This window comes from Thamnophis elegans, chromosome 2, assembly GCF_009769535.1.
Source record: "Thamnophis elegans isolate rThaEle1 chromosome 2, rThaEle1.pri, whole genome shotgun sequence".
Lineage (NCBI taxonomy): Eukaryota > Metazoa > Chordata > Lepidosauria > Squamata > Colubridae > Thamnophis > Thamnophis elegans.
The window spans coordinates 101,380,802-101,669,159 of record NC_045542.1 but is presented as its reverse complement, the minus strand read 5'-3'; the positions used below and the strand labels follow the sequence as shown (position 1 = coordinate 101,669,159).

Sequence of the window (288,358 nt, the reverse complement as noted above, 5' to 3'; positions counted from 1 at the left end):
CAGAAGAGCCAATGATAGCTTTTGGGGGCTGACATAATATTGAATTGATATAATATTGAATAATACAAAATAGTGTTGGTTATGTAATGGTATAAAAAAAAACTTTAAAAAAACATCATCTTACTAAGAGTTGGGTTAGTTAGACCAAGCAAAGCTCACCTTTATTGTCTTGATCACACTGGCATCCTTGTCCAGTTCCCAGTTTTCTTTCAGGAAAGAACAGATTCTGTTGACAACATCACCGACATTCTTTTTAAACTCCTCGCTGGGAAGGAGGTTTGTACCAATATAGTCATCAAGCCTTTTAGAGGGGATGGAATACAGCTCCATTCTCTCTGTCTGATACTCCATTTGTGCTACAGGATGAGCGGCAGGACTCTATTTATCTTATTGCCTCTCTCTGATGTCACTACACAAGGTCTTAAGGTGGACTAGACTGTGCACAGTAGAGTCAGATTCCTCAGACGTGTACTTTCAAATAATGTATATAAAAGCTGGGCTTAAATAAAAACAATAATTTTGACATTGTGAAATTAATGAATGGGAAGCAGCAAGAGAGTATTTTGTATCTGAGTACAACAAAACAAATGCTTGTCTATGTTGGAAAAACTTCCACTCTTCATGGTAACCATTATAAAAAATACTGGAATGCTTTTAACAGAACACAATGTATAAAATAACTTTTTATTTATTGTTCTTGCTAATCGAGGTTCTCTAACTCTAAATATATATAAGTTTTCGGGGGTCCTTAAAGTACTTTCATAGACTACCTTAAAAGGCCGAGGTCGGAGTCAATATCAGGGCGTAGAGGTTTCATTTTTTCCTGCTCGAAACTAAAGTGCGAGAAACGAAAGTCAGGTTGAAAGGGGGTGAAAGGCCGGGAATCCTCCAAGCGAGGATAGGTGAGTCTTTGGAGACTCACCCTTTCCGCTTAGATCCCAGAATGTCTAGTTCGCAGAAAGTTCAAGCGACGCGAATGAAGAGCTTTCAGATTTCCCAAACGCATCTCGCATTCAGATGCTAGGACTACCGCTCCCATCGTCGTCGTCCCCAAGACAGAGAAAGAGCCAGTGGTCTCAAAAGAAAAATATATTGACAAGAAGTGCCAAACAAATTAGTTAATGTAGCTGGGATTCTCAGGAACCAACAATCCTATCGCGATTAGGGTCACCCCCTGTGCTTGAAACAGAAATTTAGAACGCCAAGTCCTAGCGCAGTGTTATGCATTCGCTGGCTGGGGAATTCTGGGAGTTGAAGTCCAGACATCTTCAAGTTGCCAAGGTTGAGAAACACTGTCCTAGCGGATTGCAGCGCCTCCCCCCCCTCTCCATCCCCACCCGCGACTCAAGGAAGAGAACCAGGTTGCTCAGCCGAACCTCTGCAGTTGGATCGTCGAACTTTGGCAGCTCGGAATCTACTGGATCCACTGGGTTCCCATTTGCAGCATGGTGTGCGACAAGAAGGACGGCAGCCGTGCGCCCTTCCCATCGCTGGGTGTGTCTTTAATTTGATAAATTAGAGGCCCCCGGCTGACTTTTAAATTAAATAAAATCCTGAGATCCGTTCCTAATGGAAATGTAGGAAACGAAAGGTCTCGAGTCTCACTAGAGGCTTGAATGAGGAAACCCGCGAAGCCAACGGGTTGGAGGCGATTTTCAGTGCCCTGGAAACGCTCCGCTCCTTAGCAAATACCTAAGAGAACAGCGAGCTGGGCCGGCGAAGCGCCTCACAGGATCTCTAGTTAGTAGCCCCCATACAAGGCACCAATTGGCCTGGTACGTGTAGACTATGTACAAAACACAAGAGGCTGATCCCAGACATGATACCCTGAGATATTAGATAAAATTTATCTCATCAGACTCAATATCTCATTTCAATTCCTAGTGGTAGGAGACAGAAGGAAATATATATGTAATGATTCTCATCAAAGTAATTAAATTGTGGAAAAGTCTCAATTCTGTATATCCAGCCATGCCTCTGCCTATTTTTGAGATGTCTCTTGGACAAAACCTATCATGCAATAAATGTGAGCCTGAACACTGTGGATATGGTTGCATTGTGGCTATACAGAAGAACTTAACATTCCAAAGCAACGTGTAGGTCAAGACAACTCTTCCTCCTAAGGTAATTTTCCGGGCAAAACTGGTGTCATTCTTCCTTCCATTTTATTTCTAAAAGTTGACCAGAGGAACTTCTCTACCTGGGACAGACTCTGTCGGTACTGGGAAGATCTTATCACATGATGCACCTCTGTCTTGGCTAGCACCTCCTTTCTCCTCCCTGGTCCAGTTTCCATTGCTTGGTGAAGCCACCAAGGATCTGACCTCAGTATTTAGAGTTGGGTCCAAAGGCATTTCAAAATCCCTCCAAAATTACAGTCCTGGGGAAGGAGAAATTTTCCCAATCATATCTCACAGACAGCAAGGGCAATGGCATTGCTATGCGCAAAGCCTTTTGGGGACATCTTTTCTTACAATTAAGTTGAAGTATAAGAAGCCATCGGAGTTGCAGAACCTTGAAGAGATTGTGGTATGTGTGTGTGTGTGTGTGGTGTGTGTGTACAGGACATTCAAGAACAAGTTTTGTACTCCCTTTAAAAAGATGAAATAACAACTAATTTTATAAAATTGAATGAGAACTGGTAGAAAAAAATCAGCACTCACACGGCATTATGAAATGGAGAGTGGTTAATCTTTTTTTCTGGAAAACTATTCCAGAAACTCGGTTTTTTCCTGTAAGGCTACAAGGACTGCAACAGTGTTGAAACAGGTTTATTTTTTCTTTTCTTCTGTCTCTTCATTCATTTTCACAACCACCTTAGTCACTAACTCTTCCAGGGTTAAAGTTCTTCCGAACCTGAGACTAGCATTTTTTTTAAAAAAGATGATCCAGGAGCTATGAGGATTAAGAGAGATATTTTCCCAAATCACTAAGAAAATTGTATTTCTGAATTGTGTTTGACATTAGCAGTAAAGAACTGCAGTTACATAGCATTATTATTTAACACGACTAATAATTCTTGGAATCATTTCTGTTTTCAAAATACATGTAAGTCCTATTTGCAGTTTGTGTCTCATCATTTAAAGCATTATTATAACACTTTACTTCATTGCAAAACAACTTCATTAAAAAGAAAAAAGAAACTGTACGAGAGAAAGAAAAACCCAAACTACAGCAATTTGTAGAATATCTGAGATTTGTGCCAACTTCCAAACATTTTATGTACAATATTTTTTCAGACTACATAGTTGAGTGGAAATGCTTTGAGACACAGCAGCAGAAGTCTCTGAAAAGGAATAAAAGGTGAAATAAATAATTATAAAAAAACCTTTCTACTGTCTCTGGACTCGTCAAAGCTTCAGATGGCCTGATCATCTCAAATTTTTCCCACTTATGGGACAATTTAGGGGCAGCTTAACCCAAGAATGTAAAGTTGAGAAACTGGATTTAGAAATTAGCATTGCATTGTTACACAAAATACAAGGGCGTTTTAATGCCTATAAACTGCCACCGAGGCAAGCATGATGTCACTGTCACTCACTCCCCACACCTTCCTTGGGATTGTTCATTCCAGTCTCATTTAGATTAGATAGGAATATTCACAACCTTTGACACTGCTTTGAAACTGCACACCAGAGAAACTGCTTATACCTCCCTCTCTTTTTCATTCTCCTTTCCTCCCTCCCCCACTTGCAAAATTTATTCTCTACCCAATTCCAATGCACTTGGAGTATTCCAGGCTTGTTCCTCAGATCTCAGCCCAATCCAGCTTGCTATTTCACATCAGTACCTGCACCTTAAAGTTTGCTTTTGTACAGAATAACAAACAAAAGAATGATCAGGGCTTTTTTTTTTTGAAAGGCCGATTATTCCATGTTTGCTGATAGTCTGAGAATGGTATGAACTTTCTGAGTGCCACACAAATTGCTCCAAAATAGGCTTGGAAATGATCCAAATGAGCTCTTGGTGGCATCAGACTCCCCCCCCTCCAGAATTACAGTTGAGCTTTGGTGGCTAGCAGCTCCCATCCCCAACTAGATTGACGCAAGAGTCAAATGTTGGTGGAAGATGTTCTGTCTAGCAGGAAAGAGTGGGAGACATACTATACAATTGAAAGCAGGGCAGCTGATTTTCTTCACAAACCAAAATGATCACAATCAATTGCTAATCAATGACCAATTCCTGCACCAGAGGTGTTATTCAGCAGGTTCTGACCAGTTCTGGAGAACCGGTAGCGGAAATTTTGAATAGTTCGGAGAACCAGTAAATACCACCTCTGACTGGCCCCGCCCCCATCTATTCTCTGCCTCCTGAGTCCCAGTTGATTGGGAGGAATTGGGGATTTTTCAGGAACCTTCCCTTGCCACGCCCACCAAGCCACGCCCACAGAATCAGTAGTAAAAAAATTTGAATCCCACCAGTGATGCATGCTTTCCAGAACAAGATAGTATCCCCATAACTGTGGCTCATAGCAAGGATCTCCCTTGGACTGCTCTTTCGCTAGAAAGGGTCTCAGGCTAGTGAAAAATCCTCTGGGGCCTTGACTAAATGCAGATGGGAGTAGGGCAATTTCTGCTGCTTGTTTCCTCTGCTTTCACATCACCATCACCACAACAGCTTGAAACTTCTCATACAAGTTTATGCCCAGAAAATCTCAGTCAGAAAAGTCCTCTGGGCAAGAACAGAGAACAGTGATGGCCACTCAGGGCTGGACTACATTCATCAGTCAACAGTCTGTTAATAAATACGTCCGTGGTTGCGTTGCTCTTTCTGGAGACAGAGCCCACTGGGGCCTCTTAAGCACAGTTACGCTTGGATAAGGAAGCGAGAGGAAAGAAGGCCAACATCGCGCTCCAGGGTTTAGACAGATTACATTGTGAGAGGCGCCCAAGCGCTCTCCTTGTCAGGCAATGACGGAATATCAGTGGAAGCTCCAGAAAACAAAGAGCACTAAGAGGTCCCTTGGTAACCGTTTGGCAGCCACTGGATCCTTGCAGAAAAGAACTGTGTTTCCCAGTGCCTGGTTTTCTTCTCACTGGTCAAGGATGTTCAGGATGAGGCCTCTGGTGCATTTGGTCCTTGGAGGCTGCTACCCTCGTCTTTGGTTATGTATTATGGACAGGTCAGGAGTGCAGATCTTCCCCCATTTCCCCAGGTTCTGTTGCTCTCTCTGTCGAGATTTTGAAGAGTAGCAGCTGTGCTACTAGGAAGGGTCTCGGGCTAGTGAAAAATCACACCAAAATCACCCCCTACAAACTACGAGAAGCAGCAATCAGGAGTACGGGACTGGTGTGCAAGGATGTTCTTTCCACCCAACCACAGAAGCCATAAAAGATCCTGCTCTTTCTCTCCTACCATCCCTATTCCCACACTCCCACCCTGGCCCTTCCCTGGCCCTTCCCAGCACAGAGATTTGTATTAATGCGTCTTATGCAAAGTCACCAGATATCTGTGCTCCGAGGAGCCCTTTCTGCCCGGGGCACTTCATGCATTCTTCGGCTGCGGGCTTTCCGCTTTTCCTCCAGATGTTTCCATTTCTGGCCTTTAGACTTGATGTTAAATAAAGGAGGCAACGGAGGTGGCTTTTTCTTGGGCTGGTGGCTCTTGCGGCTCCATAGCTGCTCGCACACCTGGTCCACGGTGCTGAGATTGGGGTGATCCACCAATTGTAAGAAATCTTGATACCAAAGTTTGCGGTGGAAAGGTTGTGTGGATTCTTCTTCCCAAGAGAGGGAGAGAGAGTCAGCCTGCTGGGCAAAGATCACTTCAAGCTGGAGGCGCAGCAGACCCTGGGTAAAGCCATGCTCCGTTGCATGGCAATAGTAGAAGCCAGCATCTTTGCGCTGCACACTGCGCAACAGGATTCCCCGCTCCATCCTGATGACCCGATCATCCAGCAATACCTGGAGGTTAATGAAACACAGACAAGTGAAACTGGAATGAACGATCCAATTTTATGAATTTTATGTCTCACTGTGAAATTGTCTTATTACTGAAATCTGTACGAAAGATCCTCTCAGGACATTGGTGTGATTGGAGTCAGAGAGAGATAGGAAAGCATCTTCTCCAATGTTGCTCCAAAATTGTGGAATGGGTGCAAGTCCCTCCACTCATTTTACTTCTAGAAAAGATGATGATAAGCCTCTTAATTTTCGGTGTTCCATTTGTAATGCCTTAAAGGATGATTTCAGGGGACTTTATTATTGTATTGTTTAATTTTAGATTCATTCTGCCTTGGTATTATTTATATACATACTGTATATACATATTTGCATATCTACATATCTACATAAAAACAGTACATGTATTTAGAAGGCTGACGCCATATCAACAACTTAATCCAAATTTGTTAGCCTCACGTGCATTCAAATAAAAGTGGGATCATCACTAGCATTCAGATGCAATTAAAGGTTCTTCTCTGCCCCCTTTAAAGCCCTAAATGGCTGAGGCACTGGCTATCTCTCAAAAGACACCCATAAAACATGACTAGCTAAGAAAGCTTTGAATATAAACTACACTATCCTGAAAGTGTGGTGTATGAAATTGAGGTCCTTGTTTTTATTGCATCATTTGCAATGGTTTCCCTCCTGTTTCTCTCCGTATGGCCTTGTTGTAAGCTAGTCGTTATGAATGGAGTGTCATACAAGTTGGGATACATGAATGAAAGGTTGAATAAATAAAATACCCTATTACTTATACAGGTAGTCCTGGACTCACAACAGTTCATTTATTGATGGTTCAAAGTTACAATGGCACTGATAAAAGTGACATGACCATTTTTCACAGTTATGACCTTTACAGCATCCCCTTGATCATGTGATCAAAATTCAGATGCTTGGCAACTGGTTCATATTATGACGGTCCCAAGGTCATGTAATCACCCTTTGCTTCTGACAAACAAAGTCAATGCGGAAGACAGATTCACTTGCCAATCACGTTACTAACTTATCAACTGCAGTGATTCACTTAACAACGGAGGCAAGAAAGGTCACAAAGTGCGGCAAAACTTACTTAAGAAATGTCTCATTCAACAACAGAAATTTTGGGCTCATTTGGGATCGTAAGTCAAGAACTACCTGTAGTGTTTTATAGAATAAATCAATTATCCAAAAATAGCCAATGCGGACATCCTCTATATTGCTTTCAATTATAGCTAGTTGATGCTATCAGCATACTTTTTCTCATTCGTAGAAAAATGTGTGCACACAGCAATTGGGTTTTACCTCCTTCTGGGGGTCACTCCTAGTCTTTTGATATGTCCACACGATCTTGGCCTGCAGTGATTTAGGCAGACACTCTAGAAAAGTACTGCTGCCTTCCACTCCGTAGATTTTCTTTTCTGGTACACTGGTTTTCTGAGGATCTGTACAAAACCAGAAAGGAATAACATGAGGAATCAAAACCAAATTGTCTACCAGTTAAATGATGAGGAGCACATGGGCCCAGTCCGGTAGCAAAGCCAACCATCAGGAAAGAAACATAACAACTTTGTTGAAATTAATGAGAAAAGAGAATGGTTCCTTGAGACACCTGTGAGGGCAGGATATGTAAGTCCAGAAAAAAAAAAAAACAACCATGCAGAATCCATGTGAATTATGAATGAAAGAAACTATTTCTGTCTAGAAGGGTTGATGGATATGAACATTTAAATGATTGGAAAGGATGGATTCTGATGAGACATCGTATCAATTCTCTGCCATATTTTTCTTTTGTTTTGGGGTTCCTAAGAAAAGGGAAGATACTGGATTTAGGCAAGTATTTGTAGTAGGCAAATTACAAGGACCCTAATTTGGAATTAATTCAATAAAATAGGCTTGGTATAGTGTTCAGTTACTTTCTGCTCTGCTGCCAAACACCCTCAGTGGCTAAGATATTGATAGCGATCCTGGGAATTTCAACACTCATTCAGTAAGATTGTTTATAATTCTAGACCAGAATTGCATAGCTTTCCTGGCTGCCATGTGTCCATCACTGGACCCCATGATCAAGATTAGATCTAATCTAATAACAACATTTCCCTCCTGCAGGGATGGAGAGCCCATTAAAATGATCCTGCACCTTAGAGTTGTAGGACTAAATAGATACCTTAAAGGGATTTCTATAAGTCAGCAAACGCTTGTCTTATGGAATGAGGAAAGAGAACAGGCCACTGATACTCTCTGTCACTGTAGAGACAAGGTGTGGTTTTCTTAGAGCTTATGCACAATAAGCTTGATTCAAATAGATTAAAAGTGATAAAGGTTTCACTGTACAGCCAACCACTGAGACATTTATTAATTTGTGGTAATGGCTGTAAAGATGAAATTATTTGCTGCTTCCATTACAGATTCAACTATCTGTCCAGCTTCAACTTTTTATGGCAGACAAGAGCTTACTATTATGGGGCCAGATAATGTAATGCAAGAGCCAGTGGTGAAATTCAATTTTTTTTACTACCAGTTCTGTGGGCGTGGTTTGGTGGACATTGTGTGGCTTGGTGGGTGTGGCAGGGGAATGATACTGCAAAATCTCCATTTTCACCTTACTCTGGGACCAGCCAAAGGTGGTATTTGCTGATTCTCCGAACTACTCAAAATTTCCGCTACTGGTTCTCCAGAATCTGTCAGAACCTGCTGGATTTCACCCCTGGCCAGAGCCCTGTCCACATATGAAGGATAAATTTAAACCATTTTCATTTTAATACAAGTTCATCTAAGCCAGGAGCGTCAAACTGGCGGCCTGCGGGTCGGATACATCACATGCAGGCCACGCCCACCCCAGCTCTGCAAAGTCAAAAAACATCATGATATGACACGTGACTTCACATGATGCAATCAAGTATGACACCCGTGATCCAAGCTGATACCAGCCAGATATTAAAACAAGTGAAGAAGCTGTACAAAAATCAGAAAATGTGGAGGCAGCTGGTCCATAGAATCACTGAGAATCAGGCCCAATTGAATGAATAGCATCCTTATCATCTTCATCCTCATCTCGACTTCTCAAAGCTGTATATTAAGTTAAAAAAAGATAAAGTCGCCTTCAAAGAGAATTCAATTTTTGGCAACAACTTTGAGACATTCGTATTGCTTTTGATATGCCAATGTTTTGTTGCTACTATCTTCCAGGATCGTTGTTTCAATTTCCAAGTCTGGTCAACAACTCTGGAATTTCCATCCAATCAACCACTGACCATATTTTCTTAACTTTTCAAGATCAAGCTCCTTGCTCACAGCTATAATGTAAATATATCAACAACTTTAGCACTCTTTCGACTCATCCGTTGGATAGATGCTGACATCTAAGTAGGCACAATTATGTACTGTTTTCTGAATATTGATGCAGTAGGTAACATTTAAAAGTATACAAATATTCATATGTTTACAGGTAGTCCTTAACTAACAGCAATTATCATTTAATGACCCTCAAAGTTACAATGGCACTGAAAAAAGTGATTTATGACCATTTTTCACACTTATGATCTTTGCAGCAGCCCCATGATCATGTGATCAAAATTCAGGTGCTTGACAACTGATTCATACTTATGTCTGTTGCTGTGTCCCAGGGTCATATGATCACCTTTTGCAACCTTTTAGTAAGCAAAATCAATGGGGAAGCCAGATTTACTTAAAAACCCTGTTACGAACTTATCAACTGAGATTGTGGCAGATGGGCCCAAGGGTCCTAATCTAATATTAGATCTTACCAGGTTGATCCTTATTTGTCTCTGTCTCTATTGCAATATTAGGAAACTCTTTGTCAAATGTACTGGCATGTTCATTGACCTATGTGCCATAACATTTTGTAACGTAAGGGAACGTGCGAGAGGGGCCCCTGAAGCTACCAAATGGCATGAGATATGTTAATGTCAACCATAGCTTTAACTATATATGGAATATGTGGTATAACATGACTTCTACTTTCTGTATCCTGTTTTGATATACGGTATCTTGACATGTGTAAAGAAGCTTCTCCTTTCCATATGGTTGCCACTGATAAAGGCCAAAGAAGCGTAACGCTCAGGCGGTGCTGGGCTTGCGAAATGTATAAAAATAACGCCCTGGGCATAGCCCAGGGTTCAGACTTTGTCAAGTTATTACTCTGAACCTTTGCTAGCAATAAACCTGTGTTCTCCAACTCTCGTGGTCCTGTCTCCTGATTTTGGGAAGCGGGTTTTCCCGCCACAAGATGATTTACTTAACAACTGTGGTGAGAAAGGTCGTAAAATGGGGCAAAACTCACTAAACAAAAGTCTCACTTAACAACAGAAATTTTGGGCTCAATTGTGGTTGTAGGTTGAGGACTACCTGTATTAAAGAAAGTGCAAATAAGATGTGTTTCACTAGGATTAATCACTGGCAAAAATATATTCATTGGAAGAGTACATAATTTACACATACATTTCTGCAAGGGTGGGAGTGGGGAATCAGAGGTGGTATTCAGCAGGTTCTGACCAATTCTGGAGAACCTGTAGTGGAAATTCTGAGTAGTTTGGGAAACTGGTAAATGCCACCTCTGACTGGCCCAACCCACATCTATTCTCTGCCTCCCGAGTCCCAGCTGATCCGGAGGAAACAGGGATTTTGCAGGAACCTTCCCCTGGAGTGAGGTGGGAATGGGGATTTTACAATATCCTTCCCCAGCCCACTAAGCCATGCCATGCTCACCAAGTCATACCCACAGAACCGGTAGTAAAAAATTTTTAATCCCACCACTGGGGGGAATGAATGCAGAAATAGCTCGGATAAGTAAACAGTGAAATTAAATATCCTCCTTGCTCACAACTAGATGTAAATACATCAAGAACTTTGGGACTCTTTTGTTTCATGGATTGAAATTTAAATATTTGTGCATGGATATATAACATGCTATGCTGAATCAAAGAGCCCATATATATTTTCCTTTAATGTGATACCTTGGCTCCAGTGGTGAAATTCATTTTTTTTTACTACCGGTTCTGTGGGTGCGGCTTGGCGGGTGTGGCCGGGAAGGATATTGCAAAATCTCCACTCCCTTCCCACTCTGGGGCCAGCCAGTGGCGGCATTTGCCAGTTCTCCGAACTACTCAAAATTTCCGCTATCGCTTCTTCAGAACCTGACAGAACTTGCTGGATTTCACCCCTGCTTGGCTCTCATACCATGTAAAGACAACTGATTTCCCACAATACACTGAGCACAAAACCACTAAGCTTGTTTCGGCCCAGACTGTCCAATTGGGTAAGCAGATTTAAGAGCACTCACATCTAGAGCACAAGATACTGGGATCTCCATTCCTCACATCCTGGCGTCGGAATCGCCTGTTAGGAAAAAGTATGAAAAAGATTTGCCAAGCATCCTTCTGGGGTTGGACCTGAAGCCTCAGGTCTGCATAACCACCCTTCACTGATTACATCCAGGAGCCAATAGCACATAGGATTATTGGACTCCAAGGTTACAGGGCCTAATCTCTATAGGCTGATCCTTGGCCATACCGTTTGGTATTCTGCAGGTATCGAGTGCAGGTGGTGCCATCCCAGGCACAATAGGGGTCCCTCGCCAGGCAACATTCTGCGCAAGCTTTGCCATATATCCCACAACGGTGCAAGGGCAGTTGTGAAATGGAAGTCCTGGATCCCAGGTACAGCTGTTGCTGTTGGAAGACAAAACCACCGAGTCTCCTTAGGGCCCAACCACATCTGGATGGAAAATAACCTCCTGCTTCTAATGGGTTACTGTTTTGAGAAGCAGTTCATGAGGCCTAACCTAGGCTGTCAGGCACCGCTCTAATGAGTGTACTGTAACAAGTGGGAGGAAAATGGAGGATGGATACGATCAGAACCTTCTAAATAGCCAACAAGATATCTAGCAGGGATCCATAACTTGTATAGATGGGTAGGCAGCCAAACAAACAGGAAATTAAGCAAATAATTGCCATATTTTTGGGAGTGTAAGACCCACTGGAGTATAAGACGCACCAAGATTCTGAAGAGGTAAATTTTCAAAAAATGTTTTTGCACTCTGCAGACCTCCTAAACCCTCTGCACACCTCATTTTTTTGTGAAAAACGAGTCATACAGATAGTTTGAGAGGCAAAGTGCTCCGGGGGTAGGGTGGGGGAGGAAATGAGCAAAATACACCCTGTTTTTTGCAAAAACTGACCCATTTTTTCTCCAAAAAAGGGACATGTATAGCCTTTAGGAGGCTTGTAGAATGCTCCTGGGGGCTGGGGGGGGGGCAAAATGAGCAAAAAAATGGCCCATTTTTCACTCATTTTTGCCCTCCTCAGCTCCCAGGAGCACTAAAAAGAGCCGAGGTGGCGCAGTGGTTAAATGCAGCACTGCAGGCTACTTCAGCTGAATGTAGTTCTGCAGTTCGGCTGTTCAAATCTCACCGGCTCAGGGTTGACTCAGCCTTCCATCCTTCCGAGGTGGGTAAAATGAGGACCCGGATTGTTGTTGGGGGCAATATGCTGAGACTGTAAACTGCTTAGAGAGGGCTGAAAGCCCTATGAAGCGGTATATAAGTCTAACTGCTATTGCTATTGCTACTTTGCAGGCCTCCCAAACCCTCTGCACATCCATTTTTGCAAAGGAGGCAGGGTTTCGGGAGGCCAAAAATGTTGTATTCAGTGTATAAGATGCACCCAGATTTTCACCTTCTTTTTGGGAGGAAAAGGTGCATCTTATACTCCGAAAAATACGGTATTTTTCAAACATGAACATTTTACTTATTTTGTTCACGGACATCTCAAGAAAAAGACACATGAAGGGAATACGATGTCCTGAAAGAGTTGCAAAATCATCATTATCCTGTTTATCACCATCAAAAAAATATCTTGGACAGAAGAAATGCCTAGATATAATCATCCCTATTTTGATCATCTTCTACTACCAGTTTCTCTCCCCACCTGTAATGATTTATTTAATTATTTATGAATCAATGCACTCAAAGAGCAGTTTTCCCCCTGGTTTCCATACGATCACTTCCCAAAGTTGTTGGTTTTTTTCCCTGTTGCACTACATACCCGCTTAGATGAGATCTGCATGCTAGTAATAGGAGAGGAGTCCTGTCAAGGAGAAATGGAAATAATTAGGAGGGTGCTGAATTGCTGATTAAAAAAAAGCCACTACCTTTCAGGAAGTTCTCCAGGTAACTGCTAGTAAGGGGTAGAAGGAATAATGTTGAGGAACAACAGGATTGTAGTTGCAAGCAAGCAAGACAACAGTCAGATAAAAGAAACCAGAATCCAGGGCAGATTGAAAATTAAGAAAATGTCTAGACAGGACTCTCCCTAGTTCTCAGGAAATTAAATGGAGGAAGGGGGTAAGCACATCCAGACTTGCAAGAGTATGTTACTGCAACCGTATATGAAAAGTAGTATTGCTCTGTATGTTGACTTTGGTTTCTTTGTGTGGGCTATGTTGAAAGGGTGACATAGCATTAGTTTCTCTGGTGGAGCCTTGAATTCTCAGCCTGAAGCTAGAAAAATAGAAGCACTTACAGTGGCTAGGACAGTGCCTGACTTAACCCAGTCATCCCAATATTGATACTTGTGGTTCTGGTGGCAACACATGATCACATCAACTGGTAGGGTTGTGTAATGTTTTGAATCGCAGAGGAAAAAAATGTTTCTCTGTCACAAGGATTTGAAGATAACACTCATCCTGACTTTTGCCAGGATTGTTTGGCTGTTCTCTACTGTTGCAGGCTGGTCCTAGGAAAATAACCTTTTGGTTTAAGGAATTACTAATATGAATATTCCCAGGCACCTTCATTATGTGCAATCAAGTGTTTTAAACTCCTAGCAACTAGATAGGGAGAGATGGAGATGGAGGTACAGGTAGAGACAGAGGCAGAGGTAGAGGTACAGCTGTGGTTGCGCAGTAGTTAGAATGCAGTACTGCAGGTACTTCTGCTGACTGCCGACTGACTGCAATTTGGCAGATTGAATCTCACCAGGTTCAAGGTTGACTCAGCCTTCCATCCTTCTGAGGTCAGTAAAATAAGGACCGAGATTGTTGGGGGGTAATATGTTGACTCTATAAACTGCTTAGAGAGGGCTGTAAAGCTCTGTGAAGCAGTATATAAGCCTAAGTGCTATTGCTATTGCTACAGACAGAGATAGGCAGGCAGGCAGGCAGGCAGACACACATTTGTTCTAAAGCAACCTTCAAACCCAATGCACTGCACATTCCCATTAATTTAACCAAAGTCATTCTGGGGAATGCAAAACCCTGACTCCCTTGCTCTAGGAAGTGCTCAGTAACCAAGGAGGCCTTGCATCAGGAGAGTCCTAATAAGGGTAAATGGTATTCCTATGTTACAGTCAATTTAGGTTTAGCAATTGAGATTGAGGTTAAATTTAAACTCTAGGAGATTAAATGACTGGATCAACATTTTTGGTGTTCTCTCAACATATTAATATTTTCATTGGTCCAATTAAGTATCCTTCTGATACCAACCTCTGAACTACAAACTAGCTAATTATAATTTACCCTAGCTTCTCAGAGAATATAAGCAACTGAGTTAATTCCATCAACCATGGGAGAAGCAGCTATCGTAATTATATTATGTGAATAAAGTATAATTCAATATTGTTTTAAAAAGCAGCTATTCTTGCCCCAGGTTGAACTAGCTGACTTCATTTGTTCAAACTCACCTTGAACACCTGAAGTTCCTCCAGCAGCAATTCTTCCATATTTTGCCTTGAATCCTTCGGCACAGAGACAACCTTCAAGACTGTGCCAATGTCTGCAAGGCAAAGGGAAAGCATAACCATTCTGCACAAAAAAGAGATTATAGGCAGGTGGGTTGGCTAAACCACAGTCCTGTTTTTCCTCCATAGTCAAAGAGAAAACATGGAAGTTTCAAGCCATGCAAATCAATTTACATACAAAACACAAATATGTTGACGGTTGTTCAGCGTCAATGGAGTGCATCTGATTGGGAAAGCAACTTTAATATTGCTGGTTACTATTTCCAAGGGCCTTGATTTCAATATCTATTGATTTGCTAAATTCACTGCATCACAGAACCAATGAGAAGTTGGACCATCAGCCTGGGGCATGAATTATGATGCAGGAAGTCAGGAACACATTTCCTGCAGCATTTGCAAATAAAAGTGGTATTGCAGCTATTAAGGGGTCCTGTTTGATCAAGACTGCAATGTGGATGAGGTATTTTTTTTCCCCATGTTGTAGTTTTCATAGCCAAGAATCTTTTCCAATCATCTTTTCTTGCCATCTACATGGATAGGACTTGAGTTCATACAATTCTGAGTTAGTAAGGATTTGGTTACAATCCTTATTTACACCATGGGGGTCAAACATCATTTTGTGCTTCATTTATAGCACACTAATGGGATGATTCCCTATGTCTGAATCACAAGTAAATGTATTTTTCCTGGAGTCTTGGTTGTGCTGGAGTCTTGGTTGTTTATGGCTGTTTTGGTTGTATATATGTTTTCAAATTAATGTATTATACGTATGCAAATATATAGCATTGAAAGAAAAAATCAGTGGAAAAAGCAAAGAAACTGCAGGCGGTGGCTGAAGAAAGAGTAAAATCAGGCTTAAAATGTTGTTTGGACAGGGTGCTAGGAGCTGTATTTCAAAAAGGGAAGACCCAAGAAAGTGAAGGTGATGTATTAGGAGAAACAAAAATCACAATACATGATTTTATTCAAACAGCATTCAATTCATTAACACAACTAATAGGTATTCTCTGCATGAACTTGAGGACTTCTTTCTTCTAACATATTAAAATTACAATTTAGAGGCAACCTGTGTTTGCCTATGCATCTCTGCTCTATATTTGGTTCTGCTATAATAAATAGGCTTCCTCAAAGCTATGAGCCAAAACTGAAGAAGGACTTAAACATTTTACTTTTGAACAAGGGACATCCAAGGGTGGGATTCAGCCGATTCGGATCGGTTTGGGTAAGCCGGTAGCTCTAACCATCAGCTGAGAGTGAACTGGTTTGCTCCGATGATCAGGTGGGCCCGCCCTCCCTCCCCTGCAGTATACTGATATTTATTTTCTTTGTCTGCAGCCCAGTTGATAAGCATGGCAGAGCGGATTGCCGCGCCTTAGTTGTTTTACTCATCGGGGCAGTAGAAGGTAAGTTTTTCATTTGTTTTCAAACCCACTGCGTGAAGCACATGCTCAGCGAAGCGGTTGTTACACCGGTTGAATCCCACCACTGGGGACATCCCCTAGCATGCAGTTTTGGGGAGCAAACATAAACTTGCCCTGAACATCTATGCTTACTCATTAGAAGAGGAGGGAAGCACACATACCTGTGCCAATGAAGAGGACATCATAATGTCCATCAGCAGCTGCTACTCGGTCTACTGCAATGCGAGTGAAGATGTGGTCCACATTGGTTTGCAGGAAGACCGGCCTTTGGCCATGGGGCAGTACTGGATTATACATTAATGGGTGGTTACGAGCAAATTGGATCACATCATCAGGGTAATCCTTGGTGGAACTAAAGGTGCCAAAGGTCTTGCTGGGACACTAGAAATTCAGAGAGAAGGAATGTAAAGAGAGGCAACGTCCCAAACATTGAAAAATGCCATAAAATGGTCTACTCATAAAATCTACCACAGCCCTCCATTTCCCCCACTTGGCTTTCATTCTATCTTTTGCTTTCCTTCCATTTCAATCAAATCCCATAATAGTTTTCCATTCCACACTGCTCAGTTGCTGCCCTTCCCTTCTGATCTCTTTCTTCATTGTTTGCCAAATCCCAAGAATCTCCTAGAACAAAAGCAAAACTCCACAAGTACAGATCCCTCTCCTTCCTGGGTATGGGTCACCCAATAATCACCCCAATCTCTAGAGTTTTCATGGGTGGAAACATTTCCCCCCCCCCTCCACATTTCAAGATCTCAAAATCCAATGTACATACCGTTCCTGGGCGGGGATAAGGGACACGGCCTTGATAGGAAACCCACTGATAGTTAGGCCCCTCCTTGTGAGCAAAAGGACCAAGGAAAGTTCTACGGATATCATTCATGTGATACACGCAGACAGCAGAACCTTTGAAGACTGTGCTGTAATCAGAAGAAAAAGAAGCATTACAGGAGTAAAGAGATTAAACTGGGAAGAAATGTGTATCCCACGGCCATCTGTAATGTGGATTGTAGAGCCAGCCTGACTTCCACTCAAAAGGCACTGGGGAGCATATTTTCCTGTTTAAAAATATTGTCAAGAGGTGGGGGTGGGAGAAGAAATTTTAAAAAACAATGGAAGATTATAAAAATCATATTATTTGTTATGTTATGCTATGCTATGCTATGCTATGCTATGCTATGCTATGCTAAAGGTAAAGATTCCCCTTGCACATATGTGCTAGTCTTTCCCGACTCTAGGGGGCAGTGCTCATCTCCGTTTCAAAGCTGAAGAGCCAGCGCTGTCTGAAGACGTCTCCGTGGCATGTGGCCGGCATGACTAAATACCGAAGGCGCACGGAACGCTGTTACCTTCCCACCAAAGGTGGTTCCTTTTTTCTACTTGCATTTTTACATGCTTTCGGAATGCTAGGTTGGCAGAAGCTGGGACAAGTAACAGGAGCTCAGTCCATTACGTGGCACTGGGGATTCAAACCACCGAACTGCCGACCTTTCTGATCAACAAGCTCAGCGTCTTAGCCACTGAGCCACCGTGTCCCTTTAATGTTATGTTATGGTATGCCATGCCATGCCATGATAAATTGTCTTTGGTTGACAGATTGAGGGTCATTGTGAAAAAGCAAAGTAAATACAAGAAGCCTGAACTCTGCCTACTGCTGATGTAGCAAAAAATATTTTCTTTTTACCTGGAAGTGGTGAAAACAGCATACAACAATGGGTTACGCTTATCCCTGGTTGGCAACAAGAAGACATCACCTGAGTTAAACAAGAAGGGATCATTAGCCTGCAGCTTGGCACCTACAAATCACTTCTATCCAAAAGAGAGTATGACTTTCTTTCAACCCAGACATCAAAACATTCACCAAGGAAGGGTAAATCAAGCCCCCATCCATGTTCATCTTGCTTCTAGAAGACCCTAAACCAGCTTTTATAGCAATAGCAATAGTTAGACTTATATGCTTTTGCTAGTCTAGGAACCACTGCATCTATTTGGCAAAAAATAAATAAAAATAAATCTCACAATCCCCAGCCATCACAGCCTAACTTCATGTTGCCCAGAGAAAATGGGATAATATAGTCCAACTACTTGAAGAACTGTAGAAAGCTGGACTAAATCCATTAAAAAAAAGAAGTTGCCAATTCTCTAAGAAGACAAGCACACCAGATGGCAATATCTGAAAATTGAAATTATGTGGTCTCACTGTTATAATTCTGAGGATACGGAGAACGTTAGATTATATTAACATCCAGAAAAGCCAGATTGCAAATGGACATTTTTAAAGGGAAATGTGTTGCTTTATTAAACTCTGGGAGAAAACCTTTCTGCTTTTCAAAATATAATTGTTAACTTGTAAAGAATATTTCTTTTCATTCTAAAGTGGTAATATGATTGGAACTATAATAATGCTGATGGTAATAAGTTTAAAAAAGTCAAATCATTTACTGGAAGTTTTCTTACCATTATCATTATTATAATTCCAATCACATTAGGACATCTGAACTAAAAAGAAAAAATGTACAATCATGCACATATTTCTATTCTACAGACTATATAGTCCAGTGTTTCTCAACCTTGGCAACTTGAAGATGTCTGGACTTCAACTCCCAGAATTCCCCAGCCAGCAATTCTGGGAGTTGAAGTCCAGACATCTTCAAGTTGCCAAGGTTGAGAAACCCTGATATAGTCAGATGTGAGAGGAGAGATGATCACCACCAAGGAACAAGGACACAATCTGAATTCAGCTTTAACTTACTATTTTGACTGGGATAAGACCTACTCTAAGGTCAAGAATACAAAAAAAAATAAAGAAACATAAAAATAAATTAAGAAACTTTCAAGAATTGCTCAGTTGCAGCAGAAAAGAGAAGGAAAAAATGATTTCAATGAGGGACTTATTGAGTCCTTATAAGAGTGTGAGATAGATGCATTATTCCTTCAGTCAGCTTCATTCCAAGCTCATTTCTGCTGCTTGATAGTTTGACAACCTTTCCCTCATTTAGAACCATTCCAACCCTGCACCACGGGTAGTCACTCACGAAGGTGGTCAAAATGGGTGTCACTCCCATCACTGCAGGGTACTGCACACACCAGCCGAGCCTTCAGGAATGTTGTCCATTTGTTCACCAGGCTTCTCTGCCCACCCATATCATTCTAAAGGGAGAAGAAGAGACTTATCAAAAAAGCTGGCTGGAAAGCAGAGAGAATGATGCACACAGAGGCCAGCTGATTCAGGGATCATCAAGGAACTCAAATTTTTTAATGCAAATGAGCTCAGTTGGACATAGAATTTAATGCAGATCTAAAAATGGGGGTGAGAGGTTGTCCCGAAGGTGCCTTTATCCAAAAGGCAACTGGGTCTTATTTTTTTTTCTTACAGAATGGTTTACTTTTCATCCAAGAAACTTCTTCAGTTCTTCAGAAGCTTCTTGGAAGAGATGCAAAATGTTTTCTAAGAAACAAAAACCCAAGGAAGTCCAGTTGCCTTTTGGAAAAAAGACAATCACGACCTGGATGCAGTGGTGGGATTCAATTTTTTTTTTTTACTACTGGTTCTGTGGGCATAGCAGGGGAAGGATACTGTAAAATCTCAATTCCCACCCAACTCCAGGGGAAGGTTACTGCAAAATCCCCATTTCCTCCTGATCAGCTGGGACTTGTGAGGCAGAGAATAGATGGGGTGGTGGTGGTAGTCAGAGGTGGTATTTACCGGTTCTCCGAACTACTCAAAATTTCCGCTACTGGTTCTCCAGAACTGGTCAGAACCTGCTGAATACCACCTCTGCCTGGATGATTGAGAATTTCCATGAACCCAGTTGGTTCTTACTGCTTTCAAAGCATTGCTGTGCTGGAATCCTTTTTGGATACTTCAACAGCCAGTTGTTGCTGTAGAATTCCTTGTTGCTGTAGAATTCCTTGGAAATTCTTTACTCTAGGGCAGGCATCCTCACCCTTTCAATAAAGCCAGGGCCAACTCCTAGCCATCTATCTTCACCAGACTTTGTCTAACTCCTAGGCCTCCTGACCACCCTCATCTTGGAACTGGAGCCCATACGACAGTCTTACCCGGCAAATTTGCCCAATGCGTGCAAAACTCTGTTTGCCCAGGTCTTGGGATCCTTCCACTGCTGTTTCCCGGAAGAAAAAGAAGATCTTATCATCATCAGGGTTCTCACTCTCTGGGATCCAGAAGACGTCAATGAACTTGGGTTCTTGAGTCAAAGAAATAGAAGAGATTGTTAATTCAGGACAACGCAACACAGGCCATTCTTTTTGGGCTTGCAAAGGGCTGCCTTAGAGAGGGGGTAGTAAAGCAAAATAAGAAACAGGCAATGTTGCAGGAACAATCTGCTTCTTAGATTTTGGTCTTCCTTCTCCCTAAGATGAAATCTTAGCAATGAGATATTTTCCTGTAACATCTATGACAGATCCTTTAATTAAGCATGAAATGGGAGGATCACCTTTCCCAAAGATCAGAAGACATGATGTCTCCTTCAGGTTAAGCTCAACTTCTGCTAACGTTATGGATATGTCTATGTGGTTTTTATTGCAGGAATATGATAAATGGCTTATCACTACCTTGGTGGTTTTTTTTAGAGCCTGGGGATTCTGTAGCAGTCACCATCCAACCAAAGTAAACTAGATCCTGAGACATGGGGAACTAAATCTGAAGGCATTTGTACACAAACTCCATTGTAAGGCCTTCCTGAAACAGGTAAGAGAATTTCATGGGACTGTAATTCTGGGACTGTTCACAGGTGAGGTTAAAAAAAATAGAGTCAATATTGAGGCTATGGCAGTGTAGCTGAAGTTCCACCTGTTTATTATGTGCTGCACATTAAAAAAAACAACAGGCTGCATTATGATTACACTGTCACAGCCAACTTCTTGACTTTTTTGACCAGACCCTAAGGACATTCCCTGCTTGTTTTCATCATTAAATTAAGTTGTTCTCTGTTCTTGAAAAAAAAATGAGAAGAAAGCCAACTAGTTGGTCCAGGACATTTAGAAGAGAGGAAAGTCACAGGTTTGCCTTCCCCAATAATTCTCGTTTGATATGTAGTGATTTATAATCCAAGTTTCCTAGCCAGCATAATCATCCAGATTGCTACTTCCCTAAACTTGAAAACAGCAATGTAGAACTGCTGATTAATGAATTAAAATAAACAAAACAGAAAACACACATCCTGCAGAGCATTCTAACTTGCTCTTTGCTTTTGCCCTTCTGAAATCTCAGGCTGTAATAGTGATCACTAGGTGGCAGCTTCCACTCATAAGTTACTAAACAACAAGTGAGCAACTTGACTTGCCACAGGACAGACAAGAGTTGCAATAATGAATTCTGGATTCCCTGATACTTTAAAGAGCATTATTTCTTTCACCCTCTTCCCCCCCCCCCCGGCCCCATATTGTTCCATTTCCAGTACTGACTCACTTCCCGCACTATAGGTCCCCTTCTCACAAACCCTCCACTGACCGTTGAGCCATCGGGAATCATGCTGCTCGGTGCGGACAGAAGGCCTCGATCCCAGGCTGCGGAAGATGGTGAAGTCTCGGCCCATCAGATCAGTAGCCACACCAGAATAAAGCTCTTCGCCTGCACAGCACAGAAGGAGAGACGTTTCAAAAGCTTTCTGGCTTCCTAATCTCCATTGACACCTGAGAGAGTGTTCCAAATCTTCATTGTGTGGCCCCTGAGAAAGATCTCAAGACATCAGCTGGGGAGAGGGCACTGCTTTAAGGTGAATGAACTACCACCCCAGCAGCTGCGTCTTTGGCGTTAGAGCGTCAGCTGATCTCATCTGTTCCCAGGGCAGATGGAGGGATGAAAGATGAGGGTGTCAAAGGATTCCATGTGAGATCTTATATTGGTCTTGTTATCTTGTCTCACCTGTATTTGGGTGGTAGGTCATTGTTTGGGGGCCTTTCCTTTACCTGCAAGAACTGAGGCTGCGGTGTGATTTGGGTCATAGGGACTTTTTCCTTTGCCATCCTCCAGGCTCTTGAAGTCCAGCTTAAAGGCAGAGTCCTAGAGAAAGGAGCCAACATGTCTATCAAGAGAAGCTTGGTGCTCCAGTGATTCTCTTGCTTAGGCTTTAGTCTCTGTAACTTTCATCTTAAGCCTTGGGGGCGCAGTGGTTAGAGTGCAGTACTGCAGGTACTTCTGCTGATCCCCGGCTGCCAGAAGTTTGGCAGATCGAATCTCACCAGGCTCAAGGTTGACTCAACCATCCATCCTTCTGAGATGGATAAAATGAGGACTCAGATTCCTGGAGAAAATATGCTGACTCTGTAAACTGCTTAGAGAGGGCTGTAAAGCACTGTGAAGCAGTATATAAGTCTAAGTACTATTGAAGTTACTATGATAGCATGGCAAAAAGTGTGAGAATGACAAAAAAAAACTGCTCACTGGCAAATATTAATAGTTTGTTTCCTGACTTTGTGGATAATCAAGGCTCGGCTATTGCTATTGCTGTTTTTACCCCCAGACGCAAGTACACTTTATGAACCTTGGTGTATCACTCACCTCCACACGTTGCCCCACTTCTACAAAGCCACAGATGGGATGAAAAGCCCCAGTGCCACAGGCATACAGGTGTGTGCGGTTGTAGAGATGCAGGATCTTAACAAAATTCATACAGTCAGCCTGAAAAGCAAGAGTAGAGCCCGTAACTGAGCAAGCCTAATAAATGAATCCAACTAGAGAGAAAAAAAAAACTGCTAAAAGAGAAGGAAGGAGAACAGCTGGAAGGCAGTGATCAAGTAACAGGAAAACTTGCAAAAAGCAGAGAGCGCTTTTCCAATCAAATACTTCTTTCGGATGCCAAAAAGAGCAGCTTGCAGAGCTGACAAAACTGGGAACGGAGAGAAAAAAAGAGGCCAGAGGAAGACATGAAACACATTTTGCTGGCATTTGCTGTCTCGGTGCATTCTTTACTTATGGATACCCTCCCCTGACATTGCTGGAATGCCAGCACGTGTGGGAGCCTTCCTTCACTTTCCTTTACATCAAATGTGATGGAATAGTGGTGCTGTGAAGCCCACGGCTCATTGGGATGACAGCATATCTTGCTGCCTGTTTTGCCCAACAGGGGGCACTGTAGAGAGACAGCAGTTCTGCAGCATAAACTTCATGCAACGCTCAGAAAATCAAAGAGATTTGGAGATTGACAGGAGGAGATTCCGTGCCTGTCACCACCAGACACAGAGAACCCTGCTCAACTGCCACAAGGTCTACTTCATCCCCCCCTCCCCAGGCTCTGTCAGGAGGTAAACATCTGTCTGACTTAGTGTTAAGTAGGATTTACTCATTAAAAACTGTCAGATTATTTAAATGTCTGGAATAACTCAGGCAGAAGGGCAACCTTTCCTTCCCAAGAAATGGGCCATAAATAGAGGTGGGTGGGTGGGTGGGAATGATAAGCTTACTGTGGGGGAAAGAAGAAGATAACCAGGGCCTCATTCAGCACCACCAGGCACTCAAGAACCTGCCTTCCAGCAATGTTTCACAACCTTGAGAACTTTTAAGATGTGTGGACTTCAATTCCCAGGATTCCCCAGCTGGCCTACTGGCTGGAGAATTCTGGGAGTTGCAATCCACACATCTTAAAGTTGCCAAGGTTGAGAAAGGCTGTCTTACAGAATTGTCTCCCAATAGTTCTTGAGAGGTAACAGAGAACAAGCCACAAAGGCTGAAGGGAGCTGAATGGAACAGGCCAAAAGGAGCCACTTCACATGCAGCCATTAGTCGGTTGCAAAGCAAACAAGTGCAATGGCAAGGACTTGCAAAGCAGAGATGAAGGGAAGAGGGGGGCGAGGGGGGGAGAAGGAAAGAAGAGTCCCCATAATGTCAACACAAGACTCGGGGCGGGGGAGGGGATCAAAGCACGGGGGGAGGGCAGAGTTCATGCTAAAGCCCTACCACTGGCTCAGTAGTTCATCTTTTGAAACAGACAAACCTTAAAACCAGAAAAAATGTATTAAGAGAAGGCATACAAACAGGAGATTTTTATGACTGTGTTTCATTTTCTTTGGCTTCTTGTGTTTCCCTTCTAATTTCATTCCCACTTAATCGCCTCCCGACACCCATCAATAATCTGAATTAAAAAAATGTCCCTTCACCCCCACCCCCATGTATGCTTTACAACATTGTAAGGAATACCTGTCATAAAAGGAATACTTCGAAACTATTAGCAAGCCATCCCTAGTAAAAGGCACCTGCACTGAGTTATAGAAAGGAAGTCTCACAACAAAAAGATCCAGGAGCATTGCAATGATCATTGTTAGAAGTGGAGAAACTAATTGGAACTGGGGAAACTAACATATCTGTATCTGTATCCAGGGATGACTACGGGTTCAGTGCCCGAAAAACTTTGCGCACGGATGCTCGCTTTGCTCACGCGCATACCAGACACGCGGTCCATGTGCATTCCCTGTTTGCACCTAAAAAGGTACATGCATGCACACAACATTAAAAAAAGGGGGTGGGATTACATTTTTTCAATGAAGATTGTTCTACAAGTGTGCAGAACAGAAAATCAAGATGGTGCTGCCGAGGATAGAACTGGTTTGGGTGCATGTCCGGCCGAGTTACTACCTACTCGGCTGAACCGGTCTGAACCAGTAGGAACCCACTTCTGTCTGTATCTGTATCTAATCTCTCCCTCCCTCCCCTCCGTGTGTGTGTGTGTGTCTGTGTCTGTGTGTCTGTGTGCATGTGTCCATGTGTGTGTGTGTGTGTTTGAATCAGCATTGCCTCCTGCCTGGACAACTTCCTGTGGTATTTTGGCAATATTTTTGGAAGTGGTTTATCACGGCTTGTTTTCTAGAACTGGGAGAGAATGACTGGCCCAAGGACATGCTAGTTGATGCCTAAAGCAGAACTAGAACTCATGGATTCTTGGTTTCTAGCCTGGTTCCTTAACTACTATACCAAACTGCTTTGTATCTACATCTACAGTTCCACAATTTTTTTAAAAAGGACAAGAAGAAAGAGAAAGAGAAGGTGTAACCTCTAGAAAAGGGAAAATAATGTTTCTTGTGAAAGCATTGTCATTTTTCATGAAATGATTTGACTGCAGCTGCATCTTAACCTATGATGAATTGGGACCACTCAGTTCCTCATGCCATCTTCTTCCCTTCTGTAGAACCCTAATAACCCATAATTGTAATCTCAATCCAAAGTCCCTTTGGGCCATTTTGCATTTATGTTTTTCAGCAGGCAAGATGTCTCCTTCTGGAAAAATCCTGGATCTTCTTTCTGAACCTTCTGTCTGAGGTTAAAGTCACTGACACTTGTGCGCTAGCAGCCAAGGGAAACCAACATCCAAGAACAATGACTATGCTCAATGGACAGAAAACGGTTGCCCTCCCATGCCTAGCTGCTGGTAATAGGAGAGGGAAATGAGTCAGATGCCATGGTGACAGATCATTGCATTAGGCACGGGCCAGATGTTCCGGTCTTGCTGTCTCATCAGCTCTTTCAAAGCCTGGACATGCGCCAGTGAATTTCTGAGGAATTTTTCTCCTGGCCATATTACACTACTAATACATCACTCATATGACAATGTGGCAAATGGCCCTCAAGGCAAACAGCAGGTAGAGCAGGGCTGGGAAGTATATTTCCTTTATGCCATGCAAAATGATTTGGGTCAGTTTGCAAGTTAAATCCGGACTGTGGATCAGTCTGCATGACCTGCATGTAAACAGCCAGGTGCAGCTCTCTTAAGAGTTGGTCTTAGCCATTTGTTGAGTAAATTGGACCAATGTTCTGACAGACGCTGACCATAATTGGGTGCACCAACTCCCACAGAAAAACCACATAGCGTTAACTAACCAGCAGCCATAAGAATGATTTAATCAAGAGCAAGAGCATGGCTGTTCTGGATCACATTATCCCTTCCACTGCAAAATACATCTCAGTATGTCAGGACTGGTACTTCTCACCTTAACACTTCTTCTTTTACTCTCCTTGAATGCTTCTGGACCTTGAATCTAGTTGTTTCAATACAATTAATTTCCTCTCTTACTTGATATTGATGTTCGTACTGAGAGCCATAGTCAGACCTTATAGCTAATACCTTGGTAATACTTCATCTAGTCTGTGATGTTAGCACCGAATTCAAGCAAACTTCAATCATAAAGAAAGCTAAGCTTTAAACAGGCCAGATCTTTTCAAGATCATTTCAAAACTGTGAATAAATCTGTACACAGGGAACAGTGCTCATGTTCCTTAGTTCATCATACTGGGGATTGGGAGTTTTGCTCCGTTGAGTGATAAATGTTCTGCTTCTGAATCACCCCACAACAAAACAGAATGGCTTTGTGAGTTACTTCCATTCTCATGACAGAACAGAGATGAACTGGGCTACTGTTTTTAATTGGAAGAAAACCCACTTGGTAGGATCTTCCCCTTTATATGTGTGATGTTCTGATACAGAACCATCATTGATTAGGAAGCATGTTCCTATGAAAAGGACACAGCAGGGAAGTGATTGCTTTGTCTAAAATAGCACGGCTGTCAAAACTTAAATGTACTAATTAATTACAACAGGAGACATGCTAAGAATCTCTCAACCTTTTTCTCTTTCTCTCGGTCTGTCTCTTTCTTATACACAAACACACAGATGGATTCTCAACCACTTGTCCCCACAACCTACTGTGAAGATTTTAAGTAAACAGGTCTGAGGTTGTCACATCCTGTCATCACTTTTGAGTAGCCCAAGACGACAAATAACCCCTTCTCCTTTTGCAGGATGACCAAACAGATTAACTATGGAGAGCTATTGGGGGTAGGAGGTGGGCTTCCAGCAAAGAAAGAGGCACCTCTCTTCCATCAATAGCAGGATCATTTTTCTGGTCACCTGCTCTCCTCCCCCTTGCTATCTGCTGGGCTCAGTGGAGCAGAAGAGCGGTCTCTCCAGCAGGATTAGTTGGATTCCTAGCTGGAATGAAACCTGTGGAAGAGGAGTGCCTCATGGCTGCTCTGACTTTTCTGCTCTGCCAATGAATCAAGCAAAAGCGGGAGCAGAAAGAGATGTTCCTGCACCACATGTCCTTTCTGTTGTGTTTTGGAGTGGTGCCATGGCAACTCATTTGAGTTTTAAGCAGGAATAATGTGACTTGGGACAACTCTTGTGTTGGCCCCATGCCCAGCTGCCTTCACTCTAATCTCCTCCTTGCTGGGATTTTGTTTCTAGGTCTGTTTCCTTGATGTAGAATAAAAGTTGTAACTCAATGGTAGAACACCCCTTGCATCATAGGCAAAAAGTCCTAGATTTAGTCCCACTGGGGACGATTGTAAAGGTCCCGTTTCAAGCTACCGATCTATTGTTGATATTTGTACTCCACTAAATGGACCATATTCCTTCTTTGCTTTATTCACAGTAAGACCACTGGCATTATACAATGCACTAAATCCTAAATACATGTTAGCAAAATACAATAACTCTGATTGCATAACATGATATGCCCAATCAAATAAACCACATTATGACATAACAGGATGGCTTGCTTCCTACAGGATGCTAAGATATGGCTGACTTTCCATAATATCATAAAGTACAAACTACCGAGCCCTTTTAATCTAGGCCATATGTATTATGAGAAACCAATAACTGTATTGTTGATGCTTCATACATTCCTCTGGAGTCACTCTTGCTTGATCTTGCTGTTGCTCAACAGGCAAATAATTAACTATGCCTAAGAAGTTATCATGACCATCATAGTTGCCTACACTTGGCCAAAGGGCCATCAGAGTTCACCGTAGCATGCCATGCTGTACTGTTCAAACAGAGAAAATGTCCCAGCACTTCAATGGAAGCTATGAAAGAGCATTGGGGAAAAGTTGGTCTCTCCTTTTCAGCAGGAAAAGGAATTAGGGAAGTCAACTGTTGGGAACATGAACCATATGTATTCTGTACCAATCACATCAGCTCTATGGATTGTAGAAGTTCAGGTCCCAACATTACAAGAACCTGGACATATCCACAATCTTGATCTTGAAGCTTTTAGGTCCTACATCTCTCCTACTCATGCCTGTATTACTACATTATTTAAATTATTCTGAAAAAAATTACATGATATTGCCCTTAAAGGTGACAAAAAGGCTCCAGCTGATAACCACAGAGAAGCAAGGATGTTAGTGTGTAAGAGTTAAGTGATAAACATCTATAAAATAAATAAAATAGTAATAATTCTCTGCACTGGTTATCAATAAGCTTTCAAGGTGAATTTTCAAGTCCAAGATGCTGCTTTTGATTTATACATAAATAAAATGTTTTTAAAGGGCATTTCAGGGTTGAATAAAGTGTGAGATCTTATTGGATGGCCAAATTTACTATATGTGTTGATGAACTATATGTTATGCATTTATTTGGAGGAACCTGATCTGAAGAAACTCCATCTCACTCAGCTTCTTTTGAAGACTTGACTTCATGTTGGTCCTTTTTGGACAACCTCTATGAGTTACAACCAGGGTGTTGAGTCCCCTTCTTGCTGAGCCTGACACTTATCAAGGCATAAATCTGAAGGTGTCCTGGTTCATCTCCACTCCTGACAAAACGGTGGGAACCTTTTTCTTATCTCCTGGAAGGTCAGGATGGGTCAAAGCAAAAGAAGAATCTCTAAGTGCACCAACCAGCCCCTCTAAGTGACCCTTCCAGCCCTTATGGGGCCTCACAGGGCTAGGGCAGAATGCCACCGGTTGACAGACTGGGAAGAGAGAAAACATTTTACAGGTAAGATGCTCAGCGGCATCTACAACAGGGTTTTGTGTGGATCAGGACCCTCCAAGCTCAAGTTAACTTAACTTAGAGCCCATTAATACAATGAAAGTATTTGTGGCTCTCTGTTCATTCACTCCGGAAGCATCTGATTCACGTAACATCTTCTAGTGCTTCTTAACCCTTTTACTCTATGCCTTGGATGCTTGTTAGGTTGTATGTCTTTATTTATGGTCAAAGATCAAGGAGATATGAGAAAATAGAAATTGCAAAAAGATGATGATGATACAAAGAAGGACAAACAGTAAAAGATTAAAATTAAGCAACAATAAAAGAAGAACCAACGGCATATATAGTTTACTTAATATATCCCTCTCCATAATAGTCACTTACATTGATATCTTTGCCTGCCCAGTTGCATTCCTCCCTCCATTCCACAGGCGCTGGCCAATAAATCTGTAAGAGCAAAGATGGAGGAAATTAATGGCAAAACCAACCAATTCCCACGGGAGGGGGGTGATCTTCCAGTCCAGTCATTCATCACAGCATTGTCAAATGCTACTAAAGCCCTGGTACTAAAAGCCATTCATTGGAATGCTGGTGTTTCCCTTAGTCCGGATTCACAATTTCCCCGGTTTTATGTCCTAGTGCCATCAGGAAGGGAGGCAGAATGCTGTAAAAGTAAGGGTGGACTGATGGACTGCAAGGCCGAGATCATCATGAATGCTTTGCATAGTGCAGCTCACCCAAATTAATTTTATTGAGTTTTACATTTGAAAGCCACTGTGTTTTAGTTGGGCATTTGTTTAACAAGCAAGCAAGCGAGCACACAAGCAAGAAATCCACTGGCTATCCTTCAGACATTAACTCTTTGTGAAAATAAAACGTGCTTGGCAATATAGGTATAAAGCCACTGCAAAAAGAATCTGACAAAAACCAATCAGAGCCTCAGTTCTTGTTTTTAAAAAATTAAACAGAAACTGAGCAGTGAATGAACTAATCTCTCAAAGCAGAAAATTTCCCCAAACAGAAACCTGGTGCTTCAGGAGAAAGGGGTCAAAGGTGGTTTGGCTGTATTGTGTCCTCAAAGCTTTTCTCCTGCTGGGCCGGAATGCAGTTTCCATCGATAGTCCAGGATAGTGAGTATCAGCACACTCCCCACAACCCCCTTTCATTAAGCAGGGAACCTTCCCAGAGATATTTTGTGAGGCTCATTCTCATGATGAGGAGAATGCCTCCTTCCTTCTCTTCTCCTCAGAGAAGAGAAGCTGTGATAAATTCCAGACCAGGGCAGGCCATTGGAGAACAAACATTTTAAAACATCTGAATAATATTGTTCTTTATTCTTAGTAAAACAGTTGTATCCCACCAATTTCTCAAACCCAAGCAGTTTACAGCATGGGTAGATTTCATTTATTACATTTATTTGCTGCCCACCTCACAGATAGTGGGACCGAGATAAACTGGGCCAAATATCCTCCTGCTAACTTTTGTGGGATAGTCATTCCCTCCTCCACAACAAAAGGAAAGGGAAGAATATCTGGGTAGGGTAACCATTACGTTATGTCTTTCCAAGGCCACACAGCCATTGGTTTTGCTGATAGGGATGGCAGAGCTTATAATCTAACATCCCTGGAGAGTCAGGTTGAGGTACAGGTCTGGTGCAGTACATAGACTTCTTACCTTCCTGTCATGCTTGCTAATGTTGTCCAGGCTTAAGGATGCCATGTAGTTTTTCCCTCCCACAAAAAGCCTCCCCCTCTCTTCATCCAGGAGCAGCGCATCGTAGCAACAAGAACGTTCCAACTCATAGGTGCGCAGCCCATGTCGCATCTTCAGGTCTGGAAAAAAATGGATGACGGCTTGTAACACAACTACAAAATATACAATTCTATTTATGTTCTGCAGGCTAGAACGAAGAGAATCAGCCAACCAAGTGTAGTGCAAGATAAATAAATGAAAAGAACAAATATTGATGGTTTTAATGCTTTTTTTTGTGGCTATTGTATGGCTATTGTAATGCACCTTGTATCAGGAACACAGAGTCATACTTGCTGCCGACTGTTGTGGGTGAGTAGCTCCAGAGTCCTTCTGGTGAATAATTTTAAAAATAAATGTTTCAGGTCATCATGTTCATGACCTATGAAAAATGTAGGAGTGCCATTCTGCTGCTTGTCCATTGGATCCATGTGGAATAATAAGAAATTCTTTCTTCAAAGATAAAAACAGACCTAAGAAAATTACTGGATGGCTATACTGTGATGTGTCCTTATCAGAATGAAACTATGAAGACAAATACAGGGACTGAAAGAACTAAGTGATTTCTTTTCCCAGACAAAGCTGTAAGGATGAAAACTTTAAAATTACATTTACTGTATGCTGAATAGAGAAAACAATTGCAGTTTCACCTCTCTTGTGCCCCAAGCAAGACATTTTACACTCAGAGAGCCACACATCACCTTATTACAAAATCAAATTATTAAAATCAGTTAATATAGAAATAGAAAAAGCGCAAAGTTGAACATATAAAGGTAGTGAATGCAATTCACATTTCAAAACAATCCTCCAATCAGGACTTTTGGTGGTGAAATGTTTGTTCAAATGTAGAAAGATACATAAGTTCTTTTGATTGCTATAATAACTGAGAATGGAATAACAAATTATATTATTTATTGGTTTGTTTGTTTCTCTGAAATCATCAACACCTGCAGTATCCATTTCCTATTATCATTTAAACCATTGGAATATAATTCATAATTATGATACAAAACTACATCAAATTACCAGATACGTATTTTGAGACTCACATCTCTAACTGTTTCTTCTGAAAATATGCACTGGTGGGGTCTAACAGATATGAGTTTTATTTATAAATTTATGGAACTGGGACAAAGATGTTCCCAAATGGTTCTGTATTGACATTCAATACTTATTGAATGCTCAAGTTTGTTATTCTATGACCATCTCAAAACTGTCCAGAGAGGTCGGGGTTGGTTCCGGCAGAGACTACTGCCAGTTCACTCAGGAATGCACTGAGCAACTAAAATTGCTCTGCGTATGCGCAGAAGCAAAAAACAAGATGGCGGCATCTATGGCGCTGCTGAGAGAACTGGTTCGGGGGTGTGGCAGGCCTGGGTTGCTGCCAGTTCCAGCAACCCAGACCACCAAGTTACTACCGGTTCAGCTGAACTGTCCAAACCGGTAGGAACCCACCACTGAGAGACGTCCTGCAAAATTCAGTCCCATTTCAAATCAGTTAATATTGTATCAAAATGTCTCAAAAAACCATCAACTAATTGATATGGAAGATGAGTTTGTCAATAAAGATGATAACCTTAACCTGGAACTCTATCCCTAAAATCTAACCTGATCATTTGAGTACTCTACCGTGATCTCCTTCCCTGAAAAGGACAAACTGAATGCCCCCACTGCCAAATTGCACAAGCTTAAGTTTCCAAATGCAAACCCAAACAATGAAACTGAGAAAGGACAGCCTGCTGTACATCACTCGCTGCTAAAATTCCCATTAGTTCCCATTGATATTTTTGGAAATAAACAATACATTTTCAGAGTTCCTAACAAAAAAACAGGTGAACAAAATTACAAACAACTATTGTCAATATATCTTATGAAAAGGCTTTCTGCATCCAAGCCTCTACAGATAAATATAGGTGCCCTTGGTCAAGTCTATGCCATCATCTGGTCCTCTGAGAGGCCTATTCACACCTCTGTTCCCCCCTCCCCAATTACTCATATCTTAGATTATCATTAAATCCTTGAACATCCTGTCACTTTGCTGCATCCAGCCCAGAAATCATAAGCATCTTAATAGAAAAGTCCTGTAGTCTGAATTGGTAAAGGGCCTTGGGCTGTAAGATGTAGGAAGATAGCCTTTAAACATGTCTTCTTCTGTCAAACACAGATGGCTTACCTGTTCACCCATTTATAGGGATTTCTGTGCATTTAAAACGGCCTGTTGCTTACTAGCCTGGGAACTGTGCCTTCCGTGTGAAACAAGCAAGCACAGAATCTTTTTTTTTTACCCAACACCCCAACAAACATTGTCTCCAGTTGGATCAGTGGTGGGATTCAATTTTTTTACTACCATTTCTGTGGGCGTGGCTTGGTGGGCGTGGCAGGGGAAGGTTACTGCAAAATCCCATTTCCTCCTGATCACTGGGACTCAGGAGGCAGAGAATAAATGCAGGCAGGGCCAGATAGAAGTGGTATTTACCAGTTTTCTGAACTACTCAGAATTTCTGCTAACCAGTTCTCCAGAACCTGGTCAGAACCAGCTAAATACCACTTCTGAGTTGGATGGCAGAAAATCCCCCCCCCCTGTTTTTTGCACTGAGCCCTGCCTTGGACTCAAGGTGTGTGTGTGTTGAAAAAATGCAACTAATGGCATATTTGAATCCAAGATTCATCTCACATACACAACTCAGCAGTGTGTGATTAACCTGCTCCAACCTAGAGCCATTCAAGCCATTGGGCCGAGAGCTGGCTGTGGGGGAAACTGCTATTATATCTGATTGCCCCCCACCCCAAATCCAATTTCTGCCTGTATCAAATCTCACCCTAACACCCCTCTTTCAGCCCTTCTTTGATTGGTCCCACCAACTTTAATAGCTACCAGTCTCAACCAGCGTGACATTAATCTGCCAACACAACAGGCATCTGCTCAGAGAAAGGACTCTTTCTTTACACCCAGAGCCTAATCTGCCTTCAGCAGCAGGAACAAATAAGGCATTGTGAGGAAGTGAAAGAAAGTGACTGGCAGGGGAGCAATCCACCCGCTAATGAGCTGTTGCCAATCTCAACTGCAAGGGATGATGGAGAAGTCACAGCTGGATCAGATGCACCAACTTTGATGCACCAACTTACTTATTTCATTAAATTTATATCCCACCTTTTCCCCCCCCAGGAGCAAAAAGGCTGCATACATTACACTACACTCCCAGCGGTGTAGTCCCAATAACCCCACGAGATAGTTTAAACTGAAATTAGTCCAGCTTACTCCACTAGGCTATGGACTCTGGTTTAACCTACTTCAGTTTGGATTGAAGTACATTAAACGGGATGCCAAGGCCATCCAGCAGTTCTATCTGTCTGAGACCTAAAGGACCAGAAGGAAACAAGTGCTCCCCTTTGAGAAGTGCAATGCCAAATTGGCCAATCTAACCTGACTTTGGGTCAACTTAAAAACAACAACAACATAAAGTTTCTGGAGTAAAACGAAAATGAGGAATATCCTCCAAACGTTCCTGAAATAGGACAAGTGCCTGCTTAGAATGAAATTTCCTGACAGTTAGAACAATTAATCAGTGGAACAGCTTGCCTCCAGAAGTTGTGAATGCCCCAACACTGGAAGTCTTTAAGAAGATGTTGGATGGCCATCTGTCTGAAACGGTATAGGGTTTCCTGCCTAGGCAGGGGGTTGGACTAGATGACCTCCAAGGTCCTTCCAACTCTGCTATTGTATTGTATTGAATGAGTGAATCACCTTCAAAAAGCTCATCTGCTCTCCCTTCTTCTCATGTATGGTGTCCTCTTCCACTTCCCATATGGACAATTCTTCCCGCCCAGCAATTCATCGTTCTCACAACTAAGTGAGACCTCAATTCCCTTGAGAGATCATGCCATTGAGTTAAGGAAACTTGTTGTATGCTTCACGGGGATCGGAGGTAGGAATTCCATCCAGTTTCACTAATCCAAGAATAAGGTTATTCCAGATTCTTGTTAACAGATTTCCTTGTCCAAATACAGGTGGCGCAGTGGTTAAATGCAGCACTGCAGGCTACTGCTAGATCAGCAGTTCAGCGGTTCAAATCTCACCGGCTCAGGGTTGACTCAGCCTTCCATCCTTCCGAGGTGGGTAAAATGAGGACCCAGATTGTTGGGGGCAATATGCTGACTCTCTGTAAACCGCTTAGAGAGGGCTGAAAGCCCTATGAAGCGGTATATAAGTCTACTGCTATTGCTATTGCTATTTTAACACTAATTACAGCCTAAAAAATTGGGACACAATTTGTGAGTCCCAGGTGAACAGCAGAGGAAAAGTGGCAAATGAACCTTCACAAGATGCACAACCTCTGTACATGGATTAGTAGCTGACACAGATCCCATTTTGCAGCTCTGATCAGCTCTGTCTCCACTTACTCTTCCACGGCTCATCTCAAGAAGACTTTTCCCCCTTAACATCATTCTCCCCATCCTGGTGACAAGAGTATTGTTCTATCAGAATGCAAGAGATTCAACAGAATCAAACTTGATTTCCATTCAAGAGGAACTCTCTTGCCTTCCCACCTCTTACTCCATCCTTACCATGGAAGGAGAGCTTCACCCGGGGATTGGTAGTAGTAACTGTAGTCCCTTTCCCAGCCAGCAACAGAAGGAAGGCCAGTGTCTGGATCATAGCAGCTGATGCCTCTTCTTCTCTGGACTCTGAACTTCAGGTGGCTGAAAAATGGAAAAGCAAGAGTGAGACTGTACTTGCCAAGTCAGCTTAGAGTATCCTCCTAGGAGGATAAATGAGAGAAGGATGAAGTAGCAGCAGCAGTGAAGAGGAAAATCCACAGCTTGCTTTAGTAGTGGAAACACTCATCTAGACCAACAATGAACTCCTCCCAATTAGATGTACTTATTTTTGCTAAGTAGCGTAAGGAGTTACCCAGAAGCAATGCTAGTGGCTTGAAGATATCTTCCATAAACTGCAATGACTTAGATCCAAATGTAATCTTGTTGATTTGAATGCAGAGCAGTATAACAAATGGATCTTGGATTTAAACCCAGAGCCCATTGAGGTTCATTGCAGGAGCTTTAATCGAATCAAATTGAAAATTAAAATGAAAACAAAAATGGAACTATGAATCCCTATGTATATCAACTATCTTGGTTTCTTCTTCAGTTTCTAATTTTCCTCTTAGGGACACCAATGGAGGATTTTTAGTGCAATAACAGAGCCAATGTTTATTATTTACTACCTCCCAGGAGCCGCATGCAGTTTTAAGATGCATTTTAGCAGATTCAAGGGATCACCTGATGGACCTTTATTTGAGAAGCACAAGAAATAAGGTACAATTGTTTTCTTTGTCTTAGATACATGCAATATCTTCCAGAGATTCTGAACTACATTTCCCACAGTTTCTAGTAATTGACCATGGCTGGAGCTAGCAAAAACTGGAATCCAAAATTTCTGGATGATACTCAATTGTCTACCTTTGGCCATGCTGCAAGCTCAATACTTCACAGAATTCCTTTGATTCAAATTCTAGTCCATTCTGTATCTTTTTGTTTCAGTCACCGGTGCTATTTTTTCTATCTTCTTCTATGCATAGAGATTAACGCCTCCGTTTTGTATGAAATTTTCATCCTACTTCAGAATAAGTCACAATGCAGATAATAAAGGGGGTTAGATGTAGCATGTAGCCACAACTACAACTGCAGGTCTATATTTGGTCCACTTCAGTGGTGGGATTCAGCCAGTTCGCACCACTTCGGGAATCGGTTGTTAACTTTCTGAGCAGTTTGGTGAACTGGTTACTGGAAGAAATCATTACGACAGAGAACCGGTAGTTAAATTATTTGAATCCCACCACTGTCCACTTGCAGATGCTACTCTTCCTAGCTCTGAGTCATGCTTTTCTTTCATCTTCCCATTTGAAAAGGTGCTGTGGAACCTTCTGCATCCTCCAGGAAGTCCCTTAAACCCTAAAGTATAGTAGGTATTCTGTTGGGACAATGTATTTAAGAATGCCAGCATCTTATCCTGTCTTCAAAATCCAGCACTAAATGTAGCCTCCTCCCAGCCTCCTGAAGTCTTTCATTTTCGTTCGCTATGTATACCAGAAAGTTACAGGTGAATGCATAATCTGTTGTGGCTATACTCACAAGGGTACTGAGTAATGCATAATAATTAATATTTCAATTAAATATTTCAGGCTAAAACTTGGCTAGTATTATTTGTAGACCAGAAAATAAGTACTGCGCAAGGCCGTTTTAAAAGCACTTAGTTTTCCACTATCATTTTCAAAAGCACTTATTTTCCACTATCAATATTCACCTACACGGAATAATGAGCTGTAAATTAATATGTAGCTACGGCTAACATGACAGCATATGTATTCTAAGGATATTCAACAGTTACCCAGGTATAATAGGATGGGCAAGTCTCTTGCCATATAGATGTTTCTGACCTAACATTATCTAGCATCCCAGACAATCTAATTAATTATTCTGGGTGAGATCCACTAGGAGGGGTGTCCAACGGATTTCTCAAGGGCCATATCAGCTTTATAGGTGGGGGAGAGCGTGGGGGGAGAGAGGGAGTGCAACCGGATGGGGATTATGGATGACTGCTTACTGCACTTTACTGGCCAAAATGGGGCACAGGGGGACTTTCCATGTGGCCCATTTTCATCCTCCCCGGCCTGCAACAGCACTCTGCTGGTCAACAGCAGGCCAGTCCTTTGATATTTCCAGGCCGGCCCCATGGGCTGGATTTCAGCTCCCCGCGGGCCAGATCTGGCCCACGGGCCTTGAGTTTGACACCCCTGAACTAGAGTGTTGTTTAATATTTATAAACAGGAGAGCTGGATTCTCTTTCCACTTTGCTTCAAGTCACTCTGTCAGAAAACCCAGCAGTGAAAGTGAAACAAAAGCTTATGAATAGGTATTTTCTTCTCATGTAAATCAGACACAAACTAATAATGCTTCAAAGACTGTTAGGAATTCGCTCTCAGGCTCCAATAAGCCTCCATAGGAATCCCACAAAAATTACCCGTGGCTGTTGTTAAATAAGAAAGTTTCAGTTTTGAATGTTTACCATCTCCACATTGGTATTGCAGAAGGAACAATAAGGGAAAAAAGAGAGAAAATGCATGGATAATAGAACAGTTTGCATGCAAGAGTACATTTGGAGTTAGGTGCAAGAGCAGAAAATGACCAGCAAGAAGATGGGGGGGGGGGGGAGGATACCACTATAATTTATATATCTATTTATTTATAAAATTTATTGGCCACCCATCTTACCATAGGATAACTTTATTCTATTTATTTATTTTATTACATTTATATGCTGCCTAGCTCACTCTAAAAAGTGTCTCTGAGTGGCTTACAGTTTATTATTTGTTGCATTTATTTATTGGAGGGAGGAATTCCACGATCTGTTTACACATAAAATAGTAAAATCATAAAGACCATAAAAAAAGCAAAACTATTGTACCATAAAATAAAAATAGAAATGACAGCCATTCAATTCCAAAGGCCCTCCAAGGACTTTTACTTCACTTTAGAAGATTCCTGGTCTATATTAGAGGAAAATCATGAATTGCACTTTGAAATAAAATTCTAGTCCATTGCTAAAACAACCAGCTTTATTATGTCTTCTTGTTGTGATCTGTTTAGAAAAGCAGAGGTCATTTTCACTTTGCAGGTGTTGTGAAGCCAGGAAGAGCCTACCGGGTAACTTAACTCCGCAGGCAGTGCTGCAATTTTAAAGTCAGACGTCATAGCTACGATGGCAAAATAAATTATGTCTAGATCCATAAACAAAACAGAGAGCTGTTTAGAGAAGAAAGGGGGAGAGAAATAATCAAGTGAAGTAGGAGAAACGTAGGAGGGAGAAGAATTGTGTAAAATGTCAAGGCTCGTGGAAACGGCTGTCAATTTTAGAGTGTGACCCTGCCCATCAGATGTCAGGAAGAATTTGGAGGGGTTGCACATTCTCTTTAAACCTGATTTGCCCAGGCAAAGTTGAAGCACCACCCATATTCCCTCTGGGCTTGGTTCCCTGCTTGGTGAACCATCTGTGGCCTTGGCCAAGCAAAGGGCAAGCAATTTTGACAGCCCCCTTGCTTTGCCTGCACCCGCATACTGAGGACACTGTCAACTCTTGCTATGCTTTGCTCCTCACTTTCCCTCCATATTATGGTGATATCTGCAGCAATGTTGTGAGAGGGGAAATGCCTGATAATCCCCTCTGTCCCCAGAAATCTGTTAGAGAGGACTCTCAGAGACTTGCTATGATGTTTTCAGGATTGGTTGGGGTAAAATCTCTGAGACTTGAGCATGGCCCCATTAAGAATTGTCCTAGAGCAACCCGATCAAGCCCCAAGGTTTTCCTCCTTGCTGCGCGTTCAGGGATACCTGTCATCCCAGCAGCCACCCAGATTAGTATTATTTGGCAGTAACTGGATACCTTTTGTTTAAACAAACAAACAAACAAAAATTGCTTCCTTAAGTGCTGACAGCCTTTTTTAACCAATATATTAAAATGTACAGAATTAAAATCTTTTAAAAAAAATCAAAGACTGATTGTGGGAAGATATAATCCAGCCCTCTCCCAAAAAAAAAATATATCCTAGGAAATATTGAAAAGGCAGAATATTTCTCTGGATGTGAAAAGAAACATGTTTTAAAAGACAGAATAGTTGCCTGTAGCTTCCTGCCCATCCCCAGTTAATGGGCCATTGAGAAGGCCAGACTAGTCCTTTTATATAATAAAGACTTCTCCACTGCAGCTGCAGGGGGAAGGGATATTGGAACTTTACTCAACTGACCACGTGGCATCTGAGAACTCATCCATACCTGGATTCAAAACACAGCCTAGAGAGTAGCCCCTGCATGGCCCCATGGGAGTCTGGCAACCAATCAGAATACATTTCTTACACAGGAACAGGAAACAGAGAGGTGGGACTGAACAGGTTATAAAAAGCCTAGCAAGGCCCTCCCTCAGCCCTTCTCTTCTTCTCCACCAACATTGAAGCATGTGATCACCTTTTCTGTTCAGGGCTCAAGCCATGTGGCCCTGTCCAACAATAAACCATCTTTCCAAGCAGCCTCCATGTCTCCAGTGTCTTTTTCCCCACTTGGAGCTGAACCCAGAAGAACATTTCTTTCATCATGATCTTGTACAGATATTAGTGTTACCAGCATTCACGTGGAAATTAAATAAGAAATAAAAACTAATGTTAAACAACTCTGAACCATAACGTTTTCTGCAATGATACTGAAATGTAAATGAATAAAAAAATCCTGATTCATTATTTAAAAAAAAAGAATTTTCCTAGAATTCACAGAGAGTTTGTTTTATTTGGATTGAGATTTGTTTCTCCCTGTCCAACCTGAGATTCTCAAGCCCCTGGATGCCTGAACTTCTGCTGTATATCCAAGGAGGACCAGAGCGGAGATACAACACTTGTGCGTGGGAGAATCATCTGCATACTGATGATATACCTCCCTGACCAATAAATAATCTCTCTCGGGACTTCATATAGGTATTAAATCGGACAGATGAAAGAACCAAACTCATTCGATTATAGATTATTTGAATCTCTCTTTCCCAGTGAACAAAAACTACTGCCTCATTTTAGGAAGGTGCAGAACCACCATATGAGAGTTGGAGGTCCCATATGGTTGATACCTCCAACTCTATTCAACCTTTGGAGGAAGTTCAAAAGTATATTGTGCTGCTCAGTATTTGTTAAGACTCGTAAAAGGTTAGGCAGGCAAAGAAGTTGCACTTCCACTGTTAAGTCGTGCCTTAAGGCGTATGCCATATGAGTATGCATGTAAATTAGATGAAAAATGAAACTGACCCTTTTGCCTGAGCTCTGAAGGAAAGGTGCTAAATGTGAGGTCACTGAGGAACAAAAGAGAGGTTAATTTGGGAACAGAAAGTGTTAATTGTAGGGCTTCCATGTATAGTTTAATTAGGTCTGCCTTGCCCCAAATGCAATGCCGATTCCATTAGTAGCTGCCTTTCTGCTATCCTGCTTTGTTGCCTCTTTGTTGCGTGATCCCACAGAGTTGGCCTCCTCAGGGTGCCATCGGCCAGACAGTGTTGGCTAGCGACCCCCAGGGGGAGAGCCTTCTCTGTGGGAGCGCCTTCCCTCTGGAATGAGCTGCCCCTGGATCTTCGTATAATCCCCGACCTCCGGTCCATCCGACGTGCCCTAAAAAGTTGGCTTTTCCAGCAAGCCAGCCTGGCCTGAACAAAACAAAGTAAATTATTGATCACTGTTAATTTTAATTGAATTTAAAAAAAATGTTATTGTTAATTCTAATTGGGTTTGTTTGGGATATTCTATTTAATTCTTTTTAACTTTTGTAATATGTGTTTTTTTTAATGTTGTATGCCGCCCTGAGTCCTTGGGAGAAGGGTGGCATATAAATCCAATAAATCCAAATCCAATCCTAAATTAATCATATTCATATTGCATATTTCTTAATCACCCATCTCCCTCCTATTCTGAAAGAAACCGAGGTACTGATTGAAAAGTTGGTTATAGCACATCAATATCGTTGCTACTTTGGCTTGCCATCTGGATGCAATCTATAGACAAGGTCTGCCTTGACTCTTTTCTTAGGTAATCCCATCATCCGTCATATAATCAGTAAGGTGTAGGTGCCAAAAGCAAAACTACAGATTTTTTTTTCTGTGTGCCAAAGGAAATGCTGCCATCCAAGCTCCCAGCAAAGACAGTGAATTCAGCTCCTTTCTTCCTACATCTTTATTTACCTCAACCCTATTTTGCATTGTTTCTGGATGAATCTTCACCCAGCCACTTCTTTTCATGCTGAGAAGGCCACCTTTGAGCCCATTTGTCTGCAGCAATTATTTCTTTTGCCTCTCTAGCCATTAAACGATGCCAGCTTCCTCTAGCAATTATAGAGATGCCGGGTAAGCCCAGCTGTAATGCAGGAGGATTTTCTTGTATCTCTTCAATGGCTGAAATGTCAACTAGTGACCCTTGCCAAGAGATCAGGTGAACATACAGTTGCCTTTTCTGAGAGCTTGTTAAGCCATGCAGAACGAAAAAATAGAAAGAGAACTAACACTCCCCTCACTAAGTGGCTTGATTAACTTTAGAAAAATGTGTACCTGTTAAAAAGGATGTGTGCACCTGCAAATTGATTGCAGGCCCTGTAGATTTTTGCAGATATCTTTTTGGATAACATGCAAGGTGTCCTTTGATCTTACAATGAACACCTGTAAATAAATGTCGTAATGTAGAAAGTATCTGTCAGAACTACATTTTGTTCCACGCTATTCGCCTTCATTTCTCATCTTATCTGTAGTCAACATTCCATGCACCCAAAGCATGCTAAATCCTTATTAATCTGCTTATATTTCCCCTTTCTTATATACCCTCCCGAATATGTTTTTTTTCCTTTTAGCATTGTTGATTCTCTTTCTCCTTTTCATTTTGGCAATGTAAGAAGTCCAGGAATTCTGTGATTATTGATGCAATAGGAGAGCCACGTATCAAGCTCGAAACTTGGAGATGTGAGTTCTAGTTCTGGATTTAGCATGAAGCCAACTGGGTGACCTTGTGCCAGTCATTTTCTCTCAGCTATAGGAAGAATGCAATGGCAAACCATTTCCAAAAACCCTGCCAAGAAAACAGGGGCTTCTCCAGATAATTGCCGGGAGTCAACACTCACTCAAAAGAGTGCACGGCTACCCACGCCCACACATAAGGAGGAGTAGATGTTCAGACAGAATTTGACAACTCTCTTGTGCAAACTATCTTTTCCAGGCTCATGAATTCTTTGCGATCCTCATCAAAGTCAACCCATTTGCGTTGCAGCCCATGTGGGCCGTATGACGTGATCACGGAAGACAAGATTTTATTCCAACTTATTAAAATGGTGGTGGTGGTGAAACTCTCCCTTTGTTAAGCAAGAGTGAGCTATGTGACCACGCGGGATTTCAGAGCAAGTGCACTCTCTCGTGGATTTAGAACATTTAACACTTTGGGCTTCAAAAGGCAAGAGCATTTGAACAGAAAGAAGATTCTTGAAGATGATAATTCATTGTGTTAGGTTCATGCCAAAAGTATAAAAGCAGTGGCGGATTAAGGCTCACTGGTGCCCTAAGCACTGACAAATCTTGGTGCCCCTCCTTTGTACATCCTGTACAAATCTTCATTGGTTTTTTTCTTTCTTTCTCAACTTTGTGGTGCCCCCTTTGGGCCTGGTGCCCTAAGCACGTGCTTAGTCTGCTTAATGGTTAATACACCACTGTATAAAAGACAACCCACAGTGTTCTTCTCAGTCACTGTGAGCAAAAGATCACAAGTCATTTTTTAACTACCAGCTGGGAAGTTTTAATAAGATTGGATGGATTTGTCTTCCATCTAGCAAGGGATCATTATTTTATGAAAACGCAAAGGATGCTAGCAACCCAGAATGCAGCATGGGAAGAGATGAATACAAGATTAGTTACGCTTTTCCAAAGAAAAACTCTTAATTCTATCTCTTTTGATAAACAAACAACTTATTGAAGGAGTGGAAAAAGACATTTATCATGATTTCCTTGGGCTCCAGGAACAGAAGACAAGGCGTGCTTGTTTAATAACTTTTGTCCATCACTGATAAATTCACATATCACGACTGGGTTCATATAACCCAGATGCCAGAATGAAACAAACTGCATAAAAGGCTTAGAACAAAGCATTAATCTAGTTGGTGAGTTGTAATTAGGATTCATGAAAGCTTCTTTCACATTAGATTAACTACTGTATTTCGGTGACACTGCATCCCATTAGTGGGCAGTTAGTGGCTGCTTCAACACCCATCCTACAAGGCCAACTCTTTCCTCACCATCCACACTGTTTGATTTTGCTAAGTTTCTAAGGTAAAGGTTCCCCCACACATGTGTGCTAGTCATTTCTGGCTCTAGGGGCAGTATTCACATCTGTTTCAAAGCCGAAGAGCCAGTGCTGTCCAAAGATGTCTCTGTGGTCATGTGGGCGCACGAATACTGTTACCTTCCTACCAAAGGTAGCTCCTATTTTCTACTTGCATTCTTTACGTGCTTTCAAACTGCTAGGTTGGCAGAAGCTAGGACAACGGGAGCTCACCCCATTATGCAGCGCTAGGGATTCGAACTGCTAAACTTCTGACCTTCGGATTGACAAGCTCAGCATCTTAGCCACTGCTAAGTTTCTATTCGGGAAATAATTGTATCCATCTCATTATTCCAGTTTGGGTCTGAGCTGTTCACAATCTTTTAAAGACATAGATTGTTTCTTGCATTAGGTTGTGCTATGTGGTTTCTTTGAGTTTGCTTTAGAACATTAATCTATCCATGAGGGTCATAAGCAATATCTGATGCCATAACACAATAAGAACCCTCCAAAATGTGATTTATTCTATAGTCCCTTGATTAAGGATATGATCAAGAGACAGATGGGTGGACCCATCAGGCTAGGAACCTGAGTTTTAATCCTGCCTTGGGCACAAAGCCAGCTGGATGACCTTGAGCTAGTCATTTTCTCTCAACCCTGGGAATGGCAAATCACTTCTGAATAAGCTTGACAACTGCAGGACTAGTCCAGGCAGCCTCCGACAATAGGAAATGATTGAACAGAAAAATAATATGACTTATTGCAGCATGTAAACTGAGTGCACTGAACCAGCCCACTAATTGTTTCACTCTTTTTTGTCTTTCTCTAACACAGATGGCTTTGCTTCTTTGACCTGCTCTTCTATTACTCATCCGGAAATGTATACGCTAGGGAGGTGCCTGGAAGGGATAGTTGCACCCAGAGATAGGCAGCAGTATGGGGAGAATTTACAGATAAATTTACAAGCCAATTTCGTAAATGGGTTTTTCCAGACCTTCTGAACCTCACAGCATTAAACTCAAAGCAGAGCGTACAGTGCCATGTGAATCCACTGTGCCTTAGCAGTACTGTAACGTTTCAGTGACTTCAGATCCCAGAGAAATTATTGGAGCATATTAGTCCTTAAAGCCTCTGTCTAGCAGAGTTTATAAATCTCTTCCTTCTCACTTTGGCTACATAAAAACAGTGACAAAAAACAAGGTTTAAGTAAAAATATATTCTGCTATCAGATTAGGAAGAAACGGATCCTGGGAGGAAGATCTCTGCTCTTTCTTTCTTTCTCTTTCTTTTTCTTTTCTTCTTCTTTCTTTTCTTTCTTTCTTTCTTTCTTTTCTTCTTTCTTCCCTCCCTCCTTTCTTTCTTTCTTTCCTTCCTTTTTTCTTTCCTTCCTCCCTTCTTTCTTTCTTTCTTTTCTTTCTTTCTTTTCTTCTTTCTTCTTTCTTTCTTTCTTTCTCTTTCTTTCTTTCTTTCTTTCTTTCTTTCTTCTTTCTTTCTTTCTTTCTTTCTTTCTTTCTTTCTTCTTTTCTTTCTTTCTTTCTTTCTTTCAGCAGAAAGCAAGACTGATGTGACTATTGTACCAGGATTATCCTCTGTCAGAGCCAGGATAATAGTGCTTTGCCTTTTCAATCTAAGGGTAACTCAGAAAAGCACTACAGATGGAAAGGGAGCAGGCAGCTTCCTCTACCAGCTACACTCCCCTCCAATGTATTATAGTACTCGAAATCACTACTTAAGCAGACTTAATTGCAGTCGCTTTTCCTTTGACAATTGGATGCGCTAATTTGTAGCTGAGAAGCAAACGAGACTATGAGAAAACCAGGGATACAATGCAAATGAATGAATTGCTGCTGGGTGCCAAAGTTAGTGACCAGCTTTTCAATGTAATTAGCAAACACCAATTTCTAACTTGTTATGGAATGTGAACAGGAACTTCACTTAGGCACCAAGAACCGAATGGTTCTTCAGAAAGGCTGGAAGAAGATGGGCCAGTAGCAGAGGGTGAAATCTCAGAATTCAGACAAGTGGCTAAACTCTGATTTAGCGCACATTTACCACAAAACAGACTTAAGTTCTAAAGAGGTCTCCATTAGCAGTCAAGGAGAAGGGTTCTTTTGTTCTGCACGATTGCTTCTCACAATAGCAAAATTCAGAGAAACACACTAACAATTGCTGGGTTTGTAAAGGGTTGCAAAAAAAAATCACCTTTTTTTCTTCGTTCTTTGGTAGAGAATGTTACCTTCAGAAGAATTCTCCTCCTGATTTCATAGGAAGAGAAAATGATATTACTACTATATTAAAACTTGATGTGCTTGGTGCTGAGGAAAAAATTACGAAGGAAGAACAAGTATTAAGAACCACGGATTGCAGTTTATGGGAATTTTTTTTCTTAGAACAAGATTATCTTGGGCTCCTCCTTTCCAATATTAAAGTTTCCCCTTCCTTTGCAAGGCTCAGGAGATAGTTTGAGAACTGTCCTTCGTTGCCTTCACGGATGGGACTATGAGGACCCAGAGCTGCTTTACTGGTAATCATGCCAGATGGGATATCTGTCCATATGTATACACAAGCAGACATCCTAAACCACCTTTAAAAAGCCTGGCGATGAATGCAGCCACTTTATATGCTTTGCAGAAAGTGGCTTCCTTTGGACTTATGTGTTTGCAAAATCCCCTCTTGCTTGCACAAGCCTAGACATTCAGACTCCACTGAGAGGATAGCGTATCTTTCCATGACAGGAGGTCCAATTTAAAACAGACATTTCAAGTACCATGTTGCACTTCCTGGTCTATACAATCTACTTTCATAAACGTGTGAATCAAGTTGCCCTATTCCTTCTTATGTTTTGAACATCTCTATCAAACTGGGATTTTCTTTCCTGCTGGTTTATTTGAAATCGGAATTAAGCAATTTGCACTGCTCAAGCGTGCGGGCATTCTGCTCTGCCAAAGGGAGGGATTCTTGTCTCTTGCTTCCTGAACCCAAAGCTCCCCCCCCCAAAAAAAACCCTAAACAACCTGTGCTTTGCAGTCTGTCGCCCCACCAAGAAGAGAAGGAGAATCACCGCTGCCTCTCACGTCTCCTTTATTATGCAGGCTGAAATAGTTGAAGGATTCTGCAATTAAGCAACCTGACCTGTTGTTTTTTTAAATGAAATTCCTGGATCCTGGTCTACATTATTTAACACTTCTTTTCTTCCTCCAGTTTATTACCGCAGCATGCAAACATGCTTAGAAAATTTGGCAAAGCACACTTTCCCAATAGGAGACAATCAAGCTCACTTTCCAAGGCAATAAAGTGATAGACCGCTTGGACATTTTTTCCCTTTCTTTTTCTTACTTTGCAACCACCCCTCACCTCCTAGCTTCTCATCGTAACAAACATGGGTTTGCATTGTTGAAGCAGAGCAGTACCATAGTGGTTTTATTTCTTTCTTTCTTTTGAATCATCTGTTTCTCCAAAAGTGTTTGGCAGTCAGGGGAGGGGGGGCAATGACCTTCGGAGAGCTCCCTTTGGGATCTCAGTATGTCATTTTGATGTTAGGAGCAGCAAAGACAATTGCAATTCAGATCAAATTGTTTGGGATGGACCGGGGAGCAAACTGGAGCTAGTGAGGAAGTGCTCAAGGGAACGGCAGCATACAAACTATTTGCCATTCTCAATCTCAAAGAATGAATACAGAAATTATGTCAATCATATACAATTTGGTGAAACTTTTTAATGATGCCATCTTCATGGGAGGGGAGGGAATTATTTAATGTTAGACAATTTTATTTTATTTTTCAACTGCTGTTGTTCTTGTAAGGATGGCAATCTATTCTCTGACAATATACTTTATAATATCAGTCCTCAAATGCTAGCTCATATTTCTAACATCCATCACTGCCCTCTAGAGGTCACGACAAGAACATTACCATATGACCACTGTCTCCCTTGAGAGCCACGTTCTAAATTAAAGCTCCACTCTCAAGGAGACAATGGCCACATGATTGATAATATCTTCCCCAGGCAGGCACTCTTTAGCAGCATTAGGACTCCATTCTTCAGAACGTCTAGCAAGATCACTTTGATTATAGTCTTTGATCATCTTGGTTGGGCTTGCAGGCCCAGCTTGGGGAAGACTGCAACATATTGTTTCCTGTAGGTATTTAGGAAAAGTGAATATTCTCAGAGGGTTTGGTTTCCTTCATTCCTTCAGGTTTTGGCTGGGAGATGCTTGGGGGAGAAGCTGCATTTCTGATTGCTCTTACAATCAGTTAATTTTCTGAGTTGAAACCTCCCTAGGCAGAGCTGTTTTTGAGAGAGGCGACCTTTCATATTTGAAATAATCAGCTGCATCAATGTTTTAAAATTCAAGGGCGGTAACATTAATTAAATAAAATCATCGCCACCATCACTATCTCGGGGATTTCTTCCAGGATGGAAGTGGCAAACCTTAGAGCTGGGCCAGTGGTGGGTTTCAAAAATTTTAGAACCTCTTCTGTAGGTGTGGCCTGCTTTTCGGGTCCACTGATGGAACCTCTTCTAGCCGGTTCGGTAGATTGATGAACCGGTTCTACCGAATAGGTACGAACTGGTAGGAACCCACCTCTGAGCTGGACCCTCAACATCTGAGGTTGAGGGTCCTCAAAGCCTTCTCTAGGGTCTCTGACATGCCTTTGCTCTATATATGTTTACATTATATGTAAAATATGTTTAATGTATAAGTTGCCTTGAACCAGAGGTGAAATTCAGAAGGTTCTGGAGAACTGGTGACGGAAATTTTGAGTAGTTCGGAGAGCTGCCAAATACCACCTCTGGCTGGCCCCAAGTGGGGGTGTGTGGGGTGGGGATTTTGCAGTATCCTTCCCCTGCAATGCCCACCAAGCCACTCCCACAGAACCAGTAGTAAAAAAATTGAATTTCACCACTGCCTTGACCCCTTCAAACTAAATATGAGCTTTAGTGGATTCGTAATTCATATATTGTATAGATCAGAGGTATCAACTCAAGGCTTGGCGCCCAGATCCGGCCTGGGGGTACTTAGATTTGGCCCATGGGGTCACCCTGGAAACAACAAAGGACCAGCCTGCGGTGCTTCTGCCAGCGAAAACGGGCTCCTGAGCTCTGTTTTCATTGGCAGAAGGTTGCAGGAGACTGTGGAAGCCGAAAACAGTGCTCGGGAGCCTGTTTTCTCTGGCAGAGCACCCCCGACAGGAATGATGTCAAGCTGGCCATACCCACCCTGGCCACACCCACCCCTCGAGGTCAAACACAATGAAATCGAGCTTGACACCCCCTCTGTTGGTTTCAGTGTGTTGGAAAACCCTAGGGGGAAAAAAACCCTGCTTTAAGGGTCGTGTATAAAATTTCAAATTAAAATAACTCTTTGGGACTTCATCACACTTTCCCAACAGAGAAAAAAAATGCACTGACTTCTGAAGAGAAGTGGAAGCTGAAGGGAAGCTTCATTTGTCTAGAAAGGCTCCATTTGCATTTAAAAAAAAATCTGACTGCTGAATCTAATGGCTATTTTTTATTCCAGGGACTTCACTCTTCAGAGCATATGGCACTCTGCTCTGTCTGCCCCTGAGGTTTCTTCTGCAGATTCTGCAGTTCTTTGAAAGCAAAAAGCTACGGTCACTCTGGATAAAAGCCCAACAAATTCTACCTTTTCTTACTGGCTGAGAGTCCGCTGATAACAGAATCCTTAACAGGACGGCTGCTACTCAGAATGTCCTCCAGCTCAGTTTGAAAGGAGCATGCACTGTTCCTTTAAAAGAAAGTTTCATAGTCCTAGTGCTGCCAGAGAAGAAGCAATGCCAGAAAAACTGCTGGAAGCCTGTTTATTACTGTACATGGACTGGGTGACAAGCTGAACAGACATAAGGCGTACTCCTGAACGCTGGGCCCCCTCCTTCCTCACTACAGAGGAGGAGGAGGAGGAGGAGGAGATCAAACAGATGGGAAAAGGAAGCACAAAGTTCTGTTAGGCAATGCTCTGTTTTACGGGGGAAAGGTTGTGGCTCCAATGAACTGACCCATATAAGGGCTTAAGTGGAGGTACACAATGTGAGACCTCAGCAGGTGGCAGCATCTAGCTGACCTTGACCAATTTTGGAAGCTGGGCAAGCTCAGCCTTGGTAGGACATGGACGGGGCCAACCTTGGAATCTCAGGGCTGTAGGCTGGATTGCACAGTTGAAGAAGTTTCCTAAAACACATAAATTACGTTTATTACAGCATTGTCCTAAAACAGAGATTGTGAGTTCTAGGTTTCCATTAGGCATAGAAGGAGTATTTGGTGTATCTGCCACCATGAGGTACTTAGGAAGTAATAAAGGTGGGGTTAAAACAAAATCCAATAAAGAAAAAAAAAAAGAGATAACACTGTTGACTATTGCCAAGAAAACTGTCTGGATGCAATCACTAGGAACTGGACTCACATGGGTGGCTCCCTGTATGAGTAATGCAAGAAGAAACCTTTATGCAGACTCAACTTCACTATGATAATAAATCAAATAACTAGAATTAACTATCTCCTAATGTCAAGAATCTTAACCTGCAATATATATTGTAGCTGGGACGATATATGATAAAGGTTCACCTCGCACATATGTGCTAGTCATTCCCGACTGTAGGGGCAGTTCTCATCTCCGTTCCAAAGCCGAAGAGCCAGCACTGTCCGAAGACATCTCAGTGGTCATGTGGCCAGCATGACTAAATGCCAAAGGCGCATGAAACGCAGTTACCTTCCCACTAAACGTGTCCCTATTTTTCTATTTCATTGCATTTTTACATGCTTTCAAACTGCTAGGTTGGCTGGAACAAGTAACAGGAGTTCACTCTGTTATGTGGCACTCAGGATTCGAACCGCCGACCTTCCGACCTTTCTGATTGACAGCTCAGAATCTTAGCCACTGAGCCACCGTGTCCCTTATATATATCTCTTATTTGATGGTGAGAATGTTCTTGAGGAACTGGCTGTTTGAATAATCCAAACCTGATTGTTTGATACAAACATACAACATACACTCATACATAGTTTTTTCTCCATGTTTCTAGATAGTCCAAAACTGACTGTTGGAATCGTCCAAGTCCTCTCTTTATTCTTTCAAATGCCTTTCAAACTATCTAAAGAGTACTTGCATCTGTCTCCAAGGGAGAAGACAAATCTCAACTGGAGTCTGTGGTAGTTTGTGGTACTCTATTTTTAGAAAGATGCAAAGAAATAGGAATACAATTAGAGAGGGAAGTGAAGGCTGTTGGATTTATTGGAAACATGTCCCTTCAGCAAAAGTTAAAAGACTTGGATATATGTCAACCAGAGGCAGGATGGGAATGGTGTAATCATAAAAAAAGAATAATGGGTTTCTTCCTCTTCTTTCTTTCTCATCAGGCCTTCAAGGAGTGACCTATCCAGTCATCTGTTGGAGATGATTTTTGCATCCAACAGGTGAGTGGAACTAGATGACCTTTAAGATCCCTCCAGTTCTATTCATTCTATTCTCCCCCCCCCTTAATTCTAGACCACACCTGAAAGCAATAAACAAGGGAGCTATTATATGGTAGAAGCTGCTATTGACTCAGGCATGTCAGCCCATATCATTTTTAAATCTCAGATCTTTACTCTATGTCATAAGATACAAAATTAAAGGCAGAAGGAAAGGAAGGAAGCAAATACTATGTTCCTCCAACCCCCAACCCATCCCAAAATAATATGCCCTGTCCCACAAAGGCCTGGCCTCCTTCCACTCAGGCTGGCTTCAGTGGCTTTGCAGAGAGAAATGCTGATGCTGGGAATATTCATCTGGTTTCCAAAAACAAGATTCCTAAGCAGTGAATGCAGATTAAAGCCTATTATCCCCATCTCTTCCTCAGAGGCATGGGAGCCAGTAGTGGATGAAGCATCACCTGGAAGAGGAGATCTGCTCCTCTTTTACTCCTACTCCTGTGACCTGGCCCACCTTTTCTGGGTCTACAGATTCATATCTCCTCCTCTCAAAGTGGACAGGCCATTCAATCCCAGCATTGGCTCCTCCAAAAGTTTTGCCACGAATATTTAGAAGTAATATGTGAACCTGGGAGTATGCTTTCCAACTTCACCCTCATCATGCAAGATTTTATACCCTTCCCCTAGGACCATCAGCATCTAAGAACTCTAATTAATAGGTCCTGACTGATCCAGGATCTTCACACTCCCCAAAAACTATGATGGGGAAGATTTCCCCCTGGCTCTAAAATGGGGGAGGGAGGGAGAGTAAATGGTGAAGAATCACATGACTTTAACATTCCTCTCCTTTTAATATTCCCTGGTCCAAGTTTCTTCCCAGCACCTTGTTTCTTCCAGGGTTTTACCAAAGGCAAGGAGTAACCACTTTTAGCCCACTCTAAACCCTACCCTGGGGAAATAGTGCCACCGTGTCCCTTGTTTTCAGCCTTCAGACCTGGAATAGAACGCGAACTATATTGAAAGATTTTGAAGGGCAAAGCAGTGCCTATTCCGAGTAGAGGTTCTTTGGGAATTCTGGTAGTTACAGTTCAACATACCTAGAGTTTTTAGGCAGGTCCCCACGATTAATGCTTGTGGAAAGGAGTTATGTTGCCGCTGGGCACCCGACACAACAAGCGAAGAGCACTTTCTCCAGATCCCGGCAAACCCCACTCGCGTGGGGTGGGGGGGTAGGAGAGACAGAGAGGGAGAGAGAGAGAAACAGAGACAGAGACACAGAGAGGGAAAGAGAGAGAGAGGGAGAGAGAGAGGGAGGGAGATGAGAGACGAGAGAGAAACACATACACACATACACAGAGGAAAAGAGAGAGGGACACACACCCTCTCTCACACACACAGAGAGAGAGGGAGAGGGGTTGGCAACGACATCCCGTTTCCAAACGGGCCGAAGAGACAAGGAAGTGGAACCCACCTGATCCCGCAGCCCTACCGGCCGCTCAGCGCCACTTCCGAATCCGAGGGGAGCCGGTCAGTAGAGAAAGATCCCACCAACTCCCGTGGTGTCTTGCCTTTCCTCAGGCTGGCTGGCCGGCCGGCTGCGGGCTGAAGCGCGAAGGGCTGGCCACCCTTCCCTCCTGTCTGCCCCCCGCTTGCCTCAGCCTGCCTCTTTTTCCAAGCCGGCAAAAGCGAAAGGGGAGGAACTGGCTTAAGCGGCGGGTCCGAAGGAGCTCCGCAGACGTCAAGCGCCGAAGAGTCCCTGGGCTGGGTGGGGCTCCGTTCAGCGCCTGGAGGGAGCCAGCAGAGGCGTAGGGCAGGAGCGGAGCGCGGGGCCCTGGCCAGGAACGGAGCCCGAGTCCTCTTCAGAGGCCACTTCTCGGATTCGGCTGAATCTAAAGGACCCGTCCTCTGCACTTGTCAAGCCTTTTAGTCGAACCGCGCCGGGGTTTGAACTGGGATCGCAGCGCTGGCCGGCTTTCAAACTGTTTTTTGGCTGGAGAAGAGGCCATCTCTCTCTCTCTTACACTTTTACACACACACACACACAAACACACACACACACACACACACACACACACACACACACAGAAACACAGACACACAACACACAGACACACACACACAAAAGAAAGTTGGTGTTTTGCCGGGGATCTGGAGAGCGAGGAAGAGAAGGAAAAAGTGCTTCTCGCTTGTCCATACCCAGCGACAAAATATCCCAAAGGTGCTTTTTTCAGAGACAACGGGACTTTCTGGTTTTTCTATGAAGACGTTTCGCTTCTCATCCAAGATGCTTCTTCAGCTCTTCTTCCGCTCTTCTTGGATGAGAAGCGAAAGATCTTCAGAGTAAAACAGAGAAAGTCCAGTTGCCTCTTGAAAAAAAGGACCTTTAGGACAACATGACCTGGATGGCTGAGAATCTCCATAGACATTCAGCGACAAATACTTTTTTCCATTATCCCTCTCTCGCTTTCTTTATTTTCATCAGTTTGGTTTTTCTAGTCTGGTAGGTAACCAGACTGGAAAAAACTAACGTGGTGAAGATACAGGGAGGGAGAGCGTGGGGTGGGAGATTATTCCAATTTATGAGATTCTGTTACTGTGACTTTATTATAAAGGTAGCATTAGCATCCATTACTTCGGTTTTCTAGTCTGGTTTATCTGATGGGCGAAGCAGAAGTACCGACACATCAAGCTCCCTTCCTCCCATCTCCCCGCGCTTCTCCTCACACCGACTGCCTTTAGATTTGCTGTTAGAACAACCTGTAGCGTGTCAGTTGTTCTTGGCAGCCGGAATGGCTCCCTGCGTTTCAAAGTAGGTGAAGTGCGGAGCATCTGGTTCAAAGTTTTTAGACTTGGCAAAGTTAGGGTTTGTGGGGGTCAACTCCCAGAATTCCCAGCTGGGCATTGAGATCCACCCATCCTAAAAGTTTCCAGTTTGAGAAACACTGACCTAGGCTAAATTCATTGAGCTCCTAGTGTAATGTTTCTCAACCACCACACTTTAAGATGGAAACAGTCCTAAAGATTAAACCTACATAACCCAGCCTTGAACTTTTCGGGACAGTGCTGTTCTCAAAGGTGTATCCCTCCCAGATATGCAGACCCCCAAGTCTCTCATTAATCCAGGTTAGCAGAGCCTGTGCTGGCTGGGAATAGAAAGAATAAATCAGCTGGTGAATTACCTGGCAAGTAAGACTGAGTGTACCGGTAGCTCCTCCAGCCAAGTCACAGGTGATGTTGCAATGCGTCCCGGTCCTCTTCCACCAGGAATAGGGATGTCACAGCAGGCTCTAAGAGTTAGCTTGAAGAACGCAGGGGAGGGAGGGAGAGCCTCAACCAAGACAACGATCAGCAATTTGAGTCCAAAGCGGAAATGTAATTGAGAAAGCATTTCAGGCTTGACTTTCCCTAGTTCTCAGGAAGATAAAGAGAGGGAAGGTAGGGCAAAGAATATTCTGATTTGGGAGATTCTGTCGCTATAAACCTATTATGAGTCTCAGAGGAGCCTCATTGGCGCAGTGGTTAGAGTGCAGTAATGCAGGCTACTTATGCTGACTGCCGGTTGCTGCAATTTGGAAGTTCGACTCTCATCAGGCTCAAGGTTGACTCAGCCTTCTATCCTTCCCAGGTGGGTAAAATGAGGATCCAGATTGTTGGGGCAATAGGCTGACTCTGTAAACCACTTAGAGAGGGCTGTAAAGCACTATGAAGCGGTATAAGTCTAAGTGCTATTGCTTTTATAAGAGTAGTAGTATTGTTAATCACTTTGGGCTTCTGATCTGGTTTACCTTTTACAGGCTTGACAACTGAAGAGGACTTAGATTAAATTGATTCTATAAATGACCTTGGAGGGGACCACGGCTTATGTCGGCATGTAGATTCTTGCTCTGGCATTCTTCTGTTCTTTGGGAAATCACAGTACAGGAAGTCCTAACTTACAACCACGATTGAGCCCAAAATTTATGTTGTTAAGTGAGATATTTGTTAAGTGTCCCATTTGTCCCATTTTGCAACCTTCTTGCCACGGTTGTTAAGCGAACCACTGCAGTTGATAACTTGGTTGTTAAGTGAATCGGCTACCCTATTGACTTTGCTTATCAGAAGGTTGCAAAAAGCGATCACATGACCCTGCAGGGCACTGCAATGGTCATAAATACGAACCGGTTGCCAAGCATCTGAATTTGATCACATGATTGTGGGGATGTTGCAAAGGTTGTAACTTTGAAAAACTGTCATAAGTCCATTTTTTCCAGTGCCATTGTAACTTTGAACAGTCACTAAATGAACTGCTGTAAGTCGAGGACTACCTGTAATGCATAAGCCTCAAATACCCAAACCTTTTGAAGAGGGAAGGAGAGTTGAAGGCAGTGGCATGATGTTCTCTGCCAATGCCTGGCATCATGCTTTAAACTCTACCTGCAATGTGGGTAGGACGATAACGTAGATGCCCACCTATTTTGACATGGCATTCCCTGTAACTACAGCCCCCCCCCTTTCTTACATTTGTGGTCCCCCACCCTGTGGTTGGCAGATGGCCAAGAAGATGATGCCCCCCCCCACCCAAGCAATATGACTCTCAGAAGGGCCTCCTTTTGCTCAAAGCTCTATGACCCCAGTATTTGCGATTTCATTGTCCATTCTTGAGACTCCTTTGTGAGTGCAATGGGGGTGGAACAATGCTGGGGCCCTTCTGACCTTGCATTCAGCTAACAGAGGCCCAGTCTTTGGCATAGGGTGCTGAGAAAGTTCATGGCTGCTTACTGTAAGGCATTCTCTCTCCCTCCCACCTCTCCCACGAGCAGGGTCTTTCTTCTCCCCTGCTCACCCCACGCCAGCATCCTGAAGAACAGGTTACTGGCTGGTGCTCCCCTGCAGGACTTGTAACTTTCCTTTGCTTGGTTATCAGAATACAATTGCCTAATTTATTAGTCTTTACAAGGCAAGGCTTTTCCGACTGCTGGGAAACCAATGGGCCATATGGGCTCCTGTGTTTAACATGGGAGAAGAGAGAGATTTCTGAGATAATATTCCTTATCCATCTGTACATATGTATATCCACTTTTTCATAGCCTTTCCAGTGGGGGAGCAGATTAAACCCCAAAGTTGAATGTGGATCGAAAAAGCGATGTTTGCAACATGCGGTCACATCCTTCTTAAAAAGTCTAGACTGAAAAACTTGTCATCAGACAAGAGGTGAAGGGATTAAATTGTATCCTTTCAAATCAGTTTCAGTTCTTTAATATCAGTTCATCTAATAACATCTTCTACTGGGGTAGCTTTATTAATTTGTCACAGCAAGGCTAACAAAGAGTCTTTGTAAGGGTAAATTGCTGTCTTTTAAGAATAGGCTCTTTGGTTAAATCGAATGTGCTTTCCTCCACCTCCGTGTAGCCTCTCTGCTCCTGCCTTCAGCTTAGAATACATCCTAACTTTAGAAAGCCGGGATAAGTGGTTAGTGCTGAAACAAGACTGAGAATATTTGTGTTTTTAAAGTCATGCTTTGGATTCCACCAGTTAGGTCTACGTCACAAGGTTCTTTGGTGAGAAGAAGAATAGAAACATCTCGCTGCTCTTGAGGTTCTTTTTGAGGAAGGGGAGATGAATAAGGTGCTGTCGCCAGGGTGGGGGTGGGGGGTTGATTTTAGCATATTACGATAATTTATTATATGACTCTTATTTTTATTTGTTTTATTGTTTCTATATGGGTTTTATATTGTGTATGCCACCTTGAGTCACCATGTGTGAATAGGCGGCAATATAAATTCCATAATAAATAAATAAATAAATAAATAAATAACTAAATAAATAACAAACAACAAAATAAACAATAAACAACAAACAATTAATAAATAAATAATAAATAGATAAACACTAAATAAACAATAAATAATACATAAACAATAAGTAAATAAGTAAATAAGTAAATAAGTAAATAAATAATAAATAATAACATAATAAATAATAAATAATAAATAATAAATAATAAATAATAAATAATAAATAATAAATAAACAAACAAATAATAAACAAACACAAATAAACAATAAATAGACAATAAACAATAAACAAACAACAAAATGATAAATGATAAATGATCCTAATTGGCAGGTAACATAGCTATATGCCTTGTATTTTTTTAATGTCACTTTCATTAAAGTGTACTTGTTTGTACCACAGTTTGTATCACAATTTGAATGGTACAAACTATTTTGAGATTGGCCCTATTAGGATTATGGGTTTGACCACTTCCTTAAAGTTTTATCCGTTCTGTCCAATGTTACTGGAATCTTGAAGTAATTGCAGATCTGACAATGTCAGGCATTAAACATGAGACTTCGAAAGCAAATCAATTGTACAATTGTGTGTGTGTGTGTGCACACGTGGGTATGTGTATGTTAGAGACATTGTCTAATCTTGCTCATGGGAAGCCCTGCTAAGATTCAAAAGAACAAATCAATATCGCCACCATCTTTGATTTAAGCCTTCCCAAACTTTGTGCTATTGCGATCCCTAAAAATGACATTTTTATTTTGTTCCCAGCCCACCAAGCTGGTAGTGTGAATTCAAAATTCAGCAGTTCCAGTTTAGAAGCCCTCTTTTCCCTTTTCTCCTGAGACAGGTCTTGTGTATACAAGTGACATCACATGGTTCAAGTGACTCCCTTTGACTTCCGCAGGCTGGCTTCTTTCTCTCTGGTCTCTCAGCCCTGCATCTGGGAACCTTTTGAGCCAGGGGAGGTAGATGAGACACCTGGTTCCATAGAAGGAGAGGGGAAGAAGCTGGGAAATCAGTAGGGAAACCCATTAAGCTCAGTTTACTCCCGAATAGCAAATGTAGGATTGCATCAGGGCTCGTGGGGCAAAGAAACAATGGATGGAAACTAAACAAGGAGAGAAGGAATTAAGAAGAAACTTCCTAATAGTGAGAACAATTAACAGTGGGACAACTCGTCTCCAGAAGTAGTGGGTGCTTCATCACTGGAAGTTTTTAAGAAGAGACTGAAAAGCCACGTCTGGCAACAGGGTTTCCTCTTTGAGCAGGGGGTTGGACCTAAAAGACCTCTCGGGTACCGTCCAGCTCTATTCTGACTAGGAAATTGTGCCTGTTCAGACCTCCATCCTGAAGCCAGAGATAGGATGGAACTGCTCACGCATGTCCTCTATGGAATGCAAATTACGCTTTCCCAAGCAAACAGGCGTTGTGGATGGCACTGTTCAAAAGTGATGTTACTCATGTGCAGTCCTGCAGCATGGGAGCCCACTTCTACTGCTGATGCCCATCATGTGTGGACTTCAGTGAGGTTTCCTTCAAGCATTCCTTATACAATCTGGCAAGGGGAGGGGAAATCCAACTCTTTACCCACAAACACAACATACAGAAAATCAAGATTCAGATTAGTATCTGTTGCATGGGTTCTCTTTTGGGGTTTGGTGCTGTTGCAGGAGAATGATATGGCCAGAACTGGCATAGGCAGCCCGCAACTCACAACCACAATCGGGACCAGAATTTCCATTGCTGAGCAAGGTGGTTGTTGAATGAGTTGCACCTGATTTTACAACCTTTTTGCCACTGTTAAGCAAATCATTGCAATTGTTAAATGAATCACATGGTCATTTAGTGAACCCTGTCTCCCCCCCCTGACGTTGTTGGCTGGAAGCCACCAGGGAAGGACATAAATGGCAATCAAATGATCCAGGAAGCTGTAATACATATATATACACAGGCTGCTCTGAATTTTGATAATGTGACTGAGAGGATGCTGCAGTGATCTTAAGTGCAAGTATGGTCATCAGTCACTTTGAATGAATGGTTATAAGTCAAGGACTACCTGTATTTAGGTTCCTTTTAAAGTATTCCTCCGAGCAAGATTTGACAGGTGGCTGAGTTGATACTCTAGCACTCCCTAAATCTTGCCACATCCCATTCCTAATCCCATCCCCAGCGTCAGCCATCCTATATTCAGGAATGCAGTTAGTGGATATTTTTTCCTTTCAGCTGGTTAACTTTGGTGGAAGGAAAAATGCCTATGAGCCGAGGGGCGCAGTGGTTAAATGTAGCACTGCAGGCTACTTCAGCTGATTGCAGTTCTGCAGTTCAGCTGTTCAAATCTCACCGGCTCAGGGTTGACGCAGCCTTCATCCTTCCGGTGGGTAAATGAGGACCCGGATTGTTGTTGGGGGCAATATGCTGACTCTGTAAATTGCTTAGAGAAGGCTGAAAGCCCTATGAAGCGGTATATAAGTCTAACTGCTATTGCTAAAAATGAAGAAGCCACAAATCAACCTTCAAACTATAAAGATGGCACTGGTCTCTGGCCTTGTTATTCAGCATGAGAGACAGTACAAAGTTGTGACAAAGTGTGCAGCCAGGAGCTGGAGGAGAGCTCTTTAACATAATTGTGAAATGCCTACAAAAGGTGTTTCTACAGTGAGTTTTTCTAGGTCTTAAATGACCATCCCTTCTCCTCCTCAGTTACTCCTTCTAGCCATGGAACGTGACAAACTCTACAATAATGTATCTATTTAATTAGTATGCAAATACTTCAGAATCTCTGAGTATGTTTGCATGTGGATACAGACACAGATATATCAGGAATATCATTGGCTCTGTTTGTGTGTGTGTGCACATTGCAGAATTTGGTTCAAAAATCAGACAAAGAACCAGAACTGAAGTATAGACTGAGTTCAAAAATCAGACTAAGCCATCATTTAGCCCTCATTAACTGAAACAATCATCACTTGCTGGGTTTTTCATAACATGCTAAGCATGCTTTCTGAAACAATGACTGGATCATTCAAAATGGTAAAACAAAATCATGTGATGGCTTAGTGAGTTGTATCATAGCTTCTTTTATGTGGGAAAAATTGCCTACACACACAGAGAGAGAGAGACACACACACACACACTCTTCTTTAATTAGTCCAGGCTGTTTGAGAATAGTCAGTTCTTAGCATGCAGTTGTCATGACTGGATCACATTTATACTCTGATCCTGACTCATTTTGTTTAAACCTTTTAAAGTTAAGTAAATCAATACCCATCAACATCCACCAAGTTGGTAATTCCAGAACTAGCTGTGCAGTATGTAATTAAGTGTTTCATTTTGTCTGAATCCAAGCAACTAATGTTCTCAATTGGGAACTTTTCAAGAGTCGAATGTCATTGTTGTTACAAGGCAATGCTGGTTAAAAAAATAAGGAGCCTCTTCATGAAATCAGAATAACTGTTGCTTAGTTAATGCCCTGGTTACAATCTGTTTAACAGAAAGCAGCCAGCACCAGTAGAGCTGTGAAATAATTTCACATCTATATAATCCTTGGCATCAGGCAAATTAAGTTAACAACATTTTGTGTTAAACAGCAGTTATTGTACAATAGCAGAAAGAAAGCTGCTTCTTAGAATTTAGTAGCACATGTTTTCAAGAACTTTCTGGAATAGCAGGTTAGGCATATGTATTATTTTACATTGTAAAATGTCATGTTTAAATTTAAGATTTATAGCCAAATCCTGTGAATACTTACCCAAGGTAAATACCATTTATTTAAGGCCTACTTTCCAATTAAAATATCATGTGATTGCAGTTTGAGACCTATAAATATTCTGCTATGCATACCTTGTAGTAGCTAGCATTGCTCACAATCCAACACAGAATTAAGTGGAATTAAGGATCTTGAAGACAATAGGCTTAAGTATGCTTAATTCTTTGGTAAGCATTTTTGTTTAGATTTTACACATTTTATTTTACTTTGTTTTAGGAATTGACTGCTGGTATGATCCCAAGCAGAATAAATAAACTTGGAAGATATGCTTCAGCGTGGTATGTAAATTCAATTGCACATTAGAAGTGGCTCGTCATAATAAGAAAACAAGCAAATTAAATAAACAGGCATTTTTTGAATTATTCTAACAGTACACAACTTTCTCTGAGAAAATAGAGTTTCAACACGGCTTTTCTGGAATTGCCAACTTTAGAAAAGTTTGTATTCAAATCTTAGGAAGTAATGAGAACAATAGAGAATATTGTGGCTCCTTAAATATTAACAGCTTAATGGCATAAATGAATTTTACTTCTTTATGGTTTTACATTGTTCTATTAGTCTTGGCTAAGAGTCTTCTGTGACGACTGCGGGAGGTGGGGGTGGGAGGCACTGTTTTGCGGTGGTTCTCCTCTTACCTCTCGGACAGGTCGCAGTCGGTGTTAGTTGGAGGGCATAGATCGACCCCCTAGGCCCCTAACATATGGGGTGCCGCAGGGTTCGGTCTTGTCCCCCCTACTTTTCAACATCTACATGAAACTGCTGGGCGAGATCATTCGGCAGCACGGGATAAAATACCACCAGTATGCGGACGATACTCAGTTGTATCTGTCCGCCCCGTGCCAACTCAATGAAGCGGTGGACGTGATGAACAGGGCCTTGAAGCTGTTAGGGACTGGATGAGGGCTAACAAACTTGTGCTCAACCCAGATAAGACCGAGTGGCTGTTGTGTTTCCCTCCCACTAATTTGGCAAGTGTTCCATCTCTCAGGCTGGGGGGTCAAACACTATACCCCTCAGACAGGGTCCGCAACTTGGGAGTCCTCCTGGACCCACAGCTGACTTTTGAACACCATTTGTCAGCTGTGACCAGGGGGGCATTTGCCCAGGTTCGCCTGGTGCACCAGTTGCGCCCCTACCTGAACCGGGAGGCTCTCACAACAGTCACTCGTGCCCTTGTGACCCTCTAGGCTGGAATACTGCAATGTGCTCTACATGGGGCTGCCCTTGAAGAGTATTCGGCGACTTCAGCTAGTCCAGAATGCGGCCGCGTGAGCGATTGTGGGTGCACCTCGCTTCACCCACATAACACCTATCCTCCGCGAGCTGCACTGGCTACCTGTCGATCTCCGGATATGCTTCAAGGTGCTACTTGTCACCCATAAAGCCCTTCATGGTAGTGGATCTGGGTACTTGAGAGACCGCCTACTGCCAATCACCTCCACGCGACCAATTAGATCCCATAGATTAGGCTCCTCCGAGTTCCATCTGCCGGTCAATGTCGACTGGCAACCACACGGAGGAGAGCCTTCTCGGTGCAGCTCCGACCCTATGGAACTATCTCCCGTGGAGATTCGTACCCTCACCACCCTCCAGACTTTCCGCACAGCCCTTAAAATCTGGCTATCCCGTCAGGCCTGGGGCTAAAGACTGTAACCGACCCGAATGGTATGAATGTTGTGCTTTTAATTATGTACTATTTTTACGTGTTAAATGTTTGTTTCCCCCCCCCCTTTGAGTTGTAAGCCGCCCTGAGTCCCCCCAGGGAAAAGGTCGGCATATAAATAAACTCTCATAACTCATAACTCATAACTCATAACTCATAATAGAGCATGCCACTCTATGAGCATTAACCTCATTAAACCTCCTTACAAGGTTGTCATAATAAAGGAGAAATGTGTATTTTTCTCTTAGTTCCTTGAATGTGTGTCAAGTACATCATATGTGTCAAAGGTACATCATAAATGCAGATGGAGATGGGAAGGCATACAAGGTGAACATAGAGAAAACAATTCATGCAAGAATGTCAGTTTTTAAGATTCAAAAGATGGATATCTAGAAGCCTCACATGAAGCGATAGAGAAATGTTCCTTAAGATATTGCAACACATGGCTGATTGGTGGAGAGAGAGATGTTCATCCTCCCTCCCTTCTACTGATCATCTGTATTCCAGATGCCTGGCTGTCCTCCAAAGAATTGAAAACAAAAATCTTTGACGCTTCCTATTTTCTGATCCTGTGTCGAAAATAGCAAGGGGTTGTTCAACTTCAGGGCAAATGGGTGCTTTGCTTTTTCCATCTTTCTACCGCTTATCAGCAGCACCTAGAGGATGCCAACTCACAGACTGACCTCTGCTCTATTTTACATCATTTGCTCTGCAGTGACATGTGAGCTCATCTGTGGCCAGTGGCTGTCTTGGTTTCTATAAGCTGAGCTGAGCCCAGCCCATCTGGAGACCCTCCAGTGCAGGGAAGGCTCTCATAATATTGATATGCTTGTCACTCAGACATGTTGGTGACCTTGGCAGGGAAGAGATGGGGACATGAAGGAGGAGTGAAGGGAGAGATGACTTTCACTCTATAAATAAACATAAATAGAATAACTTGGTGTTCCATTGGTGTCAGGCCCTGCAGAACAGTGAGTGATGCGAGTCCTTGAGAGCTGCCCATTTCGACAATTGGTTTAAGATAAATGGGATTTAGAAACGACCTGTGGAGTCACCTTCCCATGCTGCCTCTTAATGTTTCCCCAGATAGGAAAAAATGATATTTTTATGGATTTATGTGTTAGTTTTCTAACCCACCTTTTCTCTCAGGGCTAAGGGTTGCAGTGGCTTCTTTTTACTGCCTTAACAGGCAGTAAACTGGGCTGAGAGAGTGAGTGACCGGTGCAAAGTCACTCATGAGTTTCCATGGCTAAAGATGAACCCGGCTCTCTCCAGTCCTAATCCTATATGGTAATTACCACAGCACACTGGCCTTTCTCACAACCTGAGGCTTGGTACCCATTCTGGTTCTAACAGACAGCAAGGGCAAGTTATGCATTGGCTTGTTTTAAACTATGCTTCTTACTTTAAAGCTATGCCCAAAGTGGACGTGTGCTCAAATGTGAAGAGGGTGCAGCTTTTAAAAGTGGAGCAAGGTGAGGGTCAGATACATTAACGAAATTTAAGTACAGTACTGATTTGGAAGTATAAAATAGGGAAGCCGGGGTGGCAGCTTCTCTCCAGTACTACATCCTTGCACCAGCAGGAGGCTAGACTAAAATCCCTTCTAACCCTTATGACTAGCTCACCCAAGTTAAATTATTGTTTGCTTAACCATTATTTCTTGAATAAATCAAACTGGTTGAGTTCAGGCACAATACAGGTAGTTCTCGACTTACAACCGTTCATTTAGTGTCTGTTCAAAGTTACAACGGCACCTGAAATAAGTCACATGACCATTTTTCACAGTTACGACCTTTGCAGGATCCCCATGTTCAAATTCAGATGCTTGGCAACTGGTTCATACTTATGACCATTGCAGCGTCCTGGTGTCATGTGATCATTTTTGCAACCTTCTGACAAACAAAGTCAATGGGAAAGGCAGGTAAACTTAACAACCAGGTTATTAACTTATCATCTGGAATTATTCATAGCAATAGCAATAGCAGTTAGACTTATATACCACTTCATAGGGCTTTCAGCCCTCTCTAAGCGGTTTACAGAGTCAGCATATTGCCCCCAACAATCTGGGTCCTCATTTTACCCACCTCGGAAGGATGGAAGGCTGAGTCAACCCTGAGCTGGTGAGATTTGAACAGCTGAACTGCAGAACTGCAGTCAGCTGAAGTAGCTTGCAGTGCTGCATTTAACCACTGCGCCATCTCAGCCAAAATGTAGTAAAATGGGGCAAAACTCACTTAATGTCCTACTTAACAATAGAGATTTTGGGCTCAACTGTGTCGTAAGCTCAGACTATCTGTACTGAGCCATATGCCATATTTTGTAAACCATAGTAGTGGGGTTCTACACAACAAAAGAATCAAAACCAAACTAATCTAAGCACAGATTAATGCAGCATCTAAATTGAAGGGAGGTAGCTATCCCTGATGTTCATTTTGACAACAAGCCTAGGAAGTACGTTTTAATTACAGCTGGGGGGGGGTCAGAAAAATTGGATGAATTTGTTTCTGTAAGATAATAAATGTTCCGTCTCTTGCAATAGCATATTGGATCCATTCTTATATTTTTCCAATAAACTCTTTGGAAGGGGGAAAGAGGAATCAGTATGAGATATGGAAGCTATGTGGTGACTCATAGAGACAGATGAATCTGGGAAGGAGATTGAGAGAACTGTGGTCTGAAGGCAAAAGAGTTTTGGATTGTCCATGAATCTGTTGATCTTTCTCCTGCACACCATGGATGAAACAGTTCAATCCTGTGTTTCTTGTGACCTTCAAACACCACTCTGGTACTTTCTGAACTATCATGTTCCAGGACAAGTGACAACTAGAGCAGTCATTTTATCACCCTTATGTAGAAGACTCAGTGAGGTCATTTAGTGCAGAAGAAGGGAAGTTCTTTCCAAGACTTCCCAAATTTTTAGTGGTTTGAGCTTTGGAAAATTATTTAAATTAAGCACCCCCATCTGAGATGGTCAACCATGTTTTCCTCTGCATATGTGTAACCAATAAGATTAGCTGGAGGGATGGATTATAGCGCGAATGAGTGGGAGATTTACCTTCATGGGAATGCCTTCCTGTAAAATGACGTTCGGTCCTCTGAGAGTTGAAAGGACAAAACATGGTGTTGCTTCTTTTTTTTTTTTTATAATAAGTGTTTTTTTTAATTTTAATTGAAACAAGTACAGCATCTTTCTTTACATCTGTAGAAAATGTATCAATCGATTACAGATCCTCCACGGTCAACAAACATAACTCATATTAACTTAAGCATTATTATATATCCATTTTCATTTGACTGTAATTATTATTTAAAAATATTAATACAAGTAATAATCTTGAACAATACCTGCCCACACCAGTGGGAAAAGAAAAAATCAAAAAGAAAAGGCAAAAAGAAAAAATAGAACAAAAAAAAAAGACAAAAACGACAAAGGACAAGGCAGGAAAAAAGAACAAAACACAGGTATCTATTATAAAAAGAAGAAGTATATCAACTGGTTACAACATGCTTTGGTGCTTCTCTTCCATTAACTCATATTAATTCAAATATCTTAACTCAAATGTTTACCATATTAGCATCATTATACCTCCAGTTTTAATTACCTATAGTCATTTAAACATCCTTCATCCTTAGCTATGCCAAAGAATTAATCCATAACACATGCTGACATTTCATTTACTTACTTATAAAGTCCTCTATTTACATCAAATCCTCATATCCTATTTTAGCTGAGCATCCATAATATTTAGTTATATCATATATCATAACATTTTCCCAGTATGATTAACATTTGATTGTATGTATTTTATTTAGTTTTTATAATAGTGATAATTATTATAATTAATACTCTTTATGTATAATCCAAAAGTGTTTTATCATATCCAATTGTTATTTATCATGTCGACTCCACATTATATACATTACTATCAATATCAATTATTATTCAGCTATATCTGTTACAAAGAGAGCAATTAGGTTAGCTAGATTTCAATTGTATTCTTCAATCTATCAGCCAATTCCACATTATATACATTACCATCAATATCAATTATTATTCAGCTATATCTATTACAAATTAAAGTAGTCAGATTTAGCTAATTTTAAGTTATATTCTTCCATCTGTCAGCCTGTGTCTCTCCAACAGCAAAATTTTCTCAATCCAATTGCCATTCGTTGAATAAGTTTACCAAATGTTTTATAAGCAAGTCCAGACGAAAATATCTTCGCACCTTTTGGCTCTGAATGTCAGTGATGAAATAATAATGTTGTCCCGGGCTTGTAAAACTTTTCAAATTGACTTTAATTCTCCAAGGTGGAGTTTCCATTTCTCCTACACTCTGTCTCTTTAAATGAATCTTCTTTATAGCTCCCCCCCTCCTTTCTTCCTCTGAGATAGACCAGACGCCATTTCTCACATTTTCCATTTGTATTTCAGGAACATTCAAACATTCAGCGATCTCAGTTTTTCCTTCATATTTTAAAATCAAATGATCCAATTTTCTTTCCAATCTCTGAAAAGAGTCAAAAAGCTCTCGACATGCGGAAAAAAGAATCTTGAATGAGACCTTAGAAGTATTTTCAAACGCCATGATGTGTCGCAGTTAAAAATTGCAAGTAAAGACACGCTGGAAAGTGTGCAATCTTATCTGATCGTAAATACAGCCAGGTAATAAAAATGTCAGATTGTGAAGGGCTAATTAGTAGAAAGTTGACTTTACGATCCACTTAAAAAGAGTCAGTGAGGAGGGCTGCCGAAGCGTTCCTTGAAGCGTTTAAGAAATAAAGTAGCCACCAGCCATAAATCCATTAAAAAAAAGACCAATTCGCCGCTAGATTCTTCTATTTTTTGGTTTCAATTAGCTTAAGCTTTTAGTGCAGACAGTCTCTCTTGAATAATAAAATCAGCTTACCAGATGACATCACTTCTGCCATTCTTAGGGGCAACCTGCAGTTTCAGTTAGCACGCAGCTAATCCAGAAAGGAATTGGCACGAGGAGTTAATACCCCCCCTGGCCCTCTCAATGTCACCCCCTCAAGTGACATTGAGAGGGCCAGGTGACATGATATTAGTTTTCTTAATGTTGAATTTCAAGCCAACTTTTGCACTCACTTCTTTTTGATACTTTAAGACAGTGGTTCCCAAACTTGGCAACTTTAAGACTTGTGGACTTCAACTCCCAGAATTCTCCAGCTAGCTCTTCTGTCTGGAGAACTCTGGGAGTTGAAGTCCACAAGTCTTAAAGTTGCCAAGTTTGGGAACCACTGCTTTAAGACAAAAGTGTCCCCAGAGATAACACCTCTGGCTCTCTGTGTTAGTGAGCAAGACTTAGAGAACAGAAGATCCTTCAAGAACAGAAGATCTACCTTACTTACCACCCCTACCCCAAACCCAAGTCCAAATGAACTCTGTGTCTGAGATCCTTAAAGGGAGAGATGTTTTCCACAAAATCATATTGGGCTTGGTCTATAAAACTGTTTAGGAATGATCCTTGGGACAGAGAAAATTGATGAACAGCACCAGAGGGGATATTCAGCAGGTTCTGACCAGTTCTGGTGACCCGGTAGTGGACATTTTGAGTAGTTTGGAGAACCAGTAAATACCACCTCTGACTGGCCCAACCCCTATCTATTCTCTTTCTCCTGAGTCCCAGCTGATATGGAGGAAATGGGGATTTTGCAGTAATCTTCCCCTGGAGTGGGGAGGGAATGGAGATTTTACAGTATCCTTCCCTTGCAACACCCACTAAGCCACGCCCACAGAACTGGTAATAAAAAAATTGAATCCACCACTGCAGCACCACCTTTCACCAACACTGTCAGGCAAATAGAGTATCCTAGGCTCGTTTATGTGGCCCCATGAATTCATAAATCGCACTCAGCTACAGAGTGCAAGCGAGACCAGTGAACAGATCAACCAGCACAGGACAGTTTGCGACTGTGATCTGTTGTTAATGATTGTAATTATAACTGAGTTTAATGTATGGTCAGTGAAACAAGATTCCTTATACTATCCTGGCTTTTGGGTAGCTGCCCCATTGAAGTTTTCAACCAATCCACTGATCACAAACCAGGAGCAGCTAAAAAGGCCAGGATAGTATAAAGTAATCACACTCACGAAAGGTAAAGATTTCACCATTACTTTGTATACTTAACAATTTCACCTGAATACTTATTTTGCTTCAGGCTTCAACAAATCAAAGGTTTATTACCAAGGCTTATCACAAAAGCAAACAAGTGCAATGTGTGAACACCGTAAGTAAAATTTTAATAGCAGCATAAAGACAAAACTGTATCAATCAGGAAAAGTCAGAGAGAGAAAGGAAGAGTAAAAGAAAAGAAGTTTTGAATTCAGAATCCTAACTTTAGTGTGTAGACTTTCTATATTTTGACTCTGTGACAACCATTTTTCACTTAGTAAGCCCAATTTACTCTCAAGTATGTGCTCCTCCATTCAGTATCTCAAACCAACCTTTCTTTTTAAATGACAAGAATGTAGAAGAAATTACACTTGGCTTTAAATAATACTGAATAATTACTACTTCTATTTCATTCAATTTAGATTAGAAGTGCACTTAAGGAAACTAAGATGTACAGTACCTCAAAGCTTTCCCGTGCTAATTTAGTTTCTGTGATAAAATTGCCCCTAATTTAATTTGAATTGATTCAAACTTGCCGATAATATTCTACTCAAGCAATCTTCCTTTTGAAATCGTTTTGTTAAGCAATAACAACTTTTGAGAGCCACAATAGAATTCCGTGGGAGTCTGACATGCACCATTTGTTTCTGAATGTTTTTAGTGTCAGCTTTCTGTCCATTTGTTCTTTTGCACAGAAAATAAGCGATTGAACAGAGTGGCTTGAAAATGCAAAAGGACTTGGCTAAAGGCACCCCGTTGAACTTCCTGGACACATCTCTGCTGAACTGTGAATCTTTCTCCCCACCCTTTTTTCCCAAACACATTCCTTAAGAAAAGTCAGAAGTAGATAAATTGGTAGATACTGTATTTCTTTTCATTTCTCCAGGGAAAGATCCAGCACTGCTAACTTAATTGCCATGAAGTTTATTTATATGGTGATAATTATGTGCCATGAACCAAAATATGTTATTGCATCATGACTGCAAAACTTTTCCAGAGAGTCTCTCCATTTCTGCCCACTTCAGAAAACATAGATGTTTACTTCCTTAACTGATACAGCCCCTGAGTATAAGGTCCTGGAAACAGGATATGGACTAACTGGATAAGTGTCTATGGAGATTCTCAGTCATACAGGTCATGGCTGTCCCTTTTCAAGAGGCAACTGAACCAGTGGTGGGTTTTTAAATTTTTTAGAACCTCTTCTGTAAATGTGACCTGCTTTGGGGAGTGGCTTGCCGGCCATGTGACCAAATGGGAGTGGCTTGCTGGCCATGTGACCAGGTGGGAGTGGCTTGCCTGCCATGTGACTGGATGGGAGTGGCTTGTTGGCCATGTGACTGGGTGGGCATGGCCAACTTGTAAAATGTGATGAAACTCACTTAACAATGCTCTTGCTTAGCAACCAAAATGTTGGCTCAGAAACTCTGGCATTTGAAGCACGCAAGTCTTAAAGCTGTCAAGTTAAAAGATCCTTGCATCCCTAACCCTTTAGAAAAAAAAAACCAGGGGTGTTCAAATTTGACAGCTTTAAGACTTGTGGACTTCAACTCCCAGAATTCCTCCTCCAGTCATGTTGGCTCAGGAACTCTGGCATTTAAGCACGCAAATCTTAAAGCTGTCAAGTTACAAGACCCTTGCACCCCTAACCCTTTAGAAAAGAAAACCTCAGGGGTGTTCAAACTTGACAGCTTTAAGGCTTGTGGACTTCAACTTCCAGAATTCCTCCTCTCGCTCTTCATCTTGATGATGTGCGGATGGGCGGGGGGGGGAGGGAGCTGGAATCGGTTCTAAATGGCACTGAGGATTTGTGGAACCTCTTCTATAGAAAAGGTTAGAACTGGCAGGAATCCAGCCCTGAACTGAACTTTCTGGTTTTATTTTCACTTGAAAGGAGTTCCAAGGAAGTTCTACACCCATTTACACTGTTCAGGTGACTCGGAGGGCACAGATAAACCTGCAAGTGGTCTCAGCAACTCTCAGAAAGAGGGCTAATGACCAGATGATTGCAGGGAATATAAACCCTTCCATTCCAAGGGTAGATATAGGGATGAAATAACCCAGGAAATTATCTTATTTCCTCTACCACAGTCTATAGAAGTCTTTTCAGATATTACCAAATTCAGTGAAATTTTCTTCATGATAATTTTGTTAGTTGTAACCTAAAAGAAGCAATTCAAATCTATGCTGTTAGCTTCCAAGTTTTATACTGGGTGTCCGGCACCAAAGATATGGTTTAAAAAATGGATGAAATAAGCATAAAGCATGAAGTCTAAAATAATGTAGTTCCTGAGTAGTTCAAACTTGTATACATTAAATGGGAAAAGTGCAGGCTTGTAGTTTTATTGACACATTACATTAATTTGTATGTCTCATGGGGGAAAAAAATCTATGTGGTCACTAGGAGTCCAAAATGTATTGATGATGCATAGCCAGCCCATTTTTGTGCCACCTGCTCGTTGGATTCTACATGGTTTTGCAATATTAAAATATTAAAGCAATACTAAACCATTAAAAATATAGATTACCACCTTAAAATTCTTCCACTGCAAAAACTCTGAGAGAGAGAACTGTTTTTTCCCCTCTTTTTACTTCTCCCCCCTAAAGAAGTCAATCTGACCTCACAAGAAGTAAGACCTTGAAGTAGGATCTTCTCTCAGCAGGCCCTGTGGGAAATTATCATCCAGCCCTCTCACAGAAAAATGAAATATCCAAGGAAATATTGAAAGGGCAGAATATTTCTCTAGATGTGAAAAGAAAGAAACATGTTTTAAAAGACAGAATAGTTGCCTGTAGCTTCCTGCCCATCCCCACTGTTAATGGGCCATTAAGAAGGCCAAGCTAGTCCACTTTACATAATACAGACTTCTCCACTTCAGCTACAGGAAAGCACGACAATATTGGCCCCAACTGACCATATGGCATCTGAGAACTCAACCAAACCTGGATTCAAAACACAGCCCAGAGAGTTGCCCCTGCATGGCCCCATGGGAGTCTGACAACCAATCAGAATACATTTCTTACACAGGAACAGGAAACAGAGAGGTGGGACTGAACAGGTTATAAAAAGCCTAGCAAGCCCCTCCCTCAGCTCTTCTCGCATATAAATCCCAATAAACCTCAAACCTCAAACCTTCTCTTCTTCTCCACCAACATTGAAGCATGTGATCACCTTTCCTGTTCAGGGATCAAGCCATGTGGCCCTGTCCACCAATAAAACATCTTTCCAAGCAGCCTCCATGTCTCCAGTGTCTTTTTCCCCACTTGGAGCTGAACCCAGAAGGACATTTCTTTCATCAGCCCAAGGTAGACTACTCACAACGGTTAAAATCATAAAGAGCTTTACAGGCATCCATCAGTTCCTTGAATTAGGCTTGGAAGCATACAACAATCCGTGCAGTTCCCCAAAATTAAGAATTACTGGTAGCTCTGGTTAACTAGTGGCACCGACATTCTAGTGAAGCTGTAGCTTTTGAAACTGTTAATTGGACAATCTTTCTCTGGTCCATCTTCTTGGATCATATTACAGATTCTGGAATTAAGGGGGAGACAAAGAGGGAGGATAAGTTGAAATTTTCCAGAAGTAACCTGGAACCCATTAGCTGTCATTCATTTTCTAGCACATTCCTGCCCTTTGGAATTTCGAAGACTATGACAGGAAAGAATAACACGGTGTGCAGCGGCTGAGCAATAAATGGAGGAGAAATTCACACTGGTACTCATTAACCAGAATTGGCTCCTGAAGATTCATATTATCTACCCATATCAAGACGACTGAATGGGAAAAGATTAGATAATGGCATGTTAGCATGGATTTGTACCAGGTGTTTGTTATTTTAGTGTTTTATATTTTAACTTTTTTAAACTAGTTTTTAAAATGATTGTATTTCAGATTTTGATTGGGAGTTGCCCAGAGTTGGCTAGAAGATGGATGGCTACATATCTAAATGTTATAAGTGAACAAATGTTGTTTTTTAATGACCCGGTAATCCCTTAATTGAGGGTAGAGTCCGGGTGACTGAATGGAGCTGAGCATTTAGTGGCTGAATGCCCTTCCTGACAACTATGTGGAGCTCACAGCAGATATGTTCCCTTTGCGTACTGAGAGAGAAGCATCTGCCACTACCTAGGATTGAACTCTCAACCTTCCGAGTGGAAGGCAAATGCCTTCACCACTAAGCCACTACACTTCTCCAATGCTATAAGTGAGTAAGAAATTCTTCCTCAAAGAAGCATTCTTTCAGCCAAGTACTGATCCAAGCTCAGCCTTTGATTCATTAGCCTGTGCAAAATGTAAACAACAATTTTGAGAGCATTGGGTTGATGTCGTAAACACCAGATTGTAAAACACTTGTCCTGGAAAGGTACCTTCCAAATCCCAAGTCTGATCATTACTCTGTAACGAATCTGGTTTGGCTGCTTTATAATAGGCAAGGTTGTGTTAAAGATATGGGGGAATGTACCTAATAGAGGAAGAAATGGAATCAATTGAAAACCAGTAGGAGACAATGTAAAAAGCATTAGAGCCTGTTCGTCATCTAGCAGAGAATCAAGGATTCCTTACTCCAAAGACTGTCCTGCTTTAACTATCAGGCTATATTCACAGCTGGGATGAGAATCCAAAGTCCAAGATTTTTGGCTAGAACTGCCTTCCCCTATCTTATGCATGCCACATATGAGGAAGTCTCTCCAACAACTACTGTGTGCCACTGATCACATCTGAAGGAGATTAAACCACTTAATTTCACACGAATCCACTTTCTATAGATTTTTAGCCATGCAGGCAGCTACACAGAGTGAGTGGATGGGCAGGATTTCCTAGCTGTTTTAGTTTCATATGTGGAAACATTCTTAATTCTCTAAACTCTGAGCTCCAGATTTTATTGCTTCTTTTCCTGCTTGGCTTTCATCAGCTTTGTAGATTCCAAGTAGGATGATGCATTAGCAGCATTCATGGCACGTACTAATCCTTACAAAGAATGTACAGAGAATGGTTAGTGGTGACGTACACAGATGGAGTTCCACGTACATGTGCTATGACCTAGCAAAGGGGGGGGGGATTAATCCACAGAGATTTAAAGTCACCTTCTACCACTTTTCTCTTGGGATGAGCAAGGCAGGATGCAACTTGCTGGAAATGGGCTCTTTAAGCTACCCAGCTTTGTTTTTTTTAAAATCAGGATTATTCAATGCATTTTGTTTTCATGGGTGGAAGAAGGGGAAATGGAGTCGCTGTGGTGACGCAGTGGTTAGAATGCAGAAACGCAGGCAAATTCTGTCCACAGCCAGGAGTTTGATCCTGATGGGGCTCGAGGCTGACTCAGCCTTCCATCCATCTGAGGTCAGTAAAATGAGGACCCAGATTGTTGGGGGCAAAAGGCTGACTCTGTAAACTGCTTAGAGAGGGCTGTAAAGCACTGTGAAGCAGCATATAAGTAGCAGTTAGACTTATATACTGCTTCATAGGGCTTTCAGCCCTCTCTAAGCGGTTTACAGAGTCAGCATATCGCCCCCACAATCTGGGTCCTCATTTTACCCACCTCGGAAGGATGGAAGGCTGAGTCAACCCTGAGCCGGTGAGATTTGAACCGCTGAACTGCTGAACTAGCAGTCAGCTGAAGTGGCCTGAAGTACTGCACCCTAACCACTGCGCCACCTCGGCTCTTAAGTCTAAGTACTATTGCTAAGTGGAGCATTGGAAGTGACTTAAATAAAAAAAAAGGTAGCAAGGTGGATGGAGGACAATGATTACAACTACTGAGCCAAAGGGGAGTTAAGAAGAGAGGAATGCAAAGGAGGGCGATTCTGTGCCAACAAGCCTGGATTTCTGTTGATTTAATTTCTTGCTTGTTGCCTAGGAATGCAAGTTGGCTCTCCTACAAGCTCTGGCCTGTTCCAGCCTTGCCTGAAAAATCCTGGTTTATAGATTAATGTTAGCTCCTTTTGGAACCTTCCCCGTTAATTGTGTGCCTGACCTTATTAAGTAAGGCAGCCTGTGGATGTATTTTATAAAGAAAGAGTTTTACTTTTCTGAAAACTCTGTCCTCTGCATGCCCATATATGAGTGCTGACTGTAAGGCACTATCCACAAGGAGCAGAAACATTCTGATTTCACATATTTATTATGCCACATTATAAGGTATTTGTTTGACTTGAGCTAGTTAGCAGTATATTTGAGCCAGCCATTGTGGTTTATAAATCATGGATTATATAATCAAGAGAAATCCACTGAATCTAAGGGTTGACCAAAAGGAGGAAATGTATTTTGTGATATGTTGCAAACCTTGCCTCATGCCACAAGGCACGTAGCTGTTCCTCATGTTTATATTCTTTTTTTAAACATATAAATGTTTATTAAAACTTTTTAAGAGAAAGATAAAATCTAATGCAAACTAATATTTAAAAAAGGAATTTGAAGTAAGGAGAGCCTGTTTGATTTAGTGATTAAGGCATCAGGCTAGAAAGCAAGTGACTATACCCTGTTTCCCCAAAAATAAGACCTTCCCAGATAATAAGCCCAATTGGGCTTTTGAGTGCATGCGCTAAAATAAGCCCTCCCCAAAATATAAGCCCTCCCCCAAAGTATTGCAACACAGCAGCAGCCATGAGGTGACCACTCTCGCCGTCTCCTGTACCTCAAAAATAATAAGACCTACCCAAAAATATGGCCAAGCGCTTATTTCAAGGTCAAAAGAAAATAAGATCCTGTCTTATTTTCATAGAAACATGGTAAATTCAAGTTATTCTTAGGCATGAAAACCAGATTTCCTGGCAAGGCTTTCTAAAGATTCCATTGTCTACTCCATGAGGCTGAGAAGGTGTCTAGAGACACCCAACTAGGCTGTAAACCTAGGGCAGGACCCGTGGTGGGATTCTATTGTTTTTACTACTGGTTCTGTGGGCATGGCTTGGTGTGCATGGCATGGCTTGGTGTGCATGGCTTGGTGGGTGTGGCAGGGAATGGATACTATAAAATCTCAATTCCCTCCCCACTCCAGGGGAAGATTACTGCAAAATCCCTATTTCCTCCCAATTAGCTGGGACTTGGGAAGCAGAGAATAGATGGAGGTGGGGCCAGTCAGAGGTGGTATTTACCGGTTCTCCAAACTACTCAAAATTTCCACTACCAGTTCTCCAGAACTGGTCAGAACCTGCTGAATACCACCTCTGGGCAGGACTAGGACTCACTAGTCACTAAGGGTGTCTAACTTGGTGCCTTAATCACTGCCCCAAACTGCAGGACAACTTAAGATAAATGACTGGTAAATCCCCCTATCTTTATTTCCCCATTTGTCTAGCAACACCATAAGGTGAGAAAGACACACAATCAATTTCTCTTCTTGACATGTAGCAGACAACACTTAGGTGTAAATAAAACAAATAACAAATAAATAAAAATAAGAAAGGGAAAAGAGAAAGCAAAACGTACAAGAAAAGAAAAAATTAAAGAAAAACAGAAAATAAAAGATACAAAAAGTGACTTCTCATATTTTTCACAGCAGTTATAAGTACAATCTCTTTCTCTAAAGTTACATCATACATACTCTTGTTTCCATAATCCTAATCATCAAAGTAATAAATGACAAGTTCATGTTTTTATTTTAACTCTCATAAATTTCCAGTCTTCAATAAATGTAGATAATGTCTTTTCTTTAATTAAAGAAGTTAATTTATCCATTTCAGCAAAATATGTCAATTTCACCAGCCATTCCTCCACAGGTTGGATACGAAATGAATGACAAATACATTTCATAATAAATAAAAAATAGTGGATAATCTCAAATCTTTCCATCTCTGTGCATATAATAATCTCACTGCAGTAATCCTACATTGAAATGATGTCAGGCCCCCAAATTTTCTTTTTAAAAAGGACACATGGTGATTTTTCCAAACAGATTCTTCTATATTTCTTTATGGTTGTGTAAAGGGTACCGAAAATATCTTAAGTAAAACCAGACATAAGATATCATGGCTTACTTCAGTGTGTGAATTTTGCCAGACTATGATTTAAGACCCACATTTCTGTCCCTGCAGGATTTGGTCCACCTATTACACTTGGCTCATATTGACAAACAGACAATCTGTTTTCTGTTCAGCATCAACAGCAACATTACCATATTTGGAACTACAATTCTGTTAATAGCTGAACAAAGTGAAAATTCAACGGTTGCAGTTTTCATTAATACTAACACTAACCCTCTCCCCCACACATGCACATGTAACCCCCCTGCACTACTCCACCTCCCAAGCACATGCACATGCACCTCCTGCATGCACCTCACCCCCACGCATGTGCAGCAGAGGCCCAAAAACCAGCTGGCCAGTGGGAGGTGCACACATATGTGTGGTGGATCTGAGCTGGGGTGATGGCTCGCATGCCCGCTGAGCATGCCACAGGCTCACCATCATGGTCCTATACATTTCTCCAGTCATGTACTTGTGACACAGAACACTTCCTCTTTTCGGCATGCTATCGTAAGGCCTAAATCCAGTTTCACTAGGAGTCATATATGGTATGACCAGAATTACACAATGCACTAAAATAAGAATCATTTTCAAGCCACATAGATGGATTCACCCAGAGCTGAGGGTGAACTCGGCCTTATTCATGCCTTTTAAAAAGTAATTGGTTCCATCTGAGTTTGGCTTGCTTTCATGTATTTAGTGTGTGTATGTCACGTATTTTGAAACAGAAAGCAAGGGAGAGTAAATCTCAAGACTCAAAGTTCCTTCTTATGGCCCTGTTATTGTGTACGTTCTTCCAGTCCTTGAGTCAGCGGAACAGTATGCTGGCATATACTGTGCTGCTCTAACAGTCAAAACTATATTTGTGAGTGGTCCTGTTCAGTGTGTGTGTCTGTGAGTGTGTGTGTCAGTTTTGACTCCTGGCAACTATCTGGACAAATCTCTGCAGTTTTCTTGACAAGGCTTTTTAGAAGTCATTTGCCATTGCTTTTTCCCAAGTGTTGAGAAGGTGTAACTAATCTAGGGTCACCCAAGTGGTTTCATATCTAAAGCAGGACTAGAACTTACTGTCTCAGGGTCTCTAATCTGGTTTGATCACTACACCAAACTGCAGGACAATTTAAGATAAATAGCCGGTAAATCCTCCTATCTTTATTTCCCCATTCGTCTAGTAACACTATAAGGTGAGGAAAAAAACACTCTCTATTCCTCTGCTTAACATGTAGAAGAGCACCTGGACAAGCATGTGGGGAAGGTGTCTAGGATGGAGCCTCTCTAGCTGCTTCAGAGATACGACCATTTGGGGGTGTTTTATGCCTATCAAAAATTTATGAATATGGGTCTAAGAGTGTTCTGGAAGAACAGTAAGCTGCCCCAACAGTGTGGCTGACAAGTGGGTGGGACGCAGTGGTGGGATTCAAGTAATTTAACAACCAGTTCTCTGCCCTAATAATTTTGTCCAACAACCCATTCACCAAACTGCTCAGAAAGTTAACAACCGGTTCTCCTGAAGTGGTGTGAGCTGGCTGAATCCCACCACTGGTGGGACGAAGGAGGGATGTAAAGTGAAGAGTGGAGTGAGTTTGCCCAAATCATTTGGAGAACTTTTTCTGCTTCAACTAATAAATCAATTCATGGCTTTTGTTTGTCTGAACTTTCTTCCAAAGAACTTCTGGCTTTATGTGAAACCTATTCCTTTCTCCACCTGACCTTAATCACAGAACAATGTTTTTCCCCCACCATATCCCGATGATATTACATAGAGTTTATCCTTAGATTTATTTGACCCTTTTGCTTGAAATCACATAATATCATCATGATGAAATAGTGTAACAATGCAACTGAAATAGGAAGTAGTGTACAAAAGTATAATGGGATGACATGGTACAATACTGAAAATGTTGAAATCAACATATATATTTTTTGCCTATGAAAATTGAAAGTTCTGCTTCATGCTGCACTGGTCAGACCACATCTGGAATACCACGACAAGCCCAGCATGCCACAATATAAAAAGGCTGCTAAAGTACTGAGAAGAATATAGAAAAGAGCATCAAAGGGGCTTGAAGATTAAACTGTAGAAAGAATTGTTAAAGGAACTTGGCATGTTTAGCTTAAAGAAGAGAAGGCTAAGGAGACACAAGATAGCAGTCTTCTGATACATGAAAGGATATCACAGGGAAGAGGGAGTAGATTTTGAGTCCACTCCAGGGGTTTCGTTGCTTTGGGTTCACTTCTGCGCATATGCAGTTGAGTGTAAATTGCGCAGAACATGGAAAAATGACTTAAAAACAAGCCGGCAATGGCCACAGCAACCGGGGAACCGGTTTGGGGTTCCTGCTGTCCCTACCGGTTTGGTGACCCAACCCCAATATCCACTATCGGTTCACCTGAATCGGTGAGAACCGGTAGCAACCCACCTCTGGTCCACTTATCTTAAAGTTGCCATGTTTGAAAAACACTGGTCTAAATTTTATGATGCATTCAATTCATCCAATCTGCTGTAGAGCCATAATTAGCAGATTTTTTTTCTCCACTCGTTTACTTGACCCGGGTGTGTTGGATAAAGCACCATTGGCTACATCTAAACAGATACATAGCACCTGTCTGGAATACTTTATACCTGCTCTCTAGTTTCCTTATTTCAGGTTGCTGACTTCTGCAGCTGACACACAATCCCTGCAAAAGATGCATTTGGTTTAAGGAGTCTCTAAGAGATGGTCCATGCATGGCTACCCAGCTCTAAATTACTTTCTGCCTAACAAATGTGGATTCGGAACTGTCCTCATAAATTATTCCAGGGGAGGAGTTTTCTCCAATTCCTGTGGATATTTAATTTCAAAGCAAACTCAACTTAATAAAAAGCCTGCCTCCACCTAGTCAATTTTATCTCAGGATCAAAGGCTCAATGATTGAAAGCTCCACTATATAAAATTAGATATCAGGAAGAAAGGATCTAGCCAGGGCCCCTCTCAACAATGCAAATTTTAAAATGCTAAGCATGCTTTGGGGAACAGTGTTCCAATGCAGGAGCTATGGCCTACAGTTTGAGATGTCCCCAACCAACCCTTAATAAGAATGAACACATTAGCACTCAGGACATGTTCAACAACACAGGACTCAGGGCAGACAGCTTCCAACTGCCATTGGCTCAACTTGATTACTAATAGCTTTGGGGGGAGTTTTTGCTGTGAGTACTTTTCGTTCCTTTTATGATTGACTATTAAACCTAGAGATCTGGTTTACTTTATATGCTCTCTTAATATTCCACAAAGAGGGAATTTACCCTGTAAAAATACCTCTGGGAGATGAACCTGCTCTTATTTACTTCTCTGTTAAGGGTTGCTTTGTTGGAGTAGCCAAGGAACACTACAGAGCACATTTTCATGGTGCAGTAAGCAATTTGAGAGACCTTGGAGTCATGGTCACCTCCTTTGGTAGATAGATTCAGGCACTTTAATTGGCTGTAGCATGGAAGTGGCTTGTTAGATATCATTTTCTCCCAAACACCAGAAAGCCTTGAGATTTCTTAATAGTCCCACATCTAAACAAATTTGACCTGTCTTAGTTTTTCAAGATCAGCTGATGTTATCTAAAAGAAAGGCAAAGGTTTTCCCCTGTCCAGTTGAAACTGACTGTAGAGGGCAATGCTCATCTTCGTTTCTGAGCCAAGGGTGCCAGCATTGTCCGAAGATGCTTCCATGGTTATATGTCCAGCATGAACTATATGCCAAGGCGCACAGAACACTACTATCCGTCCACCAAAATGGTACTAGGTGCTGGTACTAGGTGCTGGTACTAGGTACTAACTAGGTGCTGCTAACTAGCTAATCAAAAAGGATTTATCTTTCATAGGATTATACTGCTGACTTCTGAAAAAGAACTGCTTACAGAATTAATGGGGGGGGGAATATATTTTTGCCGTTCAGCTTCAAGATCTTATGTCTTTTCCTTTTATGCAGGAAGAGAAAATAATAGATGGGTCATTTCATAAAGGACCTCTCGCTGTTTGTACAGTATCTGGTATTCATTTTATCTCCATTTGTTAGCAAAGGGCATTGTTAGTGGCTACTGGAATTCTTGGATTCCAGGAATCTGTGATTGTTCTACGAAGAACCACAACGAGAAGTCAAGTGGGGAACCAGCCAAAACTGGAAGAGAAGTTATCTAGCTGTTTAAAGGCGGTTCCCCTTGAAGACATTTAAGGCGTTATTTTGATTGATAGGCTCTGTTCCAAAGTATTTAAAGGGCTACTTTGCACTTATCATCATGTCTGAAACAATTATTTATTTCAGTCATATGGATTCATGACAAAATAAACAAGCTGCATTTCATACAAAATGGCAAAGCCATTTTTTCAGAGAAATGACAGTAATGCATTAAATGATATAAAATATCACTAATAAAAAACTCCTAAATAGTCAATAAAATAAAATAAAAACTCCTAAATAGTCAGGCAGAAAAAAGTTTCTTGAAAAAATAATATGTAAGTGGAAGTAACATAGTCCACGAATTAAAAACCTATCTGAAAAAAAGAGAGCAGGCAGAAATGTAGCAGATTGAAAGAGGAAAGAAAAATAAAAAAGTAAAGCAATCCACATGCTTGAGAGGTTGTTATCTTTAACGGGAAGATAGGAGGTTGTTAGGCAGATAATAAGGTTACAAAAAAAGATGTAGCTAATTCCCACACAGACAATAAACAAATGAAGAAAAGAGTGTGGAGTACATAAGGAAAAAGGGAAGAGAACAAAGTTATTTCCACCTGCCAGATTCTGGCACAGACAAGGGATGTTATTTCCAAATGGAAACATGGCAGCTCTCGCCTCTGATTATTTTTCCAGTCAGAGTGACATGTTGAAATACAGTTAGATGGAGAAACTGAGCTCAGTATTACTAAGATATCACCTCACAAACTTCTTGTTGACTCTCTTCAAATGATATATTCCATAACCAGAGCAGCAGGTCAAGGATCCCATTTTAAGCTGCACAATCACCATAGATCTAAGAAAATCTCATCGTGTACAAATTCCAGTGCACTGCTTATTTAATATTATTCAGATGAGAACCATTATTTTCATAAGCGAAGGATGAACAGGACTACAGTACAAAGCATACTAACTTCAAATAGATTTACACAGAGCACTTTTGCAGAAACAGTGGGCTTTTGAGCTTTTGTGATAGAGGCCTTGCTCATTTCTGTCATACAGTGTGATCCATTATCACTCAGTCATTTCTAACTTTCTAAAATTCTAGGCTTTGGGCCTAGCCTGAGTAACAAGCGTACTCAACATCTGGTTATTCATGCATCTCTTGAAGAAATTAAAACCAGATCTAACAGTTTTTCTGGAACTACAAGTAAAAACAACAAAATTGCTTCATGCTGCTAACACAATTGAAAAGCAATTATCTAATAAAAATGTTATTGCATATCTTGGATTGCAATGTTTAGTTGATTAATTAAATTTTGCTTAATGTTCACATTTAGTAAGAAACCCTCCTTGATGAATCATATAGAACTTTTAAATGGGTATTTTTATAGAAGTTCTTAAAAAAAACCCACCTTATTAGGGCATGAGATGTCCTTAAAAAAAAGCATTTTCTTTCTGAATGCAAGGATGATCCCCCCCCTCCAATGGTTGTTTATTCCAACTAAAATGCAAATCTAATTAAAATCAATCTGATTAGCCAGCTTTATTTAATCAGATGAAAGCTCTGTTGGTATCTTGAATTTTATACCACTTACAATTTAGATGTACTGTAGCAGCTGCATTTCTTGGAATGTTTTTTGGAATGCCTTGTAATATTTTTAGGTTTTGAAAATAAAACATCATTATGAGGAAATGCATATTCCTGGTCAGCAACAACTGATTCTTAAGAGGACTCCTGCAAGGAAGTAGAGAAGCAGTTATCCAACAAAGCCATAATACCCGTTTTTTTTCTCTGCCCTGCTAAAACAGATGCCTCCCTCCAGCTTTGATTGCAAGCTGATAATGGAAATGGACTATTCAGATTTAACCCAGGAATCTTCAGCTGCTGATCCTAAAGTATGCTTTTGTCCATTAAAATGGGGCAGATTACTGAATAGCTCAGATCTGAGCAGAAACATTTGGCTAAGAAATGAGTTAGCATAGCAAAGTTTCAAAATTATCATAGTATGTGCATCTGTTAGACAGACACTTAAAATGCAGAATGTGCTTGTAGGATCAGAAGGAAAAATTGCCTTGTTTCTTCATCAACCACCTGTTGGTCTACTACACCACACAACTGATGTAGTCACAGGTGCTTTCTGACTGAATTCTCATTATGACAGAGGAGAAAATATTTATTTATTGGTTTATAGTATTCATTAAGAGTGATATCTGTCCATGTTTTTCAATCCCTAAGCCCTCATAAAATGTTGAGATCCATTACCACTTCTGTGTATAGGACGGCTAAGGCTGTCTGGAAACACAGGCCAGAGATGGATGCTAACAAAAACATTCTTGTTGGCAATACGTAAGTCTTCCTATTAATTAGCGCGCCTTTCTGTACCAGCATCTATCTAGCAGTTAGCATTTCAAAGGCAGGAATGCGAGCTGCTCACTTTCCTCCACTCCCCCCTCCCTATTCCTTATCTCTCTTCTCCTGCCCAGGGAAGAAGCAGCCCCCCTTTTCACTCATCTCTTCTTTTGCCCAGAGACGAAGCTTTTTGCCACGCAGCATTATTGGATTATGATCCATGTCTCAAGGAGTTCTTGCTACTCCCTTTCTTACTGACTCTTCTGATTTCTCTTCTGTTGCTTTGAGCACATTTTCATGCCTGAGTATCTGAATCTTTTTTCACAGATGTTTCACAGAGCAATTGATTTATAGGATCTGAATTGGAATGGAGAAAAATGCTTTTGTGCGTGCATGAGTGTGTGTGTGTGTTTGTTTGAGGGAGCAAGGGCTCCAGTAAGGAAACTAGGAAAGTAGATAAATTATGGGGACAAGTTGGGCAGTAGAGAGTAACAGAGAAAGTGACTGAAGAATGGAAAAGAGAGTGAAGAGAAAGTGATAAAAGAGTGGGAGAGAGGAAGAAAGAAAAAAGAGTGACAGAGACTGAAAGAGACAAAGAGAAAGAGGATGAGAGAGACAGAGAGAAAGAGGAAAGAGATATCCCACAGCCCTTACATTACCCCAGTGTTTGTTATAAAAAAGAAATCTGATAAATCTCATGATCATTGATTTAAAAGATGCCTTTTTTTCTATACCACTCCATGAAAAAGATCGCAAACTGTTTGCTTTTACTGTCCCAGAATTTAACAACTCCAAACCTGCTTCTCGCTTTCAATGGACAGTCCTGCCTCAGGGAATGCTCAACAGCCCCACCATGTGTCAATATTTTGTAGATAAAACTTTGCAGCCGTATCGGACGGCACATCCTCACTTTTTAATTTACCACTATATGGATGACATCTTGGTAGCAGCATGTGGGCCCCCAGGCACGGTTTTAGCAACATTACCTTTTTTGACTAATCTTCTCCATAAAAATGGCCTGCATATAGCTCCAGAAAAGGTTCAAACAGCACAACCTTTTTCGTATCTGGGTCATAAGCTTTTGGCCTCTCATGCTGCACCTGCAATGCCAAAATTGGACTTGCCACACACTCCCACATTAGTACAGTTACAGCAATATTTGGGCTCCATTAATTGGGCACGCCCATATATGGGGCTCACAACCCCTCAATTGGCTCTGTTGTTTTCTGCATTAACAATGGGCAAAAACCCTGCAGATGTTATTAAATTAGATGAAACACATCAGCAAGTTTTAAAAGAGGTAAATGAGGCCCTTTCACAAATTTGGGTGGATCGTTTTCAGGATAACACTCCCTTAGCTTTCATTATATGTAACACTCTTGGGCTCCCAACAGGAGCCGTGGTACAAAAAACTTCAAAATTATTAATTATTGAATGGGTACATTTGTCTCACACCCCAAAATCCACAATTTCTCAGAAACCTGCACTTTTTGCAGCTCTAATTACAAAAGCCCGTGTCAGAACAAAATTGTTGGCCGGAATTGAACCTTCCACGATTTTTGTCCCTTGTTCTTTATCAACTTGGGAGACCTTATTTGCTAATTCGGAAAACCTTCAATTTGCACTCGCTGACTGGCCAGGTGAGATTTCTTGCCATGCACCCCCTGACCCAAGATTGGCTCTTTTGAAAACTGTTCCCTTGCAATGGCACACTCCATATTCCCCCCTCCCGCTTCCTCAGGCCATGACTATTTTTGCTGACGGAAGCAAAACCTATGGTGCTTGTGCCTGGCAGGAGAATGGTCAGTGGTGCACAAAAATCACCCCCCCGCAGACTTCTGCTCAGCGTGCGGAGCTTGCTGCCTCTATTTTGGCTTTTTCAACTTTTCCAAATACACCCTTTATTTTGGATAGCCTCTATGTAACTCAGATTGTGAAATCAATTTATGAGGCCTATCTTTCTCCCTCATTGGAACCACAATTACTCTCGCTCTTTTTATCTTTGCAGAAGTTAATTTCTGCCCGCACCCACTTTTTTCATGTTTCCCACATTCGAAGCCATCAGCCCTTCCCTGGGCCTCTCCAGGAAGGCAATGATGTGGCCGACACTGCAGCAGCGGCTGCTGCCAACTCTTCTTCTCTTTTAACTTTGACAGCTCCCACGCCATGGGAGAGTCATTCTTACTTTCATCAAAACAAGAAAGCGCTCATGAAACAATTTGGCATTACTGCAAATGAGGCTTCTGCTATTATTCAGCAGTGCCCTTCTTGTAGCCAGCATGCAAACTCTCTCCCTATGGGGGTAAACCCCAGGGGGACAGAGTGTTGCCAAATTTGGCAAATGGATGTTACCCAATATTTTCCATTTGCCCCTTGGAAATATTTACATGTTTCCATTGACACGTATTCAGGCTACATTATGGCATCCCCCCAAAGGGGTGAAGCCACCAAACATGTTATTAATCATTGTATTCGGACCTTTGCATCGCTGGGACGCCCAAAAGAATTAAAAACAGACAATGGCCCTTCTTACACAAGTGCAGCCTTCGCTGCCTTTTGTAACCAATGGGGCATTGTACATAAATTTGGCATTCCTTATAACAGCCAGGGTCAGGCGTTGGCTGAGCACGCCAACCAGACATTAAAACATGCCCTGGACAGATATATTGGCAATAGGGGAAAAATGCCCCCTGGCCTCCCAGCAGTGCAAGACACGCTTAACCTCTGCCTTTATACCCTGAATTTCTTAAATCTTACCGGCAGCCCACCATCCTCAGCAGCGACTCGTCATTTTGCAGCTCCACCTACTGCAGACACCCCCCGTCCACCTGTCTACTATCGCTGCCTGCCTAACCTGACGTGGCGAGGACCTGCTGACCTGATCACTTGGGGACGGGGCTACGCTGCCATCCAGCTAAAAGACAAGGTGCTCTGGGTGCCAGGAAGACACGTAAGACCTTTTCTTCCTAAATCACCACCACACACTTCCAGGGATGGCGATCGTCCGTCAGTCCCCAAATGAGGTACAGCTTGTGGAGGTTGCCTCCTGGCCTGACCTGGAAAACAGGCCTGGACACCCTCCACCATATGAGACCACAGAGGCTGTTTCCTGCCCCGACCAGGAAAACGGGGAAGGACACCCTCCACCGTATTCACCACCAGAAGGATGTCCCTTATTTCGAAGAAGACCTCCAGGTTATCCCCTGTCGCGGTGGCAGGAGTGCATGAAACCTTTCAGTTTTAGAACTTTCTCATATCATTATGTTATTTTTTCACTGTGTGGCATAGTTTTAGTATTGCTTGCATTTTTAATACGCTGTGAAATTTCCCATCGTGCCTCTTACAAGTTACAGGAACCATTACATGTGCCTACTAGATCTCTCACACACAGGGTGAAAAGGTCAGCTGCTTCTCACGGTCTGCACACTCGAATGACATACAACCTGTGGATGCGTTTGGCAGAACAGGCAAACGTATCCAATTTTTGCCTAAGCGAAGCTGTGGACCTGAACATGTTATTAGGGAATTGTTTAATACCAGTTTGCACGCCTCTTTCTGTTATTTTACCCAGCTAGCAATGTTTAAAAAAGAGAGGAAGTTAATTACGGTGACTCTATAGTGTGGGGCCCTATCACAAGATGGCTCCCAGCTGAAGCCATGTCTCTCACCACACCCTTTGTAGCTAGTGGACCCAACGTTACATGTGCACGCATTCAAAATTGAACTGCTTCTCTCACACAATCCTGTATGCCCACGGGAATCTTTCCTGCCAACTGTTCCACCTACGAGAACATTTCCTACAATTGGGCTCACGTTCTGCTTCCTGCTGGTTGGTTTTTCACATGTGGTCAAAAAACTTTTAATTACATACCTGCTAATCTATCAGATACACATTGCTGTCTGAGTCGTCTCACTGCGGTTCTACCAACCAAACAGGACCTCACTCCACGACCACAGAGGTCGGTAGTCCTTGATGAAACATGTGACAGCTCAATTAATCTTTTTAACGAGGCTGAATATCTTTCCCTTGCTATCTCTATAGTTGGTGTTCCGGCATTAGCAATGCATAACCACAGGACAGCCCATCGCATTGCCTGTTCCCTTGCAAAAACTATAAACATCACATCTGCAGCCATAGCTGCCTTGAATATGGAACAGGCAGAGATCAGACATGCTGTCTTAGACAATCGTGCTGCCATTGATTTTCTGTTACTGGTACATCATCTAGGCTGTGAATCTGTCAAAAACATGTGTTGTTTTAACCTGTCAGACACCTCTCAATTGGTTAAGCATCAAATCAGTTCCTTAAAGGAGTTGGCTTCCCAGATTCGAGAAGACGTCCTGCCAGCCTGGTGGGATGGTCTGTGGTCCTGGCTACCGGATGGCTCCTGGTTAAGAAGCATTTTTTCCTCCATTATATGTATTATAGTAGTGCTTGTGTCACTTTGCTGCTGCATTCAATGCCTACCCTCCCTTTTTCAGCTATTCAAAGGCCTTTTTTCCTCAGCTAGGAAGAACGTGCTTATCCACGAAACTAAGTCCCTTCTGGACGCTGAGAACGACCATGAGTTGGACAACAATTTGTTTGTAAAGGTGTTTGCTATAACCAGTGATGATGAAGAATCTGCATTTTGATATGTTTGCTTTCCTCCTTCTCATTTTAAAACAAAAATGAGGAGATGTTGAGATCCATTACCACTTCTGTGTATAGGACGGCTAAGGCTGTCTGGAAAACACAGGCCCAGAGATGGATGCTAACAAAAACATTCTTGTTGGCAATACGTAAGTCTTCCTATTAATTAGCGCGCCTTTCTGTACCTTATCTCTCTTCTCCTGCCCAGGGAAGAAGCAGCCCCCCTTTTCACTCATCTCTTCTTTTGCCCAGAGACGAAGCTTTTTGCCACGCAGCATTATTGGATTATTTAGTCATGTGCCTGTTGATGTAATTTTGTATACACCTTTCCTTTGTTTGGGACTAATAAAAAAGCCTCCCGGGCATTGCTCGGGGCCAAAAGCTTATCACAAGAAGGATTTGTCCGGTGTTTTTCTTCTCATTCGGCTACAAGCATGAGCGGCCCATCAGAAGCGTGTAAAAGCCGCAATAAAATATGAAACAGCAGCAATAAAGTAGCAAACAGTATATCTCTAATAACAATTCAGAGCCATTTAAAAAAGAATCCAACAGTTAAAATAAATTCAGGATCACTCAAATGCATTACCAGAATAAATGTGCAAATAAAAAAAGAGAAAGGTATCAAATGGCAGGCCAAAATAACTTCAAATGGTGGGTGCCAGACTTCACCGTTCTAATTGCAAAGACTTGGAGAATTCAAAGACCTTAAATGACAAATGTAGTATGTGGCCAAATTCTTGTCAGAGAAACCAGATAACAATCAGGCCCTAAGCCATTTGACTGGAAGAAAATAGCACTTTTAAATGTGCTCTCTTAAAAGTGAACCAGCAGCCAATAAAGCAATTTTAAACAGTCAGGAGACGTCAACAACTAAATTCTAAACCAATGGAAGCCTTGCCAATTCAGCCACACAGATCTGTTAATTCTTTAATTTAATCCAATTTTATTCATTCTAAGCACTGTGTACGAGTGATTCTTTTTTAAAAAAAATCATCTATATAGATATAGATAGCTATCAAGCACAAGAAAACCTTAAAAAAAACCATGCAAGCTATCCTCAAAAAGATCTTACTGTGATGCCAGAAAGAAAGGAATGTTAGCACCTGTCCAATCTCTGAATCCAGGGGTCACTACAAAAAAGGCTCTGTCTCTTGCGAATCAGAGGTGGTATTCAGTAGGTTCTGACCAGTTTTGGAGAACCAGTAGTGGAAATTTTGAGTAGTTCGGAGAACCGGTAAATGCCATCTCTGACTGGCCCCACCCCCATCTATTCTCTGCTTCCTGAGTCCCAGCTGATCCGGAAGGAATGGGGATTTTAGCAATAGCAATAGCAGTTAGACTTATATACCGCTTCATAGGGCTTTCAGCCCTCTCTAAGCGGTTTACAGAGTCAGCATATTGCCCCCAAACAATCTGGGTCCTCATTTCACCCACCTCGGAAGGATGGAAAGCTGAGTCAACCTTGAGCCGGTGAGATTTGAACCGCCGAACTGCAGATAGCAGTCAGCTGAAGTGGCCTGCAGTACTGCACTCTACCCACTGCGCCACCTCGGCAATAACCTTCCTCTGGAGTGGGGAGGGAATGGAAATTTTACAGTATCCTCCCCCTGCCACGCTCACCAAGTCATGCCACGCTCACCAAGCCACGCCCACAGAACCGGCAGCAAACAATTTTGAATCCCACCCCTGTTGCGAATGAGCCATGGTCCTTGGCCGAAAGGTTTTCAGAGTAAACACTTGAATCAAGGATGAGAGATTTGAGAGGATTTAGCAGAACTTTTCTTTCTTAAAGGTTATTTAGTTGCTGCCAAAAGGATTAAGGCAAATAAAAAAGGAGCCTGAAATTTTCAGTGAAAACTGCCCAACTGCAGAGAGCCATCTGGTTTTCAAAACACACGACAGAAAAGAGGGAGGCTGGTTGAAGAAATTAGAAAGTGGTATTTCTCAGGGTTAAAACAGATTGATTATAGTCATGCTGGCCAAAAATCAGAAGATAACACCTTTTACAAATAAATTTATGAAAGAGCATGATTTTTGGAAACATCACTCATTTCATCAGATGCCTGGAGTAGGATTTAAATTAGGATGGAGGGTTAGAAGATGAAGAAGACAGGGTAGATTTATAATTGGAGAGTACGCATGAAACAGGTTTAACTAATACCTTGTCAATAAACAGTTGTAATGTGTTAAAATTCTTTTGTGGGATTTTATAAAGGCCTTTTGAGAGAGTAATCAAGACACAGTGGTTCAGTGGTTAGGATGCTGAGTCTTAGACTGTTAAAGATCTACAGCTTGGCATTTTGAGACCCAAATGCTGCAAGACAGAGTGAGCACCCGTCACTTGTCCCAGATCCTGACAATCTAGCAGTTTGAAGGCATGTAAATGCAAGTAGAAAAATAGGTACCACATTTAAGCATGCGGGAAGGTAACAGTCAGGGGTGGGTTCCTGACAGTTCTAACCTCTTCTATAGAAGAGGTTCCACAAATCTACAGTGCCGTTTAGAACCGGTTCCAGCTCCCTGCCCCCGCCTGTCCGCACATCATCAAGATGAAGAGCAAGAAGAGGATTTCTGGGAGTTGAAGTTCACAAGTCTTAAAGCTGTCAAGTTTGAACACGCCTTGGGTTTTTTTTTAAAGGGTTAGGTGTGCAAGGGTCTTGTAACTTGACAGCTTTAAGACTTGTACACTTCAATGCCAGAGTTCCTGAGCCAACATTTTGGTTGCTAAGCAAGAGCATTGTTAAGTAAGTTTCACCACATTTTACAAGTTGGCCACACCCACCCAGTCACATGGTCGGCAAGCCACTCCCACCCATCACATGGCCAGCAAGCCACTCCTACCCAGTCATATGACCAGCACGCCACTCCCACAAAGTAGGCCACACCTACGGAAGAGGTTTTAAAAATTTTGAAACCCACCACTGGTAACAGTGTTCCATGTTTCAACCGCTTAGAGAGGGCTGAAAGCCCTATGAAGCGGTATATAAGTCTAATAAATAGTATTTTTGTGTCACAGCCAGCAACATGACATGGAAACATTCTTGGCTTAAGAAACGAAAATCAGTACCCCCGCCCTTAGAGTTGGTCATGACTAGTGGAGTAAAAAACCCAGGAATACTTTCCTCTTTTTTTGTCTAAAGTTCTGATATCAAACTTGTATCCATTAATTTTTTTCTGTAAAGATGAAGGAAGATTGCAAGAACAACTACAGATCACCTGCCAATCATCGTGCTTCCATGCAGAACCATCAGCAAATCACAGGACTTCATTTGTTCTGACCCATTTGACAGGAATGGTGAACTGATGGAATCAAACCAGATATTCATGAAACTGTACTACCTATCCAGGGAAATCATTTATAAAAGAATCAATAGACCCAGGTCAATTCCCGGGAAGTAAGATCCCTATTAAAAGATAGATCACAAAAATAGAACAATGGAATATCACTAGTTGCCATTCAATACTATAGATCAAATTTTAACAGGTTATTCATAAGCTACAAGCCATACTGGGCAATAATATCACACTTTTTAAGACATTGGGTGGTAGACACCTAACAGCATGTAGACAACCATCAACCTAAAGCAGAGAGAGATAAAGTTCAACAACATCTTGAGGACCAAATGTCTGCTTTATGGTAAATCTTATATTTAATGTTCATAATGCTCTGTTCTAAAAATAGCAAATTCACTGTCACAACTTCTATAATTTTTCATGGACTAGAACCCAATAGCAAGAAAAAAAATATTTAGAAACTCCAGGCAAGCTGAGCAGAAAGTATGATCAATGGGATCAAATGGCTATGACATGCAATGGTATATCACCCACGTAACACCTATCCTCCGTGAGCTGCACTGGCTGCCTATTGGTCTCCGGATACGCTTCAAGGCGCTAGTCGTCACTTATAAAGCCCTTCATGGTATTGGACCTGGGTACTTGAGAGACCGCCTGCTGCCCATTACCTCTACTAGACCGATTAGATCCCACAGATTAGGCCTCCTCCGAATTCCATCCGCCAGCCAGTGTCGACTGGCGACTACCCGGAGGAGAGCCTTCTCTGTGGCTGCTCCGACCCTCTGGAACGAACTCCCCGTGGAGATTCGAACCCTCACCACCCTCCAGGCCTTCCGCAAAGCCCTTAAAACCTGGCTGTTCCGACAGGCCTGGGGCTAAAGAACCGTTGCCCCCGTCTCGAATGGTATGACTGCTGTGTGTTTTAAACCATGTATTGTTTTGTGTCGTTTTTAATTTGTCTGTATCCCCCCTTCCCTGGTTTGAGTTGTGAGCCGCCTTGAGTCCCCTTCGGGGGAAAAGGGCGGCATATAAATAAAATCATCAACAACAACAACAACAATATTTAATTCAATTTTAAACATATGGAAAAGAAACACAAGGAACACATCAAAAGAAGAAGTAAGGATGGCATGTAGCAGTCTTCCGATATTTTAGGAGATGTCACAGAGAAGAGGGGGTCAACCTATTCTCCAAAGCTCCTGAGGGCATGACAAGAAGTAAGGAATGGAAACTTATTATAGAGAGAGCCAGCCTAGAACTACTGAGAAATTTCCTAACAAGAACCATTGCATTTAGAAGTTGTAGGTGCTCCTTCATTGGAGGTTTTTAAGAAGAGATTGGACAGCCATTTGACCAGAATGGCATAGAGTCTCCTGCCTAAGCAGGGAGTTGGACTAGAAGACCTTTTCCAACTCTGTTATTCTATATTCTTTTTTTTAAAAGTGAGATTTTTCACTCAAATGAAGTCTCATTTATGATTCCCTGTCTTATTTTTGCGGGCAATTATTGATGTAACGGTAGAATTTCTTTTTTCCTGGAAGTGTTGTTGATTCCCCTCACTCATCCCGAACATATATCATTGTCAGTTAATTACCAATTAAACACATTTATGAGAACATTAGTTATAACAGGTGCATTACAGGGGTGATTTCCAGAAGTCACTACTGCCGGTTTGCTCATGGCAAAATTGCTCTGCGCATGCGCAGAAACAAAAAACAAGATGGCGGCACCTATGGCGCTGCCAGGAGAACTGGTTCAGGGGCGTGGCATGCCTGAGTTGCTGCCAGTTCCAGCGACCCAGGCCGCCAAACCACTACCAGTTCGGCTGGACCAGTCCGAACTGGTAGGAACCCACCACTTATGCATTACCCTGAAAAAATGACCAAGCTTTTTTTATAGACTAATTTCTAAGGAAGGCAACACTGAAAACTTCATTATCTTTACAATCTTCTCTTGTGCAATGCCTGCCTGCCTACCTGCCTGCCTGCAGAGTAGGAAGCGTTGTAACAAGTAATAAAATGAGGACCCAGATTTTGGGGGGCAATATGCTGACTCTGTAAACTGCTTAGAAAGGGTTGTAAAGCATTGTGAAGTGGTATAGAAGTCTAAGTGCTTTTGCTATTGCTATTAATCAACAAGAATGGTAGAAAAACAGATGTCTGTCCTTGACACACAATATGGAATACAACCTCTTTTCCTAGTAAGGAAAAAAAACGTGTTATTTACATAGCAAAGGCATTAGATGATCTTGACCCTAAATTGTCTTGACTCATCCTTTTTAAACAGTCTTTAGTTGCTCATCTTTATATGACTGTCAGAACACATTCTGTGGATTAATAGGAAAGCATTATTGTGTGATAATGTCAATAAATGTTCCACCCAATTTTATCTTAATGTAGAAATACTTAGAAATCTTTGTATTCAGTATATTCTCTCAACATTGATTATTTCTACTCTTATTCTTTGCCAGAGTAAGCAGACATATATTTTTTTCTGTTCTCTAAGTTCACAATATGCCTCTGGGTCTTTTTCCAGACTCAAGCTAGCAAAATGTTGTTAATTATTTGTAACCTTGCCATTCAAATGATGGGCTTTGTTCATTAGCAAAACTGAGCTACTGCAATATCAGGAAGAAGAAAGGGACTTTTCTTTTGGTTGAGCAACTGGCTTGGGGTCATCGGGAAAATAACAAAAAACTGAAATAGATATTCTAAACAGAGACATTTATGGGATGAATAAGGATGTTAGGGAAATCCTTTACAAAGGAAGATAAGAGTGCAGATTTTGCTTTGGCATGTAACAGTAATACATTATTTTTTGGTTACATTTGGTGGTAACTCTATTTTTTCCCCTTATACTACTTAAGTTATACAATTTGTTTAATTGACTATTCCTATTTTTATACATAGTTGGAATGGATCTCTGTTGCTAGCATCTATAACTTGGCAAGCCATGTCTGCAACATGTAATTTTAGATTATTAGTGGATAACTATCTTCTGAAAACAATTCTCCTCCTCCCCAGCAGAAAGATGATATAAGTTGATTACTATTTTAAAGAAAAACAGTACAGATTTAATCCATTTATTTATTTATTTTCTTAAACACACACACACACCCCATGTCATCAAAAATGGAAAATTTGATGCTGAATTCCAGGGAAAAAACTTGGTGCAAAGCAAAAAATGGGAACGAGAGGATGCATGTTGGCCATAAATAGCCCATCCTATTTAAGTCTGCTAGTGATGTCCAAGATGCTCCATTTGTTCATTCACTCTTCTCATTTGATTTTAACTTTCCCCCTGTAATAATCAGTCATTGTTCTTATGTCATACTCGGTCCTCATGAGATTGTTGTGGGAACTTCTCTTTCTTAGACTTCCTTCTAAAATATACCTTTCTCTCTCTCTCTCTCTCTCTCTCTGTGTGTGTGTGTGTGTGTGTGTGTGTGTGATACACACACATTCATGCATACATACATACAAATACACAAATCCTTCTACCAACCCTAGAAAATTCAGAAGCTTTTGGATATTGCTCTGTGATATATGATATGCCACTTTAACTATATAAGCAGTGACACTCTTCTCTGAATCTAAAACTTGGGGAACTTTTAAAAGAAGGAATTGTTATCATTTTCAGCTCTGGAGATAAGAATGACTATTGAGGCAGCCACAATTTTAATGAAGTTACAGAATAGTCAAATTACATGACCAATACTATAGTGATGGAATCAAATTAGGTGAAGAGTAGACAGAAGAATGAATGTGGCATCAATATAATACTGATAGATTGTTCAAGAAATCATGGCGGTGACATTTTGTACTTGTGAAATGAGTGACATATAGAGAGGGTGTTTAGACTTTTAGATCCTATTGAAAATAAGCAAGATTGTTCTGGTTCTAGGCATGATTTGTATTTTCTTAATCAATTCATTTGACCCATCTCCTTATGAGCCCAGAATCCTTTATAGCTCGTCTGCCTTATAGCTTTCTGGGTGGGCTTTGGGCATTTGGCTGACACAGGGACAGGAAATGCACAGAGAGAAACTGAAATAGCCCTTTCCAGTTTTAGCTGAACAGCCCACACATAGCTAGATAGTGGCAGATAGGCCACAATCCAAAGATTGTAACAATAGCAACAACAACAACAACATGGATAAAGGTGATTACATGAATGGGCACATAGAAATCTTTTATTTCTGTAAGTGGCAAACAAATCAGGAGGAAATTTGTGATTTAAATGTCAAGCATTTCTCTCTCTCTTTAATGCAATGAAACTATAATGGATTAATACATTTAACTGCCTTCAGTTGTTGCTATTTCAACTGGAAAAGTTAAAGCATAAGAAGGTTGCTGCTATTTCATATATCCTCAAAGGATCTGAACCAAATTATTTGTAGAAATGGTAAGAAACGCCAGAATTGTTGTCTTAGGTAAAGGTAAAGGTTCCCCTTGCACATGTGTGATACTTGTTCCTGATTCTAGGGGGCAGTGCTCATCTCTGTTTCAAGATGTCTCTGTGGTCATGTGGCTGGCATGACAAAACACCAAAGGCGCACAGAACACTGTTACCTTCCCACCAAAGTTGTTCTCTATTTTTCTACTTGCATTTTTGCATGCTTTTGAACTGCTAGGTTGGCAGAAGCTGGGACAAGTAATGGGAGCTCACTCTATTATGTGGCACTAGGGATTCGAACCACCAACCTTTCTGATTGACAAGCTCAGTGTCTTAGCCACTGAGCCACAACGTCCCTTTGTTGTCTTAGGCTGGTATTAATAATAAGGGTGATAGGAAACCTGTATATGGAACACGAGATAAATCAGAAAAGTAGAGGGAAATAATATTAGGAAGTAGAAATCCATTGTTCCAATTGGTATCAGATCTGATTATTGTGGTTGCTTGCTGGGAATGTCATTGGCTGACAATAATGAGTTGGGACATTCAACTCCTGCATTTGTTCCCCACTGTTTGACTTAGTTCTTCCTCATCTTTCCATAATGTTGGGGAAAGGAGGATGCAAACTATAGTAGAAAAGAAGTAAAAATTGGAAGAGGGGGAGCCTGTATCTAGATTAGTAAACTGCAGTTTTTAAATCCTGGGTTGTTAATTAAGCTCAGTTCACTGGACTCATAGAGCATGCTCAACTTAAAACCAATGTTGTGATGTGTTTATCCAGTGAAAAGAGTGAGATAAATGGAGGAGAGCCAGGGTTGCTAAATGCTTGCTGAAATGAATTTTCTATAATAAAAGTCATTTTCTTTTAAGGGATCTGTGTACATCTGGCTTTTTCCTAGGAGTAAGTTCAGCTGGGATTTAAAAAGATAAAATTATTTGATGGAGGTGGGAAAGTAAGGGAAAGTAAGAAAAGTAATAGAAATAATAAGAAATTAGAGGAGTTAGTAATAAAGGTGGGATTAAAAATCCAATAAACAAATAAAGTAATGATTAATTACATATGAATCCATAAGGTGACTATTGTTTGTTAACTTGCTTCCAGGATTCATTTTTCCAGTACAGCTTTTGAATATTTGTGGGTAAATTTTGTGTGGTAGGAAAAATCAGCTGCAGAGAAAGAGCAGAACCTCAGGGCCATCCAGTCTCATAGTTCTTAGCCTAGCAAAACTCAAATTTGCGTGAATTTGTGTGATTCTGATTTTTCAGAATATTTTTCTTCCATGTCATTTTCTATGAGAAACATAATATTCAAGAGGACAGATTAATGTTTATGGAGAGAGATTTTCAATCATCCAGATCATGGTGCTTTTTCCAAGAACCAAAGGTACTTCTCATCCAAGAACCTTCAAGAGTAAGAATTGAAGTAGCTTATTGGATGAATAGTGAAATATTTTCAAAGAAAAAAAACAAGGAAGTCCAGTTGCCTTTTGGAAAAAGCATATTTGGAACAGGTGAGATTAATCTTATTTTGTTTCTTTTTCTCTACAGATCTAAATCAGTGGCAAGAGTTGGGTTTTTTTTCATTGACATTGATTTCATGTACTTCTTGACAGATTTGAGAGAGATGGTCTTCTATTCCCCACTCAACCCTGAGTCAGTGATTCAGGCTCAGAAATATTATGGGGGAAGAGATTTTCCTCAGCAAATAAAAAAAAAATCTAACATAGCAGTTGTTGGCTTTTGCTTAATCATAATTTCTTAAATAAACCACAGATAGTTGGGTTCACATTTATAGTTAATTGAAACCATAAATCAAACTGATTATATAAAGGATTAGAGCAATAAATAAATTCAACCAATATTTCCCCATCACTCATTGTAATCTACCTATTATAAAGAAGGTTTTGAATGTCACATCACTTTTGTTCTCCTTTTTTAATCTTCTGCATACTTATATTGCATATTTCATTCAGAGAAGGCACATTATATGTTGATGCTTGTCACCTGATACCATAACCAGTTACAACAAAAAGCAATAGAAAATTAGTTTGCATTTGTGTATGATTGCAATGAGGCAAGCCCCTTTCAGTTAAACTCTGGTTATAATAGTCTTCAGGGATGTGGTAGCTCAGTGTCTAAGATCCTGAGCTTGTCGGTCAGAAAGGTTGGCAGTACGGCAGTTGGAATACCTAGCACCGCGTAATGGAGTGAGCTCTCATTACTTGTCCCATCTTCTACCAAGCAGTTTGAAAGCATGTAAAAATGCAAGTAGGAAAATAGAGACCACCTTTGGTGGGAAGGTAAAAGTATTCCATCCAGTTTAATCATTCCAGCCACATGACCACGGAGACGTCTTTGGACACCTTCGTCTCTTCTGCTTTGAAATGGAGATGAGCACCGCCCCCTAGAGTCGGGAATGACTAGCATATATGTGTGAGGGGAACATTTACCCTTACCTATTAAAGTCTTCACACCGAGCATATTTAATATTCAATATTTCAGACTTTTTCTGACAAGATTTCTGTAACCAGAGGTGGTATTCAGCAGGTTCCGACTAATTCTGGAGAAGCAGTAGTGGAAATTTTGAGTAATTTAGAGAACCGGTAAATGCCACTCTAACTGGCCCCGCTCCCATCTATTCTCTGCTTCCCAAGTCCCAGCTGATTGGGAGGGAATGGGGATTTTGCAGTAACCTTCTCCTTCCCAGGGTTGAGGTTTCCCATCCTGAAAGAACAACTGACATGATGGTAATTACAGACAGAAAAAAAAAACCAGGTCCAGGAGATTGCAAATGGAAGACGCATTGAAATGGACTGTGAAGATGGGATGCTCGGGGCTGAATAGGGAAACCTATAGATTAGTTAAATCCTAATTGCTATGCTCACATGGGGATGGACTCTGGGAGGAAATCATATTTATCACATAGCTTTCTTTTCTCACGAAAGAACTTAATGATGTAGCTGTGGATTGACTGTAAATACTAGGCAACGGCCAGTGAAAGATGTTCGTTATTTTTTCTCCTCAGGCATAATGCAAAGACCAAAAAATTGCACGCTGCTTGAGTTAAATGAAGGAAGATTATAGATGTCAGTGAGCATAGGAAAAAAAAACAACCTTCCCTGTATCTCTCTGGGGAATATGCAGTTTCAGCCCGACATGTCAGAGACAGAGAAGCAAACAGACTTTTGTGAGAAGCCAAAGGAGCTGCCAGTGTCATTGTGTAAGTTGACTCACGTCCATCAGCAATGTCAAGAATAACATTCTTTATGTGCAGTAAACTTTGTTTCCTAGTAGTGTTGTCCTGCCACCCGCAACATCAATGAGAAATTTGTGGATGTTTTCAGAGAGTCAAGTTACAAACGATACAGTACAGTAACAGATTTTAATGAAAGTTCCAAGCCAGGTCATGATGATATGGAAAGAGATATGGATTTGTGCCAAAGGAAACAAGTATGCTTGCATCATCAGAGAATGTAAGGCAAAAGCCAAGGAGGCCGGCCTCAGCAGTTCCACAAAACCATAAAATGAACTGATGGCTGCATGTAAGAAACTGGAGAAGAGTCTATCCTCTCGCTTCTTCCCCCTCTCCTCCCCTGGTAAATCAAAGGTGTAGAGACATTTAGAAAAAAGCTACTGTTTTTTTTTAATTTTATAGTTTTGAAAATAATATTCCCAGTTACTAGTAAATTGTTAATACATTTATAGTGCTTCAATCAACAAAACCCTTAAGTCAAAAATAAATTTAACAATATTGGTTTGAAGTTCAGGACTGAGTTATGAGCCACGGTAGCGGAGTGGTTAGAGTGCAGTATTGGAGGCTACTTCTGTTGGCTGCCGGCTGCCTGCAATTCAGCAGTTCGAATCTCACCAGGCTCAAGATTGACTCAGCCTTCCATCCTCCCGAAATAGGTAAAATGAGGACCCAGATAGTTGGGGGAAATATGACGACTTTGTAAACCACTTAGAGAGGGCTGTAAAGCCCTGTAAAGTGATACATAAGTCTCAAGTGCTATTGCTATTACTATTTGTATGCAACAAAAATAAATTTGTTTATTTCTACAACTTGTTAAACTATCATTTTCCTTAAATGCGCAGGATGTTTAGACATAGAATTAATAATAAAGTAGTTTATGTCTGTGTTGTGTACCCTCACCCTTATTTCATGCTATATGTAACCTTTTAAACTGGGGAAAAGATGGAATAAAAATCAATGGCGCCTATTTAAATTGCTTAAGATTTGCACATGATGTTGTTTTCTTCTCACAAGACCCAGAAACAAAAACACATACAAAAACACATACAAGAACCGTACGAAGCAGGAGAACAATTTGGCTTAAAAATAAACCTGAAAAAGAGCCAGGTTATGTTTCATAAATTCACTAAAGGAAAAAAAAAGTTTATATCTGGAGAAGAATTAGATGTAGTAGACCATTACATATGTTTTGTCCAATGGATCGCAATGGTAGGTGATACAATCAAGGAAATTGAATGGTGTGTTAAAAATGGTTCGCAGGCGTTAGACAAGTGTAATTTTCAAGAACAATCTCCTGCTATGCCTTTTTGATCAGTGTGTGCTACCTGCTCTAACATACACTAATGAAACATGGACACTGCCCTCACAATTGATTCAAAGGCTACGAGTGGCACAAAAAGCCATGGAAAGATACATGCTTGGCATTACAAGACAGATAGAAAGACCTGCCCATGGATTAGAGAACAACAAAAAAAGGATATAATCAAAAGAGTAAAAGAATTGAAATGGAAATGGGCTGGTCACATAGCAAGAAGAACTGATGGCAGATGGACCAAAGCCATCACAGAATCGATCTCACTTGATAAAAAAACATCCACGAAAGAGACCTAAAACAAGATGGATTGATAACATCAGCAAGTATTGTGGGCCCAATTGGCAAAAGAAAGCTCAGGATTATGTTGATTGGAAACATGCGGAAGAGGTCTTCACTCTGCAGTGGCTAAAATGATGATGATGATAATGAAACTAACTGTGGTAACAGCTGCAATTGTTGATTGATTGATTATGCACTGTCAAATCATTTTCAACTCTTACTGATCACATAAACAGATTTTCTCCATGACAATCTCTCCTTCAACTGATCTTTTATATCTTCCAATGGTGCACCTGTCACCAGTATTATTGAGCAATCCACCTTGCTGCAGGTTGCCTTACTTTTATTTTTCCTTTACTTTTCCCTGTGTTAGAACCTTCTCCAAAGAGCTAAGTCTTTCCACAATGTGTCCAAAGTATTATTAATCAATTAATATAGCTATCGATCTCATATATATGACTCTGTGTGGCTAACAGTTAAAAACAGGCAAAATTTAACAAACAAATAGCTGTCAAGAACAAGATAAGGTAAGAGATAAGATAATCTTCATTGTCATTTTCTACTGAGAGCACACTGGCCCACATTAAAAATGGAATTCTGTTGCCTGCTCTCAAAAGAAAGTATGTATCTACCCATACACATATATAACACACATGTGTACATGCTATGCACCAGTGGTGAAATTATTATTTTTTATTACTGGTTCTGTGGGGGTGGCTTGGTGAGCGTGGCAGGGGAAGGATACTGCAAAATCCCCATTCCCTCCCCACTCCTGGGGGAAGGATTTTGCAAAATCTCCATTCCCACCGCACTCTGGGGCCAGCCAGATGTGGTATTTGCCGGTTCTCTGAACTACTCAAAATTTCCGCTACCGGTTCTCCAGAAATTGTCAGAACCTGCTAAATTTCACCTGTAATATGCACACACACACACACACACACATACACACACATACATACACACACACACATAGATATATATGCACACACAGACACAAATATTCATCATGGTCCATTTTGAACACATAGCAGAAAGAGGAAACTTGAGAGCTCACAAAGTTGATGCTATATGGAACAAAACTATGATTGAATGTGGATGTTCTGCCCTCGGATGAGAAAAGCAGGTCGTGAAGAAGATGTGTAGCATCCCAGACAATGCTGCAGACCCTGCCCAAGCACCACTTAAATGCTATGTCCTGGATAGAAGGAAGTGAACTACCAACAATCTTTTCCACTATCCTCACCACTCTCTGCACTGCCTTCCTGTCTAAAGCAGTAATGCTTCCAAACCAGACAGTAATGCAAATAATGCTATATCTGACAATTGCAATACTGTATTATTTCCCGGGCTGGTTTTTTCTTTGTTTGATTACAAACTAATATTCCTTCTTGTTGCTGTCTAGATCTTCAAGGTGGGCTATGGTTTTCCCGGTTTGCATGGGGCACTTTCAAATGCAGCCTATGATTAGCAAAATGCACAGAGGGAACATGGCTGAACACTAGCAAAGAGATGGTGGGAAGAGAAAGAGTTGAACTCAACTGATCTAAGATATTGTGCTAAGTGCAGGTCAAGACACGGGTGATGGAATGATTGTGCACTAAAGGCTGAGATGGGAATGAGGAGGAAAAGACACTCTAGGCAAAGAGGCCAGCTAAGCCAAATATTCATATAAAGATGCTTAGCTGTGAAAGACAATAAGAAAGAGTATGATGAATTGTGTCTCATCATCTGATGATTTATATCCTGCCAATCCATTGGAAAAATTACCAAAGGTCTGTTGGTCTTCTGCTTTTATACCTATTGACTTGGGTGCTGGGAGAAAAAGTGGAAACCACACAGCAGGCAGACTTTATTTAATAAACATTTTCTGCAGCAACCAGAATATTCAAAATTATTTTACTTATTTACGATTTCTTTGAGACAACCTGATTATATGAACAGTCTAGCAGAGCACTTACCATCAAGCGCATGTACAGGATGCAGGAAGCAAAATCAACCTCTGCAAGAGCAGGTGCTAACTCGGAAAGAGCAGAATAGTATTGCAAACTCCAAAAGAAGATTAAAATACAGTTGTAGGTGCCAAACGTGGAAGGAAGGTCCACCCGCTTGTATCTCAATGTGGTATGCAAACAACTCAGGTGGTTTTACAACATTCCTTTTGAGTCTGCCCGTTTACTCTATCAGTAACTAAATATGATAGGATGATAGGTATTAGCAAATCATTAGTCTTTATGGCAGGCATTTGCTTTATTTAATTATGTATGAAGGTTCCATAAATATCGTATGCCTGGCTCCTACCTGTCAACTGGGCCTCCTAATACATCCCGAGTAGATTTTTTTCCAAGTTATTTTCCCGATGTTAGTGAAAAGCAGTTAATATTGCATTAATAAGACTTAAGGCAAGAGGATCACTGATTGAGCTGAACTAAGCTGAACAAGAATATGTCAAGACTTCATAAAAAGAACCATAGTTGTCATTATCTGATACTAGAATTTCCAGAGGAATTCCAAATTAGCCACAACTGTCGGAGATAATGGAGGCAAAGTCCAGCACATCCTGAAGGCACTTTTGAAAGACTGCAAGTAAGTTGCCGAAGGAAAGAAAATTGTAAACAATGAAATCTGTATCCATCCATTTAAGCGACTATTCATAATCTCAGTTCCTTAATTAGTTTCCTCTTTGGAATTTCGCAATCTGGCAAGCAAGAACATATAATGTATATTCCGATTTTGATCAGGGAGAAAGAAGGTGCATTTGGAATTAATAGATAAGGAGGGGACATTTGTAAGTTGGGTTTTGATCTTGCTGCTTTTCCATGCACAGCTATATTTTGTTGCTCTTATTGGGAGGGAGGAGGGGAGGCAATTTGAAGAAGGCAGGCTCAGAATCTCTGAGGCTTTCAAGAAAACTGTTTTGCCCAGCAGGCACTTCAGTTGCCCACACCACATCCACAGGATGGAATCCTCTCATACAGTGTTGGCACAAACCTCTGGAGAATTCTAGATTGCTATTGTAAATGCTGGGAAAAGAAAATATAATTGACAGAGCAAAGGGGTTTAGGAGTAGTAAATAAACACACACCAGGGAGATAATTAGGGTGTAAGAGAAACATAATTCAAGGGCTCTGGGTAATTCACAGGTTTGCAAAAAAAATTTTTTTTCGAGAGCTGTTTTAGTTATTCCATGTAATCTTTATGTTTTTTGGTGCACTGAATGCAAAAATGACCTTTATTTTGTCATAGGACATCACGTTTCCTGACAATTTAGGTAACTAAATTAGGTGCTATTAATCACCCATAAAGCCCTACATGGCAGTGGATCTGGATACTTGAGAGACCGCCTTCTGCCAATTACATCCCTGCGACCGATAAGATCCCATAGATTAGGCCTCCTCCGTATTCCATCGGCCAGCCAATGTCGGCTGGCAACTACAAGGAGGAGGGCCTTCTCAGCAGTAGCCCCGACCCTTTGGAACGAGCTCCCCGTGGAGATTCGTACCCTCTCCACCGTCCAAGCCTTCCGCATAGCCTTGAAGAACTGGCTCGCCCGTCAGGCCTGGGGATAGGATAGTTACCCCTCCCGAATGATGAATGTATGTTGCTTGCTATTTTATTACATGTTTGTCCTAATGTCTGTATTCCCCCTTCCCAGTTTTTGTGTGAGCCGCCCTGAGTCCCCTCAGGGAAAAGGGCGGCCTACAAATTCTAATAAAATTCAAATTCAAAAAAAAATAAAATAAAATTCTAATAAATTCAAACTATGTTAAATAAGACAATACCTCAAAATAAATGGAAATAGACTTATAAAATTAAAGTTTTATTACAATATTTTCATGAAAATCCTTTTTTGAACTGAAATGAGCTCACTTACCTACACTAAACTCGATTCTTCTTCCTTGTGAGGCTCCTCTTGGTGCATTTATGCTTATGGAATGTCTCTCTGAAGCATCCAATAGTAGTCTGCCATCATTGTAATGCTCCATTTTTCCTGGTATCTTCTTTCCATCTCTTTAATGTCTTGGTGGAATCGTTCACTTTGTTCCTCACTCACAGCTCCAAATTTTCAGGAAAGTAGCCAAGGTGGGACTGGAGGAAATGCACTTTCAAACTCATCAGGCAACCTAAAGCTTGAAATGCTTTCAGCATTCTTCTGACGATCTTTTTGTAGTGAGAATCTTTGTTATTGCCTAAAAATTTCTGTACAACTTCTTTAAATGCAATCCATCCTTCTTTTTGAGGATCCATCATGGTATTGACAAACTCAACTATAAGCCTTCTAATGTCTGGTCCGACGAACACACCTTCCTTCAATTTTGCCTCCAACAGGCATGGAAACTTGGTGACCAAGTATTTGAAGCATTCTCCATCTCTTAATTAATAGTAATTTGGACTTTAAATTTGGTTAAAAACCAATAATATAAAAAAATACCCAAAAAAATTAAAAAAACGATAAATTTGAAGACAATTTTGCATGTTGTGGCAAATCATGATGTCTAGGAATTTTTTCAATATTTTATTTGTTTTTAGCACACCAAAATACATGGAAATTAGATGAAAATAATCAAACAGCTTTTTAGTCGCAGACCTGTGTTATCTGTCCCTGATGTATGCAACATATGAGACAACTTGAATGAGACAATTCTCTCTTGGAGTATTTCATCATGTATTTGGTATCTGCATTATGGGGAAAACAAATGGATGATAGGTTAACAAATGGAACCAATAAAAATTATGGAGCTCAACAAGAATGGTTGTTTGAATAAAATATAACTCCATGCACCTGGGGTGTGAAAGGTTAGGATTTCACATTTGCTTGTCTTTTAAAATGCAACCAGACTTGTTTTGTTATTTGCTTAGGAAAGACACCACAAACTTGTAGCAATGCTACAATACGAATTTCACTCTAGTATCTTTCAAATAAAAGCAACTATGAGCTGAAGAAGTCCCAGTAGGTTTTATTCTGGTAGTCATAGATGAGTTTAACAATGCTCATTTCCGTTTCTTTAAGCCATTGAGCCAGAACTATCCAAAGATGTTTCCAAGGTCATGTGGCCAGCATGACATCACATTACAGTTCAGAGCACGCAGTGAAACATGGAAACATTATCTTCCCACCAAATTGATACCTATTTATCTACTTGCATTTGGATGCTTTCGAAGTTCTTCTCCAAAACTCTTTCCATATGTGTGTGTGTGTGTGTGTGTGTGTGTGTATACACACACAAACATACAAACATACATATGTACATACATATACACCAGGGGTGGGTTCCTGCCAGTTCTAACCTCTTCTATAGAAGAGGTTCCACAAATCTTCAGTGCTGTTTAGAACCGGTTCCAGCTTCCTCCCCCCGCCCGTCCGCACATCATCAAGATGAAGAGCAAGAGGAGGAATTCTGGGAGTTGAAGTTCACAAGTCTTAAAGCTGTCAAGTTTGAACACCCCTGGGTTTTTTTTCTAAAGGGTTAGGGGTGCAAGGGTCTTGTAACTTGACAGCTTTAAGACTTGTGTGCTTCAAATGCCAGAGTTTCTTAGCCAACATTTCGGTTGCTAAGCAAGAGCGTTGTTAAGTGATTTTCACCACATTTTACAAGTTGGCCTCGCCCACCCAGTCACATGGCTAGCAAGCCACTCCCACCCAGTCACATGGCTGGCAAGCCACTCCCACAAAGCAGGCCACACCTACAGAAGAGGTTCTATTTTTTTTTAAAATCTACCACTGATTTGTATGTATATATGCATGAATATGTGTGTATCACACACACACATGTACACAGTTGGCTATGCCCACCCAGTCACATGACTGCCAAGCAACTCCCACCTGGTCACATGGCTGGCAAGCCACCTTCCACAAAGCAGGCCACACCTACAGAAGAGGTTCTAAAAAGTTTTGAAACCCACCACTGATATACACACATACAGTGTGTGTGTCTGTGTGTGTCTGTGTGTGTGTTCCAGCATAATTCTGGAACACCTTGAGCAATTTCAACCAAACTTGATACATAGATACCTTAGTCTCTGGAAACAAATATTGTGGGGTAAGACACCCTTAAAACCCCTTGGGAAGTGTTCTATTACAATACAGCCTGTTGTTCCTTCAAATGGCTTCTACTGTACTGCCGTAAAATAGTTTCTACCGCACAGCATAGTGGAGTTGCCATGGTAACCACTTCATAGTATTCCACAAGGGGGCTCCCTTTGGTAATGGGGAAGATCCAACATTAAAAATTACATTTGGCCCAGACATTTCCCCCCGACAAATAAATACCTGGACAACGCTGGGCTATCAGCTAGTACAAAAAAATAAAAATAAAAAATACAGCATACTATCTACCATGGTAACTGTTAGAGAACTAGGAAGAGTTAGAAAGGTCATGTGCCATTGCAAACTTCAATAGTTGTTGTTGCTGTTTTTACTTATGGTAGTTTCCACAAATAAACATGCATGCTTGATGTAAGATACCTTAAGAGAAATTACTATATTTCTGAGCCCAGGGCTCTTAAGAAAACAACAGTGGGACAACTCTGCCCTTATTCTCCCCTGGATTATTATTTACTTTCTAGCTCAGTATTTCTCAACCTTGGCAACTTTAAGATGTGTAAATTTCAACTCCCAGAATCCCTCTAGTCACCAAGTGTGCAGACAATGGGATCTTCTTCAGAGCAGTTTCCTGCAAGTGGAATTGAAAGTACTGAAACCTTAAAACACATTGAATTCTGTAACATACAAAGGCTACCATTGCCCAAAAGAACTATCATAAAAGGAGTCAAGAAAAAATTGAATTTTGAAAAAAGTGCTTCAGGAAGACATATTGGTAAGTATGTCATATGTTTTGTCTTGCACTATAACTCTAGGCATCCTTGATCCATACGATCTCAGTGGTGGCATCCCAATTCTTTTTCTGGGATAATTGCTGGTCCTCTGCTGTCTTGTTCACTTCGACATTTGCAGAGCAACACCTGCCCCAGGACTCTCTTATGAACTGCTTTGTAACTGAATCGTTTTCATGGTTGCGTTCCTGTTTTATTATCTTGTTGGAACAATAATTTTATTATTGTTTTTCAATCAAACTTAAAAGTTTTTGTTCACAACTCTGGAAACTTTCAGGAGGAAGAATTGTACACAAGTAAAAATAATAGCCATCTGACTAGCTACATTTGGAATCTGCTGCTGGATTAGAAACGAACTTTTGGACTGAAGCGGCAGTACTTTTACATTTGAAAAGCTGTTTATGTAAGATTTGATTACATTTTAGGGTGCCGTTCTTTTAAAACAAACATGTTAGTTGTTTTAGAAATATTGCATTAGACTGAAAAGCAGAATACAAATACTTTAAGTAAATGTGTGGGTGTGCGCGCATGCACACGTGTGTGTGGTGTTTATTGATTTCTTCTTGTAACTACGTTATGGAGCCAGTTTGGTCTAGTGGCTTGAAACCAGGTGACTGTGAGTTCTAGTCCCACCTTAGGCATGAAAGCCAGTTGGGACCTTGAGTCTTTCTCAGCCCAGTCTACCTCACAGGGTGGTTGTTGTGAGGAAAATAAGAGGAAGAAGGATTATTTATGCATGTTCATCACCATATGTTATTTATAAAAATAATGAATAATAAATTAAATAAATAAATGGAGGGGATGTGCAGTTCATACCATCACTTTTATTCTCCTGCCTTAAATTGGAAAGGTGTCCATCCCTTTACCTCTCCTACTGCACATATAGACACTGTTACGGCTATAGGGAAAGTGATACGGAAAGTAGAATTCTTATGGACATAACCAACTTTCCTGTGTACTAACCACAACTGCAAACTATACGCTCTCACTTTTGAAGAAAAGAAAAAAAAATTGACCTGAGTCAGCTTGTGGCCACAGCGGAACAATCAGTACTGAAAAACGAGAGTCAGAGAAGCACATTCTAGAAAACAATCAGATTGTATCTGTGCTTTGAACCCCATCCTCCCCTCTCCACCCAGATACCTTTACTTATTTTTCAAAAGAAAAACTGCACCCTCAAGGCCAAGAGCTTTATATAGCTTTCTCTGGCAGAAAGTTTAATCAGCGATGGCTTTGCAGAGCACGGATTGTGGTTTCTCTCTTTCCCCCGGCAAATGCACTGAAAACTGTTCATGTGGTTGGGACATGGGAGCCTGTTCCTGAGGCTGAAAAGAGGCCAGCTTGAGGTTAGGGTGACCAGGGATGACACCATTCCCCTGCTTTGCCCTAGAGAGGCATTGCCTGGATCCCATTAGGAGAGGAAACCATGCCAGTTAACTCCACGCATCTAAAAATTTCCGTCAGAAAAAATAGGAAAATTTCCCTCAGGAAAAGCAGATCAGCCTCTTATGTGATTGCTCTTGTTGCCAATGTGAGGAGCGCAGAAGCTCTGAATGTAGGAATAGGGGGCTGGAGGTGGGGGTAGATTATCTGAGAACGAGGAACAAGCACCAGCCTGGGTACAGTCAGGAAGCCCTATTGAGTTTGAAAGCATTGATGGGAGATGAAGAAGTAGATGTTGGCGAAATCAAGTGGGAAAGTGGAAGAGTTTAGTTTCACAGTGTTTAATCCTTGTCGCAATGAAAGGAGCAAATCCTTTTATCGCTGCTGTGATTGTGAATGGCCACAGAAAGACTGCAGCAGCCTGGCGCCTTTCATCCAACTTGCCATCCTTCACCCAACACAGGGATGACCTCAAAGGTTGACTCCATTCATTTGTTACTGCCTGTAGAGAGGGTTTAGGGGGGGGGGGAATAACCCTTTTCCATTTTGCTAAGATTCTCCTTTTCCCAGTCATTTTACTGAATCTCACTTTCATCTTGGTGTGCTTTTAAAGAAGACTTGGTATGAAACTTCTTACTGTGTTAATTTCTCCAGACTCTTTGTCAAATAGATGCATTTTGTACTCCTCCTCATATATTCATTTTGCACGCACATTTCTCAGTATTTTAATAATCATTCTTACAGCACATGAAAACACAATTTTGCATGGAATTGTGAATTTAGGAATACTGCATATTTTGGAGAGCACCTAGTTTTGATCTGTGCATTGTTTAGAACTGCTTTGAAAAGTCTGCATTAAATTGCAATTAATTTTGCTTCCTTCCCTCACTGTCTGAATATATGTCCTTGTTGACTAATGGGCCATGATGTATCTCTTTAATCCAGCAATTGTATTTATTCACTGTCTTGGCCTACAGTCAATGGAAATATGTCTTCTTACTCCAGATGGTGCACCTCAGATATTTTAGGGCTACAGATTCCAGAAGTGCTAGGTAGCATGGCCATGGTCAACAAAATAACTCTTATTGTCTCTGACTACCAGATTTGACAGACTTAAAGTGTGTGTGTGTGGATGAGTGTGTCTATGTGTGTGTGTGTGTGTGTATTCACAAGGGAGCTGAATCATAAATGTAATACTTATGAGAGCAGAACGTTTTGTTTTGAGGTATGCTACACCGTGCTTTTTTTTCTCGAAAGAAGTTTGAAACCACCATGTGTGTTACAATAAACCAATGAAGTCATTATTAATTTAATTTCTTCTTGGGGCAACATACAGATGCTCTTTTAGCCAAAGAAATGCTCTTTCTAAAGCATAGCAAGAATATTAGCTGCAATAAATCTTTGAGGAACTTTTGGGCTAGGCACAAACAATTCTTAAGTGATGTTCCTTGGAAGGAAGCCAAGATGAAAATAAATTGTTATATTTCTGGAGAGCAGGTCCAAGAAATTCCCAAATTTTGCTGTACTGTACTGAGATCTAATAAAACAATTAATGAATATGAGTATTTCTTCATTGACTTTTTTTCTTTGAGAAACCATCCTGTGCTTTTCCCTGAGAAAATTATTATTTAACAATAATACATCCCAGAGTTCTTTACTCATATAGGCATTTTCTGCAAACCTGCAATGATCTTGAAGGGATAGCCAATTCCTACTTATCAGGTGTTGGGGTCAATGCGTGGAGATGATTTTAGATATAGAGTGAAGGGCAAATGTTCCATCATGCCATTGGAAAGATGAAAGGCACAATGGTCCTGCAAGGAAAATTGGGCAGATTCTACTCCTCTACAAGAGCTGACTTAACTCATTTAGCAGAAATCAAAGAATGCCTCCATGATCTTGCTAATTCAGTCTTTTATTATAATTATGATAGTGACGACGACGATGATGCTTTCTGTTTTCATCTGTTTTCATCATTAAGAGCTGTGGTGGAGCAGTGGTTAGAATGCAAAATTGCAGGCTAATTCTGCCAACTGTCAGCAGCTCGATCCTCACCGGCTCAAGGTTGACTCAGCCTTCCATTCATCCAAGGTTGGTAAAATGAGAACCCAGATTGTTGGGGGCAATATGCTGATTCTGTAAACCACTTGGAATGGGTTGTAAAGCAATGTGGAGCAGTCTAAATGCTATTCAGAGGTGGGTTCCTACCAGTTCGCATCTATTCGGTAGAACCGGTTCGTCAAATCTACCGAATCGGTTAGAAGAGGTTCCACCAGTGGACCCGGAAAGCAGGCCACACCTACAGAAGAGGTTCCAAAAATTTTGAAACCCACCACTGGTCCTTGGATATGATTATTCTACACTATCAAGCTCATATTTATAAAACTCAGTGCCTCTGTGAAAGGTAAGGATGACTACTGCGTTTGTGGTGCAATCAGAACATTGCGTGTGTTGAAGTTGTTTTAACGCAAACCAAAGATGCCTTTTAAAAAACAAGTTTACATCATATTCTTATGCATGCCAGTGCTGTGTGTGAGGTAATTTAAGATGGTTCTGACAAATGTCCGGTCACATGGGCGGCAAGCCACCCCCATCCGGTCACATGGGTGGCAAGCCACTCCCACAAAGGAGGCCACACCCACAGAGTAGGTTCGAACAATTTTTGAAACCCACCACTGGTGCTATTGCTATTGAAATCTATGCCTCTTTCATGCCACTGGCTGAAACAGTTTGCAGGGGCATCATGTTCTGACACCTTACATATTATCAAAGCCCTTGTTTCTGCTGCTTTGGGCCAGCCCAGCTCACCTCTGAAATTTGCCTTTCTCTGAATCACAAGAGTTTCTCTTCTGGCCTCTCTTTCAACTCTTATTTGGGTGGAAGCCGTAATGTTACCAACTTCCAAGTATTAAAAATAGCTCTCCCACGACTGTCCCACCCTACCATTGGGGTGCTATTTTTAAGCTGGGTGTGTCCTAATGAAAACCTTTGAGGTACTTTTATCTGGTCTCACATGTTGAGATTCCCTAAAGCCAGGCCTTTAGCCCAGGGACAATAAAAGGACCTTTTGCACAAGCCAGCCTAAACCCTTCATTACACGGTATAGAGTGATTTTTGCTCTCCTCTTTCTCCTTGAATGAGGATGCTCAACCTTGATAAAGCCTTTCATTCAGGTTTATACAATGCCAGTGAAACATAGATTTGGGAAAAATTTGAACAAGAGAAGGGTAATGGAAAAATCTTGGCAGCAAAATATTGGAAAATGTTGCAACTAAACTTTGCATATATTTTCATAATCTAAAGATTATCTTTCCAGGCCTTGCCTGTCTTGTCTTTTCCAGTTGTCAGTCTACAATTGGTGGTTACTAAGCTTATTTAGTCCTGCCTGAAGTATTGTACCTCTCAGTCTTTTAAAAGTATATTTTCCCTATAGTGTGTGTGTGTGTGTGTGTGTGTGTGTGTGTGTGTGTGTGTGTGTGTGTGTGTTTGAGACAGAAAGAGAGAGAGGGAATATCTAATTTTAGCTCTGTGAATGGATGAAGAGAATCTACTCCTTTCCCCTTCAGTTTCCTAAATAAAAACCATTTATTTACAGCTGCTACACACATTAACAGTTGGGTGAGGTTGGATGATTTACACTGGAAATCATCCCAGGAGAAAAACCATAATCTTTCTTTGCTACTACATTCCTAGAGAGTCTAAAGAAAAAGAGTAAGAAATCTGATCAGGGATCTCTAAATGTCACCTCAGTTGCACCCTCATCATATTGGACTAGCACATTTGACTCCAGCCAATGACCCACATCCTTGTTTGGAAGTGCCCTAATTCTCCAAGCCAGTTTTTCTCAACCAGCTTTCAACTCCCAGAATTCCTCAGCCTACTCCAAGCGGTTCTGTTTCACAGATCAAAGTAAGAGGCCTCCTCAGCCTTTGCCCTCCCCTTCTCCTAAGATTTGTTCTGTCTCCCTTCTGCTTTGCAACTGGGTGCATCGGAAAAGAAAGCAGAGTGCTTTGAGCAGAGAAAGAAAGGCTTCATAGAAAAGTCTTGTTGAGAACTCCTTGTTTAGCAATGCTGTTGGAAAAAAAGATTCCAGCTGAAGCAGCCAGTACGCCTTGCATTGCAAAACACAAACAATTAAAGCCAAATGAAAAATACACTGTCGAGATGTGAACTAAACATCCAGTAATTCAAGCAAACTTTAAAAAAAAATGGAATTGCTGGCTCATGATCAAGGACACATATGACTGCCAAGAGTAAATGAGCAGAGATACTTGCTTATAGTTACTACATCCTAGTTCACTAGTAGTGAAAATGTATGAGCAAAGAACATAGTGCAGGAAGTTAGCACCCACCCTTCTTCTAGGAATATGAGATATTTTAGGAAATATTAAAAGGACAGAATATTTCCCCTAAAAGGGAGGCAGAAACTCAGCCGCACACCTTTGTCAATGGGCCATTAAGGCCTGAGCCAGTCTATTTTACATAACAAAGGCAGAACCATAATAGGAACCTTAAAGTCCTTTCATTACATCATCACCCAGCAAGAGTCAACCAAGCTTGGGACTCTGGACAGCCTACAGAGTTGCTCCTGCATGGCCCCATGGGAGTCTGACAACCAATCAGAATACAAGCTCAAATTCAAAAGCCCAGAGAGGGCATAAAACTGAGGCACTCTTAGCATCTCCAACCATGTGATTTATCAATAAACCTTCTTTCCAAGCAACTTCCATGAATCTAATGTCTTTTTCCCTACTTGAAACCGAACCCAGATGGACATTTCTTCTGACAATTGTCAATCGTATTAGTTAAGAGCAGTGGTGAAATCTATTTTTTTTTCCTTACCGGTTCTGTGGGCGTGGCTTGGTGAGGGTCATGTGACTGGGTGGGCATGACCATGTAGTCATGTGACTGGGGGATCAAAAGACAGAAACTCACTTTAACAATGCCCTGGATTGCTGTGCTCTTTCAAGGTATCTTCTGAAGCTGCGTCTAGTGCCAGGTTTGTGGTCCTTCCTTCCTCTTCTTTTTCCCTCCCTCCCTCCCTCCCTCTCTCTCTCTCTCTCTTTCTTTCTCAGCAACACCCGCCCCCTGCTTTTTAAAGCATTTCTTCCCTGCCTATTTGCCCAAACCGATAGGGGGAAAAATGCTTTAATTTTTTTTTAAAAAAATGCTTCCAACGATTGGACAGCTCAGCTGTGAGCTGTGCAATTGTCAGAAGCTTCACCCCTCCCCTGCTCTTAAAATTTTTTTTCCCTGGTGGTCCAGGTGAACCGGCAGAAAAAAAAATGCTTTAAAAAGAGGGGGGAAAGCTTCCGACGATTGAGCGGCTCACAGTTGAGCCATGCGATCCTCGGAAGCTTTTTTTTTTTTTTTTTACTACCAATTCGCAGGCACTGACATTGATTTAAGTATAAAATATAGATTCTCCCCCCGCCCCCCTGCTTAATAGGCAAATGTAAAACAATGAGTTTAGTAAATATACACAAGTCTAGTTGGTTCTCACACACCATCAAGTACAGAATAAATGAAAAATGATCACATTAGATTTGCTCGTAATGGGAGCAGGACAGCTGTGTGGCCCTCTTGTAAGAGAGTCTGAAAACAGCAGCCCAGAAACCTTATCAGATCAAAATCCTTTTGAGGGGCATTAAACATGTCATCAAAACAGAGGCTGTTATTATGGGAAAAAACAAAAGTGCATTCAATGATGTGAAATATTCATTTTTCAGTAAGACCATAAAAAAAAAAGCGAGGAGATGCAATTGTCCTTTCCAGATCATGTAGGATGGGCCCACTCCTAGTTCCTTCCTTCCTTTAAATGTTGCCATTTCATGGGACCTAGGAATTGGGCTCTTTCCATGGCAACTCACAAAAAAAATCCTTCCCCTTGAAATTTGGCAGCCCCCACCCCTTTTGTAACCTTCTGAAAAGCACTCAAGACTTGGTTTTTCCCCAGATTGATGAGATTGATGAGATTAACTTGTTATGGGCTGTTTGTGCAAGGTTAACTATGCTCTCAGGTTTCATTTGGTTTTGGTTTTAATACTTGTAGCATTAATATTTTTATTGTAAATATTATTTCCTCTTTTGGTTGTGAGCCACATAGAATTTGGTACATGATGTGTGTGTGTGTGTGTGTGTGTGTGTGTGTGTGTGTGTGTGTGTGTAAAATAATGTTATATAAGTAATGTTATCTTCTCCGGACCAGAAAGTGGCAGCTCTTTTTGTGTGTGTGTGTTCTTTGGTAACATTTGGTGTACTTTTTGAAAATGCTTTCGTCCTGTTGGTAAAAATTCACAAATTGAAATATAGGCACCATGTTTAATAAGTTCCCAGATTCAATTTTTAGCCTGGCACTTTAGAAATGATAACCTGGCTGAAGCTCATAAGAAAATAGAAAAGAAGTTTGGTTTCTGGTAAGCCTTATAATTGCAGCTCTGATACATTTCCTGCTTATGCTTCGTGAGTTTTTGCCACACCGCCTTGTCCTGACAATAAGGGTCCACTGCTTGCAATCATTAAGCTTCATATATAGGCATGGGTGAGGAGAAACATATGTGAAGCATTTCTCCTTATCTTTTCATCTTAGTTGAGGGAGAAGGAAAGATACTGCCCTGGCTTCCAGAGCTTTGCAGAAGCCATTCCATGCTATAGTTTCTTCCATTAGTTTTTCTTCCATGTTCATTTCCTTCTTGACATCTTGGGATGGAAACTTACCAACAATCCTGGAAGTTTAGGACTGAGAAAAAACTTTGTACTGCTTCAATTATGGTTAGATGCAAAAGTGACTACAGAAATGATTTGAGGTTTCAAAATGGGCATGAGCAGGTGATTCAAATGCTCCCTTTTTATGATGCATCACATGCACTCTGTATTCAGAAAAAGAGGTGGGGCTTTGAAGTCTGGTCACACCTTGCCCCACCCCTTTGAAGTAAGTGACTGTCAGTGTGGACATGCTTGGTTGGGAGACACAATGCTACAGAATAGCATTACTAATGGAAAAAGAGCCCATTTTTTAGATAGTGTTAACCAATGTGATAACAATTGTTTCCTGTGTCTAATGTATGCACATACTGGTATGATGTGAGTATAGATAGGTAAAGGTTCCCCTCACGCATATGTGCTAGTCGTTCCTGACTCTAGGGGGCGGTGCTCATCTCCATTTCAAAGCCGAAAAGCCAGCGCTGTCCAAAGACATCTCCATGGCCATGTGGCCGGCAAGACTAAACACCAAAGGCACACGGAGCACTGTTACTTTCCCACCAAAGGTGGTTCCTATTTTTTCTATTTGCATTTTTATGTCCTTTTGAACTGCTAGGTTGGCAGAAGCTGGGACTCTGTTACATGGCACTAGGGATTCGAACTGCCGAACGATGACCTTGATGATTGACAATCTTAGTGTCTTAACCTCTGAGCCACCACGTCCCTAATAGATAAGTACAGTAAAGCAAAAACACACCAACTCAGATTTTGAAAATTAGTGGGCACATGACTTGGAGCTTTGCCCGTCTATTTGGGATTCCTCCACCTTAGCCATCTGAATCTCAAGTCTCCCTGGGACATGACCTCAGAGTAGCATGCCTACTGCTCCCTACCGTGGCCACAAAAGATGCCAGAACAGCAGTGCTTGTTTTCTTGTGCCTGCCCCAGCAGGAAACAGGCCACAGCATTCATTGGAGCCAAGCTGTGATCAAATCTATCCCTGGGAGCCAAGGAGGATTTACTGCTGGCCTGTGTGAGGGTAACAAAACCATGCAGGGAAGGTTTTGTGTGTCCGAGTGAGCAGGGAAGGGCAGAAAAGGCAGTATTTTGTTTCCCTTCAGTGTCTAATTTAACAAACACAAGCATCTTGGGGGACAAAGGGAGGCTGAACTTCTCTCAAATGTGGGCTGGAAAGGGGGGGGGGACAAGGCACTAGCTCCCTGCCTGCACATGAACTCTGCCTGGGTCTTGGTGTTATTTCTTAGCCTTGGCAGCAAGGTAGCAACATCATTTTGATGTTGTCTGATCTTGCTTGCTAAAGATGAACAAATGAGACAAAGCTGCATACTTAAAAAAGGTAAAATTAGAAAACTTATCTAAGATGTTGTGCAGTGATGGGTTCCTACTGGTACAGACCAATTTGGCCAAACCAGTAGTAGTGACCTGGGTCGTTGGAACCAGCAGTGACCCAGGCCTGCCATGCCCCTGAACTGGTTCTCCTGGTGGCGCCATGGGTGCCACCATCTTGTTTTTGCTTCTTCATGTGCAGAGCAATTTTTATTGCACTGTTCATGCCCGCGCAGTGTGCATCAAGTGTGCGCACAAAGCACCCATGGAGTGCCTCCCAATTCTCATTCCTGCCCTGAAAGACCTCTAACAAAAATGGGCTGAAATCTCATAAAAATACTGGGTTGGTGAAGGAACTCAGTGCAATTTGCTTCCCAGAATTTCTCCATCTCCATTCTCAGCCTTAACTTTATTGTTCTCAAGAAATACATTACGGAAATTCAGCCATTTGGATACGGAAATTCAGCCATTTGGATGCTGAAATTTAGCAGTACAATCTCCAGGGGTTTAAAGAGCAAATCCTGGTCTGTCTAGTTCAGTGATAGGTTCCTACCGGTTTGGACCAGTTCGGCCAAACTGGTAGTAGTTTGGTGGCCTGGGTCTGTGGAACCGGCAGTGACCCAGGCCTGCCACAAACCTGAACAGGTTCTCTCAGCCATATTATTTTTTGCTTCTGTGAATGAGCAGAGCAATTTTTTTTTGCATTTATGGGCAAATGTGCACACGCACAGAGCGTGTGTCTGGCATGCATGTGAGCAAAGCAAGTGCACGCACACAAAATTGCGCACGCACTGAACCGGCAGTAATGCCAGCAGCAACCCACTCCTGGTCTAGTTCCTGTGGCTATTGGAGATTATAATTTCTGCTATCAAGGTTCTAGGTAGAAAAGAAAAAATAATCTGGACAGGGGGGAGCAGTCAAAAAAGTCAGTGTGCTAGTCATTACTGCATAATTGAAGCCTTGCCCTTTTCTATGTGCACGTGACACTGATAGTACAGAAGTGGGCCATTGATTCTATGACTGTGACTACTATATTGTACTATTTGACACACTCACACACAGACCCTCTCAGATGCCCATGTTCCCAGCTACATCTCTCTCTCACTATCTCTTTCAATTAGGTTTCGGTGTAGACCTCAATAATCTTGACCAGAACAATAACTATTTATTTTCACCACCCAACATTTCCTACTGGAGATCTTACATGTATTAACCAATACATTTTTAATAATATTTCTTTGGCAGTTGTTTGACTGTCCATTCGTGAACACGAAAGCCACTCCATGCCAAAAAGACAGGACTGCTTCCAATGCCAAAGAAGAGTTTCAATAGTCCTTCTGTCTCATTCCTTGTAAACAAGCAGCTGAGTCAGGATCCAAAACTTCCATTACTCAGGAGACTCAGGGCCCTAAATGCACCAAGGCTGCCAACTTCTTTATGTAACTTTTGTCTGTTGACTTTTAGGAAGCTGCCAGAAGATTTCCCTAATATGTTTGGGAAGGCATTCAAATAAAAAAAATATCTGACTTTCTCAGAAAAATAATTTATCACTAACTTCCCCTTTCCTCACCCTGTTCTTGCACAACCCCTTTATTGTATCTGCCGGAAGTCAAGAAGAAGACACATCACCCTCAACTAGAATAGTTATCCTTTGGAGAAAGAAGGTTGAGGGAAAGTCAATTCTGCTATCACTGAATCTCAAAGACAGGGAGGACCCCTGGTCATGAGAAGTCTTCTTCCAACCCAAAAGCTATGATAAAGCCATCAAAGTTCCTGCCAACTCCTGAGGCTTCTTTCCTTGCTGGGTCTCCTTCAGAACATGAGCAACCAGAGATATTTCCAATATAGAAACTACTTCCAGCTCAGTTGATAGAACATTTCATTAGCTGTAGGATTCACTCTTTCCCCTACATTTCAGGAAGAATACAATATTTTTACATTAAACTTGCATCTTAAAAGGTTCTTTAAAACAAATCACTACTGTTGAACAAAATGTCTTTAAATAAGGATGAGGAGGAGTAAGAGTAAGAGTAAGAAGAGGATGATGAAGTAGACATATCCATTGCCTCAAACAATTCTGGTAAAAATTTCTAAAGGAGGCTGGTTTTTAAGGCTAGTATTTGTTGTGCTTCTACTCTCACATTATGTTTTATCTATGTCTGCTATGTGTATGTGTGCAGTGGGAAGCAGAAGGCAGCCCTAGAAGGGAGGAGGCGTAGAATGGAGCAGTTGCCAACTTTCTGAGCTATCCAAATTGCTAGAGAATCTCTTGAAGCTTGACATTCAGACAAATCTACCATCAATAGACACATAGAGATGAACCACATTTACACACCATTCAAAAGCTAAGAATCAAACAAACTACCAGAACACATCCTCTCCAGCAGTCTACACTCAGATAAACAGGAATTAACACAAGACAAACAATCAAGAAGAAAAACAATAACCTAACCAAGGAACTCTCAAGGAGAAAACCACAACTCCATCAACACTGGAAGGGCAAATTACTGTATATAAATAGGGAACAAGCCTCACCCCACCCCAAGCACTTATGATGTTACTTAGTTGGGTAATAAAATTCCTGCAAGCAAACAACCAAGCTCAGAGCACCAACCACTCCATATTGTAAACTTGCATAGATGAACACAAACATCCCCTCCACTGCATACACATGGCAAAGGTTGTGTATAAACAGTTAACCTTTGCACTAGGATGCATTTACTGCATTTGGTCTCCATCTCACCAGACCTGTTTTGTGTTTTTTTTTAAATCAAAATGGATTGCTAAGAAAACGCCAGAATTCTGCAGTCAGGACATGGTTTATTGATTATTTAGGGTGAAGTGGAGATTTCATATCTAGCCATTGCACTCCTACATTAGACCAAGAGTGCAATGTGTGTGAATTAGTTTATTGACGAAAGTTAAGTGAGAAAAGTTCAGTCTAGAGAGATACACTGACTACTATGCTCTCTAATAATGACATAGTCTGCTTATTAACTTCATCATACATTATACTTATTACCTTATCAAAGATAACTTACTAGGTTTTGCCTCCTGTGAAAATCTCTTTCATTAGCTGGGAGATTATAGGAGTGAGTTTAACACATCTGGAACCCATTGGATTAATTCATGACTCTTATTAGAACCTGCTGCAAAGTCTAATTGGGAATAGGGTAATCAAAAACTCTTCTGACTGAGCAGAACGTTCTGGTTGCCACTTGGCAACATTGCTCAGATAAAAAGCTTGCCCAGAACTGTTGAGTCAGATTAAAATTTCCACTCACCCATGTGACTCTGAGAGGCTGTCATTTCCTTTATGGCATTTTTAAAAAAATGGTTAATTAATGTTGTACCAAATGTATCCCAAACAGGCACCATTGTTCTGAATTTGGTGCCTTTATATGCATAAGAGTAATTCAGACTAGACTAACAAACTAATTAACAAATATCCAACTAACAAACTTCAGAACTTGATATCTACTGTTATAAACCTACTCAGTTGTCAAGTCAGGCACAGGCGTCTACAAGAGGATTAGAATGGGTGGGGCAAATTAGGAAATGTGTGTCACAACATTGCAATGTCAACTCAACCCCCAATGCAAGTATGAAAGGCCAAGCTTGCAAAATGTGTCATTTTGGCCTTGTGATGGTGAAGGGCAGAGGCCCATGGATTCAATACAAAACTTTTAAGTGTATCCCTTTTTCTTTTGGTTCTGATCATCAGTACAGTTCTGGTAAAAGAATAAAAACAAGAGAGTGGGGGGGGGAGTAGCGAGGTCCATCATTATAAAAGAAAAAAAAATCCTATCCTTACTGTTCATTTGAACTAGATCACCAGGGTAAGAAACGCAGCTAGCGTAGCCAAATAAACTTACCCGATTCATGAGTCAGTAGCATTGCACACATTGATCTTAGCTGCTCAAGTGAATCAGACAGGAAGGAACACCCAGGAAGAAGAATAAAAGGCATTTTGCAGGATGTTCTGCTGTTCAGTTAAAGTGCCTTGAACTGACAGTTGCCCTTCCTCTGATTAAAGGGCAGCGTTACAGATAAGTTGAAGAACAAGTCCTCTTCCTGACAACTATTATTGGAGTGGGTGAGAAGAGGTGAGGAAGTGGCAGATCCTCAAGGAAGTTATATCTCTCCAGAGTATCAGCTGCCTCTCTCAAAATGTCTAAGTGGTTCTAATCTGCCTTCCAGGCACTATTTTTGAAATGATTGTCTCCCTGTCCCACACGCAACTCCAGTTGGCCCTTCCTGCATCTTCAGCTTCCATACAATGTTAAATGTCATGATTCCCACCCCCAATAACAATACTTTCAAAGGGGCACCCAACTTACATGGCAGAAAACCAGATTTAAATTACCTACATACATTCGGAACCCCAGCATGGGTGCATATTCCATCACAAGGGAGACTGAAAGGGCAGAAAAGAGCTCATCAGCTTACATAAGTCATCAAGCTAAGTAGTTGTGAAAATGATTTGGAAATGTGGGGCTGGGTAGCCAAATTGTCTAGAGACCAGCTGGAGCAGAGATGCACAACCTGAGACCCACTAAATTCTTGGATGGAGTGTCTAGAAACTCCCCCAAATGGTTTCCAAAAGGTAATTTTTAATGGGCCCCAAAGGGGGAAATTGTTAACTTAATAACTAGAAAATATTCTTGCAAATTATTTTTCACTTTTCATTTAAGAATGATTTAAATGAAATCAGATTCATTTTATGTCATGTCCCAGCAACAATAGCAATAGCACTTAGACTTATATGCCACTTTACAGTGCTTTACAGCCCTCTCTAAGCGATTTACAGAGTCAGCATATTGTCGCCAACAATCTACGTCCTCATTTTACCATCCTCAGGAGGATGGAAGGCTGAGTCAACCTTGAGCCTGGTGAGATTTGAACTGCCAAATTGCAGAAAGCCAGCAGTCAGCAGAAGTAGCCTGCAGTACTGCACTCTGACCACTGCGCCAGCAAGGCTCATACAATCCTCTGGAATGCAGCCTCTAACATGCTCCAACAAGGGAAAGAGTGGTGCTTGGTCTAGTGAATGTGATATCCCCTTGGACAAAGAGGAGGACTGAGTAAGGAACACTTCTGCTTCCTCCAAAGGACTAATTGTAAAGGAATGCAGTCATTACTTTAAAAAAATCCTTCTACTAAATATGTACGAAAGGAAATGGAAACCAATTGCTCAAAGAGATAAATCTGGAAGTTTAAAAAAGAGCATATATGTATGCCAGTGGCTAGGACTTGCAATTATAGCATTTTGGACCTCCGTAATTCAGAAGTGGCAACTCTCGTACATCTATTGTAAGCTCAATAGACACAATGCTGTATATATGTCTGGGGGCTTCCCAGGAGCAATTGTATCTTAGAAAACAGCTATCATTCAAGCATTCTGCTATGGAAGAGGATTCAGTGCCACAGGGTAGGCCTTGCTGCAGTTGTGGCTGTCTGAAGCAGGGAGCTACTGGGAGAGGATTAGAAGGAAGAAGGAAATGGGTCAATCTTTCCCAGACAACTGTGTAGAGTATTTGAAACATGAGGTTCTAGGTAAAACCTACCTTTGTAACATATTCCATTTCAGACAATCAAACAGAATAAAAACCTCTCCCCAAGTTAGCCCAGATATATTGGAACTTGGAGATTTTCTGGGCAGCACAATGAATCACATGGCCACATTGGGGGAGATTACACTAGTCATTGCCCATTGATATATTTGTTCTGAAGGCTGGTATAAGCAAATTCTCTTTCACCAACAAAATATGTGGCTCACTTCCTTGGGACATTTCATCAGACTGTGCCTAAGATGGCATCATCTCTGCCCTGACCCCCTCTGGGGTTCTTGTTATGTCTGTAGCATTCTCCATAGAGGCAAAGACCGACTCTACAATAGCCTCTTTGGCTCCAGAGAGGCACTGGGCAATGAAAACTGTCACACATTTCTTTCTCCTCTTCTTCCGTTCTCAATAGTTTTTCCAAGGGCATTGCAAGGACAAAAAAGGCCATTTTGTCCCTGCATCCAGAATGATTCAAGACTGCTGGGAAACATATCAAAGAATAGGGCACTGAGGGAAGACTGATTATGAAACTGAAGAGATGCAAGATTCGAAATCACGCTGCAACTCTTTGACTGTTTCTGGCTCTGGGCAACTTGGAGGCCAAAGTCAAAACAAAGTTGGAGCTGGCCCTAGAAAATACACCCTTCAAATAAAGAAGAGGTTATCCTGACATCAAACAATCAAGACAGTAAAAGGCTATATACCCATTTCTGATTTAATATAGCAGTTCAAGTTTAAGAAATCAGATAGCTGAGAGGCATTGGCAGAAATGAGTTGGGCAATAGTATTGCTGAATTGCTAAATGCTTATTTTGCAAAGCTTTCTGGTGGGATGAAAATAGCATTGGGACACAGAATATGTCTGATTGCTGATCTTAGTGGGGAAATGGCTTTGTTGCCTCAGAAAAATGTCCCAGGATCCTGTGCACCACCAGTAATTTTCTATGTTCATGTTTTTTTTAATAAAAGCAGGAAATATAAAACTGTGTGTATCCCACATGACATTAGTGCTTATCTCTGCCAGCATCATCTTCTTTTCCAATATTTTCACTGTGACCATTAGCCATTAGATCCTAGGGATCCCTAACTATTGATTGATTGATTATGTGCCATAAAGGATGATATGTAGAGGAACACAGAGATGCAATGATTATTAGTAAAATGAGTTTACCCCAGGAAAACAAGGATGCATGAGAAAGAAACTTAAGATTGCTACTCCTTGATTGTCTTTGGTATAAGATGGAGGGAAGGAGAAAATCTGCCAGGCTTTCAAGATTCAGTTATGATAGCTGTATCAATAAAATAGAGTTTTAATATTTCTTGTGGTGTCTGTCTGGCCTACCTCAAAGGGCAAACTTCAATCTTGAAAGCCTGACAGCGTTTCCTTTTCATCATCAGAAAACTCCAAGGAAATCAGAGAATGATTTGACCATAACAAAGAATTGAGGGGAATATTCTCCACCTTCAGATCTTATCTTATTGCTCTGAAGCAGAAAATACGGTAGGCCTTTTCTGTGGGTTGAATCCATGATCACCCGGGACAGTCTGTGGTTGTCATGATACCTATGAACTTACAAGCTACTTCTCTGTTTTCCTTCTCAGGGTTGGAAAGCTGAGAAAATGGGGTTTAGGAAGAGGAACTTTTCAGTTGCTACTCCTGCATTGTAGATAGTTTTGCATCAGAGATGAGGAAAGCCTCCAATCTCTTGGCCTTTCACAAGGGTGTGTGTGTGTCAAAATTTGGCTGTGTAGGCCTGTGTAGGGAATGTTCTTTTATAATTTTAAATTTTTCACCATAAATTATTCTGATCTTAATGTTCAATTTTATTGATTAAATTGTACAACACCCAGAGTCCCTCTCTGAGGGAGATGGGTGGTTAAGAAGCATGAAGAATAAATAAATAAATAAATAAATAAAGCAGAAAGTTGATTCCAAGGTCCCTTCCAGCTCTCTTCTGATTCTGTTAATTCTCTTTGTCCTTTGGTATTTCTATAAATGTTGCCCTTGGCCTTTTTCTGAGCTTGAAAAAAATGTCACAGTTCATTTTGGTAGCTCATATTTTTTCCAACTGGATAATAGTTTTTAAGCATGGTTCTATTTATATTGGATTTTATTTGCATTACGATTGTCCTTCTGAAGTTTTCAAAGCTTACTTTGGTTTAAAATTTACACTGTGTTGGTGTTATCCAATAATCTTGCATTACCTCGCTGAATATTACCGTCATCCATACATTTGGATGTACACCAAATGAAAGTTCATGTTTTCACAAAAGGAAGCTGTTGATTGCTTTGATCATTTACTTCAATATACTGTTAAGTTATAGATATGGATCAGAACAACACAATTGTCTGCACCTCTGGATTATGAGCAAATGCTGAAAAAGTCTGGTAATTATTAAAATAGCCTTGGAATAATTATTCAAGACAACATTTTGGTTCAGAGCCATCGAAGCTAAGACGCTGAGCTTGTCAATCAGAAAGGTCAGCAATTCGGCGGTTCAAATCCCTAGCATAGGTCTCCTGCATCAGCAGGGGTTGGACTAGATGACCTCCAAGATCTCTGTTACTGTTAAAAATACATGCTGGTATGCAGTCTCCTGAATTAAAGATGGGTTGATGGAGAACAAGAATGAGAGAAAGAAGAACTATCCATGAGAAGAAAGTCAAAAACATGTCCATATGGCAGCCACAGTCATACAATTGAAACTCTGCTCTTTTTTATGGCCACTGTGATACCCTTGGAAGGGAACACTTATGCTCTCATGCCAACTTACTAGAGCACTTATGCTCTCAAGCCAACTTATGCTCTCATGCCAACTTACTAGAGTCATCTGCTTGAGCACTGAGTGCCACAGAATAATGGGTTAGATAAGCTTTTGGCCAGACCCAGCAGAGCCATTTCTTCAGTTATTTTTGTAATGGCATCCATATTATGTAGAAGAATCCCACTATATCAAATTATATCCAAACATATGCAGCAAATAAGCATTAACTGTAAACTAATGTTTGCTTTTTATCTTCTTTGACTCGAGCCTTTTGTTTTATTTATTTCTTTCCCCTCTGCTAACAATTAACCAAGCAAAACAAATGTATTTTTGGCACATGTGAGACTTTTGATACTAATATTCTGTTCCTCACCAAATGGTAACAGTCATTTGAGCTAATAATAGGTTTTAATTGCTTTGCAGCCAACTCTACATGAAAAGTGGATTTCAGACTCCAGATTTTATGGCGAGCCAGATAGGTATCCTGCTGTGTAGAGGACCTGGCTTGCACAAAATAATCTAAGTTTCTGGCAAGGCTATTGTGGATGATGTGCAAACAAAATATTGTGGATTATCTCTAAATGTATATTGGTACTGCAAAACCATCTAATAGACTTTTTTCTAATATGTACTTGTCCTGAAGTTTTTGTGTATCTATAATATGAACTGGCAAGGGACCACTAGAGACTATGGATTTAGAACAGATACACAATTACAAACTGTATCTGAGATTACTATTATTTAAAGAAAAATAAAGGCATTATTTGGACTGATAAGATTTAATTAGAATGATTAAGTTCATTTGGGACATAGCCACAATTGTTCATAGTCTACTTTTTGAAGCTGCATTTTGTAATGAAATATTTCAGAATATTTTTCATGAATTCGGGACTGTTTATTCATCATATGAAGTTCTACAGAAATGGTTGGGGTCAAATACACAGTATTTCTACTATCTGTACGTAACATTTCTATTTAATATATTTAAATCAGAAACTATGAATGAAACTATAGCACGTTTAATATTGGCAGCAAGCTGTCACCTTGTGGGATATCAGACAGTCAACCAATAGCTTCCCAAATCTGGATGCAAACTAACTATCTATATCTTTATACATTCTGCATCCAGAAGATAATTTAGTGTATACTGTAATGATGCAGTAACCCAAGTTAAGAAGAATGCCTGTTGTGGGTGGACACAATTTGAGAAATTTGGGGTCATTGCATATGTCACACAAGCTTTCCCTGTCATTATCCCAAGAGCTCAGAATTCAACATGATGTTAATGATGTTAACCTTTCTATTCGCAGCCACAGCACTGGCATTTCTAAATCTTGACAGAGAGCTGGATGGGGGTTATTCATATTCCTCAGGCAAGACTCCAAGATCGCGTAATCTGGTGCTGGCAGATAAATAACTATTCTTATTTAAATGTCTTTCAGCCCATAATAACTTAGAAAAAAACTAAAGCTGTATACAAGTTATGAAACAGATAATTCTGGATTATTATTTTTAAAGGATTAAAATCAGTAAAACCAAATGACAAGCTAGTTTTAGTTATTGAGCATATCGATCATATTAAATCTAGTAAAAAGATCCTAGAAACCATGAAACCTGCAATAAACCTGCATTTGTAATTGACATCAAAAGTCTATCAGAGAAGACACTAAAGCAGGGGTAGTCAACCTGGTCCCTACCGCCCACTACTGGGTGTTCCAGCTTTCATGGTGGGCGGTAGGGGTTTGCTATAACTCTGCTTTATAAATGTTACTACTAACAGAGATGCAAACGTCGGCAGTAGGTATAAAAAGATTGACTACTCCTGCACTAAAGGAATCCGCAAAAGAGTTGAATTCTTTAGCCCATCTACTACAGCCACAACTCTTTTGTTGCCAACTACTTTCTTCCAACATCAGGAACATTCTGAGCAAAGGCCTTCAGTGATGACCTTAATAGCTGCAAATTTAAAGGGAAGGATAGTCTTTGAAATACATAGAAGTAAATACTTTGTCTTATGGTGATTGCTAGCTTCTCTCTTTTCCATGCAGGCAAAAGCATGTGGAATAGCAATAGCACTTAGACTTATATACCACTTTATTGTGCTTTTACAGCCCTCTCTAAGTGGTTCACAGAGTCAGCATATTGCCCCCAACAATCTGGGTCCACATTTTACCCACCTCGGAAGGCTGAGTCAACCTTGAGCCTGGTGAGATTTGAACAGCCAAATTGCAGTCAGCCGGCAGTCAGCAGAAGTAGCCTGCAGTAATGCACTCTAACCACTGTGCCACCGTGGAATAAGTAGATTCCAGCCTTTCTGAATCTATATTATTTCAGAATACCAGCTAAGAACATCTGTGTCTGAAGCCCCCTGCTTAAAAAACTTGAATTGACAAGAAAAAAAACCAGATCTTTGTTCTAAAATGCTCACTATCCATAAATAAAGAATTCTATGACTGAGAAGGAAAGCTTCATATATATTATCTTTAAAGTTGCACAGTCCCAGAAGACATTATTGTTCACATTTGCTAAAACTATGAATTCCATTCTTGGTGAATAAAAATAAGTAAAGACGTTATGAAAAGATGACTGTCATAAAAAGCCCATTGCTGTATAACTCTGCCCTGCAGTTTCATTAAGACTTGTTGAGATGAATGGCCTGGACAACAATTAACCCATAGTTTATGAAAGAAGGCAATGACTGGTCCAAGTATTTTTAAACAATCAACTGCATACATCAATGTAGGTTAATCATCTTTGACCACAGTCTTCTTTTCCTCGGAGGTGCTGCCTTGATTGAAGCCTTCTTTGAAAACAATATTTCAACTTAGCACCCTGGTCCTTACTCTCTGATGTCCTGCAGAGATTTCTTTGCTAGCTCACCCAAAGAACTAAGCTTCTTTTGTTTCATGCCATGGCTGGGGTCCAGGGGAAAAAGAACTAGAACTCCTGCATCCTATTGCAAAGCTGAACTTTGCCTGTTAGAATCTCACCATAAGATTTCTCTCACAATGGGTGTCATTGTAAGGACATCTCTTGGCTTGGAGGACAATGAAGATGAACTCTCATAGGCCCTCCAACTTGAGCGTTAGGTGGCCTATGGGAGGCCTTTGACATGGCCATGTTCAAGCCCTTTCCTTCCTGTTTCATTGGGTAGGGCAGTTTGTTCCTTCTCCTCTTGTCTCCAATCTAGCATTGTTTAAAAGATCCTGTCCATTACCCTCTGTGACATTCTCCTTCTCCTTATCTTTTCTTGTCTCTGTAAATTGGCTGAAGACTGACTACAAAAGCAGCAATAATAACAATGATATGACAGTTTTTCAGAGTGTCTGGCTTCTTCAGGATTGACGCCAACTAAATAGAAAAATCACAAAATGCAATTCCTGCAGGCCACAGATATTTGTCAAGCAATATAGATGATAAAGCTGTTGAACAAAATCCCAACGCTGACAAAAGGCCTTGCAGCATTTATTCACGTAGAGATCAAGTGAAATTATGAGATCCACCCCGTCAGGACACAGCCTGTTGCAAAATAGATTGCGATTCATGGATTCCATGATTGTTTCTTCAAAATATCTCTCAACCCAAAAATCGGGTACACAGATGTGTGTATGCGGGCACGTTGCAAACAAAACATATAATTGGGAGAGTTACAGGCAAGAAAGAGAGAGAGAATGTTTAGCGAAAATGCACATTAAAAAATATGTATTAGAAACAGATGCTCACAAAAATCAAGTCAGTAAAAATTATATACAAAAGAAACACATATTTTTGTGGGTGTTTTTCAATAATTGACAAAAATAGAATAGAAACTGGATAGTAATGCATGCTGGAGTGACCTGGCTTAGATTTAGACTGACTTCTTTCTATTCAACTTAATTGCTTCAAAATACAGTATTATTTTAGAATAAATCAAGAATGCCTTTCCCTAGCCTGATACTTGCCTCTATAGAAACGTTAGTCTCCAGCTTCCATAATGCTGGAGATGATAGAAATTGATTAACAATACAGTATATCTCCTGCCCGTTTTGAGAAGCCTGATCTAGAGGAGCTGTGAATTGTTTTGACCAACAGAATCTGCTTTCAGCTATTCAAGGGATGGTCATCAAATAAAGAATTTGGGGAAGATTTGAACACGGGACAATCAAGGCTCAAATAACCAATATTACCCCTAATTTGATAAGGGGTTTTCTTATTTTGCTCTGATGTAGTCTTGTATTCATCTTCAAAAATTTTGCACCTTTTGTGATACTGTATATGGGTTTCAAAAAAGAACTCTTTTTGCCCAGATTATATTGATCCTGCCTATACAGCTACTCCTTTATAGTGACTGATCATGTCATCACCACTTCCAACCAGTTCTGCCATTTAGCCCAAGCACCAAGAAACAAAACAGTCATAGAGAGAGGGTTTACAGGCATGCAGGTAAAGTTCTTTAAGAAGCTGTGAAAAATTTAAAACCACAGGTAATGACAGAGTTTGTAACAACCCTACTAACAGGGCAGTAAGGCTGAGATTCAGTTTACCCGAAGGCTTGGAAATTGCACAGGAGTCCGACGGGATTGGGCGGTATATAAGCTTATTAAATTATGAAATAATTACGAATTAAATTAGGAGGCCATAATACTTTCACCTTTGTACAAAGCAAATGAAGGTCAGAAATAGCTGGGAAGGAGATATTCAGAAATATTGTTCTATATTGCTTAGAAATAATATGGAGTACTAGTAGGAAAACCTAGGTAGATACTAACTCTCCCAACCTTATTGTCTAAACCCAAGAGAAGGTAGATCTTAGTAGACTAAAAGTAGAGCAAGGATAAGTAGAGTTTAAGCCTGTTGGAGATTTAAACATTCCAGAGAATGTTCCTGATATTGGAATCTAACGCAAACATTGTTTAGTGAAGCAAGTTCTGTAACTGTAGCAGAAAGAAGATTTATTAATAGGAAACACATTTATAGCTATAGGCAAAGCCTAGAATCAAGCTAGTTATATATTACCAGGAAGAGAGTCCAAGAACATCTAGTCCCTGTGTGTGTGGCTGAGAAAAAGGGATCGAAGGAAGCAGTCCAGTCCCAAAGAGCCCCCCCCCCCCAAGCTATCTTCTTTCCTATTACACTTGACTTTAGCTAGGCTTTTTCTAATTGTCTTTATCTGCCATGTTCAACTATAACTGCATTCTTTTAAAAAACCCTTTTCTTTGGTGTGATGAATGACTAATCTTTACAAGTTTGTTTGAGGGTGTGGTAGACACCACTTTTATTTCCATCTCATGGCATGAGAATTTTGCTTCCATCAAAGGGCACCATTTGTTTGGCTATGCTTAGGACATCAGTTGGCCTTAATTCAGCCTGGAAGGAAGTAGCCTGAAATTAGCAATCTCATAGACAAAAATCAGGCAGAGAGGTAGACAAAAAGGAGAATTGTTGCCTCTCTGTATATACCACTCTGTTTCTCAAGCTCAGTAGATCTTGAGATCCTAAAGTAACTGTGCTACTGGGCCATTCAAACTCTGCCATGGCCAGAGTAGCTCATTATACTTACCTATATTACAACACACTTTTACAATTGCTTGAAGTTGAAATGCTATCCATCCCTCCTCAAGTTGGCAGGAAAACAAAAATATTCCCATGAAAATAGTTGGTCCATTGCTGAATCCTATGCTGTCTCCATAGACATTATTCTGTTGATACATTATTATACATTACATTATAATAATTATTACATTATTATACATTATTCGGAATTCTGTTGATTGGAAAAAAGTCAACTGGTGTCTAAAATGTTTTTACCATTTATATCTTGACATGCCAGCAATTAAAAACTTCTGTCTGCAAGGCATGTCTTTTATCATTGAGTTATGCGTTGACACTAGAAGCACAGCACATTGGTAGCAATTTAAATTCAATTTCAAATTTCCAAAGTGATTTACAATATTAAGGCAATCGCATGAGAGAAGATGGATTGGGCTCTAATTTGTGAAGACAGGTATATTATGTGATAGGCCTGCACAGACTTTTGAATGGGAGCTCATATAATCAAAGTTTAAACGAAGCACCTCTTTGAATGTGCTTTCTGAAGCAATCAATGTGTATTTCTGCTTATCAGATCAAAATAAAGCCATGACAATGTTTTGCTTGATTTTGCTTTTAAGACTTTCTTAGAACATTCCAATACCTATGTGTAGTATCTACGTATGTGTGGATACAGAAGCTTCTCCCAGGCTTTCCAGAAATACCTTAAAAGGCTTCTCTGCTTCCATTTTGCATATCTCATCTAACTGTTTGATCTACTAGTTAAAGTTTCAACAGGTTGGGATGCAGAGATCTTGGTGCTCATAGCTTGGTTGTTGCTTGCAGTCATTACTCGGCTGGTAACATCATCAAAGGTAGAGAGTGTGGAGTTTCCTCCTGGCCTGTTTACAGTTGCTTGTCCTGCCAGTGTTGTTGGGATGGAGGTTGAGATGTTCCTCCTGGAGGAAAACCGTTTACTCCACAGTCCATCAAAATAAAACCAATCTATTTCACACACACCTATAATGCCATCGATTCAGTGGTGGATTGCAGGCAGTATGCCCCGGTATGGGCATACTGGAGACTGCCCGGAGCACCGGGTACCGTTCTGGTATGGTGTTCTGGAGGGCCCACCCTCCCACACTCCTTACCTGTCTTTAAAGTCTTCAGCACTTCCGTGCACACGCATGGCATGTACAGCGCCTGTGCAATGCTCCGCTGAGCAACTGGAGCATCACGAAGGCTTGCGGAGGCGTTGCTGGACAGTACGACGCATATGCGCACACGCTGTGTATGTCCATGTGGACACTGGGCCCGTTCCAACCGTACCAGTTGGAATGGGATCCGGAACCCAGCACTGCACTGACCCCATCTTAAATGTTTGCAGATAAATGATTTATACTGTTTAGACAAACTAAAATTATGAAAATGGTTTGTTCCTTTAGTCATGATCAGACAGAGCATGAAAACTGATTCATAAGGATTTTATACTTATTGAAGTTGTTTTTGTATAAATAGTGACCTTGTGACAAAGAAGATAACATGATCTTATCTCCACCTAATCCATACTTTTTTAAAAAACTATTTTTTAAAAAAAAAATAGTTAAAGCAGCACTTGATTTTTGACAAACCACCAATTTTTTTTCTGAATTGGAAACCCCAGTTATTTTATTTATGTTCCATCATCAGGTTGAGAAATAAAATTGCAGCTATTTTTTTTTAATGTGGAAATAGCATTAATCTTTCCCTGGCAAGTAAGGACTCCAAGAATATGATATATAGATGGATGGCATCAGCGTTTGATATATACTGATGGTTAAAGAGACCAAGCCTTGAGCTGGAATCGCTCAATTTACAGGTGGCTTCCCAGAGATGCTTCTGTCTTTCCAGTTCAATTCCCCATGCTAGGTAATGAATTTTTAAAAAATTAGTTAAAGCAGTAATTATTGAGATTAGGTAGCTAAGCCATCTTTAAGATTCAAAAGTTATAGTATAAATACTTACAGTCTTTTAGTTACTGCAGTTAGGACTCGTAACTCAGTCATTCAGTGAAACAGTTGCTAAGTGAAACTTTGACTGTGCTCAACGGTCTTACTTTTGCTTTCCTTTCCTTTAAAGGTAAAGGTTCACCTCACACATATGTGCTGCTAGTAGTTCCCAATTCTAGGGGGCAGTGCTCATCTCCGTTTCAAAGCCAAAGAGCCAGCGCTGTCTGAAGATATCTCGGTGGCTGTGTGCCTGGCATGACTAAATGCCAAATGCGCACAGAACGCTGTTTCCTTCCCACCAAAAGTGGTCCCTATTTTTCTACTTGCATTTTTACATGCTTTCGAACTGCTAGGTTGGCAGAAGCTGGGACAAGTAACGGGAGCTCACTCCATTTTGCGGGATTCAAACCACTGAACTGTTGACCTTTCTGATTGACAAGCTCAGCATCTTAGCCACTGACCCACTGCATCCCTTCCTTTGTTTTACACACCTGCAAAGATTGTAAATGTGAGGGTTAGCTGTAAAGTTTTTCTTCCCATCAGTGTTGTCACCCTGAATAGTTTCAAATTGAAACAAAGCACATCTGTAGATATCAATAGTGCAAGGAAAGAAAAACAATTCTACACAAAATAGCCAAGCTGAGGCATTTCCAATCATTTGGTCAGAGTATATAACTTACCATAAGAACTTATAAATATTCTTGTCTGTGAAGAAGGGAAGGCAATAGAGAGCTGAAGAAGCTTTTTGGATGAGAAGCGAAACGTCTTCCAAGAAAAACCGAAAGTCCACTTGCCTCTTGGAAAAAACAAACACCTTTGGAATAACTATGACCGGAATAAGTGAGAATCTCTGTAGATAATAGGGTGGCTATTGGGTTCTAAAGAGAGAGAGAGAGAAAGAAAGTGATCTATTTTGCAAAGCCCTCTGATGCCATCTTGTGATGAAATACTTAACTGCAGCTTTGTTTCATCTTGAATAAATATAAAGAAGTACAGTTGCAATAGCAATAGCACTTAGACTTATATATTGCTTCATAGTGCTTTACAGCCCTCTCTAAATGGTTTACAAAGTCAGCATATTTTACCCAACAATCCGAGTCCTCATTTTACCAACCTCGGAAGGATGGAAGGCTGAGTCAACCTTGAGCCTGGTGAGATTTGATCTGCCAAATTGCAGGCAGTTGGCAGTCAGCAGAAGTAGTTGGCAGTACTGCACTCTAACCACTGGGCCACCATGGTTCAATGCTTCAATTTGCATTGAAGCCATAAAGTGTTTGTGGGCTTCAGTATAACCTTGTTAACAGAAATGCAGGAAAGGGAACAGAGTCCATGACGAGTACAAGTCAGCAGATGAGGTTGTTCACCAGCCTTTCAACAGACTTTGCTTGCAGATCGGAAGTGAATTTGCAACTTCCTAGGGCTTCCTATGAGGGTCTGTCCAGGATAGAAGGGCAGCTGTTTTACAGTTGTTCAGGCAGCTAAACTAATCTGACAGTGGAAGCTGGGTCTCTTAATTAAAGCAGTGAGAGTCAGATGTAGCTAAAGAAGCTGTGCAAAAGAGCCACTCTTTTCTCCACGGTCTGTTGAGCATACTCCCAAAAGGGTCTCCCACAGGAGATCCTGCATTTCAGTCATTAGTTCTTAAGTATCTGGAGAGAGAGAGAGAGAGAGCTTTGGTGACATCTACGGCATCCTTCAGAGGTATCACAGCGTTGCTCTTTGGATACATACATGTCACACCTTGCCCTCTCATGGCTGGAATATGATGTTGTTTTAATGTCACCTGCAAGAGAAATGTTGATTTCCTTAAAGTTTTCAAATGTTCTGTGCAAAATCTAACTAGTCTAGAGCTGGTGCGCCTTCTAATTGTTCTGCCAAGATAGGATTCACTGATATTTAAAGAGCCTTAGCCAGAAGAGATGTCCAGGCTTACATACCCAGTGTAGAAATATTGGAAAGAGCAGGTACATCGTCCTGAAAATCAGCCAGCAAAAACATTGGAGAGGTGTATGTGTGCCTAAATATCTGCTGCCCCTATGTTCCTGTTCTGACCCCCTCCTCCGTCCAGTAACGAAAGCTGAGACACGCTTAATGAGAATGTCCTTTAATAGCAAGTCCAGACTCTCGGTGGCTGAAAGCCAAGTAAACAAACAGATAAGGACCTTGGCAGCAAGTCCGACAAACCTTGGCAGCAATGCAAACAAACTCTGGCAGCAATCCAGCCTGCCAAGTTAGTTTCTCTTTAGTCCAAGCATTGACTTCTGCAAGAAGGGCGTGGCACAAGCAGTCTCTTTTATAGTCTGGAGAGGAGCCTAATGACCATCAGCTGAGCGTAATTACCTCCTGTAATTACGTAGTTGTTCTTGATGCCGAGTAGCTCTTTGATGGCGTGCCTCCGGAACAACTCACTGTTGGTTTCTGGATCATTCTCCCTTGTCTCCTCCCCACTGATCCAAGGCTCAGGTGCCACCTGGTGGCCAACCAGTCTCTCTGCGCCCTGCTCAGAGTCAGAACCCTGTCCAGGGTCCTCCACATCCTCCAGGGCCGACTCAGGGCCCCTCGCTGTCGGAGTCGGGTGGCAGCTCCAACGGCTCCTGCTGGGCCACAACAGTTCCACAACAATTATGTTGCCTTTTCTTAGAGAAGAAAGAAATACGGGTAGCAGTAGTATTTTTTTATATATAAAACTTACATACTATAGTTAGAGACCTTGATTAGAATGAAGGCAAAATTGATTTCCAGATGGCTTTATTGTGGGTGATGATTGGCTCTTCTCCTTCCAGAGTCACTCACTGTAGAGTCCCTCTAGACTTGCAGGGGTGTCAAACTGGGGGCCGGATGCATCAGGCGCAGGCCACACCCACTCCAACTCCATGAAGGGAGAAAAACATCACGATAAGTCATGTGACAGTAACATGACGCTAGCCGTGCTCTAGAGATAGATGAAAAAACATACTGTTTTCATCAAAGCAATGAAACATGATCTTGCTATATACCAGACTACTGACTTCTACATCATTAACTTAAAAAAAAGATAAGTGAATAATAATGGGGCCTTTTAACCAATTCCTTGATTAAATTTATATGCTCTGATAATTGCCCTTTCAGAATATGGAAAGCCATGTGAGTTCATTATCATTTAATAACCAAAACAAACCCCACCCCAAATAACTTTAATCTTCCTTATCATAGTGCCAAACAGAACTAGGGCAGGGGTTTCTTTTGCAAATGAAGTGTATATTCTCGGCAAACAAGCAAGGACTAAGTCATTAACAGAGCAAATGTATTTTGCAGCTTTTGACATAATTCTTTGATATCCGTTGCTTGCAATTTTCCTAGAGGCATCAGGCTGAGAAGTCTGAGACAGAATAGGTTCAGTATGATCAAAGCCTTGTGTCTTCCAGGTGTCTTGAAACCACAAATCCCTGAATTCCCCAGATAAATTCATGCCTAAAGAGCTTGATCAATGAGATTCTGGGGCTATAACCTCAATTTATCTGGAAACCAACAATTTGAAGCACTACAGTTTTCCTGGAATTTAAGACAGAGCTTTAAATGTGTTGAACTGGACAGAAGCAGCAGTGAGTGAAGAGGCAATGAGAATGTGGTAAATCTTTGGGGAGAGTTCTGAGTTTTGATCTTGCAGTTTAGAATAATATTTAGATATTTTATAAAACTATATTCAACTTATTTAGGAAACCATTCAAAGTTTTGCATGTATCTGATTTCAAAAAGGCAAAAACTGTGTTGCCAATTTTCAGCAAGCGTTTTTGTATTTTACAGATTTGCAGAGAATGAACTCAACTCAAAGCTATTAGGAAACATTCTAATTAGAAATACGTGGATAAAATATTCGCTGATTAGAGATAACTCAGAGAGAGAGAGTCCAGAATAAAAGACTTATGAATAAGAGAGGAAGGATTTTGCAAAAGGCTGGCTCTGAGATAAACTCCACCAATATAGCATTTTATAAAACTGAGGGTTGTGGAAGGGAGGGAAGGAAGGAAGGAAGGAAGGAAGGGTAGTAGCAGCAGTGAGATCTTGATTAACAACATATAAGGAGGAGATCCAAGTGATCTTTTGCCAATGAATTCTGGATATATCCTGAAGGGCAAGATTTTGTTCTATTAATTTCATTTAGGGAGAAAGAGCCGAGGTGGCGCAGTGGGTAGAGTGCAGTACTGCAGGCCACTTCAGCTGACTGCTAGTTCAGCAGTTCAGCGGTTCAAATCTCACCGGCTCAGGGTTGACTCAGCCTTCCATCCTTCCGAGGTGGGTAAAATGAGGACCCGGATTGTTGGGGGCAATGTGCTGACTCTGTAAACCGCTTAGAGAGGGCTGAAAGCTCTATGAAGGGGTATATAAGTCTAACTGCTAACTGCTATTTAGCATTTTGTCTTTGGGGTCTTTGCCTTTCCTTGTTTTTTCTTGTATTTCACTTTTCTCAATGAACTCATTTTTATATTGAAAATTTTGACTTTATTGCTTAAAAAAAAGTAGGGGGGTTTCTTAAAATTTTCCTCTTCTGCATGACTGCATGGCTGCCCAATTATCTCTCGTATTTGAGGATTGGCTTGTTGATGGAAGAGCTAAGAGCTTCCAGGCTTGTCAGATTGAGGTATATCAGCAACCTGCTGCTAGCAAACCATCACAAGTGTATTTTATTGAAAAACACTGGAAAAAAGAATAATTTTCATACAACGACTGCTTCAGCCATTGATTGGCATGATATGACTAAAAGAAGATTATAAATTCTATTCATGTTCCCATTAACATTATCAGAATATAAGAACCAGAACAAAAGCAAAAACACCCTGTTTTTCCATTATAACATAAGTCAATTACCTTTTTTCTTAGTACAGTACATTGAATTATATTTAGCTTCCTTTCCTTGCAAGGTGTTCTGTAAGTGCACATCTGAAAGCTTTCAGTCAAAATTAATTGATAGGAAATCTGCTTTCATGACTGGGCTCTGGATTCAAAGGAGACATGAGAAATATTCCTTGAGTGTCCCATCTAGTTGAAGACTTTTGATTTGGCAGAGTGTGTTTTGAAAGATTGTTCAAAACCCCCATTGTGATTATCAAACGCATTTCTTTTTGTAAATTAATTTGAACTCAGCTCAAGGAAAATGGTTTCCTCTTATATTTATGGAGAAAGTTTTTACCTTATTTATTTATTCATGTATTAAATTGATTTATAGGCCGTCCAATCCCGGAGGACTCTTTACTGTTGTTATTCTGCAGAATTCCAAAGTAGGTGCAGTTTTAATGAATTATAGCTTATAACAACATGTATTCAAAACATTACGCAGGTATTATGTTGACTGAGATTCATAGCAAGGGGGAAAGGAAAATTAATATTTTCCTTCTCTGCTGATGTCCAGACTAAGCCACAAAAACCATTATTTGGCCAGGAGGGGAAGACTTTATCTAATCCTAGGGGAGGATTTACCTCCCAATGCTGATAGCTGGTTTGCAGGAACATTTTTGGTCAAAGAGAAGGAAAAGGTTAAGAATGATTCCATTTACTTTCCTCTTATTCATAGCTACTCTTTGCATTTTATATTTCTGTATAGGTAGAAAACAGAGTAAGAAGGCAAGAAGAAGGAAGGAGGGAGGGAGGGAGGGAGGGAGGGAGGGAAGGAAGAAGGAAGGAAGGAAGGAAGGAAGGAAGGAAGGAAGGAAGGAAGGAAGGAAGGAAGGAAGGGAGGACGGAGGGAGGGGGGCATTTGAATAGACTGTTAAGAAATAGGGTGAATAGATGGTGTGATTCATTTTAAAATAAGCTTTAACTATTATACTTGTATCTGATATAGATAATAAATTATAATAAATTATAAAATTATAATAAATTATTTAGCTTGTGATTTAGCAAATGGAAGTTGGATTTTGAAAAATAATCCCACTTAAGCTCTGTGAAATTTAATTGTTAATAATGAAAGCTTTATTTTATATATATATATATATATATATATATATATATATATATATATATATATATATATATATATATATATATATGCTAATATCTTGTTGCTATTTGCTCAGCCTCTCCTACTATGTGCTGCCTGAAATTGGACAAAGAAGCAGGCCCTGATCGAACAGCAGGTGGCATTCCAAGCTTTCAGCAGTAAATGACTGAACAGCAGGAGTTCTATGTCAAAAAGGAGCATTCAAGAAATTGTTACACAGATCTATGCCAATTCTATCTAGACACTCCAAAACCAATTTAGGGAAGCATCTAAGAAAACCATTAGGGTAAACTCATTAATGTTATCTGTTACAGTCCTCCAAAACTTTAGCAACTCATTCCAACTCTGTTATTCTATTCTATTCATTTCATTGACTACTACCAATCACTCCGTCAGTCCTTCATGCAAACAAACGCACAACTTATTAAGAATTCTGAAATAGAAGGTTGAATTTGGCCTTTGGGGGTTCTTAGCTTTATCATAACAAATTTTGCAGATCTAATCTAACAAATGACTGGTTGCTCTGTCTTGAGATGTTTAATCAACAATAAAATCTTTTGTAACAATTTTACTATATTGTAACAAAGGCAATAAAAGTAGCTGCTTGAAAACCCATTTGAATATTAATTGGTTTACTGAAAAGAATCAAGGCTTGATTTTTTGAAGCTTGAGCTTCCATTGTATATATGCAAAGTGGATGCCTTTAACATGCATCTATTTTTAAAATATAATCTGCAATGTTAAAGTCACACCGAATTTGTTACACATACATAGGCTAATTTCAGTGAACTGAAGTGAGAAGTTCTTGTTGAAGGTTAACACATCCATTTTTTGCCTTAAACCCTATACCTCCTCCAAATCTGCACAGATTCTCCTAGCTTTTTTTTAAAGTCAATTAGCTGTCCCCTTCTTTAAAACTTCCTAAAACTGTTGAAAATGTTTCTTTGGCCTTCTCTTTTTCTAAAAAAAAAAATAAAGTTTTTTATTAAACATTAAAAACATTGGACATAGTGTGACATTTCTGGCATAAACATTTCTGTATAGTGATTAGATCTTATAACAATTACATTTTTTATCCATTACATAGGTGTATGTAGTCAGTCATATTACCTGTCCGTTGATCTTTTATTTTATATAATTACTAATCATATAAATACATATCCAATTTCTACATATCACACACTCTTAATACCATATTTTCCACTTCTTGTCTGTGTTTTTCTGTCCTGGCCTTTCCCCCTCATTTCTAACCATCAGTACCATTTGTCCCTGATTTTGTGATATTCTGTCTCACCCTTGTCTTTGAGTTCTAGTGTCAGTCTGTCCATCTCTGCACATGTCAGTATTTTATTTATTATTTCTTGCTCCAAAGGAGTCTCCTTGTTTTTCCATTTCTGTGCAAAAAACAGTCTTGCCGTCATTAAAATATGCAGCATTAAAAATAGTCCACCTTTGCCATGTTTTGTTTTGTAATCTCTAGTAGAAATAATTCTGGCCTCGACTCCATCCTTTGATTTAGCATCTCTTCCAAATACTTTCTTATCTGGTGCCAAAAAGCCCTAGCTTTCATGCACTCCCACCACATATGGTAGAAGATCCCTAGTGCAGTATTACATTTCCAACAGCGTGGCGATAATTTTTTTGCTAATTTTAGCTAATCTTGTGGGTGGAATGTGCCACCTGTAGAACATCTTGTACAGTACAGTTTTCCTTATACGAGGTGGCTAAAGTTAACTTTCTGTTTCTTTCTCATAAGTCTTGCCAATTGTCCAAATCTATGCTGTAACCAAAGTTCCTACTCCATGTTAACATGGTTTCCTTTACCTTCTCTTCCGATCTTTCTTTGGCCCTCTCTTGTGGCTCTCACAAGTCCTTCTTCAAAGTTTTCTGTCTTTGTGGCTACATGAAAATGGCCTAACCCAAAAATCCAAAAGTCTTTATGGAAAGTTACAGTTCATAGTCTCTTGGAATTCCTTGGAAAGTCATTGCTACTCTATTGTAAATCAACTCAGTACAGATTTTGCTCTCTGATATTCATCACCCTAGTTCACCCAATGAACTCCAAAAGGTGAATCTCCTATTTTAGGTGCCTGAAATTACAGCCTATTCCATCCAGGTTTGCATGGATTGAATGACAAAAATAGCAGCCATGATCACAATGTTCCTGCAATTAAACAACCTGTCTGGTTTGATCCATATTTATTAAGTAGAAGCCTGTGAACAATTCCCTGACTAGTCTCCATTTTGAGCACTCCTTCTAAGCTAGGCCTCATTAGACTTTTTCAATCATTTTTCACTCTCCAAGGTAACCTTGACAAAGTCTTGAACGCCAAGCATATTCTGCAGGAATTTTTGGCTCTCTAACAGTCCCAAGCAAGAATTGGCCAACACCCAACCCTTGAAGCCTTATTCTTAGCCAAGCACAAACTGAGCTGCCAGGGTATCAGGAGCCCAACTTTCTACTACTAAGATGGTGTTTTCTCATTTAATCTGACTTGTATCACAGTAATTCATCAAGACCTTCAGCCACTGTTCTTCTTTAATATAACTTCTGATTTAATCCATGAAGTCTCCTAGGGAGCCAATCAGTTAAAGATTGTGAAGCAGACATTCCAAAGCCAGACTGTAGATCATAGTTAGAGCACTAAGAATGTAATTAAAAAGCTACAACTTCCCTTTTAAAATCAATCTGCAGCCAGAATATTTCCCTCTTAACAGACTTGGCTAGGATTGAAGGCAGAAAATCTACCATGGCTAGACATGCATGACTCTATTGTGTCATGATGGTGCAATGCTGCTTTCATCATCTGATGCTCCCCCTTTTTTGAGAGTGCCTCTCAATAGAAACAGGGACTCCCTACTGGATTCTATGTAGCATGGGTGTCAAACTCGATTGCATCACATGACGTATCATGATGTATCATGACATTTTTTTGCCTTTGCAGAGCCAGGGTGGGTGTGGCCTGCACGTGAAGCTTCTAGCCCATGGGCCACCAGTTTGACAGGCCTGCTATGCAGTAAGGAAGATGACTGACAGTGATGGTCCAGATCCATTGCTAAAACAGAGAGATAAAACAGCAAGTCCAAAATGTCTATGGAGATTCTCAGTCATTAAGGTCATGATTGTCCTAAATGTGCTTTTTTTCTCATTTAAGAAGCTTCTTTAGCTCTGTTGGCTATCCCAACTGAGCCTTCATCAAATCCAGAAAAAGATCTAGTAGACGTTCTTCCATAACAGATCAAAAAGAGAGAGAACTACATATGAAACAACATTGCCATTCCATAAATTGTAGAAATATCTGAAAAGCTCAGGAGGATTTTCAACCAACACAACATATGTACACACTTTAAGGCAGAAGCTTGTCCACCCCAAGGATAAAGCAGAAAGAAACTCAGGAATGTGGTATATGTGGTGCAACGCAATGAGATCTGTGCAGATCTGCCCATTGGGGAAACAAAAAAACTTGTTCACGAACAGATGGCACGACACAAGTGAACAAACCCATCAGGGCAAGATTCAGCAGTCCATCTGCATCTGAAAGACAAAGGTAACTCTTTTGAAGACAGCAAAGTCTACCTTCTGAACCGAGAGGACCATTAGTTTGAAAGAAATAGAGAGGCCATCTGCATTAAAATTGAACAGCCCTCTCTCAACAGAGGGGAAAGGATACGACACCACCTATCTCCTGTCTACAACACAGTCCTTTCAGCAGCCCCACCCATTTGCACTTTAATTCAGGTCACCCCAAAGGTACAGATAAATTACCAAGTGGCCTCAATGACTCTCATAGAGCTAACCACCAACCTTCAGAATGCTAATGATCAGACGACTACAAAGGATATAAATACCTCCATTCCCCACCATTCAGTCAGAACTGAAGAAGCTTCTTGAATGAGAAATGAAACATTTCAAGCAAAACCCAAGAAAGTCCAATTGCCTTTTGAAAAGCACCTTTGGGACAAAGTCTCTAATAGCTTTAAAATACATAATAGCCAATTTCTGGAAGTGCTTAGTGTTAGATCAGGTAATGGATAGGCACACACAGGCTACAGTAACAACAGCTCTTTATTGCAAGTGAGAAACATCCGGCGAGGATGAGTCGGACAGCAGGCCTTTTAAAGGGGGTTGACAGACTCTTCAACCAATAGGATTCAACCTCTGTTCCCGCCAGAACAGAGGACCTTGGTGGAAACCACTGTTGCTAGGGTGAATATCTAACACTTAGAAAGTGAAGCTAATAAACATAGTCTCCTTTACAAAGCACTGTCATAGTTGTGAACAAGATAGCCAATCCTTTTCTCTCCTAGCACTCAAGCCCATGGAAGACCACTATCTTGCAGTTTCCTCATGAGAAGTAGTTGCTGGAGCACATGTGAGCAATTTCTCACTCTCTCCTTATCTGTTCAGGTTCTGAAGAACTGGTTGACTCACTTGTAAGTCTTTGCTATGCTTTCATGGACATACAGTAGAACCTCTGGTCACAACCATAATTCATTCCATAAGTTTGGTGGCAAACCAATTTGGCATGACTTGAACCTAATTTTGGAAATTTGGCGCTTACAAAAAAAATGGCATGTAATTTTTTTGGTCGGAACCCGATTTGGTCGTGGTCAGAAGCGTTCGTGACCAGAGGTTCTACTGTATATTCTGTTTGTCATGACTCCATCAGATGTCTTTTACTATAGCCATTCTTATCGGAGTAGCTTTAGACTCACACATTGTCTTTTACTTAGTCTAATCTACTTTACAAGACTGAGACTGTGTGAATATTCTATGTCTCATGATGGGAGCATCTTTAGAGAGTCACAATCTGAGCTCCAATTGACACTGTCCAGCTGGTAATGAAACTTTGGTGCCTAAGAACAGAATTTGTCTACTGAGCTATTTTCCTCCTGCTGTCCTTGTTTTCCATAAGGGGAATGATGACCTAATGTTAGCAACAAAACCTGAAATTACTACCAGAGCTTGATTCTTATGTTTTCTATGTGACTTGCCAACCAGCCTCCTTCAGATCCTTGCTCACATCCTGTCCTAGGACAGACTGAGCCTTCAGGCTGCTTCTCCTGTGTTAGGTTTGTGTGTCATTGCTTTCTAATTTCAGGCGGTTCCCCATGAGGTCTATATTTATGTTCTGATGTAATTTTTCTGTCAATCCTATTCAGTTCGCCAAGAGGCTATTGACATATTGCAGAAAGTAACAACTTATTAAGTTGTCATCTATACTTACACTTGGCCTAATCATTCATCTCAGCACTGAGCTAAATATACTTCACCCCTTGATCATCATCAACGTAATATAGCAGGGGTGGAATCTCTTATGGAACTTAAAGAAAATGTTCCCTGCTCCCATTTTCATCATGCAGATTTCAATCTTGTGCTTGTTAAATGATAACTGGGAGCACACATATACAAGCAGCATTTTTTTCCAAGTCTATACTGGCACAGCCTTTGCCACTGGAGTATTTACAATGTCATAAGCAATTCTGTGTTTAATTTCATTAAGCAACCACTGAAGAGTCCTTGTTAGCTCTGAGCATTCCTGTGGAGCCAGAATTAATGATGCTTTTAATAGTTGTGTAATCTCTTCTGCCCAGTTGAGCAGCGACCTTCATTCTTCTTTACGGGGAGTATAGGAGGCTGTTTCTTACCAGGTTAGTCTATTGGTCCATCTTGCTGACTATTACCTGCTCAGGTTGGCAGTGGCTTGCTCAGGTGCCAGCCAGAAATCTTTCCTGTCATCTGACCCACTCGACAGGAGGGGCCCGGAAGTGTGAGTTGCATACATGGGTTCCCCCTCTGGGCCACACTCTATTAACCAGGCAGAGATAATCAGGGGAGTGTATTTATCAATGTAAATTATGCATGGGAGAATGCAGCAGCATAGATAAAGATTACCAAAGTGACATGTATTGGGTAATACTGAACCACCTTGGAAAGTTTTAACCTGGGAAAATATAGTGGATATTAGAACAGCCTATGCATCTTGAGGTTGGAAGCTATCTCAGAACTTGGGACATGGGGAGTTCTTAATTAATTCAAGGAATACCAGAGCTGATCCCCTTCTTTAATCAAATCATACCAAGTAGCCTTAAAAAAAGATTATTGTATAAAGAAAAATTCAACACCTGCTTTGTTTCTCCTCAAGATTGTATCTACTTCCTTTCTCAAAGCAATGTAAAGCTGAATTCCACCCAAGGTAGAATAGTAGGACTAGGAGTTGCTGAGAAGTATCACTTGCATCAAATAGAGATGTTAATCAGAGGTGGGTTTCACATAATTTTACCACTGGTTCTCCGTGCACCGAAACTATGAGTGCGAGCGCATGCACGCTTGCTTCATGAGTGCCACGCATGTGCATGGCCTTCCGTGCATGCACTTTGCTCACGCGTGCAGCTTGCACATATGCGCCTGGCTTAGAAAATGTGGCTTAATAGGATGGCATAGATCCAAGCTGGGGGGGGGGTGTGGGGGAAGGCCCACTTGCAGGTTGCCACTACTGGTTCACCCGAACCAGTCCGAACCGGCTGAATACCACCACTGGTATTAATTCTTAGTAGGTGCAAAGGGAGCCACTTTGGGGTAGTGGTTAAAGTGCTGAAGTAGAAATGGCAGAGTCAAGTTTTAGTCTTTCTTTAGGCAGGGTATCCTTATAAAAGTCCTTCCTTCTCAGCCCAAATCACAGTGAGATTCTGGAACAAGCTGGCTGAAAAACAAAAAAACACACAGTGCATCATGTGCTTCACTGTAAGAACTAGGTGAGCACAGGGCAAAAGCCAAGTGGATCCCGAAGCTATGTTGGACACCTGTATGAACACCCACAATTCTTCACAGTTGCAGAAAGCCACACTCTCCAAGATTCCTTGAAAGGAAATCATGAGGATTTAAAACAGGTGTATGTAACTAGAATAGAAACTGACTTTTGACTTGCTAATATTCTAGGAGGCAGGTTGATGTTTATTCAGTGAAAGAATAAATAAGTAATATAAATAAGAGATCGTTCTGATGACATGAACTCTTTCATCAGCTTCTGGACGCAATACCTGCCAAAGGCCTTGCATGAAGAAGATGATGTAAGATTTACAAAAAGTTGTTGCACTGAAGTTGCGATGGTTTTGGTGTGACTATGCTTCCTTTCTTTTATCTGCAAATAAGTAAAGATAGTTTGAATTTCCAGGGTTCTCTCATCCAAAGGAAAACATACACTTTGGCCTACAGCAGTGGTGGGTTGCAGGTGGTACACCCCGGTACGGGCGTAACAGAGCCTGCCCGGACCACTGGGTACCATTCCGGTACGGTGCTCCGGAGGGCCTACCCATCCACCTGAGCTCCTTACCTGTCCTTTAAAGCCTTCAGCACTTCCGCGCACGTGCATGGCGCATACAGAGCCTGTGTGACGCTCTGCCGAGCAGCTGGAGGGCTGCGGAGGCTTGCAGAAGCATTTCTGGCAGCTACAACACATGCATGCCCACATGCACACTGCGCGTGTCCATGTGGGCGACACCGGGCCCAATCTGGTGGAACGAGATCCAGAACCTACCACTGGCCTACAGCCTGGAATCCTAATGGAAATAAAGCAGGTAATGTATATCCGAGTCTTCCTTTCGAAAACGCCAGTAACTTCTCTGGAGATCTCAGAGATCTGGTAACTACAATAATCTTGATTGTGCTCAATCCCATTTAGTGTTCACACAGCTGTAGTATGGCCGGTCCCAGGTTCTCACTGAGATCATTTGTATAAAACAATTTAAAATGGATTTGAGATTGTAAATAAGATATCGGTGGGAGGAATATATATTACAGCAGGTCACTGAGTTGCTTAGCCTTGAATACCATCTAGAGCTGGCTGCCTGGTGCAGGGAAAGCTATATTCTATCAGTCAACTCCAATAAAAAGGCTGTGCTTGGTAGTCACATGAGCAAGGCCAAGAGAGAATTACTGTTCATTTGCTAATAGGAGCTAACTAGAAGGTTATTAAAGGGATGTGTAGCCTTCATAATCAGTAGAATTGTCATCCATGACTTTATCTAATCCACGTTTAAAGTTGTCTATGTAGAAAACTCCACATTAAGTATAAGTTATGCAAAGTATTTCCATCTGTATGTCCTGAATGATAACACTGAGTTTCATTTAATTGATATTAGTTCTATGAGACAGAGCAGAACCCATTCTGCTTTCTTTTCGCCAAACTTTTTATTTATTTTTTATATATACTCTCTTCGTCTGCTGTTCTCTTATCAATATTCCTGGTTTGGCATAATAGCTAAGGCACTAGACAAAATCTGAAAAGTGAATGCCTTAAGGACAAAGACAGCTGGGTGACTTAGGGCCAGTCATTCTCTTGCCGTCCTAAGAAGAAAAGAATAGAAAACCACTTCCAAAAAACCTTGCTAAACAATTGTCAATAAAAATGGCAAAAAAGTCTGGATAGTGAACATGGCAGAATCTGGAGACAGCAGAAGAGAAGAGAAAGAACTGAAGAAGATAACAAAATACAAAGACCAGCAAATAGAAATAGAACCACTTTGGCAAAAGAAAGTAAAGGTAGTATCAATAGTAATAGGCACCTTGGGTATAGTTTCAAAACAACTTGAGCACCATTTTAACACCATTGGCATTGACAAAATCAGCATCAGTCAATTGAAAAAGGCAGCTCTCCTCAAAACAGTTTACATCCTGCAACGATACTTTTAACACCATCAAACATCCATATGTACCTATCCCGGGTCCTGAGGAGAACTTAATAAGTGGATAGAAATGCCAAATCCAGACTAAGCATCTCATCTGGCTGTGATCCAACCATAATAATATAATGTTCCCAATGTAAGAGGATTCAAACTTTCACAAGAAAGGAGTGTTAAGACTTTGGTAGGTAGGAGTCAGGGGTGGGTTGCTGCTGGCATTACTGCCAATTTGCTTTGCATGCGTTGCTTGTGCATGCACAGTTGCATGTAAATTGTTCTGTGCATGCACAGAATGTTATAAAATGACAAAAAGACCATGCCAGCAATGGGTTTGGGGGCATGGCCAGCCTGCTATCTGACCAGTTTATCTACCCAGTCACAGTTGCCACTACTGGTTTGCCTGAACTGGTGTGAACTGGTAGCAACCCACCTTTGGTAGGAGTAGTATGGAAAAAGACCTTTCCATTTGCAAAGAAATATACTGTATGATTTATCATGTATAATTTATCACCTACTCTATATTTTAGGTGATAAATTATAGGTGGCGTTAGTTGTTTCCTAGCTATTGCAGGTGGGAGTTATAAATAAAGGAAAAATCTCATGAATGTACCCTTTTTGAATTAACAGAATGTCAAATTAATTAGAGAAATGGTGGTAATTCTTCTCTATTTTCTTTGATTGAGCTTCATGTTGACACTGCATATTGAGTAGAATTTCACTGAATGGTTGTGCTCAATTCCAGCAGAGTGAGGACTACAATTTCAGGTTATACTGGGGTATCCTCTGGTGACTCTGATGAATAAATAAGGAACTTTCAGCAGCAGTCAGGATGACCCTATTTCCTAAAAGTCCTTTGTTCTTGATTTTAAAAAATCCTGTTCATCAGCATTTAGCTAGGTCCACTACAAAGTGGACATTTTCCTCAAATTCACTACACTGCAAAATGTAATGCCAGCAGCGTCATCTCACTTGAAAGACTGGAGGTTCACAAATATAATATTGCTCAAGGTAAATTCTGGTCATGGCTCTTGATTTAAGCAATTTGGTGGGAGGGCCCCCTTGTTCATCTACGCACCCAATGAGGAAAGAGAAAGTCCTTCAGGCAGAGCAAGATCACTATCTCCCAGTTATGAACAGGAGCTAACTGGCACCTGATTCCCAGGGGAAGACTCAGAGCTCTGGAGATTTCTCCTCTATTGATTGGTTTCCGAGGTTGCCTCTTTTATACAAGAGTTGGTGAGCTTCCAACTCCTTCTAGTGCAGTAGACTAAGGAATTAACATCAAACCTCAACATTTTACTTTTACATAATAGTATAAACTAGCCATTTCTATAACAACAAATCTATCTAATCAGTAAAACCCAAAATCAAAGTTTCATTTTTTTCCCATCTCAAGCACAAAGTCCAGAAGTGGTTTCCAAGTAGAAATGAAAGTACTTATGTTCTTTTCTTTGATCAAAGCAGACAATTTGGCCATCTCTGCTAACTCCTCAACTTTTGCAGCCATTTGTCCATTGTGAGGATCGAAGTGTGCTTCCATTTTTGTGCATAAAGTAATCTTGCTGCCATCAACATATACAACATCAAAGTTCCGATTTCCCCCCCTCCACCCAAAGTCTTTTTCCATTAAGCCCAAAAGAAGTTTCTGGTTTTATCTTTATATTCACTTTACGATTTTTCTGTATTAAAGTATGAATCCTAGTCCAATATTTCTTTGCTTTATCACATGTCCACCATAAATGATAAAAGCTCCCTTCTTTACATTTACATTTCCAACATTCATTTGAAATACCTTTAAACATTCTGGATAACTTGACTGGTGTTAAAATACCAGCGATACATCATCTTATAGAAATTTTCTTTTAAATTGTAATTCAACATAAATTTTAAATGTTTCATCCACATATCACCTTTCCCCCCCTTCTTTTCTACACTTCTGTCTTCCCTTCACACACTTTTGTTTCCTATTATTTACTTTTGTATTTTTGTATTTTATGTTATAAGCTAATAAAACTGTAAAACTGAGTTGGTGAGCTTCCAAAGACATGCAGGGAGACAAACTGAGAATATCAATAAAGAAAGAACATCACTAACAGCTGCTTTGTCTTATGTGCTCTGCTCTCTCTTACTTGCTGGAATAGTGTCTGGAGATTCTCAGTCCTCCAAGTCATGGTTCTTTCAAACAAGCTTTTTCTTTTCTTTTTTCAGAAGACAACTGGACTCTTTTTTCCTGGAGGAAGAAGAAGAAAAATATCTTTCACTTCAAATCCATCGGTTCTGACAGGAAGGTTGGGTCAAATTCATTTTTTTTCAATTTTCATATTTCTTTGATATGAAATCATCTTTCCAAATAATCCTTCTATTGTCCCCACCATTCTGCCAGAACCAATGAAGCTTTTTTGGATGAGAAGCAAAACTTCTTTTTCCTTAAGGGAAAAAACAATACAGTTGCCTTTTGAAAAGGAATTTTAAAAAGCACCTTTGAGATTTCTGGAATTGTGTCTCACTTTTCTTGGTCAATTCAGACCTACAGAAAACAGACAGAAGTTTATTCTTGAGTTCATGTTTTGTAACAAGATTTGCCATGCCAAAAAATGTAGTTGTGATGCAGCAAATAAAGTGTCACCCAATTTGGTTTCTTTATTCTCAAACACTTCTCCAGCTATAAGCCTTTGGACAAAGTGGTCAGAAACCCACCTATCAAGCCAGCCACTTTTTACATCAATTTAGGAATGGGAGGCATAAAGGGACATTCAAGTTTATTGTCTGTCTGGACAATTATCAAAAGGCTTGTGAGTGACTATCACTTATGCGTTCTCAATTATTTGTAAAGGTGAAGGGTGGAGGAAGTAGTTATTTTAAACAGCTAAAGCTGCAAAAAAGCACAAAGTCTTTTAAAAAGCCCATTTTAGGAAATTTTTCTTCCCTTCTTCAAATAGGTACTGATGAATAGAAGTCACGATTTTAGAAGAGAGCAGAATTTTCTCCAATGGATTTTTTTTTAATCATCCAGGTTTATGGCTATTGCTTCGAAAGAAATAATAGTATCAGAAGAAAAGTGGTAGCATTAGTGAACAACCCCGCCCCCAATTGTTATATCAAGAGAATAGCTGCCATCAAGACGAACAGCCTTGGTCCATGATGGTGAGCCCATGGCATACGTGCTGGAAATGGGATGGAGAGCCATCTCTCCATGCATGCAAATCATTGTTCTCCCGGGTTCTGGCGCTAGCCAGCTGGTCTTCACACACACAGGAGACCCAGAAATTGGAAGAGCAGCAGCCTGGTGCGCATGCACACACCAGGCGACTGTTCTTCTGGTTTCCATCGCATGCATGCACACCACCCACCTGGTCTTCTGGTTTCTGCCATGCATGTACGTATGAAGACCAGCTGGCCAGTACACATGCACATACAAGAAACCGGAAGATCACATGCGCACTGGGCGACTGCTGTTCTGATTTCCGGCATGTGCACATGTGCTCCCATTTTGGCACTCAGTGCCAAAAAAGTTCACCAACACTGGCTTAGGTAGTATAGAGAAATGGGGTATCATTTAGGAAAAAATGAAGATGAATATCTCCACAACTCCCAGCTTTAAGATTAGCCCCACAATATTTTTTCTGTCGAGCTGAGTGGTCTTTTAAACAGTTCTTTCTATTAGATGTTTATCCCTCCCCCATTTTTTTTAAAAAAAGGGGTAATTAGGTTCTTTGTCCTAGTTTACAGATGGAAAGTTTTATGTTCCAAGGATTATCCAATAAAGAATTTTAAAAAAAAGGTTAGGGCATGGACCTTGAAGTTGCCCATTAACTCAGAACCTAGAAAGAAAATAACACTGGCACATAGGTTGCTTGATAATTTGTCACTGGGTCACCTTCAGTGAGATGGGCAGCTATATAAATTTGATCAATAAAATAATAAATTAAAATAAATTAAATTTCTTCTCTGCCATAAACCTACCATGGATGGAAAGGAAATATTAGACGATGTTACTGATGTTTTTCTACCCTGGAGACTCTCCACAATGCTTGTGTAATCCATAGTTATTTTCCTGATTTGAGAGTTTCAGTACCACTACTTTACCATCGAGATTTGATTCCGGAAAGAATTACTTGCAATTAAAATGACAGATAGAAAAGTAGTCAGAGAGCCAAACCGGTCCCTGTCAAGATTCCAGAGCTGAAAAACAAAAGAGCAAATGAAGAGTAAAAATACCAGGACGCTTTATTGAAGTCCAAAGATAATTGATCACACAGGCTCAAAAGAAGTAGATGTAGCTCCATCTGCTGCTTGTGAGCTTGTATGATCAACGACAGTGAACTACTCCTAAGTGGAATACTTTACACTAAAGCCCTTCAGGCTATTCCAACTGCACATTTAATATTCATTAAATCTGATTTGACTATCAAGTAATAGAAGCCCAGTTGAAAGAGATCACTTAAACCCTAGCTTCTCCTGAGCACTGTAAAGAAGAGCCCAGTACTTGTCATGGTAATTTGATCCATTGTCAAACTGATCCTACTATGGTTGATTTTTAGTAACATTCAAATGCAATCAATCATTCTGTATCCTAAAACTATTGTTTCATATTTGGAAAGCTAGAGAACCTGTTCTTTTATGAGGGACACTTTCTAATGTTGGTCCTCTCTCATAATAGTCATTGTTGTATCAATCATTTTGATAATGATGGTTGATATGACAATGACTATTAGGTTCCTTCCTTTTTTAGGTTCTTGAGCCTAATCATCTATACTGTCCTTCTTTGAATGTGTTGCATTACAGCCAGGCTGGTCACAGCAGAGGTGTTGTCCATACAGCATATACACACACAAAGAGAGAGAAAACTGGGAACAACATTCAAAGCAGCTGAAAAAGCCCTCTAGGGCCGTGATGGCGAACCAATGGCATGTGTGCCACAGGTGGCATGCAGAGCCCTCTCTGCAGACACACGAGTTGTCGCCCCAGCTCAGATCCACCACACATGCGCGTGCACCTCCCACCAGCCAGCTGATTTTTGGGTCTCTGCCGCCCATGCATGGGAGGGCAGGGCACATGCAGGAGACGTGCGGAGGTCACACATGCATGCATAGGGTGGGGTGCACACAGGGAGTCATGTGCACATGCATGGGGGTCACTTGTGCATGTGCATGAGGTGGGGTGCATGCAAGGGCTCCCACGCGCATGCATGGTGGTGCACAAGGGGGCACACATGGTACGCACATGCATGCATGGGGGTCACACACATGTTGTAATACGGGTGCATGCACGCTTTCAGTACGCGATGACAAAAAGGTTAGCTATCACTGCTCATGGGGATGCGGCTGCTTTAACTCTTCCATCATGCTCACAGTTTGCAAAACATCTGTTTCAAATGCTTCCCACAGATTTGCTTTTATTGACCTTAAAATGAAATGGATAAACCTTAGGAGCAGGTGTGTGTGTGGTGTATGTGTGTGTCTGTTGAAACAAAAAGAAAAATCCAGATCAGAGAGCCAATTGGGCTGGGAAAGTGGAAGAACTCACGTCTTCTCCAAGGTCTGAAACTCCGGGTGGCCTTGGCTAAGTCCCTGACTTTGCTTTCCTTTCTTTTCTAGCCTCTGTTGAGACTGTTACGTTCCATGGGGACTATCTGTATATGCAACTGTCAAAACTACGGAGGCTCATGAAGTCTTTCTTGATATCCAGACAGAGCTTTTCAGAGGATTATCTTCTTTTTTTGTCATTTTATTTAGCCTCTGTTTAATCCATTAATGCATAAGGGTAACAGTTCTGTAAAAATACCTTTACACATCCCTGAAGATAATTATAGAGAAACAATGTCTGGAACTGTTCCCAGCATTCCAAATGTGGTGATAATAGCGCTTTGTCTATATAGTATTAGGATATTGCCTTGATTTATCTTCCAATAATTCCAAAAGGGAATTATTATTTTCTGCAGCTATGGCATGCTAAACCAATCAAGTTTATCAAGCTATTAGTCCAGCTTCAAAGATCTTTTCCTGGCCAGTCATCACCATCTTATTGTCATATAAATAGTCAATATATATCTCCCCCACCCCACCCCACCCCACCCCGGTATATCAATTTGCACTTCCTTTTTCTGTATAAGGCATTTTTTCACACTTTGAATAATTCATTTGGCAGCTCATTGCCATATTTTGCATTATCTAAATAATATGGTGATATGAAGAAATTTGGTTACTACTGAATTCATCCCTGTATCTGTATCTTGTATAAAAAGTTAATCAGAAGTAAATTCTGCTGATTTGACTAAACAGTAGAAGGATTATTTGGTTGCAGCCAGCAAGAATGATCTTTTCATGACCCTAGTGTGTGTGTATGTGTAATCTATCTATCATCTATCTGTCTGTCTGTCTGTCTGTCTATCATCTATCGAGAGAGTCTCCCACTATTACACAGTTTACTCTTCACTTTGGCTTGGTGTTGTTTTTAAAATTGGATTTAACAAAGATAAAAGGGCACATAAGAGCAAGAAGTAACAAGCTAAAAGACATATCCAAAAGGCCTTCTGCATATTAGAAAATGAAAAGATGTAAATTTTGAAAATGTTCTGAACAGCATTTGCTTCATATGTATGTATACTATATTGCCAAAAGTATTCGCTCACCCATCCAAATAATCAGGATCAGGTGTTCACTTCCAAGGCCACAGGTGTATAAAATCAAATACCTAGGCATGCAGACTGTTTTTACAAACATTTGTGAAAGAATGGGTCGCTCTCAGGAACTCAGTGAATTCCAGCGTGGAACTGTGACAGGATGCCACCTGTGCAACAAATCCAGTCGTGAAATTTCCTCGCTCCTAAATATTCCACAGTCAACTGTCAGCTGTATTATAAGAACGTGGAAGTGTTTGGGAATGACAGCAACTCAGCCACGAAGTGGTAGGCCACGTAAACTCCTCCAACATCAGTGAGTGACCTCACAAATGCGCTTCTGGAAGAATGGTCAAAAATTTCCATAAACACACTCCTGAACCTTGTGGACAGCCTTCCCAGAAGAGTTGAAGCTGTTATAGCTGCAAAGGGTGGACCGACGTCATATTGAACCCTATGGATTAGGAATGGGATGTCACTTACAGTAAGTTCATATGTGAGTAAAGGCAGGTGAGCGAATACTTTTGGCAATATAGTGTATGTGTGTACGTATCAGAGAGAACAGCATTCATTCCATATAGATATGCATAAGAGAGAAAGAGAGAACACATATAAACATACATACATCTTGATTTTCTCCCTCCCCCTTACAGATCCATCTGCATGTTATGATGATCCATTCCTGTTTTCTGTTCACTGAACAAAGATCTACTTTTCATATGATTGCTGAGTTTGCTCTGGAGTGTCTGTTAAAGGCCTTTTAAAAATCTAAGTAAATAATGCATTACCTCTATCACATAGTTATTAGTACTCACACAGAATTCTGAAAGGTTAGTGAGAGAAAGATGACCACTGCAAACCATGTTAATTCTTTCCAAGTGAAAAGAGTAATCTTTCTATATTATTTATCTTTAATAATATTTTCCATCCATTTCAAACAGAACAAATGGCAAGTGGACTAACCTGGAATTTCTTTGGTCTGTTTTTTTAAAAAAAACAAACTAATATTACATTGTCTACTGATCTAAGAATTTTTTTTTAAAAAGATTAACAATTTCAAATGTTTATTCCTTAAGTACACTCATATGGATGCTCTCTGGAACTTGTGTGTATGGCTCTTATTTCAGTAGCTTCATAGATACTACAGCAGCAAACCTGAATACAGAAGCTGAGAATGACTACAAAAATGATAACACAATGTAACTACTTCAGGTGCCTCTTTGAGCAGCTGTAACTATGGCAGCGCCTCATTACAGTGACGGGGTGCAGATTGAAGGAAGATCAGTCTTCAGTCAAAGCAACTACAGATAAGAGGATATTGGAAGCTGCTCTGCAACTGCTGTGTATATCCTGACTTCGCTGAGAAATGAAATGGCTAAACAGTGCCCTTCAGTTGAGAAGGGTTAGAGCAAGAATGGGAATGCTGTAGACCAGTGTTTCCCAACCTTGTCAACTCGAAGAAGTATGGACTTTAACTCCCAGAATTCCACAACCAGCATGCTGCCTGAGGAATTCTGGGACGTGAAGTCCATAAGTCTTCAAGTAGCCAAGATTGAAAAACACTGCTGTAAAATCATTCCCATTGGCTGTAATAAGATGGATGAATACTTTTCAGTAAGAGTGCTGGCCATCTGGATAATTTAAAAGGTAAGAATGATATAATATAAGGTGACCAGATTTTCAGATTGGAAAAGAGGGACGCCCTTGACCGGGGGGGGGGGGGGCTTGATTAAAAAAAAATTTTTTTGTCAAAAGGACACCCCAGGACACTGAAACCAGCATAAATACGAATCTGTTGCCAAACAAAATTTTGATCACGTGACCATGAGGATGTTGCAACGGTCGCTAAGTGTGAAAAATGGTCATCAGTCACTTTTTTCAATGCCATTGTAACTTTGGTCACTAAATGTTTTCCCCCTCCTCAAGACTCCTCACTTCTTCCTTCATTCCTCTTGCTTATCTACCTTCACCTTATCTGTCTTCTGCTCTTTCCCTCTCTTCCTTCCTTTCTCCTTCCATCCTCTCTTCTTTCCTCACTCACTCCCTTCCTCTTTTTTTCTCTTCCTTCCTCCTTCCATTCTTTCAGCTTCATTTCTTTTGCCTATCTACCTTCTCTGTCTTTCTGCTCTTTCCATTTCTTCGCTTCTGTTCCTTCCTTCTTCCCTCCTTTCCTATTTCTTCCTTCTTCCTTCCTTCTGCCTATCTACCTTCACCTTCTCTGTCTTTCTACTCTTTCCCTGTCTTCCCCTTTCCTCCCTCCCTCCCTTCTTTGCTTTCTAGTTCCATCTTTTCTTCTTTCCTCTCTCCCTCTTTTTCTTTTTTCCTTCCTTCCTCCTTCCTCTTGCCTATCAACTTTTTTTATTTTTTTTTGTTACATAGACGACACATACCCACAACAATAAAAACAAAACAAAAAGAAAAAAACCCATCATCACATATAGCATGTCATTTGGTTACAAGTGTTTTAACATTTATCATTCTTATACATTTATTATTTCATTTAATAGGTTATAATATACAGTTTGGGTTGCTTTGTTTACCATCCCTTCCTCCTGTTATAACACCACCTTATTTTCCCTTTCTTTTCTCCCTTCCTCCCTTCTCTACTTTCTTCCTTCCTGCTCTCCTTTCCCTTCCTTCTTCCCTTACCTTTCTCCTACTCCTGCTCTTCCTCTTCCCCTTTCTACCCTCTCTCCCCCTCTTTCTCTCCTTTCCATCCTCCTCTCCTTACCTCTTTCTTCTTTCCATCATCCTTTCATTCTCTCCTCCTTTCTCCCTTTCTCCCAACTCCCTTTCTGGGAGTTGAAGTCCACACACTTTCAAGTCTCCAAGGTGGAGAAAGACTGATCTATCTAATTAATATAATTATTTCTCCCTCTCTTTTTCACTCTCTCTCCAGCGCACACACGCAAATGCATAGGGCAGCCCACCTCACACACAGGTAACTCCGGACGGCTTACGGGAAGAGGACAGCCGACCATTCAACCACGCGGGGGGGGGCAGGATTTCGCCAAGAAAAGTTAACTTTCCTGCGAAAGGGGCCGGCAGCCTCTCAGCTGTTCCCGGCTGGGGAGACCTCCCCCCACTTCCACTCCTGCGACCCTACTCCCGCCTCCTCGGAGCTTCAAGCAAGCTAACTGGGAAGGCCGGGGAAGAAGAAAAAGCGGCGGCGCGGGGGCGTGGCGGAAGCCCGGCTGCCGTTTCTCTTGCTGAGGGCGGAAGGGGAGCAGGAGGAGGAGAAAGTTAAAGTGGCAGCCGGATCCCTTCAGCAGCAGAGGCGGGAAACGTGCGTTTTGACAGGGCTTCCACAGCGCTGTGCAAGCCCTGCCAAAGTGTCCGTTTCCTGGGCGGGCTGCCGTTTCTCTTGCTGAGGGTGGGAGGAGGACTAGGAGAAAGTGCCGGCCCGATCCCTTCAGCAGCCGAGGCGGGAAACGTGCGTTTTGACAGGGCTTCCACAGCGCTGTGCAAGCCCTGCCAAAGTGTCTGTTTCCCGGGCGGGCTGCCGTTTCTCTTGCTGAGGGCGGGAGGAGGAGGAGGAGAAAGTTAAAGTGGCGGCCCAATCCCTTCAGCAGCCGAGGCGGGAAACGTGCGTTTTGACAGGGCTTCCACAGCGCTGTGCAAGCCCTGCCAAAGTGTCCGTTTCCCAGGCGGGCTGCCGTTTCTCTTGTTGAGGGCGGGAGGAGGAGGAGGAGAAAGTTAAAGTGGTGGCCCAATCCCTTCAGCAGCCGAGGCGGGAAACGTGCGTTTTGACAGGGCTTCCACAGCGCTGTGCAAGCCCTGCCAAAGTGTCCGTTTCCCGGGCGGGCTGCCGTTTCTCTTGCTGAGGGCGGGAGGAGGAGGAGGAGAAAGTTAAAGTGGCGGCCCGATCCCTTCAGCAGCCGAGGCGGGAAACGTGCGTTTTGACAGGGCTTCCACAGCGCTGTGCAAGCCCTGCCAAAGTGTCCGTTTCCCGGGCGGGCTGCCGTTTCTCTTGCTGAGGGCGGGAGGAGGAGGAGGAGAAAGTTAAAGTGGTGGCCCAATCCCTTCAGCAGCCGAGGCGGGAAACGTGCGTTTTGACAGGGCTTCCACAGCGCTGTGCAAGCCCTGCCAAAGTGTCCGTTTCCCAGGCGGGCTGCCGTTTCTCTTGCTGAGGGCGGGAGGAGGAGGAGGAGAAAGTTAAAGTGGCGGCCCAATCCCTTCAGCAGCCGAGGCGGGAAACGTGCGTTTTGACAGGGCTTCCACAGCGCTGTGCAAGCCCTGCCAAAGTGTCTGTTTCCCGGGCGGGCTGCCGTTTCTCTTGCTGAGGGCGGGAGGAGGAGGAGGAGAAAGTTAAAGTGGCGGCCCGATCCCTTCAGCAGCCGAGGCGGGAAACGTGCATTTTGACAGGGCTTCCACAGTGCTGTGCAAGCCCTGCCAAAGTGTCCGTTTCCCAGGCGGGCTGCCGTTTCTCTTGCTGAGGGCGGGAGGAGGAGGAGGAGAAAGTTAAAGTGGCGGCCCGATCCCTTCAGCAGCCGAGGCGGGAAACGTGCGTTTTGACAGGGCTTCCACAGCGCTGTGCAAGCCCTGCCAAAGTGTCCGTTTCCCGGGCGGGCTGCCGTTTCTCTTGCTGAGGGCAGGAGGAGGAGGAGGAGAAAGTTAAAGTGGCGGCCCGATCCCTTCAGCAGCCGAGGCTAATTCTCTGCACGAACGAGAGCGTGGGGGCAGCGGCAGCCGCCCGCACAGAACTTCCACGCGCTTCAGGGGCTTCTGCCGGGTGACGGGAGCCCCGGAAGTGAGAGGAAGTTCTCTGCGGGCGGCTGCCGCTGCCCCCACCCTCTCCTCCTGCCGCGGCGAGCGGAAAATTCTCTGATTAGAATTAGATTAGATTACTCACCAACAAGCGCAGCTGCAACCCCAAAAGACGAAAGGAAAATGGAGACTCGCGCAGGCGTCCTCAGGCTAAGGAGTCCAGCCAATCAGTGAGCTGGTTGGGATGGAAAATTTTCCATCCCAGCCAGCTCACTGATTGGCTGGAGTCCTGGCCAATTAAATCAGTGAGCGGCAGGCTGGGCTGGCTTAAATTTGTAGGTAGCAGATAGAACAGAATGATGAGCCAGCCCAGCAAGCTAGCAGCTGATGGGCGGGAGCTGCGAGCGCCAAAAAAAGCGTGCTTTTTAAAAAAGCGTGCGGGACGCGGGAAAATGCATTAAAAAGCGGGGGTGTCCCGCCAAAAGCGGGACGTCTGGTCACCTTAATATAATATCCTTGTTAAGGAAAATGATGGGGAAAGAAGGCAGATAATGCAAAGGTCTGGATGGAGAGCGGTTACCTTAAAACATCAGTGCTCAAAGTATCTGTCCTATATTTCTGCAGTAAATTTTAAAAATAAATAATTCAATTCCTGTGCAATCTTGTGACCCTTTTTTAAGTGCTTCCCAATTGTTTCCTTTTAATGCATTTAAAGAATTGTTACTGCTAGTTTAAGCACTTAAATGCTGAAGCACAGACATATCCATACACATCTACTCTTAAATACATTTAGGGCAAGCTTTCAATTCTAGCAGAAGCTTTTGTGCCTTAAGTAGCTTCCTTACCAGTCCTTGTTAATCAGGTGAATAACCAGTTATCATACAGATATGGTTATGGCCTACCATGTTACTGGCACAATAACTTGGACCTTAGGGTGTAGTATCATTTGATTACTCTGTTAATTTCACAGAAAATTGTGTAGTAATATAAAAACAACAATTAACTCATGAATTACATTGGTGCAGAGCTGATCTATTAATTTACTGAAACAAATGTTCCATATGCAAATATATTATACTTGCCAATATGTTGTATATTGTTTTGCTGTGAACATTTATGGAAACTTCCCTGATTTAACACTAGCAAAGACCTGTGATCTCACCACACATTTCATGCTCCTCATATTGTGACCTTGGCTGATCACAGGTTGGCCATAGAAAGGGGAAAAAAAGCTAAATGCTACATAGAAAAGGGATGTGGGGTAGAAATTTAGGGTTGAGTTTGTGAAATATAACAGTTAAAAACTGGGCTGGATTAAAATGCTTTTTGGTTCACAATTCTGTTCTAATAGTGATTAATCAGGATGATAATGCAGTAGTAGATTTGTGTGCAGTTTCCCTGGAAATAAAAATGCTGCAACCCTGGAAACACAACATTTGAATAATAGCTGTGCCTCTTTTTAAAGGTGAAATATTAGTATATTTTGGCTGCTGCTAAAGGAAAAAAGATTAATTCAGCCACAGTCATATTTCCATATTTCATTTTATTTAGAGGCATGCAAATTAAAATTACCTATTATGCAGGATCAGGATTGAATGCTTATTTAGTTTATATATTCTTAAATTAACTGAGGCAATCAATAGAACTCCCGGTATATTCAGTGCTAAACGCCACATGTAGCGTATTTGAGATGAAAAGTTGAAAATGATGTCTGTTTCTTTATAGCTGGGTGGTCCATCTCAATTTATTGTGAGATCAATTTTTAGGAAGGCCTAGCATCCACACAAGTAAACATGATAATAGGGATAACATATCAATGTAGGTTGGGCATGATACACTTACAGAAATCGTGGCAATTTTCATTAAGTGCGACAGATTTGCAGAAAAGGATTTAAAAACTGCTCTACACTGTATGCATTTAAATTGTTTTTGGTAAATTTACCAGCAAATGTCATTAGAAGTTCAATAACCTCTTAAAGTGGTGGATTGTATGATTTTACATATTATCATAAATCACAAAGAGAGAGAGATTCAAATCTCATGATACTTTTTGGGAGAGCACAGAGGTGCTTTTTTTAAAAAAAAGACTTGGTTATCTGACGAAGTTGGGCCATGTAACAGCATGACTGTCAGTGGTGCATATTGCCAATCTCCAAGTTAGATTATTTGTATGGAACATACAAATGTTACCAGAGCTGAAAGGGATCTTGGAAGTCTTCTAGTCCAAGCCCCTGCTCAAGCAGAAGACTCCATACCCCACCTAATGGCATGCTAGCCCTCAGCTCTGGCACATGCCAGCTAATTTTCAGCCTTCCGGAGGACTGGGGGAGGCCATTTTCACTTCAGGAAAGCCTCCAGAGCCTGGGGAGGATGAAAAACAGGCCCAATGGGCCAACCAAAAGTTCACTCCTGAAGCCTGAGGAAGTTGGAGGAGTTTAATGAAAAGAAGGACTAGGGGAGACATGATATCAGTGTTCCAATATCTCAGGGGTTGCCACAAAGAAGAGGCAGTCAAACTATTCTCCAAGGCACCTGAGTGTAGAACAAGAAGCAATGGGTGGAAACTAATCAAGGAGAGAAGCAACTTAAAACTGAGGAGAAATTTCCTGACAGTTAGAACAATTAATCAGTGGAACAACTTGCCTCCAGAAGTTGTAAATGCTCCAACACTGGACGTTTTTAAGAAGATGTCAGATAGCCATTTGTCTGAGGTGGTGTAGGGTTTCCAGCCTAGGCAGGGGGGTTAAACTAGAAGACCTCCAAAGTCCCTTCCAACTCTGTCATTCTATTCTATTCTAAAACGGCCTCCCCTGCCCACCCCCCGGAGGCCCTCCGGAAGGCAGAAATGGATTGTTTCCGAACTTCCAGTTGGCCTGTTGGGCCCGTTTTTCATCCTCCCCAGGTTCTGGAGGCTTTCTTAAAGCCTGGGGAGGGTGAAAGATGGGCCCAACGGTGGGGCACATTCCATTGTGGGTCTGGGCACATGCGCGATAGTGCATGCACACAATTTTGGCATGCCTTTATAAAGAGGTTAGCCATCACTGCCCTATCTCATTCCAGACAGGTGGCTGTCCAGTCTCTTCTTAAAAATCTCCAGTGACGAAGCACCCACAACTTCTGAAGGCAAGCTGTTCCACTGGTTAATTGTTCTCACTTTAGGAAGTTTCTCTTTAGTTCTAGGTTGCTTCTCTCCTTGATTAGTTTCAATCCATTGTTTCTTGCCTTGCCTTCTGGTGCTATGGAAAATAGGTTGACCCACTCTTCTTTGTGGGAGCCCCTCAAATACTGATACATATTGATACCCCTGAAATACTGATATAGACGGAGATTCAATTAACATATTTTTTGAAGATTTGGGTGTCAGACCTGCAGTCATATTCCTTTTAGGATCTTTGGCCTGCCACACTCTCTATTATTTTACTATGCTTTTTCATTAGTGGGGTAATTGGGAGGAGGAATAGTAAGGAGTAGAATTGTAGAATGTGTTATTGTCAAAATAAAACATTCCTTTCTAGAAGCCCAAGGTCATTCTTTGTCTCCGCACCTCTGCACCTGACCGGAACTAGATGGGTGGAAATGCCAGTGTGGCAGTGGAAGATTGGACCATGTGATGGACTTGTAGGTGGGGGGCAAGATAATGAACTTTCAACTTGGTGGGAAACCCTGGAAGCTTTCAGATTCGTGTTTTCCACAGATATGCCAACCTGTCTTCCATTAATAAATTGGAAGTTTGAGGAAAGTTCTGCCTTGGACTCTGATTTAATTTTGGATGATATTTGAAACACTGACATTGTGGGGATGATTTACATTTCTTTCTAGTTTCCATTAGTATTTTAGAAGATCACCTGAATTAGACAGATTCTCTCCTACCAATAATCAATTACTATCCACTTCTGGAAAAATACTGCTTGGCATATTTCTGAAATCAGTCCACATAGAACATGCTGCTTCTGGTACACATTTCTCCGTCTCCCCTTTCTGATCTATCTGTCCACATTCTGGTTCAGTGGCTAAATATTAACAGTTTACATCTGCAGCAACATGGCCCAGAGGTCAACAGATGACATCCCAGCAAGGTTTCTGGATCTAAAGCTAGACTGATATGACGCCAGTGTACCGAACTTTTCTAGGAGAACAGAGATGGGGCCAGTTCTTTGGCAGAGGGGCTCTAATAGGAAGGTGATACTTCAGCTAAATGAATTCTCCCGGGTAGCAACTGGCTTTGATTATGAGGCAAGGTAGGAAGCCAGATTGTCTAAGGCAGTGTTTCTCAACCTTGGCAACTTGAAGATGTCCGGAGTTCAAGTCCGGACATCTTCAAGTTGCCAAGGTTGAGAAACACTGGTCTAAGGATTCCTTTTTTTTCTCTTTTCCCCATAAAAAAAAAAGGTGCAGAAGAAAACATACGGGCTGATGAGTGTGTAAATACATGTTCAAACATTGCATGACTCCTGCTTAACCTTTTGATCTGGCAGCTCTACGTGGAGAAATAGTACTATGCCGTGAGCATTGCTTGCATTGCCACCTTCTGCATCAGAAAAGGGCAGTCCTCATGTCACTCATCTCCTGATTCAATACAAATATAGATATTGGAAGGCCAAAATAACAAAATGTTTGAAGTACCGGTATGTACAGAATCGATAACTTTGAAAATTGTAGGCAGCTTCTTGCAAACAGGATTTGGAACATTGTATGGGGGAAACCCCCCTGTGTTGCTCAACAGCTGTCCCCTTTCAGATTACAAGGGACAGAATCTGTTTCTAGCTAATGGGGACAGTGTATAATCTAATATGAAAATCAGGGGTGCACATTGAATGTGAATGAATCCCATAGTGAACTAAGGCTGATTCAAATATACATAATACCCAAACTGAATAAAGAGTCTTCAAAGTTGTCCAAGTTTACTCTGAACCAATTTTGACATTTCAAAGGAACCAAGAGACCACGTGCGCCTCCAAAATTCCTTATGTAAAATGTATGAAAATAAAATGCAATGTTGAGATGGACAGTTTCTAGTTTTTAAACACAGTGCATGATTTTACCTGGCCTGTTTAAACATAGTGGTAGAGGGAATGAAATTAACGCAATATTGTATTCAAGCAAAAGAAAGATAACGCTGAATTTCACATAATCTGCAAATTCAGTGAGATAATCTCCTCACTTTTTGCATCTAAGTCATTAAAAAGTGCTGAAAGGTGCAGACTGCAGGATTAATTCCTGTGGCACTCTTCCCAACACTACCCTTTAATTTCAGGAGAAACTGTGCTAAATACAATTTTCAAAGCCAATCATGCATCCAGTTAATTGTCATGCTATACAGGTCACGCTTAACTAATTTGCTAACCATTATCTTATCTTATTTATACAATCATTCCTGAAATCCTATAACCAAGTTAGCTATCAAATAATAATAATAATAGTCTGGTAAAGTTTAATCCTGACAATCCCTTTCTAACTTTCGGTAATCGGTGCATTTTTTTTAAAGTACTTATAGATCAGTCATTTTACAATCTGTTCTAGAATTTTCTGGATCTGTGTTTTCCCTTATTTGAAGATAGGGATGAAATCTGTGCTTTCCAATAAGATTTCTCAACAATAACACATTACAACTCAGTTGGGACATCAACAAGTCCTTTCATAGGTCCCAGGATTCAGTTAACTACCCAGGCAAATTTAAGTTCATTCAAAGATGTTCTGTGTCTTTCAAGATTTAGTCCTTCCCTTGAAATGCATACTCTATTTATAGAGAAGATTAAGCTAAAATAGGAAGCGAGATTGCCATTACCTTTGTTAGGATTTTTCCATTTTCAGTGAATAGCTATTTCCTCCTGTGCATATCTGAGGAAAACTATCATATAAATTCATTTAAAGGTCCAAAGATCAGATTTGTTCACTACATTGAGATCAATATGAAGCAGTGAATCTTAGTTTCACTTCTCTGGATTATAATTTTACTGAATAATTCTTCACCTTCCAGCACAGTTGCCTGTGCTAAAGTATAAGGGGTAAATGCATCCCCCCCCGCACTTTCACATCTACCTCAAAGCCATTTTAAGCATGAATCTCTTTGGAAGTTGTAATAAGATCCAATATCTGCAGGAAATCTTTTCTCATCCCCTTCCCCCAAATTGATTGATTAATTGTATTAATGGAATTTTCAAAGTCCTGGTATTCATCTACCCATTTCTACAAATGGTTACTTTCACCCTTCCCCACCTCCAATGCTCATATTGAATATTTTGGAATGCAGGTTTATAGACCATGCCATTATAAACACAGCCTCTCAGTCAAGTTCAGTATTCAGTACTGGACACTTTGGGGAAACTTATTAGACAAAAGTTATTAGAAGACTCTCTCTTTAGAAGGCCAGATCCTAAAGATGAAACTCAAATACTATAGCCACCTAATGAAAAGGAAGGACTCCCTGGAGAAGAGCCTAATGCTGGGAATGATTGAGAGCAAAAGAAGAAGGGGACAACAGAGAATGAGGTGGCTGGATGGAGTCACCAAAGCAGTAGGCATGAGCTTAAATGGACTCCAGAGGATGGTAGAGGACAGGAAGGCCTGGAGAAACATTGTCCATAGGGACACGACTTCGCAACTTAGACAAATATGTATAAGAAAATCTAGATAAATGCATTGATTATGTTTGTTGAGGATATTTATTTTCTTTTTTTTTATGAAGAGGACCTAAAGACCATTCTCCCCTCCCCTATTTATAAATTGAGGTACCAAAGATGGAATGTGGGGGTAGAATCAAGAGACACTCACTTGTGAGCCATCTTATAGCTGGCTTACTCAAATGTAGATCAAATTAGATGACAAAGATTTCTGGAATCTTTAGACTTGTCAACAGGCCTATGATTATATTGTTAGGAATATGGGGGAAAGATAACTCAGAAGTATTGTGAATTCACTTCAAAAATCATGAGAAATTTGGGGAAAAGTTAGGTGGTGGCCTGGCTTCTGAGACAAAGCATGGAATTTACCAAATTATCAAAATGGGAATTTATTTTGTAATCCTTCAATGAAAATTATTAAAGCTGGTCCTTAATTATCCATAGTTATCCATAGTTATCCATAATTGCAGAAAACATAGTTTGGGCTTATTCCACCAATAATTAATATAGAGAGGGAAAGTTGAAGAGCAATTTCAGCCTCTGCTTACCCCTTTCATTTGCTCTGTTTGCATTCACAAATGCTAAATTGGTTCAGGAGATGGATCAGAACCATGAAATCCCAGGTTCAGGTCCATTTTAAGTCATGGAAACTCAGTGGCTGAGTTAGGAGTAGTTGATCTCTCTTGAGCCCAGCCTGCCTCCCAGGGGTGTTCAGGTGGAAAAAATAATCAAAGGGAAATCCTCAGAACTTCTGCCCTTGAACGTCTGCAGAAAACATGGGATATATGTTTAACAAAGAAAAATAAACAATTCATACCCTGCCTATTCTATATTATTCAATGTCTGGCTAATCAATAATATAAGATAAATAAAATAAAGGACCCATCATTTTAACATAGGGACTTTGACTAAAGCCTTTTTTTTCTAAAGTTCAGAGAGGGTCTACCTTAACATATTTGTTGACATTCAAAGAATTTAAACATTGGTGATGCAACTACTGCCAACTTTCAATGTAAATACTGATCCACTTCCTGTGCAGTGCACTTTGTTGCTCTAGTTTCTAGGAACTGAAGCAGATATTGTCTGTTTTTCAGAGAGTGGCCATTAGGAATGGCCATTGCTATGTGTGATCAGAGAGTCACTTTGTCAGTTTACAGCAAGCCTTGAACTTCTGATCTTTCTCTTTAGTGAAAAAAACAACTTTTTTCCAAAGTGTTTCTACTTTACAAAGTGATTAGGATTTGTGGGCTTTTCACCTCACTTACTTTCTATCTATCTATCTATCTATCTATCTATCTATCTATCTATCTATCTATCTATCTATCTATTGACACTTCAAAACACTGCTTACTCCAATGTTTTATATGAAATCATTTTACTATGTTCTTCAACTACAAAAGTTTTACAAAGTAAGCTACAAAAAATGAATAAAAAAGATTTTGCTCTCAGATTTACAATTGAAATAACACCATGGCTAAGACAAAGATGATAATTGGACCAGCATATTCAGAATGATCAAGCATTGGATGGATATAAAATAATAAAACCTTAGGTTTTGCATTGTTCTAAATATTCTTGCAAAGTTGGTATGCCAATTTGTTTGTAACTGGATGCAGAGATTTTGGAATGAGCATGAATGTATTTATTGCATTCTGGAGTAAACTAACATTCAGATATAAATTTTGGTAAATATGGAAATTAAATATGGAAATATGAAATATAATTTTCTGATCATATGGAGGGCTACATTATAGATAGCAGAATAACTGTTTGGTACGCCTATGTGTCTGCCCAAAGCTGATGTTTAGTCCTGCGTAGTTGGGATAACAAGAAGTGTCTCATTAAATTGCCCAAGAATGAAAAGGTGACGAGGGCCGCATGATTGGGTATGTATTGCCATATTGACGTTTCAAATGTGCCTTGCAAGGTAATGTTGCAAAAAAAGGTACGGAGAATTCTTGTGCGCAGAGCCCTTATTGGTTGGTTCCTGGAAGTTCTCCATCAGTTAAATTTGCAGAAACTATGAGTAAATGCTATCGACTACCCTGAATGGATTTTGCTTTATCTGAGCAGTAAATCACAAAGCTACGATGGAGATACAGTACATCACATGCATAGCTAACAAGGAGAAAGGTAATCTAACATTCTGGATAAAACCTGTAAAAATATATACAGAGAGATATTGCTTTTTATTTGCCATATATGGGAACAACAGCAAGAGGAAGGAAATTAAGCTAATGAGTTCAGGCTACGGAGTGTTGGTTTACTTACGCACGGACACACATGGCTGAATTTCTGAGAAAGGCAGCACAATGTGTTGTAAAGGCCCCTAGAAAAATATTAGATAGCACGCCCACTTCCAGCTAATGTATACCACCAGGTTAAACTGAATATTAATGCTAATAAATTCTTGCATTTGGATACATTCCTATTCTGCCACTCCACTTTTTACAACTGCTAGACTCCCCCTTTTGATCAGGAGGTCTGAGAATCTGTCAATGTATTGGAAAATGCCCTTTCTCTTTTATCCAGCATCAGTCACTAAAAGGGATGAGCTGAAACTATTCCATAGGTGTTTCCTCCTTTCCCCACATATTTTCAGTGATACAAATAGCTGTCTTTTTTTCAGAATTTGGTAATATGTTTTTTAAAAGTACTATTACAGTTTTTGTTGTGTTCCATACTCACTCTAAGATATTATATCAATAAAACATTGTAACCTTTGTTCACGGCATGATTTCTAACAACTAGGATAACAATATGATTAATTCTGGAAAAAATAAGCTGAAATAAACTAAGAGACAAAGAAGCCAATATAGAAATGGCTAAAGGAAATGTGTTGAAAGGTACAGGTTGCAAAATTAATTCCTGTATCAGTTTTCTTGATACTGATATTGATTGTTTCCTGATGTGTACTGTTTGCTTATTTGTACCCTATGACTATCATTAAGTGTTGTACCTTATGATTCTTGACGAATGTATCTTGTCTTTTTATGTACACTGAGCGCATATGCATCAAAAACAAATTCCTTGTGTGTCCAGTCACACTTGGCCAATAAAGAATTCTATTCTATTCTATTCTATTCCTATTACCTTCCTCTGATTTCAGGAGAAGCTGCCAATCTCTGAATCCAATTTTCAAAGTCAACTATGTGTCCAATTCATTGTCATCCTATCCAGATCACACTTAACTAGCTTGCTAATTGTTATGTCATGTTATTCATAAACATGTTGTCAATTGTTACTTCTGAGAAGAAATATATTGCCAAACAATTATGTTTTATCTCAGTCCTTAGGACACTGGGAATATGTGTATGTAAAATGCACCACCTCTGGGCAGCCATATACCGTACATCTAATTAATTAATTCTGAGTATCTGGAGGGTTATCATACTGGGGATAATTCTTCTTCTTCCCCCTCCATTGCATTGAATGAGGTGGATAGTATTACCTTTGCTTTCCTCTTCCCTGCTAAGGACACAAACCAATTGGGAAATGCTTTTTCCTGTCATAAATGGGGATCCATATATTAAATATATTATTTAATATAGGGTTATACAGTGACAGAAACTTTTGTTGGCTTCTTTAAATAATTTGGCTGAATCTGGCATTTTAGTTTATAAATTGGGGAGATGATAGGACTTCAAACCACATATCTTGAGTCACAGTTGTCTGTGGAAGAGTGATTGCAGTAACAAATGAAAACATATGCAAACTCAGTTTCCCCCACAATTTACAAAGATCAAAATTGCTTGGAAATTATTGCAATCCAACATATGTGGAGGGATCATGGTTAGAGTTTTCTGTAGACTTATTAATGTTGCTGCATGTACACACCTCAGGTAAGTAGAAGCTAGGATTGGTCACTCAAATTTTAAATATTTAAAACTTGTCAGAAATGAAAAAAAATAATATAATAAAGATGCAGACATGTTCTTTAGAGACTGGGTATGTCAGGCCGAGGATCTGAGGAGGGTTGTCTTACTGCAGATCATCTGTAAACCCAGTTTGAAAGGCAGATTGACAAGGTGAGCCATTCTGAAGGATGTTTCAAATGTTGGTGGAATGTTTGTTTCAACAGGATCTCCGTTTTCTTTTCTTTTCTATTCTGTTTGATGTTTTATATCATTGGTTTTAATTCTGCTTGCCACCCAGTGTCATTCCGAAGTTGGTCCACTTTAGAGATGTGAATCATAAAGAAAGAAATAATCTATCAAATACCAAAAGCAACATTTGTAACCCATCCAATTTCATATATCCATCTTAACCCCCCTTTCCCCTTTCGATATAATATATCTACGGAATAATTTTTCCTAACAGGTAAGCTATCTCCTACACAATGTCCTACACATGTCCATCTTATCCTGGCTCAAGAACAGCCTACTGAGTATTTCTCAATGCACTGCATGAACCTCAACCATCCTGAGACCAGTGGTGGGATTCAAATTGTTTTTTTACTACCGGTTCTGTGGGCGTGGCTTGGTGGGCATGGCATGGTGGGCGTGGCAGGGGAACTGTAAAGTCTCCATTCCCTCCCCACTCCAGGGGAAGGTTACTGCAAAATCCCTATTTCCTTCCAATCAGCTGGGACTCAAAAGGCAGAGAATAGATAGGGGTGGGACCAGCCAGAGGTGGTATTTACCAGTTCTCCGAACTACTCAAAATTTCTGCTTCCGGTTCTCCAGAACTGGTCAGAAGCTGCTGAATACCCACCTCTTCCTGAGACCACTGCCCATTGCTCCTTGTTCCATAACAAAAGTTTTGTTTTCAAACTTGTGCTGGCTCAAGTGGTGCAGTCTAGTTCGTCTGCTGCAGTTTGAAAGTAAACATCTTGTCTCCAACTGGCTCCTGTGTGCTGTGGCAGGAATTCTCCTCCTCTTTCAGTCAGTGGTCACTGCCCTCCATAGTAGTTGCAACCTGGATACTGGCTGCTTAACCCCTCCAGACAGCCCCTTCCACGATGGACCAATGAAAACAGTGGAGTGCCTACTCTCATGAGATTGACAAGAGCTCTGCCAGTTCCCTCTCCTTCCCAAAGACTGAAAGGAAAATAAAAATTGAGCATTTCCTTTCCACCCCACCCTCCTTAGCTAGTCAATACATCAGATCAAGTGAGTTAAGTACAAGCTGGAATCAGAAAGGGGGTGTCATATAAAATGTCTCTCAATGGAAATCACATGTCTTCAAAGAAGTGAAAGTAAGGTGATAAATAATATCCCAGAAGAATCTTCCAATCGGGGCCCTGGTAACAAAAGCTGGGGGGAAAAGATTGAATTCTAGAACACAATTTTCTAAACAAGTTTCATTTTTAGACAGTTTCAGCACAGGAGATAAGCAGCTTAAGACGTGTGGAAAGAAGAGCTCAGTGTCAGCTTTTGCTTCCATTCCATCCAGAGAAACAATCAGGGGTGTCTCAAATATTTTGTCACAGAAGGAGGGGAAAAAAAATCATAAATCGTACCAGTTTGGCCTGAATTAGTGCAAAGTACATGTATATTTACAGCACGGCCAATCTTGCTCTCTTTCATGACTGATATCATTATACGAAAGGCCAGAATGAAAACTGTACAATGCACACTGGCAGCAGGCAATGAAAAAGAAATACCGGTACCTGAATGGCAAGAGTCTGAAGAAAAATATATTGCCAGCACCCACTGGGGCACCTCTCTGGATGTTAGAAAGTGAAGATCTTAAAATTTAAGCTAGCCAAAATGTCCAAGGTTTTTAGCAAGCAGTATACTGCAGTACATGGTACTTGCTATTAACAAGACACGGAAGCTGATATTTGACCCCAGCTTCCTTTATCCAAATTAGACTCTGGTTTCAGCCTGGCTAAAAACTAGATCCCAAGCCTAACCAACACGACAGTATTGATCACTGAAGATTCAAAGGTTTAGAAACCCTTGAACCCTTGAATACATTTCACTGCGTTGTTGCTCGTCTGCCCACCACACAGAATCTGTGTGGTTCAGGGTTCACTATTTGTAGAAAAGCGCCCATACAGCTGTGGATGTTGTCCAGCATGTTGCTATTTGTTTCTTTCACAACTGAACGATTGTGTCTGTTGCCCTAAGCATCAATGGCCATATAATCTTCTCTGACAGGTGTTTCCCACAGACACACCCCATGGTATCTGAAGTCACCCTGCACCATTCATGATTAGATATTCATCTGCTCAGTGTAGCTGTGGCTGTGGATTCCAAACAGTTAAAGCTGTGCTGGTACCTTTGGTTTACTTAAAGCAGGGTCTTGCTTAACTGATCACAAGTGAGGCCTGTGACTCAGCTGTTAGCTTTGCAGCCTACTTTGAACTTCAAAAAGCTTGGGCCAGCCAACTCTTTCTGAATTCTGGATATTGCCAGTTTGATTCCTCTTGGTCATTTGGAATTAACATTTAGCATTTGTCTTGGCCAGAGACATGCAGAACAAGAGCCTGTGTAGTATAAGAGAATGCCATATAGGGCTGGGGAACGCAAGGACAGATCTTGTGACTGCATCACTTTGAATATTTAACATCTTAAGTCTACGATACAGGTTTGTGGTTTTAAAAAAAAGTAGTGGGAGTGATGAAGAATCAAGAAGTTCTTGCAAGTTGCAGCACACTCTTTTGGGCACCGAATGCTTCTTCCTTTACTTTTGTTTATAATACCGGGGGGGGGGGGATCCTAATAAAAGAAAATCATTTAGCACAGGTTTTCAGAAAGGGTTGTTGACACATTTTACATTAAGATGAGATACTATGTATTTTAAATACAGGTTCACATCTTTCTTTCTTTTTAAAAAATATATATATTTGGTTAGATTTCATTTGGCTTCTGTCATCTTGTCAATTAAAAAAAAGTCTTCCAACAAAAATTAAGAAATGTAAAAATGTCATTTTACAGATGGTATTATAATACATATACAAGCCCACATCATCTATTCCATTCAAGTTAATCAACCCAAACAACTCTTGTCCTTTCTTTCAAATTGCATTTCAATTCTGGAGGATACCCAGCATTGCCTATTGTTATAGTTGGGGTGTCTAATTTAAGGACCAAATCAGTGGTGGGGTTCAGCCAGTTCGCACCTATTCAGGAGAACCGGTTGTTAACTTTATGAGCAGTTCGGAGAACCGGTTGTTGGAAGAAATCTCCTTTTTTTTTTTTACTTTACAGGGCTAATCCTGTAAGGAAGGCAGGAAGGAAACATTCTGGTGCTGTTTCTAGCCTAATCTTTATTGCCCTCCTACAGAAACTGCCTCTCTGGTTAACCTTAATTACATTGTAACAGCTAAGGTGAAGCGCCCATCGACCTGAGTGACATTGAGTTGGCCACACTCAAACAGTCACATGACCACCAAGCCCCACCTACCCAGCTGGTCATTAGGGCAGAGAACTGGTTGTTAAATTATTTGAATCCCATCACTGGACCAAATGCACATGAATAAAAGTTTTTGGTTATGGATCCCAAAGTAATCACAACAGTTGCTGCTGAATTATAATTTATAGCATATTGGAAAGAGAAAGCTATGAAATATATGCATTATGTTTAATTTCATTAACTAAATCAAATATAACTTTCGTTCTCACTCATTCATTTTAGCTAATACAAAAATACACCTTCAATTTTAAAAAAATGCCTTTCTGAGTTAAAAAATTACTAGAAGTTCCTGCAAAAGGTTCTTGGAAATATAACTCCCTTGAAAGACACGGTACATTGATTACAAGTTGAAATCCTCATTCAGCTCTCCAGTGTGACATAGATTCAGTCATTATTTCTTAGCCTAACCACAAGGTTTATATTAATAAAAATGGGTGGGGGCATGCTGTAATAAGAAAAAGGGAGAGATACATATAATGAACAAAAAAAATTGACTATAGAATATTTTTGTAATACATTTTTTGCAGGCAGTCTTGCCAGAATTATAAATATTTTAAGAAGTTCCCATATCATATTCTTCCATTATTTCACATTTAGATAAGTCAACCTTTGGTAAAGTTCCCTAAGACGAGAGTATTTGTGCTGGAATAAAACAGGCTTGGCTCATTTGTGAATTATATTCAGAGATGGCCAGTGAAAACTTGCCTTTTGGGTTGAAGATTTTCAATAGAAGATAACTATAGTAGTTGTTATTTTTATGGCCTTTTTTTTTACATATTTTTCTCTGATTCTGCTGTACTTCATTATATTTTTCTGTTGTTGGTTTAGCATGGAACAAAAACATTAGGAATAACTATAGAATAACTGAAACTGAACTGATTTCATGCTATCTTTTCAAAATAAAAATGTTTTGGAGAAAATGATATGAAAGATGAGGCAAAGATAGATAGATAGATAGATAGATAGATAGATAGATAGATAGATAGATAGCAATTTTTTACCAATAAGATTATATAATCTTAACCCAGGGTTCAAAAGGTCAGGGATACATCTCCAAACATTACAAAAAATGGAAAGTTAATATTTTAGAAAAAGGGAAAATACTCAATATGGTGTATTCTTAGTCTAATGTTATTATTCAATTATATTTGGGAGGTTTTCTATTTTTGGGTTGGTTTTGGTCCACTTTTGGGCTAATATGGCCTCCCGCCATATCAATTAAAACCCGAAGACATCCTTGGACCCAAAATGGTTCAATCCTGCCTTAAAAGTAAATATTAAACAGATTATTTTGATTTTTTGAGAAAGGACAACTAAAAATAAAACATGGCATGCAGGACAAGAATTTCAGAAGCGACAAACCTATTAGCATCTACGTGATGAACATAGTCTGGTTTTTTTTAGTTTTTTTTTTAATGTCACTTATAGGCCGCCCTTTTCCCTGAGGGGACTCATGGCGGCTTACAACTCATGGGAAGGGGGTGCAAGACAGAACGTAAAATAATATGTGAGTACAAATAAAAATAGCAATAAAACACAACATTCATTCAACATTCGGGTGGGGTGTATGAAGATCTTATCCCCAGGCCTGACGGGATAGCCAGATCTTAAGGGCTGTGCGGAAGCTCTGGACTGTGGTGAGGGTGCGAATCTCTACGGGGAGATCGTTCCAAAGGGTCGGAGCTACTACTGAGAAGGCTCTCCTCCGCGTAGTCACCAGTCGGCACTGACTGGCGGATGGAACTCGGAGGAGGCCCACTCTGTGCGATCTGATGGGACGAAGGGAGGTAATCGGCAGAAGGCGGTCTCTCAAGTACTCAGATCCACTACCATGAAGGGCTTTATGGGTGGTAAGTAGCACCTTGAAGCGCACCCGGAGATCAACAGGTAGCCAGCGCAGCTCGCGGAGGATGGGTGTTATGTGGGCGTACCGAGGTGCGCCCACTATCACTCGCGCGGCCGCATTCTGGACTAGCTGAAGTCGCCGGATGCTCTTCAAGGGCAGCCCCATGTAGAGCACATTGCAGTATTCCAGCCTAGAGATCACAAGGGCTCGAGTGACTGTTGTGAGAGCCTCCCGGTTCAGGTAGGGTCGCAACTGGCGTACCAGGCGAACCTGGGCAAATGCCCCCCTGGTCACAGCTGACAGATGGTGGTCAAAAGTCAGCTGTGGGTCCAGGAGGACTCCCAAGTTGCGAACCCTATCTGAGGGGTGTAGAATTTGACCCCCCAGCCTGAGCGATGGAATACTGGCCAAATTATTGGGAGGGAAACACAACAGCCATTCGGTCTTGTCCGGGTTGAGTACCAGTTTGTTAGCTCTCATCCAGTTCTTAACGGCCTCAAGACCCTGGTTCATCACGTCCACCGCTTCATTGAGTTGGCACGGGGCGGACAGATACAACTGCGTATCGTCCGCATATTGATGGTGTTTTATCCCGTGCCTCCGAATGATCTCGCCTAGCGGTTTCATGTATATGTTAAATAGTAGGGGGGACAAGACCGAACTCTGCAGCACCCCACAAGTTAGGGGCCTCAGGGACGATCTCTGCCCCCCAACCAACACCGACTGCGACCTGTCCGAGAGGTAGGAGGAGAACCACCGCAGAACAGTGCCTCCCACTCCCACCTCCCGCAGTCGTCGCAGAAGGATACCATGGTCGATGGTATCGAAAGCCGCCGAGAGGTCAAGGAGGACCAGGATGGACGCATGGCCTCCATCCCTGGCTCTCCAGAGATCATCGGTCAATGCGACCAAAGCGGTTTCTGTGCTGTAACCAGGTCTGAAGCCGGACTGGAAGGGGTCAAGATAACTTGCTTCCTCCAAGGTCCGTTGGAGCTGGAAGGCCACCACCTTCTCAACAACCTTCCCAAGAAAGGGGAGGTTGGAGACTGGACGGTAGTTGTTAAGAACGGCTGGATCCAAAGATGGTTTCTTCAGGAGGGGTCTCACCACCGCCGCTTTAAGTGCGGCAGGGAAGTGCCCCTCCCGAAGGGAGGCGGTTACAACCGCCTGGATCCAGCCTCGTGTCACCTCACTGCTGTTGGCAACCAGCCAGGAGGGACACGGGTCCAGTATACAGGTGGAGGCACTCACAGCTCGTATGGCCTTATGGCCTGGTGCACCTAATACAATAATAAATTGCTTAACTGTAGTTAAATCTTAATTCTATTATGCTGAATTTGAAAAAAAGTTAAGATTTATCTAACTTTTCTAAATTCATGCAATTGGAGCTCAATGGTTTTTTCCCCCAATTTTATGATTTCCCCCCTTAGTATCTGGAATTTCCAAATTCAATTCCAGGTTTAAGGAATCATTCTATCAATAAGTTATGTTCTGATTTCCCATCTGTTTTAAAAGCCATTAAAAACTAGTTTCATTTTTCTACCAATTTCAAAACGTCATCATGTAATTTCAATCAACTTAGATGGCTGAAAGTATGGAAGTTGCATTGAATGCCAAGGCATCCAGAGAACAATAAATTGGGAAAGGAGGATTTAAAGGCTTTTGGAGTTAAGACCATATATCTGAGAGTTTGCCTTGTTCCTTACAAACCTGACCATGATGGAATGAATCTTCAGAGGCCTTCTTTTATCTTCTCAGGATTGTCAGAAATAAGCTAACTTGGAACCAGGGACAGCTGCCTTTGGAATTTTCTTCTAGTAGAATTATGTCTGTGACTTAATGGCTATAATAAGTTTATTAAAAATAGAAAATTATAATATTATTTGTATTATAAATAGTTATTTTTTAAAACTGGTTTTAACTGTAACTGAGTTTTAAATGATACTTATGCTATTTGCTATAGTTTTAATGTTAAATTGTGAAATAATGCTTTAAATAGTTGGTCTTATAGTTGTCCATTGAGCTAATCTGAACAAAGGAAGGATGCTTATTTTTAAAATGTCTATCCATTTATCTACTTATTTTACATAACTACTGGTACAATTCTAAGAATATCTTTTCAGAACCGATGTTGATTTTGGTTGCAACTCTGTTATGCTGCTTTGGTGTTCTGTTATGATCATTTGAAAGCCTATTTTGTATTTTATTGATAGATCCTTTATTATTTACTGCATTTTTTGTGGATTGTTGTTAGCTACTTAGGATTATATATGTAGGATGTCCAGCAGCATAAATTTTCTAAATGGGTAAAATATGTCCAATGGTGTTTACTTTCAGATAAGCGGGTATAGAAAATGTAAACTGAACTCAATACGTTTTGATGGAGAAAAAAATTGCTCATACACTGTTTTAAATATGTTAACTTTATCATTATTTTAAATGATTTTTATATTGCTTTTTACATGATTATCTCAGTTATATATCTGAGACATAATTATTAAAAATAGCCACATATCATAATTATTGTCAGTTCACCATCATTCTGTAAATCAAAGATGGACAATCTTTCACTTGCCAAGATTTTCAGTCAATATATTTTGGTAGGTGAGGAATGGATAAGACTAGGTTTTATTGAGAGATTAGTAAGGTTTCAAAATATACGTAAATATATTATGCCTGTTTTAGGAATCACAGTACAAGGGTTTTGTGAAATATATTTTTATAGTTTTTACATTTAAAACAGTGCAGTACCGTGAAGTCGAAGTGACCATACAATCAAATTATATACAAATTATCTTATCCATTAACTATTAGCCTACTTAATACATTATCTATCCTTCTATCCAATCACATTATTTACAGTTTGTTCAAGTCTTGTCACCTTGACTTATACCAATAATAAAGTCAGTTCCAGACTTCAAAATATCCCTTTATTTTTAAGTTCAAGAGTGAGCCTATCTACTTCCGCACAGGCCAAAATTTTTCTGATTATATCTAACTCTGATGGTGTATTTTCTTTTTTCCAATACTGCACATAAGTTATGTGCAGCGCAGTTAGTACATGTATAATTTGATAAAGTACATCTTTCTTATACCCCTCCAGTATTATGCCTAAGAGAAAAATTTCTGGTTTGAACAAAATTTGATCTCCCACCATTTGTTCCAACCATGATTGAATTATTTTTGCCTCATTGCATGTCCACCACATATAAAAAGTACCTTGTGTTTTTTTGCACTTCCAACAATTTGGGGCCAAATTTTTAAACATTTTGGGGAGCCGTGCTGGAGGGAGAGGCCATCTATAGAACATCTTATACAGATTTTCTTTATACGCTGTAGCCATTGTTAGTTTCCGATTAAGTATCCTAATATTTTCTCTTTTAGCCAATTCTACATTATAACCAAAAAATTTTGCCCAGGTGACCATAGTTTCTTTGACATGTTCTTCCTCAAGTTTATATTCCAACAAAAATCTATACAACACTTTGATCAACCTATCTTCTGTCTCTATCAGAAGTTCATCTAATATTGTGTAATCTTTGGCAATACCTTCCTTTTTCCTATCCTGTGCAAACCTTGATTGTATCTGTAAATAAGACCATCATTCTAGTTGTACCCCTTGTGATGCCAATTCTAGTCTAGTTCTAATCTCCACCCCACCCCCCGTCTGTTCAATAACTCTTTATATGTAACAATATTTTCCATGTTAATTACATTTGACTGTATGTATGCTTCCATTGTAGATAGCCAAATGGGTGTTTCAGTATAGTGATCATGTTTAATTTTGTTCCATATTAATAACAGGGACTATCTGATGTAGTGTTTGTAAAAATATTTATGTTCAGATCCTTTTTCATACCATAGGATGTCATCCTGCTTGGAGGTCATGACCTTCCAATTTGAGTATCTTTTATTTCTCAACATTATCCATTCTTTTAACCATGTTAGAGTGGGCGCAGTATAATAAAGTTCCCAATCCGGTATGCCAAATCCTCCTTTTTTCTTAGTATCTTGCATAGCTTTGAGATTTATTCTTGAGTTTTTCCCCTGCCATATAAATTTCAAAACCGATTGATTCAAATCCTTAAAAAAACAGTACAGTTTTCAGGTATTTCTCCCCACACTGAACTGCCAGATTTCATGTATCTAAGTTTACTGAAATACAGATTCATACTGAGTTTTCTTTAACAAGACTTGTTAAATGGAAAAGAAGTGAAGTTATAGAATTGTTAGCAAGTGGATTGCTTTCCACGTCTAGCTGGTTAGGATTAGAATGGTTCCTTAATCTCGATCAAGGTGTGAACAGATTGCATGCTATGTCACTGACTCATTATGTAAATAAGTACAAAAAGCTTAGGATTCTATATTCTCAGAGATAATGTAGTCTTAAAAATCTTAATGTAGAATATAGAGAAAGAGCCTACAGTTTCATGGAAATTATAGTAATTCCTCATCCCAAAGCTGTTTTTGTCTGATATCTCAAAATGAACATGATTTCCAAAAGGCAGCAGCGATCATTAATTAAAAAAGAAACCCTTTCAAATAAAATAAAATATATTAGCATTATGTAACCAGAACATCCTTCGCCCATAAAATCTTGAAGTACTTGAATGGTTTCCAGTTGTAATTTTAGCAGTAAAATGCAGAAGCACCCTGTGAGCTAGTCACAAGTCGTTCTATTTATCAGTATGCCTCACAGACCCCTGAAAAGTTTAAATAAATTACCAATGGACAAATGGAACAACATTACTCATTAACTAATTCAGTTTTAGGATTACATTGGGACCTTGAGTTCATTTTTTCCCCTGACTTTGGGTACTTGCATTTACCTCATAATGTGTACAGTACAAACAGTTTTATTTGTATTGGTGGATATGATAAATGAATGTAAAATTTCCAGTTATATAAGACTACTTTTGCTTATGATTTCATCACTTTCACCTGTAAAATAGTAGCTTTCTACTTAACCTGGTTTCATAATGAAATTAAAAGCCAAAAAAAAATTAAATTAAAAATTTTATAACTCAACCTAATTTAAACATTTGATTTAAAGTGAAAATGAGAAAGATACAACATTAAAATGTTAGAAATATGTCTCCAATGGATTTAGCTAAACTGGTTGGAAGGCAGTACTGTATATAATAATTCTAATTTGCCATTACTCCATAGACTTATCTCTACACTTTTAGGTTTTTCAGAATTTTTCATAAGTATCTTTCCTGCAAATAGTCAACACAAAATAAAAACAGGACCATGCAAACTGGACCTGTTGAATGCATTCCCAGCTTTGGCTTATGGTCATGGATTCACAGGCTGTTGAGGTAATCAGATTCTTACAGCCCCCCTTTTTTTCTACCTAGGCTTCCAGATAAGTGTGGCTAGAGAAGATGAGACACACAACCCTGGCCAATAATCAGGAAATAATTAGGAAAACACATAAATCACTTTCAATCAAACACTGAGGCATATCAACTTTTTTTTAAATATATGAGACCCAAAGAATTTAAAGTAGTAGTAAATTTTACTAGTTAGTTAATTTATTCTTTCTCATTCAGACTTTCATCTTCACTTACCCACATCCTTCTCAACTAAACTGTCATGCCAAAATTACCAGACTCAAGTCTGGATCTTGGATAATTCATGGAGCAAGCAAATTTCAAGACTCATTCTACTTTTGTTGATTCACAAGTCTGACAGCTACTTTTGCCTTGATGAAGGCAAGAAAGAATGAAGCTACTTTTGCTGTTAATGAGAGTTGGGAAGGAGGTAAAGGAGGTTGGGCCTAAGCACATGGAAACACCCCTCCTCCATGTGCTGAGGCCCAGCCTCCTTTACCTGTCTCAGGTGACATTTCTCCTTTTATTCCTTAACAACTAATTTCCTTCATATCTGCCTCCATAAAGGGGTGATTTTGACAAGATTCCTGGCTTTTATTCTCTTTTACCAGCCTAATTCATTTTTTGGTTATGGCAGTTTCAACCTAAGTCTTAGTATTGTCATGTTCCACTTAATTCCATTCTTGCAAAATAAACTGGTTAGATTGCAGCATTTAGATGTATTCTTGCCTATTGTGGTGACTGGAGCCATAGATGATACACTCCAAATGACACCCACTAAATATTATTTGCAAACAAAAAAATCTCCATTGATTTTACTCCTTCCCATTCAATTTGTTTAAAAGAAAAAACAATTTCTTTTATAAGGGAAGTAGAAAACAACTAGGTAAAATATACTTCCATGAATAGCAGCTAATGTCAGAAATTTTACTCTTGATTTCTGAAAATTGCTAGGACTTAAACCCAGTAAGATCAGCCTTCAGTACAAATTCTGTTGCGTATATGTCTAATATTGAATCCATAGGCTCAATAATAAGGTATTTTATGTTGTAGTCCTAAATATATGGAATGGATTCTCAAAGGAAATTCAATCTCTCCCCATTTTTCACCTAGCTGCAAAGAAGAATTTCAGCAAGATTTCTAACCAGAGAATTTTTCCAAAGAAAGTTGCAGAATGTATTATTTGGTCTTTCTATCTTCAGTTGTGATTGTCCTTCTAGCATCATTTGTGAGGAATCAGTGCTACTCCTTCCAAGTGCCAGAGCAAATCTGAAAACCAAGCCCAGGACATTGGAAGCCCTTGAGCTAAACTGTCAAAGTGTCCCTAGCCCGAGACCCTCAGGTTTACACTGAGCCTGCACTTTCTCTTCCAAGAACTACATAATCCACAGAACTGGTAGATCAATGATCAGAATGAACCTGGCTAGGGGAGAGAGGAGAAGGAGAGAGGAAGGCGAAGTAGATAAGAGAAGGATGACAGAGGGAAGAAAGGAGGTAGGGAGGGGAAGGAGAGAGGGAGAAGAAAGTGATGGATAAGGTAAAAATATGGTGTACGGAGAGAAGAGCCAATAATTGTTTTTGGGAGTTGGTGGTAAGATGAATTGATATAAACATTTAATAATACAATATGATGTTGGCTATGTAATAGTATATATGTGATTATATATTGTGAAAATGAATATATATGTGTGTGTATTTGTGCTGATAAATAAATAAAGGGAGACTAGTATAGATCTATTTCAAGCTATTTAGCTCTCATCAGCTAGCCATACCCTTACTGGGATTAGAACCTGTGCTGTATTACATATTAGGCAGATGTGTTAACCACTAAGCCACAAGGTTCTCCTCCTTATCAGCTGAGCCAGGGAAATAGGTATCTTTTTAGTGTTACAACCCCCGGTATGCCCAAATATGGGAGGAAGTCTACTGCTTCCATTCCATACACACACAAACACACACACACACACACACACATACACACATGTACGTACGTACGTACGTACGTATGAACGAACGAACGAACGAACCAGGCTAGTTCAAGCTAGTTTTAGCACAAGGCTTTTCCCTCTAAGGCAGTGTTCCCAACCTTGGCCATTTGTGGTGGGTTTGTGGACTTCAAACCCCAGAATTCCCCCGGAAGCACGGCTATTGATAAGAATTTTGACAGTTGAAGTCCATACCTCTGGAAATAGCCAAGACTGGAAACACTGCTTTAAGGGCAGAATAGGGGTGGAGTCTGAGAGAGACTCTGTAGTCAGAGTGCCACCTAGTCTCAGCCCATGTTGTAAGAAGTTGTTTACAGGGAGCTATCCGTGGTTCTGCAACTGGCCACCGATCAGCCTTGCTATATTGCCTGATGTGCTGTACTCTGCAGGGCTATGAGTGGACAATATTAAAGAGGTTCTTACATTGCTGTATTATATTGGTTAACATTGTATTATTTAGTTTTTTAAAATTACATGATGCTTGTGGTTTTAGTAGCATTTTGATGTGAATAATTGGAATAGAAATTCTTGAAATAGCTACGTATTGATATTGATCACTTTTGTTCCATCGCGATGTCACACTTTTATTGCAGAAATGCTAGAAGCATAGAACATTTCATTTTTGCACTTAACTGGAGCTACTTTCAAATCATAAAACTGAGTTGAATTTTTCTTTAGGAGAGGGAGGGAGGGAGGAAGGGCAGAAGGGCAGAAGGGCAGAAGGAAGGAAGGAAGGAAGGAAGGAAGGAAGGAAGGAAGGAAGGAAGGAAAAAAAGATTTCTGATGCTTCTTACTAGGAAGCAAAAGTCACTCCTGCCTCTACTAATTTTTTCCCAGTTATGTTTCACTGTTTTGGTAAGGAAATATCTCTGAACTGTTGACCAATGGGCATGGGTTATGTAGTTGAAACCAAAATTAAAACAATCCCTTCCAGTAGTTGCTTTAAAACTTGGCAAAAGGATGGTGCTCTTACTATCTTCCTGAATACTGGGATTATGGAAGCTTAATAGGCCTCTTAAGGGCATGCATCTATAGCCTGCCACAGAATATAAGGCTCTTTCCTCTCTACCGACAGACAAATGTCTAATCATCTTTAAAAAGAATTACTGGTATCAGACTGAAACAATAGTGGTGGTCCCACAAATAATCTGGCCATTCAGAAAAATATAAAAATAGTGGAGGCAGGAGTGATCTCTGCTTCCTAGTATGAAGCATCAGAAATCTCCCTCCCTCCCTCCCCTAAAAGAAAATAATTCAGCTCAGTTTCAAGGGTGTTGATAGCTTCCTTGGAGTTAAGTATTAAGAACTATAATGTAAGAGGTTGTGAAGATACTAGAGAGAAATGGGAGGAGCTCTGCACATAATGAAAAGATGGCTGAGTTTATTAGTGGCTTATCTAATTAATGGGATTAGTCCAGGTTGCCAAAAATCTGGAAAGAAGAGCTTCAAAAATTTCAAAGAGATTCTGCCACTATTAAGGAAGGGCTGCAGGTATATGTAGTAGTTTCCAAAATGCCTTAACTTTAATTTTTACTTTAACACTTCTTGTTGAACCTTGGGCGAGAGTCACCATGTCATATTAGAATTCAATATAATGCAAACACAAACAATAGAATATAATCCAACCAGTGCCTTACATTTTAAATGAGCTGATTTTAACAAACTCAGAGACAGCCTAAGAAAAATTCCATAGATGAAAATCCTAAAGGAGAAAACAACTCAAAAAGCATGGGGAACTATGAAAAATATGATAATAAAAGCCCAGTCCAATGCAATACTACTGAAAAAGAAAAACAAGACATCCAAAAAGAGCCCAGTATGGTTGTACAAAGATCTCTCTAATAAACTGAAAGACAAAAAGGATAAGTACCAAAAATGGAAAGAGGGAAACATAACTAAGGCAGAATATTAGCAGATAGCCCGAAGATGAAGTCAGGAAAGCAAAGGCTCAGAATGAACAAAAACTTGCAGCAAAAGTCAAAGATAATGTTTCTTTCAAAATATAAATAACAAGAAAAAAATCAAGGAAACAGTTGCTTCACTAAAGAGAGAAGATGGCAAAGAAGTAACAGGCGGTAGAGAGAAAGCAGAGCTGTTTAACTCATTCTATGCATTAATCTTCACATAAAGACCAATCAGCCTAACATCAATACCTGGGAAAATACTGGAAAAAATAATTAAAAAACAGATCGGTGAACATTTAGAAACAAATAAAGTTATAACTAGAAGCCAGCAGTGGTTTGTTAAAAACAGTTCATGACAAACCAATCTTAATTCATTTTTTGACAAAGTGTCTAAATTAGTAGACCAGCAAAATGCTGTGGACATATAAGACTTCATTATTAGACTTGACCAAAAAACCCACAACCTAAACTAGTAAACTAGAAAAATTTTCTGGTAAACTAGAAAAATGTGGGATAGACAGCATCACCACCAGACTGCTTACTTCTCTCTATATAGGGCCAGTAGTCTTCAATATCTTTACAAATGTCTTTGATGAGTGAATAGAAGAGAAACTCATCAAATTTGCAAATGACAATAAACTGGCAGGAATACTCCAACCCCAACCCCACCCCTGAAGACAAGTGTGGGATACAAAAAAGATCTTGACAGACTTGAACAGTGACCCTATTCAATAACATGAAATTTAATGTGGAGAAAAGCAAAGTTTTATACCTAGGCAGGAAAAACCAAAGGTACAAGTACAGATTAGGTGAAACCTGTCTCAGAAACAGTAATTGTGATAGGGACCTTGGAGTCTTAGTAGATAATCATTTAAACATGAGCCAACAGTGTGCAGCAGCAGCCAAAAGAGCTAATACAATACATGGTTATATAAAGAGAGTTATAGAAACAAAATCATGTGAAGCATTAGTATCACTTTATGAAGCCTTAGTAAGACCACACCTGGAATACTGCATCCAGTTTTGGTTATCACATTACAAGAAAGAGGTTGACACTTTGGAAAAAGTGCAAAGAAGAGCAACTAAGATGATTAAAGGCGTGGAAGTCAAAAACATAGTGTGCAGGGGCAGGTAGCCATAAAATCCATCCTACCCTGGGTCAATTTAATTAGTCATGTAGGGCAGACTAATAAGCAAGGAAATGGGGCCTTCCGCTTTTAGTTTTTACATCCTGAAAAGAAAGAGTCCTGAAAAGAATCTGGATTAAATCCCTCTTACTTACCTTGATTCATCCAATCTTGTCAGTCTATCTAAATTTAGTTGGAGAACCCAGAAAGGGATTGTCAACCCACAGAAGCCGTTTCAATGGGCAGCTGAACCCTTGTTCACCAGCTATAAGGCACACACCCCAAGAGATGAAATCACATTCATTGGTGCAATGCTAGGCAGGGTTCTTATGCCCAGGCAGACCTGCCTGCATCTAAGCTAACAGTTTTTTTTTTTTTTTAAACTTCAAACATTCATTAGAGGTAAAACCCCATTAAACGAACTTTGGAGAATAAATGCAAACAGGGTTTGAAGAAATAGATTTGTGCAATAGTTCATTCCAGTTTTTTTCATGTGTCCTCTGCCTATTCTTAGATCATCGTGTAAAGGACAGCTTTGGATTGTAGGATTATAAAGGATTTGATTCTTCTTACTCTTGATTCAGTTCTGCTTTAATCACTGGAAATTCAGGTGCAATGTGAATGATCAAGTTACCCCTAATGTATATGGCAAAACCTCTTTTTTTTCCTTCTCATATTGAACTGTCAAATGATGTGTGGTTAGTTCTTAAGGTAGAGTGATGTGTTAGAAGAAACCTCCATAAAAGCTGAATCTTCCTGCAAGAAGCATCCCATCACCCAAGAAGAGGACCAATATTTAATGGAATTTCAAAGATTCCTGGCTTTCCACAGGTCAGCAAAAAAAATATGAGACACGGTTCATATAGGACGGTGCAAGAGGGTGAGAGCTAGATATAAGTTTCTCACACAAATAATTTTCCATTTTTGCATAAGGTCTCTAACTTTCATTCACCTGCCTTCAAAGCTATTGCTTTGCAACATGCTGCCTCCACCTTAAAAGCAAAAAAACCAGTTATATTGCTTGAAGTTAATTTGTAGTGTCAAATGTCAATTCCATTAGCCAACTGGAGGATAATTGTAATACAATAAAATATAGGTTTTTATCTTCAATTGCTACTTTTTGGATTAAAAAACATATTTGAAAACATTCTATTTGTCATAGGATTCATAGAGGACATTCACCTCAAATCGTGTTTTGCTATTTTGCTATGGCCTGAAGTTCTCCTATTGACAATATGTTATGCACAGGATTAATGGACTGAGTACAATGACATTTGCATTTTAATGACATGTTTCTGGAGGCAAGAGCATTATTTTTAAATGACATAAAATTCACTGCAGGCACATATTATCAGCACTGGAGACATTTGCCTGAGTATCTAGCAACTAAAGACTGTTAGTGAACAGGCTATGAACAGGCTAGAGTCATTCAAATATTTTTGTACTAATAGAATAGTAATGGGGATATGAATTTTATCACCTCAGTGATGACTGGCTAATGCTAGAAGATGCTACAGAGATCTGCTATAAGTAGTTGTCATTTTTTTTGCCATTGAATCCAATGGTCAAAGCCCATTTAAATCAATGGGCAAAGATTTGACCAGAGACAATTATTGTGATTATTAAATCATAGGCAAAGCCAACTCTTGAGTCTAGGAAGTTTTGAGTCTAGGCATTGCAAAATGCAGTGATGCATTAGATGCAACGGTTCTGCTGCTTTTAAAATATTCATAGATATAAGATACTGAGAACTACTAAGCATCTCTAAGAGAATTTATTCCAAGAGGCAGGCCCAGGACACTTCTTTAGAGATTCTCACTTTGGCAAAGTTGCTATTATTAAATAGTTTTAAAAGAGGAATATAATTTGAGACAGAATAAGATGTCTTTTATCACATCTTCTTCCATTGTAAACACTTGTCTGATGTTTATTTTAATATGATTTTACTATAACTTTTTAGGACAGTTTAGGGAATGTCTGTTAAATAAAAATAAATAAATAAATATATAAATTATATTGAATATGGTGATGGCGACAAAAGAGAAGTACTAGAAGAGCCAAACGTTCCAAACACACACCCTTTTCCTGTTCTAGTCTGTGTGAAGCATCTCATTTCATTTCTAACACTCTTATTTCTGAGCCCAAGTCCTGCCAGTCCAGTCCAGTTAAGGAAGAGAATCTTCTTCCTTTACACCTCCTTTGATTTCAACAGACTCCAGTCGTCAATGAACAGTAAAGGATCTCATTTGAGGATTTGATGACCAGATGAATCGACAGGTTTGGAGACAAAAATGCAAAAAGAGACGATTTTTCTTCCCCGGATGCTGGGCATCCCCAAATACCTGAAAAATTGAACCTAGGGTCACATACAATCAGAATAGGGCTGGAAGGGACCTTAGAGGTCTTCTAGTCCAACCCCCTGCTCAAGCAGGAGACTCCATACAATTTCAGATGTGGCTTCTGAAAAGCCTCCATTGATGGGAGTACCCACAACTACTGAAGGCAAGCTGTCCCACTGGTTAATTGTTCTCCCTGTTAGAAAGTTTTTCCTTAATGCCAGGTTGCGTTTCTCCTTGATTACCGTAGTTTCCATCCCTTGTTTCTTGTCTTGCCTTCTGGTGCTTTGGAGAATAGGTTGACCCCCCCCCCCTCATCTCTGTAGGAACCCCTCCAATATTGAAATACAAGTAGTCCTCTGTACTCAGGACACTGAAACCGTCATAAGTATGAAGCAGTTGCCATGCGGCTGAATTGTGATCAGGTGATCGTGGGGATGCTGCAAAGGTCGTAACTGTGAAAAACGGTCCTAAGTCCTTTTTTTTCCAGTGCCATTGTAACATTAAATAGTCACTAAATGAACTATTGTAAATCGAGGACTACCTGTGCTGCCTCTTGGAGTTCCACCAACACGGTTAGCTCAGATCCTCCAGTGATTTAGGACTTTCCCACAAGTGGTCTCAGTCCCCTGGATCCCCCTCATCCCCACATTCGTCAAAGGTCTCTTCACCTAGCTGAGCCGCGCTAGGGCGGGCAAGAAGCCCTCCTCTGCCGGCCAGCACGCTGGCCCCGCTTGACTGCTCAAGGCCTGGAGCCGGCCCCTTTGCCCCCCTCCCCCGCCCTCCGCTCGCCTCCTGCCCGACCCGGGCGAGGGGGCGCGAGTGACGCTCTTCCAGCGGCCGCGGAGATTGGAGGTGACCGGAGGGGCGGGCCCAGCTGCCCTTAATCTTCCCCTCCATTGGGGAATATTGGCAGGGCGCTGTAATCCGCGAGCTCAGCAAGCGAACAAGCGAGCAGGGCAGCCGCCGAGTCGAGCCGAGCTTTCGCGAGGGACCCTCCAAGTTTTGCCCGAGCGCGCGTCGCCGAGAAAAAACCCCAGGAACGTAAGTCAGCGCCCCGCGAGGAGCCCGCTGCCGTGGACGCTTCGCCTTCCCTTGCTCATTCAACGGGCGCCAATTTGACGTGGGGGCGGCGGCGGGGATGCCTTTGTCCCGCGCTTGGCCGACACCTTTCGACTTTCCAGCGACTTTCGGGTCCCGCTGTGGTGCCGCCCTCTCTTCTCTCTCTCGCTCTCTCTCTCCCCTCCGCCCGAACCCCTCTTCCACCCCTGCCGGCTATTCCTAACAAGCGTCGCTTTAGGTTTTTCGACCGCGGCTCCGGGGTTGCGCGCACTTCAGGTGGAGAAGCGCTGGAGCCCGCGCAGCACCCCAAACGCCACCGAGCGTCTCTCTTGACCGGAGATTTGGTCAGCAGCAACACGTGGCCTGTCGGTTCTGGGAAATGAGGGTTAATCCGTGGGGGGGTCTCGTGCGTGGAATTCACTCCGTTGAGCAAATGTTGGACTCCCCGGGATGTTATGCCTCTGCCTCCGAACCAGCATCCTTCTCCTCCTCGCGCGCTCTCTCCCAAAACTTTTCCCCTAAGAAATGCGCCTTAACGTGTACCTTACTTTCCTATTCGGATTTTAGCCAGACAGTGGTGGTGATAACGGGATTAGTTTGTGCCTAACTCCTGTGCAACGCCGCCACGGTCATCTGAGCCATCAAAAGAGGGACGGAAATAGAACTGAGCTTATTGAATTTCTAGCCTTGCGATTTGATCGCTTGAGTCAATGAGGACTCCAGAAAGGACTCCAGGAGCCCCGTCCGCTTCCTCCTTTATGGAGAGGGTCACCTACACAAGCGAACATCTTTCTTGGTTCAAAAGTATGAATCGATGGTCATCTTGAGACATCCTTGCACTGACCCAGGCATACACTTGCGAGTGTGACCCTCTCCACCACCGCCGGTGGCCACAGCATTTATTGAGTGTCCTCTGATGTGTAGGGTCCCTTGTTATTTCCTACCATAGCTCATCTCACCCTGATGGTAGAGAGGAAGAGTAATGTGTCCCCACTTTCTATGTTCTGTCTAAGAACTATAAAAAGAAATTTGCTTGCTCTACAGAGATGCAGAGCAGAAAAACTATCAGTGAATTTGGGAAAACTGTTGAAACAATTCCAATATTTATGAACAGGAATGACATAGGGTCTATTCTGGGCTTCGGATTACAAGGTGGTTGGAAGAGAGAAGGTTGTCTTTTTGTGGCAGTCTCTGTAGTTAACTGTTTTAGAAAACTACAAAGATTTGGTAGAATAAAGCCAGTTTGTCAGTTTCATCCAAACTTTCCCCTTATCTTTGAACACTAGTCATTTCTACATGACAGCTGCCTTCCTGACCCCTGAGCCTATAATCCCAAATGTATAGTGGATCAAAGCAAAACAATACACTGCCTAAAGCTCAGAACAGTCAATGCTTCCAGACAAGGCTTTAAGCACTATTTTACTCACAGAGTTGTATGGAGTGGGAACAAGCAAATTTTTTATTCTAAATGTTATTGTTTTCTCCTAACACCACAAAAATCAGTTAAGAAGGGAAAGAAAAAGAACACCTCAGTGTATTTTGTATTCCATAGCCTTTGGTCAGGAAGCACCCACAGATTAAATAATTAAAGGTAAAGGTTCCCCTCGCACATATGTGCTAGTCGTTCCCGACTCTAGAGGGCGGTGCTCATTTCCGTTTAAAAGCCGAAAGCCAGCACTGTCTGAAGACGTCTCCGTGGCCATGTGGCTAGCATGACTAAATGCTGAAGGCGCACGGAACACTGTTGCCTTCCCACCAAAGGTAGTCCCTATTTTTCTACTTGCATTTTTACGTGCTTTTCAACTGCTAGGTTGGCAGAAGCTGGGACAAGTAAAGGGAGCTCACTCCATTATGCGGCGCTAGAGATTCGAACTACCAAAGTGCCAACCTTTCTGATCAACAAGCTCAGCGTCTTAGCCACTGAGCCACTGTGTCCCCTTAAATATTAAATAATTGCAGGAGACCTAAAGTATTTATTTATTTGTCATATGTAGAAACCTCCCATTTGTCTGATAGAGTTCAAAGTAGAAAAAAAATATTCTAGGATCAACCAGAATAATCCAACATAATTGCTCTCCTGCAATTATTTAATATTTAAGGGGACACAGTGGCTCAGTGGCTAAGACGCTTCCAAATTCTTAGTAATAATGTAACTGTTGTACGTCATGACACAGAACCTGAGGTTGGGACATGGGATTCCCAAGGTTTTCTTCCAGCTCCATTTCTTTGCCGTGCATTGAACTGATACACTGACAAAGAAATTCTCAGTTAAAATCTCACTTTGGCACCATCCATAAGCAAAACCCTCATATATTCAATCAATATGGAATAAAGATGTCAGCCTACTGTATATGGTTGTTGTGAAGTTTGCTAAAGTGAAGTCTGAATACTTCACTTACTTGGTACCCACCGCGTAAAGTGATGTATTGGGTGTGTGAATGTTTGGGTGGCATCTCCTGCTCCAACCTGTATGCAGATAAAATATCTATGTCAGATTAGTTCCTTCCTCTAAAAGTCCTCTAAAGTGGTGCAAAATGGGATGAATGATATACTAATCTCATGGCTAAGGCATTCAGCAATATTTAAATATATAATGTACTGTTATGGTGAAACTTTGGAAAAAGGTGTCTGCTAAGAGGCTGGGATATCTGAGAAGATACAGGTGTATCTGGCATTTGCTTACTTTTATTAATGAAAAGCGTCCACGAAAGAGATCTAAAACAAGATGGATCGATGACATCAGCAAGTACTGCGGGGCCAATTGGCAAAAGAAAGCTCAGGACCGTATAGATTGGAAACATGCAGAAGAGGCCTTCATCCTGCAGTGGATAGATAATGATTGAAATGATAGATAATGGCTGAAATGATGAAGATAATAGTTTTAAAACAACTCACATTTACCAATTTAACTTTTATTTGGGCAAGAAAGTGACTTCTAATTCCTACTTCTGGCAACTCTTGCAGAACAGATCAAATATCAAGGGTTTGTAATGTAGAGTTGAGTTTGAACAAAGCCATAAAGTACGAAGAGTTGGATATTCTGCAACCCCACCTGGGTTGTCAGTTTGGGACACAAGAGATCCTCTTCTGTTGTAGACTACGGAAAGTCTCACATTTCACATCCTTATTGCTTCAGACATTGCTAATAGTCTAGCCGCACACTTTGCTATGCTCTGTTCCTGGGAAGGGAAAGACAGAGTTCTACCAGAGGACAGATTGGGTAGGAAGACAGTGGTAAGCACATGCCCTGGGTGAATATAGAGAGAGCTTGCCTTAATGGTGCTGTTTTTGTATCATGGAGGAAACACATAGTTAGCAGAAATGGCTAAATTGACTGTTTTTGATCAAAGAAAAAAAAATACAAATGCTTTCATTTCTACTTGGAAACCACTTCTGGACTATGTGCTTGAGGTGGAAAAAAACAAAACTTTGATTTTGGGTTTTACCGATTTGATAGATTTGTTGTTATAGAAATGGCTAGTTTCTATTATTATGAAAAAGTAAAACGTTGAGGGTAGATCTTAATGCCTTATTGTACTGCACCTTTTCCCCTTGCTTTTCCCCACTATCCACTTCCCTTTTTCCTGTCCTAATTTACCTAATATTCCCTTTCTTTGAATTATTTTTGTATGTCATATTATAAATTAATAAAACTGTGAAAACATGAAGGAAACACATAGCCTTCTCTGGTGGGCTTTTTCCCCCTGCACTGTCAGATGACTTTTTCCCATTTACTTACCAGTGTAAATGTACCTCTTGGGTTACAGAGGGCATAGAATAAACAGATGAAAAAGCTTGCAAAATGAAATCTATGATAGCTATGCAGGTAGTAGTCCTCCATTTACAACCACAAATACACTAGAATTTTTGTTGCTAAGCAAGGCAATTGTTCAATGAGTTGTAACTGATTTTATGACCATTTTAGCCATGTTTGTTAAGTGAACCACTATACTTGTTAAGTGAATCATGCAGCTGTTCAGTGAATCCAGGTTTTCCCATTGACTTTACTTGATAGTACTAACTGGTTGGGAAGGTTGCAGATGGTGATCACATGACCCAGGACACTGCAACCATCGTAAATACATACCGTTTGCTAAGCACCTGAATTTCAATCAGACAACCATGGGGATGCTGTTGTGATGGTCATAAGCGCAAGAACCAGTCATAATAAGTCACACAGTGCTGTTGTAACTTCAAATGGTTGGTACCTGTATTTTGAAGAGACATATACACAATAAGGAATCATGTTGTCTTGCCTCCTAATCTTGGAAATTAAGAAGTCAGTTATATAAATCTCTTTTTTTGCACATCTGTATGCATATAGCTACTGTTAGTGCTGCACTAGCAGGAATACAGGAGATTATGCTATATTAGCAAATTTGAGCCTAAGGTAAAAATTGTTGATTCTAGAAGAATAATTTTGTAATCTCTTTCAATTAGCAACTGATTTATCCCAAGAAAGTAAGCTTCCTGGTGACTTCCTGATTGTATTGTAGGTTCTTAATTTAACAGAAGTACTACTTTGGCTTTTTTATGGGAAGACAAGTTGCTTGTCCCCCACCCCACCCACCCCCAAAAGGCCAATATTACACTTAGATATTTTACTGCCTGGTAACAAAGCAAAAGACATTTGTTTTCTTCTGGGAACAATCAAAGATTATTCTTGGAGGATAGGATGCTTGTCAGTAATTTCAAATGACTCTTCCTGTGGCTCTTGTCATCTGATTCATTCATTCATTCATTCATTCATTCATTCATTCATTCTCTTGTCGTCACAGCCAAAATGTTATTCCACATGTTTATTTCTCAGCCAGATGCAGGCAGATGGTGTGGTAGAACAAGCCAGGGATTGGTGTGGCAGAAGGAGACCCTAGCTTTCTCACAATTTAAATGATGGTTTTCTTCTCTAATTACAAGAAAACATTTGACATGGACTCTTTCTCATATTTAGGGTGTCATACACTATCAACACTGTTTGTCACCGACGTGAATGGATTGTGCAGTTTCCCTCAAATTTTAGTGTTTTGAAGATAATATGCCAGGGCAACAATCCCAGGCTGTTTCCACCACACAAAACCAGGGGTCAGTTTTAAGAGTGCTGGCACTCTGTCTACTATTCTTATATATTTTCTTTTTAAGATGCCATGCTAAGAAAATATAAATAGATTGCTTCTGTACCAATAATGACTCGAGGTAGGAACTAAACTCAATAATGAAACTGGAAAACCAGTTTAGAAGAAAAACCAATCCTGGTAGGTTGTAAATGTTTGTCAGGGAGCTGGCATGATGGAAAGGGAAGCTAGCAGTAGCATCCCAACTAATGCAGCTAGAGGCACATAAATTCTGAAGGAAACAAACCCATTCCAGTCTGGGCTTTTCCTTTGGTACATGCTTAAGAAAATAAAGTATTAATTCAGAGTCCTGGCCTGTTTATCCAGGGCATTGTTTTTAAAGCTGTGTTATACCTGGCAAGACAATGAAGCTAGGGATGCTGTGCATTTGTGTAGGAATGGCTCCATTTGCTATACAGTACACCGATGTGCTCCCTACTGCCACCTGTTGATTTTTACGCAGCTATTTCCCAGTAACTCCTTGGTTTTCACTTCCTGTCTCTATCCAATCTTTGCCGACAATATCACTAAACTACATTGATTAAAGATTAAGATCAATAATTAAAACTCTTTTAAAAACTTTTTAAAGCACCCATTTAAATAATAATTTCAGTCCGTTTACTTTTTTCAGGCTATCAGTAAACCCTTTTGTCCAAATTCTCTTTTTTTCATCCAAGTTCTGTTCCCATAGTGAAATTCAGAAGTTGAAAGAGAAGCTGGCACACAGTGAAGTGACCAAGATTGGGGCAAAAGATTATTTCCTCATTTGAGGAAATGTTGATTGATTAAGAGAAACTCCAGGAAATTATGTTCTACCCATTCAATCCCATATTTATTTCCCAGATTAAATGCATGTGGTTAGATACTAATCTCCACAAAAAGACCTGGGATGAGATAAAGTTATCCTGTTGGTTTCATGAGGCTGAAGACAGCTAGCTTCTGTGATGATGAAGTACCATTTGTCATCTTCCTTAAAGGAAGAGAATTCCTCGGGCATTTTTTATCCTGTGCAAGGCCATGCAGGCTGAGCATTATGGTAATTGTAGTTGAACACAACTGAATGGCACCAGACTGGAGAAGGCTGTGGCTGACAATCAAATTTCTACCATGTGGTTGGACATCTGTATAGCTGTTTTCTGTGGATTAGCCCTACTTTGCTCCTTTTTTTGCTAGCTCTTGACTAACAGTATTCTGAGAGCGCCCTATAGAGATCCTGTTTTTCATACCATGGAAACTCTTACTTTTAGAGAAAGGTTAGAAGAGATACTTTTCTCTCTTTCCAGTGCTTTCAGACAAAAAGTTATTGCACATCTATTATTCTGTGATATTCTCCTTATTTGGGGGTAGTGGCGGGGTAAGAAATAAGATTGAAGAGGTGATAAAAATGGTCCAACACACGATTATGATATTCATGCTCTCCGGGAAAAAAAACTTCAAATGAGGCAAGGCAACCATCGAACACATGTTTCATCTACAAACATCTTTTTGGTTGTTTAAAGATTTTGGCATTGACTAGATGGGTGAACATCCTGCTAGGTATTTATAACAAGGCTTACAGTATGTTCACTACTGGCATCACTTTAGTACCCTTTTTTTTCCTAATCCAACTCTAGAACTAGATTTATTTAGTGCAACCTTTGATGCTAGCATAGCTTTGATTGTAAATGCTAGAAGAGTTTGGATACCTCCATGCATTTTTCATCATTATTTCACAGTTTCTCATGATATGGAGTACAATAACTATACCCTTCTCTACATAAAACCTTGATTTCTAGGCACTGCATAGAAGAACTCATGTTCCTTCCCAAAGGGCAGTTGGGGACGTGAGGACTGATGTCACCTTTCCAGTCTCCATGGCTTTCTTGGCACCTGGAAGCAGCGCCAGGGGGGGAAGTAGAACAATGGCCCAGAGCAAAACAGAAGGTCTTCATCTGACCTATTATTTTGGTGCAGTGGCATCTGAAGTCAATAGCATCAGAAGAGCTGGGAATCAGCAAGACAGGCCAAGACCTAATTGACGATCTGAAGGGAGTATTGTTTTCACTGTCAGCTGATCACCAAGAATGTGAGTGGTAGGGAGAGAGAGAGAAAAAGCAGCATGCCTCTCCAATATCAGTTGCTGGGAAGCAGGATCAGACTGGCAGTTTTTGCCTGGTGTCCTACTACCCAGAGATGTCTGGTGGACTTCCTTGGAGTCAGGATGCTGGCCTAGAGAGGCTATGGGCCTAATTGGACACAACTCTTCTGCTCTTATGTATGCAGTCCAGTGCATAGACTACCTTTGCCTTTTTACAAACTAATGATTGTACAATCACTGCAGTATGCCTTCACTTCAGCACATATTGGAAGTTCATGGCAAAAGGTTGAGCAGAGGCACACTGCCTCTTTAATTTTAGCAATGTTAATTACATTTCAGGCCTTTCTTTTCCAATCTTCTACTTCAGGGAAATGTAGGCAATTGGCAGTCTTCTGATATTCTGCATTATATTGTTCATTCAGTCAGCATGCCATAATCCTAACCAATAAAACCCTGACAACAGCAGCCTCACATATACTGCATGTGCACCTAGTGTTTGATCTGCATCCTCTCAGGTTGGTTCCTCTTTTACAACCTCCCTCTATCAATATCTAAGTGAAGTATTTGAGTTTTTGAACAAACATTTTGAAAGTTGGGGAAGGGGCAGGATGGGGGGCAGGAGATCACTAGGTGAAGAATGGGTTAAGCACTCTCTCCTTCTGTTACTGTTTGCTGTGTTGTCTGCTCTTGAATCATATCCAGATACTTATGCATGAATTGTGTTATTCATCCTGGAAAATGGAGATCTGAGAAGATGCATGTTTTCTTTCTTCATACTTCTCAGTGGCTGCAAGCTGAGACTAATCATTATGGCCACAGCAGGCTAAGTGACCTCTGCTTTGAGATCAGGTGGATGCCCTTAAGTTTGTCAATTATGGACTGAATAAATCAAGAAAGCAAGAAACATTGCCTTAATAATATATCCATTTCAGAGTAGGTTCATGCACTGGGGTCTCTTTTCTGACTCTCACCTGATTTTTCATGAAAAGTTTTTAAAAGTGCCATGTTTCCTTCCCCGCCCCCCTGTGTTTTGTTTCTTGTGCCATCCAGTAATGTTTGATGAGCAGTTAAGAAGCAAAACCCCTGTTCCCAAGATCATGTTAACTTGCAACTCAGTAAAGAACAGTTTACATCAAAGGTGTTGCAGGCCAAGTTAGGAAACTGTACAAAAATTAAAATAATTTAATAATTTAAAATAATGTATTTAATTAGGATGTGAAAAACTTCCTTGCTCAATGGCTGCATTAAGAACTTCTCATTTTCACGTTTTTCTAACAAAGGCATGTTTTTGTATGGATGACTAAGTCATGAGAGAATGTGTTCGGTTTTTTTTTTACAACCAGTTCAAACCGTGTCTCCAAGAATTGGTTCGGAGATGAGCAAATTGTGGCACTCCAGGTGTGACTGGGCTCTCATTTCCAGCAGACTTAGCCAGCATGTGGCATGATCAAAGAAAGACCAATACTACCTTGTAGAGCAGAAGTGTGAATCTTTGTCTTTATTGCCCAATACCTGTAATGGCATGGATTGATATAGAACAATATTCAAAAGATGGCTTAGATTTTGGGACACAGAAGGTTCCACTTACATATATGTTGCTCATCTTCTATATTGAGAATAGGAGTGTTTGCTCATATAAGAATGAGAGACAATTGGGAATGCAATGGAACAGGTACTACTGAGGCATAGAGATAAATGTTTAAGATAAACATTAACATTTGGAGGATTTTTATTCCCTATATTTTAACCTCCTTTTATTGGAAGAGAGAGTATCGCTCCCAGAATATCAGTCAGTGATGTGATTCAGCCACCTGGCTCTTTTGTCTACTGCACACAGTTCCGGCTTAACACTCTGCAGTGATAGAATTATTAGAGGGTACGGCAAACAGAAAGTAAGAGAGGAAAGCAAGGGAATATTGCAGTGGAGAGGCTTTTGGCTATGGCAAATCAGTTGGGAAGATTCAAGGAATCAGGCTATATGGCCACACACTACATCGTATATAGTCAAAATTACCTCCTGATGGATTATGGCATATGACTAGAGGCAAGATTCCACATGAGGTTTTTAGTGTTCCAGAGCCCCATTAGTTTTATGGGGGCTAAAACATACAGTAAGAGTCTTCCATTCATGAAACTTGTGTACTACCTTATGGGTTTTTTTTGCCCCTTTCCTAGAAAACCCATTAAGAGGGGAGAGACAAGGTAACTGCCCAATATCTTTTGACTGCAAGTGCTAAAAGTTACCTGAAAGCACACAAAGATGACTGAAGGGTAGCAGAAGATGTAGGAATGGGTTCCACCACAAATCCGCAAAGCCCTTATCCGCGGAGACATAAGCGCGAAGACTAATTCGCACCGTTCAAAGCGCTAAGGAAAAATGCGACCCTACCGTGATGACATAATCGCGGAGGGCAAATCCGCGCATTCCCAAGCACTCAGTACCCTAAACCTAACCCTAAACCTAACCCTAAAACAAACCCTAAAACAAACCCTAAAACAAACCCTAAAACAAACCCCTAAACCTAATCCTAACCCTTACCTTAATTGAAATCGGCTTTCTGCCGCGGCGCCGTTTTAAAGCACCCTTCTGTTGCCGTGCTGTTGTCACGGCGGTGATGACGCGCGGTGATGACGTCGCGGCTTTAGCGACACGATTTTATCACCGCTATTTTGACGAGTGTGGTTTTCTCGTGCCACGGTAGGAATGAAGTTGGGTTTCATGGGTTGATTGGAGGAAAGCCTTCAGTTAGCTGCTCATTTGGGCAAATACTCTCTGTCTTTTTAAGTGAACTTCATTTTCGAGCACAGGAGGAGAGGATGGCAAGGCAGTGTCTTCCCTTCCCACAGAGAAAATGTTTTATGTTATCCTAGCAATATTTTCTAATGGAGTTTAAATTCCATTGAAGTATCTGAGTAAATATGACCCTTTGGGAGAGGATAAGAAATCTCCACAATGGATTATCTAAATACTGTAGCTTTCCATTGTTTTATGTTGTGATGCCAGCTACCTGGAGTTGGGAATGACATAAGAAAAGAAGAAGAAGAAAGATGCCCACTGGATGAAAATGGTTTCTGAAGCACCCAGGGAACAACGGGGGAACAGATTAGAAAGAGGGTCTGGCCTAAGGAGAACGCTGGGTCAAAGCATTGGGAGGGATGAATTTAAACTGAGACTCCAGTGTGAGCTTGATATATCTCTTGACTTCATCTCCTCATCAGCACAAAGGGAATACTGCTAGTCTCTGCCTTTCAGCACTGTTTATTTTGTGCACTGCAACAAAATCTTGCAACTTCAGCATTATGGGCACTTTGCCCTACTTGTATTCGTTTCTTTACATTACTGGAGTAGCATGGCTGAGCCAATAAGGTAAAATGCTGGAGGTTTCAAAGTTGCTACTCCAGAGACCCACTTTGTTCACTCAGCCTGGTCCTCTTGTTGGAGCTGTATGGTGGTTATTCTGCCACCTCCTATCCCCAGGGGATAGTTTTAGAGCCGAGGTGGCGCAGTGGTTAAATGCAGCACTGCAGGCTACTTCAGCTGACTGCAGTTCTGCAGTTCATCTGTTCAAATCTCACCGGCTCAGGGTTGACTCAGCCTTCCATCCTTCCGAGGTGGGTAAAATGAGGACCCGAATTGTTGTTGGGGGCAATATGCTGACTCTATAAACTGCTTAGAGAGGTCTGAAAGCCCTATGAAGCGGTATATAAGTCTAATTGCTATTGCTATTTTATCAGGCAACCTCTTCTCAACTGCACTCTATGAAAGATAGAAGGCTCCCATGACTCATGCTGCCCTCCTGGCAAATGAAGGGTAGACATGGAGGGAAAAATAATATTTTTTTTATCTGTGCCTTCTAGCATAAAGAAGTGTGACTAACAAGTTCAGCCCTTCCTCCCCACTGTGGAGATAACTCAGTCTTGCAAGATATAAATAAAACGTACTGTTATTTTCAAAGCAGTACTGTAACTTGAAAGATGGGGTTTTTGAATCCCCAATTTCCCCCCCAAAAAATAATAATCATGCAGTGCTCTCAGCAGACCACAGGATGGTGTTGGACTGGTGCAATAATTAGTATCTCAGACCAGAGGCATCCCAAGAAATTAACAAAGAGAAAGTAAATCTTGAACTCAGTCTGAAATTAATTTGTTGAGAGAAATAAGAGCAACAGAGAATAAGGTTTCTAACACATAACAACAAATGAAAACTTAATGCAACATCTACCAAGAGCAGTTATCTATTCCTTAGATATAACCTGAGTTCTGAATTATACAACTTTTGGGGAAAATTTCAGCTATTCATCTTTGCTGTTGGAAAGGTACCAAACTGCATTTTTTTCCAATCCAGGCACAGGAATTTATTTTTCCCTGGCCTAGAGAGCTCTGAGTATTGCCCTTAAGAAGAGCCACAGCTTTTTTTCAGAAGAGAAAAGGTTCAAAGAATCTCCTCAGCGGAAGTGCCGAAGCTCATGCCTGCAAGAAGGTGTGTATTCAAACTCAACCTTGGGCTGGCATTTAAGAGGAGGCTGCAGTATTTTGGGCGCTGGTTGGCTCTTCACAATAATTATCCAGATATTCAATTTCCAATAATCAGAAGGAGATTTAAAAAAAAAAATCAGAAGAAGGCATTGAAGCCCACAGTCTAATACTAACAGCAATCCCTAGTGTAACTGCTATCGGACCTTGAACTTTTGAGGTAACAAGTAGAGGAATGGAAGAGAAAGTCTGCCAAGATTAGAAAAGTAAGTTTTAAAGAGTACAAAGCCAAGGTTTTCCACAAGAATAACCCAAATGTGGGGATAATTCTCATCAAGGCATTATTAAAGAATTTTTAAAGATGGCACCTACTCTGAAGCTCCTAAGAAACCTTTCTGGAAGAAACGAGAAAATAAATCTTTCTAAAAGAGAGAGTTGTTAGTTGTCAAGAAATGTGTTAGCGGTTTACATTTCCTGATGCCTCAGCAGAAGAGGTGTCTCTGGCTCTCCCCCTTTCTCCAGGCCTCTTGCCATTCACTGATTGTCTGTCTTTGCAAGTGGATGGATCATTTTGAGCATGTCTTTAGCCTAGCCTTAAACTGGGCAACTCTAGGACTTCAACTCCCATAATGCTGGCTGGGGAGTTCTAGGAATAAAGCCTATTCATCTTAAAGTCACTCAGTTTGAAAAATGTATAAATTTTGTAAATAAACAATTAATAATAAATAATAAATACATCATATTTATCATTCATTATATTGAAAAATGTATAAGTTTTGTAAATAAACAATTAATAATAAATACATCATATTTATCATTCATTATCCTGTTCTGACACTGGATAGCCGTCAGAAGCTGAAGTTCAAAGGAGAGTTTGAATCAAATATCTAGTAGGCAGCTACAGTATAATGGAATATTTTTCTTCCTGCATACTATTATGGCTCCCCAAATATTCTTGATGCAGCCTAAAGTAGAGCTGAAAGTCTTCCTTACAATAAGTTTGCCCAAGCTATATATTATAGTACAGAATCTCCAGATGTCTGGCTCCCAAAAAGGGCAGGGTCAAATAGGTAGAGCTTTAAAACTAATATCTTCCTTAGGCTTTTCAAGGAAGTTAAAAGATCCTCTCCTCCCACCCAGTTTCCTTTCCTTTCCATTTTTCCATACTATATTCCTTTTATCTGGTTCTTCTGATGTTCTGTAGATTCTTGTCTTGCCCTTACACGTTTCTTCATGACTCCTTATCACCTTCCCCGGATGATGATCTCTTCTTCTTCTTCTTCTTCTTCTTCTTCTTCTTCTTCTTCTTCTTCTTCTTCTTCTTCTTCTTCTTCTTCTTCTTCTTCTTCTTCTTCTTCTTCTTCTTCTTCTTCTTCCTCTTCTTCTTCTTCTTTTCCTTCTTCCTTCTCCCTTCTCCTCCTCCTTCTCTTTCTTCTTCTTCTTCCTCCTCCTCCTTCCTTCTCTTCCTCCTCCCTCCTCCTCCTCCTCTTCCCAAGAAAAGCAAAAAAAGGCAATCCTTTTCTGAAAGCTGTCAGTCTCCTAAAAACCCCTTATGTCTTCTCCAGCATCTTCAGCTGGAGACATCAGGATCTGGATGTCTTTTGGAAAGCTCCAGGCTAAGGGTGGTGTATGGACTTCAAGAATTCCCCAACCAGCATAACAATTTCTGAGAATCTATGGAATTGGCTGAATTGGAGAAGTCTCCCCAAGGACATCCAGGCCTTTATGGGCAGGCTTTGCAATAAATAGAGATTCTGGGCTATTATTGTTTATTACCTTCAGACCCTGCAGAATGTCGAACACATTTTAAATCATTCTATTAGTGTCGAGTCTACCTTTATGATAATGGAGGAATACTGCTAGGAAATATATGACTCAAGGCTGACTCTTATCAGCAATTCAAACCCCGTTCACCTTTTTGTCTTGAAATTTGTCACCTTCAACCATAGGGATGAGCTGAAAGGTCCAAAGATTGCAATGGCCTGTCTCCCAAGCCACATGCGAGAGCAACTGATTATACCTTAAGCAGAACCCCTGGGGCTTTGTTTCTTTGCAGACTTGTTTTTGCTAGACCATAATGCAGGGCAGTTTGGATGTGGTCTGCATGAAGTTTGTTATTTCCTTTTGTAGCTTTGAGTTCCCATTTCTATGCCAGGCCTCTGGAGAGTGAAGGGGAATAATCCACAGGGCTTCTATCTGGAACTCTTTGTGATTTCAGCTGCTGGGGGAACCCCTGGAATGAGGATTGCATGATGAAAACCTGGCTGTGTAGCAGGAAACAAATTAATTTTGATCACTGAATTAATTCATCTTGAAATAACCATCCAGCTCATTAATAGAATATCTTGAAAGGTCAGGCAATATTTATTTCTCCTTGAAAATATTTGAACAATTCTTCCCTTCTAGTTGCTTTGTAAAATTTGAATTTTTGATCTGATGCTACACCTTGTTTAGCTAAGCCTTTTCAGTTTGAATTAGTGGGCAGTTGATGTTAACTATTATATTTTAACAATTTGTGTTGGTAATTGTGTGATTGTCAAAAGCAAAAGGATTTTGTTTGTTTCAAATCAAATCATTTGGTAAATAAAAATTGACTGGACAGTTCTCTGGAGAATTCTGATCAGAAAATATGAGGGAGGGGCTGCATTTTTCCCATTCATTTCAGTTGAAAAAAGGTACAGAACAACTTCATTGTGTTTTAGGTGTTCCCAGGCTGAGTGATTCAAAAGTACTTGTCCTCAAGCAGACAAAAAACAAGCAATCCAGCAACTACACCACTAAAGTGTATACCCGCAATCACATCCTGACCATACCTGACTGAAGGTTAGCATTCCAAGAAGATGTTTTACAGATATAATGGATTCGTTCCATAATGTCTGCAAGTTTGATTCTTTCTGGGGGGGAAATGACATCATCTACCCAATCAGCTTTTGTAGTGGTATTACATGACATATGAAACTACCTGGGTTTTGATGGTAATATACCCACTCAAATATCAGTCTTCCGGTTGGGAAATTTTAATTACAAGTTTAAGAACTTTTTTTTAAATAATCAGCAAAAATTGATTAAAACTTTGATTTTAGAAAATTACACACAAACTAAGGTTGCAGATAATTTTGAAATAAGATTTTGGAAGTAATGATAAAGGATCCTTCCTGTGGAAAAATGTTGTTTTGATTTTTCTTTTAGAAAAAATAATCGTAAAATAAGACTTTAAAATTGTACAGTAGAGGGAACTAGATGGAACTAAAAATTATAATTAAAGGAAAAGAACATTCAAATTTGACTTACAGGTACAAAATGAAGCAAATATTTAAATATTAGACATTGTGAAGGATATTTTTGAACAACAAACCTAGAAGTTAAATTTCATAATGTCTATACAGCCTCTATACATAGACTACATTTAAAAGATGTTATGAAAGAAGAACAAGTTCTGACAAGATTATTAGTGATTTGAAAGTGAATTTTAAAATAATGTTTGCAAGTATGATATGAGAAAAGAAGTTATACTGGCAACAGGAAAAACTTGGTATATGTCTTCATAATTTGAAGGGATATACAAATAACAAATTAAAATAGTGACCTGGATAATTTTCCTACACTGAATTTCAAAAGAGGCTTGTTAAATTTGGGAGATGTTTCTAAGAAGGGACAAGGAAAAAGAGGAAAAAAAGTTCTGTGACATAATTCAAAGGACCTAAAGATCAAGATTGTTAGAAATAAAAGTAAGGAATGTAAAGTTGGTTTCTTTGATCAAAATAGAGTTGTTGTTGTCCCTGGTGGATGGACTTTTGCTGACATCAGAACTGAAGTGAGCAGGCTTTATGCATTTGTTTATAGATAAGAGATGGGAAGAAGAGATCATTTGTATTTTAAAAGAAGGTGATAAGTTACTAAAACTGTTTATACCTGCGATGAAGGAACAAATTATTTCTTTATATATTTGTTTTTTTATATTCTTATTTTTTCTTTTCTATTTCTTTCTCTTTGTTCTTTTTAAACCTTTTTTATTCCTTTAGTTTTTTTAAATTTGCATTAGTTTTTACCATTCTAATTGTAATCTTTAATACAATTTAAATTTAAAGGGGCTGGGGAAATGGCACTGGAGTTGTATAAATGCCTATCTGTGATTCATCATAGAAAAAGTACCAAAAATTGCCACCAACATTTGGATTAGTTCATTGCAACGTCTGGGTTCTTCTACCTGCTGCAACCTACCAAATAGACTGAATTTTGAGGAACGTTCTCTATTTCTTACTTCACCTCTGTTTTACATACATTCATTATCTCTTTCCTTTCTGTTTTGCTTGTGATTTCTCCCAGTGTTTATGCCATTTGTGGCAAGCTTGCACTTCATCATAAGGACATTCCCATATTAATTTTAGTATGATGTTACAGCACCTGTAGGAAACCTTGTCAAAAAGGAAGGTTTAGATCAGTGATGGCTAACTTTTTTGTTGTTGGGTGCCAAAAATGCGGGTGCATGCATAATGCAAAGTGCGCCCCCATATGTGCATGCATGCCCAAGCTCCACACTCCCCCCTATGTGTGCCGCACTGCTTGCCTCCAAACTGAGCTTGCTATTTCATCCGGGGGGTGGGGGAGAGCATTTTTGCCCTGCCTAGGCTCCAGGAAAGCTGTCTGAGCCCGGGGAGAGCGAAAAACAGGCCCAACGGACCTACCAGAAGTTCTGTAGAGCTGGAGCTGATGGCTTGCGTGCCGGCAGATATGGCTCTGCATGCCACCTATGGCATTCGTTCCATAGCTTCACCATCTTGGGTTTAGTTCATTCCAATAAGTTAGTAATTAGTAGCTTTTTTGAATAGAATTTCATAGAAGTGATAGGTCCAGATGTATCTCAATGTGTTATCTTCCCTGAAGAATGGCAATTTGGGGCCTCACTTTTTTTTTCAAGTGGTTGTATACTCAGAATGACAATGCTGTGGCAAAGTCATGTACTACCCTGTCTTCAAATAGCATAAAAAGTAGAGGGCTGCAGCTGGTATTTTAGAATAAATGAGGCAGTTAAATATCTCTGCTCTACTTTAATTGCAGGGGTGGCTGGCCTCTGTTATTACTCAAAGATCACAGATGGAGAAATAAGAATTACAGAGGTTTGTGTAGAACTGTTGATATTTACATCTGGGTGAAACTGAAGCAAAGAGTTTGACAGTAATAAGAGTTTTACATTTGTTGGTCAGATTTTTTTTAGTAAGTACTAAGTACTAAGTATTAAGTATAAATATGAGTTGGGGAGGATTCTAGAATGTCTAAGTGTTTGATGCACTGTTGGAGAATAAAGTGCAGCTTTGTAGCAGTTTTCCTGAATGCCACGTGCACAAAAAACCCACACCAAATCCCAATGCTTTCCCAAAAGCAATCTGCAAGGAAAAAATGCAAAATGCAGAAGGATATTAAATGGCCCTGGCCATTTATGCTAGTGTGGTGACCTTAAAGAGGAAAGTCTGGAGTTTTGCTCTAAAAGCTCTGTTCCAGGACACAAATGTTTTTGAACTGTTTGTTAGGATTCAACTTTTTTTTCTAATTTCACACCTTTGGTTTAAAGCCAGATATAGACATTTAGAGGTTGGACCATATTAATTATTATTTAGTGTATGGTGATGTTACATTAGCCAGGAGACTACAACGTAATGCAGCAAAGTTGTTTGGCTGCCACCAATTGACCAAACCGATGAATGAGTGTCTGTTTTCTGTAGCGTAAAATCAACTTTTCCCCAAAATGTCAATGAATCTCTACTAGACCAACCTATGTGTCTTTTCCTTTGTCTCCATTAAATAGCATCATATGTCCATTCTATGTGTGATGGAGAGAGAGACGCTAGCTTGGCCTCTTATTTTCACCGTTTCTGGAACGCTAGCAGGGCTAATCTATTGCAACAAAACAGAAGAGGTATTTTAGAAAGAAGGCATTTTAAAAGCTAATGGATTTATTATGGCATATGATTTCATGGGTCTCAATGGCACAAAAGCTTCTGCCACGTTAAATTGATTAGTCTTTAAGATGCCAGAAGATTCTTTGTTTTTGCAGTTTCCCTTTTGCCTCAAATGGTTTCAGGGAATGTGCTTCTGTTCTTGTGTTCTCTCTCTCCCTCCCTCCCTCCCTCCCTCTCCCATCTCTCTCTCTTTCTCTCATCTTCGGTAGCAAGAAATCTGAAATAAAATGAAAACAAATTTTCCAACAAAACTGATTTAAAAAGCATAGGTCCTAACAGTGTTCACATTATTTTTAAAAAAGGCAATAGTTGTGTTCACACAATATATTTATGAATGATTTTCAGTTTATAGAATTAGCCAAATTTCTTGACTTTGCATAGCAGCCATAAACTAATCAACTGGACAAGATTTTGACAATACATCAGTCTAAAATGAGATTGACTGATTTCTGTTGGCAATAGGGTAGCAAAATAAAGAGAAATTAAGAATCATGGTTCACTGTCTTGTGTAAATACTGAATCTAAAAGTCAAGGCACCGAAGGAAAAATAACTTATGGGTCGAAAGATGTAGAGAACTGTAAATTAGCATTTATATCCAATTTGTTCTCCACTGATCTTAACACGTTGCGGTTCTTTCTTGAATAACATTGGTGAGCCTTAATTATCTGGCTGATGATTGACATTGAAATACCTTGTCCTTCAGTCCAACTCTCTTGGATTCCATTGAAACTGTTGCAGAATGTATTTATAGTTCACGCTAATGAGGATCATATAGTGAAATTTACACTATTGTATAAACATTATTATAAAACAGTTGGGTAACTAATTCATAAACAACTACTGGCATCAGCTTGTATCTCATGAGAAGAACAGCAGAGGGGAATAGAATGAAGGCCACAACCAATTAATGTTCACATTAATTGGGGAACTGGAATCTATTCAATAAATGTGAGGGAAGGGGGAAGGAATGTTCCACTAGAAATAACAAATGTTCTTTTACAATAAACAGTACAATGGCAACAATCAGCAAAGATCCTGGATGCTTGGATTAATAAGAATTTAAACAGCAGGCAACTGGGGATTACTGCCTTGCTATACATAGCAACAAACTCTGTTCCACATTTCATTGGAGGTAGAGGTGAGAGGGAGGGAATAGCCAGGACAGCTAGATGGGCCAAGCTGGTTCCTTTGGAGTAGTTGACACAAGTCCTGGGAGAAGATTAGATGATTGCATATTAGAAGTTTGACTTGGCATCAGGTTTTTGTTATTTTTAATGTTTTAATGAGTTTAATTTTATAATTTTAATATGGTTTTGTATGTTATTGTAACTTTTGATTGGCAGCTGCCCAGCTGCCCAGTGTTGGTTATAAGATGAATGGCTATATAAATGTTTTAAATTAAATAAGTTGAATTAGAATCTCCTGGAAGATCCAGGTCCATGTTCACCCTCGGCCATGGAAGTTCGCAATAACTTTGAGACAGTCACCATTTTCAGATCTATATGGCTGTGGTAGGAAACAAGAGTAGAAGTACTATATTTGCTCATCTTGAGGAGTGTCAAGATAAAAAAGAAACAAAAAATAGTGTCATTTGTGACTTCTCTTTTCTCAGTGTATTTTGAACTTCTCCCAATCCAAGTGATTCTGTGCCTGCTTTTCTGAATAAGGATAATATTCAGTGTTTCTAAATATTCTGCACAGAGAGTGGAAAGGTCACAGGTAATAATATTCTACAAAGTTGCTTTGAGAGTAACCAGATGGTAACTATTGCTGCAGTTTAGAGATTTGGGAGTCATTTTATTTATATATATACACATACATACACATACACATACACATATACATATATACATACATACATACATACATACATACATACATACATAAATATACATATACATATACATACACATATACATATACATACACATATATACATACATATACATACATACATACATACATACACACATACACACATACACACACACACACACACATGAAATTCTTTTGACTAGGGCTATATAATGTTCTGATTCAGAAGAAATGCTTTAGAAAGCACAGGAACACAAATCACACCTTCTGTGATTTAAAGCACCTGTACTTGTTTCCAGTACTGTGAGGCTGCAATGGAATTCTGTGAACAAACCTTGCAAATGTGGCTGTTTTAATTAGTCACATATAAAGGTGATCCATTTATAGTCCTACACATTCCAACCACCCGCCCTTCCAAATTAGAATGAAAATGTTCCATAGCCCTGTTACCTGAATTCTAGCACACTGGAAGAGATTGCTTTCTTTTTTGCCTTGTGGACTCTGAGAAAAGAGGACAAGTTAACTTCTTTTTAACAAATATATTTTCTCATAATTTAACTGAAAAAATATTTACCAGATCTCCATCAAAAATATCTTGTTTTTAGTTCGCATTTATATGTGCCAGAATTATGAAACTTTTTTCCATGTGAAGGACTGCAGTTGACCTTTGAAAGACATGTCACAGGAAATATGTAAATCAGGGAAAAAAACCTCACTAAATTCTATAAAACTATATTTCATACATGATTCCTTAGACTCGACTCACATATTCAGTTATACCTCCTGCTGTCAGATGAAAAATGACCATTTATAAATTTCTGGAGGATTTGGGGGCACGCCACACCTGGAGTTTCTGCAGATACGGGTTTCAGATGGGGAAATCAATTGGTTCAGCTAATAGAAAAGAGGTCTGCAATTTAAAGGAAAAATAAGGGATGATTTGGAGTAAATGACTCTTTTAAAATGTATAAAAAACAAAGTAGAATGATTAAAAACTCTGAAATAGAGGGAAATATAAAGAAATAGATATCTGAGGAAGAATGGATGGAATATTAAAAAATTAAGGAAAAGATTCATACCACATAGGTTCTCCTGCATAGTCTTCTTTCGCTTTTTTAAAAAACCAGATGGTACAGAAAGAGATATTGTATGTACAAAGGAAAATAGAGCTTTTCTTTAATTACTAGGGAGCTGTTCTACATTTAGAAAAGAACAAAGGATGACTGATAAAGAATCTCTGTATTTAACACCAACACATTGGCTTTCAATCAGCAATGGGGGAGGGGGGGACCATTGCAAGAATTTAAACAACTAAGAAGCCGGTCTGTGAAAGCATATTTATATACCCATATCCCTTGAATTTTGAACAATGGTAATTTCTATTACAAGAAATCATGTGTTGTTGCATTATCTTCTCCAGAATGTACGTCTGAAGTGAGAATAAGGTTGTAAGAAGCGTGTGGGTAACGATTGATCAAAAGCTCCACTCTAGTGAAATTTGATATGGAACAAAAAGTCCACTCTAATCAGAGCAGAGTTGAAGCCATTTAACTTCAGGTGTTCTGACTTATCACTGTGTGGCAGGTCAGAGAATACATTCCACACCTTTTTTGGGGTAGGCCATACAGGAATGTACCTATCCCTTGTCCCACGCTTCCTCTCCTCCTCTCATCACAATCTTGCTTTGAAGATTGGGGGACAGGGGAGGGTTAGGTTTTCCACAGCCAGCATCATTGCATAAAACTGTTAAGTGAATAATGGTAGTTAGCATGTTATTTGGCATTGTCTGAGCAGTTAGAGCAAATAACTTCCATAATGAATCAGCTGCAGAAAACGTATTAAATATTAAGCTTAGTCGGTGAAATTCAGTAATTTATTGTGATTTATAGGCTACCTGACCCCCTGCCATCTCCCACAAAACCTCGTGGCTGGTAAAAAAATGTCTAAACCTGTATTTTGATTAATTGTTTTGACTTTTTTATTTTAAAAATAGTATTTTAAAATGGGAATTTTCTATCTTAATTTAAAATGCATTAATATTCCTTGAGATATTATAAATGATCCTTGCAATTCCCGGTACCATTCTGTAGTGTACTGTATGACTAGTTGAAATTACTCATTCATCAGCATTATAAGTGAGAGACACGGAGCTGCTTCCTAATCAGCCAAAAGGAAGTTGCTTGTCGCTTGTTGAGAATAAGCAGCTTTCAAGATTTATTTTATCTTCTGTAATTGTCCATAATCAGTGTGTGTGTGTGTGTGTGTGTGTGTGTGTGTTGGTGTTGGCAAAGCATGCAAGACCTTTTTCCTTACATAATAAATCTCTATAGAGCAATTTGTGACAAAAACATTCATATATGTGACTTCAAAATAGATCTGCCTGCTCATTTATGAAATTGATTCACAGGAGAGAAAAAAAGATGTTCAAGTGGAAAGAAAAACCAATTAGATCCACTGACTTAATTATGGTTGTCCATCAAGTGCAATGCAACAGTGGTAAAAGAAGTAGGGTGAGACCCACTGCTGAATTATTGGAACAGAGCCTGGCTGCCATTTGACAATTTTAGAATATATGCTCATCCTGATGATTCAAAATTAAGCTGGAAAGAAGAATTTAAATGAATTTGAAGGGTTGAAAATGTGGAAACATAGGAAGCTTCCTTCTACGGTGTCAGAACATGGATCCATTCAGCGCACACTGATTGGCAATAGCTGGATTGGATTTTAGGCAGGATTCTTTTAGGCATAGCCGTAAATGTCAGGATTGCATTTGGGAGTTTTTCCTAGCAACATTGGCACTGACTTACGGTATGTCTCTTCCTTGAGGAACACTAAAAACTGAGGTGAACTCAGTGGAATTGCTAGGTAGTGAAATCTCTCTCTCCCTCCCTCTCTCTCTCTCTCTCTCTCACTCTCCCTCCCTCTCCCTCTCTCTCCGTCTCTCCGTCTCTCCCTCACTCCTTCCCTCCTTCTCTCCCTCACTCCCTCCCTGCGTCCCTCCCTCCACGTACACACATGTCTTTTGGAGCAGGGGAGCCATTGCTGGACGAACAGGAGTGCTACTGTCTGGATATTAGAACCACCCACCCAGTAAGACTGTGAAAACATTCTACATATAGGCTGCTGCAGAGTTTTTATTTATCTGGTGTGGCTCTCAGTTTCTCCTGCCCTTTGATACATGAAAACAGCTTAGCCATAGTATTTGGAATATATTGCTTGATGATTCATTTCATCCGCTGTGACGCTTCATGGGGTGGGCATACAAAGACAATTTCAGTTTGGCTCCAATAATATGTGGGTGAAAGGGAAGGAAGGGAAAAGTGTGAAGTACATTTCACATAATAACACATAATATTCACACAAATGCCCTTTACATGCACTGCATTCATTGCTCATAGCATACAGACAGAGAGAGATTTCTTTTCCTGCAATGTCATATACTTCACCTCCTAACACAAATAACTTTTTATGAGGACAGATATAGACTCCAAAGTACAACATAAGGACACATAGTGTTTTCTCACAGAAATTCCAAGGTGAAACATCAGTGCTGATATGTTATGCAGACTTTAAAATTCAGAGGAGTGAGGATATTTGTGGGCCTACAGCTGCCCCTTTTCATATAAAGTTAGATTTATTGGCTGTTCTACAAGGTCTTACTGCAAAGCAAAAAAAAAAAAAAGTAAGGAAAGCAAACGAAACCAAATTGTACAATATTAGGGAAGATTTGCTGCCCATCTTTCTATGTGTAAAATGCTCCCTGTTTTCCCACTGCTGCTTTGTTAAAATAGTTTTCAAATAAGTGTTTAAAAAAATAATTAGTACTATGCATGACTCCTTCATTTCCACATTAATATTGCTAATCAGGTACCCAACTGAACTGCATTCTGGGAAGCACGCCAGCTATGGAACAAATGCTGTTGCTGCCAGATCCTGCCAGCTGTCAGCAGAGGCCCACTCGCTCTGGGAATTTTATCGAGTCAGGCTGGGAGCCGGAAATCTTTTCTTGTACATTAAATTAACCAAAGAGCAGTGAAAATGTGGCTTAGCAATGGCACGGTATTCATTACTCAAGTAACTGAAATGTTCTGTGTTGCATAGGGTTAAAAATGAGTATTTAATTATAGGGTAACAAGATTTTTGAGCAAAAAAGCTAAAAGAAGAGCTTTCTGGCCTCAGATTTAAAATACACACACACACACACACACACACACACACACACACGGCTTCTTGTAATAACTGTGATGGGACTTGCTGTCCAAATCTTGCATGAAGCTTGGAACTGCTTTTGCTTTCCAACAGAGAAGTCATTATTCATCTGCTAAGGAGATGAAAGGTAGGAAATAAAATTATTGATCTTATGTGTCCATGTCTCAATCAGAGGTTGGTTCCTACCAGTTCGGTAGAACCGGTTCGTCAAATCTACCAAACCGGTTAGAAGAGGTTCCACCAGTGGACCCGGAAAGCAGGCCACACCTACAGAAGAGGTTCCAAAATTTTTTGAAACCCACCACACACACACACACACACACAGAGAGAGAAATAGAAAGAAAGGAAGAAAGAAAAAAAGAAAAAAGAAAGAAAAAGTGAGAGAGAGATGAAAGAAAAAAAGGAAAAAGGGACAGAGAGACAAAAGGAAGGGGAGAGAGAGAGAGAGAGAGAGAGAGAGAGAACACATGGCTGGCAAGCCACTCCCACCAGGTCACATGGCCGGCAAGTCACTCCCACAAAGGAGGCCACACCCACAGAGTAGGTTCAAAAAAATTTTGAAACCCACCACTGGTCTCAATGATACCCGGTTTTCCCGAAAATAAGACCACTCTGGATAATAAGCCCAATCAGGCTTTTGAGTGCATGCACTAAAATAAGCCCTCCCCAAAAATATTGTAACACAGCAGCAGCAGCCATGAGGTGACCACACTCACCGCCTTCTGTACCTCAAAAATAATAAGACCTCCCCAAAATAAGACCAAGCACTTATTTCGGGAAAACATGGTATGTTGTAGTTATATCCAGTATTGCAAGTATTTTTGGGATGATCCCCCCCCCCCGCAAATCCATATTTAAAAGAGGCAAAATCAACACTTAATTAATTTTGCTAAATAAGACTTCCTTGTCGCAACTTCCTGTAGAGTTCCTTCAGAGCCTTTAGTGTTGTTGATTGAATTAAGACTGTGGGCTTTGCATCTTCCAAGCCAATTTGAATAATTCCTGATTTATATCTCACTGTCCTCTCCTTCTGGTGGCGGTGGATTCATCTCTGACTTGCTTATCCATAGATCATTAGGTTTGGCATCTCATAGCAATTTCCTTGCAGGAAAGCAAATAGACATTTATCTCTCCCTGGGTGGTAGACTTGCTATTACTTGCTTTCTTAAAATGGCAAGTTTATCGTCTTTTCAAGAAAAATCCTTTGAGCCACTAAGGTACTGTGGAATCAACAAATCACATTATTAAAAAAAAAAAATAAGCAAACATAATGGAAGTAAATTAATACCTTTTGATTGTTATTGAATTGAAGCAGGTGGTTTTCCACCTAATTTGGACCTAAGCCATATAAACTTCTGTACATAAGAGTAAGCACATTAATTAGGTTTTGGAAAGCAACTGGCAAGCAGCGCAGCTGTTGCCAAACCTTACCTGAAATCCTTTATTTTGGGCCAGTTGCAGTGCAAATACTTCTTCTTGTTTAGCAACAGTTAGCAACTATTCACAATACAACAGTAATGAATGATAATAACAGTTTCATTTTTAAACCAATGTGTGCATTCATGACCAAACTCCCTGCATGCCGGAGTGAGGGTAATGCTGGCATAGCTGTATGAGAGAACTTTTATCGGACTGAGATGGTACCAATCAATGATCTTTTCGACATCTCTCTTGTTCATTTAGCGACCATTTTGCTTAATGATGGTTAGATTAGAACTCAGTCACTAGAGGAGGAGTGGCTCTATCTGCACTAAAAGCCACCCCATAGAAATAGAGAGGGGCAGGCAAACCTAATATATCTGATGACCCAGGACTTAATCAAGGCTTAACTGCTTCCTATCTGGATTTGAACCTACATAATTGAGTGGTATGTAGTGGCCCATCATTGAATAGCTGAAATAGATTCTCAATCAATTGTTTTATGCTTCCGCTTGTCTAATCATTTACCTAATAATTCATATCCATGTTTAACAATTACAACCTGTGATAACATCACCTTTCCTCCCACATCGTAAAATATTCTTGTGACAGGCGGCTTTAAATATTCCTGAAGCAGTTAAAGCCATTATTCCCCAAACCTAAAATATCTCTGTAGTAGAGATATCCTCTACAACTTTCTCTCACTTTCCTGGAGCCTTGCCATTTAAGAAATACACAGTGAATTTATGACTTTAACACCCTCCATTTTATGATCCCTGCAAGCTTCAATTTACACTTTTATCACCTGATAGAAGATAGCACCAGGAGCCAGCTAACAGAATGTATATTTTCCATCAGATTAGCTGTCAGTTTTCTCCCAGAAGCCCTTTCTGGATTTTAGTTAGCAGGTATTGGCAAATGCTTTTTATTTGGACTTTATCTGTTGTTTCATTCATGAGTATTTTCATCCAAATTAAACTCTGCAGGAGGTGTTTCTTCTTCACAGAATGGAACTACTGCAACTGTTGTTCCCCCCAACTCCTACCCTCATCTCCTCAACTGCTTCAAAAGGATAACCTGGTCAATGGTATCAAAGGCTCTGAGCAACACAGGATATTATCTGGAGTTCCTTACTCTTTCCCACAAGTACCCAGTGCAGTTATCCATCAAAGCAACCAAAGCCAAATCTGTGCCAACATTGGATATTAATTTAGACCGAGAAGGACTGAGACAATCTATTTTCTCTCTAGTTCCCATTTTGTAATGTTATCTCTCTCTTTAAAGCATTATTAAAATCTTATTTGGATGGATTTAACAGACTAACTGAGTTGGAAGGGACACTATAGGTCTTCTATTTCAACCCCCTACTCAAGCAGGAGACCCTGCTTGACATTCCATACAAATGGCTGTCCAATTTCTTCTTAAAAATCTCCAGTGTTGGAGCACCTGCAATTTTTGGAGGCAACCTGTTCCCTGATTGTTTTTAGTGTCAGGAAATTTCTCTGTAGTTCTAGGTTGGACTCTCCTTGATACTTTCCATCTGTTACTTCTTGTCCTGCTCTCAAGTGCCTTGGAAAATAGGCACTCTTCTATGTGACAACCCATCAAATATTGGAAGACTTGTAAGAGATGACTAGATTGAGCCAAGGATGGGGTCAAGCATGTCATCAGTTTGGAGCTCTTCATGCCTACAAGAGATCTAAGTCCAGCCCTCCTTGAATTCCATTGACCCTATCTATTGCCAACCTGTCTAAGCAGGGGGCTGGACTAGAAGATCACCAAGGTCCCTTCCAACTCTGCTATTGTATTGTGTTGTATTGTATTGTATTGTATTGTATTGTATTGACTGTTAATAGTTCACATTCTTGTAGAGAGCTAGCATGGAATAAACTTGTATTTATTTCAACAGCTTTGGTTCTGGTTTTTTGTACTTGACACTGGACATCAGGTCTTCACTAGTTCTCTTCATTATACTAGACATACCCAGTCAGAAGCAATGCAGTCTGAATGAAACTCTTCAATTTTCCATTACATCCAGACTTGGATTTATTGGAAGGAAGGAAGTAATATCATCATGCAAATGTTGTGAACTATGTAATTTGCACTATGATGCCATAGTGTGTGCGACCTCATCATGGCTTATAGCAAATGCCAAAGAACTTGATGACCCGGAGCTTTAGAAGAGATAGTTAATTCAATCTTAGGTTAGCAGTAAATTTACAGCAGATGCTATATCTGTTTTTGATGTGAACTGTGGCTTTCTAAAGACTTGATTTTTTAAAAAAAAAGAAAATCTGTGCAAATGAGGGGGTTTAAGTTAAAGCAGTTCTGACTCAAATACAGTAAAGTCTTAGATCTCAACAAAGAACAGTTTTTAGATCTACCTAAATCTCATTCAGCTTCTGTGGTCTCACATGTGGCCACCACCCCTGAGAATGCAATTATGGTATCAGCTAAGTTTTTTTAGACACTGACATGGGATTTCAAAACTGCAATTTAGGTTACTTTTATCAAATCTACTATTGAGGGAATAAGAAAGAAAAAAGTTAGATGCAATTTGAAAATACTTTGGCAAACTGTAATAGTTTTATCCTTTTACCTCCCAAATGAAGTCAAGAAGCTGTCCCCCTTGGTTGAAATAAAATTAATCAAACTGTCATTTTGATCAAATCATTGGTTTTTGGTCATTTTGATTAAAACATATGGCACATATTTTCATATTTATTTTTATTAAATTTCTACACATCTCACCTGAACGATTCTGGATGTAATATGCTCTAGGAATTCCCTACCATATCGGATTTAGCTTGGTTTATGAATGCTCACAGTTTCCCAGTTGTAATTATGGTTAAGTCAACTCCTTTTCAAGGAGTTTTCATTGTGATTTTTAAGTGCTTAGCTTGTGTTTGTTGTTCTGTAGTGGGTTGAGTGATCAAGCACTTTTTGATAAAGTTGTGTGGGTGTCCATTCTGCCAGAAGATGTATAGGTGATCTGTTTCCTTTTTATGATCTTCTGGGTTGCTCCAGTGCATTTGTGCTTGTCTGAATAATGTTCTTTCTTACACAGATCCTCTTGTGGGAGATTGGGTTGTTATCTGATAGTGAAGCACTTGGTTAGTGTGAGTAGTTAAGCAATAGATTTGTGTTTCTAATTTGCTACCATTTCCTCTAGTGATGAGAATAGAAAGCACAGTGTGTTGTTTTTTTCTTCCCTTTTGAACTTTATTCCTAAGAAGATATTGTTGATTATTTCATGTTTCTTCTCCAGTTGTTCTATTTTTGTTTACAGATGTTGTCTACATACCAGATGCAGGCTTTTGGTTGTATCTATAGAAGTGCTATAGTTTCTACATGCTAAAATCTACATTACAATCTCTGCTATGAGTCCTACACATTTCTTACACCTTCTTTGTTACATCGTTCGTTATGAGAACTATAAGGAAAGTGGTTTTGGGGGCAAGTGGTAAAAACTAAGTGCATGCTGAATCTCTCCAGTGTACCTCTGGATTTCTGAGGTGGCTTTCATAGTCTTTGGAAGATTTTGCCAAATATCATGTAACTGGATATTTTACTGACTTGCTGAAGACAGAGCTTCTCTGAATCATTTTGATGACAATCAAAAGCACTTCTCTTGAGGCCTGAAAGCACTTGTGTAACCATAGCCACTGCCACCCTGGGCTGTTAAGGGGGAAAAAAATGATTTGCCATTGGATATTTGTTATATTTCGTACAATTTGAGTTTTGTTTTGTTTTCAAAATATCAAGTTTAAATAACAGGAATGTTCAGTGTTGTGAACATGATTTATAGGAATAGATTTGTTTACACCTGGGGCTTTTTCTTGGTGTCTTGTTAAATTAAAAATGTATGAATTCACATTAAAAAAGCAGCTCCCAGGTCACAGTGACTGTAAATTTATGCAGATAAAGAGATGAAGCAACTACTGATAAGGAAAATTCACAATGAGAGAAGATGAGTTCGCAAAAATGTGGACCATCTCAGGAAATTTATTTATGATAGTGACAAATATGTTAAAAGTCTGTAGAGATTCTCAGTAATCCAGATCCTAAAGGTGCTTTTTCAGGAGGCAACTGGGCTTTCTTCTTGCTGTTTTTTTTTAAGACATTTTGCTTTTCATCCAAATACGTTGATTACAAAAAAGTGAATTTCTCACTTTGATGAGGAACAATTTTCATAGACACAATTTATATTAAAGGCTTTACATCTGCAAAGCCTTTGATTCAATGGTACACGATAAACTACTATTAAAACTAAACTCTTACAGCATTTCCGGTCTCTTCATAAATGGATTGCGTTCCTGTCAAACAGACAACAAATAGTCAAAATAGGGAACGCCCTATCAAACCCTGAACCCGTTAATAGTGGTGTTCCCCACAGTCTTTATATTCTACATAAATGACCTTTGCAATAATCTTATAAGCAACTGTGTCCTCTTCGCTGATGACATAAAACTATTCAACACCACTGACAATGCTACTGTCCTTCAAAGTGACCTAGACTTTGTGTCTGAATGGTCAAAAAAGTGGCAACTCCAAATCTCAACCAACAAATGCTCTGTCTTGTAAAAAAAATTAGAACACCAAATACAAGCTAGGTGGATATGACCTTGTAGACGACCCTCACTCTGTCAAGGACCTTGGAGTACTCATATCAAACTATTTAAGAGCTTACTGTAACAGCACTGCCAAAAAGGCATTAAGAGTTGTTAATCTAATCTTACGAAGCTTCTCCTCCGGTAATATCATATTGGTAACTAGGGCATACAAAACCTTTGCCAGACCAATTCTCGAATACAGCTCATCTATTTGGAATCCGCACTGTATATCAGACATTAATACAATTGAGCGAGTTCAGAAGTATTTCACGAGAAGAATACTACACTCCTCTGCTAGCAACAGAATACCCTGCACCACCAGCCTTGAAATTTTGGGCTTGAACAACCTAGAACTATGCTGCCTACGGTTGGACTTAAGTGTAGTACACAAAATTATCCGCTACAATGTCTTACCGATCAATGACTATTTCAGCTTCAACCACAATTATACAAGACCACACAACAGAAACAAGCTCAATGTAAACCGCTCCAAACTTGATTGCCGAAAATACGACTTCAGGTCAATGCCTGGAATGTACTGCTTTGTTGTTACATCTTCAAACCCCCAAAACTTTAAACTTAAACTGTCTACTATTAACCTCACCCCATTACTAAGAGGTCTGTAAGGGGCGTGCATAAACAAACCATTGTGCCTACCATACCTGTCCTACTGCGCCTATTTATTTGTTCCCATTTCATTCATATTCATGTTTATTCTTATACCTATTATCTTGTAAACAATTGAAAAATCAAATAAAAATAAAATAAAAAATAAAATTTATGTTACCTTATGTAACTCTTTGCTTCAGCTTGACAAATGAAACCTCTGCAGAGAAAAGTTAGCTTATTTTTCTTAATTCAAGTAAGAAAAAGACAAGTAAGTGGCTGCAACTGGTGGATTGTTGAGAGAAGGGGCAGAACATGCCCCTTTAACAAACAAAAATGATCACTAAGCATAAAGCCTCAAGCTATGAGGTACTCTGCATAAAACCTTCTGTTCTCTGCCATCCATTTTTCATATTTGTTCATGTAAGAAAATAGTAATAAATTATGCTTGGAGAAAAATTGTATTTTTTTTTTGTCGAGAATCACCTCACATTTATGTGGCTGTGATATGTCTCTGTGCCTTTTGTGCTGGGTCCATCTGTGCGACTCAACTCAAATCATAATTGATAGAGTTGCAAAAAAGGGTGAGCAAGTGGCATATATATCCATGAAAGACCACAACATTTATATTGGGGGGAAAATTAGTTCTCATTGTTTACAGAATGACCAAGGGGCTTTGTTCATAGTCATTCCTATCTTAGTCATTTAACAATTGGAATGAAGGCACACTGCACGGGGCTATCCTTGAAGAAGGCCACCCAGAAGCTGTGACCAGTTTAGAGGATGCTGTGCTTTGTTACATGGTACACTGTTGTTGTTACACAAGCTCCTCTGGCTTTCAGTTGCTTTGTGGGAGCGGTTCAAAGTGCTGGTTTTCAAAGTTCTACATAACACAGCAATAGGTTATTTGTTTGAGGGTATCTGTTCATCTCACTGGATTAGAAAGGGTAAGGGCACCTCCTTTCTTCAAATTTGTTACCTATTGAGACTTGGAAGGAATTCTTTCTCAGCTGTGACCTTTTGATATGTTTCCCCCTCCCCCTGAGATTTTGCTGATTAGGTTTTCTATGAGCCCCACAGGGATAAATGTCTGTTTTAAGCAGCAATATGAGTTCTTTAAATAAATAAAAAAGTGTAAGAATGGCAAAGCAATTGTATGGTGAGCCACGGTGCCACAGTGGTTAGAGTGCAGTACTGCAGGCTACTTCTGCTGCTTGCCGCCTGCCTGCAATTTGGCAGTTTGAATCTCACCAGGCTCAAGGTTGACTCAGCTTTCCATCCTTCTGAGGTGGGTAAAATGAGGAGCCAGATTGTTGGGGAAAATATGCTGCCTCTGTAAACTGCTTAGAGAGGGCTTTAAAGCACTGTGAAATGGTATATGAGTCTTAAGTGCTATTTCTATGGAGAAAGGGTTTTTTTTTTCCAGCTGAGCACTGAGATGCATGTAAGATATGGAAAAGTAGACTGGAAATAGAACAAATGACTAGATCTCATCATATCAACTGCAATTTATGGAATACTAACATTAATATTATTTTAAAAACAATAGCAACACCCCATTTCGTGAGCTATCAGGGGAAAGACAGTCAAAAGGAGCTGGTGGCACAGAGAATAGCAATAGCAGTTAGACTTATATACCGCTTCATAGGGCTTTCAGCCCTCTCTAAGCGGTTTACAGAGTCAGCATATTGCCCCCAGCAATCTGGGTCCTCATTTTACCCACCTTGGAAGGATGGAAGGCTGAGTCAACCCTGAGCCGGTGAGATTTGAACAGCCGAACTGCTGAACTGCAGTCATCTGAAGCAGCCTACAGTGCTGCATTTAACCACTGCGCCACCTCGGCTGGGATGTAGTCCCTCTATTTCCTTGGGGCGCCAACTGCCTCTAAAGTTGTTCTGTTTTGGAAGCCACTTTCCAACTATCCGCTAAGTAGAACCAGGAAGCCCAACAGAAGGTGCTTTGTGTCGCCTGCCAACATGTCTGAGGCTGAGGGTTTTCCAAACCTGGCAAAGTAGCCTGCCAGAGATTTGCCTCCATTCCCTCTGTCGCTCCTCTCAGACTTCAGTCCTTTCATAAGCTGACAGTCAGCCCCAGGTGGGCTACACTTTTGTTCCTGTGAGAATACGAGACCTCTTGGAGCAGTATTTGTGGATGTTAAGAAGAGACACTCATCTTGCTTACTGATGAAGTGAGATGATTAATTTCCCTTCTAGTTAAAGCCTTGTGGCCTTTAGAAAAGAAATACTGGCCTAGAAAAATCCAGCAACTGAATAAATGAGAAGAACCGCACTCCCCCTGCCAAGTTCCTTACCTAATTGTTTTCCTCTCAATATTTTTCTTGTCAATGCAGCACAGTTGGTATTATCAACTCTCTGCTTTAAGCAGCAGGTCAACGTTTTTTTTCCCTAGAGGTTAAGTTTTGGAATTTATGAAGAATTGGTAAACTTAAAAAAAACACAATGAATGCTGGGTTATTCCAGTAAGCAAAATAAAATGTAGAATCTTGTCTGAACTAGCAGTATTAATGACCTCATATATTCCTGCTTACACTTTTCCTGCAAAAAAGTAAATGATGCCATTTCCCATCTACAGTTGGAATCTTCCAAATTTGTGCCCAATAGTCTACCTATTAGGAAAGAGAAGACGGGATTCCTTTGGTACAGATAGTCCTCGACTTATGACCATAATTGAGCCCCCAATTTTTGTTGTTAAGTGAATTTTGTCCCATTTTATAACCTTTCTTGCCACACAAATGAATCACTTGCGGTTGTTAAATTAGTAACACGGTTGCTTAAGGGAATCTGGTTTTCCCATTGACTTTACTTGTCGGAAGGTTGCAAAAAGTGAACACCTGACCCCGGCACACTGCAAGGGTCATAAATGTGAGTCTGTTGCCAGATATCTGAATTTTGATCACATGACCCCATGGGAATGCTACAACGGTGGTAAGTGTGAAAAAAGTCCCTTTTTTCATTGCTGTTGTGACATGGTCACTAAATGAACTGCTGTAAGTTGAGGACTGCCTGAAATTGCTTCCCTTTTTTTTCCAGATTTACTTGCAGGCCTTCTGTACCCCACTGCATTAAATTTAGCCCATTTTCCCTAACAGCCTTCTGCTCTTCCTGCTGCAGCTGCCTTTGCTGTTCTTCTCACTTTCTTCTGCCCATGCACAAGAGCAGGGATACTGCCTGTACAGCATGCCAAGTACTTTTCTCAATTCTGATCCAAATGCAACTGTGCGCTTGAAAGGGACAGAGGCAGCCCTGCTTACAGCCAAAGATTTAAAGCACTCATCCTGTTTAGCATCTAAAAAGAGAGCTACGGAGTAACTTGGTTATGGTGAGCAAAGCAAAAGGGCTAAGAGCTGTTTATGGGAAATGACAATAGTGATACCGAAGGGCTTGGAAATTAAATCTACCCAGATGTACCTATGAAATAAAACACTTTCTTTTACTATGAGAATAACTAAACATTAGCATAATTTGCAAGAGACTGGGAAGTGGTCCTCTTTCAAATACTAGTGGATAAAATGCACAGGTACAGTATAGGTGGTACTTTGCTTAATAGTAGTAACTGTGAGAGGGATCTTGGAGTCCTAGTGGACAACCATTTAAATATGAGCCAGCAGTGTGCAGCAGCTGCCAAAAAAGCCAACACAGTTCTAGGCTGCATAAATAGAGATAGAATCAAGATCACGTGAAGTGTTAATGCCACTTTATAATGCCTTGGTAAGGCCATACTTGGAATACTGCATTCCGTTTTGGTCGCCACAATGTAGAAAAGATGTGGAGACTCCAGAAAGAGCAGAGAAGAGCAACAAAGATGATTAGGGGACTGGAGGCTAAAACATATGAAGAACGGTTGCAGGAACTGGGTATGTCTAGTTTAATGAAAAGAAGGACTAGGGGAGACATGATAGCAGTGTTCCAATACCTCAGGGGTTGCCACAAAGAAGAGGGAGTCAAACTATTCTCCAAGGCACCTGAGTGTAGAACAAGAAGCAATGGGTGGAAACTAATCAAGGAGAAAAGCAACTTAGAATTGAGGAGAAATTTCCTGACAGTGAGAACAATTAATCAGTGGAACAGCTTGCCTCCAGAAGTTGTGAATACCCCAACACTGGAAGTCTTTAAGAAGATGTTGGATAGTCATTTGTCTGAAATGGTATAGGGTTTCCTGCCTAGGCAGGGGGTTGGACTAGAAGACCTCCAAGGTCCCTTCCAACTCTGCTATTGTATTGTATTGTAGGCTCAAAGGCTGTCTAAATTTGACCTGCTGTGATTTTAGACTAACCCATGGTCCAAGATAGAGGTAGTCACTTGACATTCCCAAGGCTGATACTAATGTCATCATCCAACCCATAATTTCAAGCTGGAGTTTTCTCTCTTTATTCAGGACCCTATTGTCCACTGAAAATCTACAAAGCAACGTATTTCTCTCTCTCTCTCTCTCCCTCTCTCTCTCTCTCTCTCTCTCTCTCCCTCCCTCTCTCTCTCTCCCTCCCTCCCTCCCTCCCTCCCTCTCCCTCTATTTCGGGGTGAGGTGAGGGAATGACACATACTGAAATCTTCAATATAGCTAAGCAAAGCCCAGAAACTGTGCAACTTGCCCTTATTCAGTAACACTGATTGTCCACGTTGGGAAGGAGGGTGCTCGCCTCTCTGGAGCAGGAAATCAGTAATCCAAACAGCTAGACGCTTTGTTTTATTGCCATGGTAGTGCTGCTGCCTGATAGTTAGTGCAGAAAACGTGAAGCACTGCTTGAATTTATAATCCTTTTCTCAAAAAAATGGAAGTCTGTAGTAATCGGAAAAGGCCTGCCTTAGATTTCCACCTGCAAAATCTAAGATAAGATATTAATTGCTTTGCTTCCTTACAGGGATTCAAATACCAGGCAGTCCCTGACTTATAACAGTTCATTTTGTGACCATTCAAAGTTGCAATGGCACTGAAAAATGTGACTTTTGACTGTTTTTCACAGTTACAATCTTTGCAACTGTGGTCATGTGATCAGAAATTCAGATGCTTAGCAACTGGTTCACATTTATGACCTTTGTTGTGTCCCAAAATCCTGTGATCCCCTTTTGCGACCTGACAAGCCAAGTTAATAAGGAAGACCAATTCACTTAACATCCGAATTACTAACTTAACAACTGCAGTGATTCACTTAACGGTGGCAAGAAAAGTCATAAAATGGGGCAAAACTCGCTTAACAAATGTATCACTGAACAACAGAAATTCTGGACTCAATTATGGTCGTAGGTTGAGGACTACCTGTATATGCATGTAAATTCACAGTGAACTTTTTCTTTATTTATTATTGGGCAAGTTTCCCCAGTTGTAATCTTTCCAATGGATTCCAATTCTATGAATGTCTACTTAGAGATACTTTCAATAACATTTGTTGGAATTTATTCATCTTTAGAAGAATTGAATTGCTGCTCAAATCTTCTGGATAAATTTTTTAAATATGATACCAGTGTTCCATAATCATTTTCTGTCCTTGTCTGTTCCTGTTCCCTTTGCCACAGTCTTTTTTTTATCAGTGGGTCCTGTGACCTGAAATGCCTTAGAAAAGGACATGCCTGGAAACAATAACTTGTCACTTTGCTGAATTTCTAAAATAATGAACTAAATCATGAACTTGGCTTCATGAAAAATATGGAGTAGCATTTTGCTTATTGTTAGCAGCTCTTTGATATGTTAAATATCAAAGGATGATATTGATATTGAAGATTGCTATAGCTGATGATATTGATATTGAAGATTGCTATAGCTGATGGTATTGATATTGAAGATTGCTATAGCTGATGATATTGAAGATTGTATTGAACGATTGACAGTGCTGAATAAACAAATAAGGTTTATCTTCTGTTCCCCTAAAAAATAACATTTGAACTTCCTATAATTTACAGTCTAGTTGAAGACCACTGATTACATTATCTATTCATGCTATCAAGCAATCACAATAGAGCTGGAAGGAACCTTGGAAGTCTTCAAGTCCAACCCCTTCCTCAAGCAGGTGACCCTATACTATTTCAGATAGGTGGTTGTCCAGCCTTTTCTTAAAAACCTTCAGTGATGAAGCCCCTACAACTTCTGAAGGCAAGCTGTTCCACTGTTCAATTGTCCTCAATTTTGGAAGTTTCTCCTTAATTCCAGGTTGCTTTTTTCCTTGATTACTTTTCATCCATTGTTTCTTCTCTTGCCTTCTAGTGCTTTGGAAATTAGGTTGGCCCACTCTTCTTTGTAATATCTTTTTTCCTCGCCCTTTCTATTAATACTGTTAATGAAGTGAAGACAGAAAAAGTGTGGGAGATTGTGTGCATGTGTGTGACAGAAGTGGAAATAGACCTCTTTGATCAGGGATAAAACAATAGTTTCTTAAAAGGCTGCAACCGATTTTTGGACTTTTTGCTGAAAATGGAAATAGTGATTTCTAGATTTGTTAATTAAAAAGGGTTGAATATGGGATAGAAGGAAACTACGTAAAGAGTAGTTTTACAGAGGGAGGAAGGGTATTGACTGTGTTTATAACTGCTACAAAGAAGATTCAAGATCTCTTTTTAATCTTTTTTTTCCTATGTATATTGATTTCCAAACTTTATTGTCTCTCTTTTTGTTACCTTTTGTTTATATAATGTCATGTCTTATTTCTCTAAAAATCTCTAATAAAATTCATATTGAAAGAGATATACCAGCAAGTAGATGAGTGGGATACTGACTGGTCCAATATATTAGAGTTGTGACATTCAGCAAAGTCATCTGGGAATAGTTGAACATTGCTGAGTAGTTTAGGATTTATCAGATAGAAATTAATCTTGTCTCACTTCATGGTGCTCTCAATTTAGCAGAAACATTGGAGAATAAGTCCAGCAGAGGACTATATGTGATATAGTTCTCATTATAGAATAATTGTAGTTCATATTCCTTTGGCTAAGAGAGATGAAATATTATATGCAAGTCCATCAGGTCAAAATGTATAAATTAGTCTTACTCTATTGAACGCCTTTCAGGTAGACATGTCCAACACTGTCAAGGAACTCTAAGATGATGTCCCAACAGAGTAAGGACATGCCAAAATGATGAGGGCTGTTGTATGGCATTAGCTGTATATCTTCCCCAAACTGATCTCTCTCTCTCTCTCTCTGTCTCTCTCCCTCTCTCTTTGCTGATTCAGGACCTCTCAGTAGCCCTGCATCCGCTGCCTGTTTTGAAAACTGTTTGCCAGAAAAGGGAAGCTACTGACTTCAAAAGGAAAAAATGAATTCTACGGACATCCCCATCCAGACAGAGATGATAGACATCGTGCCAAATGGAAAACATTCAGTATTACATACCTCTTCCATGGGAAATGACAGGTGAGGTGGCTTGCAAGGCTTGGCTTATCTGACTGACTCAGATTGCAGGCTTGAGTTAATGCACTTGTCCTGGATATAAGATTATCTTTTGCAGTGAACGGGATTACTGTCACTTCATTCTCTGATCCACAAATGTTTGCCCATTAGCACCCACTCACTCTTGTGCTGCTGTTTCCACTTCCGTTCTTTTAATCTGCCTTCTTCCCATGACTACAGAACATTGCTGGGTCGTCCTGATCAATGCTGCCACCTAATTAGTGACCTGTAAATATCCTGAACATTTTTTCCCCCTTCCGTTCAGTTGAGTTTGATTCTTGGAGACAGCCTGAACAAGTCCCTGCTATTTTCTTGGCAATGTTTTTTTTCAGAAATGGCTTGTCATTGCCTGCTTCTACAGCTGAGATAAAACTTAGTTGGCTTTGTTCCTAAAGTGAGACTAGAATTTATGGTTTCTAGTCTGATGCCTTAACCATTATGTAAATCTGGCTCTTAACCCCAAACATACGAGTAAAGAAAACTCCCAAGTAAGTACAGAATTATATATATTTAATTCAAGATCAAATGGAAGGTAGGGAACTGAACCAGAATGAAGCCCAGTTGATCATAACATTTCAGCCTTAGGGGATCTCTGTAAATTTCTATTGCTAACCCTTCTTCCCCATTTGAGAAGACAAACCAACTCATCAGAGATAAATACAGTCAAATTTTATTAAAGGAAAAGAGAAACTATACATATCTTCTTTTTTTAAAACTTTGAATATCCAAAATACCTGCATTTAGCAGTGAAAGAGATCAACTACACAGCTATTTAAAATATGGGGAAGAAAAGCTTGATTAAAACATTAAAATTTACAATAGATGTAATGGTGCTGGTAGACCACAAAATGTCATTTTTCTGCTACAAATGAGTATTTCTGCCTAAATTTATAGAAAGATATTGGAAAAATGAGGCGAAATGGACAGCAAACAAATCTAACAAATAAGTAAGAAATTAAATAAAACTTTGCACTGATTATTACCGATCAGACAAGATTCTGAAGAGAAGCTCTTCTTCTTGTTCAGTCTGAGGATGTGTTTGCTGAAGTACACACAATTATGTAGTGTGTTTATTATCAAATGTGAAATATTTGTATAGTATGGTAAATAAAGATTCAATATGAATCAATACTCTGAGCTAAACCTTTTACCTACATTATGAGAGACAACCATTTCATGAAACAGTTCTGTTTTGTTTTACTTGTCCTCCTCCACGCCCCCACCCCCCCAGCAAACAGACCAGGTACTTCTCTATGTCTATGTGACAAAAGGTCTTGACTCCTCATTGGCTTTGCATCTCAGTGTGCACTCTGTTTGGGAAATGTCTGAGTTCTGCTGACTGGCAAAGGAAGAACATTTATAACAGCAATAAATCCTGATTTACCTAATCAATAGATGGATATAATGGAAGCTTTGGGACTTTCTATTTAGCCAGCTAATAAATGCAAATTTGTTTCTTATTGATTTTATGGTACTTCCAAATTTGCAAACAGATACACAACTGACAGGGAATGCAACACATGAAATGCATTAGGTTGTCTGCGTGAAAATGTGATTCTCCACCACCAGATCATACTTGCATTGTTGCTATCTAGAGCTTTCAAGAAACATAGGCTAAAGTCTATGTTTAGAGTTAACTGCTAGTTTTTGGAGCAGTATATACAATATTCTGCTGGCACTATTTTATATGGTGGAGGAACTGATAAACTTTTTTAAAAAAATTAAGAAAATGTAAGCACAGGAAGCTGAGTTGATTAATTACAGTTAATTATGTTCTTGGTAAATATAGTGTTGTTAAAGCCAGCATGGTATCCTAGATCTAGCTATATATATTTTTAAAAGCAAAAATGCATTTGGAAACCCAGTTTTTTAAAGCTTATTCATTCTATTCTTTCATTCTATTTGAAGCTATTTTTATAAATGATATTGCCCTCTGGAAAATAAGAAGGAATTCTGGGAATACATAGCGAAAGTTAGAATAGAAATAGGCTCTGTATGAAAAGATTCCTCAATAAGATTATTTCTTCTCAGTATGTCTAAGAAGCAGACCCTAAGGAAAGAAGAGGTAATTCTGCAGCAGTATTACCATTGAAACTAATCCTTTGAGCCAGAGTTGGAAAAGGGAGAATTTCTAAGTGAAGACTGCTTAAATGAAGTTTTCCCCCCCACCCCTATTATCTTGCAGCAGATTTGATGAGAACCAAGCGAATGTAACGGAGATGGAGGAATTTCTTCCACATGGTGTTGAAAAGAAACAGACTCATTTCACAGATGTAAGTTTTGGTATATTGTTCTGGGTCGATCGTTGCAATTTTAATATATTCATTGATAACTAAGTCATACATCTCCAGGGAAACTATTACCAGAAAAGATGGAAGACCACTGCATATTTTGCAGGTGGTCTGGACAACAGCCATTCAAATCTATTAAAAAAAAAGAATGCAATATTTGGTTGTGTCCTTTTAGTCTACAACAAATAGCCTCTGAACCCAAACCAGACTTTTGATGGTCTTTCCTCCTTGCTCTGCCTACCCAGAAGATGTCAAGTTAGAGGCAAGCGAATCAGAATGGAAGGACATGTATTTACGATAACTCTAATATGAGAAAGATTTCTCTCAAGCCCTGGAATGAGAGAGGTGATAGGTAAAAGCAGAGTTCACCTTTCTTAGGAGCTAGTAGGAAAAAGAATTGCAGTAGGAGATATAGGAAGCTCACCTGGACTTTATAGTATATAGGATTTCAAAGCAGCTGTTGCATAGGGATGCCCTCTTCCTAAAGCTCATGATAAGAAACCTGGGCAGCAAAAGATGAAAGATGGCTAGCATAGACCATGGCCTACTCCTTTCTGACGGGCGGGGGGGAGGTGTGAGGACAGTGCATAGAGACAGGGCAGAGAAGTGTTATGCTGGCATACAACTCTCTCTCAGACGCACACTCTTGTTTTTGTTTCAGTTTGAAGGGAAGACTTCTTTTGGGATGTCTGTTTTCAATCTCAGCAATGCCATCATGGGCAGTGGGATCCTTGGGCTGGCATATGCTATGGCCAACACTGGCATCCTCCTCTTTCTGTAAGTGCTGTGCTCATCATCAGAAGAGCTAGAGAGGAATCCACCCTCTCCTTTCTCAGGCAGATACTCTCCACAGATTTGGGGATTCCCAATATGGTGAAAAGTTATGCTGATTGTGGGAATTCTGGACACTGATCCTAAATGCCTAGAGGATCTGTACTGTTCTGGTACCAATGGTTAGTTTGTACAGTTCTCTGTTGGTCTATATACAATACTTGTTTTCCAGGGAATTTTATTCTGCCTCATAAAGCAAATCCTTGTGATACTGTTCAGGTAGTTTTTCCTTGCCAGGGAGGACCATCCTATAGCCTCGTCCTGATTACTTGGGAGATAGTGGTTTGCCTATTACTTTAGGAAATGTCAGAATGGATTGTTTTTCCTGTTTTATCCAGGAAATGTAGCAGGGGTGGCAAACTCGCGTTGTCACATCATTGTCACGTGACATATCACGACTCCCCCCCCTTTGCTAAATGGGGTGGATGTGGCCAGTGCGTGGCGCATCTGGCCCACGGGCCATGAGTTTGACACCCCTGCTCTAATGAAATGGGATTCTAATTATTGTCCTGTTCTTGTCATAATCTCGGAAACATAGCTACTAAACAGAGTGGGACACAGACAATTGTAGACCACACCTAAGAGAACTTATGATCCAATGACATGCTCTTGGATCTAAGAATATACAAGCTGGCTGCCCCAAAGATATTTTTTTCAAGAGGCAACTGGACTTTCTTGGTTTTTCTTTGAAGATGTTTCGCTTCTCGTCCAAGAAGCTTCTTCAGCTCTGAGATGAAGCAAAACGTCTTCAAAGAAAAACCAAGAGAGTCCAGTTGTCTCTTGAAAAAGCAGCTTTGGGACAACCATGACCTGATGACTGAGAATCTCCATAGACATACAAGCTGGCCAAATATAAATACATCATTTTATGTTTTTATAAGAAACTATTTAGCTTAACGACAGGTGTGATGTTGGATCATTTATTTGTACATGAATGAATGGAAAAGTTGGTAGAATTTGACCCTAAGCTAAGGTTATTGGCAAATGAAACTCCCATAGTCAGAAAATCAGCTGGGTTGAGTGCACAGAAGGCTTGGGAAAGAAAAGACAAAGGAGGTTTGTTAGATTCCCATGATGTGGGAAATTAAGGTGGGCTGGAGCAGGTTAGTCTGGGGACAAACAGAACTGTAGTCTATTGATGGTTTGGAGCGGGAGTTGATGCTGGAGAACACAAATGATGCTCCTCTGCAATGAAGGGAGGAACAAAGTCAGCAAGCCTCTGCTCGGAGAACAAGGCCTCCAGGAGCTCTCTGACTTCTATGTAACACTTAGCATGATCCTGAGTGAAATCAAAGCCTTTATTAGAATGGCATAAACGGGGAGGAACAAGAAGGTGCCTGTGAACTGGAGGCAGAAAAGAACAGTAGGGGAAGGTGGTCATTGCAAAAGATCTTTGAGGAATGACTCTCATCTTGATATACTTTTTGGATGTGCTCTACTTCTGTTACTCCATAGAATCCTTGCAGAAAGGGAAGGATTCTTCCCAAACTGCAACATAGCCAACAGTAACACAGCCACCTACTTTGCTTTGCCTCTACTAGCCATTTCCCTCTAGCATCTGCATGAAGTAGCGACACAGAGTTGCTATTTGATCCTGAACAGTTAATGGGATGGAGGACAGGGTTAGCTCCTCTTGCTATGTAAATGTAACGCTCGTCCTTCTGTTTTTTGGCAGCGTTACGTCATCAGCCTCAATGGATTTCTTCTGCCTTGTATCCATTCCTTTCTCTACAGTAATTTTAACCTGGGTTGTAACCATCCTTGTTGACCTTGCAAACCAAAGTGCAGGCCAAAATGTCTGCAACCAACATGGAGGTCAGGGCCTGTGTGCAGAGCTGTTGCATCACCCTCTTCCATCTTAAATCTACTCTCTGAATCATCCACTACTCAATTCAACTCAGAGCCCTGGATTCATTCATGCTTCATGCATGCTTCCCCTCCCCCAAGATTTCTTATACTTCCAGTTGTCTGCACCCTGTAGACATCTGTATCATTTGCATCTTGACAGGGATGAGAATGACTGCATGATGGGAGGAATGAAATGCTTTCAGTGAAGTGATCCGTTCTCTGCTTCCGAGGCTCTCTGGGGCTGATTTCTCATTTGGTTTGAAATTCTTGTTGGGAAGAGCAAAACATGGGTTCACAAGCCCTCCCAAGTTCTGGGAAGCAATTCAGCATCATGCGGCTACCCTGCAGAGAGCTTGCTTTTGTTCTTTGGTTGCGTTCAGTCACAAAGTTCAGCTAGGGATAGTGCTGGCACGCTGTCCTCAATCTGCCAAGCCACATTTCTTTAACCAGGAAAACTTCATGTCACTTTCAAAGCAAAAATGATCAATCCCCCAGTTTTTCTAGCAGGCCTTCTCCTGGAGAACAGACATATTCATTCCCTGTCCTTCCTGCTACTCCTATTTTTAGTAGCTAATCGCAATTTTGGACTGTGAGCATCCCATAGAGTTGACTATTCTTTCTTTAGAACATCCCTGGAGTGTATTTCTCTGGAAGTCTCTTGTGTTCTCACTTGTTGGCCCACAAGTGGACGATACTCTGTCATGCAGATTGTTCAGCCTGCAGTTGTCCCACTTCTACCCTTTCTGTAGGCAACTCATGGAGGAAGTCAAGAGTTTAATATTCCTGTATTTGGGCAGAGTTATATTTCATAGGGGAATGTGACTTTTCATACCAAAGGTTGCTTACCCTTCTTCCAAGCCATCGAGGCTTAGTAGTCCCATCTGCTTCTCAACTATTGTACATGGACTGGTTGAGACAGAATAACCCTGGAGATTCAGTGAAAGAAAAACTGATCCAGAAACACATTTCTCTGCCTTTGTAACATGACAGTGTCTGGAAGGAAGGCTCTTCCATTTCAATGAGGGCTGAAATTACAACTGTTTGCCTTATGGGAAATTCAAACTTGGGATCGTGAACATTCTTGTACTACAGTTCTCATTATTCCAGCCATCAGCAATGATGGCTGGGATAATAGACATTATACTCCAATAGCACTAGAAGCCGAAGGATAGGAAACTCCAGGAACCATTTTAGTCAAGAGCTGGCAATTATGTGTCATTCCCATCCAGTCTGGATTTGTGGCTCAGCAGGTGAAATGACACATGCAGAAGATTGTGGAAATTCTCTGGAGTGCTTTATGCCAAGGTTTTTAGAAATGCAAATAAATTAGATTAAATCCATAGTGAAGATTGAGTCAGAGAGTGGGACAAAAAATAAACACAGCTGTGGTTCATCATGGCCGAGATTCAGAAGAAGCACTTAGGAAACTGGGAAGGGGCAGGTATTAATAGGTATCCCTGTGCTGGCCCCACCTCTTTACAAAATTGGGTTGGAAAAACGGACTTTGAAAGAGGGGCAGGTGGGGCTCATTCCACACCTAGTCAGGTAGTTTAGTTTGAAGTACTTCCACAAAGTATATTTTACATTAGGACTATCTGGCAGGAGGCATCAAAAATGTCCAGATAGTTCCTATGACAATATAACCCAAGCCCATAAAATAAGGTTGGGTCTTTGATTTCATGGATGTGGTTACCCCCTTGAGTTTTCTGACTTCCACTTTTGGACTTTCTAGCTTTAGAGCAAGGCTCTTGTTAAAGTTGCACTATAATTGGAAGAATTCATTGTAGCTATGTTGATTAATTGTACCCATCATTTCTATCCTACTTCATGCCAGGATTGGGGATGACTGATACAAAGTTAAGGGCATATCAAGAAGGTCACGTAGCCATGCTAGCAACATTTCTTTTTATTTTACTGTGTTTCTAATTACTTCCAAATTTGAATGAAAATCCTGGTGTTTCAGATCTGACCTAGTGAATATTTAGCAATGTATGTTGTCATAAATGTATTTTTTCTTTGCCTCTTTGGGCAACAGTTCATTCCCTTTCATCTTTATGTGTGGTGATAGAAATATACTGGCTGGAGAGGAAAAAGATATTGGAAAATTTAATACACAATAAACAATTTCAAAGCTCATCACCGAGTTTTCTAAACATCCTTGCTTCTTTCAATATGGTTATTTTATATTCTATATTACGTGATAGAATCTGAATATAGCATCGGGGCATTATCTTCTGGAGAACTTTTTAATTTTTTCTCTTTTTGATAATGGAAACATGTACTTAACTAGAATAGAATTATTTGCATGTCATTTATTCGTGGAGTTAAATAATAAATAATTAGTACCGAGGTAGCTCTTGAAGTGATGAATTCAACAATTGAAACAATAGTTCAGTCTTGAATGAACAAAACCTCCATCCAGATGTAGGATAGCTAATGCTGGGAGAGAATATCAGTACTTCCCAGCTGTTTGTCAGTGCATTCATATGTGGGTGTGGGTTTTGCCCTGTATTCTCCTGGCTTCCATCCCAATGTATTATCCTCTGGGTAGAATTAATTCACCTTTTACAAATTAAAGGGTTACATAACACACTCGTATTAGGACAGATCAAAATATATCACTGCTGTTGCTTTGAGTGCATGTCTTCAGGGGAGCCAGTACATAATAGTTTTCATATCAAGGTAATGCTGTAAGGAAACTACCTTCCTCTCCATGCCCTGCCTTTCATCATCCTCAGTCTGTGAGTTTATCAAGTAGGATGGTGTAAATAAAGTAATCAGATGGTAAAGCTATACTAATTCATATTTCTGGGCAATAAGTGTGCATCTGTTTCTCAATCTTTGGGTTTTTGTTTAAAGAATTGCACCATTTGCTGATCATAGAAATAAGTACTGTATATTTTGTTTCCTTTTGGTTTTTCTCTTGAACCTTCTCCAGCCTCATGTAATCCCAATGTATGGAATTCTAATGACTTTGGAATTGATTAGGGTGGTTGTGGATTGTGAAGTTGTAGTCCAACATACAGTTACAAATCCAGGACAGGAGTTTGAATTTGAAGAAAGCCACCTGGGTACTTCATACTGAGAGAGAGAGCGTCCCTTCTGTGAAGTCTAATTAAAAAACTCCAGATACCTTGTTCAGAAATTAGAGGATTGCTTTTGGAATTAGATCAAATTTGGGGAATATTTCACAAATAAGACAAAGTAATTGAGATATGCTCCAGATGTGGCTTCGGAAAACTGTGTAGAAGACCATACCCTCTCCTTTTAGACTTGTCCACTATACTGTAAAAGAAGTTGAGATTCCTTCTTATTATTATTTTTGTCCAATATTATCCAAGTTCTTTAATCATATAAATATCTTCTTTTTCTCCCTAGATTCCTCTTGACTACTGTAGCTCTCTTGTCAAGCTATTCTATACATTTGCTGCTTAAATCCTCAGGGATTGTTGGTAAGTGTGATAAACCTGCTGAGAAACACACAGGTGGTTCAGTTCAGTCAGTCCTATGCTATGTGATACGGCATCTGGCTGTGACTAAATTAACGTACTCAGCTAGAAGATCAACTGAGACTACATTTACTCTGTCTTGAATTCCATGGTGGACAAAAGGTGGAATAGCTGCTAAATAAATAAGTAGACTGTGGGGCAATTGCATTGATGCCCTCTCAGCAAATTTAGATCTGAGTATCTTTTCTATCTTCAGTCACTGTATGTCTACATGCTGTTATTTGGTACTCCTGTTCCCAAAGCTAGTGAACAAACTGTCCAGAGTCACGCTGTAGGGGAGATGGATGACATAAAAAATTAATAAATTAAAACAATTAAACTAAACAAAAGGAGGTGGTTAGGGTATAATTGCCCTAATGGTAGAGCTGGTTCAACTTCCTTAAATCTGACTTTGTTGGTGGTTTCACTTAATCCCATCCTCATTCCAAAGGTTACATTTAGACTTCAGCTGAACTACTAGTACTTTTGCTAAATGCCTTGATTGATTCTCCACCTAAGCGGTGGAGAAGAAATCTTCACCATAATAAAAACCAATCCAAGACAGAGATTAAGATAAATCTGTCAATGTTGTGTGTTTTATTTTAGAAATGTAATTTGCAGGGCTTGCCGTGTATGCAAGAACGGCTGTTGTTTTTATTCCAATTACGTTTGTTATGAGCAAAGGTTCATTATGACACTGAAATGGTGTGGGTTCATTCATATGTCATTTTTCTTTTGTTAATTTTTTTGATATCACGTAGGAATCCGAGCCTATGAGCAACTGGGTTACAGAGCCTTTGGGACACCAGGGAAATTGGCAGCTGCCCTTGCTATAACACTACAAAACATTGGAGGTAGGAAGAAACCAGTCATGTTCACATCATCCTTTCTAAATACTGTAAAAGCCTTTTTACCTAGATTTCCTAGAAAGCATTGTAGAAGAAGGAATCATGCAGGCAAAAATGCATTCCAAAATAATTTCCCCTCTGGATCTTAAATGGCCTCTGTCCTCTGCTAACTTCTGTCTCTTTCTTCAGCGATGTCAAGCTACCTATACATTGTGAAGTCTGAACTGCCTCTAGTCATCCAGACCTTCCTTGCTCTGGAAGAGAAAACAGCGTAAGTGTCCCCATCCACGTCTTCCATTTTGTCTCTTACTTTTCTACATTTTCTATATTTATACGCCATATTCACATTGTTCTGCTTAAGGAGGGTGTGATGTCAGCAATAGATAGTGTGCTTGGCTGTAGTGCATTGAAAAAAAAATGTAATTGGCTGAATTTATATATATATTAAGCTTTGAGCACACATACACACAAACAGTGGCTTGTTGTTGCATGAATTTCATTTATTTCAGTCCCATAATTTATTTCTGTCCCATCAGTTACATCAGGGATAATTTTTTTTAATGTCCCTGCTCTGCCCTGGGTGCCTATTTTGTTTATGTCTCTCCAATTTAAGTGCAAATTGTCTCTATGGTGGGTGCCAATTATGTTTACTATCTGATCCTGAACCCCAGCTCTTAGTCTTTTGCATGGTCAATGAAGACAAGGTGTAGCTGTAAGCTGGGTGGCCAGCCAGAGGGAAGCAGCAAAGCAAAAGAGGACAGCTGGTTCATTACAAAACTATTTTTGGATTATTAGCCCAGGCCCCAAAGCGAAATGGAATGTGGGGAGAAATGCCATTGCAGAAATGCTTCAATCTTACTGTACTTTAAACATTTGGGTGCATTTCCTCCCTTCTGGACTCTCTGACATCCATTTCTTCTCCCGTCTTTATTTGCGAGCTCTCTGCTTTCCCCACCTTCTCCTTCCCTGTGGCTCAGCTCCATTTAACATCTCTTTAGTAGTACAGAGATTTATCTCCTCTGGACAATCTGTTACAGGGATTTCACAGCATTAAGCCACTACTATTTTTGATTGACGCCAACGTGGAATAAACCCTCTACACAGGATTAAACCAAAGTGAACTTCCAATCCATGTGTGATGCTCCACTTCCTTCTGCCCTAGGATGTATTAGTCAGATCTGTGTTTCTGCTCATGAGCTGGCTGGGCTTCAGCGTGCCTTCTACCACTCTAGCAAACCCAAGGAAATATTTCCTCCTAGTGGAAGGGTTAGTTGGGAAAATTAGTATAGCAGTAGGCAGCGAGAGTTCTGCTCTCTTGGATGTATCGATCACTCCTCTTTAGGCCTATCTGAGACATGACGAGGGGAAAGCCACCATCATATTTGCTTCTGTCCTTCAGTGTGAGATACAATAGCAGTAGATTTATATACCGCTTCATAGGCCTTTCAGGCCTCTCTAAGCGGTTTACAGAGAGTCAGCATATTGCCCCCAACAATCTGGGTCCTCATTTTACCCACCTCGGAAGGATGGAAGGCTGAGTCAACCCTGAGCCGGTGAGATTTGAACCGCTGACCTGCTGATCTAGCAGTAGCCTGCAGTGCTGCATTTAACCACTGCGCACCTTGACATTCTTATAGATGTTTTGGGTTATCAGCGGTATGTTTATCTGGCATTAGTCCCAAGACTGGACACTCTGAAAATGTACATGGCCAGCATGACAGCAGAATAGAATATTTCATTATCATTGGAAAATCTTATTTAAAGGAGCAGAGCACACATTGACTGCAAAGAAGACATTTGAAAATGGTGACTAAGGTTCTTGTATTGCCCTAACCAATGATATGGCTTAGACTGTGGTATGAACCCAGCTATTGTAGGATTTGATCATGATTTATGAGGTAACGCAACACATACACTCAGTCATTGTAGTGCACAGTGTGTGTACCCAACAAATCTGAAAACATTGATATTTTAAGAACGCTGTGCGTAAGGGGTATCATTCTCAAACAGGTATATCTTTGGCTAGATTTGGACTGTCCCTCATTGCAAAGCTGAATACCACAAGCTCAGCAGAGGTATTGGCATGTACTTGGAGACAAAATGTGCCCTTTAATTGCAGCCAATCTAAAAAGCAGGCTAAAGATCAAACTAGGACTTTTAGAATGGAAGTAGAGCAAGGGTTTAGCTTCTGAGGAAACAGGATGGGTAAAATAGGTGGTGATTCAGCTTTTGGGGTCTATATGGAGCTCATCCTGGACAGGCTGTAAGAGTAAACTGGGGACGAAAGCAATCTCCTGCCTTGGTTCCTCTTGGACTGCTTCTTGTTACGAGAGGTCTTTGCATGGACCAAGGCTGAAGGAGCTGCTTTCTAACTTGCATCTTACAGTGCCTTTCAAGACTAAAAACCCTGGGCTTATTTTCAGGGGACTTTGGAGGTCTGTCAGGTCCTGATTCAGGACAAGGATTTCTTTATACCCTGAAATTCTTACAACCAGTCCCCTCTCCCACTTCTTAGATATTTGTCTCTGCTTGCTTGACATGCCTCTCATTTCTTTATGAGTTTCCACACCCACTCTTTTTAATCCCGAAGCTTTCCCCATAAAATAAAATAGTTACTGTATATACTCGAGTATAAGCCTAGTTTTTCAGCCCACTTTTTGGGCTGAAAAAAGCCGCCTCGGCTTATACTCGAGTCAGTGAAAAATTTGCCCGAAATGGAGGAGAAAAAGGGGCGGGGCCATGCCGCTGGGTGACGCTCGTGAATGGCCCGGCGCCCCTGTGAGTTTCCCCTCCCTCTGTGTCAGTTTGCCGCGCAGCGCGCACCGCACCATCCCCCCTCCTCACGTTCTAATGTAATGCAGGGCTGTCTTACGATTCCCCTTCCTCCCCCTCCTGCCGCTCTGCAACGATGTCCCACCTCCTCCTTGTTATGGCAAGCAGCCACATAGCGATGTCCCACCTCCTCTGGTACAGTGATCCAATGATAGGAATCACTGTGCCGTGTGTCATAGGAGGCGGGACATCGCTCCCGCGGCTGCACGGGACATCATCATCACAGCGGGACATCAGCATCATGAGGTGAGTGAAGTATTTCATTGAATACACCGCTAGTTTACTGTTTTTCTTTGAAATAAATATTCAAAAACATTATTGGTATCTATTTTTATTTTTGAAATTTACCGGTAGCTGCTGCATTTCCCACCCTAGGCTTATACTCGAGTCAATAACTTTTCCAGTTTTTTGTGGTAAAATTAGGTGCCTCGGCTTATATTCGGGTCGGCCTATACTCGAGTATATACGGTAATATAAAATTGCCTTCCAAAAATAGTGTTCTTTGTTGGATTATGAAAATTAAGCCTGTTCATACCCAGATGTATCTGTCTTTAAATATTACATGAGTCATGCAGAATTCTGGTTTCCTGGCTTATAATGTTTTCTTTTCTTGTTCTTAGCCCCATGGAAAAATATGTGAGGTACTGAAATGCTAAACAGCTTTTCCTTGTGTGCTTTTAGACTAGGCCTTGCCATAGATCTCTCTCTTTGGAAGGAAACATGGTAAGGTTTCCTTAGATCTGATGAAAGTTTCAAGTGCTCAGGTTAGAGACAAATGGGAAGAGAGACAAAAGAGAGAGGGGTGGATAAGTGGCTGAGTTCCACATAATGTGTGCTAAAGATTCAGTCCTGTTTCTCCAAGCTGTGCTGGCAAAACTCAGCCTAAATTTAAAGAGCTGATGTTGGTAATTTTGTTCTAATTAAAAGAGTGGTCTAACTGATTAGATCCATATAGTAAGATTACTCTCTCCAGGTATTTGCAGCCATAGTCTACTAGTCACAGAGAGATTAATCCTATTGTATGATTCTAGAAAAGAGCCTACAGCACAAGGGGACCATGTGACTGCCAAGAACCTCAATCTTTTCTCCCTCTCCCCCAGCCAAGATGCTACATACGTGATTTAATGTGACAATGAGGATACATTCTGTGTATCCATACACATTAGTTGCGTTTAATGTATTAGTAGGATTTAATTGTATTAACTGTTCTACCTGTCCGCTTTTTTGCTTTGGCTGCATTTAGTTTGGAGAGATACCTCATGGTACTCAAAGATCAAGTGGCTACAAATGATGTGATTTTGCCTGTGTCATTTCAGGGACTGGTATATGAATGGAAATTACCTGGTAATCCTGGTCAGTATCACCATTATCCTTCCTCTGGCCCTCATGAAACAACTAGGTAAGGTTTACTTAAGTTCCTTAACTCTCATTTATGACGATGATAAACACTTTGACTGTCCCATGCTTAATGACTGTGTGGCGAAAGATGGAATTAGCAGGGAAAGCAGCATGGATATTGCTGAGTATACGTGAACAAGGGATTTTGTTTTGCCAAGTGTTTCTAAAAAGCATGTGAATTACCCCCAATACCACATCCACTGGAGTGCTGCTCTTCATGCTATCTACCACTGAGAATTAAAGTATTATTTAGAACTGGATGATCTTGGACTTTGCAAAGTGGAAAACCCAAAGCATTCTTCCTTGCATTCAGGAACACGTGCTTCAAAAATTTCTAATAGCTAGACCTCCTTATAGACAATAATAGTGAAAGAATGACAGAGAGAAAGAGAAATGTAGCACAACCGGCAAACCTACAAATTACATTACAGATCCCTTGCATATTTTTTTTGTTTTCTCTTGTTCCAGGTTATCTTGGTTATGCCAGTGGGTTTTCTCTTAGCTGCATGGTCTTCTTCCTTATTTCGGTGAGTTTGAATGATGATGGTTTATAAAGTCTTTTTTTAAAACTCTATGTAAGATTTATTTATGATACGGAACTGTTCATGTCTATTCAGAAGTTTGATCCATTAAGTTCAACTTGCAAAAAAAATGAGCATAAAACTGAAATTTTAATTATCAACTGTAATTAGTTCTTTCTTAACAACAGGAATTGTAAGGTTATAGAGCACACGTTTAGATCGCTGTGCTGCTTAGCAATAGCAGTTACAGCACTTCTGGTTGCTGTTATTAAGTGAAGCCTACATTGTCATTAAACATAATGTCACATAGTCAGCATTGGTGACCTCCAGCCAGCTTCTCCATTGACTTTGTTTGTCAAAAGCTGGCGGCGAAGTTTGCATTTGGTGATCATATGAACATGGGATGCTGCAACATCATAATTGTGAATTGGTTGCTGGGGACCTGGATTACAATCACGTGTATATAGGGGCACTGCCACAACTATGAGATCAGTCATAAGTTCAGCACTATCATAAGTCGTAATGGTTGCTGAACAAGTAGTTGTTAAGCAAGGATTACCTGTGCATATATTTCCATCTTGTGCATCTGTTACGAGTGGCAAATACATTTTCCTGTGTCCTTTATTCACATAGCAACTTGATGGGAAGGGTTAGATTAAGAAAGAGAAATTTATTCTGAGCTTGAGGGCTCCATTGAAACTTTTATGCAAGTCTTTTCAATACAACAGTGTTGATGTTTTGGATTACAACTTTTAATCAGCCCCAACCTATGGTTAGAGATAATAAGAGCTGTAGCTAAGACATCACAAAGACTGAGGAAATTTGATAGCTTGGTTACCATGACTACATAAATACAGTACCTGAAAAACTTAATGAAAAATCTTTCATGGTTGGACATTTTCAAGGACTTATTTGGGGTCTTTTCCTAGTTTAAAAAATATTTAAGAGCTTTGCTTATTCATTTGTTTGTTTATAAACATTCTGCCATTTTCCTGAAAATAAGACCTCCCCAGATAATAAGCTCACTTGGGCTTTTGAGCGCATGTGCTAAAATAAGCCCTCCCCTGAAAATAAGCCCTTCCTGAAAATATTGCAACAAAGCAGCAGCCATGAGGTGACCACACTCTCTGCCTCCTGCATCTCAAAAATAATAAGACTTCCCCCAAAATAAGGCCAAGCGCTTATTTCAGAGGTCAAAAGAAAATAAGACCCTGTCTTATTTTCAGGGAAACACGATAGTAGATCTCAGTCTAATCTGTTTTACATGGATCTCATAAAGATAAAATAGGAGTCAGAGAAAGAAAAGTATTCTTGGTGCAATTGCATCTTGAAGAAGATCCAGATTAGATAAATGGAATCAAATTTTAAAAGAGGGTTCTTATGAGAGGTATTTTATCCTAACTTCTAAGGGAGCAATACTTTACTTCATTATAAAAGCATCTTTACTTGCATGTAATTATTTCTGCTAGATTCTACTTCCATCAGACCAGATGTATCTAGCCTTTGAATCTGGTCCTAAATCTTTTTCCTTTTGGGTCATCAGGCCAAGGAGGAGGATTTTGTATTTGACATTGCTAAACTTGGACGGTGCTACTTTCTCAAGCGCAGACTGTCACAGTAAATAGCTTGCAAGCAATTTGCCTCCAGCCTTTGCAAGATGCATCACTACATTCTCACTCCCTTGTCAGAAACACTGATCTATTTCTGGGAGAAGAAGCTTTGTATCATTGTGAGGGACAAGGAAGTAGTGCCAGAGCCCTCATAGGGATGTTAGCATGCATACTAATAAAATACAATTTCAAAGTGCCTACCAATCTTGGAGAAGGGATTTTTTTTTTACTCTTCTTCAAGCTATTGTAAGTCAGAAGTGGTTCTTAGTTTAAATCAGAGATCCTTGGAGCTGTCTGAGCTGGAGTGTTTTCTTGCAGATGTTTCATTACCCAAATGAGGAAACATCATGATGTTGCCTAGTTTGGGTAATGAAATGTCAGGAAGAAAACAATCCAGCTCAGAGAGTATCGGGGATACTTAATTTCAACGCTGAGCTGCAAATATTCTCCTTTATCAGTAGCTTAAATCAGCTAGTTGCTCCTACACGGACTGCTGCATTGAAGATATTCATAACTAATCAAATTGTAACTTTTGGCTTGGATAAGGATGATCCCGAAGGGCTTGCTAGCTTGATTTTTTCCTTAACACTCCAGTCCTATAAATAATCGCAGCTGTGATCTTTTGCAAAAAATAGTGGTAGTGCAATTATCACTGGAGCATTTGTGCTACTTACTTCTTGTTTTAAAAATTTGTAATTTGATGGCATTATGGAAAAATGTCTTTAGGAAGCTATATAAGTAAATCTCTTTTATGATATACATCGGTGACATGTCATGCTGCCTAAGCTTAGCATGTTTTACAAGCTTCATGCTGGTGCAGGGTATGAAGTTCCACTGTGATACCTCCTACCTGGAGACATTTAATTTACTTTTTGCCTGATGCCTCAGGCAAGCTACTCAGTGGGATTTGGTGTGGGTTAATGTTCTGTCTCCCTGATTTTAATTTGTATTATTTTACCCTCGTTTTTTTTGTGAAGGTGAATGAATTCAGCAACTGTGTCTCAAAGTACAATTTAGTAGTTTTATTGTGTTTCATTAGCTTTTCTAGAACCTGTTTTAAGTTTATTTTATAAAGAAAAACCTCTGTGGGTGTGTGGGTGTGTGTGTGGGTGTGTGGGTGTGTAATAAGATTTACCAGAACATACAAGATTAGGCTGTATATTTGTGCTGCTATCGTTGTATTAAAGTCAAATCATTCAAATCATAAAGTGGGTTTCAAAATCACAAGTTTTGTGAAATGTGAATTAGGAAAGTTTGTACAATGTTTAGAACTCAATTATTACGTTTTACTAATACAAAGATGTATGAGTGTGAATGTGGCTATTTCAGTGGAAAGTGTAGTTCGCAGGATTCTTAAATAAAGTTATAGCAGCAATAGGCAAATTGATCGATTCCAGATTTCTTTTTAACTCCTCTCAACTCTAGTCAGTAAGGCCTGTGACAAGGGAATATGAGATTGGGATACATAAGATAGTAAGAGATCGTATTTCTAGTATTAACATATTATCACTCTGATATGTGCACTTTTGTATTGGACCTCTCTGGACCTGGCCAACATGACCTAAGAGCCGAGGTGGCACAGTGGTTAGAGTGCAATACTGCAGGCTACTTCAGCTGACAGCTAGCTGCAGTTTGGTAGTTCAAATCTCACCAGGCTCAAGGTTGACTCAGCCTTCCATCTGAGTCACTGAGTGAGTCTTGATGAGTTACAATCTGCAGAAACTTGAAAACACAGGATTAAAATTTGGATAACATACATAATAAATGTTCAGAAAAGGATAAAAAGAAAAATAGGATAATGGGATAGCAGAAATGACAATAACAACAAAATTAACCAAGACCAACTCTCACATATCTCAATCAAGAACTTTAGTTCTGTATGGGTTCTTCCCATGTTCTGGGCTAAAACTCAGAGGAAGAACCAGGTTCTACAGAAGGACAAACAGGTCAGGGACATCCAAACGTTGTTTCACAGAGCAGGTGCTACGACAGAGAAGGCAGATCCCACCAGAAGACACTGTTTCATAGTAGGAACCCAAAGCATGCCGCTGTGCCAGAACTCATGGGACAAACAGAAATCATTGAAGACAGGCAGTTCTGCAGATAAGCTGACCCCATGCCATGGAGTACATTGATGCTTAAGGCCACCAATCAAAAACTTGTACACAGACATTAGCCATTCTTTCCTTGGATAACCCGAGCTATCTAACATAGCTGATTTCTTGCCTAATGTTGAGGTCATCCAGTGAAAATATTTTTAAAATATGTGAAGCAGGCAAGTGAAGATTATTGTATTATTGAGAACCTATGAGGTTTTACTTCCTCCTCAGATGAGGACTTATGAGGTTTTATTTCTTCCTCAGGTCATTTACAAAAAGTTCCAGATTCCTTGTCCACTTCCTGAGCGGATCAACCACACAGGCAACCTGAATTACACCTTGATTAGCACAAGCAGCTATGAAAATGAACACACTACTCTGCAGGCCACAGAGGAAGACATTTGCTCTTCAAGTTTGTTCATGCTCAAGTCTCAGGTCAGATGAGTGATAATTAATAATACCGTATTTTTCAGAGTATAAGACACACCTTCCACCCCCCCCCCCAAAAAGAGGCTGAAAATCTGGGTGCGTCTTATACACTGAATACAGCATTTTTTGCCTCCCAAAACCCCGCCCCTTCACCAAAATGGCCATGCATAGCCTTTAGGAGGCTTTCAGGGTGCTCCTGGGGGCTGGGGAGGGCAGAAATGAGCATCTTATACTCCAAAAAATACAGTATATATCGTTCTCCAACCTAGGTGCCATCCAAATGTGGGAATTTTCAGCAATGGTAATGCTGACTGTGGGTAGGGCTTTCAGAAATTTCAGGAAGTAACACACCTAGATTGGGTTCAGGGATCTGAGTTTCTGGGAATCACAAATTCTGTTTGTGAGAATTTGTTCCCAATTCTTTTATTCCCTGCTAATCTTTGTTAACACTTTTTGGGGTGCGCAATTTCTTTGCCTGGGTATAGGTGAGAGCTTAAAACAGCATCACTCTTGCAGGCAGAAGCTTCTCTGACATTTCCCCTTCTCTCTTTTAACTTTGCAGACAGCCTACACCATCCCTATCATGGCATTTGCTTTTGTGTGTCATCCTGAAGTCCTTCCTATCTACACAGAGTTGAAAAAGTAAGTATGTACATATGTTAATAATACCTCACTGTTGACATCACCGAAGTAGTGTTGCAAGCTGAAGGAGGCAACAGATTATTGAATTTAGAGTATAAAGATGATGTTTTAGGACATTTGTTCTTTTTCTTTCTCATGCATGCACACATTTACTGCATATTGATTGTAGCAAATTCTGGACAGCTTCCTTCCATGTCATAGGACAGACATGCAGCTATAAGTATAAAAGCCCAACTGGCTAGTTCTGTTGGTTCTGTGTCTTTTCTGCCATTCCAGAATGTTGATCCTCAGTAGGCAGGAGGACAAATACCTGTTCACAAATGCATAAATGCATAAGAGCTTTTATTCTGTGGTCTGTTAGAATTGCACAATTCCCAATTTATTGGGAATCAGTGCTATAGTTTTTCACTAGCATTTCATCTCGTAGGTTGTGCAACTGAGATTCATTTTAATTTAAAAACCATTTAGTATTTCTCAGGATTTTCATCAAATGTTGCCCACCCCTCTGCCCATAATAGACCAGGGATACACATGCAAATAATTATTCAAATAATTTAACAACCAGTTCTCTGCCCTAATGACCAGCTGGGTAAGCGTGGCTCGGTGGTAATGTGACTGTGTGGTGTGGCCAACTCAACGTCACTCATGTTGATGGGCTCTTCGCCTTAGCTGTTACAATGTAATAAGGGTTAACTGGAGAAGCAATTTCTGTAAGCAGGGCAATAAAGATCAGGGTACAAACAACACCAGAATGTTCCCTCCCTGCCTTCTTTACAGGATTAGCCCTGTAAAGTGGGGAAAAAAACAAAATGGGATTTCTTCCAGCAACCGGTTCTCCAAACTGCTTAGAAAGTTAACAACCGGTTCTCCCAAATAGGTGCGAACTGGCTGAATCCCACCATTGTATACATGTCATCTAAACTCCTGTGACTTATCATGTAATATGAACTCACAGGAAGAATGTTCATTTTGTATTTTTTTAAAAAATACAAAATTGAGTTTTATCAAGAATTTTTATTTTTAAATAATAGCAAGGTGAAGAAGAAAGTCAAATGATAACAGTGCCCTGCTTTTAATAAATCAAAACCGCTTCATGATTAGCATAAGTTAAATCCTTCTCATTGAGCTTTTGTCTGTCTTTTAGCCCAACCAAGAAGAAGATGCAGTGTATCTCCAACATTTCCATCACAGTCATGTATGTTATGTACTTCCTGGCTGCCCTATTTGGTTATCTCACATTTTATGGTAAGCTCCTTTCTATTGCCCTAGGAGTTCAGCTATGTCCTGAGGACCACATTCAACCCATCAGTATCCCTTTTGTGACTCCCAGAATTTCAATCTTTTTAAACTTTGAGGGGAGGAGGGCTGTGGGGATATATATTAAGCCTTGTAGAGATTTCAGGCATCCATTTGATCTCTTAAATCCCTCTCTTGCCAATTTTGGAGTATGTCTATCAATATACCTTCCAAGGACTTGGATAGCCTTCAAGCCACCAGAAAGCTTGTAATGTATCCCATGTTCTGTGCTTCCTAATTAAATGGAGGAAAGGCAGACATTGAGGGCAGAAAGTACTGTCTTTTTAAAGCTATAACCTTATTCCCTCAAGGACTAACCATTGGAGTTCAGTTGCAGGCAGCTTCATGTTCTTTGGATGCTCAACTCACTAATGAACTATATAGCACCAACAGTAGTGATCCTTTCACATTTTGCAAAGCTTGTGTTCTCCAGGGTGTTTTGGATTGGCCTGTCTCATGCATTTCATTAGAGAACCTCCAAAGAAGAATGCTGAATCCTTGCATTGTATCCTGTACAAAGACATAATAGTACATCAAGTTTCCCTTGTTGTGCAATATAATTACTTACATGTTAATTTGAGAAAACTGTAATTAGCATTTTACAAAGTTGTCCATGCCACCAGCCATATGATTTGCAGCCTCCAGAAACAACAAACACCTCTATAGTCTTCAATTATAAAAAAAAATATTTTGGGAGTGTTGTACAAAGAAAATCATTGTTATATATTTAGCCTGATCAATGCTGCTATTCTATTCTTGGCTGTCTCCTACAGGGCAGGTAGAATCAGAATTGCTTCACACCTACAGCAGAGTAGACTCACTTGATGTGCTGATCTTGTGTGTGCGAGTAGCTGTGTTGATTGCTGTGACACTAACAGTGCCAATTGTTCTCTTCCCGGTGAGTTCCTCTGTCAGAAAACTGACAGAAGGAGATGTGATTTTGTGTTGTGTGTGTCTATGTGTTTTTTCAATTGGAATATTCATGTAAAATTTAATTCCTATCTTGCATGAATTCTTGATACTGAAAAAGGAATAAAAATCAAGAGAGAACCTAGGCTGTAAACCAATAAAGTCACTGTAATTTACAGTGGTGCCTTGGTTAATTATTAATTGGTTTCAGGAGGTGCAATGAGTATCAAAAGCGATGAGTACCAAACAAAATTTTTCCTATAAGGAATAATATAGTGAGTCACAAGGCAGCCAACACCAACAAGTTCTAGTTTGTGCCTTGAGCAATAAACGATGAGCATCAGGACAGATTTTTCACATTAAAATGTGTTGAGTACCAAATTCAATGAGTTTCAAAGTCATTGAGTACCAAGCAGAGGTGGGTTCCTACCAGTTCGCACCTATTCGGTAGAACCGGTTCGTCAAATCTACCAAACCGGTTAGAAGAGGTTCCACCAGTGGAGCTGGAAAGCAGGCCACACCTACAGAAGAGGTTCCAAAAAATTTTGAAACCCACCACTGGTCCCAAGGTACCCCTGCTGTTCAAAACTATAGCACCACTGAGATAGATACAAGCAGGGGAGAGTAGTATACAAGATGTAAGTGCTGGTAGATGGTTAAGGAGGAGTTATAGTCATAGCTGTCATAGTCCACCAAATTATAAATGGGAACTGAAGTTAAAAATTAAGCCATTAGATCAGAAGCCTATTCAATTGGGAAAAAGGATAAATTCAAGTAGCTATGATGAAGACAGACCTAAAAATATGCAGTAAAGAACTTTGCCATGTTTCTAAAATGTGAATCTGACTACTTTTGTCTTTCTTCAGGTTCGCCGTGCAATCCAGCAGATGCTTTTTCAAGACAAGGATTTCAGCTGGATTCGGCACATTATCATTGCTTTTCTGCTACTGACATCTATTAATTTGCTTGTTATTTTTGCTCCCTCCATCTTGGGAATCTTTGGCTTAATTGGTAAGTCTCGCCTTCTAGGAATCATTTTGTTTTAAACAGATACTTTTTATTAAGGATTTTAACAATACTAAAAGATATTACAACCTAATATGAACAAGAAAAGAAATACAAAATGCAAAAAGCAAAAAAAGAAAGTGAGAAAGAGAGTGACAGAGAAAAAAAGAAAAAAGAGGGAGGGGGGATATATAAAAAAGTTACTGATGTTAATTTATTGCTGCTATGTATTATGGATTCTGCATTTTGGCAAAATATACCATATTTTTCGGAGTATGACGCACCTTTTTCCCTCGAAAAAGAGGCTGAAAATCTGGGTGCATCCTATACACTGAATGCAGCATTTTTTGCCTCCCAAAACCCTGCCCCCTTCACCAAAATGGCTGTGGATAGCCTTTACAGAGCCTTACAGAGTGCTGGGGAGGGCAGAAATGAGTGAAAAATGGGCCATTTTTTTACTCAATTTTGCTCCCCCGCAGGAGCACTCTATAAGCCTCCTAAAGGCTATGCATGCACCTTTAAAAAAAAACAGGGCCCGTTTTCACGGAAAATGGGCCGTTTTTAGGAGGTCTTTAGAGTGCAAAAACTTTTTTTTAAAAATTTGCCTCTTCAAAATCTTCGTGCGTCTTATACTCCGGTGCATCTTATACTCTGAAAAATATGGTATACTATGAATATTGTTTATCGATATGGATAAAATCATTTACATTTTGAAAAGCGTTTCTGAAAAGTGTTTCTAATACACAAGGGAGTATTAAATAAACAAGCTTTTAATAATAGAAATTGCATTAGGACAATAATTATTTCATACTCCTTTGAGAACATCCATGGGACTCCTTGAGCTGGTGCCTCAGTGTTCTGTTTTTCCAGGATCAAAGCAATCTTATTAAACCTCTTTGTTTGCCATGTAATTCCAAAGGGTTCTTCTTTGTTGTTTATGCTTCTAGCCACTCATTAGTTGCTTCCACCACCACCCCCTGCTGATTTTAAACTCAAACACTATCCTAGGAGGAAAATCAATAACTGGTCTGGACTCTGCCATGAATGAGGGCCAAGGTTGGAGGTGCTGTTGTCAGAGCTTGTCTTGTTTTCCCAAAAATATATTAGTGAAGAAAAGTCAAGCCCAGGGTGTTTCATTTTCAGATCCTAAATCCTGTTCTCTGTTGGACTCTCCCAGGTGCCACCTCAGCTCCTTGCCTGATATTCATCTTTCCAGCAATATTCTATATCCGGATCGTGCCCAAGGACAAGGAACCTATGAAATCCCTTCCCAAGATTCTGGTATGTGATCTCTAACAATCCAGTTTGGCTACTTATTAGTTATCACTAGTAATGACTAGTTAATAACTACTACTAGTTATTCATGAAGACTCCAAAGGGTTGGACTCAGTGGTGGGATTCGAATAATTTAATAGCTGGTTCTCTACTCTAATGTTTTCTTCCAACAGCCAGTTCACCAAACTGTTCAGAAACTTAACAACCGGTTGTCCCGAAGTGGTGCAAACTGGCTGAATCCCACCACTGGATGGATTGCTGGATGAGAAAAAAAAAGGTGTTCTGCTTTAGAGAATCCACCTGATAGTGAAATTTAGTATTTCTAAGCAATAGTTTTTTGGCGGGGGGGGGGGGGGGGTAAGGAGAATGTGCCCTGTGTGTACTGCATATTATCTATGGAAACTATTGTCATTTTTGGATTTCAAACTGAATACATGGTTTATAATTACCATCATAAATATCAATGTCATCGTCATTTGTGCCATATGGGGATGTGCAGTATATCTTTATTCCAAAGGAACTATTAAGAAAGAACTGGTCTGGAGCAGAACCACAATTTTCAAGGAAGGCATGAGTCTTTTCTCCCTAGCTGCAGTGCTACTCAGCCATAATGGTTGCATGATTCATTTTTGGAGTGAGGAGAGGGAAGTTATGTGAAGTCTAGACATATATAGCTGTAGGAGCATGCTTTGAATCAGTTGCCAACTCATTTTTATTGCACTACAAGTGGCACAAATTAAAGCAGCGAGACCTGAACTTTAGATGTCTAGATTGCTCTCTTTGCTCCAGTTAGTGGAAGAGGAAAGAGACACACATTAATATGTTTCTGCTCCCACCATTTGGGGTGGGGGGGGGTTCCTTTCTGCGAGTGACACTCTCCTTCCCTCCTGTCTCTTCTCCCTGCAGGCATCTCTCTTTGCGGTCCTCGGGGTGCTCTTCATGATCATGAGCCTCAGCTTCATCATCATCGACTGGACGTCAGGTGGCCTAAAGAGTGGAGGCAGCCACTAGGCGACATTCGGAGCCCCGTGATGCACAACGAAGCCTTGGGAAACTCAACTGGCTTGGATCCATTTCCTGCCCCCTGCCCTGTGTTAGTACTGTATCATTCTTTCATCCCTGGTTACATTCTGAGCCACGGGTGCTATTCCAGTATGAAATCCTCACACTCACACTGAGCCAGAGGTGCTGCAGGCTGGACTAGACCAGAAGCCAATCTCTTACTTTCTCTGGGCATTTGATTTTCTCTCAAAAGTCTGGGATCGGCCAGGCTAACAGTAGTCTAAATGAGCACATAAACTGGAAAAATAAGCCCATTTCAAGGGAATGGGAGGGGAGGCTGCTATGATACACAGTCTATCTTCAGTTCTATATGCCCAGCCCAGCTGGCCCACACTGAGGGGACTCAAAAGTCAGCAGGACCAGAAGAAAATGGAGCAACTGTGCTAAATAACTTGGATGTAGGGCTCTCACTTGATGCTCACTACTGAATGGTTGACCTGGGCCAAGCTTTATATTATATGAATATTACACTGAGGCTACAGAATGAAAAACCAAGGCTTTTTGAAGCTTGAAGGGGTTTAAGAAAGAAATAATAATTATTTCCTTTAAAAAAAAATCTTATCAGTCACAATCCCAGCTCCACTACAGATCCTTAATCCTCTTCAAATGTCACTTGGCAGTCCTGACTTTTTCTCCTTCTCCCTTACACTGGTTCTGTTTCCTTGTTTGCCTTCTGCAATGAACTCCTTGCCACTTTTTAGATAGCTGTAAGACTTAGAGTGGGAGGCAGATTAATGGGGGCATATTGGGAAACTACAGGCCTTCTGAACTACCAGTTGTGATGGGATGAAGATTTGCACTGGTTTCCAAGGATCCATTTACATGTTCTGAATTATCCTGGGGTATTTGAAGCAGAGAAGAGATGATGGCACTGGAAATTGGGCAATGTAACTCTCTTCTTATATGGAACTGAGCTTTAGTTTGGATGGTCCTATTGTTCATGACTTCAAAACCTAACTTCTGTTTGTTTGTCTCACTGGGAAGCAATCATCACAGTTTTAAGATTCTATGTTAATTGGACTCTTATGCTAAAAAATTGTTCATCCCTTGATGCTACATAAATGGACCACGCTGGCTGGGGAATTCTGGGAGTTGCAATACTAAAACTTTTAGACGACATCATATATGGGAAGGCTAGCTTTCAGGATTCATCCTTGATTTAAAACATGAAATTATAAAGGCCTTGAACAGAAAAGTATATGTCATCTGAAGAGTGGATGACATATAGCAAGCAGGATTTTATGAAGCGAAAATGATTTTAGAATGTTTAAACTGTGGAAAACTTTAATGGAAAACATAGTAATCAAAACTGAGATAACATTCCAAGACTGGAAAATTCAATTTTTCCTCTCTGTTATTAATACCTGTTTTACATTGTAAGTAGAGCCTAGTCCTTGCAACATGGGAACAAAAATGCAATAGGTTCTTTCTGAGAAGATTTGATCAAAGATCATAAGGCTAGTTGTAGTGCTGCATTAGTAACTTGTGAAAATATTTTGAAGCTTTAGGGGTATTCTGATGGTTCCCAGGTATAAACAGTTATCTCTAGTCTGAATGTATATTATATTTAGTACATAGCCCTAATATATAGTCCTTATTATGCAACAAGAAGATGATAAAAATAGTTGCAAAATTGTCCTATTTTTCTGTCATAATCCTGAAGAATGTCATTCAACATTCATCAGACAAAAGTAGCTCCTTTGGTTTTATAGGAAACAATGGACTACTCATTAACAATACTAAGCAAATGAAACTGAATACATTTTTCCCTGTTGCCCTATAGCTAGCAGTTCAAATCAAACTGTGGTTGAGATTTTAAAGATGCACTTTCTGCCCTGGGTTACAAAAACACGCTTTTTGTGTTGTACAAATCCAATCGTACCATGCAGAACATTTAAGAACTTATTAAGTAGCAGCACTTTTCCTCCCAATTCTTGATCTATATTGGATCAAGAAACTCAGCATTCCTGCCTCATATTTTCAAAATGTAAGTGCTCTCCTGTAGTGTACAAATTTATGGAAAATTGTGTATATACAGGTATATAATGCCTTGGTAATGCCACACTTGGAATACTGCATTCAGTTTTGGTCGCCACGATGTAAAAAAGATATGGAGACTCTAGAAAGAGTGCAGAGAAGAGCAACAAAGATGATTAGGGGATTGGAGGCTAAAACATGCAGGAATTGGGTATGTCTAGTTTAATAGAAAGAAGGACTAGAGGAGACATGATAGCAGTGTTCCAATATCTCAGGGGTTGCCAGAAAGAAGAGGTAGTCAAACTATTCTCCCAGGCACCTGAGGGTAGAATAAGAAGCAATGGGTGGAAACTAACCAAGGAGAGAAGCAACTTAGAACTGAGGACAAATTTCCTGACAGTTAGAACAATTAATCAGTGGAACAGCTTGCCTCCAAAAGTTGTGAATGACCCAACACTGGAAGACTTTAAGAAGATGTTGGATAGCCATTTGTCTGAAATGGTATAGGGTTTCCTGCCTAGGCAGGGGGTTGGAGTAGAAGACCTCCAAGGTCCCTTCCAACTCTGCTATTGTATATCAGGTACCACGATGATGGAATGGGTATCCAGAGCAGGTGCCTCAGCTTTCCATTCCATGTCGGATGTTCGGATATGCAGCTAAGGTTAACCAGATAGCTGTGCTTCTGGGAATACAATCTCAGACCGAAATAAAGAGCTTGAAGGAATGCCCGAGGTGGAAAACACTGGACCTCTGTGTTAGAACACTTTGGCACTAAAAGGACTGTAGCTTTCTTCTGCTATTACCTATGCACAACAGCACTTCATGTAGGCCCTGTATGGGGTACAGTACCAAAATCCCTCACTTTCTATGCACATCCACTTTCTGTGCACTTTCAGCAATAATGTTTCTGCCATCCCTGGAGTAACTGGAGCAGGGTGGGGGATAAGTATGTGTCACAAAACTATGCTGGAATGTAGCATTCACTTAGTTTAATGTGACACATTGAAGTGGCTTGTCAGTTCTAGTGCCAGAATACATAAAAGGCACTAGTTGAAGCTTTACTGCCCTCTGCCGTAGCTTGTGACTCTTGCAGCTTCCAATAATTTGCACCTTGAAAAGCTAGTGACTTTATTCTTCTTTTAATTGTCTCAAAGGCTGATTCATACACAAAAATGTTCCAAGATGGGATACATTGCAAACTGAACTTGAGGGATATAACTAAGCAAGTCAAATTTTCAGAATAAATGAATGTTGCATCAGGAAGATGAACATGAGAACATGGACAACAATTCTTCCCGCTCCTGTCCTCGCATTAGCAAATTCCCAAAGTCCAATTGTTCTTGGTGACATTTGAATAGTGGAGTAATTATTTCTACACTGAAGTTGGTGCAACAAAACCTGTACTAAACACTAAACCTCTTCCACATTATTTCCATGTAACAAACAAAAAAAACAACAACACCACAGGTGAATCACATCTGTGATCCCAAACAAGTAGATTTCCTTGAAATAACTGAAACTCATTTTCAAGTGACTGTCTAAGAATGTGGTTTGAAGAGAAGAACAAAGAATAATCCCCATATTCATCCAGAGTTCTGAAGTCATTTAGTTCAATCTCAGTCATATTTTACTTTTTCCCGCTGTGTTTATCATCTTCAACTTCCGCCCAACCTTACAAAAATCATTTTTAAAAGCCTCATTCGTTTATATATTGTATCCTATGAATTTTATGGTTGGATTGTTGTTTAAACTAATTTTTAAGTCAATCAGTAATTATTTCTAGGGATTAATAACTATAATGCACATAATAAGAAACATGTATTTTTGTATTGGGGTGGTGGCTGGTCAATTTGCTTTTTATAAATAATGTACATAAGAGTAGATCTTTTTTAATGTATTTGTTGTTGTGCTCACTAACTCTGTATAGTGTACATATGTTATGTCCTCATTAAAGAGGGTTTGGATCCCAGAAGTCTTATCTGAGCTACAGAGAAAACTTACCACCAGATGTGAAACTCAGGGTAGTAGGGGCTGTTTCTAAAGCGTGGTGTCCAGTTGTGATGAGAAAAGACTACAGCTGTGGTTACAAACATTTGGCTTAAATTGTTCTATATAATCTGCTTCTTAAGCCCAAACATGATGAAAGTTAGATTAAATCTTCTGGCTGATTTCTGATATTGATGGAGAATAACAGAAGATTGACAATTCAGCTGCATTGCCTTATGTAACTGCTGTCTCACAAAATCATTGTGTGATGGATGCTTCTCAAACCAGAAGAGGGGGTGGAATGGAGAAACATGAGATAGTGACACAGTGTAAATCCACCTTAATTATGCTAGTTGTAAATTGAACCGGGGAATTGTTTTTAGTGAGCTTTCAAGGTTAATGTTGAGCCCTGCTAGGTAGGCGAACTATGAAAACCATAGCTTAGGTTTCCGGAAAATCTTTATCATTAGTAGGATAAAAGTAAACAATCTTGAAAATCTGAAAATTACAAGGAAGGAGCAAAAGAAATGTTGTAGCCTAATGGCTTAATTTCCGAGAGACCATTCTTGTGACATGCTAGGTACTCCTAAAAGGTTACTAGTTACTTATTAGTCCCTGTTGCCAATTGACCATTTGTTTAACCTCTTCAGGTCATTCTCAGTGTTAGGCAACATTAACTGTCTTTTATGTATTTTAATATTTATTTATTTTCTTTAACTTAGACTGGAGCTAGAGATAAGGTTCCAATGTTTGTTTGCAACCAGACAAAGATTTGTTATTTGGGATGTCTGTACTGATTGAGGGCTAAAAAACCTACTGTTATCAGGAAAGTGACTGGATAGAAATGGAAGAGAAAAAATAAAATAAAGAGGTGCATTGACTGATGCAAGCAATCATGCGGAATCTCAAGGGCTCTTTCTCCTTTCTTTTTATTTCCAAACCCACGGCTTTGGAAAGTGTAGCCTATATCTGCCCTTCTGATGTGCAAACAGTAAGCAAGTTGTGCTGCCTCACTCAACGTAGGTTAAACATCAATATCTCAGTCTCTGTGTGCATTTGCACAACATGCTTAAGCAGAGAAATTAAAGATTTGGTTAGCATTAACCTTGGGCTTTTGGTTTTTGTGACTTGAGGGTTATGCAAACCCAGCCAACTGGTTCAGTTAACGGTGCGATGTGTGCGAAACCCTGAGAACTAGTTAATTCAACAATCAGGTTCAGCATGTTGTATGAACACAACTTACGTGTCATAAGATATAAAACACAGAAATGTACTTCTGAAGAAAAAGGACAAAACCTTTCTCTGGGACTTCTTTACCCAAAGAACACTGGTCTGCTTTCCCCCAGAAATGACGCGGGCATTACATCAGTCATACTCTCTCTGTGTATCTCTGTTCCTTTTGTCTCTGTGTTCCAGGTTACAAAGCAATGGGAGAACTTGTCTGAAAGAGCCTATTTCTAGAACAGTTTTAAATTACATGTAGAAATTAGATCTATATTTGGAAATGAAACAAATCTTTTAAAACAATAATAAAGAAAACATGAAACCTCTTCCTGTATATGAATCTTTGTGTCTGTGATTGAAAAGCCAAGATTTGAGAGCCAGATTAGGGGGTCTCCACCTAGAAAAAGAATGTTAAAAGGCAAAGTTAAAAACCAAAGTATACATATGTATAACAAAAGGCACATGCTTTTAAAGTAACTTAATTCAGTAGGACTTTCATTTTTGGAAGCAACTGTTAAAGATTGAAGCCAAAAATGTCATTTCTGGATCCTCTTTGTGTTCTGGTTAATTCCTACCTTTATTAAATTGCATCGGAACATATAAAGATACAGTCTACCTTGTCTAAAATTATATCCTAAAGATGCAAAATTACTAGACATCAGTCTAAGAGCACTTTTATTTCTATTTTACTGGTCTTGAGTCCCTTAGATTCTGCAATATAAACAGGCACTGCGGGGTCAATATGACTACTAGCTTTGGCATATTATTTAGCAGCAATCATTGAGCGAAGAGGATTTCTCACAAGTTTCTTCCTCTCTCTGCCATGGAAAGTGTATTTCAGGGAATGATAGGCAGTCAGTGTGAACAAATTTATAACTTGGGTTAAATCCCCAAAGTTGAAGTATTAGCAACAGCTAGTAAGCCTTCCTTGATGCTTAAGAACTAGGGTCCATGTGAGATGAGTGACTGTTAGTGGGCAATTTGGGAAAATTTATACCGCCATTGGCTACTACATGGCCATAATGCAGCATCTGAAATGTGGTTCTCACATGCTGGGTAAAGGCCAGAGATATTACCTTAAAAAACAGATCATGAGATGTCTGCTGAGACCAGTGCAAAACAAAACAAAACCAAGAATCTCTGAAGTGTTATTTTACCTACAATATTTTTGTTTGTGTTTGTTTGGCTCTGTAAAAGCACTTTGCAGCTTAATAGCATTTTATACTCTTGAAGTATCTGGCACAACTTTGAAAGCACAATGCAAGTGGTTTGTTTGAGGGTGTGTATGTGTGTGTGTGTATGTCTGTGTGTCTGTGAGTGGGTGTGTTTTGTTTTGTTCTGAACCTCTCACAATATCGGTCCACCATAGAAAGTGTCCTCACATATTGCATTATAGTATGGTATGCTGGTTTAACAGCTGCGGACAGGAAGGCACTACAGAGCGTGATCAATTCGGCACAAGAAACCATTGGTTGCCCTCTGACACCCCTGGATGACATCGCCAGATCTCGCTGCTTTAGCAGAGTAAGGAAGATATTCAGAGATGATTCACACTCTGGTCAGTGTCTCTTTGCACTTCTACCATCAGGCAAAAGACATCAAAGTATAGTGAGCTAAACAAACAGGTTTAAAGATAGTTTCTATCCTAGGCCTGTGAGACTTTTAAATACAACCACAATCACTTCATGCACATGCTAGTTTTTTTTTCTTTTTTCCTTTCTGTTATAATTTTGCACCAGTGAGGTTAAAACCAATTTCATTGTATTTAAGTACAATGACAATAAAAATTATACTTATACAATGAGGATGATCTACCAAAATGAAGAAAAATAATGATAGGGGAAGATATGATTTAGCAGAGGCTGAAAGATGGCCAGGTAAATGTAGCAGTAGGATTTGATTTAAGAACCCTTAAACTAGTCTCAACTTTATTCTCCTCAATGAACAAAAATCAATGCTTCGTGGAGATTGCTTCATCACCCAAATTATGAGAGTGACTTAGCAAGCGAGCATTCTATGTCAAGAGGTGGCTGGCGCTTTCACCTGAAGGTTATTATGGGAGGATGTAAGAATAAACCCTGCTTTGCAAAGCTTGATCTCTGTGAGGACTGCATTAAAAAAAAATCTTTAAAAATGCTTAACCCTCCAGTTGCCATGAGCTGCCTGGAAATATGCACAAACAAAATCAAAGGGAACATTTCATCCTGGACTTTTCACCAGACGCAATGAAACTCCGGTTCATAAGTCTAGCAGGAAAACCTCATATAACTCATAACTTAAGAAGAATTAGATAAATGTCAGTCTTGCATTGTAGTGTAGTATCCTAAGTAGTATCCTAAGTCATTTTATTCGTAAGTATCCTTAAGAATAAAATGATGCTTCATATCCATAAAGTCTGTAACTAGGTTCTACAACTATGTGTTATGGTGCTGATTTATGATACAGATACAATATATACCTACATTGAAATAACCAGCTATGTTTTCTGATGCAAATGAAAATGGGTCACCCCACCACACCCAGCCAAGGCCACTTTTATAAAAATGTGTTTGGAAGTCAAAAACATAGGAAGCTGCCTTCCCCTGAAATCAAGAGAATTTATTTCTCAGTCAAAACTGACGGGCAGAAGATCCCCGAAAAATACAAGCAGGAGTTTCTCCAGTTCCATTTTCCAATCTGGGATTGTTCTTGGATTCTGAGCCTGAGCTATGACATTCAGATGAAACAATATTTGTAATTTCTTTTCATCACAGCTTTTGTTTCTTGCCTGTTCCAGTGTATATCCCCATCTCCTGTCCTTAGTTTGCAATTATTATGAACACACTTCCATGTATCAAGTTTCAAGCAGTCTTTCATGACCCACTTGGCTCATGCAAAAAGTTACAGATGGAGGCAATAGCTATAACTTGTCCGAAACAATACACCTCTGATTTATAAAATGGTAATTCAATGTTAAAAGAAAATACATAAAACATCAAATAATTCCCAAAAAAGCAAGGAGAAATGATGGAGGAGGAGGAGGAGGAAAATATATCTATAGTCACAAGGGTCTTTCTGTTACTCTTATGTACAGTTTCTGCAAATGCAATGAAGGGCCCAAATTTTCTATAACCATAATCTGAGCTCATGCACTAAACATGCACCAAGAACTTTCTTCCATTTGGCTTTAATTTTATTTAGAGTAACTGAATAAAATTCAATAGTCATACAGCAAATTAGTGTAAACAAGTCATCATCTGAGTAGTCTTTCTACTCTAAAATTACTTGTAAGAAGCTATGTAACTTCTTTTTTAAAAAAAGCATTGATACCCCAATATTTTGTTAGAAAGTGGGTCAATTTCCTAAGGGGAAAAAAAGAGCAAAGATTCATTGTGTGAGAAGGAACACTTGATTAAGCTTAGAAAACAATAGGGAGTAAATGGTAAATATGTATTTTCTGACTGGTTTTGCCTTCCATAGCAACACTTTTGTGAGTTAGCTCTTCTACTGCAGTTACTTCAGGGAAAATGCCCACAATCACTTCTCAAAATTGCAGAGATATGCACCTCCCTGAAGATATCCCTGAAACTTGCCTAAAGTAGTTCAGTTCCTGTTGTAAACATCAAAGAAAATAAAGTTTTTCAAAAGAGCGGACAATCAGCAACTATTTGCTAACTCTATCTTTGCAGGAACAAACTCAGTTAAACTTGGCATCTTCTTCTCTTTAGAAATCTGGTCCTAAAAATAGATTGATGAAATATTCATTTATCTGACATGTAGGTGGCACCAATGCTCCATTTCAGTTCTAGCAGAAATGCTTTGTTGTCATCCTTTCTTTCATTAATCACTTCACACACAACATTACAAGAAGTATCTTCTGAGGAATTATTGTATAAATAGATTGTTACAGGAAGATATGCTTCATCAGGCATTTTGAAGGGTTGGATTATTATTTATTTATTTTTTATTTTGCAGTTGGTAGCATTCTTTAAATACTGTGTTTGATGGTTCAAGAGAGTAGCAAAGGAAGGCATTAACACCTTGCAAAATGCACAAGGAACAATTTTGTAGAGCTCCACAATTTTCTGAGGGAGATTGGTTTTGGATGATGATGATGATGTTCTGTTTTAGGTATGTTTTGACCTATTCAAAAGCTTAATGCATCCTCCCCTTATTTTGTTTCTCACCAAATTTCCAGTAGGGAATTGTGTCACCACTGATTTTTCTATGGCTTGTCGCCAAATTTCATTGACAAAAAAGGGGAAAGTGGTACAATGTTGAACAAGTTTTCTACCTCTGCTTTTAAGGTAAGCATCAACATTTTGAATGGGAGACAATTGCAAATAAGAAACCAAATTACTTTGCTTAGAACACGGGTATCAAACATGGGACGGATGGATTACCATCACCACCCCAGCTCCACAAAGGCAAAAAAGTTGTGATATGTCAGGTGACATCACATGATGCGATCGAGTTTGGCACCCATGGCTTAGAAGAAAGCGAATGTAATGTATCATGCAGGGTTGGACTGGAAGGACCAGGTTGAAGTCATCCCTGAGCCACAGATTTCATTGAATAGCAGACCAGTTTCTCAACCTAACCTTTTTTCCCCCTTCCCAATGTTTTCTTACAAGTGTAGGGTCCACTTTTTAAGGAAATAAACTGAGTATTAATCCATTGGTTGTGACAAGAATTGACTGACCAGTTAGTCACCTGAGCCTGACATCATAGACTGAGAGTGGGGGGACTGGTCTAAAGTCTCCCAGCCAGTTTTCGTGCCAAAGGCAGTAAATCAGTAAACCTACTGATTACTGGGGGGGGGGGGGGGGATGAAGGGAAACCCTTCTCATATACCACACTGATTGCAAAGGAAAAAGACAGAATATAATTTACCTCTTCCATGTGAATTACAGTAAAAAGGAGTTTTGTTTCTATTTCATTCTTGTGAGCATTTGGCCATTATGAAGAACAAAATGGGCCTTGACTTGATATAGTAGGGCTGGTCTTATGTTTATAAATGTAATAATAATAATAATAAGTAAAAGCAATATGTCATTTTATTTATAAATCAGCTCATACTTCAAACAGCTTCCTGTAGAAGCTGTTTGCATGTCATAACAAAACAGAGGAATCCATCCAATGGTGTGGAGTGTTTACCAGAGCATGTAGATCATAAACAGGCATCCTTCTGAGGAAAACCATGAGTGAAAAACCAGATAAAGCTTATAAAAGATGCTCTAAGAAAATCTAAAGCAGTGGTCTCAACCTGTGACTCCCTTTGGGAGTCGAACTACCTTTCACAGGGGTCACCTAAGGCCATCGGAAAACACATATTTTCGATGGTCTTAGGAACCGAGACACCAATTGTATGGTTGGGGGTCACCACAACATGAGGAACTATATTTAAGGGTCGCAGCATTGGAAAGGTTGAGAACCACTGATCTAAAGGATTATCTAAGACTATCCACAGTGCCTTTCTACTTCACGATTCAATTTCACAGAATGGATTGTCATCCAGCTTATTTCAGAATTTAGTCAGAGGTTTGGGTGCCAAAAAGAAATAGAACTATGTGTCATTCTGATACTGAGGACATCTTTTTCAAGGCACTCAACTAATTTCTCTCAGTAGATTTTAAAAAGGAGAAGGATGAAAGCTTTCAGAGCTCACGTGCCACCAGGCTGAGCAGAAATAACCTGCAATACTTAAGTGGAACTGCTACATCACTGAATCTTCAGCTTCACCTCACAAAGAAGGTCCAGCAAGATTAATAGTATCAAAAGTTGTGAATGGTGAAATCAAACATACTACCTCCTTATTTCTCCCAATAGAAATCAAGAAAGTTAACCCAACTTTTTACTATGTCAGACCTTAGGCTAAGTCCACCATGAATGGATCTAGATAAACTATTGCTTCTAATGAAGCTTGGAGCTGACTCATTATCCTCCATGTATAAACTGGTCTTGAGCATGGTCAAAGTCTTCCTTCCTTCCTTCCTTCCTTCCTTCCTTCCTTCCTTCCTTCATAAGAAGCGGAAGACTGCATACATAGAGTTTCCTCTTCCAATGTTCCCTCACAATAATAGTCCTGTAGGTTGGGTTGAGAATAGTGCTTGGCCAAAAGCACTTAGTGAACATTGGCTGAAAGTATGCTTAAACCTGGGTCCTTCTTGTTCTAGTCCTGCGCACCTTTATTATTACAATAGCTTGGTTTGTGTTAATAGTTCCTCAGACAATATGTAACCCAATGAGGCCACGTTTTCCATGCAAATGACTCATGTCTAATTGGCTTCGGCCAATTGCCTAGATCCTCTTCCAGGAGCGAGCCAAACATTTTGTCACCGACTGGAGAGAAGAACAAGACATTGCTAATTTACACCAGATTCAAAGCCAGTATGATTCTTTATAATTGCTTGATTCAATGCACCAATTAATCATTCGGAATCATTACTTAAAACTCTTTTTAAGGGAAGGCAACATTATTTCCAGAACAGAAATAAGAGAAAGAGAGAGGGAGGGAGGCAGGAGGAGGCGAGGTGGGGGCGGAGGCAGCTTTTGCAGTCACAGAGAGACCCTTGTGTCTTCCTGAGGAACAGAGCATCCTTCTGCAGATGGCCTGGGCTGACCCTGCTCACGAGTGGAAGAAGAGGCATCGAACTGCAGATAGAAGGAGCAGCAGCTGGTCTGAAAAGCACAGAGCACTGGTGCGGGCAAGAGAAAGCCAACCTGGGAGGATTTCAAGCAGGGAGAAGACAAACTCTCTCCGCTATTTTGTTCTTTCTTCTCAGCCCTACCCACCCTAGCTTGCTTTTCTGTTCCTCTGTGACTTTGCCTCTCCTTTTCTGCTCTCCCCAGCTGCTCTAGTGTTCTTTGCTTCTTTTCTGCCAAACAAATTACTGCTTTGTTTCTCATTATGTACAAACAGCTCAACCAGTCAATCTGTGCATCGGTCAACGGACTGATTACAGGCAATTCTGCATCTTTGATTCAGTCTGCAACTGCCTCCGCATCTTCTCAGCGGGATTCCTCTGTTAGCCCAAGGGATCAATAGATCTACAGAACAGATGGGATGATATAATATCAGCAGTAGAGACCTTCAAATTTCTAGGTTCTATCATATCTCAAGACCTAAAATGGACACCTAAGATCAAAAACGTCATCAAAAAAGCACAACAAAGAATGTTCTTTCTGTGCCAACTCAGGAAGCTCAAACTGTCCAAGGAGCAGCTGATACAGTTCTACAGAGGAATTATTGAGTTTGTCCTCTGCACTTCTATAACTGTTTGGTTTGGTTCTGCAACCCAACAAGACAGACACAGACTTCAGAGAATGATTATAACTGCAGAAAAAACAATTACTGCCAACCTGCCTTCCATTGAGAACCTGTACACCGCATGAGTCAAAAAGAGGGTCGTGAAAATATTTACAGACCCATTGCATCCTGGACATAAATTGTTTCAACTTCTATCCTCAAAACAATGCTATAGAGCACTGCACACCAAGAAAACTATACATAAGAACAGTTTTTTCCCCGAACACCATCACTCTGCTAAACAAATAATTCCCTCACCACTGTCAAACCATTCACTAAGGTTGCATTACTATTACTATTAGTCTTCTCATCACTTCTATCACCCATCTCCTCCCACTTATGACTGCAGGACTGTAATTTTGTTGCTTGTATCCTTATGATTTATATTGATATTGATTGTTTCCTGATTGTTTATTTGTACCCTATGACTATCATTAAGTGCTGTACCTTATGATTCTTGACAAATGTATCTTGTCTTTTTATGGACACTGAGAGTGTATGCACCAAAGACAAATTCCTTGTATGTCCAATCACACTTGGCCAATAAAGAATAAAGAATTCTATTTGGATCCAACCCATTGCCAACTACTTGGTGCTTTTATCGTCACACATTCAAAAGCTTTATCCACCAAGAGCCTCAAACTAAGTTACTAGTTAAAGCTCGGTCACGGAACAACCTGGATTCTTCTTCTGAAAGTCAGCGAAGAATGCCTTTTCTCTCCCTGGATGCGTGAATGCTTGTTATTTTAATGGCAATCTGATATTTTAGAGGAAAGGTTTGCAAAGGGGATTTACCAGTGAGTAAAACAAAAGAAGGGCAGGCATCAGCGCCATGTGCAGAAATGGTCTGACTCTGCCCTCGCTCTTCCCTTCACCTGGAATGAATCTAACTTTCTCCCCCTCCAGGCTGGCTCTTCTGCCCCTCTGCTCTGTCAATCACAAAAGCTACACAGCTCTAATTCTGAATGCTTTCAGCTCTCATATGCAACTGGAGGGGGGGGCTCTTTTTCAACCATTAATGAGCCCTCGTGGGTGATGCCAGTGAGGGCCTCCTGTAGACACAAATCATTAGGATTGTGAGGTTTAGTGATATCCTGATTAAGATGCATCTTTGGATTCTGCACCAGGCAAGATTTCCATCAAAGATTGCTGCCCAGTTTCATCCCTGGTCAGATAGCGCTGTGGAAAATTCAGCAGAAGCTTTTCCTGACAGGGATGGGAAGCTTCTCCATTTGAATTTCCCAACGTTCACCATTTTCTCTGTTCTTTAAAAAAAAAACAGGAACAACGCTAAAAAAAAGGTGAAACACTGCAGGAAGTAAAAGGCCCTTGTTCTGGTGCACTGGGGGGTGGGGGTGGAAGCTAAGACATGGATTTATCTCTAAAGCCTATCTGGCCCCTAGAAAGCAGAAGCTGTTTTTCATTATGTGTCTGTTCTGGAAAAGTCAATACTGTTTTTGAAAGAATTTAGGTCACTTGCTGTTCAATGACAATAGCTAACTGGTTGCATACATCTCCCCATCATCCAGCCGTGAGCAATGGAAAGCAGCTTGTAAAAGGGCTAAAATCAATAATCTGGGGTCAACCAGCAATTACATCTCTTTTTGAGATGTGAGTTCTTGGCCAGCTGGTGGAGAATTATTCATTAGCAGAATTAATTAGTAGGTTTTCAGAAAACCACTGGCTACAAAACGGCCTTAAGTGGCTCTTCTGTGATAGCTGCCTACATGTAACCATCCAATTCTATATAGCTGTTCAACATTGACAGCTGGAAAAAGTGTGAGTTTCTATCACAGTGTACTACTTTGCATGCTTTGTTCTTGGTATGGCAAGAGATCTTATTAACATTTACAGAGTAGTCCTCAGAATAATAGAGCTGGAAGGGATCCTGGAGGTCTTCTAGTCTGATTCTCTGATCAGGCAGGAAACCTTATATCCTTTCAGACAAATGGTTGTCCAATTTCTTCTTAAAAGCCTCCAGTGATGGAGCAACCACAACTTTTGAAGGCAAGCCTTTACACTGGTTAATTGTTCTAAATTTCTCCTTAGTTTCAGCTTGCTTCTCTCTAGATCAGTTTCCATCCATTGCTTCTTGTCCTGCCTTCAGGTGCTTTGGAGAATAGTTTGACTCCCTCTTCTTTGTGGCAGCTTCTTAGATATTGGAACACTGTTATCCTCTTAGTTCTTAGTCCTTTAGCACAGTGGTCTCCAACCTAGGCAACTTTAAGACCTGTGGACTTCAACTCTCAGAGTTCCTCAGTCCTTCTTTTCATTAAACTAGATGTACCCAAGTCCAACAACTGTTCTTTTAGCCTCCAGTCCTCTAATCATCTTTGTTGCTCTTCTCTGCACCCTTTCTAGAGCTGTGATGGCGAACCTATTGCACATGTGTTAGAGTTGGCACACAGAGCCTTTTCTGCTGGCACATGTGGTCAGATCTCCGTGGCATTTCTTTTGTGAGCTTCTGCAAACGATGAAACGGAAGCTCACAAAAGAAAAAGATCTTACTTCTTGCTACACTACCAGTGTTGGAATACCCTGCCTCCCGCCAGCCGGTTTTCGGATCTCTGCTGAACATGTGCTCATGCCCGTGCATGCATACATCTGTGCATTTCCATGCATGTGCGTGTTTGCACGCACAGACCTTTCAGTTTGGGCATATGCGCACAGACAGTTTGGGCACTTGTTGCCTAAAAGGTTCGCCATCACTGTTATAGAGTCTCAACATCTTTTTTGCATTGTGTTCACCAAATTGGATGCAATCTTGCAAATGTGGTCTTACCAAGGTATTAAGTGTGGTCTTATAGAGTGGTATTAACCATGACTGATTCTATCCCGCTCTTAAGACAGCCTACGATTGTTTTGTCTTTTTTGGCAGCTGCAGCAAACTGCTGGCTCATAGCAATAGCTATGAAACTTATATACTGCTCATAATCCCATCAGATCGCACAGGGTAGGCCTCCTCCGAATTCCATCCGCCAGTCAGTGCCGACTGGCGACTACACGGAGGAGAGCCTTCTCAGTTGCAGCTCCGACGCTATGGAACAATCTCCCCGTGGAGATCCGCACCCTCACCACCGTCCAGGCCTTCCGCACGGCCCTTAAGATCTGGCTATCCCGTCAGGCCTGGGGATAGGACTTTACTCTCTCCCTGCCCGAATGCCGAGTGAATGTTGTGCTTTTATTGTTAATTATTTTTACTCACATTTTCTTTTATGTCTTGTCTTGCACTCCCCTCCCTCATTATTGTAAGCCGCCCTGAGTCCCCTCAGGGAAAAGGGCGGCCTATAAGTGTTCAATAAAATCAAATCAAATAAAATCAAATAATGCTTTTACAGCCTTCGCTAATCAGTTTACAAAGTCAGCATATTGCCCCCAAGAATCTGGGTCTTCATTTTCCCGACCGCAGAAGAATGGAAGGCTGAGTCAACCTTGAGCCTGTCAGAATTGAACTCCTGGAAATGAGCAATGAGTTAGCCTGCAATACTGCACTCTAACCACTGCACCATTATGGCTCATATTTACCATATTTTTCAGAGTATAAGACACATCTCTTTCCCTCAAAAAAGAGGCGGAAAATCTGGATGTGTCTTACACACTGAATACAGCATTTTTGCCTCCCGAAACCCTGCCCCCTTCACCAAAATGGTTGTGCAGGGCATGAAAAGCCTCTAGGAAGCTTTTAGAGAGCTTCTGGGGGCTGGGGAAGGAAGAAATGAGTGAAAAACGGCCCAGTTTTTGCTCAATTCTACCCCCCAGCCCCCAGGAGAACTCTATAAGCTTCCTAAAGGCTATCCATGCCCTTCTTTTTACAAAAACGGGCCTGTTTTCACGAAAAATGGGCCATTTTTTGCTCGTTTTTGCCCCCCCTTCCAGGAGCACTCTGCAAGCCCCCTAAAGGCTATTCATGCCTTTTCTTGGGGAAAAAATGGGACCGTTTTCGCGAAAAATGGGCCATTTGTGGGAGATTTGCAATGCAAAACCTTTTTTTAAAATTTGCCTCTTCAAAACCTTGGTGCGTCTTATACTCCGGTGCATCTTATACTCCTAAAAATACGGTAATAATTGTCCACTAGGACTCCAAGATCCCTCTTGCAATTACTACCTCCCATGCATAACAAGGCTATAATTCAGATTATGTTCAAGATATCAGACTGGTGGACACAATGGGGCAATTGAAGTCCTTCCTCATTTTGTATTTGCAAAAAGCATGGGATGGATGTTTGAAAAGGGGCAAGCCCTCAAATTGCACCCACCATTTTGATGTTGTTGATGCCACTAATGGAGTGTGTGTGTGTGTGTGTGTGTGTGTGTGTCTGTGTATGTATGTATGTATGTATGTATATGTATATGTATATTCCCAGGAAAAGATATAGGTCCTTTAAAAAACTTCAGAGATGGGCTGTCTTTATAGTCCTACATGATCTACAGTCCTTTTTTCGAATAAATTCTGAAGTTCTGCACATCTTCATGTATACAGGTTGTGCTTCTTCAAGGATAAAAAACTATTTCATATATCTATGGACTTACATTAGACCATATTCCTAAATTTATATAGGAGGTTAGATTATCAATAATGGTATTCTATTAGTATATGTATATACAGAATCTGTACATGTGCATGGACAGGCAGAATTATATATACACATAGAACTTTCTATCAACTTCTAATATTAGGGATTGCAATAACTAAGTCCCAGTTTGGTTCCAGATACTCAAATACATAAACTTTCTTAAACATTAGTCCTTTTCCAGTTCATTTGAAAAGTATATTCTGTTGATGTCATAACATCTGTAACAATTTTGCTACATGAGATCAAATAGATAATTAGCTCAGTCTTCTTTTCACACAATGAGTATTCAATAAGAACATGAGGTTAACAACCTGACCCCATCCCTAAATCAATATTTAGAAGTTTTCAGCCTCCAATAAAGGTAGTCCTTGACTTACAACAGGTTATTTAGTGACCAAAATTCCAAGTAACCTGAAAAGACCTAGATTTTAAATTCTGATGGTTGGACTGTCTCCTTTGCCATATGACCAAACTTTGGGTGCTCAACAAAGGAGGCCACCTTCTTTGTTGCAGCTGTTTGCAGCATCCCATGGTCCTGTGGTTGCTTTTTTACAATGCTTTTGTAGAAAACCAGCACTTCTAGCTTTTGGCAAAACCTCATCCATAGCAAACTTTTGGTTTACTTAATGACTTCAGTTGCTGTTTTATGACCACCAAATTCGCTTAATGACTCCGGCAAAAAAAAGTTTATAAAATCAGGTTGGCCATGTGCCTGACCCATTTCGGGACATAATAGTGTAATGCTTCACATATGGTCGAATGTTGATTACTGCCTCTGTTGGATATATACTCATGACGACTGAGCTATGAAAGTTTAGGAAAACATGCCTAATAAAGTAATTGATGAAAGAAATGCTCAGGTTGTATTTAAGATCTGATTTTTCAGATAAAGCAGCCGTTACTGCACGTGGCTCCTGAAGATCAACTCAAGGCTTTGAATTATTCTTTTATATTGAAAAAACAGAACAAATAGTTCAAAAGTTCATTAGTTCTAAAACAAATGACTTTAAAAATAATTTTCAACTTAGGTATTATGAGCAAAAGATTTCTTGCTTAATAGTCTTCAGAGAAGAGCTATAATGTAAGAATAATAGAAGCGATTATAGGTAGCATTCTAAATGAATTTGCTTTTTATATTGAGAGAAGCACTTTATTTTACAGCAAGAAAATCTGAAAATAGAAGCATATGCCTTGCTTGTTATTCATTGATGCCAATGCCTCAAATTTGCAGGATTAATAGGAAAAGTTTCCAAAGTATGACAAGCTATTAAAGCTTCTTAAATTGATAATATTAATTTGGATTAGGCTCTCTGTCTTATAAAATATTTTATGCACTCAAGCCCTTTGGTTTTCTTGATATACTTCAAGAATCAATGTTGAATGGCTGTGCTCAGACAGCAGATTTAAACCCATTTACTAAATTTATCTTTTTTGACTTCACAGTGCATTGACCTATAAACTTAATTACATAAGTTGGAATCACACAATGTTAAGCTAGTAAAAAACAAGCTGATCACAATTAACATTTACCAAGTTGGTCTTGGTATTGTATGATTACAGCCAGTGTTGACATTCACAACATTTATGACTATCAATTGCAACATATAGCCAAGTATAAAATATGTAAAAAGCAACATATTAAATAATGCCTGACATGGGGTCAAACAAAAAATATTTAGTCATTTAGTCATTTTTTTTTTATTGACATTTATAGGCCGCCCTTTTCCCTAAGGGGACTCAGGGCGGCTTACATTTCAAAGGAGGGGGGGTGTGAGACAGGACACAGAAAGGAAAAAAAATGTGAGTAAAAGAAAATAACCAATAAAACACAACATTCATTCGACATTCGGGCGGGGCAAAATTAGGGACTTATCCCCAGGCCTGACGGGATAGCCAGATCTTGAGGGCTGTGCGGAAGGTCTGGACGGTGGTGAGGGTGCGAATCTCCACGGGGAGATCGTTCCAAAGCGTCGGAGCTGCAACCGAGAAGGCTCTCCTCCGCGTAGTCGCCAGTCGGCACTGACTGGCGGATGGAATTCGGAGGAGGCCCGCTCTATGCGATCTGATGGGACGCAGGGAGGTAATCGGCAGGAGGCGGTCTCTCAATTTATTTAAACCATTTATACAGCTGCCCATCCTATAAGAATAAAATTGTACTACAGTATAATGACAATGGTTTCTTCTACTGTTAAATCATGACCAATTTGGAAACTGCCAGGGAAACTCCCTGCAGGTTTCTTGGTAAGGTTTTCCAGAAGTAATTTGCTATTTACCTTCTTCCTATGGCTGAGAGAAAGTGATAGCCCACGATCACCGAGCTGGATTTGTGCCTAAGGCAGGACTAGAACTCCTGGTCTTCTGATTTCTAGCCTGATGCCTTAACCACCACACCAAACTGGATCTCAATAATGAAAACATCTTGCCCTATATCTAACCAGATATCATAATTATTCTAGCCATTGTCTGTCCACTACAAGATAAAGGTCTCTTTTGCATGTTTCCAACCAATATGATCTTGAGCTTTCTTTTGCCATTTGGGCCTGCAATACTTGCTGATGTCATCAATCCCTCTTGTTTTAGGTGTCTTTAATGGACACTTTTTATCAAGTGGGATCCATTCTATGACTGCCTTGGTCCATCTGCATCACTTCTTCTTGCTATGTGACCAGCCTATTTTCATTTCAATTCTTTTACTCTCTTGATGGCATGGTATATTTTTATTTGTTCTCTAATCCATATGCAGGTCTTTCTATCTTGTCTTGTGATGCTGAGCATGTATCTTTCCATGGTTCTTTGCACCACTTGTACTGATTAAGAGGCTAGTGTCCAGGTTTCGCTGGCATATCTAACCAGATATAGCTAGATTCGAATTGTATCTTTTGTTGCAGAACAACATATGCATTTGATTAACCAGATACACCATCCAAAGTATTCTTCTTACCTTGCCACCAGAGAATAGGATCTTGCAGGGATAATAAGGGGAAAAAGTTCACTTTTTTCAAGCTAGCTCAGTATATAATCTACTATCACTAGCAGCAGCTGTGCAGCCTCAAATGGAAATCTTTCTTAATTCTACTTCAAGATGCTGAAGATTAAAATTGGAAGCATTTACACTGGCAAGTGAGTTGCCATTGAGGCTTTCTGTTGCCAACTTCAGTTGGATGGTCAAGCTGCTACTTTTATCTACCTCTCAGCCTTTAAAAAAAATAAAAATAAAATCAAAACCAGTTTTAAGGCAACCTCACTTCTGTGTCAATTTGACCAATTCAAAAGCCGAGAACAGGCAGAGAAAACTAGGAGCCAATCAATCCTCCCATTAGATGCTGGATAAAAGAGTTCAAACAATGACATTCAATCAGCATCTTGCCCTAAGGTGCTCTCCATCTGGAGTCACTAAAATCTTTCATTTTCTATTCCATTCTAAAGCTGAAAGAAGAAAAAGAAAAAACAGTTATGTATGTTTGCCTGATGGTTTGGAACAAAATTGGAGCCATTACTGAGGGAAAGCTTTCTTCATATAAAACTGGCTTTCCATATCTGCCTGCTTACTCTGTTCCTTTTTGGGATAAGCAAAACAGAAAAATTGTAAGAAATAGTAAGCTATTTTTTTTTAAAAAGCACTGGATGAATAAATGTTGCTACGCCTTTCAGTATCTTTCCATTCTTCTCAATATCTTTCCCTTCTTGTAATGCATCCTTGTTTTTACCATGTCATACATCACGCACTGCTTCATACATTGCCTTTTGTTCTGTAAACATTTTGCTTCTGTGAGTTTCCCCCCCCCAGGATCACATCAAATCTGTCCAATACATGATGTTCTGGGCCCTGCACTGACTCTTGACCCATTCCTCTTCTTTCATGTATTTGTTTTGTGATTTGAACCTCATTCCTTCTCTCTATAAGATCCAACCACTTCAAAACACTTTTTTCATACTAGTCACACGTGTTTGATTTCTATCCATATTCATTCCTCATGTGTTTATTCCAAATGCTGTTTTTAATTGTTTACCACACACACTACTTGAGTACTCCGATCCATTTCATTCAACAGATGGCTTTCCCAGGAAGCTATTCCTATTGATCCAATTTACTTTTTCCTTTTCTACCTTATACACAACCCTTTTCCCCCCCTTTATCTTCCTTTTTTTTTTGCAATAAACTCCACATATTCCCCACTCTTCTTCTCTTGAATTTAAAAGCCTCTTGCAAGTTGTGCTGGTGAAACGATCACATGCTGGTAGTTTCGCAACCAAATCCTTCCCCCCAGAAGCTGTAACCATGGCTGCATCGTTCTGAAAGAGCTGGAGTGCGGGAGAGGAAAGATATGTGGCTAGCAATTGCTAGGAACAGGCTGATGAAGCTCTTTGGGGAGAGTGGGAAGCAGAATGCTTTCTTCCATTCAGGACCCCAGAAGTAGGTGAGGCACAAGTTACCTCCCATAGGGTAATAGGTGTTCCACAAGCAAAGCAGAGCTGCCATATTGTAACAACAACAACAACAAAAACAAGGGCAAAAACAGATCAAAAGCAAACCCCTTCCACCCTTGACCCAGCTGCAAATAATTTAGGGAATTGTTCTGTATAGAAGGATCCTATTCTACTATACTATCTGTAGCATTCTATCCTATACATTCTGTGGGAAATGGAATAATCACATCAACACAACAGGGACATTCTGCAGTTGCACAGATGCAGAGCTGCTTCTGAACTGACACAAAGCCAGATGAATGGAGATGTGGAGCCTGGTGGGCGGGGAAAGGCAGACCAAGCGCAGGCCAGTACAGACTCCGGCTACCAACTCATACATAACAAGACAGCTGGAAAATGCTTTCAAGCCATTGGAAACCGAGTAGGCTAAGAGGGTGACACAGGGAAGGCAGCTCCTTGGTTTTCTCTTAGGCATTTTATGCAACTTTCTAATCCTCTTTTGGGCCCATTTTTATAGCGAGCAGCAACTAACAGGATTTTTGTATCTGAAGATCCAACCTGGGTTAGATCTTCTCTGTTTGACTGGTGCAGCAAACATCAGGATAGATTTCCAATCTCAGAAAAGTCTGAGCATTGTTTAAAATAATATTACAAAGCTTCCGGCATTGCTGCTGGTAGTCGAAATTCCTGGGGTGGGAAATATCACCGTCCTTATATCCCTTGAATTCAAAAGTTTGAATCTTTCTTGAACGTAATAAAAACAAAAGCATGAAAGGAAAGCATCAGCTAGCCTGGGGTTAACCTAAAGGATTCCAGGGGTACTTGAAATTATTATTTTTTTGAAAATTCTGTTTAGGGGAGGCTACTAAATACTACAAATGATACCTCAAAAGCACATAAGCCCTGCTCAGCTCAGCTTTAACTTTAGGGGTCTCCAAATATTCTGGTCTAAATGTGTTATTGTAAACATACTGAAAATGCTTTTATTCAAATTCACCAAAGAAGAAACAAATAGGGAAACCAGGCCAATAAGACTTGAGTCTTCCTGCCACCTCCCCCCCCCCGCTTTTTTTTTGTTAGAAGAGATATATTCCAAGGACAAAGAACACAACTCCCATTCAGCTGTGTTTTTACAGTCCCTGCAATCCAAAGCCAGTAGTTCTGCCTTCAGATGCCATTTCTCCTCTCCTCTGTGAGAACCTGATCTCCCGCACATGATTTATGGTCTCATATTTATGATATTTACTTTAATGTGTTACTTATTCCATCTGCTTCATACTGGTTGCTAGATGGCCTCCTCCTATCTTTTCGCATTTTGCTGTGTGAGGTAGTCTGATTCAAGTATTTTTAAGGAAACCTATTTCACTGAAGCAGGCTAAGAAAGGGCCCAGTTACTGTGAAAGACAAGCTAAATGGGAGACCTATCACAACCTACTATCATTTCTTCTAAAGGAACTGTCTTTCTACCATGCAAGATTCATTTTCACACCCAGTAAAACCGTGATGAATTCTGAAAACAAGAGGCGTATCACAGTTCAGACCCATTGGGAATGACAATGCATTAAAATAAAGTTATGTAATGTTCAAGTATTAGAATTCAGATTATAAGTAATCGGGAAAAAGAGACTAGAACTGAACAGAAAAGAAAAGAACAAGTGGATGACAGATCTGTGTAGCTGAATTAGAGCTTAATATATCACAAGGAGACTTCATTTCATACATAGCATAGAACTGCTTGATTTTATTATCGTGCATTTTTTTTGTGACAGAGACTGGATTGGAAAATGTATCTTGGCTAATGAAAAGGTATTGTGTAATGAATAAACACAATATAGATCTAGCAAACAAATAAATATACTGTGTCAATTTCAATCCCAAGTTAAGTTAAACAAGGTAGTGACCACAGAATAACAACTGAGCTTAATTTCACGGAAATACTGGCATTTTAATAGCTGAAAGAAATAAAGCACCATATAAAAATGAAATGCTGAAAAAGATTCTGCATTTATAGCTGCTACAGAATCCCCAGCCATGTGATCAAAATTCAGATGCTTGGCAATATATATATATATATATATATATATATATATATATATATGTGTGTGTGTGTGTGTGTGTGTGTGTGTGTGTACACACATACACAAACATAAACACACACACACACACAATGGTTTCGATATCCCAGGGTCATTTGTCACCTTCCCAGTGAGCTTCTGACAACAAGGTCAACGGAGGTAGCTCAGTTTGCTTAACAGCCACCTGATTTGCCTAGCAACTGCAGTGAATTGCTTAACAACAGTGGCAAAAAAAGGTTGTAACATTGCACATGACTCACTTAACAACTATCTTGCGTATCCACAGAATTTCTGCTCCTAATTGTGGTCATAAGTTGAAGACTATTTGTATTTAGGTTTTGAAACACATTACTTTCACAATGCAAAGAAACATGTGGCAAGGGGGGGGGATGGACACTTTTAGACAATGTTTCTAGGGAGTTTCTAAAAGCTTTTTACAAAGCTCTTCACTCTTAATGCGGTCAGTTAATTAATCAGTGTTATGTCACTTGACTGCATCTGTAAATGACGAGGTTTCTTCTGGAATAGTTCAGCAATAGGAAGTAGAAACGTAATCACCATTTCCTGAAACCCAGTATGGCTAAGCAACTTTTGTTGGCTTGAGGGCCAAACCAGGCTTTGCGTGGCAGGGCTGCACTCTAAAACCAGGTGGTGCCAGCAAACAGATTTTGAAAACAAGTCAGGTTTTAAGAGAGGAGTGCTTGCATTTCCTCAAGGCTCCTTAACAACCCCAAAATCAATTTTGAAAAAAAAAAAAAAAGCAGACAGCGTGAACCAATCCTGAATGGGGCTCTGGTGGCTGCAAAAGGCATGCCAGGGAGTTGCAAAAGTCCTCCAGTCTGCACTCATTGCATCTGTAAATAGTGGAATATAAACTATAAAGTCCACAAAATATCATTTCTAATTGTTCATACGGGATCTGTATCTTGCGAGCAGAGAGGAAGTCAATCTGGCAGGAAGCCACTGAATGATCAGGGTGTGAATTTTAGCACAGAAGCAAGAATGAGTGGTGAGCTTCTGGAAGCCTTAAAGCATCTGCTTAACTCATCCTTTGAGCTCTATAAAATGCAAAAGAAGCCTGGATTTCCAACCCCACCTCCTCTGGATGGCAGCAGAAATGTAACCCCTGCCTCCTCCAAATCTCAAACGAACAAAGGAAAAAACGGGCATAGCAACTGGCTGGGAGAAAAATTGCCCATTGCTGGAATAAGCTCAGCTAATGGTAATTTAAATGGCAAATTAGGTTCCACGTAGACCCATTCAGTAGAATGCTTTACATTTGGGCAAAAAATATTTATCTTTCTATGCATGGATAAGGCACGGGTTTGTAGTGGTGAAAGAAAAGAAGATCACAAGTCATGATACAGCTAAAATGTAAATTTAGCAGAAGGCTTCTGTGGAAAAGAAGACTAGCTAGCAATCATTAAGATGTGAAATATACAACTAACAGCACTATAGAACTCAGAATAATGTTTACTGTTCTAATCAACATGCCTTTAAAAAGGACGGTGAAAGGCTATATATATATATATAAAAAAAAGGAAGGCAGGAAAGGGCAAAGTACCAAGATGCTAAAGCAAATGCTTCCTGAGGGGAAAAATGGTAATATTCGGAGCTCTTCGTTTTTGAAAAAGGTCAAATAAGAAGAAGGGATGAGCTGAAAAGGCAAAGCTGTGTATTGGAGCACGCAGGAGCAGTAAAACTCAGATCAACTCTGCCTCTCTTCTTGGGATCACGCAGCTGCTGTGCAACCTCAGGAAACAGCAATAGAGCCATTGCTTCACACCCATGCATGCTCCAAAGCGCCTTTTGGCTTTCAAATCTGAAATGCTGCATCATCCCTCTAGATATATCTGAAAACAGGCCAGTTCTGAGGAGAAAAATCTTCTTTCTTATAACACCTGGATCTGAAATTATGCTTGTTAACTAGGGATGCTCCAGATTTTTGGAGCCTGGGGCTATATTAGTCCTTCGCTAGGTCAGGCAAGGAGTCTGAATGCTGAGAAATTCAGGACAGATAAAGGGAAAAAAATGCTTTACATAACATCTCGAAGAACTGTGATGGCCAGAAGGACTTCAAATGATCAGCCTCATAGAGGATAAAGGCTACCAATAAATGCTGGCTGTATATTATCTTCGCTGTCTGAAGCAATTCATGCTATAGAGCATGAGGGAAAGGAGGCTGGCTGCATTCTGTGGGCAACTTTGAGCCAGTCATTTTTACCTAATGGGGTTGTTGTTATGAGAAACAATGGGAGAAATCAGCATTGTGTTGGCCGCTTTGATCTTCTGAATAAAAGGGGGGGATGTAAGTCTAACAAGCAGGCAAAATAACTTACAGCCTGAACTTATGAATGTCTGCTTGGAGGTAAATAAGACTGAGTGCCAAGGGACTTGCTTTTTAAATTGCAGCTTTAGAAAGCGACTTACATTTCATCCATTTTCCTGCTGTGATGCTCAGTAGTTGATTTTACAGGGACGGCCTACTGAGTCTGCCGTAATCACTTGTAAATTGGACTGTAGACAGCTATGCACATTTTGAATAGCGCCATTTCCTGTGACAAGGGAAAAGCTTCTGATCAGGGAATTGGTTATTACCTTGGGGAAATATATAATTGCTGCTATTTCAGCTAGCAAGCATATGAATCTTAATTAATTACCCATAGGAAAAACAAAGCAGTCAAGAAAGCAAAATATCTGTTTCAGTTACAGCATCCATAAAATTGTGTATACTACAAAACACACCTGATACAAAAATGTAAACCCAGTAACAAAACTCTGTGTCTGGCTCCCAGTTTCAGTTAATAAATGCCTTGATTTTCATAAAAACATGGTAACAAAATCTGCTTTCTTTTATCTTTATAAGTAGGAAAACCCAGTTAATCTTAGGGAAACATCTATAGGAAGCATCTTGACTTACAACCATAATTGAGCCCAAAATTCCTATCATTAAGTTTTGCCCCATTTTACAAACTTTTTTGCCACAGTTATTAACTGAATCACTTCAGTTGATAAGTTAGTAACTTGGTTGTTAAGTGAATCTGGCTTCCCCACTGACCTTGCTTATCAGAAGACTGCAAAAGGTGATCACATGATCTTTGGACAGTCATAATATGAACCAGTTGCCAAGTATCTGAATTTTGATCACATGATCATGGGGATGCTACAAAGTTTGTAACTATGAAAAATGATCATAAGTCACTTTTCTCAATGGTGTTGTAATTTTGAACGGTCACTACATGAAGTGTTGTAAGTCGATGACTACCTGTACTGAATAGCTCTTGTTCTCACTCAATAACAGAGCTCTGGTGATGCAATGGTTAGAAGGCAGTACTACAGGACTAACTCACTGCTCACTCCAGGAGTTCGATCCTCACCGGCTCAAAGTTGACTCAGCCTTCCATCCTTCCAAGGTGGGTAAAATGAGGACCCAGATTGTTGGGGGAAATATGCTGACTCTGTAAACTGCTTAGAGAGGGCTGTAAAAGCACTATGAAATGGTATATAAGTTTAAGTGCTATTGCTATATTGTTTATGATACCCTTAGCAGAGCTTGATTGGAATCCTTTTACAAAAAGGTACGAGTTTAAAAGTCCTGTTCTGGTATGTCTTAAATCAGTGCCCAACCTTTCCAGCTCTGTGGACCGGGTGTAACGGCAGTGAGGAGGGGATGGTTTTGCGCTTGTGCCCATCACTCATGCAAATGGAGCTTTGCACACTCACCTGCCTTTTGTATGGCCTGGCTCCCAATAGGCTGCGGACTGGTACTGGCCCATGGACCTAGGATTAGGGACCCCTGTCTTAAATGATTATTTCTCCCGCCTGAGTTTATCACAATTTTGTTGACAAAATAGGGCTACCAAATCTGGATTACTAAATCCAGAGAACTATTACTAGAGGGCAGCAAAGAGAGTTTTCTTTGTTTCTTTGCTGGTATCTAATGGATATCTTCAGGGTGGATTTTATTTAAATCAAGTCCATTTAAATCACTAGTAATTTACTAGTGATTGAAATCACTAGTAAAAAAAGCTTGATTTAAATCAACTCGATTTAAAGAGCACCTGTCATCTCTGTCCCGCAGCGACACCTCCTCTGACCTGCTGTTGGCTCACCGACAGTCCCATTCATTTTAATGGGATGGATGGTGATGCGGCAATGACACAACAAGGTGAGGGACATGGCAGGCAGCAGGTGAGTGGATGCCCATTAACAGGCACTGCCATGATAGATCTGAAATGACAGGCGCTCTTCAAATGTAAGGACTCAATTCTTGCTGCTAGTTAAAATCTTTAATATTATTATTTGCAAACAAAATGAAGGTTTCCTATTTAGCTTGCAGAGCTTGGATTCATTGAATGAGTTTACCAAAAATGTAAGTATTGCAGAATATACAGCCTCATGCTACATAACTAAGCTCCATTTCATGCTGAATAAACTAAATTATTAATATATCTTAAATAGAAAACTATATTTAAATAGATTTTTACTCCAAAAGCATATTATTAAAATAAATTTGATAAAAAATAAAAAAGTCTGATTAAAATTTAAAAAATTCAATTTTTTGAAATATGTTTTAAAAAATCATTAATTTTTATTCACCCTGATTATGTTTATTTTCACATTCCAGATATCGTAGACTTAAATGAAGTGTATTCTGTCACCTATACGTGCAACCAAGTTTCCAGAGTCACTTCCCCTTGAAAGAAAAACAAGGCTTCATCCCTCTCATGAGATATTAGGGAATCTTGCTAAATTATTAATGAAAATTGAAACAAAAATTGAAACTCAGGATTCCATAGAAAATAACATGTATTTTTTTTAGTGAAATCAAAACCAAAACTCCCTAGAAGCCTCTTTTTGAGAATGTAAGCAAAATGCTACAAAAGCTAGAGACTCCTGTGTAAAGCAGATGAATTACAACAGATCAAAAAGTTCATATCATATATAACTTAACTGTTATGTATTTTTAATGAAATTTCATTGGTTTGCCAACATGGTTATGATAGATGTTAGCTGCAGTTAGCAGCACAGTTCTGGATTATGGTCTGTATTTTTTTCCTCTGGCTTCACAATTCACAAATCCTCCTCCTGCTCGAATATGCAATTAAAGATTGTGTATTCATCCATCTGAAATGCACTGTAGCCCAAAAAAAGCTTATTCTGAAATAAACACAAAAACCATAAAGGAGTTGCAAGGTTTCTCTTGTTGAGATCTCCGTCTTAAGTGATTTCTCCTTTCCTGGAACTTTCATGCAGGGATTATCGACTCTGTGTCATGAGTGGATTAAAGCATGCCCATTTCTATGGGAGAGTGTAGCTTTTGTCTTGGCTCTGCTTTGTAAAAATTGCTAATGGTGCCAAACAAGGAAGGACACAGACCTCGGAATCTTTGTGACTTAGAACTATCTACTAAAAAAACACGGCTGGTCTCATCCTATTTATTGCTTACATGTTTAATTGTAGTAATATTAGCAGCAGCAGCAGCAGCAAAGATCTGGCCTTTTCTGGAGCTATGACAAACAGAATTAAATTTTGGCTTCCTTCTTCAATTATTGCTTATATGCAAAGGAAATGAAGAAGCTGTGTAACTTAAACAGGAATCTTGAGTTACAGTCAACTTTTCCTGCATCTAAATTCATCCGGCTAAGCTAAATGGTCAGTCTCACTCATTCTTCAGGAGGTGGATCTTGGATGTAGCAAGGCTGGCTTGTCATCCAAACGTCTCATCCAAAATCTCCCTAGAATGGCAGATAAGATGGAGCAGGAGCATTACTTTCTCTACAGTAAAATTAAAAGGGAGGAATTATTTATGCCAGCTTTCAGTGAGGGCTTGGAAGGACTTTGGCTCAAACAGTACATGATTCTGCCAGCAAGATGAGTCTTTTATGTGTCTTCCAGTACTGTAACTCTTTTGTCAAAAGAGGATTGGGAGTGGAGGAACAAATCTAAAACTCTCCTTGGAGGGAATACTCTGTTTCAGGCTCTAAAGGAAAAGACCAGATAGAATCATTCCATTAACTGTTAAACTGAAATACAAAATTGTAGCTCGGGTTATAGAAAGGTTGAATAATTGCAATCAGTAAAAGTTACTATCCATCAGATCCAATGAGTGGTTTGATTTGCACAAGAAGAGGGGCATAATGACAAATTTAGGTACGAAAAGAAAACTTAGTTTAAAAATAACATATTCAGATACAGCAATGAAACATATGAACAGGGATAGAAGTGCTGAGCATTTAGTGCAAAGCAACACTTCTTGTTAGCAGGTTGTTTACATGGAGGCTAATGTACTGATCAAAATAATTTCATGGAGTGGTAATTAGAAAAAAAGGTCTCCTGGGGCATACTAGCTTATGATTGTTACGCAAATCCTAGTCTTTATTTAAATGAATGAGACTATAGTCTTCCCTTCAGCTATGCTTTAATGAGGGATTATACTTAAATTAAATCTTGAATCATGCCGTTTCTCATCACATGCTAGCATCTCATCTGTTAACTCTGTCACCGCATGACAATCTCATATGGAGATATTGTTAGAGCATTATAAAAATATGAATTGGGCAAATCAAAAAAGGTTTTTTTTTAATTGAGAAACTTGGGAAGATTTCTAAACACAGTTTTTAGGTAAAATCTTTTTTCTAAAAACCAGAAGTCTGTAGAGATTCTCAGTCACCCAAGTCATGGTTGCCTTTTTCTGGAGGCAACTGGACTAAAACCCAGCAGTTTTACTCTTTTCAGTAGAGCCATGAAAAAACATATTACCAAAACCTAGCTGGGGTATGAAGGGGATGGTTACTGTTTATGAAATCTGCTGGTTGAGTTTCAAGTGTGGTGTCAATCAAGACTTTGGGACAGGGGACTTCCGGGGGGCGTGGCCTGTTGCCGAGGAGGGCTCCACCGAGCTCCTCAGAGATCTGGTCTGTATATCTAAATAAGATCATAGATAGCACCCCTTTCTGGCTAAGAAAGGGGCAGGGAGAATAGCCCCGTAGGTTAGGATCTAATCGTAAACCACAGCCTTTTTTCTTTTTGGCTGTGTAAAGAGATTAGTTCCGGCCGAAGCGGAGCTCTTATCTCCAGCCATTTCTTCTCAGCTGCCTTTTTTTTGGCAGCCCCAGACAGGCTAGCCCCCCCCCAGGACAAGACAAAGTTTTTTTTCAAGCTAGAATTGATACGGGCGGGTCCCACCCCTGTGAGATTTATGTTTTCAGTACTATCGTAAATACCAGCACCATTCGTCTTAGAGACTTCTTTGTCTAATTAGACCTCAAAATGGCGATTTCTCTCCGTGGATGATTGATATACTTAGCCGGTGTTATCTTCCTGCAGACTGCTCCTTAAGAAAATAAATTTTTCTTTTTTTGGAAATAGAGGGGAGCGAAGCTCTGCTTACTTGCTTATTTATTATGCCATCCAAATCAAAGAAGCGTCTTGCTACAAAAGAATTTAAAGAATTTTCATTGGAAACACAGCCTTTGTCTCCTATGTCTTCTGTTGAGGAACTTTTAACACAGGAATATCTCCTTAAAATGCTTAACGCTTTTAAGAAAGAAATCAGGGAATTTGTATTGGAATTATTTGATGATTTACAATCTAAAGTTAATCAAATGAAGGCGAATACTTTTGCAGCTGTGTCTGCCCTGTCAGATTACTCTGCTGAAATAGAAAACAAATTGGAAAGTCTGGAGAAGGCTAATTTTAATTTGACTACCAATATTCAAATTTTACAAGAAAAAATTAGAAATAACGAAGAACAGCTTATGATACTAAATTTTAATAGGAAGGCATTTGCAATTAGAGTCAGAGGATTCCGTGAAAAGAAGCAAGAGAATTTAAAACAGACCTTTGCTGAAGCCTTCAGCCACGCGCTGGGAAGCCCGGGACTTAACTTTGATTGGCAGATTCGGAAAATCTATCGCCAGAACTCATTGATAGCGGAACAGCGACAGCTCCCGAGGGACATAATTATATATTTCTCTACAAAAGAATCTAGAAACGCGATTGTGCAAAATTTTTATAATAACAGGCTCCGAATTGATGACCAGGACTTGATTGTCTTCAAAGAGATTCCTTTCCAGATATTGAGAGCAAGAAGGGACTACGCCTTTTTAACTAAAGAGCTTAGGAGTCAACAGATTCGATACAGATGGGAGGCCCCTGCCGGCATCACGGTTACATTTGAGAATCAAAGATTTCGTCTTAACTCTATTTCGGAGGCTCAAGATTTCTATTGTAGGATTCTGAAGGCGGGACTTCCTGACGCGCTCGGAAGAGAGGAGAGACAAGCGGAAGGAGAAAGCAAACGGCTGGCCATGCGGCTGCAAGATGGAGGGGGTAGCCCCTCCTCCCTTGGAGAAGCAGAAGAACGCAGATCGAGAATTTAGATACTTCAAAAGACTTCCTAAAGTTGAGGACTGAATGGGGGTTTGAGACCTCTCTCCGGTAGAAAAAGTGGACTAATTTTTATCAGAAGGGAAAGCTGGACGAAACTACTTTGAGCTAGATTCTAAAGTAACGTTAGCACAAATTTGATAGTGGTTAAAAGAATGCGGAATGATTTATGTTGTTTAAACTTTGTTAGATGGGACTATTTTAAAATAGAAGGTTAACTGACTCTTGCTGAAAGTATTATTTGAAAATGATCCATGCTATTTAACTTTTATTTGAAGGGAAAGTTGGTTGTTATAGTTACTTTTTAAATAAACGCTAGTATAAATTTGATAGTGGTAAACATTAGACAAGCAAGAGATGAGGGTAAAATGTATGTGGAATGAATTATGTTATTTGTGGTAAATACCAGACAAGCAAGGGAAGAGGGCAAAATTTACGTTGTTTAAAGCTTATTAGAACAGGAAGCCGCTTGGGATTATCTTAAGATAACTGTAAAAAGAATGCGGAATGATTTATGTTGTTTAAACTTTGTTAGAAGCGACTACCTTAAAATAGAAGGTTAACTGACTCTTGTTGAAAGTATTACTGGAATATGTGGAATGATTCATGCTACAAATCGCTCTGAGCTATATTTTAAACAAATGTTAGTATAAATTTGATAGTGGTAAATATCAGACAAGTGGGGGATGAGAGTTAAATGCATGTGGAATGAACTAAGTTACTTAAACTCTACTAGAAGGGGAAGTCGGTTGGAATTATCTTAAGATAGAAATTGATTCCTGTGTAAAGTAATATCTGATCTATGTTGCTTAACTTTACTAAGAAGGGGAAATCTGGTTAGATTATTTTGAATTACGGTTTGAAAAAGGGGTAAAGAAAGATCATTCACGTTGTTTAAATTTTACTAGAAGGGAAAGTTTGATTACTTGTCTGTAAAGTTATATTTGAATATATGGCAGGAACTATGCTGCTTAAATCTTATTGGAAGGGATCATGAGGTTTAGGAAGGGAACGGGAGAGTCTACAGAAGATCGGGGTAAATAGCAAAGAAGTAAGAGACGAGAATAAAATATAGATAGAATGATTTATACTATTTAAGCATAGATAAAGATGGGGGGCTGAGATCAACACAAAGAATGGCTTCTTTTTTTTTCTTTTTTATATATTACTTTTATTTTTTAATCCATATGTATACAAGATATTTTAGATAGAAGGTAGTGCCAGGTGTGGGCCCTGGGAAGCCGGGAGGATTAGGCATGGGGATTGTGGGGGGTGGGGTGGGGGGGGGTTAACATAATCTTAATAAGAACAAGAATGTATTTATATACGGTGGTTCCTTTTTTTTTATTATTATTATTATCCTTTTTTTTTTCCTTGGTTTATTTTACATTTATTAGATCAAACAACACTCGAATAAAGGCATACACCAAGGAGGGAGGTAGAGGGAAGGAAGAGGGAGGAGTAAGGAAGGAGTAAGGGGAATGTAAGGAGTATGTAAGGAGGGTGTCTGGGGAGTAAGGGGAGAAGGAAGGTTTGAGGGGAAAGGGAAGTAGGAGGGGAGTGTTAGAGGGAGAAAGGAAAGTTGGAGGGGGTAGATGGGGTGTATGGAGGATGCAAGGGTTAGGTGGGGTTGGGAATGATGAGTTGTGTTTCCTTTTTATTTGTTCGTTTTATTCCTTTTTTCCTTTTTTTTTTTTTTTTTTTCTTCTTTTCTTATAGTAAATACCCTGTGTATAAATGATTGCAAATGGAATGTGAAAATTGAAAATTGAATAAAATATTTTACAAAAAAAAAAAAAAAAAAAAAAAAAAGACTTTGGGACAGGGGTTGGGTGTATTGCAATTGTCAGCAGGGAATTTCCTATGGTTTTGTGGCTGTGAACCTGTTTCTACAAATCAATTGGGATTCTTGCTGTTGTACCAACCTCCCTGCTACATAACAAACTAATGGTCATAAGTGTAAACAATAGTCATAAGTCACTTTTTCCAGTGCCTTTGTAATTTTGAACGGTCACTAAATGAACTGTTGTTAAGTCGAGAACTACCTGTATAGCATTATATGGTGTTATATATATAATATTAATACATTTAATCCATACTCCTAATATTCTTTGCAGTTCTTTTTGGTTTCTTAGCAAATCCTCTCTGTGCAAAAGTAATGATATGTTTATGCTCCCGGGCAACATACTTTTAATCTTTAAACAAGCAAGGGAGATCACACTTTGTTATTCTTTGCTTAAAGTTGAACAATTGTCTAAACATTCTATTTATTCTCATTCATGCTTTATTTCCATCTTAGGTCCTCAGGGCATTCAGCTTCAACTCAGTTCCACAATCATGAAAATTGTTAGCAAATTCTATATTTGCATTAATTCTATGTGTTCAGCTTTTTTATTTTAATTAACCAAAATACAGTAAATTTATTTCTCACATTCATACCATTTTCAATCAGCTGCTAGAGATAAAAAAAAATCTGGTATCCTCTGTTTTTCAATATTTGATTGTCATTTGTCACTGCCTTTTGAGCAGAATTCTACCACAATTCTACCACACAATTACTGCACTCAAGAGAGTACAGGTAGTCCTCAACGTACGACCACAACTGAGTCCAAAATTTATGTTGCTAAGTGAGAAATTTGATAAGCGATTGCAGTTGTTAAATTAGTAACATGGTTGTTAAGGGAATCTGGCTTCCCCCATTGATGTTGCTTGTCAGAAGCTTGCAAAAGGGGATCATGAGACCTTTGGACAATGCAACTGTCATAAGGATGAGTCAGTTGCCAAGCATCAGAATATAAATCACATGACCATGGGGATGCTGCAACTGTCGTAAGTGTAAAAAATGGTCATAAGTCGCTTTTTTCAGTGCCATTGTTACTTTGAATGATCACTAAGCGAACTGTTGTAAGTTAAGTACTACCTGTAGTAATTTGGCATATCTTCTCATACTTTTTCATCTGTATATTTCTTCCAAGAACAGATGCAGGCTTCATCCACACATTAAACAAGTCACACAGTCACTTTATAAGGAAACCACATCTATATTTTAGCAGTACTCTAGTTACATCATTTATGTCTGTGGCTGCACTATTTGTCAAGATTCTTAAACCATTTGTGACTTCCTTTTCATCATCTAACTATTAAAACATCAATAACACATAATTCCACTCTTTAATTTATCTTTATTTTTTAAATTAAAATTATAAGGCAGAAGTTAGAAAAAAAAAGTTCTATCGATATACTTATTCGGTATTATTAAGGGGTTAGGCATCACTGTACTATGTTAAGGAAAGTTAGGGCTAGAAGTCAGCAATGCCCAGGGAGGTATAATTCCTTTGATCCAAAAGAAGGGATTGTGTATAGAAGATATCAGAATGACTTGAGTATTTTATCAGTTAAGGGAAACTAAGACAGATTCTATCTGTAAAAAAGATCATATAATAAAACATAGGTAATAGATTGTATGGTTCCTATATCAGTTGAAAATTGTCAAGGAGCATATGGATTTTGTTTCTTTCTTCTTCTATTGTATCTGTCCTCCAAAATAGTTAAAGGAATTGTAGGAAGTTAGCACCCACCCCTCTCCTAGGAAAATGAAATATTTTAGGAAATATTAAAAGGACAGAATATTTTCCCCTAAAAGGGAGGCAGAAACTCACCCCCCCCACCTTTGTCAATGGGCCATTAAGGCCTGCGCCAGTCTTTTCTACATAAAAAAGATCCACCTCCTTCAGGCAGAGTCATAATAGGAATCCCAAAGCCCAGCTACAGCTCAATCAAGCATGGGCCTCAAAAGACAGACAGCCTACAAAGTTAGCTAAGACCCCACCCCCTGGGAGTCTGACCACCAATGAGGATACATTTCTTAAACAGGAATAGGAAACTCCAAGGTGGGGTCCAAGAGAGGGTATAAAACTCAGGCTCTCTCAGCATCCGGCCCCATTTTCTTCAAGATCTTTAAGGCGTGTGATGCCCTTTTTCTCCGGGACCTCAAACCATGTGGTCCTGTCCACCATTAAAACCATCTTTCCAATCAGCCTCCATGTTTCCAGGGTCCTTCTCCACACTTGGAACTGAATCCAGATGGACATTTCTTCCAACAGAAGGGAGAGCTCCAAATTGAGTCAAAGTTAAGGGTCTTCTTAATTTAGATACTAATGTAATTTAACTATCTCACTGGTCTAAAAATATAGGACTGATCAGAAAACATTCCTGGGCAGTAGAGATTTATCTTGACATCTTTCTATGTTCAGAGCATGTTGTGTCAAAATTCTCTTGGCTTGTTAATATTGCAAAGGAAGGAGAGGGTCCTACAGAATTTCTCTAGCAACTATCACTTCTACCAAGCACTTTACAATGTATCTATCAATTCCAGTTCCTGACACACCTCTATCATTCTCATGCAAATTTTTTAAAAGTCTAACATACCAGCATTTTTTCAAATTAATTAGCTTTGTTGATGAATAGTACTTCTTGGATATGTTATCACCAACCAATACACATAAGCCAAAATGATTGCAATAGGCCTTCTGAAGTTTCCTCCCTGCAATCAAATTCCATGAAACTTGAAATTTAAATTTGTTTAAATTGCCATCCATCCAGCTGCTTATTCAAAAAACTGCCCGTTACATGTCTGCTTCAGACATAAAGGAGAGTCAGCTTGGCTAGCCCAGAGCAGAAAATTTGCATCTTTTTTGCTCTCCTCACAGTGGGAAATTTTGCGGCTCACTGACCTTAAGATGAGATGCAAAAGTTTTATTTATGTTACCAAGGTGCATAGATACACAGTTTTAGACTTTCCTGTTCTCTCCTTAGGAAATCACTTTGTTGCTAAGCTTTGGGGTTGAATGAAGCAATTACCCACTTCTTGTCCAAACCAAAATGTAGCCAAGTGGGTTACAGAAAATAAATGAATGCGATGTTATAGGTTGGAGAAAATGTTATTTCTGAAGGGCCTAACTGGTTTGAATACCTATAAACTCTCACAAGTTCAAGGAATGACCAGAGATTATCGAAGCATAGTTTTTTCTGACTTTTGCACTCAATATGAATATTCACGTAATTGGCTCTTCTCCTATAGTTTTGCTAGATATATTGGAGAAGAATGACCAAGGCGCCAGGTTTTGGTTTTACTGTTTTTAATGATGTTTTGGGTTTTTATTATTGCTGTGAGTCACCAAGCTTCGTGTTTTAAGATGGGTTGGCCATCAGAGTCTTTTAAATAAATAAACTGGTCCTGATTAATCTATAATCCCTTGTAAGAGTAAATATTTTTGGTTGAATTGGGTTCACAGAAATTGCATTTGCATGGAAAAGAATTCCAGCTTGATATACCGCACACACTTCCTGCCCATATTTAGTTGAGCTCATCCTGCTTTACCAATCCTTAAAGTATCAAGATTTACAGAAACATACTTTGGGAGACTCATGTGCTACAGTCGGGAATATTTTCCAAGGAAACTCACTAAACAAGCAAAGTGAAACAACAATAATCCCTTATTATCTCTGAATATCCCTTTTCTTTTCTGCTTGATTGGAAGACTTAGTTTAGATGCACGTTTTTCAGGGTAATTTCCTCGATAAGACTATGCAAATCACAATAATAGTATTTGAAAATAGTAACAGGGAAACAACTTGTTCACACATACTTTCTATGTATAAATCTTACAAGCTGTTATATGATAGGTACGATATGAAGTTAACTATAGTTTAGCCCTTCAGCCTGGTTTTTATTTTAAAATTTAATTCCCTGTCCTCTATCCTTTAACTGGCTTATAACACATATGAAACAACATAATGTTCATCATCAGAAGGCAATAAAAAAAGAACCATAATAAAATTATAGCAGTCATAAAATAAAGCAACCATCAGAGCATAAAATCACAGCATCTAGTGCCAAACATTTCAAAGAAATATTTACTGGAATAAAGGACCTTTGTTATAGCTAAGAATGTACACATACATCACAGCAAGGTGCTCATATGTCTCAATTTACCATAACTTTTTAAAGGTGTTCAGAGTGCACAAGGGATTTGTCTTGTGGATGAGGCTGAGAAATGGAAATATGCCTGAGATCACTCTGGCAATTGCTATGAAGATTTTGTTCGAACCCACATTAGCTTTTCTCAGTTGTTGCGAGAGCTATGAGCAGGATTTTTCAGTGGTTCTGAAACTGAACACGAGAGAACAAAACCTTAATTTAAATAGAGACATTTTGTTTGAACTTTAGGAGGCACTTTAAGATATCTGGGGAGAGTAATTTAGGTGCCACTTGAAGAATATTATATATCAGATCATTCTACATTATCCAAACCAGTGATAACATGGAAGTAAAGGAGAAGCAGGTTTTATTTAAAAAAAAACAAAACTTTCATATCGTTTATGATCCATGGTTGATCTAAATTTTCCTGTATCCCAGAAACAGACCCATCTTACATTCCCTTAGTTTTCCTGAAGTCGAAAAGCATCAGCTATTGAAATAGATGAGGAGGTGGGAGGAAAAAAATCTGACTTCTTTCTCCCAAGATTGAAGCTATGATTGTGACCTTAAGGCAGAAATCCTAGAGATCTAGTTGCCCTGTTGAGGTGTCTTAGAAGCATTACAAAACTACAGATTTTGTGGCCTTTAACTATCTTGCCTTTCCTCCTTTCTTGTCTCTTGTTCAACAAATTGTTCACCTTAGCATTTTAACTACAAATCTCTTGTTTGGCTAAACAGAACCTTAGAATTTACTGCATGTTCACACTGGATTCTGCATAGTCACATACAGATTCTGAAAAGAGTAGGGGAAATATTAAAAGTTCAAAAACAGAAATTGCTGAGTTTTAATGCAATATTACTAGTTCCAGGAAAGAAAATCGGG

General features: G+C 40.2%; 3 protein-coding genes and 1 long non-coding RNA gene across 6 annotated transcripts in view; 1 reads left to right on the top strand and 3 right to left on the bottom strand.

Moving 5' to 3' along the window:
- Positions 1 to 809, bottom strand: part of LOC116504128 (2'-5'-oligoadenylate synthase 1-like) — a 9,475-nt gene extending 8,666 nt beyond the window's left edge. Inside the window, exon 1 of the mRNA XM_032210974.1 lies at positions 160 to 809. Within this exon, the coding sequence (XP_032066865.1) occupies positions 160 to 351 (192 nt within the window). The 5' untranslated portion in view covers positions 352 to 809. The remainder of the gene's footprint in view (positions 1 to 159) is intronic.
- Positions 810 to 4,353: 3,544 nt separating this feature from the next.
- On the bottom strand, positions 4,354 to 54,125 carry SEMA3B (semaphorin 3B). Of its 2 annotated transcripts, none has more exons than XM_032212144.1 (18): positions 54,055 to 54,125; positions 35,139 to 35,273; positions 30,498 to 30,655; positions 29,208 to 29,270; positions 22,619 to 22,738; positions 22,027 to 22,120; positions 21,569 to 21,688; positions 20,158 to 20,303; positions 19,131 to 19,245; positions 17,780 to 17,849; positions 16,871 to 17,015; positions 16,257 to 16,476; positions 14,618 to 14,709; positions 12,983 to 13,024; positions 11,451 to 11,608; positions 11,221 to 11,276; positions 7,224 to 7,363; positions 4,354 to 5,903 (listed from the first exon to the last, which is right to left on the bottom strand). In XM_032212144.1, exons 2-18 carry the CDS (start codon positions 35,227 to 35,229, stop codon positions 5,439 to 5,441), a joined length of 2,295 nt encoding a protein of 764 aa, XP_032068035.1. In that variant the 5' UTR covers positions 35,230 to 35,273; positions 54,055 to 54,125; the 3' UTR covers positions 4,354 to 5,438. The 2 variants fall into 2 exon arrangements, with proteins under 2 accessions (XP_032068035.1, XP_032068034.1); XM_032212143.1 differs by lacking the exon at positions 54,055 to 54,125 and adding an exon at positions 52,347 to 52,600.
- Positions 54,126 to 134,482: 80,357 nt separating this feature from the next.
- LOC116503061 lies at positions 134,483 to 179,889 on the bottom strand. Its single transcript, XR_004254647.1, has 4 exons — positions 179,314 to 179,889; positions 150,550 to 150,768; positions 148,716 to 148,816; positions 134,483 to 134,862 (listed from the first exon to the last, which is right to left on the bottom strand). It is a non-coding gene; the product is annotated as an uncharacterized LOC116503061 (long non-coding RNA).
- A 7,458-nt stretch (positions 179,890 to 187,347) lies between these two features.
- Positions 187,348 to 251,262, top strand: SLC38A3 (solute carrier family 38 member 3). Of its 2 annotated transcripts, none has more exons than XM_032209205.1 (16): positions 187,348 to 187,472; positions 224,952 to 225,132; positions 227,357 to 227,441; positions 228,121 to 228,236; positions 233,517 to 233,590; positions 234,388 to 234,480; positions 234,664 to 234,745; positions 238,623 to 238,705; positions 239,173 to 239,231; positions 243,199 to 243,369; positions 243,926 to 244,005; positions 245,150 to 245,250; positions 246,075 to 246,199; positions 247,077 to 247,221; positions 248,393 to 248,496; positions 249,397 to 251,262. In XM_032209205.1, the coding sequence occupies exons 2-16, from the start codon at positions 225,035 to 225,037 to the stop codon at positions 249,499 to 249,501; spliced, it is 1,521 nt and encodes a 506-aa protein (XP_032065096.1). In that variant the 5' UTR covers positions 187,348 to 187,472; positions 224,952 to 225,034; the 3' UTR covers positions 249,502 to 251,262. The 2 variants fall into 2 exon arrangements, with proteins under 2 accessions (XP_032065096.1, XP_032065095.1); XM_032209204.1 differs by having other exon boundaries at positions 187,349 to 187,472; positions 227,354 to 227,441.
- The last annotated feature ends 37,096 nt before the right edge of the window (positions 251,263 to 288,358 follow it).

Excerpts from the sequence above, each read along its gene's own strand:
- SEMA3B (XM_032212144.1), bottom strand. The coding sequence starts at position 35,229 with ATGATCCAGACACTGGCCTTCCTTCTGTTGCTGGCTGGGAAAGGGACT. Across the intron at positions 29,271-30,497 it reads TTAGCAAGCATGACAGGAAG|ATTTATTGGCCAGCGCCTGT; the intron begins GTAAGAAGTCTA and ends TTGCTCTTACAG. Across the intron at positions 20,304-21,568 it reads TGATTCCCGATGGCTCAACG|AACCCAAGTTCATTGACGTC; the intron begins GTCAGTGGAGGG and ends CTTTGACTCAAG.
- SLC38A3 (XM_032209204.1), top strand. The coding sequence starts at position 225,035 with ATGAATTCTACGGACATCCCCATCCAGACAGAGATGATAGACATCGTG. Across the intron at positions 228,237-233,516 it reads ACTGGCATCCTCCTCTTTCT|ATTCCTCTTGACTACTGTAG; the intron begins GTAAGTGCTGTG and ends TTTTCTCCCTAG. Across the intron at positions 238,706-239,172 it reads GGCCCTCATGAAACAACTAG|GTTATCTTGGTTATGCCAGT; the intron begins GTAAGGTTTACT and ends CTCTTGTTCCAG.